This window comes from Nomascus leucogenys, chromosome 7b (assembly GCF_006542625.1).
Source record: "Nomascus leucogenys isolate Asia chromosome 7b, Asia_NLE_v1, whole genome shotgun sequence".
NCBI classification, from domain to species: Eukaryota; Metazoa; Chordata; class Mammalia; order Primates; family Hylobatidae; genus Nomascus; species Nomascus leucogenys.
In genome coordinates this window covers 65,648,178-65,936,535 of record NC_044387.1, presented here as the reverse complement: position 1 = coordinate 65,936,535, position 288,358 = coordinate 65,648,178, and the positions used below count along the sequence as shown (strand labels likewise).

Sequence of the window (288,358 nt, the reverse complement as noted above, 5' to 3'; positions counted from 1 at the left end):
ATTCTCCCCTGCCGTTAAAAAGGTACTTTGTAATATTCTCCCTGCCCTTGAGAATGTACTTTGTACGCCTATCCCAAACCTATAAGAACTAATGATAATCCCACCATCCTTTGCTGACTCTCTTTTCGGACTCAGCCTGCCTGCGCCCAGGTGAAATAAACAGCCTTGTTGCTCACACAAAGCCTGTTTGGTGGATTCACTTCACACAGATGCGCATGACACTGCCTTGCTCTCAGACTGAGCACAGGAAAGTGAGGCAGAGCCAAAACCCCAGATGAAATTATGGAATCCAACAGCAGAAGAGACCTGTGCTCCTGCAACTAAGTAGAATCCTGGGTAAATAGCATAATACCACAGAAGAAATATCTCTGGATCTGTCCAGAGATACTCTCAATGTCTAACTTTGAAGCTATCATGGTGGGGCAGAAACAGAATATTCTCATGCACCCAAAGGACAAAAATATTTGAGAGAGACTAACTAGATTTGCACAGATGAGAACAAAAGATATTGCCATGACAACCTGCATAGCCCAATGAAGGAGTAACAGATTTCCCTTTGGCCCCCTCAGAGAAGACCAGATTTCCTTTAACCCTATGCTAACCACCAATGCTCTGGAACTAAATAAACCATATAATCACATAAATTTATATAAACCATACAAAGTCAGAACTCAGATATAACCCCATGTAAGAGAGAAGGCAGGAATTCAAGTTGGGAGAGATTAACTTTTTGCCATCCTGATGGAATAGTAGCTCAGGATGTAAATTTAGCTGAGTTACATAAGAATAAAACTGATGTATTTCTTGTGCACCTAAATCTGTGGCCTTAGATTCATACCCACTATACATATTATTCACATCAGAGTCCTATGAGTTGGAGACGTTGATCCAGAACTACTTACATATTGTGTGCACCATTGGAGTTTCAATTTCCCCGTAAGTCAAATAAGGATTTTAACACCCATTGCATGAGGTTAATAATAAGACTCAATGAAATGATGTATGCTGTATAAGTTGCCAGGCCTACCCAAAGTAGATACTCTAGAAAAATGCTATTTCCCTCACCTAGTATTATTATTTCAATCAACATACATAAAATGTTACAATTTCCAAGTTTACAGCTGGTTATACATTAGTTATACTTTAGGTTGGCTGCTTTACGATGGCATTTTAGCATCTTAATCTCATCAGTAAAATGTCCTCAAATCACATGGATTACTTCTGGGAAGAATTTCTGTGGCCAGTTAGTCCCACCCACAATGTGTGGTTTCCAGTAAGCTTCAATCAAAGAGAGTGTCCCCTCCCTGACCTGAGCATGCTGTCATTTCCCAGTCCTTTTGCCACAATCATCTCAGAGTCCGTCTTTTGACATGCTATCCCTCTGTCTTTTATACAGAAGTTAAGCCATGGCCTTCTTGTTCCAGGTCCAGGAAGTGTGTGCTGCACCATTGCAGGACATCTTCTCCTGTTACTAGTTAAGGAAAAGGGAATGATACCAGAACAGGTATTCAATCTTTGCAATTTTCATCATTTTCTTAATCAAGAAACCAAGGCTCAGAGAGGCTAAGTGATTTCCTTGGTATCCAAGAACTAGTAAGCGATGGAGCAAAGCTTGAAGCTAAATGCAGTGGGCTCCAAAGCCAATGCTCTTTCTACCATGTAATCACCACATAGGAAAGGATATGAATAGCAAGTATAATTTGTACTAAAATGATGGTTGATTAGAGTATATGGCCAGTATGTAAAGGTATTTGCAATTGTCACCAAAACACATACATGTGTTTAGATAGTAGCATGTAAACTCAGAGAGAGAGAAAATTCAGTCATCTTTCATTGGGCTACAGTCAAAACTTGGGTTGACATTTAGCTCTACAGTAGTAACAATAATGATAATAATACTTCTTGTATGTCTAGTACTCAGCTTTGCTAAGTATTTTCATATCCATTATATGATTTAGTTATCACAAAATTCCTGGCAAGATATATACGGAAAGCATCATTATTCTCATTATTTTGAAGAGGAAAAGAGGCACAGAATTGTTCCACATCCCATAGCCGTCTCAGAAATACAGAATTGAAGCCTCAAACTGTGTTTGAGTATGTGTGGGTACTCTGAATGATGGCTGGAGATATGAAGACATATGGCTGCCTTTTCCTTGGTGAAGTAGAGAATGAGATGTACCGCTCAGTGCCTCAGCAGGAAACAGATGACATGGTCAAAGTTGATACTTTGAAGAGATTTTAATAAAGGAACTATCTACAGAAGAGTGCTCAGAATGTAGGGAAACCACAAGACCTAGTGGAGTTCTCTAGGTGGCATCCGTGAGGAACCATTACCATGCATAGGACTGACTGAGCAAGAGGACGATGTGGTTATTAGAACAGGGAGAGAAAAGTCTGTGTGGAGAGACCATGTGAAAGGAGCTTTAGCATTTGACTAAGGGACACAGCAGCTTGTAGTGACCCTACAAGGTGGGGGTCCAGGGAAAAAAATACCTTGATCTTACTCCTCTCTCTCCATTCCTCTGATCACCTGCTGATAATTCCCTTTGGCCAAACCACCTGGAAGTCAGAGGCAAGCATGCCTATTAATGGAGTCAATACCATTTTGTTTCATGAGGTAAGAACAGGGAGCAAACGAGTGGAACAGATCTGGAGGAGCAAATGGAAGATGTCCTGCACATGAGGTTTTCCACTGAGAGAGGCCACACTAGAACAGTATATCAGTAAAACTTCAGCTTAGTTGAAGTAATTAAACAATAAAAAGGAGTTAATGGACAGGTTTCAAGTGCAGTCAGGTCAGGAGGCTGGCTGTCTGCAATGCTGTGGGACCTGCTTTCCTCAGTGTGCCAACTGTCTGCTTAGGCTACCTTACCGCATAGTAGCAAAATGGATGCAGCAGCTCCTGACATTGCACTGAAACACCACACTGACTGGAGAAAGAGAAGGACAATGTTTCAGAATTCCCAGCAAAAGTTTTGAGACTCACTCTGATTGGGCTATCTTGGTTTAAACACTCAGTTGTGAACAGTATGGCTAGACTATGGAGTGCACCAACTGGCTTTGTCCCTGGTAAGTCTGCTTTGTCCCTGAATATGGGAATGAGTTGGCTTTCCATAAACCATACAGATTTGGGAACAAAAGTAGGAACTTTGTGAACCAGTTAAAGAGACCACCAAAAGGTGCACACTCAAGTAGAATTGCAAACTGCCACTGTAAAGAAAGGGAGCCAACTGGTGCTAAAAAGTGTTTCAATCCAAAGTGTAATCAAATAACGAGAGCCTAACATGGATTAACTGGACAGGGTTTTATTTATTTACCCAATGAAGGGACAATGGAAAGGAAATAAAGGTGGTTTAATGATGCCCTTAGAAGCCCAGGTTTCTTAGGATTGTTACTTCATGTGGAAAGATGGCTGTGGCACTTCCAGGTATTCCATCCAAGTTCAAGGTAGGAAAAAGAAAAAGAAAAAGGACCAAACAATTTAAAGGGGAAAAGTGTTTTCATAGGGAGCTATTACCTTTCTATTTGCCAAAGGAAGCACTTTGCTTCATTGGCCAGAACTATTTTATATCTCTTCACTGCAAAGGAGGCTGGAAGTAGGGAATTTTAGTTTTCTCATCTGAATTGCAGATAAAGATAAGAGAGAAGATGATTATAAATTGTTTCAGATAGCTCAGCCTTGGTCTCTGTCACAGAAATGATTGCCTAACAGCACTGAAGATCCAGCCGACGCTTGAAATTACAAATTTGTGGTGGAACCAATCAGCAGAGAATCACCCACTTGGTTAACTGGAAAAAATGACAGCTTTATACTAAATTTCACTGATTCTGCTAACTTGGGAAATCTATGAGCCAAATTTTTCTAGCAAAAGGGCAGTAAAACCAACCACATAGTTCAGGAAAATTGCTGGAACAATGCTGCTATTTTATTTCCAGAAAAATTAAGAGACTTTCTGAATAAATTTATAAACTAACGCCCATAATTTGTAACCTATCCCAACATTCATATTTGTTATTTTTCCAGAGAAGCTCATCCATTTAGGAAGGAACCTTGCATCTAATTTTAAAGACTACTGACAAAGTTTTAGTACTTGTCTAGATAAATGCAAAAGAAAAAAATTATTTTGCTCTCTTTTAAGGCAGTTTTACAAAAGAAATCCCTTAGTGGGCAGGTTTTCTCGACTTTTTTGTATTATCATCAAAAACACAATTTTTTCTTATATAAGCATCCTGCCATATACAAATGTGTATTTAATTAAATATAGCTGAATTAAATACATTTTGTGTATATGATTGTATCATCCAAATATAACATTGCTGCAATCTTGGGACTCACAGTGACACATTCAAAATATTTACAAACTCTGGTGCTGAGTGTGGTGGCTGATGCCTGTAATTCCAGCACTTTGGGAGGCCGAGGAGGGTGGATCACAAGGTCAGGAGATTGAGACCATCCCGGCTAACAGAGTGAAACCCCGTCTTTACTAAAAATACAAAAAATTAGCCAGGTGTGGTGGCACGCACCTGTAGTCCCAGCTACTCAGGAGGCTGAGGCAGGGGAATCGCTTGAATCCAGGAGGTGAAAGTTGCAGTGAGCCGAGATTGTGCCACTGCACTCCAGCCTGGCAACAGAGCAAGACTCCATCTCAGAAAAAAAAAAAAATTTACAAATTCAACTCCAAAGGCTTGAAGAATAATGTAAATCTTCACAGATCTTCTACACCACAAGGTTCCCCTCAGTCTCACATCACATGGAAACTGCTGTGCCCACAATATTTTTCCTGTTTCTCTTGCCTGTTCCAGAAGAGCCACCTCATGTCCTTACTTATGTGAAACCATCTACCCTCCTTTCTAGGTTCCCATGGGTTGGCAGCCTTGCACATTTCTCCACCAGTACATCAAAGGCCCCAATCTATCTTCCCAAACAGGAAAGGACCTTCCTCTTTAGACAAAAGTGAAGAGAGAAAGACACATAAAGGTCAAATCATAGCAATAGCAAACTCCAGGCAAGTGCTTAATATAGCATCATAGAAAGTGCCAGCAACTTCCCACCTTCAATAAATAACAAAACGATTGGAACAAAAACATACTAATTTATTTTCATATGACACCATATGGCAAAAATAACAAATGCCACAGATTTCACTGATCTTCAGTGTGAAACAGAAAAGGAAAAGGGAAAGAGGAAGGTAACAACAAAAAAGATACGAAGCAAGAGCAATAGTTAGATTTTCTTTTGCAAACCATTTGTAACTGGAAGGGAACTGCTGAAAATATGAATTTTAAGCTATCAAATAAAAGGCGTAAGTGTTCTATTAAAATATGAAATAGCTTGCAGTGTTGAATAAGAAAAATTATGCTTCATACAGCACATGAACTGACAAAGTTTCTTTGTGGTTTGTGGATATGCTTAGGTATATTATTATAAGGCAAGTAAAATACGACAATTTCCATTTCAAAACAAAGACATGATTAGGGCAATTATTAAGCTAACCAACAATTCCACGAATGACTGCTTTCAATCTCCATGATGCTTATTAACAACCATGAGTAATAAAAACGTATATTCTCCTTTGGGTTCTTCAGTTTACCAGCCATGTTCAACTCAACTTTTTCCAAGCCTCTGCTCCTACCTCTATTACACTGAGACAATAGTTGCCCTTCTCCAGGTGCAGTGAGGACCAATTTAGATAATGCTATGCCACCATTTTGAGAATTGCAAAGTATTTATCAAACTTAAAGTAGTTTTGTTTGGCAAAATGGTGCTAGGTGCATTGGAGACATAAAATGCATGCATTATGCCCACTCTAAAATATTTAACTTTGGCATCACTGTCTAGGACAGTATAATATACTCCTTGGAATTTTAATTAGTAGATAATCATAGCAGCTATCTTTTAGTGAACACCTGTGAAGCATTAGCCTAAACTCTTTAAATATCTTATATCATTTAATGTTCACAGTAACATAATGAGAGAGGGTATTGTTATAATCAGCTCTATTTCATAGTAGGATAGAGGCACCCAAAGAGTTTAAGTAGGCCAGGTGCAGTGTCTCCTGCCTATAATCCTAGCACTTTGGGAGGTCGAGGCGGGCAGATCACTTGAGGCCAGGAGTTCAAGACCAGCCTGGCCAACATGGTGAAACCCCATCTCTACTAAAAATAAAAAAAAGAATTAGCTGGGCATGGTGGCAGACACCTGTAATCCCAGCTCCTCAGGAGGCTGAGGCAAGAGAATTGCTTGAACCCAGGAGGTGGAGGTTGTAGTGAGCCGAGATCACGCCACTGCACTCCATCCTGGGTGACAGAGCAAGACTCTGTCTCAAAAAAAAAAAAAAAAAAAAAGAGTTTAACTTCCTCAATCCCAGTTACAATAGTAATAAGTAGCAGAATTTGGGATTGAATCCAGGTGATCAAATTGACATGCCATGACATTCTCTTGTAGATAAACCATGGTGTGTGCAGGTATACAAGCAATCAAATACATGTTGACTGACTGAATGGACATATATAGATGCCTATTTTTCAAGTAGTCAGAGTATTACCAAGTTCTCATGGCATATATTATTATTTTCTAAATGAGGAAAGGAAAAAGATACTTTCCCACCATTAATAACTGTCATCATTGAGAAATGAGCTTCCAAGAGCACAGTTTTTTGTTTTCTTTTCTTTACTTTTTTTTTTTTTCTTTTTTCAAGACAGACTCTTGCTGTGTTGCCCAGGCCGGAGTGCAGAGGTGTGATCTTGGCTCACTGCAACCTCCATCTCCCGGGTTCAAGCAATTCTCCTGACTCAGCCTCTTGAGTAGCTGGGATTACGGGTGCCTGCCACCATGCCCAGCTAATTTTTGTATTTTTAGTAGAGATGGGGGTTTCACCATGTTGACCAGGCTGGTCTTGAACTCCTGACCTCGGGTGATCCGCCCACCTCAGCCTCTCAAATTGCCGAGATTACAGGCATGAGCCACTGTACCCGGCTTCTCTTCTTTTCTTTTCTCTTTTCTCTTCTCTTCTCTTTTCTTCTTTTCTCTTTTTTCTATTCTTTTCTTTGAGACAGAGTCTTGCTCTGTCACCCAGGATGGACTGCAGTGGTGCAATCTCAGCTCACTGCAACCTCTGCCTCTTGGGTTCAAGTGATTTTCATGCCTCAGCCCCCCAAGTAGCTGGTATTACAGGCACACACCACCGTGCCCAGCTAATTTCTGTATTTTTAGTAGACACAGAATTTTGCTATATTGGCCAGGCTGATCTGGAACTCCTGGCCTCAAGCAGTTTACCCGCTTGGCCTCCCAAAGTGCCTGGCCAAGAGCAGAGTTTTCCAGATAGACAATGAACTCTTAGAAGACTAAATTATAAATTATAAACTTTTAATTTGTTTTGATAAAAATTTCCTAAAATATATTACAAAGAAACTTTTGAGGGTCAATAGAGGTGGATAGCTATTTGATGCCCCCTCCAGGAACTAAATTTCTCTGTCTCCTAAACTGTACTCTTTGCTTTTCAAGTATCTATTACTCACTGCACCTGCTTCTAATACATGGTACTGTGATATATCTCTACTGTTTTCTTCTTCTTTTTCTGTCTGTTCTTCTTGCCTCACAGATCATTTATATCCTCTTTTATCTATACTTTCATTTGAAAATCTGGCTTTTTACAGACAGAATCCAACTTTTTATTTAACAAAGTAAGTAATCACAATGAATTGAAAGTGTTCCTGGTATTTATTTTCCTTTCACTTAGTTTTCTTCTTGCTCCTTGCCCAGGACTTGTCTCATTAGAAACAAATACATTTTAGGGGGTCTAAATCCTAGTTAGACTAAAGTGGGCCACCAGCACTTCCTGGTAATCCTTCCACATTTCTGTAATCAATTTGCTATGCCATTCTTTCAAAGGACACCTTATCATTTCTCCTCAAACCTGCAACACCTTTTTACTTCAGCTGATGATTATATCTCCAATTTTGCTGAAAAAAATAGAAGCAATACAAAGGTATCTGCCTAATCTTCCATCACCAAATGCACCAATTTGCCTGTGTCCATACCCATACATACTGTCTTTGCTCTCCTGTGTTCTGGGGTATTTCTTTTTAAGATCTTGCAAATCACTGATTTCTTCTTCAACTATATCAAAATTCAAATCTTCAAATACATTCGCACTCCAGCTTACAAATTTCTAATAATTTCTTTTGTATTTTATTTTCGCTTCTTTTTATTTCATAATTCCTTGTTCCTTTTAATAGAACTTAGGCTTTTATGTCTTTGAACCATTCATTCATATTTATATTAAAAGCTTTTCAAATGGCCAGGTGTGGTGGCTTACACCTGTAATCCCAGCAATTTGGGAGGCTGAGGCAGGTGGATTGCCTGAGGTCAGGAGTTAGAGACAACCCTGGCCAACATGGCAAAACCCTGTCTTTACTAAAAATACAAAAATTAGCCTGGTGTGGTGGCACACACCTGCAATCCCAGCTACTAGGGAGGCTGAGGCAGGAGAATCACTTGAACCCAGGAGGCAGAGGTTGCAGTGATGTCACCACTGCACTCCAGCCTGGGCAACGGAATGAGACTCTGTCTCAAAATAAAGAAGGGGTTCTTCCAAGATGGCCGAATAGGAACAGCTCCAGTCTGCAGCTCCCAGCAAGATCAACGCAGAAGGTGGGTGATTTCTGCATTACCAACTGAGGTACCCAGCTTATCTCATTGGGACTTATTACACAGTGGGCACAGCCCACAGAGGGTCAGCCAAACCAGCGTTGGGCATTGCCTCACCCAGGAAGTGCAAGGGGTCAGGGAACTCCCTCCCCTAGCCAAGGGAAGCTGTGAGGGACTGTGCCATGAGGAATAGTGCGCTCCAGCCGAGATACCACGCTTTTCCCAGGGTCTTCGCAACTCACAGACCAGGAGATTCCCTCTGTTGCCTACGCCACCAGGGCCCTGGGTTTCAAGCACAAACCAGGCAGGTGTTTGGGCAGACACCAAGCTAGCTGCAGGAGTTTTTTGTTTTTTTGTTTTTTCATACCCGAGTGGCGCCTGGAACACCAGCGAGACAGAACTGTTCACTCCCCTGGAAAGGGGGCTGAAGCCAGGAAGCCAAATGGTCTGGCTTAGCGGATCCCAACCCCACGGAGTGCAGCAAGCACTGCTTGAAGATCCACTGGCTTGAAATTCTTGCTGCCAGCACAGTAGTCTGAAGTGGACCTGGTGGGGGGAGGGGCATCTGCCATTACTGAGGCTTGAGTAGGCGGTTTTCCCCTCACAGTGTAAACAAAGCCTAAAACAAAGCCACTGGGAAGTTCAAACTGGGCAGAGCCCACCACAGCTTGGCAAAGCCCCTGTAGTCAGACTGCCTCTCTAGATTCCTCCTCTCCAGGCAGGGCATCTCTGAAAGAAAGGCCGCAGCCCAGTCAGGGGTTTATAGATAAAACTCCCATCTCCCTGGAATGGAGCACCTGGGGGAAGGGGTGGCTGTGGGCACAGCTACAGCAGACTTAAACTTTCCTGCCTGCCAGCTCTGAAGAAAGCAGTGGATCTCCCAGCACAGTGCTCGAGCTCTGCTAAGGGACAGACTGCTTCCTCAAGTGGGTCCCTGACCCCTGTGCCTCCTGACTGGGAGACACCTCCCATCAGTGGTCAACAGATACCACATACAGGAGAACTCCAGCTGGCATCTGGTGGGTGCCCCTCTGGGATGAAGCTTTTAGAGGAAGGAACAGGCAGCAATCTTTGCTGTTCTGCAACCTCCACTGGTGATACCCAGGCAAACAGGATCTGTAGTGGACCTCCAGCAATCTCCAGCAGACCTGCAGCAGAAGGTCCTGACTGTTAGAAGGAAAACTAACAAATAGAAATGAATAGTATCAACATAAATTAAAAGGACATCCACACAGAAACCCCATCCGAAGGTCACCAACATCAAAGACCAAAGGCAGATAAATCCACGAAGATGAGGATAAACCAGCCAAAAAGGCTGAAAATTCCAAAAACCAGAGTGCCTCTTATCCTCCAAAGGATCACAACTCCTTGCTAGCAAGGAAACAAAACTGGACAGAGAATGAGTTTGACAAACTGACACAAGTAGGCTTCAGAAGGTGGGTAATAACAAACTCCTCCAAGCTAAAGGAGCATGTTCTAACCCAATAAAGGAAGCTAAGAACCTTGAAAAAAGTTTAGAGGAATTGCTAGCTAGAATAACCAGTTTAGAGAGGAACATAAATGACCCGATGGAGCTGAAAAACACAGCACGAGAACTTTGTGAAGCATACACAAGTATCAATAGCCGAATAAATCAAGTGGAAGAAACGATATCAGAGATTGAACATCAAATTAATGAAATAAAATGCAAAGACAAGATTAGAGAAAAAATAATGGAAAGGAATGAAGAAAGCCTCCAAGAAATATTGGACTATATGAAAAGACCAAACCTACATTTGATTGGTGTATGTGAAAGTGATGGGGAGAATGGAACCAAGCTGGAAAACACTCTTCAGGATATTATCCAGGTGAATGTCCCCAACCTAGTAAGACAGGCCAACATTCAAATTCAGAAAATACAGAGAACACCACAAAGATACTCCTTGAGAAGAACAATGCCATGACACATAATTGTCAGATACACCAAGCTTGAAATGAAGGAAAAAATGTTAAGGGCAGCCAGAGAGAAAAGTCAGGTTACTCACTAAGGGAAGCCCATCAGACTAACAGTAGATTTACCCACAGAAACCCTACAAGCCAGAAGAGAGTGGGGGCCAATATTCAACATTTTTAAAGGAAAGAATTTTCAACCCAGAATTTCATATCCAGCCAAACTAAGCTACATAAGCAAAGGAGAAATAAAATCCTTTATAGACAAGCAAATGCTGAGAGATTTTGTCACCACCAGGCCTACCTTACAAGAGCTCCTGAAGGAAGCACTAAATATGGAACAGAAAAACCAGTACCAGCCACTGCAAAAACTTACCAAATTCTAAAGACCATCAACACTATGAAGAAACTGCATCAACCATCAGGCAAAATAACCAGCTAGCATCATAATGACAGGATCAAATTCACACATAACAATATTAACCTTAAATGTAAATGGGCTAAATGCCCCAATTAAAAGACACGGACTGCCAAATTGGATCAAAAGTCAAGACCCATCAGTGTGCTGTAATCAGGAGACCCATCTCACACGCAAAGACACACACAGGCTCAAAATAAAGGGATGGAGGAAGATCTACCAAGCAAATAGAAAGCAAAAAAAAATCAGGAGTTGCAATCCTAGTCTCTCATAAAACAGACTGTAAACCAACAAATCAGAAAAGACAAAGAAGGGCATGACATAATGGTAAAGGGATCAATGAAACAAGAAGAGCTAACTATCCTAAATATATATGCACCTAATACAGGAGCACCCAGATTAATAAAGCAAGTCCTTAGAGACCTACAAAGAGACTTAGACTCCCACACAATAATAGTGGGAGACTTTATTTTTTTTTTTTTTTTTTTTTTTTTTTTTATTATACTTTAGGGTTTTAGGGTACATGTGCACAATGTGCAGGTTTGTTACATATGTATCCATGTGCCATGTTGATTTCCTGCACCCATTAACTCGTCATTTAGCATTAGGTGTATCTCCTAATGCTGTCCCTCCCCCCTCCCCCACCCCACAACAGTCCCCGGAGTGTGATGTTCCCCTTCCTGTGTCCATGAGTTCTCATTGTTCAATTCCCACCTATGAGTGAGAACATGCGGTGTTTGGTTTTTTGTCCTTGTGATAGTTTACTGAGAATGATGTTTTCCAGTTTCATCCATGTCCCTACAAAGGACACGAACTCATCATTTTTTATGGCTGCATAGTATTCCATGGTGTATATGTGCCACATTTTCTTAATCCAGTCTATCGTTGTTGGACATTTGGGAACTCTTGCTATTGAATAGTGCCGCAATAACATACGTGTCATGTGTCTTTATAGCAGCATGATTTATATCTTTGGTATATACCCAGTAATGGATGCTGGGTCAATGTATTTCTAGTTCGAATCCTGAGGAATGACTTCCACAATGGTTGACTAGTTTACAATCCACAACAGTGTAAAGTTTCTATTTCTCCACATCTCTCCAGCACCTGTTTTTCTGATTTTTTAATGATGCCATTCTACTGTGTGAGATGGTATCTCACTGTGGTTTTGATTTGCATTTCTCTGATGGCCAGTGATGATGAGCATTTCTTCATGTGTTTAATAGTGGGAGACTTTAACACCCCACTGTCAATATTAGATAAAAGAGACACAAAATTAACAAGGATGTTCAGGACTTGAACTCAGCTCTGGACCAAGAAGACCTAATAGACCATCTACAGAACCCTCCACCCCAAATCAACAGACTATACATTCTTCTCAGCACTGCATCTCACTTATTCTAAAATTGACCATATAATTGGAAGTAAAACACTCCTCAGCAAATGCAAAAGAACAGAATTCATAGCAAACAGTCTCTCAGACCACAGTGCAATCAAATTAGAACTCAGGATTAAGAATCTCACTCAAGTGGCTGGGCACAGTGGCTCATGCCTGTAATCCCAGCACTTTGGGAGGCTGAGGCAGGCGGATCATGAGGTCAGGAGATTGAGACCATCCCGGCCAACATGGTGAAACCCCGTCTCTACTAAAATACAAAAAATTAGCCAGGTGTGGTGGTACACGCCTGTAGTCCCAGCTACTCAGGGGGCTGAGGCAGTGGAATTGCTTGAACCCAGGAGACACAGGTTGCAGTGAGCCAAGATCGCGCCACTGCACTCCAGCTTAGCGACAGAGCAAGATTCTGTCTCAAAAAAAAAAAAAAAAAAAAAAGAATCTCACTCGAAACCTCACAACTACCTGGAAACTGAACAACCTGCTCCTGAATGAGTACTGGGTAAATAATGAAATTAAGGCAGAAATAAATAAGTTATTTGAAACCAATGAGTTATTTGAAACCAATGAGAACAAAAAAACAGTGCACCAGAATCTCTGGGACACATTTAAAGCTATGTTTAAAGGGAAATTTATAGCACTAAATGCCCACAGGAGAAAGCAGGAAAGGTCTAAAATCGACACCCTAACATCACAATTAAAAGAACTACAGAAGCAAGAGCAAACAAATTCAAAAGATAGCTGAAGACAAGAAATAACTAAGATCAGAGCAGAACTGAAGGAGATAGAGACATGAAAAACCCTTCAAAAATATCAATGATTCCAGGAGCTGGTGTTTTAAAAAGATTAACAAAATAGATAGACTGCTAGCAAGACTAATAAAGAAGAAATGAGAGAAGAATCAAATAGACACAATAACAAATGATAAAGGGGAGATCACCACTGATCCCACAGAAATACAAACTACCATCAGAGAATACTATAAACACCTCTATGCAAATAAACTGGAAAATCTAGAAGAAATGGATAAATTCCTGGGCACATACACCCTCCCAAGACTAAACCAGGAAGAAGTTGAATCCCTGAATAGACCAATAAGAAGTTCTGAAATTGAGGCAGTAATTAATAGCCTACCAACTAAAAAAGGCCCATGACCAGATGAATTCACATCCAAATTCTACCAGAGGTACAAAGAGGAGCTGGTACCATTCCTTCTGAAACTATTCCAAACAATAGAAAAACAGGGAATCCTCCCTAACTTATTTTATGAGGCCAGCATCATCCTAATACCAAAACCTGGCAGAGACACAGTTACAATCATCTGATCTTTGACAAACCTGACAGAAACAAGCAATGGGGAAAGGATTGCCTATTTAATAAATGGTGTTGGGAAAACTGGCTAGTCATATGCAGAAAACTGAAACTGGATCCCTTCCTCATACCTTACACAAAAATTAACTGAAGACGGATTAAAGGCTTAAATGTAAGACCTGAAACCACAAAAACCCTAGAAGAAAACCTAGGCAATACCATTCAGGACATAGGCATGGGCAAGGACTTCATGACTAAAACACCAAAAGCAATGGCAAAAAAAAGCCTAAATTGACAAATGGGATCTAATTAAACTAAAGAGCTTCTGCACAACAAAAGAAACTATCATCAGAGTGAACAGGCAACCTACAGAATGGGAGAAAATTTTTGCAATCTATCCATCTGACAAAGGGCTAATATCCAGAATCTACAAAAAACTTAAACAAATGTACAAGAAAAAAACAACCCCATCGAAAAGTGGGTGAAGGATATGAACGCAGACTTCTCAAAAGAAGACATTTATGCGGCCAACAAACATATGAAAAAAAGCTCATCATAGGCTGTGCATGGTGGGTCACGCCTGTAATCCTATCACTTTGGGAAGCCAAGGCAGTCAGATCACCTGAGGTTGGGAGTTCAGGACCAACCTGACCAACATGGAGAAACCCTGTCTCTACTAAAAATACAAAATTAGCTGGGCATGGTGGCACATGCCTGTAATCCCAGCTACTTGGGAGGCTGAGGCAAGAGAATTGCTTGAACCCAGGAGGTGGAGGTTGTGGTGAGCCAAGATCATGCTATTGCACTCCAGCCTGGGCAACAAGAGTGAAACTCCATCTACAGAGAAAAAAAAAAAAAAAGCTCATCATCACTGGTCATTAGAGAAATGCAAATCAAAACCACAATGAGATACCATCTCATGCCAGTTAGAATGGCGATCATTAAAAAGTCAGGAAACAACGGATGCTGGAGAGGATGTGAAGAAACAGGAACATTTTTACACTGTTGGTGGGAGTGTAAATTAGTTCAATCATTGTGGAAGACAGTGCGGCCAGTTTTCAAGGATCTAGAATCAGCAATACCATTTGACCCAGCAATCCCATTACTGGGTATATACCCAAAGGATTATAAATCATTCTACTATAAAGACACATGAACATGTATATTTATTGCAGCACTGTTCACAATAGCGAAGATTTGGAACCAACCCAAATGCCCATCAATGATAGACTGGATAAAGAAAATGTGGCACATATACACCATGGAATACTATGCAGTCATAAAAAGGATGAGTTCACGTCTTTTGCAGGGACATGGATGAAGCTGGAAACCCTCATTCTCAGCAAATTAACACAGGAACAGAAAACCAAACACCACATGTCCTCACTCTTAAGTGGGAGTTGAACAATGAGAACGCATGGACACAGGGAGGGGAACATCACACACTGGGGCCTGTCAGGGAGTAGGGGACTAAGGGTGGGATAGCATTAGGAGAAATACCTGGCCGGTTGCAGTGGCTCATGCCTGTAACCCCAACACTTTGGGTGGTCGAGGCGGGCAGATCACCAGCGGTCAAGAGTTAAAGACCAGCCTGACCAACATGGCAAAACCCCGTCTCTACTAAAAATACAAAAATTAGCCCAGCTAGGTGGCAGAAGCCTGTAATCCCGGCTACGTGGGAGGCTGACGTGGGAGAATCGCTTGAACCCAGGAGGCAGAGGTTGCAGTGAGCCGAGATTGCACCACTGCACTCCAGCCTGGGCAACAAGAGCAAAACTCCATCTCAAAAAAAAAAAGAAAAAAAGAGAGAAATACCTAATGTAGATGACAGGTTGATGGGTGCAGCAAACTACCATGGCATGTGTATACCTATGTAACAAACCTTCACGTTCTGCACATGTATCCCAGAACTTAAAGTATAATAATTTTTTAAAAAAAGATTATCAAGCTGCTCCAGAGATACAATTAATTTTTATCTACAGGCAATCACATTCTAATTATTGATTTTGTTGACTTTCTTGCTAAGCATTAGACCTACCCATGTGTTTTGGAATTTGGATTTTCAGGCTCATGTTGAAACATTTGGAAGTTTTAACATTTTTTTTCTGCCCTTTCCCCATGCCTTAACCATGAACTCATCCTGTCAGCAGACCTTCAGTCAGAAACCAAATCCAACTGTTCCAGCTTGAAATTTTGTCTACAAGGTGATATTGAGGACTCCACAGGTCTAGTCATAGAGCAATTAGGTATTTTGACTCAATTTTTGATTGTGAGATTGTATCTATGCAGCACCTTCTCCTTAGGTCCACAGCTTCCTAAAAGCCACATCTCCAAATACAAGTCATGCAGAGTTTTAATATTTTTTTCAGAGCCAGGCGTGGTGGCACACATCTGTAGTCCCCACTATTCAGGAGGCTGAGGCAGGAGGGTCACTTGAGGCCAAAAGTTCAATGCTGCAGTGAGCCATGATTGAACCTGTGAATAGCCATTACACTCCAGCCTGGGTGACATAGTGAAACCCATCTCTAAAAAATAGATAAATAAATGTAATTTTTTCCCAGCTTCACTCCTGAGAATAGAAGAGTTTTCAAGATGTAAAACTGGATTCCGTTTCTCATGGAGCAAGTTTAGTGTCCTCTGCCCCTCAGGAGCTGAAATTCTAACCAGTACTTGATGCTTTCTGGATTTTCCATAAACTTTGTGATTTCAGTCTAGCCACTTTGACATTTTTGTTCTATTTTCATTTAGGAGATGTTTGTCTTATTTTTTATCCTAGACTTATCTTTTTTTTACATTTGATCTATTTTTGTCATGTATTTGGAGCAAAGTGGGTTATCAAAGCTTAAACTCAGTGAGCCGTCTTGCCTATAAGTTGTGCCCCCATACTCTGCTTTCTCTGTCAGTTATATCAAATGCTGATCTCATTTGTGCTCTGTATTTTGTCTCCCCCTGACTTCTTAAGGACTTTACTCCTACAATTATTCCCCTTTCGCTGAGTCATTCATTTCTTCTCTCCTAAACCACTCCCATTATTATATTAATAGATTGAAATATTATTCTTTTTATAAAATGAAACAACATTCTCCTGAGACTTTACATTCTCCTCCAGCTACTTCCCATTTTTCTGCTCCTCTGCTCTTCTTTCTATCAAAACTCCTGAAAGAGTCCTCTATACCGTATTCACTATCTTCACTTTCTCACTCCTTATTCTTCCCTCAACTCACAGTCATTCATCCTTGAGTCTCCATTACAAAGGCAATGCTTTGCTCATGTTAAGTTTTAGTTGCCAAGTGTGCATCCAAGCACAGTAAGTGGTCTTGAGGCTTGGAGAAGAGTGCAGGGCTGGAAATATGAATATGGGACTCTTTGATATATTGATGTTATGGCAGAAACTACTAGGTACTTACCAAATATTCTTTTTCCTCTTCCCCCTTAGAACTTCACATTTAGGCCGGGTGCAGTGGCTCACACCTGTAATCGCAACACTTTGGGAGGCCGAGGTGGGAGGATCACGAGATCAAGGTATCGAGACCATCCTGGCCAACATGGTGAAACCCCATCTCTACTAAAAATACAAAAATCAGCTGGATGTGGTGATACGTGCCTGTAGTCCCAGACTTGAGAATATAAGCCACATGCTAAGATGATGGAACAGAAAATCAGAAGCAGCCTGAGTTTCTGATGACCTTGTGAATCTGCCACATCAGCTGTGGACGGCCTCCTTCTGACTCCTAATATGGAAGAGAATGAACTATTTTGTGTCAAAGCTGCTGTAATTGGATCTTTGTTATCAGCAATTGAGCACAATTTCTTAGGGAACAGATGATATTTAAAGCCATAGAACTGGATGAGATCACCTGGGAAGTGAATGGAGGTAGAGGAGAGTAGAGGACCATGCCAGAGCCTATGGAATTCTAGCATGCTAATGTTCAGGAAGAGGAAGAGGATACAGAAAGAGATCAGCCATGAAGGATCAACTAAGTAACAGGACAATCAGCCTCTGTGGTGTCTTGGAAGCAAGTGAAGAAAATGTTTGCCAAATGCTGCCCATAGGCCAAATTAGAGGAGAACTGAGAAGGGGCCATTGGATTTTGCAACATGGAGGTCACTGGTGACCCTGACAAGAGCAAGTTCAGGGGGAGGTGGGGAAAAGCCTGATTTGAATGGGTATAAGAGACTGGAAGAAGAAGACAAAGTATAAGCAACTTTTTCAAGTAATTTTTGCTGCAGGGGAGGGCAGAGACCCATGGCAGTAGCTGGAGAAGTAGGCTCAAAAGAAGTTGTATTGGCCAGGCGTGGTGGCTCACACCTGTAATCCAGCAGTTTGAGAGGCCGAGGTGGGCAGATCACTTGAGGTCAAGAGTTCGAGACCAGGTCAACATGGCAAAACCTTGTCTTTACTAAAAATACAAAAATTAGCTGGGCATGATGGCACGCACCTGTAGTCCCAGCTACTTAGGAGGCTAAGGCAGGAGAATTGCTTGAACCCAGGAGGCAAAGATTGCAGGTCACACCACTACACTGCAGTCTCGGCAACAGAGTGACACTCTGTCTCAAAAAAAAAAGAGAGAGTCGTATTTGTTTAAGATGAGAAAAACAATAGTATATTTGATGCTTGTAGGAATGATCTAATTTAATAATGCAGGAATGAGAAGGTAGAATTGTTGGTGTGCTGTCTTTGTTTAAGTCAAGTTGCTCCCTGAGTTTCACTCAGATAATCACTTTATTATGTTTCCATAACTATCACATAGCTAACTTTTCCTAGTTCTTTTTCATTTGTGTAATTTTTTAAAAAATCAATGCAATGAGTTAAAATGGCATAAATATAGAAAAGAATTTTAAAGAGAATGCTCGATTCTAAAAAACAATTAACTATATTCTAATTTAATCTTATTTATATTACATCATTTAGATTCTAAGTGCTTCAAATACTTACTTAGATTCTAAGTGCTTCAAATTTCTAAGTGCTTCAAATATCTCCAATTTATTAGGAGAAAGTATAGATTAAGAAAAAAAGAACAAAAAAAGTACAGTAATTTTATCTTTTATACATTTGTATCTAAGGATAAGAACCTTAATCTACAATGTATGAGGCATGATGTGGGGGTTATCTTTCCTGTCCATCCAGGAATTTATAACAAAAACAAATAAATACGATTTTAAAATAACATTACTTGCTTCAAAAAGTGTTTAAAGCGTTAGTCAATATTAAATCAGGACAGACACGAATACAATGTGAATGTTGAGCCTTAGTGTTTATAATGTTCTATAGAAACTGGAACTGTATACAGACCAGAAGGTGGATTCTTTAACATGATACCTATAGGCTCTCCGAGAAGGAACTATGGTGACCCCTGCTGGGAGGATGAAGCTCTCCATATAGGGCCAGGCTTAGGGTAAATGAGAAGGTCACAAATTAGAAAACTTAAGAACATGAGGATTTAACATGAGGAAGGAAAAAGAATACTAGATAAAGTGATCATGCATGGAGAGGCTGAAGTAGCTGGTCTTCAGTAAAAATCAGAGCAAGGGCAGGAGAAAGGTCACAGCGTGAAAAGAAAGAACTGTAACAGACGATACACAGGATGCGTAAATTAAAATGGAGGTTTGAGCTCCAGACCCCTTTTAAAGGGGATGTTTGAATCCTGTAAGTGTTCCCAAACCCCACATAGGTCAAAACTCCCTGCTAGGAGAAGGCAATATTCTCTCAGATGTGCAAATGATCAATCTTGATACACAAAATCTCTTGAGAGATTCATCATAATTTCAGAGAAACATTGGGGTTTTAAAAAAAGTCTGGAGAGAGAGGAGGAAATGGCAAAGGGAAAGATGAGTTTTTTCCAGGGGCCATTAGTGTCCCTTTGCACCACAGTTTAGAAATTGCTGCTCCAAGTTATTTTAATTATTTTCTGTCTCACTTCAGACAATTATACTTAATAGATAAAGGTGAAAGTAAAGAGATAGATTAGTATGAGAAGATTAAAGCCTTATTGATAGAAGAGGTTGTTAGCCCTTGGTTTATAAGCCAGAGAACTAATGGATGACTTCCAGAGGATCCACAAACCTGGGGAAAAATATACTTTTTTTGTACGTCTTCCCCAATATTTAAAACTATAGTGGGGGAGAAAAACTTTTTGTATAACATATTTTTATGAAAGCATTGTTTCATAATAAGTAAAAAGCAGTATGCAAAATTACAGTTTGGTACATTATTGGTGTCATTGGCCTGTTACAATATCTACCAGGCCATTCTTTGACATGAATTGAAAATGAAACATATTATGATTATGAACATCTGTTTATACCTTAATATGAGTTTAGGCTAGGATATATCACCAAAAAAAAGAATTCCTCTCTTTTTTTTTTTTTTTTTGAGACGGTGTCTCGCTCTGTCGCCCAGGCTGGAGTGCAGTGGCGGCAACCTCTGCCTCCAGGTTCAAGCCATTCTCCTGCCTCAGCCTCCCCAGTAGCTGGGACTACAGGCGCCCACCACCACGCCTGGATAATTTTTTTTATTTTTAGTAGAGATGGGGTTTCACCGTGTTCGTTAGGATGGTCTCAATCTCCTGACCTCATGATCACCCGCCTTGGCCTCTCAAAGTGCTGGGATTACAGGCATGAGCTACCGTGCCCAGCAAGAATCTCTCTCTCTCTTTTTTTTTTGAGATGGAGTCTCACTCTGTCGCCCAGGTTGGAGTGCAGTGGCACGATCTCTGCTCACTGCAAGCTCTGCCTTCAGGGTTCCCGCCATTCTCCTGCCTCAGCCTCCCAAGTAGCTGAGACTACAGGCGCCCGCCACCATGCCCGGCAATTTTTTTGTATTTTTAGTAGAGACGGGGTTTCACCGTGTTAGCCAGGATGGTCTCGATCTCCTTACCTCGTGATCCGCCTGCCTCGGCCTCCCAAAGTGCTGGGATTATAGGCGTGAGTCACCACGCCCGGCCAAGAATCTGTCTTTATCTCTCTCTCCCCCCTTGGATTTTGCTTGCATTGTGGAACATATTACCTATGGAAGCAGGAACTGAACGAAGCTGAAGTGATCCCTTACATCCTGAAAATACACTGCACAGTCTGCCTCTTTTGACTTAGTAAAAGGGTCAATTGGAAAGCATTAAAAACTTGCATTTTCTCCAACACAAAGATGTATTGCCTTGAGTCATCCTGCAAGATCGCTTGCTGCACGACTAAATAAAAGACCTTGCTTGAAGCAAAATGTCCTGGAAATGGTTATGCTGATTTGTAATTTAAAGGAAAATTTTAAAAGTAAAACAATGCTTCTCTCAAATCTTCTCATCCACTCCAGAATCACTAAAATCTATTCCAATATTTTGAAGCAGATCATGAAGGAATCGCTATTTCTCTTCATCATGAAAGTATTGACCCCTGTTGGCAGAGCCAAGTCCAGTTCCCATGGTATCTGCACAAGAACAGCATCAAATGAGGATTTCTATTTGGGGAGCACTTTTAGAAAGTTCAAAGGCCTCCTATGGTGTTGAAACTGTAAAAAGTTTATTTGCCAAACAAAATTTCAACTCAAAGAAACATTGATACTATGCATGCTGGAGAACTAGCAATGAGATTCATTCCATTCTAGATTGTCTTACATTAGTTGTCAAAGGTAAATCCCAAATAAAATTTTGCTTGCAACCACAAAGTCATCAACCTATTTAGCTTCAGAGCCTTGCATTTCTGTCTTTTCAAGAAGTTTTCTTAGAAAAGCAGATTATGAAGTTTTCTTTTGCTATACGGAAATTCATCAGCTGTCTGGAAGTTAAGTCTAATAGAACTTAATTGAACTTGGGGTAAGTAACTCTTTGATAACTTCTACTTAGTCTTAAGATTGCAGATTAAACAGTGGTTTCTTATTGGTTAAGTCTCCATTATTTTTTCTCACAGAACAATGTGCCTTTTCTCCACAGGAACTTTACATGTGTGTTTGTGATTATTTGATTAATATCTGTCTTCCCCATTAGACTGAGGGCTCAATGAGGCCAGGCACTGATTCTATTTTAGCTGATTATTGTATCTCTGGCACACAGCACAATGCCAAGCACATAGTGGGTGTTCAGTAAATACTTAGAAATATATGAATGAATGAACAGAAGAATGAACGGTAAGGAAGAGATTTTTTCATAGTCTTCCATATATATGTGGCCATTTGAACAATTAAAAAATGCAGATGCCCCTATTATAAGGTTTTATCTGAATTAAGCTAATTCTCACAATAATCCTATCAAATAGGTAGTTTTACTCACTGATGAAGAAACAGGCAAGTCACTTGCTTAAATTACCATGGTTAGCAAGGGGGTGGAGCAAAGCTTTTAACCTTGGTAGTCTAAATTTGGAGCCCATACTCCTAACTACAGGTCTCATACTCACCATTATGGAGTCGTTGGAAAACCACACTTTGGAGGAAGTACCTCTCTGGATGTGAATATTCGAGGTAAGCAACTGTAGAAACTTTCCAGATCTGGGGGAAATTCTTCTGGCAGCTAGAGTCTGTAGTGGCCATCTCTCTGTGGGAAGAAACTGCAGCACTTGGAAACACTGCAAAACTCTGCTCAAAATACCATGTAGACAGTGCCAGTAACAAAGATGTTCTCAGTGATCTGAGGGGAAAAAAAAAAGGCACAAATAGAATCCAACTCAGAAACTGTTTGAGAATTCTGGTATTTTTTGATACAATCCTTACTTGAAAAAGCAAGCAAGCAATGGGAATTTTGGTTCCATCTGCAATTACCCACCCTTGGAAGTCAGAGATTTCATAACTTTCTATCATTAGTGTTAGAGCTGACATCTGTGGAATGTCAAAGTTGAAAAAGTTGGCATGTTAACATGCCAGTGACCGCTCCAAAAGTTGTTCTTATTGAAGTTAAAAAAAAAATCCATGTACTTTTGGAATGTCCTTGTTAGCAGAAATTTCCTATTGAATTTCTTTTTTTATTTTTATTTTAAATACACAATTTGGATTTATTTTTTAAGTTGTTACATATTGGCCACTTTTTTTCCGAGAATATAAGTGAAAAAATCAAATTTATTACTTACTAAAATATTATCTGTCTCTGAGGAGGCAAAACATTGTACATAAATTTGTGTGAGTACTTACATGCACATCTTAAAGTCTGTGACCCCAAAGGAATTAAGAACCACCAATCTCTCTCTCTGTCTTTGTTTTTGTTTTTTTATTTTTTTGAGACAGAGTCTTGGTCTGTCACCCAGGATGGAGTGCAGTGGTGCCATCTCAGCTCACTGCAACCTCCACCTCCTGGATTCAAGTGATTCTCCAGTCTCAGCCTCCCAAGTAGCTGGGACTACCATGCCTGGCTAATTTTTTGGCATTTTGAGTAGAGACAGTGTTTCACCATGTTGCCCGGGCTGGTCTCGAACTCCTGGCCTCAAGTGATCTGCCTGCTTTGGCCTCCCAAAGTGCTGGGATTACAGGCATAAGCCATTGCACCAGGCCTTCTTTTTTTTTTTTTTTAATGTATAACAAATAGAATTTATTTCTCACAGCTCTGGATGCTGGGAAGTCCAAGGTCAAGGTGCCAGGAGGTTCTGTGTCTGATGAAGTCAGCTCTCTGCTTCATGGGTGGTGCTCTGTTGTTGCATACTCACATGGTGGGAGGAAGATGGGCAAGAGAGCCTGACTAGTTCTATCCACCCCCAAGGTCACTAATGAGAACTCCACCCTCATGACCTAATCAGCTTCTACAGGCCCTCTATACCTAATTCCATTGCACTGGATATTCAAGTTTCAGCATGAATTTTGAAGGGGACATAAGCTTTCAAACCATAGCACCTCCCTAATGAATAAGTTTCTTGTATGTATTTTATTTTTTCTTCCAATGCAAGTATTTCTGTTTCTATGAGCTCTCTAAATAGTGATTCAGGGACTCAGATTTCATCTATCTGTGACCTTTTCATCTTCAACATGTGATTCCTAACATCAAAATAGTAAAGTTTTCCATCGTTCCAGCCAATTTAAAGAGGAAAAGAGCATGGATGATCAAACATGCAGTTTTTCATGAGCCAAGCTTGAAAGAGGGATAAACCCTTTATACTCACCTCCCATTGGTCAATTCAGTCTCAGTGTATCACCTACATACAAGGGGATGGGAAATGTGGCTCCTGGCTGACTGTTCACTTCCCAGAATAATCTTACATTAGGAAAGTATAGAAAGAAAATTTTGAGAACCACTAGTCTCTAGATTGAAACCATGTATTATGACTTTCTAGATCAGAAGTGAGTAGTTTAAGGCATTAATGTATAAGGAGAACAGGGTTTTGTTGGAAGTCTGTACATGGATATTCTCTATATGCTTCTCCAGACCCACTATCTATTCTTTCTGGCTCTTCTTTGAACCTCTGGTGACTGAGCTGTGCAGAATGCATCATGGATCCCCTGTCTTCTGGCTTCCAGTTGGTTCCAGAAGTCAACAGACAGGAGCAGAGGCCTGGCTAGCTTCTTGCAGTTCTATAGTATGGCAATAGTTGTGTGTCCCCGCTAAGATCTTACTTTTGTCTGGCAGATTCAGCCTTTGCCAGCTTCCAATTGCCAATCCCTCATATTGCCCCCTTAGCCCTTAGATTTATTTGACTCATGGTTCTGCAGACTGAGAAGTCCAAAAGCATGGTGCTCTAGCATCTGCCAAGGGTCACCCCACAGTGGAAGGCAGAATGACAAGGAAGCATACAACGCAGAGAGAAAATCAAGCCAAACTCATCTATTTATCAGGAGCCCACTCCCAAGATAATGGCATTAATCTTTCACCTCTTAGAGGCCCCACTTCTGAATACTGTTACAAAGGCAATTAAGTTTCCAACACATGAAATTTTGGGGGACACATTAAAACCGTAACATAGGCATATGTCAAAATGCATCTAAATGCAGGTTCCATTCCAAGATGGTCGAATAGGAACACCTCTGATCTGCAGCTCCCAGCACGATTGATGCAAAAGACAGGTGATTTCTACATTGCCAACTGTGCTCTGAAGAGAGCAGTGGTTCTCCCAGCACTCCCAGGTTTTGAGGTCTGAGAACAGACAGACTGCCTCCCCAAGTGGGTCCCTGAACCCCGTGTAGCCTAACGGGGAGACAATTCACAGTAGGGGCCAATGGGCACCTCATACAGGCAGGTGCCCCTCTGGGATGAAGCTTCCAGAGGAAAGATCAGGCAGCAACGTTTGCTGTTCTGCAATATTTGCTGTTCTGCAGCCTCTGCTGGTGACATCCAGGCAAACAGGATCTGGAGTGGACCTCCAGCAAACTCCAGCAGACCTGCAGCTGAGGGACCTGACTGGTAGAAAGAAAACTAACAAACAGAAAGGAATAGCATGAACATCAACAAAAAGGACATCCACACCAAAACCCCATCTGTAGGTCACCAACATCAAAGACCAAAGGTAGATAAAACCACAAAGATGGGGAGAAACCAGAGCAGAAAAGCTGAAAATTCTAAAAACCAGAGCCTCTTCTCCTCCAAAGGATCACAGCTCCTCGCCAGCAATTGAACAAAGCTGGATGGAGAATGACTTTGACGAGTTGACAGAAGTAGGCTTCAGAAGGTCAGTAATTACAAACTTCTCCAAGCTAAAGGAGCATGTTCTAACCCATTACAAGGAAGCTAAAAACCTTCAAAAAAGGTTAGACGAATGGCTAACTAAAATAAACAGTGTAGAGAAGACCTTAAATGACTTCATGGAGCTGAAAACCATGACACGAGAACTTCGTGATGCATGCACAAGCTTCAATAGCCGATTCGATCAAATGGAAGAAAGGGTATCAGTGATTGAAGATCAAATTAATGAAATAAAGCAAGAAGACAAGGTTAGAGAAAAAAAAGAGTAAAAATAAACGAACAAAGCCTCTGAGAAATATGGTACTATATGAAAAGACCAAATCTACGTTTGATTGGTGTACCTGAAAGTGCCGGGGAGAATGGAACCAAGTTGGAAAACACTCCTCAGGATATTATCCAGGAGAACTTCCCCAACCTAGCAAGGCAGGCCAACATTCAAATTCAGGAAATACAGAGGAACATCACAAAGATACTCCTTGAGAAGAACAACCCCAAGACACATAATTGTCAGATTCACCAAGGTTGAAATGAAGGAAAAAATGTTAAGGGCAGCCAGAGAGAAAGGCTGGGTAACCCACAAAGGGAAGCCCATCAGACTAACAGCAGATTTATTCACAGAAACCCTACAAGCCAGAAGAGAGTGGGGGCCAATATTCAACATTCCTAAAGAAAAGAATTTTCAACCCAGAATTTCATATCCAGCCAAACTAAGCTTCATAAGTGAAGGAGAAATAAAATCCTTTATAGACAAGCAAATGCTGAGAGATTTTGTCACCACCAGGCCTGCCTTACAAGAGCTCCTGAAGGAAGCACTAAACATGGAAAGGAACAACGGGTACCAGCACTGCAAAAACATGCCAAATTGTAAAGACCATCAATGCTAGGAAGAAACTGCATCAATTAACGGGCAAAATAACCAGCTAACGTCATAATGACAGGATCAAATTCACACATAACAATATTAACCTTAAATGTAAATGGGCTAAATGCCCCAATTAAAAAACACAGATTGGCAAATTGGATCAAGAGTCAAGACTCCTCAGTGTACCATATTCAGGAGACCCATCTCATGTGCAGAGACACACATAGTCTCAAAATAAAGAGATGGAGGAATATTTACCAAGCAAATAGAAAGCACAAAAAGCAAGGGTTGCAATCCTAGTCTCTAATAAAACAGACTTTAAACCAACAAAGATCAAAAGAGACAAAGAAGGCCATTGCATAATGGTAAAGGGATCAATTCAACAGGAAGAGCTAACTATCCTAAATATATATGCACCCAATACAGGAGCACCCAGATTCATAAAGCAAGTCCTTAGAGACCTGCAAAGAGACTTAGACTCCCAAACAATAATAATGGGAGACTTTAACATCCCATTGTCAATATTAGACAGATCAACAAGACAGAAGGTTAACAAGGATATTTAGGACTTCAACTCAGCTCTGCACCAAGCAGACCTAATAGACATCTACAGAACTCTCCATCCCAAATCAACAGAATATACATTCTTCTCAGCACCACATCACGCTTATTCTAAAATTGACCACATAATTGGAAGTAAAGCACTCTTCAGCAAATGCAAAAGAACAGATATCACAACAAACCATCTGTCAGACCACAGAGCAATCAAATTAGAACTCAGGATTAAGAAACTCACTCAAAACCACACAACTACATGGAAACTGAACAACCTGCTCCTGAATGACTACTGGGTAAATAACGAAATGAAGGCAGAAACAAGTTCTTTGAAACTAATGAGAACAAAGACACAACGTACCAGAATCTCTGGGACACATTTAAAGCAGTGTGTAGAGGGAAATTTATAGCACTAAATGCCCACAAGAGAAAGCAGGAAAGATCTAGAATTGACACCCTAACATCACAATTAAAAGAACTAGAGAAGCAAGAGCAAACACATTCAAAAGCTAGCAGAAGAGAAGAAATAACTAAGATCAGAGCAGAACTGAAGGAGATAGAGACACAAAAAAACCTTCAAAAAAATCAGTGAATCCAGGAGCTGGTTTTATGAAAAAATCAACAAAATTGAGAGACTGCTAGCAAGACTCATAAAGAAGAAAAGAGAGAAGAATCAAATAGATGCAATAAGAGATGATAAAGGGGATATCACCACCGATCCCACAGAAACACAAACTACCATCAGAGAATACTATAAACACTTCTACACAAATAAACTAGAAAATCTAGAAGAAATGGATAAATTCCAGGACACATACACCCTCCCAAGACTAAACCAGGAAGAAGTTGAATCTCTGAATAGACCAATAACAGGTTCTGAAATTGAGGCAATAATTAATAGCCTACCAACCAAAAAAAGTCCAGGACCAGACAGATTCACAGCTGAATTCTACCAGAGGTACAAAGAGGAGCGAGTACCATTCCTTCTGAAACTATTCCAACCAATAAAAAAGAGGTAATCCTCCCTAACTCATTTGATGAGGTCAGCATCATCCTGATATCAAAGCCTGGCAGAGACACAAGAAAAGAAAAATTTAGACCAATATCCCTGAAGAACATCGATACAAAAATCCTCAATAAAATACTGACAAACCAAATCCAAGAGCACATCAAAAAGCTTATCCACCATAATCAAGTTGGCTTCATCCCTGGGATGCAAGGCTGGTTCAACATATGCAAATCAATAAACATAATCCATCACATACACAGAACCAATGACAAAACCACATGATTATCTCAATAGATGCAGAAAAGGCCTTCAACAAAATTAAACAGATCTTCATGCTAAAAACTCTCAATAAACTAGGTATTGATGGAACGTATCTCAAAATAATAAGAACTACTTATGACATACTCACAGCCAATGTCATACCAAATGGCCAAAACCTGGAAGCATTCCGTTTGAAAACTGGCACAAGACAAGGATGCCCTCTCTCACCATTCCTATTCAACATAGTGTTGGAAGTTCTGGCCAGGGCAATCAGGCAAGAGAAAGAAATAAAGGGTATTCAATTAGGAAAAGAGGAAGTCAAATTGTCCCTGTTTGCAGATGACATGATTGTATATTTAGAAAACCCCATCGTCTCAGCCCAAAATCTCCTTAAGCTGATAAGGAACTTCAGCAAAGTCTCAGGATACAAAGTCAATGTGCAAAAATCACAAGCATTCCTCTACACCAATAACAAACAGAGAGCCAAATCATGAGTGAACTCCCATTCACAATTGCTACAAAGAGAACAAAATACCTAGGAATCCAACTTACAAGGGACGGGAAGGACCTCTTCAAGGAGAACTACAAACCACTGCTCAATGAAATAAAAGAGGACACAAAAAAATGGAAGAACATTCCATGCTCATGGATAGGAAGAATCAATATTGTGAAAATGGCCATACTGCCCAAGATAATTTATAGATTCAATGCCATCCCCATCAAGCTACCAAGGACTTTCTTCACGGAATTGGAAAAAACTACTTTAAAGTTCCTATGGAACCAAAAAAGAGCCTGCATTGCCAAGACAATCCTAAAAAAAAAAAAAAAAGCTGGTGGCATCACACTATCTGACTTGAAACTATACTACAAGGTGATAATAACAAAAACATCATGGTACTGGTACCAAAACAGAGAGATAGACCAATGGAACAGAACAGAGGCCTCAGAAATAACACCACACATCTACAACCATCTCATCTTTGACAAACCTAACAAAAACAAGAAATGGGGAAAGGATTCCCTATTTAATAAATGGTGCTGGAAAAACTGGCTAGCCATATGTAGAAAGCTGAAACTGGATCCCTTCCTTACACATTATACAAAAATTAATTCAAGATATATTAAAGATTTAAAAGTTAGACCTAAAACCATAAAAACCCTAGAAGAAAACCTAGGCAATACCATTCAGGACATAGGCATGGGCAAGGACTTCATGACTAAAACACCAAAAGCAAAGGCAACAAAAGCCACAATAGACAAATGGGATCTAATTAAACTAAAGAGCTACTGCACAGCAAAAGAAACTACCATCAGAGTAAACAGGCAATCTACAGAATGGGAGAAAGTTTTTGCAACCTACCCATCTGACAAAGGGCTAATATCCAGAATCTACAAAGAACTTAAACAAGTGTACAAGAAAAAAACAACCCCATCAAAAAGTGGGCAAAGGATGTCAACAGACACTTCTCAAAAGAATTCATTTATGCAACCAACAGACGCATTAAAAACATGCTTGTCATCACTGGTCATCAGAGCAATGCAAATCAAAACCACAATGAGATACCATCTCACGCCAGTTGGAACGGGAATCATTAAAAAGTCAGGAAACAACAGATGCTGGAGAGGATGTGGAGAAATAGGAAAGCTTTTACACTGTTGGTGGGAGTGTAAATTAGTTCAACCATTGTGGAAGACAGTGTGGCGATTCCTCAAGGATCTAGAACTAGAAATACCATTTGGCCCAGTGATCTCATTACTGGGTATATACCCAAAGGATTATAAATCATGCTACTATAAAGACACATGCACATGTATGTTTATTGTGGTGCTATTCACAATAGCAAAGACTTGGAACCAACCCAAATGTCCATCAATCCAAGACTGGATTAAGAAAATGTGGCACATATACACCATGGAATACTATGCAGCCATAAAAAGGATGAGTTCATGTCCTTGGCAGGGACATGGATGAAGCTGGAAACCATCGTTTTCAGCAAACTATCACAAGAACAGAAAACCAAATACCACGTGTTCTCACTCATAGGTGGGAATTGAACAACGAGAACACTTGGACACAGGGCGGAGAACATCAAACACCAGGGCCTGTCGGGGGTTGGGGGCTGGGGGGAGGGATAGCATTAGGAGAAATAGTTGATGGGTGCAGCAAACCAACACGACACATGTATACCTATGTAACAAACCCGCAGGTTGTGCACATGTACCCTGGAAATTATTTTAAAAAAAATGTATCTAAGTAGACACTTTAAAAATTTGCAGTTTATTATATTATTTTCTGTTGTATAATTATACATTATTATAACTGCTTTATTGAAGTATTACCTCAGTTTAAAAAATAGAGATAACAAAAGACACACAATGTTGCAATTTGCTTTTAGGCAACATATATGTTTTTTCTAATGTAAAGTAGATGATGGGCACAATTAAGGTCAGTTTTACTAAACAAAATGCTCAGGGATAAAAAGAAACTCCCTGGTTGTTCAACAAATGAATGTGTTACTAGATTATCTTTTTTTGCATATTTCCATAGGGTTATCTACAAAGTTTCTGAAAGATAACCGTTGACTTAATATGATAAAAATTGATATTATAAATTTAAAAATGAGTTATTGTGTAAGTTTTGTTATCCTTTTCAAGTATTTCTTTAAATTTTTTTTTTAGTTTATACATGTAGGGTGTAAAAGTGTAGGTATTTTACACGTGCATAACGTGTAGTGGTAAAGTAGGGGCTTTTAGTGTATACATCAGCCAAATAGTGAACACTGTACTCAACAGGTAAGTTTTCAACCCTCACTCCCCTTTCACCCTCCCACATTTAGAGTCTCCAGTGTCTATTATTTCAGTCTGTATGTCCATGTGTGTCTATTGCTTAGTTCTCACTTGTAAGAGAGGACATGCAGTATTTCTGTTTCTGGGTTATTTCACTTAGGATAATAGCCTCCAGTCCCATCCTTGTTGCTGCAAAAGACATGATTTTATTCTTTTCTATGGTTGAGTAGTGTTCATACACATATATCACATTTTCTTTATCCAATCCTCTGTTGATGGAGACTTAAGTTGATTCCATGTCTTTGTTGTTGTGAATAGTGCTGCAATAAACATATGAGTACCAGTATCTTTTTGGTACAATGATTTCTTTTCCTTTGGGTATATACCCAATAATGAGATTGCTAGATAGAATGGTAGTTCTATATTGAGTTCTTTGAGAAATCTGCATGCTGTTTTGTATAACAGTTGTACTAATTTACATTCACACTAACAGTGTACAAGCATTCCCCTTCCTTCCTTCCTTCCTTCCTTCCTTCCTTCCTTCCTTCCTTCCTTCCTTCCTTCCTTCCTTTCTTTCTTTCTTTCTTCTTTCTTTCTTTCTTCCTTGACAGTCTGTCTCTGTCACCCAGGCTGGAGTGCAGTGGCACGATCTTGGCTCAGTGCAACCTTTGCCTCCCTGGTACAAGCAATTCTTGTGCCTCAGCCTCCCAAGTAGCTGAGATTACAGGCATGTGCCACCATGCCAGCCAGGCTGGTCTCGAACCCCTGCCCCCAAGTGATCCACCCGTGGCCTCCCAGAGTGCTGGGATTACAGGTGTGAGCCACTGTGCCTGGCCACCTTTTCTTCACATCCTCACTAACATCTGTTGTTTTTTGACTTTTTAAAAATAGCCATTCAGACTGGTGTGAGATGGTATTTCACTGTGGTTTTAATTTGCATTTCTCTAATGATTAGTGATGTTAAGCATTTTTTCATATGTTTGTTGGTCACTTATATGTCTTCCTTTGGAAAATATCTGTTCATATTCTTTGCCCACTTTTTAACAGGATTTTTTTTTTCTTGTTGAGTTGTTTGAATTCCTTGTAGATTCTGGATATTAGCCCTTATGGATGCATTGTTTGCAAAAAAATTTTTCCCATTCGTATGTTGTCTGTTTATTCAGTTGACTTGATTTGTTTATTTACCTTTTTAGTTACTGCTGTGCAGAAATTTTTTAGTTTAGTTCGTTCCATTTGTCTTTTGAGGACTTAGTCATAAATTTTTGCCTAGGCCAGCGTCCAAAAGAGTTTTTCTTCTAGGATTTCTATAGTTTCAGGTGTTGGATTTAAGTCTTTAATCGATCTTAAGTTTTATATATGGTGAGAGATAGCAGTCCAGTTTCATTCTTCTGCATATGGCTCTCCAATTTTCCCAGCACCGTTTCTTGAATAGAATGTCCTTTATCCAGTGTAAATTTTGTTGACTTTGTTAAAGATCAGTTGGTTGTAAGTATGTGCCTTTATTTCTGGGATCTCTATTCTATTCCACTGATCTATGTGTCTATTTTTATACCAGTCCCATGCTGTTTCAGTTACTATAATCCTGTATAATTTGAAGTTAGCTAATGTAATGCCTTCAGCTTTGTTCTTTTTGCTTAGGGTAGCTTTGGCTATTTGGCTCTTTTTTGGTTTCATGTGATTTTTACAATTGCTTTTTTCTAATTCTGTTAAAAATGACATTGATAATTTGATAGGGATTGTATTAAATCTGTATATTGCTTTGGGCTTTTTTGATCATCTTAACAATATTGATTCTCCTAATCCATGAGCATGGGATATTTTTCCATTTGTTTGTGTCATCTACGATTTCTTTCATCAGTGTTTTGTAGTTCTCCTTTTGGAGATCTTTCACCTCCTTGGTTAAATATATTCCTAGGTATTTCATTATTATTTTTAGCTATTATAAATGGAATTGCCTTCTTGATTTGGTCCTCAGCCAAATTGGTATTGGTGTATAGAAATGCTAGTGATTCTGTACATTAATTTTGTATCCTGAAACTTGACTAAATTTATTTATCAAATCCAAGAGTCTGTGGTGGTATCTTTAGGGTTTTCTAGATATAAAATCATATCATCAGTGAACAGGAATAATTTGACTATCTCTCTTCCAATTTGGATGCCTTTTATTTCTTTATCTTGCCTGATTGCTCTGGCGAAGACTTCCAGTAGTATGTTGAATAAGAGTAGTGAAAGTGAGCATTCTTGTCTTGTTCCAGTTCTTAGAGGAAATGCTTTTGACTTTTTCTTATTAAGTGTGATGTTGGCTGTGGGTTTGTCATACACAGCCTTTCTTATGTTGAGGTATGTTACTTTTATGCCTAGTTTGTCAAGGATTTTTATCATGAAGGTATGCTGAATCTTATCTTTTAAAAATTCATTTATCCAATGCATTTTCTGTGTCTATTGAAATGATCATATGGTTTTTGTCCTGAATTCTGTGTATATGATGTATCACATTTATTGATTCCTTTTCAAATATTTAAAAATCTCTAATTGGTTTAATGCAATTTCTGTCTTAGTATTATTTAAAGGGGAAATGGTTATTGATATATTTTTTAAATGCTAATAATTTCAATGCCCATATTTCAAAATCAAACAGATCTCAATTTGGATCATCATTTTAATCATAGATAGAGTCTCCTCTACCTATGATCAATAAAAAAGAAAAAAATGATACCTATTTTTTAGGGTTTTCGTGAAGAGTAAATATGGTAATTCATATAATATACTCAACAAATGTTAGTTCCTGCTTGTTCTTCATAAGCATATTTTTCTAGTCCAGTAAATAATCTTCTATATAAATCATAGAATGACAAGTGGGATAGTTTCTGGGAATCTTAGAGGGTCTGATGAGGCCTCCCTGGGAATCTTAGAGGGTCCGATGAGGCCTCAAATTTGAGATAGGTGGTATAAGTGCCCACACATTCAAAGAGAGAAATTAGACACATTCCTTTCAAGGTAGCCACACTGGTCCAGCAACCAGTGCCCACCAAAAGCCTACCAATTCATTTGATAGCAGATTTCTTTCATGGAATCTGAAAGGTAGAGAATCACTGCAGATACACAGACCCAAGGTACAACCAGATCACAGTGCAGTGTACAGTAAGAGTTCTTACAGAAACGTGACACGTGTCCCCTGAAATTTGGGAGTGCAGAAGCTGGTGCCTGGATGAGCCTGAACACAGGAGGATGCCTTGAGCTGCCAGCAACGTCAGGACCAGCATGCAAAACAGCAGAGGGCCCACGGTCTTACATAACTGTAAATATTCTGAATTCCAATTGAACTAGTAACTTTTCATAGCAAAATAGGAATTGCTTTCACAAACCAAAGACAAACATATATATATACCTACAAAATGGAAAAGGAGTTTAAGGTTTTATTATACTTTTCATCAATGTTTATGTAATTCAAACATATATGGATAAAAAGTAATTAAACATGCTACTGCTATCAAACGTGAATCCTTAGTGGCTCTAGCTGGAGGCAGAAATATTTGAATATGTTATTCAATTCTTTGGAATAAAATTGTGCTCATTTTGGCAGCATATATACTAAAAACTGGAATAAAATTATATTTGAAGGTAGGAGTACTTACTTCCCTTTATTATAAATAGTATTTGTTCTGTATACAAGTATAGGTAAATAAAACCACAGAGAGTAATATCATTGAACTAATAAACTATTAGTTTAGTTGAATCACATACTTTCTATGATCTAAAGCTATTCTCTTTTCCCAAAACAATTAAATACTTCTGGTGCCTTGGGATAGACTGTTACATAAATCAGCCAAAGATAGCCTCTGTATATTAGCCCCAAAGTTTGTTGTTTCTCCACTGCAGGATGACACCCATTAGCTCAAAAGCCCACTGACACCAAACTTAAATTTTTACACGTCCAGTTATTTTAAAAATAGCCTGACCAAGAAAAGTTTAGCTGCTTAGAGCCTGTCTGCTTTGCATACCCCGCAAAATCTCACTCAACAGCTGTTACCTATTCATAAGACAGGGCTGTGCAGTTATAAGGCCTCAAGCCAAGCTGGGCTCTCTGACCCCGAGACTCTATGTAAGCTTCCTTTCCAATCTCTCTCTCCCTTGTCCTCCTCCCTCACCAGTAAGGCTATGAGGGACTTCTCCTCTCATGCAACCCTGGCCAAGCACCAACAAACTTGTCACTGCCTCTCTTGTGGACATCCTTTTCCTTGATCAGCCCTATATCTCTTGACCCCCTACATAGACTAATTACAAATTCAGTGAAAAATTATAAGATGCTGCTGATTATGGTTAAGATATAACTATAGAAAAGAAAAAAAATTGTGAACTGCATCTAAAATTCATTAATTGTAATCTGAGACTATTAAGAAAAGAAAACATCTGAAATTTTATAAGGATTCAAAAGATGTCAATTTGGGATAGGCAATGAAATATGTCTCAAACTTAAATAAATTCTTCCTATTTCCACATGTATTCAATAGGAATGGACCATGATCTTGATTCTCTCATTTACTAGTTGTGGGAATTTGAACAAGTTTTTCTTTCTGAAGAAAAATCTCTCTGAACTTCCAGTTCTGTTCCAATAAAATGGAATTAGTCGTGCTTATTTGCAATGTTATTGTGGGTTACTGTGAATATTATTTGAAATAACAAGTATAAGGCATCTGCCACATAATGGGTTTTCAAAGTTTGTTAGCTCTTCACCCTAGATACGATGACAACAAGTTTTCTTGAAAAGAAAAACTAACACTGACATGCATAGGAAGTATTTCATTGATCTTTACAAACAGAGTATTTTCAGGAGTAATTTATTAAAGAAAAAGCTAACATCCAAAAGGTAGAGATGGCTCAAGTCACTCGCCTGTGAAAAAGGCTATTCTTACTGTTCCTTGTCCTTGCCTTAAAAGAAGTTTTTATAAAACAAGTGAGTTGAAGAGTTTCCTTCCTGCTTTCAGCACTACTGTGGTTTCGTTTGGAAGACAATGTGGTCTAGTGGGAAGACAGAACAAGGATCTTGGAGCCAGCTGATTCCAACACAGTGTAGAGGAGGCTAGCCACGAAGTCACCAATCTGAGATCCCAGGCAAATCCGTTGACCCCCAAGCCCCAGTCAAACCCATGACAACCAAGTAAAATGTGCTAAAATCCGACTCTCTTTTCCTGAAAGGAAGGCATCTTTTAAAGGAACCGAAGTGCCTTGAGAATTGTTTTAATAGTGTCTTTCAGAAACATGAATCCTGAATGAAGTAGCAAAAAATGATAATATGAATGATATTATGTATGATTCCAAATACCGGAATCCATACAGATGGCAATTTCTCCACACCCTTTATTGCTAAATATTTGGCTTGAGCTTCCATTATGCCAACCGTGGTAAATGCTGATGTCTGAAGTGTTGATTCAGAAAAATGGGTGTAAGGGATTTCTTACATACATGAAAGAACCCCCTTTCAATCCAAATTTTTACAAAATTTGGGCAAAAGAATAGTCTCCATTTTGCTTAGAACCTCACGGTGAACTTCAAAACATTTTTAAGATTTTTGTTCTAAAAGTATCTAATCCAAGGCAAAGAACTGGAGAATATTTGTTGTAGAAAAAAAAGGAAGACATCATTTAGTCAGCATGTAGTTGCATAAGGAAAGAGGTCTCAGGATGCCTAACTTCTATATTAATTTATATTTCATTCTAGACCTCAAATAACATTTGGATCGCTTTTAAATCCATCAAGCTGTCAAAATATACATACACACATCCAAGAAGCAAAAATCTCTGTAACACATGCCCAAGGATCTAATGCCACCTAAAGGCAACTGTAGCTAATTGCAAAAACAAAACAAAACAAAAAATGGATACATGACAAGATATTAAAACTTTTCTTACTGGATATAAACATAAATGATATGTTCTTAGCTTAATATATTCCTATGTTGCTTACAGACAATACTTACTAAAGTTAATGACAAATTTAGCATAATCAATATTAAAATACAAATAGATACTCAGGGGGAAAATGTGTGTATATGTTCAGTATTACAATAAATCAAATAAATACAATTAAAACTTGGGAAGAGTCTTTTTAAAATTCAGTGCTGAATAGCCAAAAGGTGAAAGCAACCCCAGTCTCCATTGAAAGATGAATGGAAAAACAAAATGTGCTATATACATACAATGAAATATTATTCAACCCTAAAAAGGAAGGAAATTCTGACACACGCCACAACGTGGATAAACCTTGAAGGCAATTAATTAAATAAACCAGTCACAAAAGGAGAGATGTGATTCCACCCATATGAGGTACCTAGAGTAGTTAAATTCATAGACAGAAAGTAGAAGGGGGTTGCCTGTGGCGGTGGGGAGAAGAGAAAGTTAGTGTTTCATGTGGATAGAGTTTCAGTTTAGGAGGAGAAAAAAGTTCTGGAGATGGATGGTGATGATGGTTGCACAACAATGTGAATATACTTAATGTCACAGAACTGTACACTTAAAAATAGCTAAAATGGTAAACATTATGTTACCATGTTTATGGTATATTTTACCACAATAAAAAAATTCAGTGCTGGTATGAGAAGGATGAGATGCACTAATATATTGCTAATAGAAGTAAAAAGTGATGCAACATTTCTGCAAAATGTGACAATTATGGAGCAAGAAAATTTTAAATGCTTATATCATTTGATTAATTAATTCTATACCTAGGACTCTAGCCAAAATATATATATATATAACAGAGATACATTCAAAGAATTATGTCCTAGGATGATCATCAAAGTCTTATTTATAACAGAGAAAAATAGGCCTGGTGCGGTGGCTCATGCCTGTAATTCCCACCACTTTGGGAAGTAGAGTTGGGTGGATCATGAGGTTGGGAGTTTAAGACCAGCCTGGCCAAGATGGTGAAACCCCATCGCTACTTAAAATACAAAAAAAAAAATTAGCCGGGTGTGGTGGCGGGTGCCTGTAATCCCAGCTACTCAGGAGGCTGAGGCAGAGAATTGCTTGACCCAGGAGACGGAGGCTGCAGTGAGCTGAGATCGCACCACTGCACTCCAGCCTGGGTGACAGAGTGAGACTCCGCCTCAAAAAAAAAAAAAAAAAAAAAAAACAGAAAAATAGAAAACAATCTACAAATCTTGTAACATGAGACTATAAAACTAAATTGTAGAAAAGCCATATGGATTTGTTTGTTACAATTACAACCATATTTATAAAGAATACTTAATGACATGCAGCATTAAATGGAAAAAGGAGATTTTTGTGTATTTTATCAATATTCTCTAAGTATTTCTCATGGCTAATTGGAACAAATATGTACATATATTTAAGAATTTGTAACGTGAGGAAAGAGTTGAATTAATTTGCTCTTTGAAATATATCAGGAGGTTATTTTACTAAACTAAAGCCTCAGAACAACCCATGATCACATTATACTAATAGCCAAAACTATATTCTGTTTTAATTTAATGAGAAATCTGTTGAGAATGTTTAAGAATTTTTAAGGCTTATGTTGAGATATAATTATCTTTTATTTTACAAAAAAATTTTGTATTTATTAAAAATTCACAGCATATCTACCACTGTAAGAATCCATTGTGAGTGGAAATGTAATAGGCCCTTAACAGATTAAATACAATTTATTTAAAACCATCAACTCTCTCCAGCTACGCTTAGACTTCATTTGAACTTAAATGACATGATACAACTTTTAGATTAACAGAATGCTTGTTCTGTCACAACAAATAAAATAAGCATTTGTCTCTATGCCAAAGATAATGCTTTAAAACGTTGATTGCAAGCCAGATGCACACCTATAATCCCAGCTACTTGGGAGGCTGAGGCAAGAGGGAGGATCGCTTAAACCCAAGTGTTCGAAGCTGTTGTGTGCCATTATCACACCTGTGAATAGTCACTGCACTGCAGCCTAGGCAACACAGTGAGACTTTGTCTCTAAAAGCAAGTAATTACAATAAAATAAATGTTGATGGTTTTATTCAATCCAGTAACATTTACCAAGTATGAGATGGGTATCAGAGCTATAGAAGTGATGGCAACAGGAAGAAGCCAAATGCCCAGGCAGATAGGGGTGGGTCCCCAGTGAAACCACCTTCAAGCCAAAAACAGCCTGAAGGCTGAAAGACCTGACTGCTGGTTACAAATGAAACCCACAACCCAGAGAACTTCTATTTCTGTTTGCCTGCCCTTTCCCAATTGATTCTTTCTGAATAATGCCTTTTAACCAATCGAATATTGCCTTTTTCAATACTACCTATGGCCTGCCCCTCCCCATTCTGAGCCCATAAAAGCCCTGGACTCAGCCATATACAGGGCACTTTCTTGTCTTAAGGTAGGAGGACCACCCCCACATCCCCTCTCCCCTGAAAGCTATTTCAATGCTCAAGAAAACTCCCCACCTTGCTCACTTTTCAATTGTCAACATATTCTCATTTTTCCTGGATGTGAGACAAGAACTCGGGAACTGATGTGCAAGCAAGACTTGGCCCAGACGGGCCAAGTGAGCAGGCCATCTCCTGCAGCAGGTAGCATGCTCCATGCAAGGCCCAGGCAGGGGCATCACCAGCCAGACGTCCTTGACTGGCAAAGGGACTGAGAAAAATCCTGCATCAGGAGTAAACAAAACAGACAAAAATCCCTGCTTTTATAGGATTTACAATCTAGTGAGGAAGAGAGAAAATAAATGAAATAGATAAGTAAAATAAAAAGTATGTTAGATTATGATAAGTGCTTTGGAAAAAGATAAAACAGAGTAAAAGAATACAGAGTACTAGAGGGGAGTAAGTAATGTGATGAGGAAAAGTGACCTTTGAGGAGGCATGAGGAAATTGAGGGATGTGTGTGTTAGCCCATTCTTGCATTGCCATAAAAAATACCTGATGCTGGGTGATTTATAATGAAAAGAGGTATAATTGGCTCACAGTTCTGCAGGCTTTACTGGAAGCATGGTGCTGGCATCTACTTCTAGTGAGGCCTCAGGAAGCTTACAATTGTGGCAGAAGGTGACCAGGAGTAAGGCATGTCACATGAAGAGAGCAAGAGCAAGAGAGAGATGGGGGGAAGTACCACACTCTTTCAAACAACCAGACCTCACATGAACTCAGAGTGAGAACTCACTCATCACCAAGGAGATGGTGTCAAGCCATTCATGAGGGAATCACCCCAGTAACCCAAACACCTCCCACCAGGCCCCATCTCCAATACTGGGGATTACATTTCAACATGAGATCTGGGGAGACGAATATTCAAACCACTTCACTGGGGATATTTGGGTAAAGGGCGAAGGCATTTCAGGCACATGAAAAGGAGCCTAGTGTGCCTGGAGTAGAATGCACAAGGGAAAGAACAGGGGGTCAGAGAGGTGGGAAGAGCAGGAAATGTAGAGCCTCTTGTAGATCATCATTAGGATTTTGGCTTTTGTTCTACAAGAGTGTCCATGAAGCCTGGAAATGTAAATAATTATGTTATTTTATTTTTTACAGATTGAAGATGTCCTGGATAGTATTATGTATAGCAGCCTATGTTTTCAGACTTCATGAACACCTTGAAATTAGATAGAAAGTCATTTGGAGGGACAACTGAATGACACAATTCTGGTAGGTCCAAATGTTATCCTTCCACAGGTTAGCCTAGGATGTTCCCATCGTGAAGGCAGAGGAACCACACAGTGAGTGGAAATGTGCAAGCACTTTTTCAAGCCCCTGCTTGAAAAACACCCCATTGGTCATAACAAATCACATGGCTGAGACCAGAACAAAATCCCGAGGCAGATCATCTATCCAGAATGGGAGGGTATTGCAAAGTTACAAGGGCATGGGAGGGGTGAAGCACTGGGGCCAGTAATGAACACAACTCCCTGAGGGAGGGAGCTGCTGCAGGAACTTCTTATTTCTCAGCCAGATGAGAGCCTAAGAACCTACACTAGAGAACACCAATGCTAGAATCTGATCCATAGCTCCTGTGGGAACCATGGTTCTCAAAGGTCAGTAGACCACTGGGAGGAAGGACAATATATTAGGTCTAGCAGCCAAGGAGAAGATGAATACTCAGAAGAATCCCTTATTAAAAGAGAGTGACTGGAAGAGAGTTAAAAGTATAATGAGAACTCTTAAAAGAGTTTCATGGCCGGGCACGCTGGCTCATGCTTGTAATCCCAGCACTTTGGGAGGCCGAGGCAGGCGGATCACGAGGTCAGGAGATTGAGACCACGATGAAACCCCGTCTCTACTGAAAATACAAAAAATTAAGGCCGGGCGCAGTGGCTCACGCTTATAATCCCAGCACTTTGGGAGGCCGAGGCGGGCGGATCAGGAGGTCAGGAGATCGAGACCATGGTGAAACTAAAAATACAAAAAAAATTAGCTGGGCGTGGTGGCGGGCGCCTGTAGTCCCAGCTACTCAGAGAGGCTGAGACAGGAGAATGGCTTGAACCCGGGAGGCGGAGCTTGCAGTGAGCCGAGATTGCGCCACTGCACTCCAGCCTGAGCGACAGAGCGAGACTCCGTCTCAAAAAAAAAAAAGAAAAAAAAAAGAGTTTCATGAATGAACTAGGAATTCAGCATCTCAATTCAAAGAGATGTTTAAAGTTGAAATTCAGGTTACTGGCCTGAAGTTCAAGTGAAAGAGATCTTGAAGCAAAGAACAAAATTACAAAGAGATGAAAATCATTAGGGAAATGATAAAGGATTTGAAGGATAGATCCAGAACATCCAACATGTGAGTAATAGGCAATCCACAGGGGAATAAAATGATATAATGGAAAAAAGAAAATAATTAAACATAGAAGAAGAAAATTACCTTGAGCTGAAGAAAGATATGCATCTGCAGACTGTAAGGGCTCACTGAATTCCAGATGGTTTCAACGAGAAAACACACATTGCTGGGCACGCTCTTGTAACTTAAAACTTCAAGAATGATGAAAAACTCATAAAAACTTCAAGGCAGAAAAAAATGTGCTTATAAAGGAAGAAAGACAATCTGTCATTTGACTTCAAATCTACAATGTTAGAAGCTAGAAATTAGTAGAGGCCGGGCGCGGTGGCTCACGCCTGTAATCCCAGCACTTTGGGAGGCTGAGGCAGGTGGAACATGAGGTCAGGAGATCAAGACGATCCTGGCTAACACGGTGAAACCCTGTCTCTACTAAAAATACAAGAAATTAGCCAGGCATAGTGGCGGGCGCCTGTAGTCCCAGCTACTAGGGGAGGCTGAGGCAGGAGAATGGCATGAACCTGGGAGGCGGAGTTTGCAGTAAGCCGAGATCGCGCCACTGCACTCTAGCCTGGGTGACAGAGTGAGACTTCGTCTCAAATAAAAATAAGAATAAAAATAAAAATAAAAAAGAAATTAGTAGAATAACATCTACCCATTACTGTGAGGAAAGAGCTGACATGCTACTTTACATAGACAAAGAACAAAAACAAAACAAAACAATTGGCTAACCAGGAAAGAAAGTTACATGCAGGGACACAGAGAATATATTACCCTTGTATTTGATCTGAGAACAATGCTTGAAAAATAACTCTAACCAAGCAATATACAAATCAGACAAGAAGCCCTATGAGTGTTGAGCAAACAAGGAAAAATGATCACACAGCACATATATAGTTGCATTCATAGGAGAAGATTCATAGAAACAGAAATCTTAGGAGTATAGATTGTCCCATTGTCCATACATTCTGGGGCAGCACAGAGACTTCTGGCTGTGTCAGCCTGTGGGGGAAGAACCCCAACCCTTGGGCTATGAGGCCTTTTTGCTGCTCATTATTAAGGAAGCAATAGCCCCCTACTCCAAACCCCCATCCCCCATGAGGCATCATCAGAGCCTGGAACACAACAACAATATGACAGAGCAAAAACATGGCTCTAGCTCTGTTCTTCCAGTTCAGCAATATCCTCTCATCTTCCGGTATGAAATGAGTAGAGGCTGGAGTCCAAGCCTGGAAGCTATGTGATATGGTGAGTTGGTTGCCTAACTCAATACCTTAACATTCACAGTTAGGGGAGCACCAATCCATTCCCTGTCATAATTAGGGTGGGGGAGCTTAGGTCCAATACTTGCCATTGGCCAATGCCTTATGCACTGAGCAATAATCAATTTCCATAAAACTTTTCAGGAAGCCAACTCATTTTCTAAACGGCATCCTGCAAGGGGATCAATCTTGTACAAGTTGACCCTTATCTCTTAGTGCCTCCTCCTGCAACTCTGATCCCCAGGTTTGCCTTCTACACTTCATACTTCACTCTGTCGGCACTCTGTTTCAACCACAGGACCAGTGAGGCTGGTCACTGACTTTGTAGGTTGCACTGTAGATAATTAGGAATGACCAAGGGTGAACCCTAGAGTACTCTGTACCCCAGAGCACAGATAGTATGTACTCAAAACAGACAGAAGAGACCATTTGTGAGAACAGCCTGAGAGGCACACATTATCCAGTCTGGAATGTAAAACAAGACCAGCATACATTGCTTTAGTCCAGGGATACAGTAAAGGTTAAACAGAACCTGGGACCTTGCTGGCACACCTCCTTCAATGACAGGGTATCCCATGTTTATTAGGGAGAGGAAGAGCCATCCTGCAAGACTTGATCACCAATCTTTCCTATCTTTCATCTGTCATTGCTTACAGACCCATAAATAGAGTCAGATCACAGCATGCTGTGGGGGAGAAATGCAGTCTGATCCAGGTGCAGATAGCCTATATACCAAAAGAATTGTTAAATCTTGCCAACTTTCATTAGAATGAGCCCAGGTAAAATGTTTAAAGATAGTCTCTTTTTTTGGGGGGGCGGGGAGGGGGATGGAGTTCCGTTCTTGTTGCCCAGGCTGGAGTGCAATGGCACAATCTTGGCTCACTGCAACCTCCACCTCCCAGGTTCAAGCAGTTCTCCTGCCTCAGCCTCCCACATAGGTGGGATTACAGGCATGTGCGACCATGCCCAACTAATTTTGTATTTTTAGTAAAGACAGGGTTTCACCATGTTGGCCAGGCTGGTTTCAAATTCCTGACCTCAGGTGATCCACCGGCCTCAGCCTCCCAAAGTGCTGAGATTACAGGAATAAGCCACCATGCCTGGCCTACATATAGTTTTTAGGGTGTTAGACCAAAGAGAATGGAATTTAACACTGAATCAAGCCAAATTTATCTATGAGTGCACTTATTCAGTATATAAGATTTGGAGTACATAAGTGGGAAATGGCTTAGCAGTGTCCTTGGTTGATTGGCTTAAACTTGTATTCAGTAGAGGCCTACCTTCAATGAAGTTAACATACCAGAACTTCCCTTCAAAATGTGAAAGAAATTTTAAAAGCTTAGGGGTATGAGAATGTTGGAGTAGATTAATTCTGTGAAACTCATTCGCCCTTCCCCTATTTTCCTTATTTGCTACTTCACTGAGAAAATGCATTAGCAAAAGGTGCACGGGCATCTTGGAAAAACCTGGTGGTGGCTGTTCTCTGTTGACTGGTTAGGATGCTGGAAGATGCTGCTATTGGGATGAGCTCCACAACTTGAGTGGGAATAATTGGATCCTGGCATGACCTAGGCCAGGTGAAAGCCCTTAACTGTCAGAAACAAACTGGATGCAATTACCAGAATGAGCAGCAACAGGTGCAGAGTGACAATGAGAGTATTTTGACAGCAAGGGATCTGTGGTGGTGGCTAACTGAACACAGTGTTCTTAGGAATAAAATAGATGGCAGCATACTAATATATTTGATCTATACCATCAGAAATATTCTAGGAGTGAGGAGCTGAAACCTTACCTGATCACTGCAAAAGGAATTCATAGCCTCTCACATTTCCCAGATCTAAGCCCATTCGACAGCTTGGGACCCTTTGAAAGGTACAGTGGGGTTTTTTCTTCTTTTCTTTCTTGAAATGGAATTTTGCTCTTGTCACTCAGGCTGGAGTGCAATGGCACGATCTTGGCTCACTGCAACCTCTGCCTCCTGGGTTCAAGCAATTCTCCTGTCTCAGCCTCCCAAGTAGCTAGGATTACAGGCACCAGCCACCATGCCCAGCTAATTTTTGTATTTTTAGTACAGATGGGGTTTCACCATGTTGGCCTGGCTAGTCTCGAACTCCTGACCTCAGGTGATCCACCTGCCTTGGCCTCCCGAAGTGCTGGGATTACAGGTATGAGGCACCGTGCCCGGCCAGGAGTATGGGTTTTATCAGGAAGGATCTGACAACATTGCATGCTTGTACTAGAAATCGTCCTCCAAACCTACCCCAGTGAGACCTGCAGTCCTTTACCAGGATGACTATGCACTGGGAAAAGACAAGTATCCAAATTTAGGGGAACTAATAGATTTGAGTTGATGCTAATCAAATTTGAGTTGATGCTAATCCCTAGGAAAAATCACTGTGATCTATCATTAATTCAGAATGGGGGCTTATAGAGGTCAGGGGGTTAATGGAGTTTTGGGCTGAGACTACGTCACAGTGGGCCCAGTGGGCTCGAAGCCCCATCCTGTGGTTATATCCTCTGTCTCTGGATAGTTTTGGTAGACATACCTAGCAACCGCAGAATCTCACATGTAACTACTCATAACTCAGAGTACAGTGGAGAGGGGAGCAAAAAGAAGATATTCGGCACAGCCTCTTTTCTCACCCATCCTGGTACTTGATTGCATAAAAAGTGACCATAGCGGTAGGGATAGAGTCAATCATAACAGGGACTTCAATAACAGAGGCTTCCCTTAACAAGGCTGATCTGACTGTAGCCACTGCTGGGTGCCCAACCAGCCAACAGCAGAGGCCAACACTGAGTCGCTGATATGGCACATTTCCTAGAGGAGACCAGCCAGCTATTTTGTGGCAGGTAGACAATAGTGAGGTCCTTCCATCACAGAAGGAGCAAATTAAGCACTTAGTGAGGATATGCATTTGTCCTCAATGCCTGCAATAAATCTCCCAACAACATCAGTGGGCTCACAGGAGGCCTTATTCAGTAGCATGTTATTCCTTACAATATGACTTCTGGAAACCATTTAAAAAAAAAAAAAGAACAATTGTTCATTGCTCATGATCATGGAGTTCACTGGTCTTACTACCTAAATTATCAGCCAGAAGCAGCTGGCCTAATAGAATGGAAGAATAGCTTACTAAAAAGCCAGTTATGTCATCTGCCAGAAGACAACATTCTATGATGTAGGGGTGCAGTATATCTCTGATCCAGCTCTCTATGTATGATGTGTTATTTCTCTCATAGCCATAAGACATGGGATAGTCCAAGTAATAGAAACGGGAGTGGCCTCTCTCCCTGTTAAGCCTAACCCCCTCTCAGAGGTTTTGCCTCTCATTCTCACCCTTGGGCTTTGCTAGTTTACAGGACTTAGTTCCCAAAGAGGAATATTCTCACCAGAGAATCCAACACAAGTCTCATCAAATTGGAAGCTGAGACTCACCAACAAGTAGAAAAGGAAGTTGCTGTAGAGACTGGAAAAACTGATCTAATTAACACATGAAAACTGGGTGGCTGGTGCATGGTGCAGGTAGGGAGGATCATGTCTAGAACCCCAGGGATTCTCTAGGATATCTCATTACTTCTATGTCCAGTGTAAAGCCACCCAATAAAGTCTGAACTTCTATGGACTAAGATCCTTCAGTATAAAGGTCTTAGTCACCCAATCAGGTAAAGAATCCCCACAAATCCAGGTGCCATATTAGGACAAAGCAATCATGAAATGGGTGGTGGAAGAAGGAAGTAATAAATATCACTCTTGACCTTGTAATCAGTTAACAGAAATAAGGCTCATAGCAGCTAAGCACATACACACACACAATATTTCACATGTGCCAGTTTTTTTTTCTTTCAGATTTTCTTACCATTATCTTCCCTCTTACGTTGAATGAGAATTGGTAGTGACTGATTTTACAATTTAGTTCACAGGTAACCAGGACCACAAGGAACCACAACAGGGAAGATTACAGGATTGTGTTATCACCCGGAAAATCTTGAGATAGATACAATGGCTGACTTTTCTAGGACTTTGTGTGTCCATTTTCTGGAAAAAAAACAACAGTATCTTTGTTTGCATGATGGATAGTAGACTCATGTGAGGCAGAATCATGGAGTTGCTGTCATATTGGTATAAGGGTGTTATGGTTTGGCTCTGTGTCCCCACCCAAATCTCACCTTGGATTGTAATAAGCCCCATATGTCCTGGGAAGAACCTGGTGAGAGGTAATTGAATCATAGGGGTGGGTTTTCCTCTGCTGTTCTCATGATAGTGAATAAGTTTCACAAGATCTGATGGTTTTATAAAGGGGAGATCCCCTGCACAAGCTCTCTTGCCTGCCACCATGTAAGATGTACCTTTGCTTCCCCTTTGCCTCTGCCATGATTGTGAGGCCTCCCCAGCCACGTGAATGTGTGAGCCATTAAACTTCTTTCCTTTATAAATTACCCAGTCTCAGGTAAATCTTTATTAGCAGCATGACAACAGACTAATACAAAGAATAAGAACAGATTCTGAATGGCAAAATGGTTAGACTCTCAAATAAATTTTCTGCCCTTTCTGTGTCCCACGTTATCTCAGAGGAAAGTACATTTTCCAGGTTCCTTCTTCCTCTGGCTTCCAGACAGATTCAGCCAATGAAAAACACTGGCAGAAAATTGAAGTACGGGAGGAAATGAGAAAGTAAATTACTTGTAACTCTGCTTGGGGTGGTGGTAGCTTATTGTGGGGCCAGTCTCTTGGTTGCCTCAATGTCCTATGCTTAAGTTTTCAGCTTTTGTTTCTGACCATTAATTCTCTTTATCAAAGCTCCCTCTGGTGAAAGATCTTGAGTGGTTTATGCTTTCCTTCCTGGACCTTGAATGAAACTATATGTATATATATATTCCATTATAAACCACTTCAAACTGTTTTGAAAGTAGGTAGGAGTTTTTTTAATTAAAAGATATTAAAATTGTACTTGAAATTTTGTCACAATTATCTCTTTAAAAAGTCACAGTTATTAATTTTATAAAATGTAAAAACAAAGCTTTTTCCTTATATAAGCGAAAAAGTACTTTAATATAAGATGGTGTTATTATTTACATGAATATTGTTGAGTATTTTTCTTGTAATGCAGCAAAGAAATGACCTTTTAAGTTTAATCTCTTTATTTACACAATGTGTATAGATAACTTTTTGATAAATAAAACTCCACAAGCCTACCCAAAGAAGTCCATTTTTCAAATTTCATATATGGCCAAGCCTTAAATATATTCTTCCAGGCATTTTATTTTTTCCCTTAAAATTGCATGTGAAGTTGCAAGTAATCCAGATATTACTGATTTGTTTATATTTAACAAGACTTGTTTGCTACAAAACATTTAAAGGCCAAAATGCTTTTCAAATATCTTTATTCTTAGAAAACTAAAGTTGAGTACTGCTGATGCTGATGCTAAGTGAAACTTGAACTACACAAGGCTCAAGTCCAATGAACCTAAGAATTTTCAAATTTTCACATGGCCCAAAGCTAAGTGATATTTTCACATCTGACTCTAGATACTAAGCCACCAAAGACAGGAATTTTTTTAAATGGTTAATTCTATTCTTGTTGAAGTTCTTATTTTGTCACAAATTATATTTTAATGCCTTGTGATTTTAACCAGATGGTTTCAAAATTATACCACATTGGAATGCAAGAATGCAGCCAATATATTTGGCCTCTTTATTCTGAAACATTTTTTACTGATCAAATGAGATAACTAGTCACCAAATAATACCTATACATTTCCCCTCCCACGTATTCAATTTTATTGTGCTGATGTTCAGCCAAAGTTCATTGAAGAATTCAGGAAAGAAGAAAGAAGAATTCATTGAAAGAAGAAAAGAACAGCAGTATGGCAGTGATTAAACACAAGTTTTTGAGTCAATAATACGTGGGTGTCTCTAGTGTTGTTCCTAGTTGTGTTACATCAATGCCTTCCTTCATAACACGAGATAATTGTACCTGTCTCATGGAATTGTAGAGATTGAGAAACCATTTGTAAAGATCTGAGTATACTACTTGGCATGTAATGTATGTTCAGTTAGCTACTACTATTTTATACATTTTCCAAAACATACTTTTTCCACGTTGGAAAGGCTTTTTATACAAGATGAAAGATGGAGATTATAAAGCATTCCTAAGTATGGCTAGAATTAATGAAAGTTTTGTGGGTTCATTTGTGTATACTTAGTTTTAAATGATTTGTGTTTTGAACAGTTAGTACATTTACATGATTCAAAATTCAAAAAGTACTAAAAGGTATACAGTGAAAGCTACACACTAAAAGGACCCCCTCCCACCTCTGTATGTCAGTCACCCAGTACCACTTCTCATGAGGCAATCAATGCTAGCACTTGCTGATGAACCCATCCAAAGACATGTTATGCATATACCAACAAATAAATATGAATACAAACCCTCTCTTTTACACAAATAGTAGCATACTATACACTTTGATTTTTACTACACTCACTATTTTTGCTTCACAGTATATATCTTATACATCATTCCATATTGATATGGCTCTGTAGTATTCCTTATTTTATTTAATCTGTCTTTTATTAATAGAAATTTAGGTTATTTTCAGGCTTTTGCTATTAAAAAATATGTCACAACAAATAACCTATGTGTGCATGCTTTAGCATATATGTATATGCTATAAATATCTGTAGCAGGTCATTGGGTATATATAATTGTAATTTTGATGATTATTTGCAAATTATTCCCCATAAAAGTTACATCATTATATATACCAACAAACAATGCATCTGGACAGTTAAAATTCCTTTTTTTTTTTTTTTTGAGACGGAGTGTCGCTCTGTCGCCCAGACTGGAGTGCAGTGGCACGATCTCGGCTCACTGCAAGCTCTGCCTCTCGGGTTCACGCCATTCTCCTGCCTCAGCCTCCTGAGTAGCTGGGACTACAGGTGCCCACCACCACGCCCGGCTAATTTTTTATATTTTTAGTAGAGATGGGGTTTCACCGTGTTAGCCAGGATGGTTTCGATCTCCTGACCTCCTGATCCACCCACCTCGGCCTCCTAAAGTGCTGGGATTACAGGCGTGAGCCACCGCGCCTGGCCTAAAATTCTTTTTCAAAACTACTAACAGACCAAAGGTTCAGCTAGCTTAACAGTCCACGAGTCTGTCTAGATATACTTTGAGCTTCACATCCTTTTTTTAGTAATAAGCTCCATGCGGGAGGAGATCTCAGAGAGATTTCTTTTTGTATCCATGGCAACACTTACCTACTTAGAAGCCTCAAATTATTGTTCCTAGGTTACAAAAGTAAAAACTCTGGATTAAAACATTCTGCCCACTCCATGTTTTAAATAGAAAAGAGATAAGAAAAATCTGTGTTGGAAAACAATGGTACACACACTGCTTCAGGTGCTTGAGGACTGCTCAATTTAGGCATTTTCTTAGTGCGTATTTGGAATATATTTTTCTGCTTTCTGAGGCTCTCTTCAGTTTTGCTCCCTGGCTTTTGAGAAAGAGACTAATTTGTTTTCTTTACTGGTTGAACATGGAGCAGGTCCAGGGTAGGAGTGGGATGATTATGGGTTTGTCCTTAATTCTTAGCCCCTCCTTTAAGCAAGTAAATGTGCTATATTCTGATATGATCCTTAATGACTTAAACGCATTTGAATTTATTTTTGCTGCTAAGACTTAAATTGGAGTGAACAGTATTATCCAAGTACAAAAATGTGTCTACTTGTCGAATTTTTTTTTCACTTAAATAGTAATTAGAAAAAAATCAACTGAGCGTTTGGAAAATCTCACAGGGAAGAAGTAAACACATGTATAATCCTTAGTGTTATTAGCTGCAGTTACAAAAAAAAAAAAAAGTCCCTTTAAGATGTCCTGCTTTGAAAACATCAGAGGCATGTATGTATGTGCTCCTGCCACTTGGAGTCCACATGTAAAAATCTGCCTATTTGCAGAAATGATTCAATTGACTGTTAACATATTTGTTTGCAACATTGAACAACCCATTTGTATATGTGTGCCCATCTCCAGATGAACTGTCTTTTGCAAGTAGGCCAAGCCATTGGAAGGTATTTAAAACCAAAAGTTTCTGTGGGGCTAGGCTCTCACTACAGTCCCCTTCTTTCACAGTATTGATTTTAAACTCAAATTCAGCATTAAGTGAGGTCTGATTTAGTTGGTCCAGTTTTATAATGCTTTTCAGAGTGAAGCATCAAAAAGCATTGTTGTTTCCTTACTGGTACAAAATTAGTCTTTGAATTGTGGATAACTGTAATTTCAGTTAAAAGAGAAAAATAAAAGCAAAACTAGCCTATCGTATGATAAAAACTCAACTCAGTTATTTGCCACACATAAGAACAAAAACTTGACTGATGTAACAAATGTTTTTTGCGTTTTATCTATCTTTTTTAACATCATAAATACAGCTACTGAAACATTTTCTGACGGCAAGTAATCAATACAGCACCACTGATCTTTTCAAGGTTCTCTCCAGGAACTGATATAGAGTTGAAACGTGAACTACAGCAAATGAATTGCAATTACTCTATATACATGAATAATAGTCTTAAAAAAAAAAAGCCACAAAAACTCCAGCAAATAAATTTTTAGAACAATTGCTCAAAGTAGCTTAGGAAAAAAAGAAATTAATTGGTTCAACTAGCCAAACATGAAAAGTTTGACTTATGACCTAAAATTTAATAACCCCACCTCCAAAGTCCTGATAATTATTAAAAAAATGCTGCTCTGGCCGGGCGTGGTGGCTCATGCCTGTAATCCCAGCACTTTGGGAGGCTGAGGCAGGCAGATCATGAGGTCAGGAGATCAAAACCATCCTGGCTAACACAGTGAAACCCCGTCTCTACTAAAAATACAAAAAATTAGCCGGGCGTGGTGGCAGGCGCCTGTAGTCCCAGCTACTCGGGAGGCTGAGGCAGGAGAATGGCGTGAACCTGGGAGGCGGAGCTTGCATTGAGCCCAGATCGTGCCACTCATGGGAACATCTGCACACTTAACTAGGAGACCCTCCAACCCCACCCACTGCACTCCAGCCTGGGCGACAGAGCGAGACTCCATCTCAAAAAAAAAAAAAAAAAAAAAAAAGACAAAAAATGCTGCTCTGTTTATCTTTTCTTAATGTACAGTAAGCTTAATTTGATTTAAAAATTGAAATGTATCAAACAAATTTTTAAAAAAGAATAAGAGAAGGCAATTTGGTCAGAGGATATTAAGACAAAGCTACTTGTATACATGTTTTATTTTATATGTTTCTCAGAAAAATAAAACTAGCTTTAAATAGTCACTGGTTTTATTTCAGGACTATGACTGGAGCTTCTCTTCACTGCAATATAGAACAGCATCAAAGGCAAATAAGACCAATAGAATCACATTGCTAATACTGCCCTCATTTCATTGTGTGCACACCATCGAACAGGCAGATGAAGAGGATCCTTGTCTTGGTAGATTCAGTACTTTTTTAAAAAGTCCAACAGTGTTCAATGTTTAGTAATAATATTTTTGTACCCTGGGCTCTACCTAATTATTCTTCCTAAACCAATTTTTATAGGCAAAGGTTGAACTACATACAATACACCTTCAGGGGTTTTCCTTTCAAAATATAATGTATCTACACTACGGGTGAAGCAGCATAGCATAGTAGATGAACTTAGGAGTCAGTGAAGCCTTGGTTTAAGTTTTGTCAAGTTAATGTAATTTTAGTATTTTCATATTTAAAACAGAAATAATAAAACTTCCTAGAGTGACAATTAAACAAGATAATATATGAAAAACATAGTTCCTTAAATAAAATGGAGTGTTAACAAATAGAGGCTATTGCTATTACAGTATGCTATTTGAATATTTCTTAGGCACCATATACAGTTGGCCCCCTGTATATCCGCAGGTTCTGCATCTGCAGATTCAACCAACCGTGGGTTGAAAATATTGCAAAAAAAATTTTAAATAGCAATACACGGATAAAAAAATACAAATAAAAAACAATACAACAAATATTTACATGGTATTTACATTGTATTAGGTATTATAAGTAATCTAGAGATGACCAAGTATACCAGAGGATATGCATAGGTTGTATGCAAATATGACACCATTTTATACAAGGGACTTGAACACCATGGATTTTGGTATCTGCAGGGATCTTGGAACCAATTCCCCCTTTCCCACTCCCCCACCCCACCCCATGGATACTGAGGGAGGGCTGTCCTGTAGTACATATTTAAATAAAACCCCTAAAGGGAAACAACCACATTTGTAACACTATGGAATTTCCATTCATCAACTAGATAGCAAACAACATGCATGGCACTGTAACAGATGTGCCAATTGCCATCTAATTGGCAATAACAAAATGTATACATGCAAAATATGGCCTTAGATACCGTTAGCTAAAAATGTAAAGTTGTGCCATATGGGCAGTTAGGGAAGAAGCACAGTATAAAGTAGCAAATGGTTAGTACATATAAAATATGCTGAAGGAATAAAGAGTGGAAGTGAGAATGAGGTCAAGGGTCCTCAGGAAAGTTAACATTTTAGGATTCTTAATTATAAGTGATAGAACCCTAACACAAACTAGCTTAGGGGGAAAAATAAATTAGTTGGTACAAGTAACTAAACCGTGGTAAGGGCAAGGGCACATTTGTGCCTGTGATAATACTAAAACCAGGCGCTCTAACGCCAATATTTTTTTTTTTCATTTTCCTCCTACTGTTGCTTTTCTCTATATGTCAACTTCATTTTCTTAGACTGACTTTTTCCACGAGGCTAGGAAATTACTAAGCCAAGGGAAAAGTCAAGCTGACAACTAGGTCAGACAAACCTGTCTCCTATTTTATTTCTAAATAAGATACCTACAAAGCTACATACCTCCATCACAATTTGCCCACAAGGAAATTCCTTGTGGGCCTCAAGATCTTTACCCTAAAACAGTTCTGTTGAAGTTCATCCTGATTGCTTATCTTCACAGATGTGAGCAGAAGCTCATCCCTCTGCTCACCTGAGAGAAATGCATATCTGATGGCTTCCTCTGCCCTAATATTCATGTAAAAATGTGGACTCACTGAGCTAGACTAAATTGTGTATTCGGTGAAAGGCTGATCAAGGACTCAAAAAGAATGTAACCCTTTGTCTCTCACCTACCAGTGTCCTAGAAGCCCCTTGCTTTGAGTTGTCCCATCTTTCCAGACTGAACCAATGTACATCTTACAGGTATTGATTGATGCCTCATGCCTCCCTAAAATGTATAAAAGCAAGCCGTACCCTAAATTGATTAAGATCTGTCAGGTACTTTTGGGTTCATATCATGGATAGCAGATTTAGGGAGCAGCCACTAACCCCAGAACCGAGATAAGGAAGCCCATTCAGGGCTGACATCCAGACCTCATAGAAACAGCAAGGACTTAGCTCACTGGATGGCAGAGAAGTTTGCAGGGGTGCCATACTGATGAAACTTGCTGGAAATCCACCTAATGAAGTGCTGGGGGAAGCTGTTCATGGAGGAATAACTTGTCGCCAGCACTCCACTGTCAAGTCACCAAAGAGATGCCATGAAAAGCTGTTCATAGGGAGGTGCCATATGCTAATAATCACTGGGTGCAACTGGGTGTGGCTGAGTACTGCAGGAGCCTGACAAGAAGAGCACACTGCAACCAGGGAGAGAAACTCTTTTCTTCTCCAGCCAGCATCCCCCCAACACCCTCTACTGACAAAGCTTAACATCATGCCAACTGGCAAAGGAGAAAGTCTAGCTTCATTATTATGGTGCAGGCAATGAAGGGTGGATTTGGAGCTAAGAAGCAATAAACTAGTAATTGACACAGATTATTTATGGAATTTTCTTAAATACTCATCTTGAAAAAATACCATCCATCAGCCTTATGCTGCTGTACTTAAATACAACTTAGAGAAGGAGAACGGGATATAGTGTCTCAAAAGGCTCTGCAAATTCTGCAGGTGAAAGGAGACTACTTAAAAATTAAAAGAGGGCAGGTGCAGTGGCTGACACCTGTAATCTCAGCCCTTGGGGAGGCCGTGGTGGGCAGATCACCTGAGGTCGGGAGTTCGAGACCAGCCTGACCGACACGGAGAAGCCCCATCTCTACTAAAAATACAAAATTAGCTAGGCGTGGTGGCTCATGCCTGTAATCCCAGCTACTTAGGAGGCTGAGGCAGGAGAATCGCTTGAACCAGAGAGGCGGAGGTTGCAGTGAGCCAAGATCGAGACATTGCACTCTGGCCTGGGCAACAAGAGTGAAACTCCGTCTCAAAAAAAAAAGACAAAGAAGAAGAAGAAAAGAAAAAAAGAAAGGGTTAAATATCTTGCCACTAGAAGAGCTTTTTGGTTCTGGATAGAAGACTGAAGATGGAAATTTGGTAGTCTCTCTCTTTTACCTGGGGAGTGGTCTGGAAATATATTAATAGAACCTCTGCTCTTACAAATACAATTGGAATTATACTTTTATTTTATAATTTTTATTTTACAAAAATGTGTTACATACTCTAAGAGTCTTCAGTGTTTATTTTATACGGAAATCCATTCATTAAGACAAGAGGCATTATAGGTGGTGGTTAAGCATGTTGAAAAACAAGTGCATAAGTTCAAACTGAGACGAACTTAAAAATTTAACTATAAAGATGATTTGGGTTGAGTTAACCAAGGAGCAAAACTTACCCATTTTTTCTTCTTTTTTGGTTCAGTCTTTATCCTTTATAAAAGAAGAAGGGAATGTTGCTCCATGTTACAGCTAGCAAAGGGTAGTATTGTATCAGCCACAGTCCAGTCAGGAAGGAAAACAAACAAACAAAAAACAGTGCTAGGTATTTGAACAGGGGAGATTATAGAGAGAGAGAATTGATTACTCAAGTGCTGTAAGACTGGAAGAACAAAAATGGAGCCCTGGGGTAACCCAGAGAGAACAGCAGAAACAACTACCTTCAGGTCTCAGGAAATAAAAGGGAAGATATTGAGACGACCACTCATCTCCTTGGAGGAAGGGCCTCCTGAACTGGGGATAAGACCTCTGAGAAGTGCATGCTGCCTGGCACCTCTGAGAGGGTAATGAGGCTTCTTCTGGGGGTGAGAGAAAAAGCTAGGCCAACATAAAAACAGCAAAAAGTCAGAAAGAAGTCACTTCTCCTCCCCTCCAACTTTCCAATCTCCGTCTTGTGCCTCTGATTTGCAGAATTTAACAGACTGCCAACCGGCGAAGGAGCTCGGGAAATGTAATTTGCAAAGTCCCAGTCCTGGCATCAGTGAGCAGCTACAAAAGGATCTATTTGGAATCGAGAGACAATAGGTAAATAGTTGTCTCAGTAAGCTCAGGAGCATAACTTACCATTTTTTTGTTCTTTCTTGTTCTTTTTCTTTCCATGTTACAGTATGGGAAGAAGTCACCACACATCCCAGCTGCAGGAGGGAACATGACTTTGGCTCACTTCAGCACCCTCACCATTGTCCCAGATATCCAAGGCCCTCCTTGGACCTCAACAAGACTTAAGCCGCTGCAGAGACAGTGTAAATGTGGAGTGGCTGGTTGGGGACAGAGTGAAACTCCTGGAATCAGATGGTGATCTGCTGATAAGCTGGGTCTGTGCCAGCCAGCAGAGTCCATGTGTGCAAGAGCCTGGAGTCTCCCCCTGTGAAGGCTTGGGGCTGGTTGGGCAGTAAGCCTCACAGTAATCCTTAGTCCTGTTAGATATGAGTTCTAAATTTCTTTTCAAAGAATTAATATGTCAGTATGTTCAATTCTTTGCTTTCTACTTTTAACTTCCTCATAAAGCAACCTTTTTCCATTACCTACTCCACCCTAACTCATTCTGATTACCTACTCCACCCCTAACTCATTCTGACCACCTGCTCCACCCTAACTCATTAGGATTACCTGCTACCTGCTCTGCCCTGACTCCCGCCAAAGCTCTCACCCTATCATTCTCTTTCAATTAGCCAATTGGAATTAGTTTAACCTGTGTGGCCTAACCCTAGCCAATAGGGTAACAACACAGCAGCTGCGGCCAAGTTTGTCAGGGATAAGAACCCCTTCCCCTCCCTTGTCCACCTGTGCGCTCATCATTGTTCCATATTTAAGGGCGCACCATTCTACATAGAAGTAACTTGCCTTGCTGAGAATTAAAAATAAAATTTTATATTCAAATGCTATTTCTTTTGTGGCACTGAAACTTTATATATAATAGTCCACTTACTCTGAACTTCTTGCGCACCAGGCTCCTACTTTCTATGACATTTTTTCCCAGGTTTATGTCCCAATCACCAGTTCGTATCATCTCACTTCACATGCTTTCTGCTCTTTTTTTTTTTTTTGTACGTAGTCACACACAAATCAAATGCCTATTCTTAATTTCTTTAACAATAGATTTTTTTTTTTTTTTTTTTTGAGACTGACTCTTGCTCTGTCACCCAGGCTGGAGTGCAGTGGTGTGATCTCAGCTCACTGCAACCTCCACCTCCCGGGTTCAAGCAATTTTCTTGCCTCAGCCTCCCAAGCAGCTGGGATTACAGGCGTGCGCCATGAGTCCTGGCTAATTTTTGTGGTTTTAGTAGAGATGGGGTTTCACCATGTTGCCCAGGCTAGTCTTGAACTCCTGGGCTCAAGCAATCCACCCGCCTCGGCCTCCCAAAGTGCTCGGATTACAAGCGTGCGCCACCGTGCCAGGCCCCACAATAGATCTTGATGGCTCATTAAAACTCATGCTTAGAGCAATAGCCTTATAGGCTAGTGGTCAGTCTTTAAACAGGTAAGGGAAATACCTTCATTCCATTCTCAGGAGTGGCAGTAGACGTGCCTTTCCTGGAATGTGTTTATTGCAAAGAAAGAGAAAGAAAACATTAAAACAAGAAGTTCATGTCCTGCTACACTTTCTCATTCTACTGGTGTTTTATTTTTTCTTGGTACTTTATTGTCTACTTCTTCATCTTAGATTATCTATGGATAAGATTTTTATAAAAATGGATAATTAGGAGACTGGATGTGCTATTTATAAAGTTACAAGTATTTATCTTAGAAGATAATACCAGATAAGTTACCAAATAATGAGTTTAAACATGTTGACTGTTCTTGCTAATTGAGGAAAATGAAACAAACACTTACTGAATTGTTTGGAAACACGGTAGATTTTGGCACAAGAAAATGTTACTGACTTTATACAACTGAGCCTTGTAGTAGACCCAACAGCAAATACAGGAGTCTCCCTTTATTTGAGGTTTTACTTTCTGCAGTTTCAGTTCCCCATGGTACAGTACAATAAGATATTTTCAAAGAAAGAAAGGGAAAGACCACATTCACATAACTTTTATTACAGTATTTTGTTATAATTATTCTATTTTATTTGCCGAGTTTATAAGTTGAACTTCATCATAAGTATGCATTAATATGTATAGAAAAAAACAGAACGTACAGGTTTTGGTACTGTCTACAGTTTCAGTCATTTCCCTGGGGGTCTTGGAATGTATCTCCCGCCAGTAAGGGGAGATTACTATAATAAAATGCATTTTTAAAAATTTTTAAGTTTATTTGAAATTTATTTATTTATTTTATTTATTTATTTATATTTTTTGAGACAGAATCTCACTCTATCCTCCGGGCTGGAGTGCAGTGGCGTGATACCAGCTCACTGCAACCTCCGCCTCCCAGGTTCAAGTAATTCTCATGACTCAGCCTCCTCCATGTAGATGGGATTACAGGCACCTGCCACCACACCTGGCTAATTTTTGTATTTTTAGTAGGGACGAGGTTTCGCCATGTCGACCAGGCTGGTCTTGAACTCCTGACCTCAGGTAATCCGCCCGCCTTGGCCTCCCAAAGTGCTGGGATTACAGGTGTGAGCCCCACCACGCCTGGCTCATTTTTATCTATTTTTTATGGCAGGTCTATTGAGGTATAATTCATATCTCACAAAATTCACCTTTTTAAAGTGCACAATTTCATGGTTTTAGCATATTCATAGAGATGCACAACTTTTACCCTGATCTAATTTCAAAATATTTTCACCGGTCCTCAAAAATCTTACCTATTAACAGCCACTCTCCATTCTCTCACTCCTCAACTCCCTCTACTTTCTGTCTCTATGGATTTGCCTTTTATGGACATTTCATATAAAGGGAATCATACATGTGGCCTTTTGTGCCAGGCTTGTTTCATTTAGCATATTTTCAAGGTTCACCATTTTGTTGTTGTGTTTGTACTTTCATTTTAATTGTATTATATGGATATACCATATTTGTTTATTCATCCAACCAGTTGATGGACATTTGGGTTATCTCTACTTTTCAGCTATTATGAATAATGTTGCTAAGAACATTAGTATACAAGTTTTTATCTGGACATGTTTTTAATTATCTTGAATGTATACCTTGAAGTATAATTGTTTGATCATATGATAATTCTGTATTTAAGATTTTAGGAAATTGGCAAACTGGTTTTCCAAAGTGGCTGCAGCATTTTACAATCCCTCTAGCAATGTATGAGAGTTCCAATTTCTTCATATCCTTACCAAAACTTGCTACTGTCTGTCTTTTTTATTATAGCCATCCTAGTATGTGTGAAGTGGTATCTTATCACGGTTTTGATTTGTATTTCCATGATAAGTAATGAAAATCTTTTCATGTGCTTATTGGCTATTTTTATATCTTTTTTGGAGAAATGGCTATTCAAATCTACTGCTTATTTTTAATAGGGTTGTCTTTTTATTCAGTTGTAACAGTTCTTTATTCTCAATAAAATCCCTTACTAGATATATGATTTATAAATATTTTCTCCCAAGAATTGTCTTTGGTTTTTTTTTTTTTTTTTGGAGAGTCTTGCTCTGTCACCCAGGCTGGAATTCAGTGGCACAATCTTGGCTCAGTGGAACCTCCGCCTCCAAGGTTCAAGTGATTCTACTGCCTCAGTCTCCCAAGTAGCTGGGATTAGAGGCGCACGCCGCCACGCTCGGCTAATGTTTTGTATTTTAGTAGAGACAGGGTTTCACCCTGTTGTCCAGCTGGTCTTGAGCTCCTGAGCTCAGGCAATCTGCCCACCTCAGCCTCCCAAACTGCTGGGATTACAGGTGTGAGCCACCACGCCCGGCTACTGTAGCTTTGTAATAATTTTGAGATTGAGAAGCATGATTACTATAATTTTGTTCTTCTTTCTCAAGATTGTTTTGACTATTCTGGGTCTCCTTCATTTCCATATAAATTTGAGGATTAGCTTCTCAATTTCTGCCAAGGTAGCTGGGATTTTGGTAGGGATTATGTTGAATTTGTAGATCGATTTTTGTAGTATTATCATCTTAACAATATTAAGTCTTCTGGCTGGGCACAGTGGCTCACGCCTGTAATTCCAGCACTTCGGGAAGCTGAGGTGGCCAGATCACGAGGTCAGGAGTTCTAGACCAACCTGACCAACACAGTGAAACCCCGCCTCTATAAACAATACAAAAATTACCCGGTGTGGTGGTGTGCGCCTGTAATCCCAGCTGCTCAGGAGGCTAAGGCACGAGAATCGCTTGAACCTGGGAGGTGGAGGTTTCAGCGAGCTGAGATCCTGCCACTGCCCTCCAGCCTGAGTGACAGAGCTAAACTCCATCTCAAAAAAAAAAAAAAAAATTAAGTCTTCTGATCCATGAACATTAATATCTTTCTATGTGTTTATATCTCTTTTAATTTCTTTCAACAATGCTTTATACTTTTCAGCATATAATTTTCAAACTTCTTTTGTGAATTTTTTTCTAAGATTTTATTCTTTTTGATGCTATTGTAAATAGAATTTTTTAATGTCATTTTTGGATTGTTTATTACTAGTGTGTAGAAATACAATTGGTTTTGGATTGATCATGTATCTTGCGACCTTACTAAACTCATGTATTGATCCTTAGAGTGTTTTGTGGATTCTATTTTATTTTTTCCAGTGTGAAAATGCATCTTTGGTATATATGTCAAATACGTACTTCTTTCACTTTTAGAAAACTCTTTCTTGGCCGGGTGTGTTGCCTCCTGCCTGTAATCCCAGCACTTTGGGAGGCCGAGGTGGGGGGATCATGAGGGCAGGAGTTCCAGACCAGCCTGACCAACATGGTGAAACACCATTTCTTGGCCAGGCGAGGTGGCTCACACCTGTAATCCCATCACTTTGGGAGGCTGAGGCGGGTGGATCATGAGGTAAGGAGATTGAGACCATCCTGGCTAACAGGGTGAAACCCTGTCTCTACTAAAAATACAAAAAATTAGCCGGGCGTGGTGGCGGGCGCCTGTAGTCCCAGCTACTTGGGAGGCTGAAGCAGGAGAACAGCGTGAACGCAGGAGAACAGCGTGAACCCAGGAGGTGGAGCTTGCTGTGAGCAGAGATCGTGCCACTGCACTCCAGCCTGGGCGACAGAGACTCCATCTCAAAAAAAAAAAAAAAAAAAAAAGAAACTCCATCTCTACTAAAAATACAAAAAAATTAGCCAGGCATGGTGGAGCACACCTGTAATCCCAGCTACTCGGGAGGCTGCAGAAGGAGAATCACTTGAACCCAGGAGGCAGAGGTTGCAGTGAGCCAAGATAGTGCCACTGCACTCCAGCCTGGGTGACAGAGTGAGACTTCATCTCAAAATAAATAAATAAATAAATAAAAATAAAATAAATAAATAAATAAATAAAAACTCTTTCTCTCCAGCTGAGTTTGGTGGCTCACTCCTGTAACCCCAGCACTTTGGGAGGTCAAGGCAGGTGGATCACTTGAGGTCAGGGGTTCAACACAAGCCTGGTCAACATGGTGAAACTCTGTGTCTAGTAAAAACACAAAAATTAGCCAGGTGTGGCGGCATGTGGCTGTAGTCTCAGCTTCTCGGGAGGCTGAGGCATGAGAATCGCTTGAACCCGGATGGCAGGGGTGGCAGTGAGCCAAGATCACGCCACTGCACTCCAGCCTGGGTGACAGAGTGAGACTTCATCTCAAAATAAATAAATAAATATAAAATAAAATAAATAAATAAAAACTCTTTCTCTCCAGCTGAGTTTGGTGGCTCACTCCTGTAACCCCAGCACTTTGGGAGGTCAAGGCAGGTGGATCACTTGAGGTCAGGAGTTCAACACAAGCCTGGTCAACATGGTGAAACTCTGTGTCTAGTAAAAACACAAAAATGAGCCAGGTGTGGCGGCTGTAGTCTCAGCTTCTCGGGAGGCTGAGGCATGAGAATCGCTTGAACCTGGATGGCAGGGGTGGCAGTGAGCCAAGATCATGCCACTGCACTCCAGCCTGGGTGACACAGTGAGACTTCATCTCAAAAAAAAAAAAAAAAAAAGCAGGGGAAACTAGACTTATTTTGTGGCCCAAACTGAAAAGTCTGTAAACATAAAAACACTCATTGTATTTGTTTTCAAATTTCTGCTTCTGGCCAAGATGGAGTAGTAGAGATCTTATTTACCTTTCCTCCTGAAATGACAAAGAAAAAAGGCAAGAAAATATATAAAAGAATAATTTTCAAGACACTGGATATTAGACAACAGAGGACAGCAATCACAGAGGTGGGAAACAGATGAAGTAAGCCTATAATTACCTCAGCTTATTGCCTTGAGAGAGTTTTCAGGTCATGGCACAGGCAGGGGAAATTCAAGTGAAGTGCAGGGACTCCCTGAGTTGAATAGATGTATCTAAGAGTCTGAGAGAGCAAGGCAATTCCAATTCACTGGACACAGTACAATAGAGAAGAGGGCTGCATAGAGAAATAACTTCTCTTTGTGGAGAAGTCTTGTAACCAATGCATGCATGGGAGGAAACCACCCAAGGCCAGGGAAACAACTTCCTGAGAAAATTAGAGAAAACAATGCACAGTATAGAGACAGTGCAAGGAGAGTGCTGCTTCCTCCTAGCCACACTGGAAAATCTCATAATTCATGAGACATTGGTTAGAATACTCAGAAAGGTCTTGCCTCAGTAGTGGATATAAATTAACCCTAAGCTAAATGCTGCTCTGGTCCCACCTAACAAATCCTAAAAGCAAGACCCCCCCACCAAATTGAATACTCAACCAAAGAAGAAATACAAATGACATACAAGCACATGAAAGGAGGCTCCACATCATTAGTCATTAAGGAAATACAAAGTAAAACTGCAATGAAATGCCACTGCATACTCATTAGAGTGGTTAATATTTAAAAAGTCTGTCACGCCTGTAATCCCAGCACTTTGGGAGGCCGAGGCAGGCAAATCACGAGGTCAGGAGATCGACACCATCCTGGCTAACATGGTGAAACCCCGTCTCTACTAAAAATACAAAAAAAAAAAAAAAAAAAACATTAGCCAGGCATGGTGGCGGGTACCTATATTCCCAGCTACTCAGGAGGCTGAGGCAGGAGAATGGCATGAACCCAGGAGGCAGAGCTTGCAATGAGCCGAGATCATGCCACTGTACTCCAGCCTGGGCGACAGAATAAGACTCCATCTCAGAAAAAAAAAAAAAAAAAAAAAAGGCTGAACATACCAAGTGCTGGAGAGGATGTGAAGGGACTAGAACTCTCATGTACTGTTGGTGTAACCAATGAATATAAAATGGTACAACCCACTTGGAACAGTTTGGTAGTTTTTTTTTTTTTGTTAGAAAGTTAAACGTTTACTTACCATGTGACATATGACCCAGTCATTACACTCCTAGGTAATTTGCCTGAGAAAAGTGAAGAGTGTATTGTAGCTTTATTTTTAATAGCCCAAACCTGGAAACAACCCAAATATACAACAGCTGAATGGATAAACAATGTGTGGTATGTTCATACAGTGGAATGCTACTGTATGAGTAGCATTTGGAATACCACCAAAGAAAAAAAAAAGAAAAAGAAAAAAACTACTGATACATGAAATGAACAGATCAGTCCCAGAATAATTGTGCTGAGTGAAATAAGTCAGACAAAAAAAGAGCACATACAGTATAATTCAATTTATATAAAAACTCTAGAAAATACAAACTAATCAACTGGGCACGGTGGCTCACGCCTGTAATCCCAGCACTTTGCGAGGCCGAGGTGGGTGGATCACAAGGTCAGGAGATCGAAACAATCCTGGCTAATACGGTGAAACTCTGTCTTTACTAAAAAATACAAAAAATTAACCGGGCGTGGCGTCGGGCGCCTGTAGTCCTAGCAACTCGGGAGGCTGAGGCAGGAGAATGACGTGAACTCGGGAGATGGAGCTGCAGTGAGCTGAGATCGCGCCACTGCACTCCAGCCTGGGTGACAGAGTGAGACTCCGTCTCAAAAAATAAATAAATAAATAAATAAAAGAAAATACAAACTAATCTACAGTAACAAAGAACAGATCGATGGTTATCTGGAGACTTGGGGGAGGGTGTGTGTGTGTTTGTGTGTGTGTGTGTGTGTGTGTGTGTGTGTGATATACAGGGATTACAAAAAAGGAAAAGGAAACTTTGAGGCGTGATGGATATGTTCATTAGTTTGATTATGGTGATAGTTTCATGGGCATATCATTATATCAAGATATCAAAATTGTTCACTTTAAATATATACAGTTTATTGGGTCAATTTTATCTCAAAGCTGTTAAAAATTATTTCACTCAGGTTTTACAGTGCTTTTAAGAGTAATATATTCCGGGCCAGGAGCAGTGGCTCACACCTGTAATCCCACCAATCTGGCAGGCAAAGGCGGGTGGATTACTTGAGGTCAGGAGTTTGAGATCAGCCTGGCCAATGTGGCAAAACCCTGTCTCTACTAAAAATACAAAAATTGAGGCCAGGTGCAGTAGCTCACGCCTGTAATCCCAGCACTTTGGGAGGCTGAGGTGGGTGGATCACAAGGTCAGGAGCTTGAGACCAGCCTGGCCAACATAGTGAAACCCTGTCTCTACTAAAAATACAAAAATTAGCTGAGCATGGTGGCACGTGCCTATAGTTCCAGCTACTCAGGAGGCCGAGGCAGGAGAATTGCTTGAACCAGGGAGGCAGAGGTTGTGGTGAGCCGAGATCACGCCGCTGCACTCCAGTCTGGGCAACAGAGCAAGACTCCATCTCAAAAAAAAAAAAAATTAGTCAGGCATGGTGGTGCACACCTATAATCCCAGCTACTTGGGAGGCTAAGACAGGAGAATTGCTTGAATCTGGGAGGTGGAGGTTGCAGTGAGCTGAGATCGCGCCATTGCACTCCAGCCTGGGCAACAGAGCAAGACTCCATCTCAAAAAAAAAAAAAAATTAGCCAGGCGTGGTGGTGCACACCTATAATCCCAGCTACTTGGGAGGCTAAGACAGGAGAATTGCTTGAACCTGGGAGGTGGAGGTTGCAGTGAGCTGAGATCGCGCCATTGCACTCCAGCCTGGGCAACAGAGCAAGACTCCATCTCAAAAAAAAAAAAAAATTAGCCGGGCGTGGTGGTGCACACCTATAATCCCAGCTACTTGGGAGGCTGAGACAGGAAAATTGCTTGAATCTGGGAGGTGGAGGTTGCAGTGAGCCGAGATTGTGCCACTGCACTCCAGCCTGGGCAACAGAGTGAGACTCTCTAAAAAAAATAAATAAATAAATAAATAAAAACAAGAGTACATATTCCACATATATGTTGTTTTGGATTTTTATGCTACATATTTGCATATTTTGTTAACAATGCCTTATTGTATGTTTTTACTTTAATGTAAAAATTATTGATACTACATTTTACAATCATCTCAAAATACAATTTTATCTTTAGATGTCTTTGCAGATGGTATTATAAATAAAACTGTACAATATTAAGATTAGAATCGGCCGGGCGCGGTGGCTCAAGCTTGTAATCCCAGCACTTTGGGAGGCCAAGGCGGGCGAATCACGAGGTCAGGAGATCGAGATCACGGTGAAACCCCGTCTCTACTAAAAATACAAAAAATTAGCCAGGCATGGTGGCGGGCGCCTGTAGTCCCAGCTACTCAGAGAGGCTGAGGCAGGAGAATGGCGTGAACCCGGGAGGCGGAGCTTGAAGTGAGCCGAGATTGCGCCACTGCACTCCAGCCTGGGCTACAGAGCGAGACTCCGTCTCAACAACAACAACAACAAAAAGATTAGAATCTTCAGAAATTTTTCCTGGTGATCTAGAACAGGAATTATAAACTTAGGATGCAGGTCAGAGTCTATTTGCTTATATTAATTTAAAAATTTATAATTTCCTTTTCTTGGGTGGGTGCCTCCCCTATTCCAATTTTCAGATGCTCCCAAATGATGGCTGATCTTCAGAATCACCTGGGGAGAATGATAAAAACACAGATTCCTGTGTACCATTCTGGTCATTCTGAGACAGGAAAATTGAAGTGTGATTTTATTTATTTATTTATTTATTTTTTGAGACAGAGTCTTACTCTGTTGCCCAGGCTGGAGTGCAGTGGTATGATCTCGGCTCACCACAACCTCTGCCTCCCAGGTTCAAGTGATTCTCTTGCCTTGGCCTCCCGAGTAGCTGGGATTACAGGCACATGCCACCACACCTGGCTAGTTTTTGTAATTTTAGTAGAGGTGGTGTTGCACCATGTTGGCCAGGCTGGTTTCGGACCCCTGACCTCAGGCGATCCACCCACCTTGGCCTCCCAAACTGCTGGGATTACAGGTGTGAACTACCACATCCAGCCTGAAGTAGGATATTAAAAACCCTGTTTTTAAACTTTTTTATTATAGAAAATTCCAAACACGTACAAAGTAAAAGGAACAGTATAATGAACTCATGTGTGCTCATCACCTAAGTTGTACAATCATTAATTCGTGACTGATATTTGACTAATTCATCACCATCTTCTACCTTCAATTTCAATAATCTGTGGTTTTATAGTTTTCTGGATGATTGTGATATGACACACACACAGAAACAGACACATTGTATTTAAAGGCTGAACAGTACTGTATTCTAATTGTATTGACATATTAGAATGTGTTTGACCAATTCTCTATTTAGATTATCTTCAATTTGTTTGGTTAGGAAGACAGTATGAAGTATTACTTGACATACAATCTTGGTCCACTGTTCTGTATCAAATATTTAGGCCTCAACCTACAGGTTGAGGTTCCATAACCTGTGGTTATTTACGTATTTTCATTTGAAATACTTTCTTCTTTGAGCATTTCATTGGGAATACATGAAATCATTTAGTGAATATTTATTGAGTTTTTAATCTGAATATGCAAAAGCAAATATACTATTAGACACTTGAAAAAGAAAAAAAGAATCTTAAATTCTACAAGCCTACAAAGAGTTTACAATCCTATTTGGGGAGCCAAAGTAAATATCTTGTAATGGGACTTTGTGAGTTTGCTTCTGTCAGGGTGGAATCAAGAGATAATGGTGGAAGGAGAGGTAAATGGTTGGAAGTATGTGGAGGTTTTATTTGTAGAGATGATGGACTATGATTAGCTACTAGCTACTTGTGTAAGAGCCTCAGTCTACTGTGAGGTTTATTAGCTCATCCAGCTTGGGCATAGCAATATACGGAAGTCATAGCTCTAATAAGAAACTAAATCATAGTTTCACTTCTCTAGTCATACAGGTTATTGGGTCTCAGGACTGCAGTCCTAGCTCTGGGGTTTGAAACTTTTTCAGTTCATCTGTCTAAAGTACAGATGGGGGCTCTTTTTTCTCTATTAGGATTGAGTAAGGATCTCATGGCATACACCAACTTTGGTATTACAGAGCAGTCAAGCTACGAAGTGCTGGTACAGTTAAGTAACATGGCCAACAAGAGCTGCTCCCTCATGAGGAGGCTGGATGGTGAGCTAGAAAAGACTCAGATACTTAAGCATTTTCAGCCAAGCCTCTTGCAAGGTCCTTCTCTAGGTTAGCTCACTTGGCTAATAGATGGCACCAGGGTCCTGGCCCCTTCACCCTTCCTTGTACTTTCTTCCTTCTTCCCTTTTTTTTTTCTTTTGTAATTTTTTGAATTGATCTTGATGACCATTAAGCCAGAGTGAAATTTTAAAAATTACTTTAAAAACTAAGAAAAGTGGTTGTCTTTTCTTTCAAGCCTTGATCTTCAAACACTCTCCTGCAGTAAGAAGTATTTGCTTCCCATTTTGGGAGATGATGTCTCCCCTCTGACATTCTTTTGATCCTTTTGCTGTAGCAAGGAAAAGGTAAACTAACTCATGCAATGTTAAAGTATTTTCTGCTATGCAGGAATGCATAGTATTGAAGACTTAGAAGGCTTGTGAAGGACTTTGCTAAGGTTGATATTCCAACTTATCAGAGAAGGTGGGGAATGGGTATAGAATCATAAGCTTACCAGATAAAATCTTTTACTACCACCAGCCAGCTCCTCCTTGTGAATAGCTTGCAAATGAAACACAAAAGCTACAGCATACGTTCTCTTCTATCATTTCATTCTGTTGTTAAATTACAGATAAGATTATTTTTCTGAATGATCATTCCTCCAAAATATAAGTTGGAAATGTAGTCCCATCACACCAGTTTTTTCCTGATTTTCCTGAGCATTTAACTAAATTATTTCATTTGCAAAAAGTTGGTTTTTATCACCTCGACTATAACTCCTTATTGTTTCTCATCTATTCCACAGAGAATGGATAACGATTAAGCAAAAACAAGAGCTATCTACCATAATAAATGATACATCATTAAACCATTCAGCAAATGTTGTGTTTTTTGAGTATCTACTATTTAAACCCAATGCTTGATGTTAGAGTGCTTGAGGGGGATGGTTTTAAGAGAAAAATGAGTTTACTTTTAGAAATGTGTTTTAGATGGAAATGTCCTGCATGGACTAGAGATAAGATATTAAAGCTTGGAAAAGAGAACAGGGCTAAATAAAGTTAAAACTTGAGACCTGGGGCACCCCCACATTTAGGAGATAGGGAGTGGGGGAGAAAAGGAATCAGCAAAGGAGATATAATCAAGACAAGATATTTAAATATCTTGACTACACAAGATATCTCACCTTCACAAAAGGTGAAGGAGAGTAACAAAATGAAAAGGTGGTCAACACCATCAAATGTAGCAGCTGAAGGGGAATGTGGATTGGTGAGGGAGAAAGTCATTAGTTGAAATAACACCACTATTTCGATGTTAAAAACTTCATATTTTGAAGCCCTTTAACATTTGGAATCTTGCAATTAAATCTTTGGCAATTCCTTAACTTCTCAGAAAAAATAATTATGGGCCAGGTGTGGTGTCTCACGCCTGTAATCTTAGCACTTTTGGAGGCTGGGGCAGGAGGACTGTTTGTACTCAGGAGTTTGAGACCAGCTGGGGCAACATGGCAAAAACCCATCTCTACCAAAAACACACAAAAAATTAGCTGGGAGTGGGGGTGCACGCCTGTAGTCCCAGCTACTTGGGAGGCTAAGGTAGGAAGATCACCTGAGCCTGGGGAGGTTGAGGCTACGGTGAGCCATGCTGGTGCCACTGCACTCCAGCCTGGGCGACAGACTCTCTCAAAAGAAAAAAAAAAAGAATTATGTTCTGCTCAACTCAGAAACTCTTATAAATAAATTTAATTTGTCCCAAATATTATCACTTATTTAATATTGGAGGAGGAAATAAGCTAGAATACATAGACTAAGTAGCTATAATAACAACAGTAGCAATGGTTGGTAAAATAAGTTTATTTCTCACAGTCTGGAGAGGACTTGTTCAAGGATCACAGGCTATGAAGTATTCAGGAGCTCAGTCCTCCGTCTCATTGCTCTGTTATCTTAGGGTGTTGTCTTTGCATGATCAAAGCTGGCTAACTAGTTTCATTTTTTTTTGTTTTTCTGAGATGGAATCTCGCTCTGTCGCCCGCCCAGGCTGGAGTGCAATGGCTGGATCTTGGCTCGCTGCAACCTCCGCCTCACGGTTTCCAGCGATTTTTCTGCCTCAGCCTCCCGAGTAGCTGGGATTACAGGCGGGTGCCACCTCGCCTAGCTAATTTTTGAATTTTTAGTAGAGCCAGGGTTTCACCATGTTGGTCAGGCTGATCTCAAACTCCAGACCTCGTGATCCACCCGCCTCGGCCTCCCAAAGTGCTGGGATTACAGGCGTGAGCCACTGTGCCCGGCAAAGCTGGCTAACTAGTTCCAACCATGTTTTTTTTTTTTTTTTTTTTTTTTTTTTTTTTCTGAGATGGAGTCTCACTCTGTTGCCCAGGCTGGAGTGCAGTTGCGCGATCTCGGCTCCCAGGTCCAAGTGATTCTCCTGCCTCAGCCTCCAGAGTAGCTGGGATTACAGGTGCCCACCACCAAGCCTGGCTAATTTTGTATTTTTCGTAGAGACGGGGTTTCACCACGTTAGCCAGGCTGGTCTTGAACTCCTGACCTCAGCTGATCCGCCTGCCTCGGCCTCCCAAAGTGCTGGGATTACAGACGTAAGCCACCGCACTCGGCCTTCAACCATGTTTTCAGAGCAGCTCATGGGAAGTAGGACAGAGAGTAGAAGGCAGGAGGCTTCATCTTTAAGGAGATGAGCTGGAAGTTAAATAATTCTGCTTACATCCCATTGACCTAAACATAATCACAGGGTCACATTTAGTTCCAAGGTAGCTGGGAGATATAGCCCAAAGTTGGGTGCCCATGGGCCCAGCAAAAACTCAGCGGAAATCAAATGGGAAGTGGAGAATGACAATTAGCAGCCTCTAGCAGATAAGATCCAGAAGAAACAGGTCTTTCTTCATAAAATACATTTTTTGAGTAGGATTCCATTACTTGAATTTTTGTAGAAGATGAAACAATGCTATGTGGCAATAAAGACATTCTTAGGTTACTCTATTTTTGTAAGAGATTTCATAGATTCAAAAAAAATCCTATTACTTACTATTTTGACTCTTTGGTAAAATAACCCACCTTCTCATCTTTAGAATTCAGAGACCTGGTAAAACCACTGATACTAAATTAGTGATTATTTTCACAAATTGTCAAAATGCATTCATTCTCTATCTAGTAAAGACAAATAATGAAGAATTATATCCGTATTATTTATCTATTGCTATGTAACAAATTATGACAAAATTTAGGAGCTTAAAACAAACACTATCTCACCCAGTTTCTGAGGTCAAGAATTTCAGCCGGGCGCAGTGGCTCACGCTTGTAATCCCAGCACTTTGGGAGGCCGAGGTGGGCGGATCACGAGGTCAGGAGATCGAGACCACGGTGAAACCCCGTCTCTACTAAAAAAAAAAAAAATACAAAAATATTAGCCGGGCGTGGTGGCGGGTGCCTGTAGTCCCAGCTACTCGGAGAGGCTGAGGCAGGAGAATGGCGTGAACCCGGGAGGCGGAGCTTGCAGTGAGCCGAGATTGCGCCACTGCACTCCAGCCTGGGCGACAGAGCGAGACTCCGTCTCAAAAAAAAAAAGAATTTCAGAGCTTATCTGGGTAGTTCTGGCCAGGGTTTCTCTTGAGGTTGTAGTCAAGATTTTGGCCAAGGCCGGAGTTGTCTGAAAGCCTGACTGGGCTGGAGAATTCGCTTCAAAGCTGACTCACATGACTGCTGGAGGAAGGAAGGCTCCAGTTTCTTACAAAGGGAACCTCTCTGTAAATCTGACATATAGCAGCCAGGTTCCACCAGCATGAGTGACCCATGAGACAGGGAGTATGAGAGGGCAATCAAAATGCCAAAAATGTCTCTTATAACCTAATCTCAGAAGTGACATACCATTACTTTTGCTCTATTCTATTGGTCACTCAGACCAATCCTGTTACAAGGTGGAGGTGTATGAATGTGAATACCAGGAAGTGGGAATCACAGGGTGGGGGTCAGGGTTGGGGCATTTTAGAGGCTGCCTACTACAATACCTAACCTTAGGTATTGTTGGAAAAAAACAAAACTCCATAAAATCTATCAATCTATGAAGTTTAAAAACAATTTAAAAAATTCGATCTAGTACAATTATTAGCCCTAAAGTTTGTCAGAGTAAACAAACTTAAGGCGTTGACTTTGCACAAGAAAAAAAAAGTTGGTTGACTCCTTTGCATAAGTTTAATTTTATAATTTCATTAGGTCTCAAAAGCATTGAATCTTTCAGGTATTATTTGATTAAAATGATGTCTGTTTAGAGTTCTTCACACAGTCAGAAATGGCTTTCTTAGAATAAACATTCTATCAACTCTGGTTTGGTTTCTTGAAAAGGTTCAGAAGTTAATGTCAACAAGTAAAGATCCTTTGAAAGTAAGTGAGTTTCTCTAAGATTTGGTCCAGTTTAAAGACATAGGATCCTCTAATGCTGCCTTGACACTGAGCTATATTTGGGAAGTTGGCATACAGAGGGTCTGTCTTGGATTAGGTCTCAAAATACCTAAAGGATTTCCTTAAACAGGCCCAGCGTCAGATATAACAGGTGCATCACTTCTAATTTTGGAACCAGAAGCAGCCAGCTTAGAGTGAGGTTGTTCTACATTCATTTAGCAGGAGTTTAGATATTACTCTGAGTTTCTCTTTGAGTTTAAAAGGTAAGCTTTTAAACTCAAAAACAAGGGCGATCCAAGTTTTAAGTAGTGGCAATACTCAGGAATTTTTTTTTTTTTTTTTGAGCAGAATGAGAAGTATATGCAATGTAAATGCATTTTAAAAAGAAAAGCAACAGGTTTGACTTGAAACTGTATTTTTCTTTTCCTTTTTTTTTTTTTGAGACGGAGTTTCGCTCTTGTTGCCCAGGCTGGAATGCAATGTTGGGATCCCGGCTCACCGCAACCTCCGCCTCCCGGGTTCAAGCGATTCTCCTGCCTCAGCCTCCCGAGTAGCTGGGATTACAGGCATGTGCCACCACGCCCGGCTAATTTTGTATTTTTAGTAGAGATGGGGTTTCTCCACGTTGGTCAGGCTGGTCTCGAACTCCTGACCTCAGGTGATCCGTCTGCCTCGGCCTCCCAAAGTGCTGGGATTACAGGCGTGAGCCACCACGCCCGGCTGAAACTATACTTTTCTGAACCTGATTTCAAAGTGTTTCTTCGCTACAACAAGTTAATTTGAGGCAGTGACATTTTTTCATTTAGGTAACGATAACGTTTGTATTCTCTAAAAGCAGCATAATTTGAGATAGAATATTTACACATTAAGAAATCAAAGACGCTCCAAGGAAAGTGAATACATGACTGATTGCTTGCACTGAAAATACCGAAAAGTGTCTAACGTAGTTTTTAAAAAAATTATGTCGTTGGACTCTCACCACCTGGCCTGCCTTGCCCCCATTCCAAGGTATTTGACTACATGTCTAAACCTATAGTAACGCTCCCTTTTCTTCTCCCTCTCCTCCACCATGGCCTAAAGACTGAATTAGTTCCTATGATTAACCATGTATTTAAAAAAGGACACCAGATGTTGTTGTATTTTAGCAAAATAAAATTCTGGTGCAACAGAAGCATGCTGGATAAATTCTGGGTTCTAAAGCATAATTTGACTTTGTCAATTCCCTGCCATTCAACGTCGGAGGGTGGGAAGTTGAGCTGAAGCCTCGAGCACTGGTGGAAGCCATGGCCAGTCCAGTCAGCATGTTATCAAGCAATTACAAGATGAATTTTTTAAGAAGGGAAAAAAAAAACTCTTACGTCTTCCGACAGTGACATGTCTCTGTGATGGGGTGCTCAGCTACAGTGACAGGGTGAACAAAAATGTCTTTGGCAAAGCCTTCATCTTGCCGTAGTACGTGAGCTGTACTTCTAATAGGAATCAGCAGTCCACGGTTGATTTATGGACAGTGTGTCGTCCCGCACCGTGCCAGTTCCCGTAGCCTCCGCCAATTAGCTCTATTTTCTGCTTAAGCCGTTAAAGCCACCTCCATGGAAACGCCAGGAGAGCAGGCCGGGGGGAAGGGCGCAGACAGGTGCGCCCTCTGCAAAGAAATACACAAAGGGCCTACACTGCGCCGCACGGCGTCCCTGGCAACTCCACGCCAGCCCGGCGCGCGCGTCTCCCGCGGCGCAGCGGCAGGGTTGGCGGGTGGCGCGCGCAAGTCGCCCCACGTCGGCCGGCGGAGCCCCTCGGCCTGCTCGCGGACGCGGCGCCAGTACAGCGCGAAGCCGGCTTGGGGCGGCGGCGGCGGCGGCGCCCGCGCTGTAGGGACTTGTAGTCCGCGCGCCTCCCGGGCACCTCCCCCGGGTAGGCCGGCCAGCGCGTCCCCGCCCGCCGCAAGCCGACTTCCTGCGGCTGTCAAGACTACACCTCCCGCCGTCCTCTCTGCTGTCGGCCCGAAAGCGAAAACAAATTCTGGGCTGCGAGGTGCTGTTCTCTCCCGGGCGCCCCCACCCGCTCCCCGCCCCTCCGGCGCCCTCCAGCGAGGTGGGAAACGAAAGGCCGCGTCTTTCTTTTTTGGTTTCCTCGGCTCCCGGCGTGGGGAGTGCGCGGGGGACGCAGGCCCCGCTTCACCTGAGCCGGCCCAGCGTGCGCGCCAGGGCGGGGGTTTTCTCGCTTCACACCGGTACGGACGAGGAAACTTGTGGGGGCGGCGACCCCCGGCCTGGGTCCTGAGTCAGGCAGCGGGGCCGTCGGGAAGTGACTACTCACTCTCGGGGTTTTCCTTAATTCCGCTCACCCCGTTTGTCGTGGGCGCGTGTTCGCTCCGAGGCGGCGGCCGCGTGCGGACAGCCATGCATTAGGCAGGGCTCCCCTATGCGCCCGGAGAGCGCGGACCGCTGCCTCGGGCCGCCGCCGCCTGCCGCCGCTCGCGGAGCCCGAGCCCCAGCCCGAGCCGCCGCCTGCCCCAGGCCGGGGCGTCGAGCAGCCGGCGGCCTGGCCATGTGGGGCTAGCCCTCGCCGCGCCTGGCCTGCAGCAGGACCAGCAACATGGAGGCGGCCGTCGGCGTCCCCGACGGCGGGGACCAGGGCGGCGCGGGGCCCCGCGAGGACGCGACGCCCATGGACGCCTATCTGCGGAAACTGGGCTTGTATCGGAAACTGGTCGCCAAGGACGGGTCGTGCCTGTTCCGGGCCGTGGCGGAGCAGGTAATTGCGGGGGGGCTGGGGGGGCTTCGAGGGGAGGCGGGGACGGCCCGGCAGGTCTAGGTGGGGAGGCAGATGCGGGCTGTCCGGGCCGCCCACGGCCGGGGCTGCGCGTGCCCTGGCTGTCGTCACAGCGCCCCGTTGTAACGCCGGAGTGGGACGCTGCTTTGCGTCTGAAAGGTGCAAATTGAAACTCCAAAGCCCGCAGATTAACGGGGTGTCTCTCCTGATAAAGAGGTAATGAGTTGAGAACAACTTGTGAGGCCTGCTCGGAGCTTCTATAGTTGATTTATTGCTGGGGACCTGGCGACATGATATTTTTCACTTCTGTTCCGCATTTACCTTCCTTCCCTTCGTTTGAGAAGCACCACGCTCACCCCACTCCAGTAAACCAAGTGTTGACTAGAAGTGGTGGATCAAACTTTACTTGTGGAACATATTTTGGTTTGCTGCTGGACTTTGGAATGTGGGGTAGGCAAGCTCGCCCATGTCACTTGAATCAAATGGGCAAACTGCCGTTTGAGAAAACCAACCTTTTACAAATATAGAATATTTTGAAGGATTTGTCTTGAGTAGGTTCCACCCTTTATTATGCTCCGCTGGGCTGTGTAGGTATACTAAACAGAACTGACTTTTTAAAAAAAGCCTGTTTTGATGTTGGTAGTAGAAAGGGTACGTGTAACTGGAGCTTTTCGAAACCACTTTCTAACACAGTTGCTCAGGAAGATTTTTCTGATTTTTTTTTTTTTTTTTTTTTGAGCGAGCTTATTCCGTGTTATATAACACTGTGTGTTGTAGGTGTGCAGTCACCCAAACCCATCCTATATTGAAAAATAGCTGCCGAAGTAGCTGGATAAAAGTTTCTGCTCTGGTGTGTCTTTCAGACCTTTCACATGTGCTTTCCTTTGACCTAGGACCTGCTCCCCACACCCCATCGCACACCCCTGCCTACCCGCCTGTGGGGTTTTTATGATGTTTCTGTTTTCTTTTCCCTCACCTTTTTTGAATGCTAAATAACTTTTAAAATTTCTATTTGTGAGTAAATGTTTTACTTAACATCTGGAGGCCAGTCTGTTCTCATTTTTAACATTAAAAGGCAAGCCATTTATTTACCATAGGTAGCGTAAAATCTTTCTTTAAAACAAGAAATTGATTTAACTGACACAAACCGTGGCTTTATGTTGCGGACATTGTCACTGAAATATTCTTCCAAAAGCTCCCCAAACGAGGCTCTCTGTCCGTTTCTCATTTTCAGTGTTGCTGTGGGGTATGTTCACACCCAGCCACTCCCTCCAGTCCTTATTGTTAGTAGGTAAATAGTCTGCCCCATTTGTGAATTTTCTGAATCTCTATCTGTCCTGCTTCCTTGGACTCCTCAGCACCTCCAGAAGTCTAGGGAAGAGGTGGAAGTGAATTCAGCCCATATTTATAACGTACTGTTAGACCTACTAAGAGTTTGGTAAGCAAGGAGATAGAAATAAATGGCGGTAAGGGAAGCTTGGAACTTACTTGGATTTGAGTTATCTGAGTCCTAGTTTATATTGAAGCAGAAAGGTGTGCCTGATTTCCGTAGTGCATACTATAGATACTTGGTGGCCTTGATTATACAGAAGCCTCTCATTGTAGTGAGATCTCTGTTTTTAAGTAGAAAAGGGGCAAAAGCCGGTTTACACTAAGAACTCTTTGTTACATCAGGTAACACATTTTATTGTATTTTGTAATGGGGTTTAGGTTAGGCATAAGGGACTACCCTTCCCAGTTATGTGACTCAGTTTTAGTCTGATGAGCTTAGCTGAAGACCTTGAACTTTGGGAGAAGTTCAGTTATTCAGTAGACTACTGGTATAGCCATCATCGCCAAAGGCAAAATGTGTGTGTGGGAAAAAGAAAGTAATACCAACGTCAGGCTTCCCTTTTAAAATGTGTACCAATGATTTATATTTTTTGCCGACAATTTCTCCTATAAAATCACAGATATTCATCATTTCTAAGAAAGAATCAGAGTAAATAATCTAAGTGGCAGTTTTTAAAGAGGGGGAGGAGACTCGAGTTAGGATTTTGGTCTTTCCAAATTATCTGATTTAGATAGGCCATTTCCTTTTTACACTTGTGGATTTGGGCCTGCCGGAGGCCTGACCTGAATCAGCTCCACAGCCATGGAGCTAAAAATAGGGCACTCTTAGAGGACTTGCTAAAACAGTGTCTCAGCCTTTCCCAGTATTTATCGCTATCTTGTCCCAAGTAAAAATGGGAAAGCCTTCTAGTTTGCTTTCATGTATATATTAATTTGCAGAGATATTTGTCATACTACTTTAATTCTTCCGGAGTGTTCTCAACCTTGCACAATAATTTACATTTTAAAAAGTTGTCATTTAACCTTGCTTTTCTTGCAGTGCTTGACTTAGTAAATTACCAGCACTCTCACACTTTATAGAAGTTGCTAAGAGTTTTGCTTCTGAGCAACAGGTTCAGATAGATTGTATGTGCCAAAATCTTTGTTAAAAGAGAAGAACCAGTAGATATGCCTACCATTGTTTTTGATTGAAAATAAGCTTTACTAACTTATGTTTGCCACCTGTTGCTAGGTAAATGGCTTTAAGACTAGCTCCACTTTGCTAATGGCAGAGGAAAGCCCTATCAGATGACACTGTGGTTTATTCATACGAATAATACCTTGATTTATAATAGTGTCTAACATAGCTTCTGTAAAAGAAGTGTTGCTAAATGTCATTTGTTGAATTGGCAAAAAAATTCGATGGCGGTTATTTTTATATATAGATAGTCCTTTTTGGTCACATACTCTTAGAATATATAAGAATATGGTTTAATAGTGTCCAAGAACAGCAGTGAAGGTAGAATCAGTTAAACTGAAAACCAGTTATTACACTGGAAACAAATTGCTAACCTCAACAGGTGCATTTTCAGTGTATCTCAGCGTAATAGGACATACTAGGCGTCTAGGCAGTTGTGCCGGTTCTGTGGGTATAAATGAGCCTTGGTTGTTAGGCAAGAGAGCTGTAGAATGCACAGCTGGAGCCTCCCTTTTCCCCAAATTCTCTACTCATGCTAAACGTAAAGGGAGAACCACTCAATTGGATCTGTAACTTTTTTTTTTTTTTTGAGACAGAGTCTCACTCTGTCACTCAGGCTGGAGTGCCCTGGCACGATCTTGGCTGACTGCAACCTCTGCCTCCTGGTTTCAAGTGATTCTCCTGCCTCAGCCTCCCAAGTAGCTGGGACTACAGGCGCGCACCACCACACCTGGCTAATTTTTTTTTTTTTTTTTTTTTTTTTGTATTTTTAGTAGAGATGGGGTTTCACCATGTTGACCAGGCTAGTCTCAAACTCCTGACCTCAGGGGACCCACCCTCCTTGGCCTCCCAAAATGCTGGGATTACAGGCATGAGCCACCATGCCCGGCCAGGATCTGTAACTTTTAAAGCTACTTTCTATTAATATAAATTCTCAAGAGGCCTTGATGGTAGTTTGAAATGTGTTATTTTAAGTGTGTCTGAGTTTTTTTTTTTTTTAAACCATAACCCTTTAGGGTACAGGAATATCTTTATTTGAGATACCCAGTAATAGAAAAGAATTTTAATCTCCTTTAAGCATGTTAAATAATTGGGAGCTAGGGCTGGGCACGGTGGCTCATGCCTGTAATCCCAGCACTTTGAGAGGCCAAGGCAGGCAGATCACCTGAGGTCAGGAGTTTGAGACCACCCTGGCCAACATGGTGAAAGCCTGTCTCTACTAAAAATACAAAAATTAGTCAGACATGGCAGCACCTGTAATCCAGCTACTCTGGAGGCTGAGGCAGGAGAATTGCTTGAACTTGTGAGGCGGAGGTTGCGGTGAGCCGAGATTGCACCACTGCACTCCAGCCTGGGTGGACAGAGTAAGACTCTGTCCTGGGGGGGAAAAGAAAGAATTGGGAGCTAGTTAGAAGTAAGCATTGGATAAGAAATAGTTGTTTCAGGCTGGGCACGGTGGCTCAAGCCTGTAATCCCAGCACATTGGGAGGTCGAGGTGGGTGGATCACGAGGTCAGGAGTTTGAGACCAGCCTGGCCAAGATGGTGAAACCCTGTCTCTACTAAAAATACAAAAATTAGCCAACTGCGGTAGTAGGTGCCTGTAATCCCAGCTACTCAGGAGGCTGAGGCAGGAAAATCGCTTGAACCCGGGAGATGAAGGTTGCCGTGAGCCAAGATTGTGCCATTGTACTCTAGCCTGGGTGACAGAGCAGGACTCCGTCTCAAAAAAAAAAAGTAGTAGTTGTTTCAATTCACAGCTTTAGAATTTTGGTAAAAGACCACATGCCAGTAAGTTATCTTTTTGTTGAACTGGTTAATAGAAAAAAATGAAAACTACAGAGTGAGAGGATCTGGATCATACTTTGTAGGTTGGTACTTTACAATTTAGGGCATAAAAACAAACCCCAAACCTCTTGGGATGACATCATGCAACATTTTTGCACCCCCTGTGGTGCCTACTTGGATGTTCTTTCTCATCTTGTAAGCTTGATCACCAAGGAAAGAATGAGTGCCTTAATTTTTCTGAAACCGTAGTGGACTTAAATTTTTACATAGAGCCTCTAAGTGGATTCAGAATTAATGGGAAAAATAAATCGGCCTCTTACAGGCTGAAAGCCTCAAAATACATTCCTACTGAAGTTGCCAGTTTGTCTTTACAATATGTATAGGATGAGGTTGAGCATGGCGTAGCATGGATTTTGTTAGCTCTTCTTTGTGAAAAGTTATTGTGGGGGGATGGCCAAGGGAAGAGAGTGTCCTAAGTTTACAAAAATGTCCTAAAGGAGAAAGGCTAATAAATTCTTTACAAAATTTGGCTTAAGAAGTAGTATTGTTTGTATATGTCATGTTTTCACTGTGCTTATTTAGAAGAGGTAGGAATGAGTAAAGATATCGAAATTATAGAAAGGGAAATGGAGAAAGACTGATAATCTATTGGTTGTCAGATTATTTTGGGTGTAAAGGAAGACTTTAGGTTGTAACTTTTAACTAAATGCTTAATAGTGTGTTTGTTGCCTTTTCTTTTTAGGTATTGCACTCTCAGTCTCGTCATGTTGAAGTCAGAATGGCCTGTATTCACTATCTTCGAGAGAACAGAGAGAAATTTGAAGCGGTAACTTGTAATTTCAAACATGTAATGGTGTCTTGACTTGGTTTTACATTTTGGCTTTTAGAAGTGTCCTAGTAGAATTTCACAGGCTGGATCTTAATGCAAGTTATGAAAATAACACTTATTAAAAAAACTTCCCTATTGAACTTAATTTAGTTATATTCAGTTACATTGTTTTCTAGGCTATTTTATGTCTTGCATTTATTTGGACATTGAGAAAGCTACTATGATGGATAAGACGCTGAGCTGTGGGGGATGGAAAGACGACCTGGACAAGGCCCTTGCATACTAAGAGTGGGCTTTGTCTGACATGGTCAGGGAATTGGGGGCGTTGTGATTAATAGTGGTTTCTGTGATTGGTAACTCCTTATAAATTAAAAAAGAAAAAATTCAGGCTGGGCATGGTGGCTCACGCCTGTAATCCCAGTACTTTGGGAGGTGAAGAGTTTAAGACCAGCTTGGCCAACATGGCGAAACCCTGTGTCTACTAAAAACAGTGGCATGGTGGCACATGCCTGAGTCCCAGCTACTCTTGAGGCTGAGGCATGAGGATTGCTTGAACCCAGGAGGCAGAGGTTGCAGTGAGCCGAGTTGTGCCGCTGCACCAGTGCCTGGGTGACAGAGTGAGACCCTGTCTCAAAAAAAAAAAAAAATTCAGACTTCCAGTGTAAAAAATATGCTGAGTGTAAGTAATGCTGAACCCTTAATTTTATCAGAAGGCATTTATAGGTTTTTAATTTTCAGGGTTCAGTGTGAACTCACATATCAGAACACTGTAATTATGTAAGTAGTGATTAATAGTTAATAAAATGTTGTATAACAGCTTAATATACTTTTCTCAGTAGTATGTGAAATAAGATGCCACAGTGACCTGTTTTCATTTTACATTCAAAGTCATAGGATTTATTACTTAATGGTTTTAAGACCTAGAATTATATAATCTGACAACTTTGGATGTTATTTCCCCCAGTTGACTGGTAGAGAATGTTGATATAATACTTTGCAAATGATAGGCTTGAAACCTTGTTTTATTTAAAAAAACCTGGTAACGCAGAGGCTAGATAAGAGAGTACAAAGGTGTGGTAGAGAAGGGAAGTGGGGAGGTGGAATGGTCTTTAATTCTTATTAATCATTGGCCCCAGAGGGTAAAACTGTGTTGATAATAATGGACATTGCTAACATTGGTTGAGGTGCTTACTATGTGCCAGGCATTAAGTGCTTTGCATATATTTTTTTTAGTCCATATAATCTTTTTTTGAGACGGAGTCTCGCTCTGTCGGCCAGGCTGGAGTGCAGTGGCGCCATCTCGGCTCACTGCAAGCTCCGCCTCCCGGGTTCATGCCATTCTCCTGCCTCAGCCTCCAGTGTAGCTGGGTCTACAGGTGCCCGCCGCCATCATGCCAGGCTAATTTTTTGTATTTTTAGTAGAGATGGGGTTTCACCATGTTAGCCAGGATGGTCTCGATCTCCTGACCTCGTGATCTGCCCGCCCGGCTTCCCAAAGTACTGGGATTACAAGCGTGAGCCACCATGCCTGGCCTTAGTCCATATAATCTTACGAGGTATGATCAGAGGTTGAAAGTTCCATGGGGAAGAGTTTCACCGTCCTTATATGAACCTTCAAGCAGTTTCAGTTGTCCAGAATTGGAAAGAGATGTTGTAGAAAGGATTATGCCTTGTTACTGACATTGTTCAGCCATGGCATAGATGGACGCTTTCTGCTCAGAAAGGAGACTCTCAGAGAGGATGCAGGCTTGTGTCAGAATTCTGCAGTCTCTTGTAACTTTAAATGGTTCTGTGTGTTTTTTTTTTTTTTCTTAGACCTATAATCATCTAATACAGAACAGTAGCCCTTTATTGGTGGGCTGTTTAATATATATGGTTCTTTTATTATAAATGTCTTTTGAAATTTAAGATATTTTTGGCAATTTGACATTATATAATCTGAAAGAATCTCAATCTTAAAATCCAAGGGTGCTTAAAAGATTTTTATAGACTAGGGAGTGTACTTTAATGTCTTTAAGTCTATCACTTCGCTAAATCAACTGGGACTGTAATTTAAATGCAATTGAATTTGGTGGTTCAACGAATGACTTTTAGAGATTTCTCAAATGAGTGCGATTGCTATGAAAGAAACATAAAAAAGGTTGCGTTATTACACAGCTTGAATAAACTGTTTTTATGTCAAAGTAACAATGAAGCAATGAAGCAAGCTGTATTAGAAAAATCTTGTTGATGCTTCAAAGTATTTTTAGCCTTACTAGTTCTCATCGCTCTTTCTAGTATCACCTGAGAGACAGTGAGTACTCTATCTGTATTATTAAGCTATACTATTTCTTAGCTAGTAAGTCAGTCTTTGTTTTATTCCCTTCTACACACTGGTCACTACCAAGTTAAAGCACTGCTTTCATCATATAATTTCTGAGTTCAGAATGTCACCTGAAGTGGCCTTGAATGGCCTTTCTCATCTAGCCTTTAAGTCCTGCCTGGGCTCAAGGCCCTCTGTAAACAGGCCCCCATTTGGGTTCTTCTCCCACTCAGTTCCACAACAGGTTGTCCTGCTCTAGCTGGCCAGATTGCTTGTCTTCCCAACACGGTGTTCCTCTTCCTCCTCATGCCACATTGGCCCTCTCTGTAGAGTATCAGCTGCCTTTTGCCATCCAGATCCTGTCCAGCATTCATCTTGAGTCACTCTTCTTTCAGGAAACCTTTCCTGACAAAATTTCCTTCTTTAAATTCTTTTGTATGTTTATAGTCTTTAATGATTGCTATATGTTTTCATAATTAGATTATGTACATATTTTTAAATAATACTGAGGTATTTTAGGTTTATGTGCAAACTCAGTAATTGACAGTGAATGTTGTTTACACAGTGAAGCGGTTAACTGTTTTGGCATATATCTTAGATGACATTTCTAATAGATTTATTTTTTGCAGTTTATAGAAGGATCATTTGAAGAATATTTAAAGCGTTTGGAAAATCCACAGGTATGTCACAGTCTTCTAGTATATTTCTATTTTTATATATCCAAATAATGTATTTAAAATTCATTAAAATAGAAGATTACTATTACAGTGTATAGAGGAGTTGCAGTGATGTTGTACCCTATTTCCTTATAAACGTTTCCTACACATTTTATGCAGCACTTAAGTTGGAGCTGTGTATTAGAGGTTGCCTCACTAAGGCAGAGTTGTGCTATTTTATCTTTGCTATAATGGCATGTAAATGTAGTATAAAAATCTGAAATAATGCTGGGGCGATGATTTTCAGAATGCTATGCTGGTGTGTGTATGAAACTTGGACAGGATGAAGTTTGATTTCTTTTTTTTTTTTTGTTGAGATGGAATCTCACTCTATTGCCAGGCTGGAGTGCATGGCATGATCTTGGCTCACTGCAGCTTCTGCCTTCCGGGTTCAAGCGATTCTCCTCCCGAGTATCTGGGACTATGGGCGTGCACCACCATGCCCAGCTAATTTTTTTATTTTTAGTAGAGATGGGGTTTCACCATATTGGCCAAGATGGTCTCGATCTCTTAACCTTATGATCCGCCTGCCTCGGCCTCCCAAAGTGCTGGGATTACAGGTGTGAGCCACCATACCCGGCCTGCAAAGTTTTTCTTCCTAGGCAACTGAGAAGGCAGAGTTCTTTCACGCAGGTTCCTATTTCCATGATCATCTCATAAAGAGGGAAGAGACTGTTGAGACAGGAAAGGATAGCACTTACTCACCAACTCCTGCTGCTATACTTTTTCAGTCATGTTGATGTTAAAAGGATTTTTCTTAATTTTTTTCTGTTTACAAAACTAACGTTCTCACTGTAAAAATCCAAATATCTTGGAACGCCACTTAGAATGTTAAGGTAAAAATAACATTGGCAAAGAAAAAAGCTAAGAAGAGTTAAGGAGTAAAGGGAATGCAGTATAGGAACCAAGGGTGTTTGATCAATGACTCATGTATCCATTTGGTTACCTAACACTAATTTGAGTGCTTGTTATGGGCCAAGAATTCCTAGTCACCCTGGGGATGCAGAGATAATGTAGATAACAAAAAAGTTTCCCTGTCATAGGAAAGAAGGTCAATACAAGCTAGAAAAGGAGATTTGTCACAAGAGGTATATAGCTGTGATGCTGTAGGCATTCAGAGTGTTATTTCTAGCTGGGTAGACAAAGCAACACTTGGAGAGTGAGTTTGTTTTGAAGTCTGAATAGATTCTAAATAGGAAATGCCTGGGCTGAAGGGCATTCCAGGCAGTGAAAATTGTGAGCAAGGCAGATTCAGAAAACAGTTCCGATTGTGTGGAGCATTGAGTATGTGAAGATAAGAAGTAGTGAGAAAGGAGTTGGAAGGCAGGTTGGGGCCAGACTGTGGGAGAGCCTTCAGTGTTAGGGTCAGTGGTTTGGAGCTTATGCTTTAGACCCGTGTTTCTCAAAGTGTGATCTGTAGGTTATCTGTATCAAAATCACTTGATGTGCAATGCAGATTGCCTGGCCCCTATTCCATACCTGAATCAGGGCCTCTGGGCCTGGGGCCTAGGCATCAGGCATTGGGAAGCCATATAAGGATTTTGGGGCAGGAAGTAAGAGTAGTGGTTATCCCATCTAAAATTGTAATTCTCAGCTTCCAACACGTTCCCTGTACCCCTCTCTGCTTTATTTTTCTCTGTAGTGCTTGTACCATTTAATGTACTGTGTATTTTCTTTGTCGTCTTCCTACTTGAATTAAGCTCCATGAACACAGAGTTCTGTATGTTTTGTTCACTGCTGTGTTCCAGAGCTGAGGGATTTTGTTGACTGAAGGGTTGGATGGCATCTTCTGACAGTTGTTTCTTTTTTGTTACTAGCAACAAATATTTGTAAATCTTAATTCTTGTTTTTTTGCTTTCGTGGGCTGGGCACAATGGCTCGTGCCTGTAATCCCAACACTATAGGAGGCAGAGGCGGGAAGATCACTTGAGGTCAGGAGTTCAAGATGGTGAAACCCCGTCTCTACCAAAAATACAAACAAATTAGCCAGGCGTGGTGGCATGCACGTGTAGTCCCAGCTATTTGGGAGGCCAAGGCAGGAGAATTGCTTGTACCTGGGACGCAGAGGTTGCAGTGAGCCTGAGATCATGCCACTGCGCTCTGGCCTGGGCAACAGGGTGAGACTCCATCTCAAAAAATAAATAAATATATTTTTTTGCCTTCCTGATATATGGCTGTATAAAATGAAAACAGCAACCATTTGGCAGATAGTTGTTGGATAAACTCAGTTGCTTCATCCAGTTCTCAGAGAAAGCATCTTTATCCTCTTAAAATAAGTAATAGCGGAGCATTTTGAAAGGTACTTCAGACTTGTGTGAGAATATGTTTTTGTCAGCTTTGAGGTAAAATTGACATACAATGAAATTCATCACTTATAAATACACTATTTGATGAGATTTGACAAGTGTATATGCTTATGTAACCACCACAGCAAACATCATAAAGGACATTTCCATCACTCCAAAAAGTTTCCTTTTGCATTTTTGCAGTTAATCCCCTTCCCCCATCCCCTGGGACCTGGCAAGCACTGATTTGCTTTCTAAGTTTTGCCGTTTCTAGATGCATATAAGTGGAATGATAGAGTTTGTAGTCTTATGTATTTGGCTTCTTTCATTAAGCCTATTGGAAACACTAAAATTTATTCATGCGTTTAGCAGTGGTTCCTTTTTATTGAAGAATAATAATCTGTGTATGTATCTATCACACCCTGTGTATACATTTACCAGCTGATTGATATTTAAGTTCTTTACAGTTCTGGGTTGTTAAAATTGAAGCTGCTGTGAACAATTGCTTATAAATCTTTGTGTAGACATGTGTTTTGTTTTGTCTTGGATTAATACCTTAGAGCAAAATTGCTGGGTCATCTGGTAAATATGTTTTTGAGAGAAACTGCCAAACTTTTCGAAGTGACTGTACCATTTTGCTTTCTCATCAGCAATATTATGAGAATTTCAGTTTCTCCACATATTTGCCAGCACTCTTTGTGATTTAACTTGAATTTCTCTAATGATGTTGAGCATCTTTTCATGTGCTTATTTGTCATGTATCTAATTCTGTTGGTGAAATGTCTGTTCATAGGTTTTTCCCCATTTTTTAATTGCTGTTGTTCCTACTGAATTTTACTAGTTCTTTATACTGGATATAAGTCCTGTAATGGATATATGTTCTACAAATACATTCTTCTAGTTTGTATTTTGACTTTCCTTTTTTTTTTAATTTTTTATTTTATTTATTTATTATTTTTTTTTGAGGCAGAGTTTTGCTCTGTTGCCCAGGCTGAAGTGCAGTGGCACGATCTCAGCTCACTGAAACCTCTGCCTCCCGAGTTCAAGTGATTCCCCTGCCTCAGCCTCCCGAATAGTTGGAATTACAAGCTTGGCTTTTCATTTTCTTAACAATGTCTTTTGAGGAACAAGAGCTTAATACTGACGACTAAGAACATTTAAGTTGTGTAATTTTGATATAGTATGGTTAATTAATTAAAACATATTTTGAAGGAATTCTTTTTACAAGAAAGATGTATGTCACACATCATAAAAAATGCTGATTAAGTAAAATTACAGTGTTAAGGTGGAAGATGGTGGTAGTAGAATATCGATTTTTTTTTTAAATAATTTAATACTGACACTGCTTGGGGAAGATTTTAGGATATCCATTGTTTATCTAACCAGACTACAAAAGAATTTCTTCTGAAGATTACGTATCAAAAAGTACATTATTCTCATGTAGCATTTTGTTGAGACGGATAGAATTTTTCATTTTTTATTTTTTTTAGAGATGGAGTTTCACTCTTAATACCCAGGCTGGAGTGCAATGGTGTGATCTCAGCTCACTGCAACCTCTGCCTCCTGGATTCAAGCAATTCTCCTGTCTCAGCCTCCTGAGTAGCTGGGATTAGAGGCACCTGCCACCACGCCTGGCTAATTTTTATATTTTTTAGTGGACATGGAGTTTCACCATGTTGGCCAGGGTGGTCCTGAACTCCTGACCTCAGGTAATCCACCCTCCTCGGCCTCCCAAAGTGCTGGGATTACAGGCATGAGCCACCGTGCCTGGCAGAATTTTTCATTTTTTAAAGTGATGTAATACTTCTTGTATAAAAATTAGAAATGTAGCTCGTGTGTTTGATCTAAACAGACTCATATCAGTGAACGGTTTCCTCTACACCAGAGGGTATCACTTCTAGCAGTTTGTGAGAAGCCATGATTGTTAGGCTGAGGCTTATTTTAAGAGATCTATTTTAATATATGGCACCTATTTAATTTTGAAAATTAGAGCTAACTTTTAAGAACTATTGAAAAGTCTCTGAGGGAAAAGATTGTGCTGGTCTAAGATCAAAACATTGTTTAAAATATTTTCCTTATTTCAGTTTTTCTTTTCTTTCAAGGAATAAGTGGCAGCATTCATTTATCAAAGCTCATTGTTTTTGGTGACTTAATGTATTAAGTCTTTACTGACTTTACAGTACTATAGGAAAATATTCTTTGGTAAAAGTTTTAAAATATAGATGTATTATAGAATGAAGTGTGAAAATTCTTCATTTTTCCTCATGTTAACTTCCCTGTCTCTGTTGTCAATTTAGGATGTATCCTCCCCATCCCCTTTCTATGCGTTCACATGTACCAATATATATGCCTTTTTGTTTTTCACAAATAGGATTATTTTCCCATGATTTACTTTTAAAACTTAATCTTGAGTGATTTTTCTAGGTCATTTCATGTGGTTATACCTCATTCTTTTCAATGAATGCATGATATTCTATAGTGTGGATGAAACATGAGTTATTTTTTATTTTTATTTTTTTTGAGACATAGTTTCACTCTTGTCGCCCAGGCTGGAGTGCAGAGGCGCAATCTCGGCTCACTCAACCCCTGCCTCCCAGGTTCAAGTGGTTCTCCTCTCTCAGCCCCCAAGTAGCTGGGATTACAGGCATGTGCCACCAGGCCCGACTAATGTTTTGTATTTTTAGTAGAGACGAGGTTTCACCATGTTGGTCAGGCTGGTCTTGAACTCCCGACCTCGTGATCCGCCTGCCTCGGCTTCCCAAAGTGTTGGGATTACAGGCGTGAGCCACCACATCCTGCCTGAAACATGAATTATTTTACTATTCTGTAGGAATCTTAGGGACTTTTTTTTCCTGCCTTTTTTTTTTTTTTTTTTTTAACACCGTTACAAATAATTCCCAGTGACATCATTATTTTACATACACTTTTGTAGACATGAAATATTTCTTTATGATAGATTTACAGAAGTTGAATTGCTGGGTCAAAGGGTATATGGGACATTTTAAATTTTGAAATATACTGGCTATTTGCCTTTCAGAAAGGCTTTAAGTGACTTTTCTAAGGAGTGTAGAATTTCCCTTGTTTTCAAAACAATTGCTAGGACACTGCTCTTTTGTACCTTCATTTACCCTGAAGATAAGAGACCTTCTGCCCTTTTTTATACTTCCCGATTTTCTGCTTCTATTCAATATTTCTTTTTTTTTTTTTTTTTTGAGACGGAGTTTTGCTCTTGTTGCCCAGGCTGGAGTGCAATGGTGCAATCTTGGCTCACTGCAACTTCCACTTCCTGGGTTCAAGCGATTCTCCTGCCTCAGCCTCTTGAGTAGCTGGGACTATAGGCATGGGCCACCACACCCGGCTAATTTTGTACTTTTAGTAGATATGGGGTTTCTCCATGTTGGTCAGGTTGGTCTCGAACTCCTGACCTCAGGTGATCCACCCTTCTTGGCCTGCCAAAGTGCTGGGATTACAGGTATGAGCCACTGCGCCCGGCCGCCTCTATTTAGTGTTTCATTTCCCGAGCTTATACCACGTGCCAGGCTCTCTCCTGAGGGCTAGGCTGGAGGATAGCCCTTGCCTTCGTTACGTTCTCAACTTGGGCCAGGCGCCCAAGTTTTTTGGGAGGCTGAGGCGGACAGATCACCTGAGGTCGGTAGTCGAGACCAGCCTGACCAACATGGAGAAACCCCGTCTCTACTAAAAATACAAAATTAGCCGGGCGTGGTGGCACATGCCTGTAATCCCAGCTACTTCGGAGGCTGAGGCAGGAGAATTGCTTGAACCTCGGAGGCGGTGGTTGCGGTGAGCCAAGATCACGCCACTGCACTCCAGCCTGAGCAACAAGAGCGAAACTCCATCTCAAAAAAAAAAAAAAAGTCTCAACTTACAGATGCCATGCTGTGGTCTTGCCACACCAATAGGAACTGCCATTTTTCACCCTGTTAGTATTTTTTTGTGTGTGTGTGGGAGAGACTTGGACTGCATTTTACCACATATTGTGGTCTGTTTTATATAAATGTTTTTATAATATTCACAATACTACTAATAATGAGCTTTAAGAACTCATTACGTGTGCTGTATAAAAGTATGTATAGAAATATAAAGTGGAATCTAAAAAGTGTGAGACACTTACCTGCCACCTTTTTTTCTTCAATACAGGAATGGGTAGGACAAGTGGAAATAAGTGCCCTTTCTCTTATGTACAGGTAAACACTATAATAACGTAAGTAAAATAAAATGAAACCAGTGGGAAATTATATTACATTATATTAATAATGTTAATATAGCAAAACTCTTTTATACTTTAGTTATGAAGCATCTCTTCTAAGTTTTTTTTAATCGCATCAATTAGATTTTGACATTTAGATATGTCAGTGTTTAGAAATTTTAATTCTCAAAATACTTTGGAAAAGGGTACAGAAATTTTTCCAGTCTATGTTCTGTAAGATATCACTTATCAACCTTACAGAGAAATGATTTTCTACTTTCTCAGGGTCAGTGGCATTGAATGGCCACTAGAACCGTACTAAAATACCATGTTACAAATTGAGTATTCCTTATCTGAAATGGTTGAGTCCAGAAGCTTTTAGATTTCGATTTTTTTTTAAATTTTGGAATATTTACATTATACTTACCCAGTTGAGCATCCCTAATTTGAAAATCTGAAATCCAAAATGCTCCAATGAGCATTTCCTTTGAGTGTCATGTTGGTGCTCAAAAAGTTTTAGATTTTGGAACATTTGGGATTTTGGCTTTTTAGATTTGGGATGCTCAACCTGTATTCAGTTTTGCTACTTTTGCCTAGTAGAGGAACAGGTAAATACTTTGTTTTTTCTTTTCAGAATGTTGTTTAAATTTAATCTTCAAAATTTCTTTGATTTTTGAAGTGTCCCTTTAGAATTATATCTGAAATTTAATATATATACAAATTATATTTGAAATTTTACATGTTTAAAGTGTTACTTTTATATAGATATTTTACAACTTAGTTATCTCATTATTGTCTTTTGTATCTCCAGTGGTTGGGACAGTGCCTGGCACGTATTAGGCCCTTGATGAATGAATGACTGATTAAATTCAAATTCATGAAGTATAGTCCATTATAAATAATTTCTAATTGTTATTTTCAGGAAAGATTTTATAATTTATCGGGAACCAAATGTTTCTCCTTCACAAGTAACCGAAAATAATTTTCCTGAAAAGGTAAGAATTATTCAAAGTGTTCTAAAGTATTTAAGTAAAAGAATCACTTAGTTGCTACCATGACCTCATAAGCTATAATTTTAAATGATTTTTTGAAATATTTCTATATTAAGGTTATGGTATTCTGATTTCTTAAAAGTTCCTGTAGCCAGGCGCGGTGGCTCATGCCTGTAATCCCAGCACTTTGGGAGGCCGAGGCAGGCAGATCACTTGAGGTCGGGAGTTTGAGACCAGCCTGACCAACATGGAGAAACCCCGTCTCTACTGAAAAAACACAAAATTAGCCGGGCGTGGTGGCACATGCCTGTAATCCAAGCTACTAGGGAGGCTGAGGCAGGAGAATCGCTTGAACCTGGGAGGTGGAGGTTGCGGGTGAGCTGAGATCACACCATTGCACTTCAGCCTGGGGAACAAGAGCGAAACTCCGTCTAAAAAAAAAAGGGGGGGGCTCCTATTAATTGTCACTTAGTCATATTATTTTGTATTTTTTTTGCTCCTACAAATTACTGTATTTAACCCTTTTATAACATTTTAGTAGAAACACTGAAAAGAATTATGAGACATTAATGCATATGATGAACTAGACTATTACAATTTTTTGTCAATATAAACATTAGTAAAAAAAAAAAAAACTTGTGAAAATAGGTTCTGCCATTACATCCAGGAATACTTTAGTAATCATATGTATTTCCCTAGTGTACATTTTACTCACAAGGGTGTTGTTGCATTATCTGTCATAAAGCAGAAGCAACTGAAAAATTTTGTGAAGCCTGGAAAGAAAGATCAACTGACTTATTATAAGAGAATTTTTGTCTTAAGTAGCTATTTTGGAGTCATGATGGCCGAATTGAAGTGACTTGTGTTCCACCATGCTGGTGGTGATAAGTTAGAGGGGAATTGAGTGAAATACTACTGTTATAAGGGTTTTGGGGTTTCTGGGACTTTCTAAGGGATCTGGCTTCTTCAAAACAAGTTTTGAAATGTATTGTTATATTCTAAACAAAATCAATGTGCATTTTTCTTTGTATAAGTGATGATTTTCTAAATCATCACTTATACAAAGAAATTTATCTTTGATTTTGCTTGTTAGAAAATTTTGCTTGTTAGAGGTTAGCATTAATAAGGTTTTGAAATATTTTCTTACAGTGTCTTGTTCTTTAGTTGAAGGCATGTTTTCATATATTATTTTTATTTTTTTGTCATCCTATAAACATTTCCAGAAATCATTTTGAATTTTTTGATTTAATGTTTATATAACATTTCAGCATATGGATGTACTGTAGCTTGACAACATTGAAGCTTTAGGTTACTCCTAAAATACTCACTGTCTGTTTGGAAATGATCTAGTAATTCAGAGGCATTAGAGACATACGTTGCAATGTAAATGTTATGTACATGAGGGGCTGAAATGTTTGTTTTTCCCTTTCAGGTGTTACTGTGTTTTTCAAATGGAAATCATTATGATATTGTGTATCCCATAAAGTATAAAGAAAGCTCTGCTATGTGTCAGTGTAAGTATCACCTTGTGTTTATATGGGAAATTATATTCCTAAACTTATACAGTCTTTTTTTTTTTTTTTTTTTTTGAGACGGAGTCTCGCTTTGTCGCCCAGGCTGGAGTGCAGTGGCGTGATCTCCGCTCACTGCAAGCTCCGCCTCCTGGGTTCCCGCCACTCTCCTGCCTCAGCCTCCCAAGTAGCTGGGACTACCACGCCCGGCTAATTTTTTTGTATTTTTAGTAGAGACGGGGTTTCACTGTGTTAGCCAGGGTGGTCTCGATCTCCTGACCTCGTGATCCGCCCGCCTCGGCCTCCCAAAGTGCTGGGATTACAGGTGTGAGCTACCGCGCCTGGCCTTTTACAGTCTTAATGTAAACAAATCAGAACAAATAATTCTATTCTGTTATAATATAAAAGATATGTCCAAGAACCTTAAATTACCAAGAGTATTAATATTATAATAAAAACTTGTTGCAATAGGAGGAAGGGTAGCTGGGCATGGTGGCGCATGCCTGTGGTCCCAACTACTTGGGAGACTGAGGTGGGAGGATGACTTGAGCCCAGGAAGTCAAGGCTGCAGTGAGCTATGATTGTGCCACTACACTCCAGCTTGGGCAACAGAGTGAGACCTTGTTTCAAACTCAAGCAAAACAAAACAAAACAGAGAGAAATTGGAGGAAAGGGAGCTTGTGGCTAGTTTGACTTGTAAATACCAACTTTTTTTTTCCTGCAATAATTTTGGTAATAAAGATTTATATGCTTTTTAAAAACTGTTAGTGTATAGCTTGAAAATCCAAATGACTGAGCAAATCAAACATTTGATTGTATTTGGCTCCAGGGCACCATTTTGAACCTTGGCACTGTTGATATTTTGGGCCAGATAATCCTCTGTTGTAGGCTCTCTTGTGAACTTTAGAATGTTAAGTAGCATCCTTGGCTTCTACCTAGTGGATGGCAGTAACACACTCTCTCTCCCTTTGTGACAACCAGATTTTGCCAAATGTTTCCTGGGCATATGAATTCCCCTTGCCCTTCTTCTGTGTGAGAATTCCTGCTGTAGAAGAGCAGTGACCCTTCCTACCAGTTTCTTTTATATCATCCGTTCTGGAAAAGTACAGATCCAGTCATAAAGCACTGGTGCTGGGCTTGTGACAGCTTTTTCCTCTGTTCTTAAGCTAGTGGTAACCAGTAAAGATACGTGCAATACACTGTTTTAAATAATCCACTGTAAGATACCAAAAGTGTAGCCTCTCTACCCTGGGCTGTGTCTTCTCCCTCCTAGCTAGTCACAATCTGGACATCTCAGCTTTGGGAAAGATAGCTCCTGGAGCTTGTCTTTCCTGTGCTTCTAAGTGCCTGTGGTTTGGGTGATACGAGGGCCGCAACTCATGTTACTGGAACTTGGAAGAAAGATGGTCTATAACAAGGAAGTCTCTGTGGGAACTCATTTAGAGGTGGACACCCAGTATTTGTTGTTGTTGTTGTTGTTGTTGTTTTTTGAGGTGGAGTCTCGCTCTCTTGCCTAGGCTGGAGTGCAGTGGTGCAATCTCGGCCCACTGCAACTTCCGCCTCCTGGGTTTAAGCTATTCTCCTGCCTCAGCCTCCCGAGTAGCTTGGATTACAGATGCCTGCCACCAAGTCTGGCTAATTTTTGTATTTTTAGTAGAGATGGGGTTTCACCATCTTGACTAGGCTGGTGTTGAACTCCTGACCTCAACTGGTCCACCTGCCTTAGCCTCCCAAAGTGCTGGGATTACAGGCGTGAACCCTACCATGCCCTGCCTTTTGCTGTTTTTTAAGACAGGGTCTCGCTCTGTCACCCAGGCTGGAGTGCAGTGGCATGATCTCAGTTCACTGCAACCACTGGCTTCTGGGTTCAAGCGATTCTGCTGCCTCAGCCTCCTGCGTGGCTGGAATTACAGATGTGCACCACCACACCTGGCTAATTTGTGTATTTTTAGTAGAGACAGGATTTCACCATGTTGGCCAGGCTGGTCTTGAACTCCTGACCTCCAGTGATCTGCCCGCCTTGGTCTCCCAAAGTGTTGGGATTACAGGCGTGAGCCTCCATACCTGGCCCCATTGTTGATGAATTCTTAGTACATTGCTTTCTTAAAGCTCATTGTAATAAAACCAAATGAGAGTCCTAAAATCCATGTATTTTTGAATTTTTGTTATAATATATTTCCCTATATTCAAGACTGGAGTTTTAAAATTTTACTTTATTTAAATCAACAAAGTTGTCTAAATATGCTTCTTTCTTTCAGTGGCTGCTGAAAATATATTTTGTAAGAGCTGCTTTTTTAGTTCCTTATGTAAAATTAAAATCTGGAGCTAGGTTATGTAGTCAAACATCCTCTTTTTCTATAGCAACCTGAGAAGTGCTTGTCCAAGGTTACAATTAGTGGGAAAGCTTACACTAGCATCCAAGTCTTCTGACTTGTCAGCTAGTATGTACTATACTATATTCCTCTTTCTAGCAATCTTAAAGCTTCTTAATGTTTTTCATCTAAGTCTCTTAAGATTGGGCATGTTGTATGACATCCCTAAGTCTCAGTTTACTTATCTGTACAGTCGGAATAATGCTTCACTGTGCTGGGATTAAACGTAAGGATATATAAAGGTGCACAGTGTGTGGAATGTAATAGTAATAATTGCTCAGTGTGTGTGTTTTGGCTTTTCCTGTTGTCCTACTTGTTTCACAGTTGTGATACCTTTTTGTGATGGTGTTTCAAAAATGGCACTGTCTTTTGCGATTATTTTAAACTACTTAACTGCGCTTACAGAAATTTTAGTTGTACCCCAGGTAACTTTCTGATAAAATTATGTTATTGACCATAAGGTTTAGCAGATATCTAGTCAGGATTTTAAAAGCCTGAACAATAGAAAGTGACGGAACATGTGATGGTCTGTTCCTGTTTTTAAAAAACTGCCTGTAGTTAATGTTGGAAAATCTATCTGTCATTAATTGCAGCTCTCCTTTATGAATTGCTGTATGAGAAGGTATTTAAAACTGATGTTAGTAAAATTGTGATGGAACTAGACACGTTGGAAGTAGCTGATGAAGACAACAGTGAAATATCAGATTCAGAGGATGACAGTTGCAAGTAAGAATGAAATCCTAAAATATCTTTCTAGTGCCATACAAGGAAACATTTAAGTAAATGTCTTTGCATAACATATATTGAGGTATTAATGGTATTCATAAAATACAGCAGTCTGCTGAAGTTTCTTTATCCCTGCCACTAATTTTACCTAATTTCTATTATGGGACTGTTTGTTTTGAAAGTTGGTGTTTTTGGTTGATGAAAATTTACGTCTGCAATCTAGATGCATATTTGTAGAATAGATTTGGTCCTACCTATATGTGTATTATAAAATTTTAAAGTTAACTTGTCAATTGTTCACATACCCAGTAATGAAATAAAATGGCCGTTTTGATTTCCTTCACTTTCTTTTATTGTTTTCTTTCTTAGGTAGTGCCTCTTTTTAGATAATGAAAGTTCCAAGTTGGGGTTATAAGTATGTGAACACCTCTGGATAATGCCTCTGTGTAGGTTGTGAGTAAATATGTCTGAACGTAGAGTCTCTGAGGCTTAGCTTTCTTTTTCACACAAGACATACAAGGTAGTGTTAAGAGGTTGGGCTCTGGTTTCAATCATGGCTTCCTGCTAACTTGACTTGGGGCAGGTTACTTAAATTCTCTAAGAAGCCTTAATTCCAATACTCTAAAATTAGGATATAATTAGTATTTCCTCAAAAGGGACAATTCATGAGATTAAATGTGAGATAGCATATAAAGTACATAGCCTAGGTCCTAGATACGGTATCCAGTATATTAGTTATCAGTTATATTAGGATGTTTACTCTGTCTTTTGTAAGAACCAACCCTGTTGTATTCTTATTGAAGCTAAAAGTATGTATTGTTGTATGAGAATATGAAAGGATCGTACTTGGTATGTTACACTCTGTGACACTAGAGATAGAAAGGAACTTAAGCCTTAGGATATCTAATTCTTTATTATAAAAATAACAAAAAATATATGTATATCTCTTGATTTGTTTTTTTTTTGTTTTTTTTGAGACGGAGTCTTGCACTGTTGCCCAAGCTGGAGTGCAGTGGTGGGATCTCGGCTCACTGCAAGCTCCGCCTTCTGGGTTCACACCATTCCCCTGCCTCAGCCTCCCAAGTAGCTGGGACTACAGGTGTCCGCCACCAAGCCTGGCTAATTTTTTGTACTTTTAGTAGAGACGGGGTTTCACCATGTTAGCCAGGCTGGTCTCGATCTCCTGACCTTGTGATCTGCCCGCCTCGGCCTCCCAAAGTGCTGGGATTACAGGCGTGAGCCACTGTGCCCGGCCTGTATATCTCTTGGTTTGTAATTCCGGGTATTTATTGAATTAAAATTTTCTGATCCTGATTGAAAATTTGGCCACCATTTCTTTCTAACTGCCATTGTAAATTTAATTCTAGAATAGACTGACTTTGTGTAGGTAGAAATTTCATTTTACGATTCTCTCTGAGCACCATGTCATTGAGCATGGGGGACATTGGAAGAGAGAATGACTAGCTTGTTACAACTTATTACCTGTGATTGGGGTTGGGGGACTTCTAGCACATGCCCCTTAGTTGCTGCTGCTGTTAATGGTGTTAGCAACAACTGGGTCTTGTATGGCAGTTGGCAGGTGAAATATAGAGTAGGGGCTAGTAAGCTGGAGAAGTTTACCAGAGACGGTAGAGCGGGTGTGTAAGAAGATGTGTTCACTATTGTGTTTTTCTTTTTATACTGCACTGTTGTTGTCCTTGGAATGTGGATTACCTTTATACTGCATTATTAAAATTTCTTTTTTTTTGAGACGGAGTTTTGCTCTTGTTGCCCAGGCTGGACTGCAGTGGTGTGATCTCGGCTCACTGCAACCTCTGCCTCCTGGGTTCAAGTGATTCTCCTGCCTCAGCCTCCGGAGTAGCTAGGATTACAGGCATGCACCACCATGCCTGGCTAATTTTGTATTTTTAGTAGAGATGGGGTTTATATTGGTCAGGCTGGTCTCGAACTCCCGAACTCAGGCGATCCGCCCGCCTCGGCCTCCCAAGGTGCTGGGATTACAGTCGTGAGCCTCTGTGGCCTCTTTTTTATAAAACCATCAGATCTTGTGAGAACTCAGTATCAGGAGAACAGCATGGGGAAACCACCCACATGATTCAGTTATGTCCACCTGGTCTTGCCCTTGATACTTGGGGAGTATTACAATTCAAGATGAGATCTTGGGTGGGGACACAAAGCTAAACTATACCAGCCTACATCTCAACACTCATTTTTTGCCTACTTATTTTTTTTTCCTTTATAGCAGTTATCGGCATTTAACATACTCATTACTTACTTAGTTTTTATCTGTTATCACCAGATTGTACATTTTGTGTAGGCGGAGTTTTTGTTCTCTTAAATGCTAGACCCCAGCGCCTAATAATACAGTCATCCCTTGTTGTATACCAGGAGATTTGGGACTCTTGAGTATACCACAGTCTGCACATATTCAAGTCCTACACAGGCCCTGTGAATCTGTTTATATGAAAAGCTGGCCTTCTGTATACTTGGGTGTCACATCCCGAGAATACTGTATTTTTGATCTGCTTTTGGTTGAAAAAAAAAAAAAAAAAACCTGTGTCTAAGTGGACCTGCACGGTTAAACCTGTGTTGTTTGAACTACTATGTGCATGGCACATAGTAGACAATCAAGTTATTTGAGTATATGAATGTGTAGGTATGTATGTGACAGTGAATTTAAAGGGCTAATGATGGTGCTTTCATTGTGCTGAACATTATTTGACGTAGTTTTTTTTTTTTTTTTTGAGACGGAGTTTCGCTCTTGTTGCCCAGGCTGAAGTGCAGTGGTGTGATCACGGTTCACTGCAACCTCCGCCTCCTGGGTTCAAGCGATTCTCCTGCCTCAGCCTCCCGAGTAGCTAGGATTACAGGCATGTGCCACCACGCCCAGCTAATTTTGTATTTTTAGTAGAGACAGGGTTTCTTCATGTTCGTCAGGCTGGTCTTGAACTCTTGAACTCAGGTGATCTGCTCACCTCTGCCTCCCAAAGTGCTGGGATTACAGGCATGAGCCACCATGCCCGGCTGATGTAGAGTATTTTTAATAAAAGGGTGGTCGAATCTGCCTATAGATACTTTTGTTGTAAATGGATTGTTTTTTAAATGGGGCGTCATGTGTATATGGAAAGGAAGTTTTTACACTGTTTTGTAAATTTAATTATTCTACCCACCCAAATTTCACAGTTTATTTACGTTTTCTTATTAATTACTGAGCCAGTTAGAATTACTGTTGTCTTTGACTTCTGTCTTATATACACACATTTACATACATATACCCTTTTATATATAGATACATTTATACCAAAACTTGTATGAGCTCACTGGAATATAGCTCTTTTTGGAGCATAGTTCTGACTTTGAAGACTTTTAGATGAGGTTAGAAGGTAATTACATGCAAATACCTTTTTCTGCCCCAATTATGGTTATCTTTCTTTGTAGGAGTAAAACTGCTGCTGCTGCCGCTGATGTGAATGGATTTAAACCTTTGTCAGGCAATGAGGTATTTTTTTTTTAAAGTGGTTTTAAATGTAGTTCTTTAATATAAGAAAGCATATACATTAAAATCTTAATTTTTTTCTTTTTTCTGGTACATTTCAGTCAAGTCAGGATCATCTACTAAGAAATTGATTTGGGGGCTTCCTAATTTTTTGAAGTTTCTTTTCTTCATTTGACTTTAGTTTTACATGTATCTCAAACAAAAATGTTTTAAAAGCATTTATGTGTTGATTGGACTTCCTGACTTTGTTTAGCAGCTGAAGAACAATGGGAACCCTGCTAGCCTGCCTTTGTCTAGAAAGGTTCTTAAGTCACTCAATCCTGCAGTCTATAGAAATGTGGAATATGAAATTTGGCTGAAGTCTAAACAAGGTGAGTTAAAAATCTGCATTTTCCATAAATTTGCTTTGTATCACTTGAAAATAAGTCAACTTTATATTATACCGACCTTTTTTTTTTTAACAGCTCAGCAAAAACATGATTATTCCATTGCTGCTGGCTTACAATATGAAGTTGGAGACAAATGTCAAGTAAGTGACTTATGTAAAAGAAGAAGAGATTTTACTTGAAACTTTGCTTTTTCTAGAAAAACTTTGCTTTTTCTAATACGAACCGAGAAAACAGCTGAGGTGTGAATGTGTTGTTAATTTGAGATTTCAGAATATATTTATCATGTATATACATTTTAATAGTTTCAAGTATTTAGCTTTTTGACTCATTTGAATACATTGCTAAAATTGTATGTATCTAAAACCGTGGCATCCCATCACATGATCTTTAAAAACAATTCAGCCTTTGGTATTACTTGGTTCAAAGAAGTAACGATAACATTTCAGATATTGAGGTATTTTTGTTAAAATTGACTGAAATTGATTCAAAATTGACTTTATAGGTCATTTAGTTTTGTTTATGAAAATCATCTTGGGAGATGTTGATACGTACACAATGTTTACTGTTGGACTGAGGAAGGAAAGTGAACCACAGAGGAGTTTTTGCCAATTAATATGAATAAGCAGCTGCCCTGGGTTTGAGTAGCTGATTGTTAAAGGAAAAAGTTGGATTAAAATCAGTGTTTCTTAAACTAGTGGTTAACTCTCACTCCCCGCCTCCCCCGTACCATCGAACATTCAGCAGCCTCTAGAGACATTTTTTATTGTCACAACTGGGAGGGTGCTACTGACATCTAGTGGGTAGAGGCCAAAGCTGTGGCCAAACATGCTGCAATGAACAGGACAGCCTCCCTCATCTCCCTCTAACAAAGAATGCCTAGTCCAAAGTGTCAGTAATGCTTAGGCAGAAGAAACCCTAGGTAAGATAATTTACAAGGTCTCTTTTCTTGTTTTTTGTTCTTCGTTTGTGGAAAAATATTGCTATTTCAAAAACAAAAACAAAACCCCCACATACACAAAAAATGTTATGTGGAAGTTAATTCTCATCAGAAATTATTTCCATCAAAAAGTGTTGCCTTTTAAAAAACTACTTTAAAACAGCCACTGGCAAACATTTCTTTTTGACTTATGGAGGAAACACTCATTTACTTTATGATAAATTGGTTTATGTGAAGTCATCTGATTAGCCAGGATTTTATCTTAAGAACCTTTAATAGTTCTGGTTCTGGGGTATTTAAAGGTGAGGGAGAAGAGAACATGATTCATTCAGGTACTGCCTTATGGGATTGTCATAAATCTGCTCTAATTGTAGAAGGGAATTGTGGAAGTTTTTACTACATTGATTGGGAAAACTTGAAAGAGAACAAACGAGATTAAATCCAGGGTTTAAAGGTCTCTCTCCTCACCTTTCTCAAAAGAGAAGATGGCTTATGCTGTATCACTAAAGTCGTGTTACTTATTTTAAGTCAAGCATATTTGCTTTGAGGTTGAAATTGCTTTTGGTAAAGTAGATGCTTTTGATAAAGTAGATAGTAAAGCACATGCTTTCATTTTTTTCCTTTTTAGAGTATTTTATTTCTGTCTGTACTACTTGACCATTTTATTTGGATAACATCTCATTAAAATTTTAAGAAACTGAGATGACTCTAAGGTGACTTGTTTACTCAAGTGTGTAAGATGTAGTTTAAACTTTTGATAACTAAGTTCAGAAAATAATTTTTTTATTGTGAAACTTCTGAAGGAAAAATATCTTGTTGTCATTGATGAAGAATGAAATACCAGCTTGAGGACTTTGATTTACTACTGAAAGTGGGAGGTTGCTTAAAGCATTGTCCTGTATGTTATACTTGGCAGGTGCACAATTCAGTGTGGGCAGTTTAACTATAGGAAGAAAACTTAGGCTTATTTACTCTTTTATCATGGATTTACAACTGTGAAATATTAATTGTATGCTAGAGAACAGTTAATGGATCTATTTTTAGGGATAAAAATAACAGTTGCACATTTTTAATATAGGAAAAATGGGAAGATAATAATTGTAATAATAGTTGCTCTCACTTGTAGAGTGGTTGCTGTGTGCAAGTTGGTATCCTTTATGTGTATCCTGTGCACCCTCATTCCATCTCCATGAGTTCTGTGACGTAGGTACTATTATTAGCTCCATTTTGCATTATGAGGAAACTGAAGAGAGAGAAAAATAACTTGCCCAAGGTCATATTGCTGGCAAGTGGAAAAGCCAGACCTGGAAGCCTGGGGTATGTGGGGCCAGAGCCCTGCCTTCAGAACCAGGACATGTTGCCTCTTTTGTTTAGAGCCTTAACATATTGTGCTCCTACTTTTTGAACAATTTAGAAAATAAGTTTAGAAAAAAATTTAGAAGGACAAAGAAGAAAAGGTTTTCTTTCTTTTAGGTAGGAGATATGGAGGTTTGGGAGGTTAAGGAGATGGATTTTATTGTAGACCTATTTGAACTTGTTTTTACTGATAAACTTTATTTTCTGTTTAATTAAAGACTAAATTTTAAAAGCCGGGTGTGGTGGCTCACGCTGTAATCCCAGCACTTTGGGAGGCTGAGGCGGGTGGATCACTTGAGGTCAGGAGTTTGAGACCAGGCTGGCCAACACAGTGAAACCCTGTCTCTACTAAAAATACAAAAAAAAAAAAAAAAAAAAAAGTAGCCGAGTGTGGTGTCACGCACCTGTGATTGCAGCTACTTGGGAGGCTGAGGTAGGAGAATCCCAGGCTTGAACCAGGGAGGTGGAGGTTGCAGTGAGCCAAGATTGCGCCTCTGCACTTCAGCCTGGGTGACAGAGCGAGACTCTGTCTCAAGAAAAAAAAAAAAACCGATGATTAATGCAAAGGAAGCAGGTGACTGATTTTTGTTTTCCTTTTCATTTTTGGAATTTTTAACAGGTTAGGTTGGATCACAATGGAAAATTTTTGAATGCAGATGTTCAAGGAGTTCATTCTGAGAATGGACCAGTTTTGGTTGAAGAACTGGGAAAGAAGTATGTACTACTCTTCGGCTAAGGCATTTACTGCCTCCTCCATTTAGCCTAATCATGAGCATTTTAAAATGGCTTTCAGTATTTGAAAATTCAGTGAAAGATAATTGCCCATGTATAGAAAGTATATTTGGGCCAGGGACGGTGGCTCATGCCTGTAATCCCAGCACTTTGGAAGGCTGAGATGGGCGGATCATGAGGTCAGGAGATCGAGATCATCCTGGCCAACACGGTGAAACCCTGTCTCTACTGAAAATATAAAAATTAGCTGGACATGGCAGCGCGTGCCTGTAAATCCCAGCTACTCGAGAGGCTGAGGGAGGAGAATCGCTTGAACCAGGGAGGCAGAGGTTGCAGTGAGCCACTGCACTCCAGCCTGGCGACAGAGCTAGACTTTGCCTTAAAAAAACAAAAAGAAAGCATATTTGTTCCGACCTCTAGAAAAGCACTAAATGTGCAAATTTAGTATTTTGCACATTGTCAAACTTTAAATGAAGATTGTTTTGTTGCTTACTGTTTAAAATGTACCATTGTGCACAAAGGCAGTTCAAGAAATTGACTAGATCGTAATATGGGAGCTTTGAAGGGATTCATTTTAAATTCATTCAGTACTGCCTTGCATGTAGTTAGTATTCAGTCAGTGTTTGTCAGATGGAGTAGCAAAATATTGTTGGCTTACCTTATACAGTGTTATTTTAGAGCATTTTTGTTTCAGTTGCTGCTGGGCGTTATTAGAGAAAAAGGTAGTAAGTCACACCTTAAACTTTACTGTGGAAAAATTTAAACATATACAAATTAAGAATAGATCCCCATTATAACTAACAGCACCATTTTTGAATCCCAATATAACTCAACACCCATTTTTAGCAACTCACAGCATTTGGCAATTTTTTTTTTCATTTTTTTTGAGACAGAGTCTTGCCCTGTGACCCAGGCTATAGTGCAATGGCGCAATTTTGGCTCACTGCAACCTCCACCTCCTGGGTTCAAGTGATTCTCCTGCCTCAGCCTCCCAAGTAGCTGAGATTACAGGCATGCGTCACTACGCCCGGATAATTTTTTCTGTCTTTAGTAGAGATGGGGTTTGACCATGTTGGCCAGGCTGGTCTTGAACCCCTTGACCTTGTGATCCGTCCACCTCAGCCTCCCCAAGTGCTGGGATTACAGGCATGAGCCACTGCACCTGGCCTTGGCAATATTTTCTATTCTATTTTCCCTAATATATTTTTAAAAAATGAAATTGGCAAATTTCGAAGGAATCCAAACATCACACCATTTCTCCAGTAGATGTTTATATGTTTCTCTAACAGAATAAAGACTTCCTTCCCCACCTTAACTACAGTACCATTATCCTGTCTAACAGAATAAATCATTCTGTATTTATTTCACTTTTGCTTAGATTGTGATTCAACCGTCTTTTTTTAAGATTAGAAAATATGCTTTTGATTTATATCATTTTATTTGATTAGAATTACATCTGGATTGGTAAATGCAATTTGTACGTTAATTGTAATTTGTTTTTAATGTAAGAAATAAAACTAGAAATTCTTATATAAGCTGAAAATAAATATGCAGAATATTTAAGTATTCTTACTAGGGTATTTTAAGCTATCACAAGTCTTTTCCCCTTTGAAGGCACACATCAAAGAACCTCAAGGCACCTCCCCCAGAAAGCTGGAACACGGTGTCAGGGAAGAAGATGAAAAAACCTTCCACTTCTGGACAAAATTTCCATTCTGGTAGGAGCACATCAAGCTATCATTCCTTTGGGATTGGGATGATGGTACTTGGGATTTTTATAATATGAATATTATGATGTACTTTTGGGTTCTTACAACAGATATGGATTACAGAGGGCCAAAGAATCCAAGCAAGCCAATAAAAGCCCCATCAGCACTACCTCCTCGTCTGCAGCATCCTTCAGGAGTAAGACAGCATGCATTCTCTAGTCATTCTTCAGGGTCACAGTCTCAGAAATTCTCCAGTGAGCACAAAAATCTTAGCCGGACACCTTCACAGATCATAAGGTAACCTTCTTGAATGCAAGAGAAGTATAGAAATCAAGTAAGAGGCATTTGTTATATTTGCCACATTATGTGCATTTAAATAATGATAACTTTTTATTCATATCATTGTCCCTATATTAGTATTAAGAGCATTTTGGATAAAACTTCATGTGAGGATCTCAATTCTTTATAATTCTCTTCAAGCAAAGCAAGAAAGTATATATAGAGAGACCTTTATCTTTTAGTAATTTTTTCAAATGGTTTGGGAGATCTTATTCTAGCCCAATCCTATTCTGGCACTTAATTATTTCCTGGTGGCTTGTAATAAGGTAAATACTGGATTCCAGATTGCATTCCTGTTTCCTTGGGAGGTGAGGATACTCCCATTTGTACAGGAACTTAAAGCACCCCAAAATCGTTGTTTTACTTTGATCTGATAAGTTTTGATTGTGGTAATGTCTCTTAATACTGAATGGGGCTACAATTTTAGGTCTGTGAAATATCAGCATTCGGACTAAGTATCCAGAGACAGATGAACTTTTAGGATCATTATTGTCCTGTGCTATGTGGATTTTAATTTTTCCCTAGTCTTCCCTTTCTGTTGAGTAATTTTATAGCCCTTTGGAAGAGCTTTATTTGAGAGGCTGTGTCTTAATGTTGAAACTGTCTTCATCATGCAAATATGACCGTGTTTCCTGTGGAGTCTTCATAGGTGACTATGACAAGTACCTTTCCCATCGAAGCACCTTCTCAATTGCCCGAAGAGCTGTAGCATCAGCTTATGTGTTTGCTAACCCTCTGGTCTTTAGTTCCATTATTTCTGGCATTTGGGTGTTCCCTTTTTTGTGAATGCACTTAACATTTTGTCACTGAACATGTATAGGCTGGTGTGAAGGTCGTGAGGTTATCTCAGTTGATTGTTCACAGTCAGTTACAGATCAAACTCCTTGTTCTACTCTTTCACCCCTTCTCACTACTGTAGTTGGCCACTCTTAAACAGAAAGGAAAGAAAAAAATATGTTTCAGCATCTTCAAGACAGAATTATAGGTTCTTAAGCTGACATTTATCAATACTGTTTTAGTTTCTTGGGGCAGTTGTAACAAAATACCATAAACTGGTCAGCTTAAAACAACAGAAGTTTATTTTTTCACACTTCATGTTGCTAGAAGTCTGAAATCAAGTTGTTGCCAGGGCCATGCTCTCTCCGAAGGCTCTAGGGGAGAATCTGTTCCATGCTTGCCTCCTACTTCGGGAGTTGACTGCAGTCCTTGAGGTTCCTTGGCTTGTAGGTGCATCACTCCATTCTTTGCTTCCATCATCACATGGTGGTCTCCCCATGTGTCTGTGTCTGTCTCTTCTCATAAGGATATTAGTCATACTGGGTTTAGGTCCTACCCTACTCAGTATGACCTCACCTTAACTTGATTACATCTGAGAAGACCCTATTTCTAAATAAGGTCATGTGCACCAGGTACTAGAGATTAGGAATAGGAACATATCTTTTTGAGAAATACAGTTCAATCCATAACAAATACTAATGATTCTAATCCGTTACATTACCTCTCCCACACAGAAAGAATTTATGCCACTAATTAACTAGTTATGGCTGAAGTTTGTTGTTTGGACATTGACCAAACTCCAGTAGCCCCTAGTGGTAGCTTACTCAATGCATGGAAAGTATCTAAGATATTAACTTATTTTGAATGTTAACTTTGGAAACCTAAAAATATAAAGTAACTATAGGAAGGTTATAGGCAGAACTTGTTTAATAACATTCTCATTTTTTGATAGAAAAAGCAATATTCTTTTTCCTTGAACACAAGTGTACTCTTTAGTGATTTAAAGATTAAAAAAGAAAATACACACAGACTACAAAATGGCTAATTTAAATAAACTTGTTTATTAGGAACTGAATTTACAATCCAGTGTGTTTCTGGTGTTGACTCTGATCGCCTATGAATTGGTATAGTGCTCAGATAGATGTTTTGTACCAATGATACTTTTAATCAACAGTTTTTTTTTTTGTTTTTTTTTGAGACAGAGTTTCACTCTTGTTGCCCAGGCTGGAGTGCAGTGGTGCGATCTTGGCTCACTGCATCCTCCATCTCCCGGGTTCAAGCAATTCCCATGCCTCAGCCTCCTGAGTAGCTGAGATTATATGCATGCATCACCATGCCTGGCTAATTTTGTATTTTTATTAAAGACGGGGTTTCACCATGTTGGTCAGGCTGGTGTCGAACTCCTGACCTTAGGTGATCAGCCCACCTCTGCCCTGCAAATTGCTGGGATTACAGGCGTGAGCCACCGTGCCCAGCCTCTAATCAACAGTATTTTTAATACTATGGCATAGAGAAGCATATCTTATTAGGATCCTTTTTTATGTGTTAGCTATATGTGTTACTTGGTATATAAAAATACTTGATGGTGTGTGACAAGGCAGTGGTAATTAATACCATAGACATGAAACTTTAGAGATTTTTTGACATCGTGACTAATTACATTAGAACCTAGTGGTATTTGCAGTTTGTCATTAGGTTAGTATGCCTTCTCCATTGTGTGTGTGTGTGAATTTTACTAATGTATTAAAACATTTAAAAACTTTATTGAATATTTAAAGTAAGATTGTTACAAAATCTAGTCACATTTTAGAATTTTATAGCTAACAGTCTAATTGATTTAAGCCCAGTACAGTTCATCTTCACTGTATTTCTAATCTGTAACACATCACTTTTGAATTTCTTCTAGTTATAGAGCAAAAGAGAACTGTAGTGCTGGATATGAGACCTTCTTGGCCTCTCACTTTTTCCAGTTTTTCTTCATTGATAATTGTCTCTTCCTGTGGAGAAAACACAGAATATAACCAAAAACCAAGCAAGATTGCCATATATGCTTTTGTTAATGTGGCTATCCAGGAAATATTGTGGCTGAATATCTGTCTTCAAGCTAGATGAAAATAGATAGTAGTAGCTTCTCTATGTGTGGTAGGTGAGGATGAGATGAAGGCCTTATAGTAGTGGCTATTTTTTTTGGGTGATAGGAGATGGTGATAAGGTAGTGCTAATTTTCCAGAGATTCCTGACAGTTGCTGAGTCCTCTTCAAAATTTTTTACCACTGGGATTTGGGAAGGATTGGTCTAAAATTTTGAGAGTCCAGATTTTCTATCCCTCCCTTTTTTCATCGATACCATTGGGGTTGACATCTGTCCTATTGTAATCAGGTTGTGACTATAAATGGGACTGTGTAAGGACATGAAATGGTTATTTATTTCAGAGGTAAAAAAAAAATCAGGTAACATCATAGTGCTCTGCTCTGTTGAGGAGGATAATATTTCTTTGTACTGTGACAAAGTATTTTTCTTACAGGTTTTTAGATTTTCGTATTCCATTTTGAACAACTGTTAGACATGATAGAAATAGTATTCATACTGCCTTTAATAGTTATAAGCCATATAATACATTAGGGTTGGATTATAGGGTACTAAACTCTATTCATGAATTTCTTGTCATCCTTTTTTGACCAAAATTATGTTGAAATGACAGCAGTCTTATCTATGCAACTGGTATCCAACCTGACATGTTTTAGTTTTTCTTTTTCAGCTCTCTGTCTCCCTTGGTGGTGTCATAAACAAGTGGGAAGATGGTCCTAGTGTCTCGTTGGACCCTTGGACCATTCCCCTTTACTTAGAACAGAAAGTGAGAATGCTTTTGAGACCTAAACTAATAACTTTCCCTTTGAGAATTAATTCGTAATGAAAATATTGGAATATGGTATAACAAGTATATACAGTGCTCACTCATTTTTGTATCATTTGGAAATAAGTTTTTTTTTCTTTTCCCTTCTACCTCCCATTGCTGTTTGTCTTCTTGACTCTCTGTAAGGTAGGCTAATGCTACAGGAGCTTCCATTTGCTAAACATTTATTAACCAGGCTGCCAAATGTTCTAAAATGTCAGTGTAGCTAAATTAGTAAAATGTTTGTATTGCAAAATAGATCATTTTATTTTAGGTACTCGGTACAGTTTTTTGGTTTTTTTTTGACAAGAATGTTTTATTTATTTATTTATTTTCTGACAAGAATGTTTTATTTGACAGAAAACCTGATCGTGAAAGAGTTGAGGATTTTGATCACACAAGTCGAGAATCTAACTATTTCGGCCTTTCCCCAGAAGAGCGCAGAGAGAAGCAAGCTATAGAAGAATCCCGATTACTCTATGAGATTCAGAACAGAGATGAACAGGCTTTCCCAGCCCTTTCCGTATGTATGAAAAGACAGTTTAAAAGTCATTATATAGAAGTTTCTCTTAATACAGTTTTTAGATTAAGCCATAGTTCCCAAGGGTTAACTAATAATTTTTAAACTCTAAATACTTTAGAGATCACATTTTTCACATTTTTCCTATTTTTCCTTTTCATATATTTAGTAATATCTCTAGGTCAAGGTTGATGATAGAGTTGAGGCAAGTAAACTGGTTTGTTCACTTGTAGTGTTTGGTGTTTTCTTTTGAACTAAAACGTGTTTAATTTGTTAGCAAAAGTACTATGTAGTAGAGGTTCATGATTTAGTTAATCCGTTACAAGATATATGTGTAAAATCAGGAATCCCTTTTGAGAGCTGTCTTTCAGGGTGTTTGCTGTTGGAGGTGGTAGCACATGTCATCCTGTGGCTTTGTCCTTTCTCCATGTGTCAGGCACTGGGCTGTGATGGATGCTTCTCTGATAAAAGAAGTGTTCTCTACCTTCAGGTTTCTTAATTCTTTTTGGGAAGTCAGAAGGGAAAACTGTTCTCATGTAGAATGAAGTATGTGCTCTGTGAGGTGGGTTTGTTGGCAGCACAGAGGAGGGGTACCTAATTCATTCTCATGTCTGGGAGCCTGTGCCTGTGGTCTTTTACATCTTGGTAAGTAGTACCCAAATGACCTATGATACAGAATGGTGGTTGGACACTTTCTCTCTTTAGATTAAATAAATAATGGACTGTTACAGGAGGTTACCCAGTATACCAGTATAAAACATTAAAGCCCCACACACTCAGGTCTGTCTTCTGGTCTCTGTGGACTCCCTTAGAGGCTTGAGGAGGAGCTCAGTTGAAAACAGGTGATCTGGAATAGAAGTTTAATCTGGCACAGGCATTGGAGTTTAGGAATTATTGGAAGAAGTGCCGAATCCATTTAGGAATAATTGAAGTGCCCAAATCCATACATAAATAAGCATTGTTTATGTTCTAAGTACATTTATCTCTCATGTCATATGTGTTATTATATAAATAACAACTACAAATTGTTTAAGCTTGTATTCATACCATTATGCATTTTTCAGTTAGTGAATTGTAAATGTACAACTACTGTAATATGGGTACAGATTGTGAAATTTCTTGTTAAGAATGGGGTCCTTCATACTCATCATTTTTAGACTAAGGAGTTTGATACTGATTGCTTTTGATAGTGGCTCAGATTTGTTTTCTAGAAAACTCCTGTTAGAGAGGGCTGAGATCCTCCTCTTAGCTGTGTGGAACATTTATTTAGAATGCCAAAACAGGAACCTAGAACCTTCAATGATAATTTAGCTTAAAAACCTGACTTATTTCAGTCCCTGATCTCATGCAGAGTTTAAGTGATTTGCTGACAGTAGACATTTCAGTAGTAAGAATCCTAGTGCACTATATTTGCTAATTTGCACTTAGGTTCTCCCTAACTCCCCACCAAAAAATACGGCGCTACAATGACTTTTTTGGAAGGTTGGCACAGAAGATGTTGTTGTTTTTGAAGGAAAAGTTGTAGAGTAAAGGTTTGGTCAGGGTGGCTTCCTGAGATAGGGATATGAAGATTAAGCCTACTAATCCAAGTTGAAATCTGATTGCTTAATCCTTTCGACTTAGCGATAAGACTATTAATCTAGGGTGTATAATTATGGACCCTAGATTCTATCTTCTTTAGTTTCAGTTAAAAATACAGGGCTGTGAATTTTAAGATTTTAGAAGTATGAAGAGTAATAAGATTAATTACAGAATTTGTTCATGTATTTGTGGGTAAATCTTTAACACAAAATGTTGGGTTTTGTTCATTTTAAAGAGCTCATCAGTCAGTCAGTCAGCTTCTCAGAGTAGCAATCCATGTGTCCAGAGAAAATCATCACATGTAAGTGATAGAAAAGGAAGCAGGCGGAGAATGGATACAGAAGAACGAAAAGACAAAGGTAAGTTATCTCATCATTAGAAAGCAGATGCTAGAGATCTCTTTAGATGACTGACTTAATGTCATATATTTGGGAAAGAACACTTTTTAAGTTGTTAAGTAGTTTATCTAATGTCACATATTTTGAATGTTGCAAAGAAGTATTGACTCAAGCTCTAAAGCATGTTAAATGCTATTCTAAAAACTACATTTTCGCTGACTAAGCATGGTTCAAATAATACTTTTGGCTTCTTCTATCTTCGTATTTTGTTCTTCTGTGTTCAGACATGACTGGTGGCTTATGCTGTCTTTTTTAATCTTGATCTGCTACAGACTCTATTCATGGACATAGTCAGTTGGATAAAAGACCCGAACCAAGCACATTGGAGGTAAAAGTTTTAAACACTGCTTGCATCTTTTCTTTTTCTTTAATACTGTGATAGTACAGTAGGAAGAAGTGGAAGCAGGTGAAAATAATTTCAAAATTTTATAGCTGTATATTAGGAAAGTAGAAAAGCAGGGAAAAGGTGATGGGGATTGAGAAGTCACTCACAAATTAGGACAGTTTCTTCAAGGTACATTAGGGTGCCCTGCCTGAATTGTTAGAAAGTAGCTTTTATTCTCTGTCCCTCTAGAGTGATATTTTTAAAGGAGAAGAGTATACTGTTTGAAGCCTTGCCTCCAATGAAAACTGCCCAGTAGCTTGATGTAATAAAGATGTTCAGGCAAAGTTAGCCTACCTGTTGAAGATAACATATAACTGGAAAAAATACTCAGTGGTGAGAGGGTTCTGTCAGATACAGGTAGGGTGAATTATAAAAGGAAACCATCAATTATTCCAGAATGTGGGTCTCTGAAATACAAAACTTTGCTTCTTTTTGCTTCCAAAGAATATTACTGATGATAAATATGCAACAGTTTCATCACCATCAAAGTCAAAGAAGTTAGAGTGCTCTTCTCCTGCAGAACAAGTAAGTATATTGTTGCATTTAACATTGAATGCTCCACTCTCTGGGTTTCTTTGCTCTGTATATAGGATCATTTAAAAACAGAAAACATCAGTATGGGAAATGGGAGAATTTTTTCTAGCATCACAGTTTGGCTGTGGTTATGATTTTTAAATGTATTCTGATGTTAGTCTAGAATGTTCTTGATATTTATGGAATGTTACAGAAATAATCAGCATTTTCTGGTGACTGAGACCATTCTTTTGAATTGATTTTGAATATATTTATATTTGCTACTGTTATATTTGATACTTTGTATTACTTTGGTAGATTTACTTGAAAATTAGATTTTTGAAGGGAAACTGAATTTCTGCTTTATTTCAAAATTTTAAAGAGTTGTCTGCATCAGTTATCTCACAGATGGGAGGGGATGTACTGATTGAAAAGGTTTGAAAAATATGCATTAAAAAAATACCAATTTATAAATTTCGTGATGAACCTGTGTTCTAGCAGACATTTTAGTTCTTGATCCTAATACAAGAGTAGAGAAGGTTAAATGTTAAATGCCTTTCAACCAACATTCTTCATATTGGTAAGAAAGCATATAGTTGTATGAGGAGTTTTTCTAAATAATCACGAATTTCAAGATTTCAATGATTTTGCTCACTTGCCTTAAAAGTATTGTGTTGTATTTAACTCTGCTAGTGGATAGGTGCGGTGGCTCACGCCTGTAATTCCAGCACTTTGGGATGCCAAGGCGGGCAGATCGCTTGAGCCCAAGCGTTTTGAGACTAGCCTGGGCAACAGGGTGAAACACTGTCTGTATTAAAAGATACAATCCTTGTTGGTAGGCAACCCTTGGTTAGGATCAAATTTGTTTGCATGTTATCTTTAGCTACTGTGTGTTTTTTTTACATTTCTAAGACTATAAGGGCTATTCGTACTTCATTTGTATAAAAGGCAGGCAACTCAATATGTATCTGGTGGTTAGAATTAGTTTTAAAGCAAAATGACCTCTTGTCTTTTTCTGTCTTCCCCCACTCACCCCACCCCCTTCTTGAAGAAGCCAGCAGAACAGTTGTCTTTGTCAAATCCAGCTCCCCTTCTAGTTTCTCCAGAGGTACATCTAACTCCTGCGGTGCCTTCTTTACCAGCCACTGTGCCAGCCTGGCCAAGTGAACCTACAACTTTTGGACCAACAGGTTAGAGAAGGGTTTAGAAAATCTAGCCAGCCAAAATGCCTTTCTAGTTAGAGACTTCAAATTCTTGAGTGAAAGTTTGACCTCCGAGCAGGATTAGGTGTGTGGAGCCTCACGGAGCTTTCTGTGATACTCTGCTTTGCTCTGCTTCCAATGTGGAAAGACCATGTTCATTTGGTGTTGTATTCATCTGACATATGCCCTCGTAGTCTCAGGAGCATGATGTTTGAGCTGGTTGCTTTGGTTGCTCAGCACTAATTAGCACCACAGTTTGATGCTTCCTTCATGGGCCAGCTCTTTACGGCCCCGTAATGAACCCCTTGACAGCCCCATGTCCTACACGTGCCTGCAAGAGCTACTATTAGAAGACATTGACTCAAAGCTTGTGTCCTGGGCATATTTCCTTCTTTGTGTCCAGGAGGGCTCTTGGTTGATATTAAAAGGTACTACTTTAGATTGGCTGTATCAGTTATACAGCATTCTTTATAGGTTAATGTAAGCATATTTGTAGAGATTTTCATCTTTTGTCATTTTGATTCCTTTTCTTCTCTTTTGTAGGTGTCCCTGCTCCAATTCCCGTTTTGTCAGTGACACAGACTTTGACCACTGGACCTGATTCTGCTGTATCCCAAGCTCATTTAACACCCTCTCCAGTTCCTGTGTCAATACAGGCAGTTAACCAGCCCTTGATGCCTTTGCCTCAGACATTGAGCCTTTATCAAGACCCACTCTATCCTGGGTTTCCTTGTAATGAAAAGGGAGATCGAGCCATTGTACCACCTTATTCACTGTGTCAGACTGGGGAGGACCTACCTAAAGGTGAGCACCTTCTCCAAGTTCAAATCGACTTTATCAAGTCCAAACAAGCTTAGTAAGAAATGAAGAGATGTAAGTAGAGGTCAGAGGTCTGGTTTCTTAGTAAGCTCAAGGATGGGAAGGACAGCAAAGGTTTAGCTATTAGTCAGTCATTCTTGTTTCAGCTTGATTTATTAGAAAATGTATTAGAATTTTTTTTTTTGAGACAGAGTCTCGCTCTGTCACCCAGGCTGGAGTGCAGTGGTGTGATCTTGGCTCACTGCAACCTCCGCCTCCCGGATTCAAGCAGTTCTCCCACTTCAGCATCCTGAGTAGCTGGAACTACAGGCACATGCCGCTAGGCCTGGCTAATTTTTTGTATTTTTTAGTAGAGACGGGGTTTCACCGTGTTAGCCAGGATGGTCTTGGTCTCCCAATCCGCCTGCCTCGGCCTCCCGAAGTGCTGAGTTTACAGGCGTGAGCCATGCGCCTGGCCCAGAAAATTTTATTTTAATGTTTCTAGCATACTTGTTAATGCTAGTATGCTTAGTAATGATACCTCCTTCTGTGTTTTTACATAAATGGACTTGAAACCATTCTGAATTAAGATAATTTCACTAATTAGATACCTAAACACTATGGAGCTTTATCAACAGTGGTCTGCATTTCAGAACTAAGACACACATACATGAAAAAGTTACAGAGAAAAGCAAATATAGTATGTAGTGGCTGTTAAAGTAGTATATTTAACATGTCTTATTTTTGTTTAAAAAATTCTTTTAAAATTTGCTTTCCCTCTTTATTTTTAAGGAATTTACCCTCCCTCATTTTTAGTTTCCAAAATTTTATATCTGTAAATTCGAGTAATGCACTGACTACTATATGCTGTTTACCTGGATTTATGTGGATGTTTTTGTTTATTAGTAGTTTGATGTTTGTGTCTATGAGTAACTGGCTCATGGCAAATGAATACTTGGAAGAATATTATCCTGCGAATGATGCTAGTAATAAGTTAGGTTTTATGTTGATGTTAGTATTCTCCTCAACATTTTTATTTCCTAATTTTTAAACCCCCAGAAAAGTTGAGAAAGAAAGCCACCTGAATGTCCGTTACGCAGATTCAGTTTTAATAAGATAAAAATTTCAATCTAAGCCATTTTGGGATTTATATGCTAACAGACAAAGCATATTGAATCTGGAATTAACCTTTGGGAACAACCTGTTTTTGGGTTGTGTTATATTACAGTTTTTATCTATGTTTTGTATCACAGGCTAGAGAAAACAATTATAGTAGGTAAAATTGTCTTTAGAACTATATATTTAATGAGGATGATTTAAAAAAATCTCTGCAGATAATGTAATTTTAACAAGTGATTACTTTATTTTTAGATAAGAATATCCTTCGATTCTTCTTCAATCTTGGTGTGAAGGTATTTATATTTTATCATCTTAAAAGTTATTTTATTCATTAATACTGTTTTAAATTATTACTAGTGTTAACTCGTACCCTGTCAGTCAGTAACTTAAAGTTTACTAAATCTCATCATGTTAAAAACCAGCATTTTCAGTACTATATTGTTTTTGGTGCTAGTAGAGGCTCTAGTTTTACTTACTTTTTCTCTTAACTGGTGATGGCTTAACCTGTGAGTATATTTAAGACATAGCTGCATCTTTGGGCAGCCTAGTGGAAATGCCCTCACTGGGGAATGAACTAGATGTAAATCTGGGCTTGAAGTTCTGCTTCATCACTCTTCAGCTGAATTTCCCTGGGCAAGCCATGTAGTGTATCTGGGCCTAGATTTTTTCATTTATGGAATGGGGGTAATATTCTTTACCTGCCTCCATTATTAAAAAGATCAAAGCAAATAACGTGTACATCCTCCTATGTAAGATAGTGTGGTTGTTGACTAGAAGAGCAGAGGTATCCTTTGGGAAGTGGTCAGCCTAGAAATAGCTTTTCTTAGGTTGGAGAACTCTGTCCTTGTTAAATGTTAGGTTTTCTCCTGTCCTAGATTAGTTTTTGTGGGTTCTAGACAGTTAAACTATGAAATGAAGTGCCCTACCTTAGCCTGCTGACCACTTTCATAAAAAGAAACTTGATTATTTTACCATCTGCTGCATTGCTTAACTTTAATTTATTTAATGTTGATTTTAATTGGTTAGCCAATTAGCTGGTTATACTTTCTTCATATTTTGGTTTTTAGCTGAACTCTTGCAGAGGAAGGATTTGGAGTATTTAATTTTCAACATTATCCCTCCCTGATTAGAGGTCTAACTTAATCCTTATATTTGGAGTACTCTTGGGGGCTCCTAGAATTGTGGAGTCCTGACATTGGAGATCATCTACTCTTATACTGGCATTTTCCCAGTAAAACAAATTCAGATGTTAACTGGCCTGCATGGGGTCACACAATGAGTTAGTGGTAGAGCCCGAATGTGAATGCAGGTCTGGCTAAACAGTCAGTGATGGAGATGCTATCTCCTATCAACCTATGAGGACTTCAGATTGGTTTTAGGACAGGAGCAAGCAATGGAGTCTTAAAGCAGTGAATTTTGTAATTCATTTTCATGTTGGTTATTACAGTGATTTAGTATTTGGACTGTAGACTATATGATCTTTGTAGGCATGAGAAACTTACCTTGACCCTAGTACTTGTAGATTGATACCCACCCAGACCTCTCTTTTTTCTCCTCTTTTGTTTATTTAACTGTTTTTTGTCTCTTTAGGCATACAGTTGTCCTATGTGGGCCCCACATTCTTACCTGTACCCTCTGCACCAGGCCTACCTGGCAGCTTGCAGGATGTACCCAAAGGTCCCTGTCCCTGTTTATCCTCATAATCCCTGGTTCCAAGAGGCTCCTGCTGCTCAGAATGAAAGTGATTGTACCTGTACTGATGCCCACTTTCCTATGCAGACTGAGGCCAGTGTTAATGGTCAAATGCCACAGCCAGAGATTGGACCGCAGACATTTTCTTCACCTCTGGTTATCCCTCCATCTCAGGTGTCTGAAAGTCATGGACAATTGTCTTACCAGGCTGATCTTGAATCTGAGACCCCTGGGCAGCTTCTGCATGCTGATTATGAAGAGTCACTAAGTGGCAAGAATATGTTCCCCCAACCATCTTTTGGACCCAATCCATTCTTAGGCCCAGTTCCTATTGCACCTCCTTTCTTTCCTCATGTTTGGTATGGGTACCCTTTTCAGGGATTCATAGAAAATCCAGTAATGAGGCAGAATATTGTCCTGCCCTCTGATGAGAAAGGAGAATTGGATCTGTCTCTGGAAAATCTGGATCTGTCTAAAGATTGTGGTTCAGTTTCAACAGTAGATGAGTTTCCAGAAGCCAGGGGTGAACATGTACATTCTCTCCCTGAAGCAAGTGTGAGCAGTAAGCCGGACGAAGGCCGAACAGAGCAATCTTCCCAGACACGAAAGGCAGATATGGCATTGGCTTCCATCCCTCCTGTAGCAGAGGGAAAGGCTCATCCTCCCACTCAGATTCTAAACAGAGAGAGAGAAACTGTGCCTGTTGAACTTGAACCTAAAAGGACCATTCAGAGTCTGAAAGAAAAAACAGAAAAAGTAAAAGATCCTAAGACTGTTGCTGATGTGGTCAGCCCTGGGGCCAACTCTGTGGATAGCAGGGTGCAAAGACCAAAAGAAGAGAGTTCAGAAGATGAAAATGAAGTGTCTAATATTTTGAGAAGTGGTAGATCTAAGCAGTTCTATAATCAAACTTACGGAAGCAGGAAGTACAAAAGTGATTGGGGCTATTCTGGTAGGGGCGGATATCAACATGTGAGAAGTGAGGAGTCCTGGAAAGGACAGCCAAGCAGAAGTCGGGATGAAGGTTATCAGTACCATCGAAATGTCAGAGGACGACCATTTAGGGGAGATAGGAGGAGATCAGGGATGGGAGATGGCCATAGGGGACAGCACACTTGATGGTTGTTGCCGAAGTATTTTCTAACAAACTCTTAGGTGGAATGTTTCTGAAGGCTTTAAAAAAAATACAATAAAGTAAAAACCCCAGTTAGAACTCTTTCCTCTCCCCAGCCCCCTTACCTTCACTCCCATACTGGACAAGACATTTTGGACATGAGTTCAAGGGGGCAGGTTAATTCCTGGCATTGCCAGTTTTCTTCAGAATCTGTTTATTTATCAAGTGACTGTCCCCGTAAAAAGTAGAAGAAAAGTTTGTTAAAGTATTTTTTATAAACAGCTTAATATAAAACATTATAGATTTAGTGTTTGGCTTTTTTTCCTTATAAGTTTGATTTCAAATGTTGGAAATGTGTGCTTTATAGTGTTTACTAAAGTGACAAGAAAATATACCATTTGACACACTATAGATTCCAAACATAACGTTGCACCAAATAGAAATGTATATTTTATTATGCAATGCCTTAGTCATAAACTGGGCTCAAACAATTCTCAGCCTAAAACACTGTTGTCTTTTAAAATGCTTCCAACCCAAAGGCCTTTCATCTCAATATCTGTCAAACTTGAATAATGTCTTCTCTTTAATATTCACATAAGGCAGCCTATTAACTGTGTCTTAGCAATGTTGTATATAGTTCTTTTAATATTCATAAGGTATATTTTTGAATTTTGGTATTTGTTGAGATTGCATAGAAGAATAGTAGGAAATCCAATGAAATGGCTGTTTCCACCAAGAATTCTTAGCACTGGTGTAAATATCATGGTGCCTACTCGAAAGAAATGTAGATGCTATGCATTTTGAAAATAATCTGCATCAGTTAGAACTGCAGAAGTTTTTTTAATGCCACTTTAACACTAATGCACTGACAGATTCTAAATATTTTGTGAGAAGAAATGTTAAAAATTTTTAGCTTGACAGGTTTCTAGAGTTGTGTGTTTTTCCCCCCTTGCACCATTGGTTGTGTATCACTTTCACTTTACACTTGCATGTTCTACTTGTCAGGGCTGGAACTATTGTATAGAAGATAATAAGATTGTGACTTCTAGTTCTTTTCTAGAGGATGCTGCTAGAAAATGGTTTTGCTTTGTATTTTATAGCTTGTTACCCTTAGGTAGGTAACATCTTCCATTCTGCTTTCTTCCAGTCTTTGCAGTATTCACTAGAGGTTCCCTTTGCATGTTGCACTCTGTTCTCATTTGGAGATTGAACTCTGAATTAACACAGTATTCATTCATCTGTGTTATTTTGTAAAAATAACTGTAGCTTATATTCTTTATTTGTACATACCAATGTGAAAATCCACTCTTTTATTATGTTGAGATTATCTTCTGATCAGGAAGTTTGAGTGCTATGCAAATAACATAGTAGTAATTTCTCTTTGCATGCCATGTGTAATATACCTAGCCAAAACCAGATGCGGTGACTTTCTTTTTTTGTAAAGCAAATTACTTAAGAAAATACAATTCACTTGAATTTGACAGACCGAAACAGATGAGTTTTCTGGGTTCTCTGATAACCTTTGGGAATGTTTGGATGCCAGCTGGGCTCAGTGAATCGCCACTGTACTGTAATAATGGTTATTTACCTCTGTGCTGTTTTAATTACCTAACGTCTGTGTAACTGCTGATTTGAGTAGTGATTAGCATTTAGACAATGTAACAGGATTTTAGAGAGCACTTTGAAAGATAACATTTTATTATGATGGTGCTAGGTAAAAAATTGTAAAGACTGGGATGGTTGTGTTGAAAACATTTTTTGAGAGAACCTATTGAAAGGAATTTGTTGTCACCCTCTAAACTAGAATAGTTGTTGAAGGTTCCGCTTAAGCCATTTTTTTCTTAACATTGGTGGCTCACTAAGGAATGAGAAGATAGAGGGTCTTCCACTTTCAGCTCATGCTTTTTTATGTAGGACTAGCTTACCTGATTTTAATGAAAATCACATTTTGATATAAACACCAGATTTGAAAGTTCAATGTGTTTGATCTCAGGAGTCCAAAATAAGTTGTTGCTTCTAGTGTCCTGCATTTTATTGACTGGGGTTTGATCTCAGCTTCTGAAAATGTTTAAAAATTGGAAGGAAATACTATTCATATCTTCATTGTCACCTTGTCTTACCTCAACTGAGTAATAGAATATAGCTCCTGAAGGAAACACTGATTTGCTTTCTGTTTCCCATATCTCACCTCTAGGATATGATGGAAGAAGTGCTTGAAAGAGAATTTTAGCAGATGGTACTTTTCTCAGTGACCTCTGGAATAAAAGAACTGACTTTTGATAGTTTTAAAATTAATCTTTGCATGAAGGTTGGTTTCATTTTTTTCCTTTAAGTTTGTTTTTAAATGTATTAATTAGTCCAGGGGATTTTGCCTTATGCTGAGGTCAAACTAAGGCTAAGCAAGCTTTTGTCCTTCATTTTAACTGTTTATGTCATAGTGTATGTTGACGTATTTCTTTATAAGAGAATAGAGGCAAAAGTATAGAACTGAGGATCATTTGTATTTTTGAGTTGGAAATTATGAAACTTCACCATATTATGATCATATATATTTTGAAGAACAGACTGACCAAAGCTCACCTGTTTTTTGTGTTAGGTGCTTTGGCTGAACTTGATTCCAGCCCCCTTTTCCCTTTGGTGTTGTGTATGTCTTTTCATTTCCTCTCAAATAAATCTTCAACTCTTGCCCCATGTCTACTTGGCAGCAGGATGCTGGCATCTGTGTAGTCCTCATACTGTTTACTGATAACCCACAAATTCATTTTCATGGCAGACCTAAGCTCAGACCCTGCCTTGTCCTGGCAAGCATAGGTTTTCCTAGACCACAATGCCGATATATCTTATTTAATGCAGACTGTATTCTTGCAGTGTGTTGTTTCCTTTGTGACTCAAGGTTGAATTAAAATGCCTGTGAACTGCAAACTTGCTTATGATTGACTTGGTGCAATAAAGTTCCTTTCTAACCATTTCTGGTTTAGAAAACATTCAGCCATCCTAGAAACTAGCAATATTTATTTTTGCCTCTTTTGTTTTACCGTCATTTTTAGATGAGGTAAATGTTTTGTCTTTTACTTAAGGGTACTAAGCAAGGTCCACTCGTGTAGCTGAAGAGAATGCGTATTTGGCTACACTATTTCTGTTTACTGTATTTTGCTTCCTACTTTGTCTAAATGCTATTGTTTGTTTAAAATCCTAATAATGTCTCATTTCCAATGTTATTTTCAAATAACTAAGGTTTTGCTACTAGTGTCAGCCATTTACTCTCCCACTAATTGGGATTATTTTTTAAAAGAGGTCTTTCTCCCCGAAATACAAGTTTTAGAAAATCTTAGAAGAGGGGTGGGTGCATGTCTTAATGCTGGGAAGCGGCAACTTTGGGGTTGAACTTACTTGAATGGATTAAAATTTGCATTGTGTTACAGAGCTAGAAAATTTTATGTATGAAAAACGATAATAGCCTTACACTGAGTACAAATAATACTTTAAGAGCATGTGAAGATGTGATCATTTGTGATGTTACTTGTAAAAAAAGTATATATACATATCTTTTGAAGTGTTAAAAGGAAACTAGTACTTTATATTCTTTATCATATCACTTTTTGTAAGTGTTGAATATATTCCTGTTTATTTTTCTATGTTCTGTTTTGTAGCCTTAAGAAGTGTTTCAAACATATCTGAATGTATAAAATAAGAGTAAATGCCCTACATGGTGTGATGCTGCATTATATATAAAACTGTGTGCATACATTAAATTTTGTCTCTTGATTCTGCTTGTGATTCTTTGGTTCCAGGGTTAACCAGGTAATATAGCATGTAAATCTTAAGAATTTTTGTAAACTCCTTAAAATAAATGATTTCCATGACATTTTTCCAGCTAGAAGACAATTCTCGTACATGCAACTAAAAGCCATGTAGAATTTATAATCTATGGGTACTCTAATTTTCCCTACTTTATATAATGAAATTGAGGCCAAATTAACCTGCTTAGGGTTATGCAACTAGTAAGTGGTAGGACTCGTATTTGAGTCTAGTTTTAAGTGATTTTATAGCTAGTACTACCATTTTTTTCTGCAATGGCTAAATGGGAATGTGCAGAATATCTAAGAATATGGATTAAATTGTTTTTTAATGGTTTTTACATTTAGCATTCAGTGATATTTATGTTGGCTAAAGGTGAAGCAAATTGTTTTGAAAACAAAGTATACTTACTTTATACTCTGAAAACTCAATTTCTTAAAGCCTGTTTTTCTTTATAAAAGTTAGCAAAGAACATTATCAAGTCAATAGTTGTTTACATACAATATGAACTTTGTTAGTCTGGCTTCTTGAACCTGAAACAAGAGCCTCTTTCAGTTCAAGTATTTGACAGAAAAGTGAGTGATCTAGGAACAGGGTCAGCAAGCTGGGAAGGAGGATGAGCTGTTATAAAGGTAATGAGAGTTGGCATGTGGAACTTTTGAGACTGCTTTAGGAGCTGAGTAAAATATCATAGAACCTTGTGGGAAAGGGAGAAAGGAAGGAGAAAAAGGGGAAACAGTTTCTTGGCAGTATGCCCGTGGGTTTATCCATGGAGTCAACAGAGAAGCCAGTGTGGGGGCTGGTTAGTAAGAGATGTGTTTGTGGCTGGATGGGGGGCTCTTGCAGAATTGGTCACTCCAGAAGTGCATGGGAGTGACCCAAATTAAGTCAGCGGTCTCCAAAAAGTGTCTGATACAAAGGGCCTGCTTTTCACTTTGAATAATTAAACTTTCACTTACCTTTCAAAGACTTAGGTCTGGGTCTAGGGCATAGTATGAGAATGTAAATAACTATGAAAGAGAAAGTTAAACACAGCTTCCCTTCATAAACTTTTGCACCCCAACTTAATCTGTGAGTTCTTCATGAAAGGTGGACCCCTCAGAATAGTTTAATAGGGTTTTCTAAGAAAAGCTAGACAGACAGACATTGGTATAAACATTAGTTTTTGAAACTGGTTTTTCTATAATGCATTAGAGAAACTGGGGCTTTAGAGGCAATCCTTTTAAAATACATAACATTCCTGTAATTATATTTTTTCACACATTACAGGCCGGGCGCAGTGGCTCATGCCTGTAATCCCAGCACTTTGGGAGGCCGAGGCGGGTGGATCACGAGGTCAGGAGATCGAGACCATCCTGGCTAACACGGTGAAACCCCGTCTCTACTAAAAATACAAAAAATTAGCCGGGTGCGGTGGTGGGCGCCTGTAGTCCCGGCTACTCGGGAGGCTGAGGCAGGAGAATGGTGTGAACCCGGGAGGCGGAGTTTGCAGTGAGCTGAGATTGCGCCACTGCATTCCAGCCTGGGTGACAGAGCGAGACTCTGTCTCAAAAAAAAAAAAAAAATTAACAAAGATTAAAGATGATAATGGTAGGCCAGGCGTGGTGGCTCACACCTGTAATCCCAGCACTTTGGGAGGCTGAGGCGGGTGGATCACGAGTTGAGGAGCTCGAGACCAGCCTGACCAACATGGTGAAACTCCGTCTCTACTAAAAATAGAAAAATTAGCCGGGCGTGGTGGCACGCACCTGTAATCCCGGCTGAGGCAGGAGAATCACTTGAACCTGGGAGGCAGAGGTTGCAGTGAGCCAAAATCGTGCCACTGCACTCCAGCCTAGGCGACAGGCTCCGTCTCAAAAAAAAAAAAAAAGATGTAAATGTAGATGAGTGTGGTTCTTAAGGCCTCCTATCCCTATGAATATTCTTAACTGAACTGGCAGGTTAACTGATCGATAACAAAATTCTGTGTAGTAAGCCAATTTCTTTTTTAAAAAAATGAGAACCTTGACTTTGGACTAACGACCTTCAGATGAAATAGAAAACAAACTACTGCAATTTACCTATCTAGGGATATACTTGTTACTTGTTGCATCCTTCCAAACTAGTAGTAAAAGCATTTAAGTCCTGTATAGTTTTATAAGATACTTTTATAAATGGAGACAAGAAACCAGAAGCACAGATATAAAGTGACCATTGACATGGGAGACCTACACTTAGGCACATGCAAGGTTGGGAGCCGGAACTAACATTTTCATTAAAGCCAGAGTCACCCCAGTGAAAAGGAGTGAAATTAAAAATTCCCAGACAACTATCTTGGCCTGGGATCCAGGTTCTTAAAGGCAAAAAACAAAACAACCACTGAAAATGTTACCACATTCATTTAGGTTTGAGGTCCAGAAACTCAAACTAAGAAAACTGAAAAGTGGTTCCAGGGTGGTAACACACTTGACTCCCCTGGCAGAAGGCAAATGGAGAGCCTCTGAAGGAAAAGACCTTTCTTGATGGCCAACAGGAAACCAGTTTGACTTAACCAGGTTTAAACAAATAGGGATTTATTTCTCAAGAAATGCGGAGAGAAGTGGCTGCTGGCAATTGTGCAGCGTTTTGATGTCAGGAGTAACATTCTTGTAGCTTGTTTTGCATTTCCCTTACATGTATCACCTTAAGGGCATAAAATGCTTGCTTCATATATTACACCCTCAAGAAGCAGTACCAGATAATCATCTCCCTTTATTAGGAAAACAAGGTTTTCTTGAGGTATCTTCTAGAAAAACCTCAAGAGGTTTCAATTTACTGGCTAGAACTCTCTTGCAGTTGGGACATATGGCTTAACTGCAAGAGACAGTAGCAAAGTATGAAGAGGATTTTCTATGTCTTAGACCAATTACGACCAACCACGTGGGACTGGACATACTGTCTACCCTAACAAATTGGCAGAGGAGGTGGTAGTGGTCGTGAGTACAGGGCTGAGGATAAATGGTATTTGCCACACAAAATCTCAGAATTTTCAGATACAGCCTCACTGAACATCTGCTCACAAACTGAAACACTACAAAGGAAACCAATCTTCCAAGAGCAACAGTCAGCACAGTATACAGCCAAGTTTAGACCTGCATGTATTAAGTGGACAGAGTAGAAATGCTTAAAACAATTAAGACAAAGGGGTGAAAAATTAAGAAGCTCCAGAACAACTACTGTATGGATATTTCTGCTTCTCTAACTGGCCTTGCTTTGTCTCTTCAATTCCTACTTTCAGCATGTAAAAAACTAACTTCATTCTGGAAGGCACAGAAAGCTCATCACAATCTGCCCGTATCCATCATTTCCTTCCATTAATCTCTTAAATGCCCATGTTCCTTTCTGCCTCTGACCAGACATGTATTTTGCTTTACGTGGATTATCTCACTTACCCTTTTAACAACTCAGTAAGATGGGTGCTGTTACTCTTTCCTGGGACCTAATTCCTTTACGTAGTCCTTTCTGACATTCCAACTCAGAATGATTACTTTCTCTTCTCAACTACTCACTGAGTGCTCACGGCAGACTAGGCACTGGGGTTAAGGAGTTGACATACCTGTATCCAAGTATATTGGTGAACATGAAGGAAATTATACAACACAGCAGTTTTGTAGTCTTCCTACTTTCTCTGTGGCATGTAGGTTCGTTCCTTCAATACAGTAGGCCACTACATGCCAGACACCATGCTATATATACTGAGTGTTAAGACAGATACAAGACTGGACTTCAAAATGCTTGTAGTCTAAAATTAGGTTAACCTAAACTGCAAAAAATAGTTGTAGCATCAATACACTGCCTTTAAGACTATTACTAAGTGAACACAGAAAATATGGATTATCCAGTATTATCTCAAATGTGGAGAGAGGTGGCTGCAGATGCCACTATTATTATCCAATGACGATTTAAAAACTTCAATGGCTGGGCGTGGTGGCTCACGCCTGTAATCCCAGCACTTTGGGAGGCCAAGGTGGGTGGATTACCTGAGGTCCAGTTGAGACCAGCCTGGCCTACATGGTGAAACTCCGTCTCTACAAAAAATACAAAAATAGCTGGGCGTGGTGGTGGGTGCCTGTAATCCCAGCTACTCGGGAGGCTGAGGCAGGAGAATTGCTTGAACCCAGGTAGCAGGAGAATTGCTTGAACCCAGGTAGCGGGTTGCAATGAGTGAATATCGCATCATTGCACTCCAGCCTGGGTGACAGAGCGAGACTCCATCTCAAAAAAAACCCCCCAAATTTCAATGATTTATAATCACATGCAAAATGTAAAATTCAAAGGGTATTATATACGTGTATATATAAATGTCTCCTTTTTCTGTCTATTCTTTGATCAAATTGTCCTTGTCAAAAGCAATCTGTTTCTTGAGTATTCCTTTATTTCAATATTTTGTATATTTTCACAAAAATGGTAGTATATAAACTGTTCCAGTTTTTTGTTTAAGTATTTGAGACTTTTTTCAATTAGGACATATTACGTAGTCTCATTCTTTTGCTAACATCTGCACTGATGCTCTATGTAACACTGATTTTATAAGTATTTTTCTTGTGTTAGCAATTGTAGGCCTTTCTGTTGCTACATAAAATTTTAAGATCCATATTTTAAAGATTTCATTTACATGAAAATACTTTTAATACATATTCTGTCATTAGCAGTAAGTAGAACTGTGCTCTTATGTCACAAGTACTTTAAGACAATCCAGGATCAGTAAATAACAATAGCTTTTGCTTATTTTATTCAATATATTTGAAATAATCATTCACAAATTTAACCTATCCTTAAAAATAGGCATTACTTATTTTAGTATAATCCCATTTGTGTACAAAACAAACCCTTTACATATTCACACTTAGGTAAGTGCAAAGAATATACATTATTAAATTCAAACGCTGGTAACCTTTGGGAAGGTAATAAAGGGAGATCTTTTTTTATTCCTTTCTGTATATTTGAATTTTTTACATTTATTTATGGGTTACTGAAATTATTTTTTAAAAGGCATAATGGGGTCCAGTTAAACCATACTTTCTAGCCATTATTTGCATATTAATCAAGACTTCTATTATTTCAAGTAGCTCTTAAAAGTTTGTCAAATACTTTCTAATTTCCTCAATTTTGCTTGCCTCAGTCATTTATTTAGGAAACCCTCTTCCTCACTCATAATTCCAGTTTAGATAGAAATACAACTTAAAGTGGCTCCAGGCTCCAGGTAATCCTGTTCAAAATTCAGGAACTGGAAATTTAGATGGGTTTTTGGAACTAACAAATGGTTTAGATAATGTGCTGTATATCCAAACTCACAAATGAATATATATGGTACCAGGGGATACTTTGTATTGCCATCTGGGGACTTTTGCATTAATGTTGCCTTTAGGGAAGTGGTTTATAATCCTTGGCTGCCCAACAGAAAAATCTGTGGAACTTAAAAAAAATATACAGATGCTTAGGCACCATCTTTAAAGATTTCGAATCTGTAGTTGTAAGGGAAGCAAATATTCTTTAGAAATGCTTTTTCCTAAATCTCAATCAGTGATTATATAAATATATGTGTACAAAAATGACATTACCTAGAGAATGACTGAATACAGAACCTCATGGAATGCAAAAACAAAGTTCAGAGTAAAGTTAGGGGTTTTTTGCGGGGAATGGAACTGAATTGGCTTTTTTGCTAAACATGTTCAAAAGCACCAAAAAAGATTAAAAACAATTAAAAAATACATATTTTTCCAACAGTGGTGTTTTGTAGTAGATAATCTTCCTCGGAAACCATATACTGGTAATATAGTGCAAAGACTGAAAACAAATAATAAACATAACCTGATGTTTATTTATCAAATGTCAGTCAGTGGAATCTTTGACCAGCTTTTAAAATAAGGGCAGTTTCATCACACTGGCATACTTGGCAAACCAGTTAAGTACAGAAACCCTTTTCAAGATTTAAAAAATGGAGCAACACTGGTCAGCATCTGGTACCGTGAATATAATACACCTACTGAAAATCTTCCCATACATCATGAAAACTTGGAGGTAATTTGTATAGCTTGAAATGTCTTCATTTTAGAATATTATGCACAAAAGGGCTGCTTCAGGAACAGAAAAGTGGCATTTTCTGTGTTTCAACTACAATTTAGAACCCAACTGGCTTTTTATGTTATATTAAGTAAATTATACTTCAAGTTCCAGAGTATGTGGGGCATAAAATCCTGATTCAAGTTTTATATGACAAAAATTCTAGTAAATACTCCTTTTAATAAATGGCTTATCAATATTCTCAGAGTCAGTCTAATCATCCAAGAAAAAGTAGTTTCCACTCTTCTTTTGTTCTACATCCTAAAAAAGAAAACAAGCAACAAAAATCAGCAACACGATTCTACTATAGGTAAAAGCAGACTTTCACTCATGGTATTACTTAGCAGTGTTTACAACAGTGCCTGTACAACCTGTTCTGCACATACCATCTGTTTCTGGATATTCCTGGGTCCACTGCTCAAAGGAAAGATAACTACCTCTGCCCCATCCCTAATGCTAGAATGACTCACTTGCACCAACTCAAGTAAAGTCCCTTTATAAAAGATGCCTCACATATATAAAATTTTGCTATGTATTATTATTTCTAGGAAAACTATTAAATTCCATTCTCATCAATGCCAACTTTAATCTCCAGATTCAAAACGCAGCATACTGTCAGTTTGAGATCTGCCTATTACACAAAATATATATATGAAATTTTTTCCAATACTGGCCAGTAACAATCTCACCTACCTACTTGTTGAGCTGTTCTCTTATTAGGATTAAGGTATGACTATCTTAAGATGAGTAGGCATACAGAAATGATAACTCATGGTGACTGAACCATGAATCCATCTAAGAAAATGACAATATAAAGTGTCCTTAATACTTGAGAAGAAATTTTTCTTTTCTACCCAATATGCTTTGCAAAATTGAGAAAACTCTTCAATTTTATGTGAGAACTTAACCATTTCTCTATCCTGGCCAAGAAGTAATAGCAATCATTTAAAAACAAAATATATAATAAAGGGAAAAGGCATCCAGACATACTGTTAGGTGCTTAAGAATACAATGACGTGCAAGATAACTTTGCCTCTGGCATTCCAAGAGCTCATGGTTTAGCAGCAAAGCTAGGACTACAAATATGAAAATAAATGCTACAGTAGAAGTATGTATAACATACTTCTAAAGCTTTTAAGCATTAAGGATGATGGATATAGAGTGATAAAATGTAAACACTTTGAGGCACTGCAGATATTAAAAACAGAAATGATGGCCAGCATGGTGGCTCACGCCTGTAATCCCAGCACTTTGGGAGGCCAAGGCAGGCGGATCACGAGGTCAGGAGTTCAAGACCAGCACGGGCAAGATGGTGAAACCCCATCTCTATAAAAAAAATACAGAAAATTAGTCGGGTGTGGTGGTGGGCACCTGTAATCCCAGCTACTTGGGAGGCTGAGGCAGAGAATTGCTTGAACTCGGGAGGCAGAGGTTGTAGTGAGCCGAGATCACGCCACTGCACTCCAGCCTGGGTGACAGAGTGAGATTCTGCCTCAAAAAAACAACCAACCAACCAACCAACCAACCAACCAAAACCAAAAAAACAACCCAGAAATGCTTTTAGAGTTCATTTACTTTGTTTCTGAGTGACTAGGATTTTTGCCTTTTAAGAAACAAATACTGTATTTCACAGAGGAAATCAACTGCAGGGTGCACAACTGTGTACTACAAAGACAACATTGTCAATTAAGTAGACACAATGTTTTCTTCGTCACAGGAGCTTGTTTAGACTTTTAAAATATACTTTTATGGGGGGGCGGGGACAGGGACAGAGACTCGCTCTGTTGCCCAGGCTGGAGTACAGTGGCACAATCTCAGCTTACTGCAACCTCCACCTCCTGGGTTGAAGTGATTCTCCTGCCTCAGCCTCCTGAGTAGCTGGGATTACAGGTGTGTGCCACCACGCCTGGCTAATTTTTTGTATTTTTAGTAGAGATGGGTTTTCACCGTTAGTTAGACAGGATGGTCTCGATCTCCTGACCTCGTGATCCACCCACCTTGGCCTACCAAAGTTCTGGGATTATAGGCATAAGCCACTGCGCTCGGCCTAAAATACACCTTTTAATCATGTATTGAAAAATATAACAGAAATTGGTTAAGGTATTCTTAAAAAATTCTTTGTTACAATGGTGAATTAGTGTAATCTTTCCCCAGATATTTTAAGTGGTAATCAATATAGGTAGTACAACTGTGATACAACTTTAAGAGAAAACAGGAACAGCTCTTTAGTTCACACAGCAATGACAGCTACATTACAATTGCTGCCTACTGCACACTAAAGTATGCCATCAGGTCTTAAAATGTAAAAAACATAGGAATTTTAAAATAAAATATGGTGGTTTTTAAATTTTTTTAGGCAGTCTCACTCTTTTGCCCAGGCCGGAGTACAGTGGGATGATCTCAGCTCACTACAACCTCCACCTCCCAGGTTCAAGCGATTCTCCTGCCTCAGCCTCCTGAGTAGCTGGGATTACAGATACCTGCCACCAGACTCGGCTAATTTTTGCATTTTTAGTAGAGATGGGGTTGCACCATGTTGGCCAGGCTGGTCTCAAACTCCTGACCTCAAGTGATCTGCCTGCCTTGGCCTCCCAAAAGTGCTTCAATCACAGGCGTGAGCCACTGCGCCCAGCCATATGTTATTGATTTTTAAATAGCCTTTCAAGTGTTTATACTGAGATCAGTGATCCATGATTTAAGACAATTTTTCTACATACCTTAATTGAATTAAGTTTGTTTATTCGTGGCCTATAGTTGTTTGGATCTCTTCTGAATGTAATTTCAAGCTGAGACAAAAATTTATTCATGCCAGCCAAAAGGGTTTGAGGACTATGAGAAAAAAAAAATCAATTTTGATTAAATTTTACTTCAGAAATGTAACTACCTTTTGGGAGGAAGGGTATTAAGAATTACTATTCCCTCAAATTCCCCAATCATAAATCATCTGGATAACAGTATAATAACAGCATATTACAAACCCTGTGTTCAGAAATAGCTTTGCTTGGACTATATAGTTTTCTTGGCTATAATATTTTTGTGCAAAACAAAAAAAAATTTAACCTGGATTTCTAATCTGGTGAAAGAAACATTTAAGATAGAAGTGCTACTTTAGAAAAATAGAAGATCATTAATAAGCAGATTACAGAATCTCAAATTGCACATTTTTAGGGGGGATGAGAATCTTAAAAAGTTATATTTATATGAAAAATTTGTTACCGGAGGGAATATGTCCTCCTAATAGTGGTTTTCAGTGATAACTCCTTTCTAAATTTCTATGCTTCGTTTTTACCCAAGAGAGTTCTTAAATCATGCCAAATCACAACATACATGTGAAACATTTTAAAATTTTGTAAATAGGTGGGATATCATTAGATGAACAAATAAACATCACATATGCTAAGAAATCTCCCTAGCTCTTCAAGAAATATGTAATTCTCAATTTATTAAAAAAAAAAAAAAAAGGAATTCAGGGAAGAAGCCCAGCAAAATACTTTTATTTATTAGATGAATTATTAAAATGGCAACTCCATTCCTTGCTCTCCAATATCAGAAAACATGCTGAAACCACATGAAACTGCTGGTTTTACAGGTGAAAATTGAACACGAGTAATTTCATTTAGTTCAATCTAATAATATAGGCTTTAGCACTAAAGGTAAAATGAATTTCTCATAACTTGATCTGAATGTTAGGCTTCTCTATATTGCAAGTGCTCTTAATCAGGCTAACAACGAAAAATGAGAAGAAAAAAAGGAAAAAGGTAAAACCATTTATTTTAACTCTGCTATAGATCAATACCAGATATTTGGGATCCACTGTGAGCTCAATCACTGTCAGTATAAGTTGGACAAATCATGTAACCTCTTTAATCTTGTTTTCTTTCTCTATCATGTATGAAAGCAATAGTTTTCAATCTTTTTTGGGAAATTCAAATAATAAAGCAAACAAAAGTTAAGCTGAAAGAAAAGATGAGGGGCCCACAGCTTTTTATGCTGTGGCCTAAGCTCTTTATCTTGCTGGTGAGGGATTCCACACTGAAGCCTAAAAACTGCTCTTTCACATGGTCCCATCCAGTCCCCAATACCAATGATCTCAGGAGTCACAGAATCAGGTCTAGAATTTCTAGCTTTCATTTTTTAAAAATTAAAGTGAGTGACTTTACGTAATTTACTGAAAATTTAAAATGAATTACTTTGAACATATTAAAACGTAATTTTACCTGTTTGCAACTGTGTTCTTAGATGGTACACCATCAAAAACGATGACGCGATCTGCTAGATAGGTGGCCATGATGAAGTCATGTTCCACAACAAAGGCTGTCTTTTTTGCATGGAGTATGAAACTAAAACACAATGATTTTGAAATCTTACAGTTTTATATCATAAAACATTCGACTGTTATATTCAGCACACTTGTAGGACAGTACACATAATCAGAATACTGCTATGAGCAAGATATTTACCGTTTGACAACTCGAGCTGCCATCAGTCTTTGCTCAGAATCCAAATATGCAGATGGTTCATCAATTAAATAGACATCAGCAGGTTTGCCCAAACAAAGAGCTAAAGCTACTCGCTGTAGTTCACCACCAGATAATGTCTGCACCTAATTGGAGTTTAGCAAACCATGTAAAGGCATCCAAAATTCAAAATAATAATAAAATTTAAAAAATTATGTTAAAGTACCTCCTGATCAATGATGTTTTCAATTTGCAGAGGCTTCATTACATCGGTCACAAATTGTGGATGAGTATAAGCATCTCTTATTTTTTCATGTAGTAACTGGCGAACACTTCCCTGTTTTTAATATAAAAGCTATTTAAATGATAAAATTTCACTACAAAACTCTTCTATTTATGAATCTTGACAAAGTTAAGCTTCAGAATAAAAGTATATCAATTTGCCACCAACAGATATCAATGTGTATCCACCATCTATGACGTTTTGAGATTTTCTATTCAAAACCCATCATGTCCAACAAGTAAAAAGGAATTTTTTTTTTTTCTTTTGAGACAGGGTCTTGCTCCATTGCCCAGGTGTGCAATGGCATAATCAGGGCTCACTGCGGCATCAACCTCCCAGGCTCAAGCGATCCTCCCACTTCAGCCTCTAGAAGAGTTAGAACTACAGGCATGCACCACCATGCTGAACCAATTTTAAGTTTTTGTGGAGGCGGCATTTATGTTGGTCAGGCTGGTCTTAAACTCTTGGGCTCAACTGACCCTCCTGCCTCGGCCTCCCAAAGTGCTGGGACTACATGCGTGAGCTACCGTGCCCAGCCTGCAACAGCCTTTTTTTTTTTTTTCCACTCCACAGCCCCTGCAATAATAATTTTAAAATTAGAAAGTAATAAGCAAATAATGAATGTTTCAGGGGAAAAATCATTTGAGAGTAGAAATTCCAAAGGTCAAAGTGGGTATCAAGCAACCTTAGGCAATCAGTAAGAGAACACAAAATGCATGATAATGTGATAGGGATGAATCCTAAGATGGCTTTTCCTTGCTGTTTCAGGATAAGGCTGAATTTTAGAATTTAAAGCTAAGCTTACAGACAGCATCAATGACAAACTTTTATGGTAAGCTAAGCCAAGCAGACAAAACATAAATTGAATGTTGAGGTACTGAGTTCATTACAACACCTGCAGAAATCGAAGGAGGTTAACTTTAACATAATGGTTTCAAGGACTGTGGCATTTGTTAATATTTCATTTCTTTTTATGGCTGAATAACTAAAAGACATTTGCTCATTTTTAATTATAAGAGTTCTTTATATATGCTGGATACAAGTCCTTTATCGGATATATGATGTGTAAATGTTTCTCCCATCTTGTGGGTATAGCCTTTTCACCTTCTTGCTGTCATCAATTTGCAGCACAAAATACATTAGGGTTTTAATTATTTATTTAGCAAAAAGATGACAAACATCTTTTTTTTTTTTTTTTTTTTTTTTGAGACAGAGTCTCGCTCTGTCGCCCAAGCTGGAGTGTAGTGGCGCAATCTCCACTCACTGCAAGCTCTGCCTCCCAGGTTCACGCCATTCTCCTGCCTCAGCCTCCTGAGTAGCTGGGACTACAGGCGCCCGCCACCACGCTCGGCTAGTTTTTTGTATTTTTAGTAGAGACGGGGTTTCACCATGTTAGCCAGGATGGTCTCAACCTCCTGACCTTGTGAGCCGCTGGCCTAGGCCTCCTGAAGTGTTGGGATTACAGGCGTGAGCTACTGCACCAGGCCAAAGAAGACAAGCATCTTTAAAGCACTTTCTTAGCAGTGGATATGAATCAAGGATTGGACTCTTAATACCTTTGTTTGCAATTATCAATAAAACTATACAGAATCTAATTTGGAGAAAAATTTTAATATAGTAAAAGATGAAAGCTATAGGCATATATACAAAATTTTCTTTAGTAACCATATAAAAAATAATAACTCACAGTTGATTTGGGACTAATTTTCTGTGGCTTATAACTGACATTTAGAACTGGTACTTCTCCTGCAAAATAATGAAATACATAAGACACTAAAAACTGCCCAGATCTTTAAAGTTTACTGTGTAGAACAGAGTAAAAAGACTCAACAGTTACAACTGTACCTCCTTCATCAGGTTTAAGTCTTCCAGCAAGCATTCTGATAAATGTCGTTTTACCCGTTCCTGGCAACACAACATATGACAATTTGATCTCAAAGATGCTTGACATTTAAAGTAAATCACTATGTCCTATTTGGTTTTAACTGAGAAATTTGTTTTAAAGATATACACTGACATTATTGAATTCTGAAGTTTATATAGAAAAATACTTAAGTCGTTCATGGCTCACCTCTGAAGTGTCATTCTAAGGTAATTAAGAGGAATAAAGACTAGTCAAAGCTTATGACAATTTTAATAAATGGTATATCTATAAAGTTTAAATCCTGCAATAGTTTGAAAAGATTTACTTAGCTAAATTATCAGGGCACACAATTTATTAAGACAGTATAGACTGTTTATGAAAGATAACTGTAATTTTAAAGTTTACTTATATAAAATATTTAAATTAATTGCAACCCAATTCAAAATTCCTATTATCTAAAGACTGATACATTGTAACAATCTTTATATAAAATTTATCTTCTATAGTTTTGTAAGTTGTAAGATTACAATTCAAATAGTTCTTAAATCATGAAGGCAATATCACATATTTAGTAGTCAAATTCATCTTATACCTATACTTATGACAATTTATTATGAAATATATGCTGGTAATACAATTATTTACAAAGGTAGATTGCTCTGAATTTAAAATAAGAAAAGTTCCACATTGAAGTGTATGAGGAAAAAATTTTTAAAGCTGGATTATTTCTGAATCACCATTTATCCTTTCCATCTTAGTCAATTTATAAGATTAATAACTGCCTTATCAATTTACATGTAAAAAACCAGCTGACAAAGAACACCTTATTTTCACTAGAGGTTATAAAACAAAATAAGAAATATTAACCTAATTGAATTACAATGAAATTGAATTACACAATGCCAAAAAAATGTGAAAGTACACTAAGAAATTTATGGGTTTAAATAAAACTCAGCTTCTAGCCCTATAACATATGATTCAAATTTTTCCACAAAATAGTTAAAACTAATTTACTAGATCAACAGGAAGATTTTTACTTAACACAAAACAGAAAACTTACCATTTTCTCCCAGCATCACCATAATTTCAGAATCTGTAAACTCTCCAGCTACAATTGCTAGCTCAAACTCTCCCATTTTTTTCTTCATTCCTGGATATTTATACATACACATCTTTTTAACTTCTTCTTCATTTGCTGTCTCAGCCACTTTAAAAACAAGTGATGCATCTCTGAATCTCAAGTTTTCTGTTGGAACATAGCCATCCAAAAAAATGTTTATGCCTGTTGGGAAGAAAATTGTCAACAGGGAGAAATCATTAGAGCCAAATCCTAAGCTCTCTTGGGAGCAATCTATAGACTATATACTTTAAATTTCTGTGGATTTTTGCTAACATGTTGGTCTGCATATAAAGAAGTACCTTTAAAAAAATATATATATTTAATGTAAGTTTAAATAATACATGAATATATATGAATGTCCCCCCCCAACCACATGAAGTACATCTTCTCATTATCCTGTAATTATTTTTTCCATCAGGTTTTATGCAAAAGAGAGCACATGATGTCCTTTTTGCTTTATCTTTAAAGCGAAAATGACAAATATGTAAGAGTATTTTCAGATTGATATAACATTGATATAAAAGTTTGGGGGATAAATTTTTGAATATACAATGTTATCAATATTCAATTTCATATGAGAGATAAGCACATATTTTGAGGTTATAATTTACTGCTTTAAAAAAAATTAATCCTGCAGGTTCATTGAAATTGAATATGAGCTAACTTCAGTTAACATTTTTTTAATGGCTTCACTGTACAAAGATAACCACCATTATCTGAACAGATTTTAATAACTTAAATCCACATGGTATATAAGAGCCCTCTGTAATAAAATTTTAAGATCTATAATGGCAGACACACTGAAATGAAAAGCGTATTTGAGAAACAATGAATAATCCATATTTCAGTGTTTCCTATATTTAAGTGAAGAGCAAGCTGAAGTTTTTTGGAAGGTCTTGATGTTACTCATTTTATTTGGAACTGAGAGACACATCATGCAGCCTATATCCTCATCCTAGAACACAGGTGTTCAATACATCTTTGCTGACAGAACAAACGAACAGATTACATTTATTTTGCCAAAATTAGCATGTTTTTTGATCTTAATCTAAAACATATAAATGTGAAGTTAAAAAATTAAATAAAAACAATTACATAAATACATAAACTCAAAGGAACCTTAGCAGCCACTTATTCAAATACCTAACTTATTTTGGAAAATAAAGGCTCAAAGAACTAAGTGACTTCGTTTAAAAAACACACAGCAAGTCAGTCTTTACAGTCCTACTTCAGTGTTTGTCTTGTCAAGTTAAAAATGAGTTCAAACTATAATCACCTTTACAATTTATAGAAAGCTTTTAAGTATGCTGCACTGATTTCAATATATTAAAGGAATACAGAAAAACTAAAGTTTCTTAAGTTGTTTTAATAGATCAAGCACATTAAAAACCTTACTGGGTACCATTTATTGAATGGCACAGCCTTTAGACATGACATTTATAATTGGAGTTGTGAAGAATGACTGCCAAGTACCCATATCATTATCAACTTGATTCAAAGACTACCATATGGTATACAGTAAGGTACTCAATACATATTTGTTAATTGACAAGAATAAAATATTAATAAATTGGTTCTGATGTCATCCCTTAAGACTACTGGCAAAAAAACTAGGTAACTGCAAATTTTTCTTTAAAGTATGCATCTACCTTAAATGTATAAGTAGGTAAGTTACAACAATTTCTTCCCCACATCTTAATATTTATGTACTTTTTATAAATTATAAAAACTCCCATCATCTTTTTAGGAAAAGGATTATAATGCAATATAAATTATTTTTCCAAAAGAGCTCTTAGGTATAAGAAAGATTCTTCCAAAATTAAAAAAAAAAAAAAAAAAAAAGAAACCAAAAAACCTGCCACCACTTAGGGAACTACAGGCTACATGAATTTTTCTACTTCTAGGAGATGGTAGTTTTTTCCTGAGTAAACAGCCCTTTTAGTGTTCTGAATTGTCAGTTTAAGACAGGTGGAAACAAAAATAAAAATAAAACACAAGGAAGCAGTAAAAGGAAAATGGGGAAGAAAAAAAGGAAAAAGGTATGGAAGGCAGACAGTACATTGGTACTTGTTTCAGGATCCACTTAGTGGTAGGCTAGTTTCTATTTTTGCTTAAATTACACAGGTAAGGAGGAGACATGGAAGGGAGAGGCCAGGGAATCTCATTTTCTTGGAAGTACGAAGACTAAATGAAAATTTTAATATACTTACTAAACTATCTTATTAGGCTTTTAGATAGCCTTAGTTCCAAAAACATAGTATACATATTACAGATAAATTTAAAACATGAAAACAAGATGAACACTGAAAGCATTTTAAGAGTTTCATTACTGGTATTGGCCTGTCAAAGTTAATTTGAAAATGACAAATACTACAGTAATACTGCAGAAACCAAAATGCAGAGGACTTTTACTGTAGCCTCCCAACCCCCAACAAAAGTAACACTGCATTTCTATGCATCCCCAGAAAATTCTCCAAAATGAAAAAAATATATTTTGTATAACAACTAATACATATAACCTTATACTGTCAGTGATTAAATTCCAAGGAACTAGAGTTTTGGATGATATCAGAGCAATGTAAAGCTACTTAACATCAATAATGTAGTTTATAAGCATTAGAGTAGAAGAGAATACAGCATATGTGAAAAAAGTTTTTCAAGTTACCTTCTCTTACACTAAAAGGCATAGTGACAACTCCATAGGCGCTTGGTACACCATATAAACAGCAGATGAAGTCAGAGAGATAGTCTAATACACTTAGATCATGTTCCACCACAATGATATATCTGAAAATCAAACCAGATTTTAGTTAAAACTCTTATGTAACTATTTTTAATAGTTGGAAATTTCAGAAAAATAGATACATCTAATAAAATTTAAGCATAAAGACATAAGAAGCAAAAGCCATAAAACATTTTCTTTAGTAAGGCTCATTATCAATGCTCATAGTTAAAAAGCTTTCCTGAACTAAAAGGAAAAAGCCAGCCAATTTAAAAGTTTATTGATTTATGAATTAAATGCATTCTGCTAATAACATATTTCGAAATAAGTGTTACAAAGTATTATAATAGATTTAATTCAGATGTAGCCTAAACTGTTTATTATGCTACTGAATTTATGTATTAAGCCCTGTACCTGTCCTGTCCCATGCTAGCTGTAGTAGGGGATGGATGCATACACAAAGATAGGACAGAATTCTTAACCTGAGACGTTTTGATTTGGCTGGGGAAGACAAGGAATAGGTATGAAATGGTAACAAAAAAGATTACATGGCAAAATATGCTCCACAGATAATAAAATCAGTGAACATCAGAAAGAAAATAGGTTAGTGGGTACTGGAGCACTTTATGAATGAGAATGGGATATGATGTGAAGCTTAAGTGGCTATATTTGAATGAAGTGATACAATATCGGCTGGAATAGAAGCTATTAGACGCAAGTAATAGTCATGAAGGTTTTATGTAGCACTTCATTCCCATTTCCATATCAAACATAGTTCAACATGTTAAAAAAATGTCCTGCAGACATCTCAAATGTCAAATTAATGTATCAGCTTCCTACACAAATAAAAATTCTCCATATTTGTATTAATGAAATTATCATTCCCTCAAAAATGACATTTTATTCCCACTGATATTTTGTTTAAACTGTTAAAGTCTGTGAATTCCTTCTCAACAATGTCTTGTGTTTCAATTTCACCCTTTTTCTTCTTTGCCTAAATTCTAGTTCAGGCCCTCCTATTTCTTTCATATCTCATTTTCTTTAGGTCCCCTGATGTGGGTCTCAATTCCAAATGAAATTAATCGCTTAAATTAATTAGACTTAGACTTTCAACACTTTCTAAAACTTTAGCTACTATCTTTCTATTACTTAGCTTATACACAGGAAACACTGAAGAATGCATCTTTTTTCTCAAATAAACCACTTCTCTACTTCTCTGGTGTCTAAGAAGCTATTCTTTTCCTAAGCAGTCTCCTGCCTAGATTTTTACCTGCTGAATCCCGCTTAACCCTTTAAGGTCCATCTCAAATCCAACTTGCTATGGGAATACTTTTCCTAATATGCAAATAAGCTTTCCCCCTCACTCTTGAATACTGGTGTTAACAAGTATTTGGACTGATACTTGGACTTTTATTATTTGTGATTACCCCTATAACTTGCTCATAAACATCTTAAAGGAGACTCTTAATACATTTTAGCACCTCTGTAATCTTTAGTCTTACACTATGTACTAACAGACACCTAAAAAAGTTGTTGAATGCAAAATGAAGAATATGAACTAATTGGAAATGAGGAAGATAGTAGTAGGTTCTGAAATAGCACTGTCCAGAACTTTCTACAATTATGAAAATGTTCTATCTCTATGTTGTCCCATATAGTGACTACTAGCCATAAGTTGAATGTTGCTAGTTTGATGAAATAAAATTTTAATTTCAATTAAAATTTAAATAAGGATGTTTGTCTAGAGGCTACAGCACAATTCTAGAGTAAGGGAATGAAATGAGAAAACATTTCAGGAGTAATCTGGCAAGAAAAAAAAAGTAACAATGGAAAAGAAGAGCAGGTCTAAGATGAAAAGGGAAAATTAAGAGGAAATGTTTTCTACCACAATGGTGGTAGTTATCAGTAAAAATGGGAAATCACCCTGGTGAGCTGGTGATACTCATCTTGCATCGGTGTCTTTGTTGGCACTAATCCATTACATGGAATACTTCTCTACTCTTAAAATCCTATTTTCCTTAAAGAGCCAGTGTGAGGGAGCATTGTATTACATAGTGGCTTTTACTTTGCTTTGAAAAGAAGAAAAAAATAGGTCAAACTTCCTGCCCCCAGCCCCAACCTTCAAATGGAGGTTATGGAGACAGAAGTCCAAAATATAAAAATGATTTAGGTCAGCCATTCTGTTTTCTGAGAAGTTGGGAAGAAATACAAATCTGTAGCATAGTAAGGAATCTAGGTTGTAAAAAATGTATACTCTACAGTTAATTTGGGGCTATCTCTTAGTTTTCAATGTTACTGATAATGTTCTGAGGTCAAACTCTATAAAACTTCTTAAATCTCTATTCTTTTGTCCAATGCATCCTCTATTTTTCATTATCCAAGGATATGATCTCCAAAATCTTTTTATGGCATTAAAGATTGAATGTATGCCTTGACACATCGAATTTCAGAATGGAGATATACTTCCTATGACTCTTTATCATCAATCTATCACTACATAGAGATCTTAACCTTATACCTGTAAGACCAGCCCATTTGTGAAATGTCTTAAAAATTTTCTCTACGTTGTCATGCCAATCTGTCTTACCATGTTATCCCTATTACAATTAAAGTTACTGTCCTCTCTCTTATAATATAGGAAAGTCTTGGGTAGTATTACTTTTTCTTACTAGTTTTTTTCTCCCTCGAGGTCCATCTACACTTATTTATTTCACTTTCCTATTGCAACTATACAAAATAGTTACTGATCTTTTGATTTTAAATTTATTCATTATAAGTCGATATAAGTACCTGATGCCTTGTTTTCTAGTGATGTGTCTAAACAGTTACACATTGAAATACTGGCTGTAAACTAGTATTTTCTTTTAGTTTTCCTCTTATTGTTAGGACATTATTTGGTATCTTTAAAGTTTTATGTGAACACAGATATTATCTATGACTTTCATTTTAGTATAAAAAGGGGCTATAAAAATACTTTTTATAAAAAGTGACTTGAGAACTAGTGACCTTTGTGTATTCCTTTCAAGACTATGGTACATGTGTATGCTTTTCTTTACCACAATGTGTATTTTTCTTTACCACATTGTGAAGTCCTTGAATACTGGGACTGTATTTTTACACTTGCCTTCCCCAAAGAGCCTATCATAATGCCCAGGCTCTTAATGCCTGTGTATGAAGTAAAAATTATGGCTTCTATTTGGCTCACAAGAGATTGTCTCTTTATCACTGATATTCTAAGTTTCACTTGAAAGTATCTACATGAATTATTCAGTATCTGTAGAACTTGTGCTCCTTGAATCTAAGGAGCTGAATTTTTCATCAATTCTGAACAGTTCTCAGCCATAATCCTTTCATGACTATTGTTCAGACTCTTAAGAGATATGTAAATAGTTTCCTCATTACATTCTCCAGGTTTTTGAACCTTCCTTCCACATTTTAATTTTATTCTCTCTCTGCTGTATTCTAGTAACTTCCTAAGATCCGGTTTCTAATGCACTTTTCTGCTGTCCCTAACCCATCTAATATGTCCAGTGAATCTGTAATGTCACCATGCTTTTAATTTCTAGATTTGTCTGGGTTTCTGAACATTTACCTATTGCTTTTTTAGTAGCATTATATCCTTAGGGTTTTGAATCCTTTTATTTAAAGATTTTATTTTGAACATTATTTAATAGCCTCCCTTAGAATGTCACCTGAAGTTCTTGAATCCTGCTGCCATATAATATCTGCTGGCTAATTTGCGGACTGTTTCCTCCTCTAATTTATAAATTTTATAATTTACAATTTGAGCTCGTCCTCGTGAGCCATTACCTATAGGAATCCTGTGCAACCAGGGTTGAAAGCATATTGGTTCATTGCTTCTGCTATGTACCATAAAAGTTCCAGACCCCTTAAAAATATTACTTTCTCACTTTGAAGGGTTCACAGATTCCGCTGGTTATATAAATTTCAATTCCACAGCCAGGCGAGCTGCTGGCCTAAGAATAGAGATTTGAAAGAGAGCGATTCCTTCACTTCCAGGGAGCTCAGTGAATGATAGATATTTGCTTTCTTGACATTTCCATGCAATGATAGACGAGTTGTTTCTAATTTGCCCTTTTAGTGAGAAAGCAGTCCTTTGAGAGTCCTGGCACTTTATGTGTGAAAATCCAATACTAGACCTTGCTTCTTGCCCATGAGTGGATGTTAAAAGCCAAGACCTATTACAGAAACCATCAACATCTGGTCCTATTACTCCTCTATAGTTCTAATGCTTTAGTTTTTGACCATTTGGGATTTCTCTTGCTTTCTTGCAAGATGAGCCATGTATTTAAAAGGATGTTTATTAAATTGTTAAGTCAGAAGAGGCAGTATAATATAGAAAATGCTATACAGAAAAAAACCCTGGGGTCTGATCACAGCTTTGTCATACAGTAAATTTGTAACCTAAAACAACTAGATTTTTGACGTTATGCTTCATCTGCAAAATAGGAATACCATCTAAAGATTCCTACGAGATAACTATGAGGATCAAATGATGTAACGAATCTGAAAACTCTATAAACTACAAAAGCACCCTATAAACACAGGGTATTTTGAATACTAACAGAAATTATGATGAATTTTCTTTCCTTTTGTCCAGCAAGATTCTGAAAAACCAGAATTACTCTAGTGATCCTTATAAATTCTAAGCATGTGCGTGCGTGTGTGTGTGTGTGAAAATGAGAGAGAGAGAGAAAGATAGCTGGTAAAAGCTAAGGGTCTGCTTCCTATAAAGCTTCAGAATTTGCATATAATTTCAGAATATTCCTAAGCTCCCTGGAAGCGGGGGTGTTAATAAATGAATCTTGCACTGAGAACCTCTGTTCTAGGTAAAGAAAGGTAAATTTACGTGGTAGCTATAAACAACCAAGATAAAAAATATGTACATCACATTGACAGTCCCAGTGTCTTTACATATTTCTTTAAAAATCTGTAAAAATCTCCAAACAAAACAATACAGTAATATGCCAGATCTCTACTTACCTATCTGGATTTATTAGAGATCGTATAGTAATAGCAGCCTTTAAACGCTGCTTGACATCTAGGTAACTAGAAGGCTCATCAAACATGAAACTATGAAACAAAAAAAGCAAATATAATCAGTTTGAAAGACAAGACATTCTACCTTACATATTATTTTAAAGCACTGTAGTATCAAGAGCTTTTGATTTAACCACAACACAAATCTCCAACAGTAATGAAGAGTCTATCTGTAATGGTAAAAATTTCTGTATTCTGTTCAGAAGTAGAAGGAAAAAATTACAGAAAGCAAGATTACACACCAAGTCTGGCGAGGGTCTACCAGGTTAGGCTAATTTACAAATTGGTAACTCCTCACAAAAAGCATTCTGATATAGTCTCAAGTAGTTTGGAGAGCTTTTCTCTTAAGTCAGCTGCATTTAAGCATAGTTTTTTGGAGGGTATTTCAAGAATTTATAGAATACTTTGTGGAGAAGAGTTAGTCTTCACCAGACAACAGGGCAGAAATGTGGAAAAAGAAGCAATAAATATCTGGGAGGAGAGACACTAAACGTAGGAAGGAAACTTTCCTCTCCTCTCTTTCACATGGCATGCCACAGTGATCTACGGTGATTTAAAAGACCTCGCATCTTGCTTCAGATACTAAAAAGCTTGCTAGCCTGGCTGGAGAGCTTAAGTGTTTTCACATAAAAAGAGGGCTTAGGCCAGGCGTGGTGGCTCACGCCTGTAATCCCAGCACTTTGGGAGGCCGAGGTGGGCGGATCATGAGGTCAGGAGATCGAGACCAACCTGGCCAACATGGTGAAACCCCGTCTCTACTAAAAATACAAAAAAAAATTAGCCAGGTGTGGTGGTGGGCGCCTGTAGTCCCAGCTACTCAGGAGGCTGAGGCAGGAGAATGGCATGAACCTGGGAGGTGGAGCTTGCAGTGAGCCACGATCGCGCCACTGCACTCCAGCCTGGGCAACACAGCGAGACTTCGTCTCAAAAGAGAGCTTAGATAATGAATAACTGACTTAATATAAAAAGTTCTGGCACCTATCAGTTATAAACTATCTAAATAAATAAATATTTTCCCCTGTGAATGTAACAGGGAAAATGGGTAGTGGATAGACAACTGCTTCAACATCTTAACTCAAAATTAGGAACTTGGATACTATTTCTACTAATTTCTCTCAAAACCATTCCTCTATTAGCAGCATCACAACTGAAAACTCTACAATAAGGATGAAGATAAACAAAAATTGTAAAGTAACCTACATATCAGCTTTCTGTATGCAAACGACAGCACAAGCAAATCTCTGCAACTCTCCTCCTGAAAGATCTTCAACATTTCGTTCTTTTAGGTGGGTTAAATCTACAAAGAACATAGAGGCATTGTACTCAATGTATTTCACCTCTTCCAGGTAAAACGTATACTGCATGTCATCATTTGAAGTTTGAATGCTATTTCAGTTGAAAATTGTTTAAATATAACAATTGCTGGAGATTTTCAGTAATCCACATAAAGATGTGTACTTCCATCACTTAAGTTCGGGGCCTATTGAAATATATACACAAAATGGCCGGGTGCAGTGGCTCACGCCTGTAATCCTAGCACTTTGGGAGGCTGAGGCGGGTGGGAGTTCGAGACCAGCCTGACCGACATGGAGAAACCCGGTCTCTACTAAAAATACAAAAAATTAGCTGGGCGTGGTGGCACATGCCTGTAATCCCAGCTACTTGGGAGGCTGAGGCAGGAGTATCGCTTGAACCCAGGAGGCAGAGGTTCTGGTAAGCAGAGGTTGCACCATTGCACCCCAGCCTGGGCAACAAGAGCGAAACTCCATCTCAATAAATAAATAAATATATATTCACACACACACAAAATAAACACTTACCAAGCTGCTGACATACAACTGCCTGTGTCTTTGTTTCATCTTTTCGGTCCAAAATAGATCCCACTGTCCCCTGCCACAATATATCAAAAATAGTTACTATTTTCTTTCAATATTAAAAAGAATCTCAAAGTAAAACAAGTTTATTTTGATATATCTTTTATACTTCTACCAATATCCGTTAAGTTCCCTCTATCAAAAACCAACCTTTGCAGCCTTAGGAATCTGGTCTACATATTGAGGTTTAATGATGGCTTTTAGGTCATCTTCTAGAATCTTGGTAAAGTAATTTTGTAATTCAGATCCACGGAAATAAGTCAAAATCTCTTGCCAGTCAGGAGGATCCTAAAAAAAAAAAAACACAGAATCATGTGAATTTAATAATACAATGACAAAGAAGATGAATGCTACAGGAAATAGAACATATATGCAAATAGAACACTTGTGGCTTTTAACTTAAGATTGGAGGCGAACATAATTAATAAAAGTCTCATTTCTCTATAGCAGTAAAGAAAGAAAACAGAACAGGTATTATGTTATTCAAAAGCAGATTCATAGCACCTAGGACACAGAAGGGCATCTAATAAGAGGTTAAGCTGGAAGGAATGTTTCCTGCTCATATTTTCAAAACAAGTGAAAATGTTTTCAGGTATCCAAGAAATCTTTCTGGATATTTAACCAAGGATTCAGAAATGAAAAGTAAAATACACTTATGATTCATTTGAACAATTAATAGGGTGGCATCCACACTCTGGTGAAGCTCCATTTTATAATATCTACAAGTAAAAATATCTAACTTAAGAACATTACACAGTGGCTCCTAAATTTCTTTCTGTACTAAAGTTGGAAATTTACCATTCATGAGTCAAAAGCCTAATCAAACTATTGACTGCAACAAAAACTAATTGAGCTATTTTTACATTATTGGGACAAATTAAATAGAAACGTGTGTAATACAGCAGAATCAAGCAGAATTCTGTTTCAGATCAAGGCTTAACAACTCACAATTTTCAGTTAAGTAACATTAACCGATTTTTAGTTAAAAAGTACAAAAGAGCTTTGTTTATAAATTTCTCAGCATTAATTCCATAAATAATCTTGAAAATAAGAATATTTTAAAAATATACATATCACCCCCCCAAAAATCTCATAAAACTGATATTAATTTTTACAAGGTGATAATACATACGTCGTACTTTCCAAGGTTTGGCTTTTGTTTTCCTGCTAAAATTTTTAAAGCAGTTGACTTTCCAATACCATTAGTTCCAACTAATCCCAAAACTTCACCTGGACGAGGGATCGGCAACCTGTTACAAGTATACAAAAATAATAAAACAACTCGGATTTACATAGAAAAAGCCACATAACATCAGAATGATATATTTTAATGCACTTGCACTTCACACACATCCATTAATAAGCTAAGAAACATATGCCAGATATTATTGGCTATTAGAAAAAAAAACAGCCAAGATTAACTTACACTGTTAATTGTTAGAAATGCATCCTTAAACAACATTACTACAAGTTTTATTTATTCAGTTTTCAAAGTCCATCCTAAAGTAAATTTCCTCTTTACATATAAGGCCCAGTTTTAATGTATAATAAAATGCTCTGGTACAAAATTACATAGCAGGTGCATCCTCACAATGTCCTTCTTTTCTGGCCTGCCATTTACTTACAAGGAGAGAAGTGCCACATCAACCAGAAATATTCCACTTCATTCTCCCTGCTGCAGTAGGCCCCTTAAAGCTGGCAGGTTGAGAAATACTTTTTAATTAGTAAAATCTAGACTCCTAGATTCAAAGTGTTAGTGTTCGGCAGATAAAAATCCCAAACTAAGGATTTGTGACTTAATAATACATGTCCAAATTCAAAGTGATATTCTCTGTAGATCATAAGATTAATGGATAAACAAAATCAAAGGCAAGTTCCCTTAAAAGTTATTTTGGGGGACAAGGGTACTAGGAACAACAGTGACTTTCAGTCCCAGTTGTATATTAGAGTCACCTGGGACTTTTTCAATATACTAAGGTCCAGACCCTATGATGTAATTAAACTGGGCTGAAACCTGGGCATTAGTAGCTTTAAAAAGTCCCATAGGTAATTGTAATGTTAGCCAGAATGAACCACAGACATATACAGCATGATTCTGCATGATGTTATAATATTGTATTTTCCTTTAGTGACTGGTTAATAGCATTTCCCCCCAATTTCTGCATTTCTCTTAAAATCCCAAATGTATTTTACTCTTAACTTGACAGAAGAGGAATCTTGATGTGAAAATATACCTGTGAAGTTTGAAGGCATTGGCACAATATCGATGTGTGGTTTCTTTTTCCAAGTTGCTTGGTAGATTGACAATTGATAAGGCGCCAAAGGGGCATTTCTGTTATGTAAAGAATTAATTTTTGTATTAATTTGTAGACATGTACACATAACTAAAATGGATTAAAAATATTTTTATAAGCAATCTTCTAAACATGATTTCATAAACATGTGAAATGTTGTTTCATTTCCTTTTACTCTTTACTTAAAATAAAAGGTTCCTTGAACATTAGAATTATATCAATTGTCTCTCAGTATATGTGGGGAAAATTGTTCCAGGACTGCCGAGTACACCAAAAAATTGGCACATATTCAAGTCCTGCAGTCAGCCCTGGAGAACCTGAATAAAGAAAAAGCCCTTTCTAAAATGGTTTTGCATCCTGCAAATACTCTATTTCCAATTGGCATTTGGTTGGGGGAAAATACACGTGTATGTAGATCTGCACAGTTTGAACCTGTGATTTCATGGGTCAGCTGTAACTTGATATTCCCTTTAGTGTTGGGCATAATCCTATACATTTAAAGAGTGCTTAATACTTATTGAAAATCCTTGTAGAACTTGAGGTTCTTCGTTTGGTTTTGTTAAAACATATTAGATAAGGGGAGGCTAAGAGGCAAGTCAACAAAAAAGTCACTGAATATATGACTTCATATTCTTTCCAAAACAGATGTTCTCCCTCTGTTTCCTTCAATTATTCCTGCCCTTGTATACTTCCTGTTCTACCTTGTAAAGTCATTTGAGGTCATGGATCTTATCCTTTTTTGGGCTATTTCCACCCCACCAAGAGCTTGCATATTTGCACAGACCAGGGATTAATGTCTTTCCATTATGACTTTTATCTATCTTATGTGAATAACATACTTGAATTCTCGGAGCCAATTCACATTAAAAAACAAAACAAAACACATAGGCTTATTCAAATAACATTTGACTATAAGATGACTGTCCAAGGAACAAGAATAGCAAAAACAGGAAGGTTATTTAAGAATGGTAACATGGCTAGAAAAATTTTTCTAAGTACAGACAACTACAGAGGTATATGCAAAAATTATAACCTCATATTATTAGAGACCTGTTCAGCAGACGTGTTCAATGAGCTCAGGGGACCGATTCAAAGTTTCCGTGTTTAGAGATTCCAGGGAATTTCCATTTTATACATTATAAAAACAGATAATTACTCGTTTTCTAATAAAGTAATTTCCACCCTCTAACCAAAACTATTAAATTTTTACAACTTATATTTCTCTATAATATAGGGGAGGACAGTGGAGATACCTCCATTATCCTCTTCTCTTAAATGTACATACAATGCTTATATGCTGCAAATGATTTAAGCTTCTTAATTCTACAAGGAAAAAAATATCCACTGTTCATATATGAGGTGCATTATAATATCTTAGTGTTCAGGAATTATACATTACTTCTCCACCCTCAAAGAGGACCATCTCATTAGTATGTTTTTAGCCACTCAAGTGTATATCCAAAATGTAAAATTTAAATTAATCTAATTTTCTTACAGCAGCAAAGAGACAGAATAGATACTATATTGCTCAAAACCAGATTCCCAGCACCCAGGATAAAGGCAGGTATCTAATAAGAGATTAGTAAATATTTGCTGGAAGGAATGCTTCCTGTTTATATTTTCAAAGCAAGTGAAAATGTTTCAGGTATCCATAAAATCTTTCTGGATACTTAAACAAGGATTCAGAAACCAATGTGAAATATACACGATTTATCTGAACAATAGCGTGGTATCTGAACTCTGGTGAAGCTCCTTTTTATAGTATCTACAAACAGAAAGATCTAAATTAAGTATGTTACACATTAGCTCCTAAATTTCTTTTATGAACTAAAGTTGGAAATTTACCATTCATGAGTCAAAAGCCTAATCAAACTATTCAAGGCAACAAAAACTATTAATAATTGAGCTATTTTAAGTATACTATTGGGAAAAATGCAATAGAAGCATGTGTAATACAGCAGAAGAAACACTTAAGAATTAGGTTTAATTTTAAAATTTTTGGCTGTGTGCATTTCTATTTAAAAGGTGTGAATTTAAAATTCAATAAGACTTGAAAGAAACATGTAATGTGATGTAATGTCCTTATAAAAAGGTGAAAAAAGAGAAATTTTAGTTGGAAATGGCTTTATAAAGTTGAGTACAGCAAGAATAACTTTTAAAAAGGGTGGTTTAATTAATTTAAAAAAGCAACGTCACTGATATTAGAATACCACTTTCCTAAATTTACATTCTCTATTCATTTGTTTTATACTTTGCCTCACTTAAGGTAGTTATAGCATAGTATCCAGAATTTTCAGATTACAGTTTTAGGTTATACGTTTGATCCAGTAAATAAAATATTACTTACCTTAATACAGATACCACAACCAATACAAAGAGTTTCGGAAATCCATGCTATTTTGCTCTGGGGTGTAACCTCTATGCATAATTTTCCTGGTAAAGGAAAAGATATAATTAAGCTATTTCCTTTATCTTCTAATTTTCCGAACACTGTTATTTAGGCAATGCTGGTTCTAAATTTCCATACAGAAGCAGATATTCAAAAACAAAGGCCACACAAAGAAATACATTTGAGATAATGCCTTAAATCAGTGCTTTGTGGGGACAGATTTCTAATCACTTATATGAATATCCTTGTTTGGCAGCAGGGAAATGACTTTAACACATATTTATTTTACTTAATTTACTACTGGGGAAGAAAATATGCTAGTAAAAGTATGACATATCCTGAAATAATTTTTTAAGCTGATTAACCTAAATTTTAAATTCATAAAACAAAATACGTCTTGAAAATGATAAGGTAGACCATTAAAAGAATGAACTATTGTAGCTAGATCAGTAAAACTCCAAAAAGGTATGCAGTCATCTAACATACAGCTAAAATTAAACATGGTATTAGGGATAATGGAATTTCTGAATAGCAAAGGAGACAATAACAGATGACAACTAAAGTTTCTAAGTTTTAGTAATTCTAAGACTCAGTAATTCTATGCCTCATTCGTATATTCACAATTACTTAACATAGCCCTTAACGACTACCAATAATTTTTCAACTGAATTGTTGGAAATTTATCTGATCTTCAAAATATAGTTAAACCTTATGAATAGTCTTCAGCCCTTTGTTCATTTTTTAAATATGAAAATACTGTCAAAGTTTACTGTAACCCTTCCCCATTAATTATAGTAATTAATTACTATATATAATATTAAAGTAATTATAAGATTTTGTAGATTTCAAGATCAGTAAGCTGAACTCTGCTTTGAGTGCACATCCCATACACTTTTAAATATTGACGTATTATTCTACAATTTGGTCTTTCTTTAAAAAATAGGATCCTTTAGTCACAAAGCAATAAAAGAAATTTAGAACAAACTACTTTTCTTGTCTTCACAGTTTTATGAAACTAATGGTGAACACAAAGTTTATGCTAATGTCCGTAAAGAATTATGAAACCAGTTGATTTCTTTCATGGTTTTCTTTTATACTTAAATGATCCACAGAACAGCTTACCCATTCGAACTACAGGACAACTCTTTTTGCATTCCTGTCGACATTTCTTAGGTTTACATTTGTCATGGTTGACAATAGCAATTCTCGTTAATTTGTCTGCCATAACTGTGTGAAAGAATATCCAGCTCTTCTATGAAAGAAAAATCAACAAATTCAATGCAATTAGTTAAGGGAACTAATTTGCATACATGAAAGACAGGAAAACATAAATGATCATTATATGGAGATGAAATGATTATCTGCAAAAAAAAAATAAATTTTGACAATTGTAAAAATTGTAAAATAATCTATAATCTAGTAAGGTTGGGAAAATCAAATTTTACATATATACTTTCATCAGAAGATTTATATAAGGAAAGAAAAAAATGCCATTTACAATAGCGACAAAAAGAAAATATCTAGGAATATATATATATATATACTCAACAAGACATATACACAAGAAAACTTTAAAACAACACCGAATGACACAAATGACCTGAACAAATGACATGCGCTCTCTGTTTTTATAATAAAGAATAGTTAATATCACAGATTTAAACCCTTCCTGAATTTATATATTTAATTCAATCTCATGAGAAAAAACAAACAAAGGAACCCCAGACATGTGGTGGTGTGCGCCTGCGGTCCCAGCTATTCCGGAGGCTGAGGTGAGAGGATTACCTGAGCCTATGAGTTGGAGGTTACAGTGAGCCGAGATCACACCACTGCACTCCAGCCTGGATAAGAGTGAGACCCATTCTCAAAAAAAAAACCAAAAAAACCCCAACCCATCCAGACAAAGCAAATCTAAAGCTCTAATGGAAAAAGAATTATTAATAGCCAGGAAAACTGAATAAAGGGAAGCAGGATGGGGGAAATCCCACAAGCTCTTCCCCCAAACTAAGCATTACTTCACGTCGTGTACATCTGACTATAATGACACTGCCAGAAATGGCAAATAATCATAATAGCAATGAAATTAAAAGGAGACCAAGTAACTATATGTATATACTATGCTCACTTTTAAAGCTTTTGTAAGTCTTGATATTCCAGTTTAATCAACTACACAACATTAAGATCAAAGTGAACTTAAAAATCTTTTACAATATTGGGCTTAGTGGTTCAGAAATTAATTTCCTTAGAATGGTGACTAAAGTAAAAAATTCCAAAAGCTGCCTTAATACTCAAGTTTATTCCAATATGTAACGAATGAATCTGAAACCAAGACTCTCCATTTAGAAAGACATCATGTTGTTTTTTTCTTACTGTGATAATCAATCTTGATTTTTTTTTTTTTTGATAGACTGCTTCTCTTTGTAGACATCTCAAGTCTTTTTCACACCCATCAATATCATTAGGCTTGGATAGGGATAAGAGATCTTGCTCCTCAATGCTGTCCTAGACTATTATCTCTCCCTCCTCCCTAAAAAGTTTTGCATCTCAACTATCTAACTGCTTTAGTTAGTAGTGACCACCAGATCACTCCCTTTCATTCTTTAAAGATTTCAGCCCCTCTGTTAACTTTCACATACTTTTACAACTCCTGACATAGTTCTTGATTTCAATATGCTCACAGATGACCCTCCTGTCCTCTCATTTAACCCCATCTCCTCAAACAGCTTGTCTTCTACCTTACCATAGCCATTCATTTTTTCTGGTTACATCCTAGACCTTATCATTACCAGTAATTGCAATTCTTCTATAACCTCAACTTCAAATACTCCATTCTCCAACCGCCACTCTTATCTTTTCAGTTCACCACTTACTACACAACAATCTAACAACCCTGATTCCTCCATTCTTCAAACCTTTCATTATCTCTTGATTCTATCATATTTCCACTGTCCCTCAGCTCTTGGTGTTTTTATTTTCCTTCTTACCCAGCTAAAATACCCTAAATCACAATCTTGGTTAAATTCGACTCTTCACCTGCACACACAGAGCTGAAAATGGGTAGGGAAAAAAAAAACACAAAACCTGCTGACTAGTCTCCCTTTAAATTCATCATCTCAAATGGACCTTTATGCCAATCAGCAATCACACTGTATGTATTTCCCTAGCTAAGACCATTTGTACACTAGAAGACATTCCGTAAGAATGTCTGAACAATTCTCCCTTCTGTCTTTAACTTCATCAATTATTTTCTCCACTGGCTCATTCTTATCAGCATTCAGGAATTCTATTATCTGACCCCATCGTCTCCCACTGCTTTATTTCTCCTTCTTCAAGACTACTTCAAAGAGTTGCTTATACTCAATGTCTCAAATTTCTCGCTACATGCTCTCTGGAATCCATTCTAGGCTCTAGAGCCCATCATTTAATCAAAACTTGTTGAGCCATCGTTGTTCTTCACATGGCTAAAACAAATGGTTATCAGACCTTAATTCACCTGACCAATCAATTGCATCTGACACAAACAAACACTTTTCCTACTAGATAAAAACCCTTTCTTAACTTGGTTTTAGGATACAACACTAACCCGGTTTTTCTACTACTTTCCTGGTCACTCATCTTCATCTCCCAGGCTTCTAAATGCAGAGAGTGCTCTAAGACTTGGTCATTTTTTTCCACATATACTCATTCCCCAAGTTGTTCTATTCTGGCCTCATAGGTTTAAATTCCATTTATAAACTACAAATTTCCAAATTTCTATCTTTAGTCAGGATACCTCTCTTGAACCCTTCCTGCCCACCTATCATCTCTGGAAGGCTAAAGAGGAATCTCCCAACTAAGCTCCTGAAATCCTCACCAAAATTTCAGCAGTCTTGCCCATTTTGTTAGATGGCAACTCCAGTCTTCCATTTGCTCAGGCCCAAATCCTTGAAGTCATTTTCTTTTCCACCTAATAATAGCAAATCCCATTGAAGCTATAAAATATCCAGAATCTGATCTCTTCTCATGAGTTTGGTGTAAGCTATCATCATCTCTTACCAGCATTACTCAAATAGCTTCCTAACAGATCTCTTTGCTTTTACTCTCATCTCTTTCCACTCTAACCCTCAACAGTTCATTCTCAACACAGGAACCATAGTAAGCCTTTTAAGGAGTAAGCTAGATCATGTCACTCCTCTATTTAAAATCCTGCAATGGCTTCACTCTCAATCTGAGTAAATGCCAAAGTCCTGAAAATAATCAATGAGGCATTGATCAGCCTCTGTTAACTTTCTGATCTTGTCTCCAACTACTCCAGCTCTTGTAGTATGGCTCCAGCTACATTGGCTCTTTGTTGTTCCTAGCACATGCCAGGCATGTTCTTGCTTTAGGATCTTGGTACTTTCTGCCTGTAATGCTATTCCCCCTAGAGTTACATGGCTTACTCCTTCCAATCTTTACTATTTCTCAGTGAGCCTTCTGTAACTACACTACCACAATATACACTACCGAAAAATACACCCAACTGCCTCTTCATCCTTCTTGCTTTATTTTTCTCCCTAGCTCAACTATACGACATACTATATATTCCATATATATATATATATATATCTGGTGTATATGCACACATCTATCATGGGTGTGTGTATGTATATTCTGTCTGTCTACAAACACACACACATTTATCCCCTCCCCAAGTAGAATGTACTCCATCCATCATGAGGGTAGGAATTTTTGTTCATTCCAGTGGCTGAACCTGTGCCTAGCACACAGGAGATCAAACATTTCTGCTAAATGAATGAGAATATGAATTCAAATATAGTAAATAATTTTCCTGTAGGTTATAACAACTTTAGAAATCTTTCAAGTTACCAATATTTTATAGTGACAGTTGTCCACTAAACTACATACTGAAAAAAAAAAATCATTCAAAAGGAGACTAAATGTTCATGTAATAAATACAGGGTTATTCCAATAAACAGGTTGACTCTATTCCTCTAAAAACTGGTCCAGGTCTTGTAAAGATTAGAAAAGGAAGAAATTAGATGACTTGAATTGTCCCAAAAAGCTATTATTCGGGAAATGACAACTTCCTAGGAGACGAAGATTCTTTAGCAAGCTATTAAAACTGGACACCATGCATTCTAATTTAAATACTGAATGCCTTTCTACAAATTACTCAGTGAAAGAGCATAATGAATTCCCCTCCAGGGGATAAATCTTTCATCACGACATTGCTTAAACTTTATTTCTGTTAAACTACTAAAATATTTAATTTTTCAAACTATTTTAAAAACCAAAAGACTGTAAAAGACAATTTTTTAAAAAGACCTGGGGATCTTGCTATGGTGTCCTGGCTGAATGGAGTGATCACAGGACACTACAGACTGGGACTCCTGGGCTCAAGGGATCCTCTTGCTTTAGCCTCCCGAATAGCTGGGACTATAGGTGCATGTCACTACCCTGGCTTGATTTTTACAGAAGAATAAAAACATATCAGAAATGGTTAATAAACTGATTTATATAAAAATAGTGATAAATTGTAATGCATTTAAGAAAAATGAACATGGATTCTTTGTAGAACTGTTAATTAACTGTGTGAACACTTTTAATTCAATTTCTGTATCAGTTTCAATAATTGGGGCAAGGGGATTCCCTACTTGTTTTTCAATAGAAAAGTTAGGCACAGTAAAGCTTGGAGAGGAAGATTATAGTTAACAGCCTCCTGCAAACAAAGAAGGATTTGAGGATATTTCAGATTCTAAGACAAAAGTGTTCAAAATTGACACTAGAACAATGACCCTCAGTGTCATTCTTACAGCTGAGAGGAAAAAAGTGAGGAATACTTGGAAGCATTTAGTCTAAAGCCAAAATAATTGTAATGCTGTGTAAAAGCATTTCAAAGACTGCTGTTAACTAATGATGTTTAGTATCACATGAAATAGTCTAACCCATGCTTATTGTAGTTTATTAGTCTTATAAAACACGTATAAGTTAGGAGTGGTACACGGCTCTGATTTCAAAGAGTTTTAAGTTTAAGACATCTAGAAGAACTCTTAAAAAAATAAAACATGTTATTTGGACAGTTCTTCCTCTTATAGATTTTTACTATCAAAAAAGAGAAAATAAGCGCTTATGTAGTTAATGGGAAGTGGGAATTCGGCTTTGGCTGTCATTCATTCACAATATGTATTAAATGCCTACAATGTACGAAGCCCTGAAGAGATAATAAAGGTATTCTGAGTAAAGACATCAACCTTGATCTCAATGAGTATTAGATACAATAAAGGGAAAAATGGGTAAGGGGAGAAAGTGCCGAGTGCTATAAAAACGTACCAAAAAAACTATAGGATTTCTACTGGGAAACTATTTGGGACAACACCAGTCATAGCTGCGTACACGCTGTTCTGAGAAAAGCATGTACATGTGGGCATCATTTCTATAAAGCCTGGGAGTGGACAGCGAGTATTCGACTTCATGGCGGCAAGATGCCATGACTCATTCCACTCACCAAAACGTGGAAGCCACGACTTCCCACAACCAAATATGCACACGTGACAATATATCCATTTTAGGGTGCTGGAGGAGTGTGGGGGTACTAGAGAGTGCTGTAAGTTCTAAAGGTGCCTTCCTCTCCAGCAGGTTTAGCTTCAGGGCGGGAGTAGGGTAAAGGGGGAGTGGAGACTACGGCATCTGGGTCCATTCTCGAAGTCCCTCGCGGGTGTGGCAGGCAACAGCGGCGACAGCCGGGTCCGCTGGAGGGGAAGACCGGGGCGCCCCCAAGCTCTCGGCGTCGCCCGCGCCCCATCAGTTCCAGCTGTCCCGCAGGAGCCGCTGCCACGCGCTGCTGCTGTCTCCGCCACCTAAGGCCTAACCAAAGGCTCTCGGAGAATGTCCCTACAGTCTTTCCAACCTGGCAGATGGCAGCTAACAGCCAAACCTCTCCGGGCTATTCACGTACCTGGAGAAAACGATCCCCTTGCGGAGGGGGGCACAGAAGCCAAATCAGCTCTTGCCTTCACTTTTCAGCCACACAGCGTGTTCTCACGGCCACCGGCCAAAATGGCGGTGCCCAGCCGCCGCTCGCGCAAGCCACAGGACGTAGTGCGCGGGCGCGACATAGAGCGTGAGGCGGAACCGTGGAGGTAGGTAGCGAGATCTGACGTCATTGTGCTGCGACCCTTGTTCAAAGCCGTTGGCGAAGCCAGGCTGTCCTAGGAAGCCGAGTGGGAGTGGCACGGAGCTGCTGGAGGTCCTGAGAACCTGAGTTTCGGCAAGCAGCCAGGTCTGGAAACTGTGAGTGTGTGGGCTTTTCTCCGACTTCGAGCGTGGTCTTAGCGTAAACAGAGGCATTCGCCTCTCTGTTTTCAATCTTTTTTTACGTTCGCGCTTTCCTCAAGGCCAGTGGGTCAGGAGTGGAGCCTTAGTCATTCTAACGCTAGAGGTGTCCGTAGGACCAACAGAGTCTGGTCCAGACCGGCTTGCTGTTGCGCGCTCTCCTAGGCCTCAGCTTCCTCTCAACTGTGTGGTCAGTTTAAGGCCGGGAATCCAATCTTTACCGAGCTCCATATTTTATCCACTTGGTGGCGTCCAGTCCCAAGTCCGGCAGTTGAATTCTGCCCTAAAGATGGACTTTATTTCTATCATTTTTTAGTTAACAGGACATTCAGTTAGTAATGATGGTTGCAGGTTGAATAGTCTCCCCCTAGATCTCACCTAACTTGCAGGAAAGTGACAAATAACTAGTTCATGACTGAACCTATTCATCTGTTTATTCATTCAGTAAATTGCTTATTGAGCATTTAAGCCTCAGGCCTTGCCAAAGTTTACAGTCTGTTGTCTCTGCCATTATTTAGTGAGTATCAAGTGCTTGTGTGCCGATTAGAGAACAACTTCGGATACAATGAGAGGTGTCAAGGAAACCGTATGCAGAACTATTGCACCTATTTTGAATAGCATATATAACAATGTTCAGTAGCAGTAACTGCGCTACCAAAGCAGTTTTACGTATTGTTCACGATCCAATATTGAAGTGTTTTTTCACATATAGTGAATAGACTTAGTAAAATTAACAAAAGATGTGAAAGATGAGGTCAGTCTTTTTAGAATGGGCCAGTCATTCACTTCAAAATCTTGAAGCCATTTTCCTGACCTTATCTTCTATGGTAGGAGCATATGTAAATGAACTTTTAACATTTTTTTTCTTATTTTTGTGTTTTTTGGGACAGAGTCTTGCTCTGTTACCCAGGCTGGAGTGCAGTGGCACGATCTCGGCCCACTGCAACCTCCGCCTCCCAGTTCAGGTGTTCCTCCTGTCTCAGCCTCCCTGGTACTACAGGTGTGTGCCGCCACACCAGGCTGATTTTTTGGAATTTTTTTAGAGACAGGGTTTCACCATATTCCAGGCTGGTCTTGAACTCCTGGGCTCAAGCAATCCACCTGCCTCAGCCTCCCAATCTGCTGGGATTACAGGTGTGAGCCACCGGTCTGGGTCTTAAATAAAACTTTTGACAGCTAGAGGGCAGGTATGACTGTTCTCTCCATCACTCAATAAATATTTAAAATGAGGATCTTAGTGGGGCGATGGGATCACATCTGTAATCCCAGCTACTTGGGAGGCTGAGGTGGGAGGATCGCTTGAAGCAAGGTATTCAAGACCAGCCTGGATAACATAGCTAGATCCTGTCTCTAAAAAAAAAAAGAAATTAAGTAAATAAAATGAGGATCAATATTTATATATTCCTAGAATAAGAGTATTTCAGTCTGACTTTTCTAGGGCTAAAAGTCATTTGAATTTTCAGCCACAGAAGTATAGAACTGCATAGCATTGTAGAATTAAAAATCATCAAGTGAACCTCTTTGCCAGGAGAGGAAATAAAGCCCAGACCTACTCAAAGTCTAGGCTAATTAAAGGAGATACTGAAGCCAAAACTTTGATTCTGTGCTCTTTTGACTACTATAGCTCACTGCTTTGCATATCTGGTCATACGAAACAAAACCTGAATTCGTAAGATTTTTATTTATTTAAAAATAGAGATGGGGTCTTGCCATGTTGTCTAGGCTGGTCTTGAACTCCTGGGCTCACATGATCCTCCTGTCTCAGCCTCCCAAAGTGTTGGGATTACAGGTGTGAGCCACCATGTCCAGCCCCTAAGATTTAAATTACAGTGATTTAATTATATTAACTGCATTCTTCAGAATAAATGATTAATATCAAGGTATATGAGTTCCATTAAATTTTTCTTGGTAAAAACCTTTTGTAGAAAGATGCCCAGTTCCTGATACAATGTGTGCATTCTTGTTTTCTACATAGAATATTTTAAAAATGACTACACCAAACAAGACACCTCCTGGTGCTGACCCCAAGCAGTTGGAAAGGACTGGAACAGTACGGGAAATTGGATCACAAGCTGTTTGGTCACTCTCATCTTGCAAACCAGGTAAAAACAAACAAAAAAGCTGTTGGAAATAGTCACTTGCAGTTTCCTTGTACAGTCATCTCCCCTTATCCCAGGGGATACATTCCAGGACTCCCAGTGGATGCCTAAAACCATGGATAGTACTGAATCCTTTCTATATTAATACTATGTTTTTTCTTATACATAAATACCTGTGATAAAGTGTAATTTATAAATTAGGCACAGTAAGAGATTAAGAATAATAATAAAATAGAACAATTATAACAATAGAAGTAATAAAGTAATAAAAGTTTTGTGAAAATGGTCTCTCTCGCTCACAAAATATTGTATTGTACCCTTCCTCCTGCGATGATGTGAGAGATAAAATGTCTATGTGATGAGAGCGAGTGAGGTGAAGAATACAGGTGTTGTGATGTAGTGTTAGGCTACTATTAATCTTCTGACAATACTTCAGAAGGAGGAGCATCTGCTTCTGGTGATTCTGGATCATCAAGCCATGATGATGTTGATGATTGGATGTCAGGAGCAGATGATGTTGTTGGCTAACAGTCAGGTAGTATATATACACAGTGTGGATATGCTGGACAAAGTGGTGGATGTGCTGGACAAAGGGGTGGATATGCTGGACAAAGTGATGATTTATTTCTTGGGTGGGATGGAGCAGGATGGTGAGAAATTTCTTCACACTACTCAGACAGTACACAATTTAAAACTTACCAGTTGTTTATTTCTGGAATTTTCCTTTTAATATTTTGAACCATGATTGACTAAGGGTAACTGAAACTGCGGAGAGTGAAACTGCAGATAAAGATACTACTGTACGCTGGTCTGATTTTAATATTTCTTTTGTTTAGATGCTTTATTTTAATTCTAATGCACTGGATTTTTTTTTTATCTTGTATCTCTGTCCAATTTCTTTACTATTCCCTAGTTAGATTTAACTACATATGTCATAAGGTCTTCTCTTTTCCTCCTCCATCTCGGCTATGATTCAGTTGTTATTTAGTTTTTTTTTTTGGCTGTTTCTCTCAATTGGATAAATGAGTGATAACATACACCAAAATACTTTCCTTTTACTCTTTGTTGGGATAGAATTCTTGGGTGGCAGTCCTTTTCTCTCAAAAAGTTATGAATGCTCTTTCACTATCTTCTTTTGCCATGTTGTGGGTATAAAGGCCTATGCCTACGTCTCTTTTTTTTTTTCCTAAGTAACTTGTTTTTTTCTGGAAGCATCTAAGGTTTTTTTCTTTATTCTTGAGTTCATGGCATTTGTCAGGATATCTTTTCTCACCCTTGTAACCCATAATTTGATAGGCAGTTTTCACCCACAGACTCAAGCTTGGAGAAATTTCTTTAGGTTGAGGAACTTTATAATGTTATTAGTTTGGTAGTCATCTTTCTTTCAGAAACTTTTATTATTTGCACATTATGACTCCTGTATCCATCCTGTCAACCAAGCTTCTTCTGTTTCCCCTCAAGATTCCCTTCTCTGTCTTTTTATGAGCACTTTATTGAGGTATAATTTACATACTATAAAACTTATCCTTTTTAGATGTACAGTTCTATGAATTTTACAGGCATGTACAGTCATATAAGCAGTATTACAATCAAATATATAACATTGCCATCATCCCACAAAGTTCCCTCATGTCTCTTTATGGTCAGTCTTCTGGGCCTTTCGAAGCCCCTGACAGCTCAGTTTTGGGTCCTTTTGGTTTCACCTTTCCCAAAATGCCAATATAAGTACTGTATGTAGCTTATTGGGTCTAGTGTCTTTCATTTAGCATAATTCACTTGTGGGTTTTTCTGTGGCACATATCTGTAGTTTGTTCCTTTTTATTGTTGATTACTATTCCACAATATGGCTGTACCAGTTTGTTTATCCATTCACCAGATTTGTAGTAGCTAGCTTTCAAAATGGTCTCCAGTTATCCTTGCCTTCTGGTATTCATGCCCTTCTGTGGACCCTTTCCAGATTGTGTCAGGATTGGTCTCTGGGACCAGTAGAATAAGGCAAAACTGATGATATATGACTTTTGAGACTAGATTGTAAAAGACATTGTGTCCATTATTTCTTCAATTATTTCTTTTGCCCTATTCCTTCTCTATTATCTTTCTAAGAATCTGGGAATCTAATTATACATATGCTAGACCATTTGGTATTATCCCACAGCTTTTGGGTACTCTATTTTTTTTCACTTTTTTTCGAGTTGTGTTTCAATTTGGGTATTTTTCATTGGCCTATCTTCAAATCTGCTGCATTCATCTTTGGCTTTATTGAGCATACTGATAATTCTGCCTAAGAAATTTTTCATCTGTGATATTATATTTTTTATTTGTAGCTCTTCCATTTGACTCTTAGAGTTTTCATCTCTATTGAAATTCCTGTCCATTAACACATTTCATCTACCTTTCTAGGTTTTTTTTTTTTTTTTTTATAACATCTTAGTCATAGTTATAGTTATTTAAGATTCCTGTCTGGTAGTTCCAACAACTAGGTCATCTCTGGGTCTGTTTCTGTTTATGATAATTCTGTTTTTCTTTTTGTTTGTCTTTTTTTTTTAATTGAGTGCCAAATATGTGCAGATTAGTAGACACTGAGATAAATAGTTTTTACATCTTGAAATGGATGCCTTTTTTCTATCATTTGTCCTTCATTGTGAGATTTGCATTAGTTAGGAATTGAGCTGAGTTTGAGTTTTGTTATGGCTATGGTTACCTTCAGTGTCTCTAAAGATGCCCTGTGCTTATCGTGAGACCATTGTGCCAGAGACATTTTCTTATTTTTCTATATAATAGTTCCACTCCAGTTTTCTTGTGCTTTGGCGCACACTTGTGCTACAGAGGGTGCCTCTCGCCATGCTCTTGCCCTACCTCCAGCTGTAGAATACTGTGTTTCGTTACTCAGTTCAGGATATGAGAGGCAGGTTAGTTCTCTGTTTTCCTAGTGCAGCTGCAGTCTTAGGTAGGCTGTATGTGCCTGGCCTCAGCATTTTGGCCCCTCCTATTCATGACAGCCTTGTATCTGTGACTGGTCTTTTGTAGAAGAGAGTTTTCTGCCTCACTCTGAGAAAAGACTGTTGTTTGCCCCTCTCTCAGGTATAGAGAGTTTTTTCTTTTACTCCTCTTTCAGCAAGGATGGGTTGTATTTGTGTCCTGGGGTCAACAGGGTTGATTCTCCTCCTATAGCAGCTTAAGTCATTTCCTCTATGGGAGAGAAGGGTTTGGAAGGAGGGTAGAACTTTTTGCTTTCCTTCACTGGTGGTCAGTCCCCTCCTCTGTATCTGTAGCACTGACTTAGGCTCTTTAGTCTCTTGCCCTCTCCCAATCTTTATGTGTAAAGTGAGGGCCCTTGCAAAAGAGTCTGAGAGTCAGTGTGAATTCACCTTGTGTTTGGGGCTCTCAGTGTTGCTGTACTATTATGCTAGCCTGCATTTGGTCTTTGTCAAATTATTAAAGTTATACTTGGTTTCTTCTTATGTGTTTATTTGGTCTCTGTTCCTTCCTCCTATGCTCTACCACAGTTGGGACAATCTGTAATCTTTATTCTCCTGGGAATGGGGGCTGTCCCATTCCTGGATTTCAGGCTGTCTGGTAGGAGTTTGTGGTTTATCCAGCTTTTTCTTGTTTGGATGGAGGTGATTTTTTTAAATTTAAATTTTAAGTTCTAGGGTACATGTGTAGGATGTGCAGGTTTGTGACATAGGTAAATGTGTCCCATGGTGATTTGCTGCACCTATCAACTTATCACCTAGGTATTAAGCCCAGCATGCATTAGCTATTTTTCCTAATGCTCTCCCTCCCCCTACCCCATCCCAACAGGCCCTAGTGTGTGATGTTCCCCTCCCTGTGTCCATTTGTTCTCATTGTTTAGCTCCCACTTATAAGGGAGAACATGTGGTGTTTGGTTTTCTGTTCCTGTGTTAGTTTGCTGAGGATAATGGCTTCCAGCTCCTGGAAGGGATAGGCAGGGTAGTTCTCTGTTTTCCTAGTGCAGCAGCAGTCTTAGGTAGGCCGTAAGTGCCTGGCCTCAGCATTTTGGCTCCTCCTATTCAAGACAGCCTTGTATCTGTGGCTGGTCTTTTGTCCAAGTCCCTGCAAAGGACATTATCTCATTCCTTTTTATGGCTGGATAGTACTCCACGTGTTTACACTGTTGGTGGGAATGTAAATTAGTTCAACCATTGTGGAAGACAGTGTGGTGAGTCCTCAAAAATGTAGAACCAGAAATACCATTTGACCCAGCAGTCCCATCACTGGGTATATACCCAAAAGAATATAAATTATTCTATTACAAAGATACACACACGTGTATGTTCATCGCAGCACTATTCATAATAGCAAAGATGTGGAATCAACCCAAACGCCCATCAGTGATAGACTACATAAAGAAAATGTGGTATATATACACTATGGAATACTGTAGGGGTGATTTCCCCCTCCCCCCGTTTTTTAAAAGCTTTTCCAGCTTTCTTTTACGTTCTTTGGAATTCCTTAATATCCATTATCGTATCAAATATTCCTGTAAATATGATTAAATTGAACATCTTTCACTGTTTGATCTATTAGTATAACGAGACTGGTGCCATATTGTGTCAGTAATGACATACAAATCAGTGCTGGTTGAACTCCTTTGGTAAAGTTTACCTTCTTTGGTAAACTAGCACTGATTCATACCTCATTACTAACGCAATATTGCACCAGTCACTGGTTTGAAGAGAGCAACACATGTCACCAGTTTCCTGAAGTTGCCCCACTGCTCTGACATCTTGGAGGTGCAGAAGAGATCAATAGTTACTGCTACTAGAGGAGTGGCAGGATCACTTAAAAATGTGTTGAGTATGAAATTCATGAAGTTCATTAGTGCAATGTCATATGTCTTACTTCATGTGATTTTGAGCTTTGAGTCTATCAGTGAAATATCATTAAATGATTAGCACTTTACATATTAAGAATGACTACTCTTTATAAACTGGAAACTGCATGAGAAAGTGATTGCTTGATCTTTGCTTCTCCAGGGTCAGATATTTTTCAGTTTAAGTCAGCAGATAGTTGCTGAGATTTGTAACTCAAATTTGTTAGAGATTGAAAGACAAGACACAATCCTTACTGTCAAGGACTTCACAATTTAGTGGAGGAAGTATAGCTTTAAACTATTATTACATAATGTAATAATTAATAACTCTTATGTAGTGCTTACTAAGTGATAGGTTCTGTTCTAAGAACTTTACATGCATAAAATAACCAATTATCTCAGTAAGGTTTTCAAAAGTTATATGAAGTTGTACTATTTCTTTTACATTTTCCAAATGAGGAAACTCTAGTACAGAAAGATTAAGTAATTTGACAAAGATCACATGATAAGCAGGAAATTCTGGAATTCAAGACAGACTCCACTACACAATACTGCTTTCCACGAAGTATGGGCTCAGTGTAGAACTAGCCCAAAGAAGAAAGTGATTTACTTTGCTTGAAACGATCATGGACGTCTTCATGGAGATGATGCTTATTCTGTATGATGAAGCAAGAATAGGATTTCACTAAGGACATAAAAGCAAGGGAAATTGGACAGTTAGCTCTCCATATCTGTAGGTTCTAATTTCATGGATTCAACTAACTGAAGGTCGAAAATAGTTGGAAAAAAACCACAAAAAAATACCAGTACAACAACAAAAATAACACAAATAGAAAAACAACACTGTACAACTTTTTACATATTTACATTATATTAGATATTATAAGTAATCTAGAGATGATTTAAAGTATACAAGAGGAGCCATTTTAAATAAGGGACTTGTGCATCAGTGGATTTCGTTAACCACAGAGCTCCTAGTACCAATCCTTGTTGGATGCCAAGAAATGATAATATGTGCAGAGGTATATAGCTTAAACAAAACATGGCTTAGTCAATTAATTTCATGTAGTAAATGAGACTAGAACATAGGGAAATGGCATATGTGAAGCTATATAGTTAGGTAGAAGCCTGATTATAGAGGACTTTATTAAACAGTTCATACTTTACTGTATGGATAATATGAGCAGTTGAAAAGGTAAGTAACAGAGTAAAACAATCAGTGTTTGTTCATATTTGAGAAGTGTGGAGGATGGATTGAAGTGAGGCAAAATTAGAGGTAAAAAGGAAATCAGGAGACACACAATAAATCAGATAGGAAGTGATATAAAGGAGAATTTTAAGAAATTTTCAAAATGTTAATATCAGTCTTTGGGAGACGCAGATTTACTTGCCTGCTACAGGATGATAGGTGGCACATGGCTTTGCAAAAATCTTTTTGTATCTTTGGAAATAATGGTTCAATATTTCATTCAGATTAAAGTTGGAATGTGTTTAGTAGATTCAGCTTAGTTGAACACACACCGCAAAACAATCTTACAATTCAGCACAATTGTTAGTCTCTACCTAAGAGACTGGAAAAACAAAAGAACAAATTTGTGTTATGACTGCTACCATATAATAGGGTCTTCTAAAATAATTTAATCATTTCATAAGCACCAAATTAATCCAATGTTGAAAAACAAATTTGTGTTATGACTGCTACCATATAATAGGGTCTTCTAAAATAATTTAATCATTTCATAAGCACCAAATTAATCCAATGTTGAAAAACAAATTTAGGGGAAAAATAGGTACATCTGCTATGCTTAACTCTATATTTGATACAAAGAAGGGATTCAGTATGGCGGGATTTTGTGAACATCTTACAGGGCTTATATGCTATTTGTTCCCTGGTTTTTTTTTTGAAGACATTGAGTTAATTTTGAGAAGGTTAATGGGATGTAGTAAATTCTGTTTTTCTTAAAATAAAAACTCACTAAATTTTTATTGAAGTTCATGCTATACCTGACAATTATGGCCTTTGAGTTAAAGGATTTCTAAGTTGAATAGTGATATTTGCTTTGCGGAAAATAAGACAGCAATATAATAGAAAGTAACTTTAAGTGGGAGGCTGCATTAGTTTGTGGGATTATGGAAGGCCTCTTTTATAAGTGAAATTTGCACAGAGACATGAATGTTAAGAAGAGGAAATTGCCGGGCGTGGTGGCTCGCGCTTGTAATCCCAGCACTTTGGGAGGCCGAGGCGGGCGGATCACGAGGTCAGGAGATCGAGACCATGGTGAAACCCCGTCTCTACTAAAGATACAAAAAATTAGCCGGGCGTGGTGGTGGGCACCTGTAGTCCCAGCTACTCGGAGGCTGAGGCAGGAGAATGGCGTGAACCTGGGAGGCAGAGCTTGCAGTGAGCTGAGATTGTGCCACTGCACTCCAGCCCGGGCGACAGAGCGAGACTCCGTCTCAAAAAAAAAAAAAAAGAAGAAAAATTGTGCAAAGATTTCAGAGAATAACTTTCTTGACACCAGGAAGTTAGTTCAAAGGCTCTACGTTAGTTGATTTGGCATTTTAGAGGTTCAGAAAGAAGGCTATAGGAGCTGGAGAGCAGTGAGTAAGGAGGAGAAATGGTAGAGGCTTTGTATGTGCAAGTGATATTTCTCTAAGGGTTGAGCTCTGAATAAAAGGGTAGAAGAATTCTGGTTAATTTAAGTTTCGCAGCTGGGTGCTATGGCTTATGCCTGTAATCTCTGCACTTTGGGAGGCCAAGGCAGGAGGATCACTTGAGGCTGGGAGTTCAAGGCCAGCCTGGGCAACACAGCAAGACCCTGTCTACAAAAAAATAAATAAAATAAATTTAATATTTCTGACCTTTCTGTTTATCAAAATTTCTGGACAAATACCTATGGTAATTTTATGTTTTGCATGTATAGTTCTTTCTTTTTCACAGGCATGTATTGACACTTTTGGTGTTTTTAGGATTTGGAGTGGATCAGTTACGAGATGACAATCTAGAAACTTATTGGCAATCAGATGGTTCCCAGCCTCATTTAGTGAACATCCAATTCAGGTAATTAATACATTTTCAAATTTTTCATCTAGTGTAGGTTATAGACAAATAAATCTATTTTATTAACATAAAAATTAAAGATAGAAATTACAATGAAATACAAAACTTTTTAAACTCTGAAGTCTTATAGATTATTTTTCTGTTCAGTTAGATTATTAGCATTTTAAAGTTACTCTGTCTTATTTTTTATGAATTTTCTTATGGTATGTTGCATAGTTCCTTTTATGTAGATGTTTCTCAAATATACTTTTCAATATAATTTATTTTCTGCAGGTACTTTCAGAAAGATATATTTTGCTTATGGCCCAATACAATACCTTAATGTATCATATTAAGTAAACCTGGAGTGATGATTGTAAGCTTTTTAGCTATGGAATATTCATATAACTTCTCAAATTTTTACTTTTATTTGGAAAAATTTTTTTTTTTTACTTAGAACCTTTAAGGACATTTTCCTTTTTGATAATGCTTTTTGAGGGGAAAGGAAAACAGCCACATGTTTGTCAATGCTTTGAATGTATTTATTGTCAGATTTTTAACATTTTAAATAGAGACAGTCGGCCGCTATGTTGGCCAGGCTGGTCTCGAACTCCTGGCCTCAAGCATTCCTCCCACCTCAGCCTCCCAAAATGCTGGGGTTCCAGGCATGAACCACTGGGCCTGGCTGAATTTATTGACATAGTTGGAAACCAGTTAACTCAGCTATCTTGTTGCATTTATACCATCTTTTTTTTTTTTTTTTTTTTTTTGAGATGGAGTTTAGCTCTTGTTGCCTGGGCTGGAGTGCAATGGCGTGATCTCGGGTTACTGCAACCTCCGCCTCCCAGGTTCAAGCGATTCTTCTGCCTCAGCCTTCCGAGTAACTGGCATTACAGGCATGCACCACCATGCCCGGCTAATTTTGTATTTTTAGTAGAGGTGGGGTTTCTCCATATTGGTCAGGCTGGTCTTGAACTCCTGACCTTGTGACTCCACCCACCTCGGCCTCCCAAAGTGCTGGGATTACAGGCGTGAGCCACTGCACCTGGCTTATACCATTGTCCTAGAGTACAAATCAGCAAATTTCCAACAAGCCAGATAGTAAATATTTTAGACTTTGTGGGCCATCTCATCTGTTTTGCAGCTACAGTGCTCAGTTCCACTGTTATAGCACAAAGGTGGCCCTACACAGTGCATAAATGACAGAATTTAGGTGTTCTAATTAAATTTTATCTTACAAAAGCAGATGTTAGGCAGGATTTATTTATTTTCCTTCTGACTTTTATTTTAGTTTAAGGGAGTACATGTGCAGGTTTGTTATATGGGTAAATTGCCTTTCGCTGGGGTTTGGTGTACAAATTATTTCGTCATCCAGGTAGTAAGCATAGTACCTAATAGGTAGTTTTTTGGTCCTCACCTTCTTCCTTTCCTTCACCTCAAGTAGGCACCCGTGTCTGTTGTTCCCTATTTTGTATCTATATGTATTCAGTGTTGTTTTTTTTTTTTTTTTTTTTTTTTTTTTTTTTTTTTGAGATGGAGGCTCTCTCTGTTGCCCAGGCTGGAGCGCAGTAGCGTGATCTCTGCTCACTGCAACCTCTCCCTCCCAGGTTCAAGCGATTCTCCTGCCTCAGGATCCCGAGTAGCTGGGATTACAGGTGCCTGCCACCACGCCCAGCTAATTTTTATATTTTTAGTAGAGATAAGGTTTCACCATGTTGGCCAGGCTGGTCTCAAACTCCTGACATCAGGTGATCTACCTGCCTCGGCCTCCCAAAGTGCTGGGATTATACGTGTGAGCCACCACACCCAGCCATGTATTCAGTGTTTAGTTCCCACTTATAAGTGAGAACATGCAATATTTGGTTTTGTTTCTGTGTTCTCTTAGGATGCCAGCCTCCAGCTGCATCCATGCTGCTTCAAAGGACATGATTTCATTCTTTTTTATGATTGTGTGGTGTTCCATGGTGTATGTTTACCATATTTTCTTTATCCAATCCACTGCTGATGGGCATCTAGGTTGATTCCATGTCTTTGCTATTGCGCATAGTGCTGCAATCAACATATGTGTGCATTTGTCTCATGGTGAAATGATTTAAATCCCTTTGGATATATACCCAGTAATGGGATTGCTTGGTCGAATAGTAGTTATGTTTTAAATTCTTTGAGAAATCTCCAAACTGCTTTCCACAGTGGCTGAACTAATTTACATTACCACCAGCAGTGTATAAGCATTCCCTTTTTTTCACAACTTCACCAGCATCTGTTATTTTTTTTCCACTTTTTAGTAATAAACATTCCAACTTGTGTGTGAAATGGTATCTCATTGTGGTTTTGATTTGTATTTCTCTAGTGATTAGTGAGGTTGACCACCTTTTCATATGCTTGTTGGCTGTATGTCTACTTTTGAGGAATGTCTGTTCATGTCCTTTGCCCATTTTTTAATAGAGTTGCTTTTTTCTTGTAAATTTAAGTTCCTTATAGATTCTGGATATTAGACCTTTGTCAGATGCATAGTTTGCAAATATTTTTTCCCATCTTATAGGTTGTCTGTTTACTCTGTTAATAGTTTCTTTCGCTGTGCTGAAGCTCTTTGGTTTAATTAGGTCCCACTTGTCAATTTACATTTTTGTTTTAAGTGCTTTTGGAGTTCTTGTCATGAAGTCTTTATTAGGTCCTATGTTCTAGGTATTTCTAGGTATTTCCTAGGTTTTCTACCTGGGTTTTTATAGTTGTAGGTTTTACATTTAGCTCTTTTATAAATCTTGAGTTGATTTTTGTATATGGTGAAAGGGAGGGGTCCAATTTCAATCTTCTGCATATGGCTAGCCAGTTATCCCTGTACAATTTATTGAATGGGGAGTTCCTTCCCCATTGCTTGTTATTGCCAACTTTGTTGAAGAACAGATGGTTATAGATGTGCAGCTGTATTTCTGGATTCTCTAACCTGTTCCATTGGTCTCTGTGTCTGTTTTTGTACCAGTACCATGCTCTTTTGGCTACTGTTGTTTTGAAGTGTAGTTTGAAGTTGGGTAGTGTGATGCCTCTAGCTTTGTTCTTTTTGCTTAGTATTGCTTTGGCTATTGAGGCTCTTTTTTGGTTCCATATGAATATTAGAATAGTTCTCTAATTCTGTGAAAACTGTCAGTAGTTTGATTGGAATAGCATTGAATCTATAAATTGCTTTGGGCAGTTATGACCATTTTTTTTTAAACAATATTGATTCTTCCTATCCATGAGCATGGGATGTTTTTCCATTTGTTTGTGTCATCTCTGATTTCCTTCAGCAGTGTTTTGTAATTCTTGTAGAGATCTTTTGCCTCCTTGGTTAGCTGTATTCCCAGGTATTTTATTTTTTTTTTTGTGGCTGTTTTGAGTGGAATTGTGTTCTTGATTTGGCACTCAACTTGTATGTTATTGGTATATAGAAATGCTATTGATTTTTGTATATGATTTTGTATCCTGAAACTTTGCTGAAGTTGTTCATCAGATCTAGGAGTCTTTGGGCAGAGAGTATGGGGTTTTCTAGGTGTAGAATTATATTGTCTGCAAACAGAGATAGTTTGACTTCCTCTCTTCCTATTTGAATGCCTTTTATTTTTTCTCTTGCCTGATTGCTGTGGCTAGGACCTCTAGAACTATGTTGAATAGAAGTGGTGAGAGTGGGCATCCTTGTCTTGTTCTGATTCTTAAGGGGAATGCTTCCTTCCAGTTTTTGCTCAGTATGATGTTGTCTGTGGGTTTGTCATAGATGGCCCTTATTATTTTGAATTATGATCCATCAGTGCCTAGTTTGTTGAGGATTTTTAACATGAAGAGATGTTGAATTTTATTGAAAGCCTTTTCTGCATCTCTTGAGATGATGATATGGTTTTTGTTTTTAGTTCTATTTATGTGATGAATGACATTTATTGATTTGCATATGTGGAGCCTATCTTACATCCCAGGAATAAAGCCTACTTGATTGTGGTGGATTAGCCTTTTTTTGATGTGCTGCTGGTTTCAGTTTGCTAGTATGTTATTGAGGATTTTTGTGTCAATGTTCATCAAGAATATTGGCCTGAGGTTTTTTCTTTTACTGGGTCTCTGCCAGGTTTTGGTATCAGAGTGATGCTGGCCTTATAGAATGAGTTAGGGAGGAGTCCTTCCTTCTCAGTTTTTTGCAATCGTTTCAGTAGGGTTGATACCAACTCTTTCATATACTCTGGGGTTCTCTGAATTTCCTGAATTTGAATGTTGACCTCTTTAGCGAGGTTGGGGAAATTTTCGTGGACAATATCCTCAAATATATTTTCCGATTTGCTTGTTGTTCTCCCTCTCTTTCGGGGACCCCAATGAGTTGTAGGTTTGGTCTCTTTACATAATGTATTTCTCAGAGGTTTTGCTCATTTTTTAAAAAATTCTTTTTTATTTTATTTTATTCATTTATTTTTTTGAGACAGAGTCTCGCTCTGTCGCCCAGGCTGGAGTGCAGTGGCCCGATCTCAGCTCACTGCAAGCTCCGCCTCCCGGGTTGACGCCATTCTCCTGCCTCAGCCTCCTGAGTAGCTGGGACTACAGGCGCCTGCCACCATGCCCACCTAATTTTTTGTATTTTTAGTAGAGACAGGGTTTCACCGTTTTAGCCAGGATGGTCTCGATCTCCTGACCTCGTGATCTGCCCGCCTCGGCCTCCCAAAGTGCTGGGATTACAGGCGTGAGCCACTGTGCCTGGCGAATTCTTTTTTATTTTTGTCTAGTGGAATTGATTTGAAGAACCAGTCTTTGCGCTCTGAGATTCTTTCCTCAGCTTGGTGTGTACTGCTGTTAACACTTCTGAATGTATTATGAAATCCTTGTAGTGAGTTTTTCAGCTCTATCAGATCAGTTTGGTTCTTTCTTAAAATAGCTATTTCGTCTTTCAGCTCTTGATTCATTTTACTGGATTCCTTAGATTCCTTGGATTGGGTTTCAACTTCCATCTGCATCTTAATATTCTTCACTGCCATCCAGATTCTGAATTCTGAATTCCAAATGTCTGTCATTTCAATCCGGTTAAGAACCATTGCTGGGCAGCTAGTGTGCTCATTTGGAGGTAAGAAGACACTCTGTCCTTTAGACTTGCCAGAATTCTTGCTGTGGTTCTTTCTCATCTGTGTGGGAAAATGTTCCTTTAATCTTTGAAGTTGCTGTCCTTTAGATGGGACTTTTTTGCTTTTATCTTCTTTGATGTCATCGAGGGTTTGACTGTGGTACAAGTTGGGTTTAGTTGACTGGCTTCATTTCTGGATGATTTCAGGGTACCAAGGCTCAGCTCAGCACTCGTGGGTTGCATGCTTTAATCCAGAGGGCCTTTAACAGACTCAAAACCTTGTTCTCTGGCCCTTCAAGATAAGCAACTGCTGTACTGGAGGGGCCACGGTGTTTCCAGTTTGCTGGCAACAACACTCCAATGAGGGGTGCAGTCAAAGCAGTCAGGGGAAGTCTGTGGGCTAATGTATGCTGGCAGCAGCCCATCTGCGAAAGCTTTCTGATGGTTTAGTGGGGTCTGCTGGTGAAAAAGCTATGGCAGTGGCTGCTGGGAAGCACCCCAGTAGGTAATCTGAGGCTGTGCTGCAATCAGACATGGCCAAGCAGGGACCCTGGGAGAGACTGGCAGAAAAAGTGTTGCTCAGATCAGACTGGCTCGTCCCATGGATAAGATAGCCCTATCTTGTGCAAGTCCAACAATCAACAAAGGCCAAAGCCACCTAGAGGTACATGACAAGCCTTAAGGGACAGGCATCCCTGGCTGTGCTCCACTGTAGCCATTTCCATGCCAAACCTTCTGGGCTCCACACAGGCTGGGGTCCTGTGCCTGCTAACTCTCTAAGCAGCTCACTGCTGGTTCAGATGCCCGTGGGGGTTGTGGGGCCTCCTGCTGCTAGAATCCTGGAGAGTGGACTACTCCACACCTATTTAATTAATTTCTTCCCCAGGAGCTGCTCAGGCCAGAAATGAGTCCTGGTGCTCAGCAACCCCATTCAGGATTCCTAGCTTACTCCCCTTTCAGCCCAGGGTCTGTTTGGTCGTCCCTCTGTCCATTCTCAATGCCTTCCTTCTGACAGTCTGCTTAGAGTATGCCTGTCTTCTTGATGGTCTGGTCTCTTGGTGAATGAAGCTCTTCCTGGCCGCATCTAGTTGGCCATCTTGGCTCTGATCAACCCTGAGATTCTTTTTAAATAAAAGTTTTATTTAAGATGGTTGCTAAAATTAAAATAAAAGTTAGGTACTAGTCTCTTTATTAGTAAATAATAAATGTAATATAAAGTTATAGTTCTACATTTAATCCACTTCTCTTCCTTCCTTTTGAAGAGTGTAAACTCAAGATGGGAAAGGAGGACAGAGCCAGAAGTGTGAAAGATAAATATCTTTCAACTAAAAATAAATATCTTTCAACTAAAAATAAAATAATAATAATATTATATCTTTAATTAATAATTATTAGTAATAATAAATAGTTATTTAATTATAATCAATAATAAATAATAATAAATATATTTCAACTAAAAATAAATATATTTCAAATAAAATGCAGTTTTAGTTGACAATGAGTTTAGTTTCAGTTAACAGTGTGATGTGGTTGCTAAAAAAGCTAGTATGATTTTGGGATGCAATAAGGTAAGCATAGAATCTATGAAGAGCTCCTGGTGTGTTGTATTCCATGTCGGCTTCCCCTGCTAACACTGATAAAGAAGGTCTAGGATATGTTCAGAAGAGAGTAGTCAGAATAGGGGATTGAAGCCAAACAGTAATAAAAAAAAAAAAATTTGGAACATATGGTCTGCCAAAAACTTTGGGGGACATGGTAGCTTTCTTTCCGTAATTTGAAGGATTTATACTTTGTGGAGGAATTAGATGTTTTGTGTGTGTCACCTCATAAGAAAAAACTTTGTCCAAAAGGTAAGAGCTACACAAAGACCAGTTATGGCTTAGTATAAAGAAAACTTTTAAAAATTGGAACTGATCAAAGATAATTTATCTGCTTGATAATAATAGTTGCTACCTGTCAGAAAAATTTTGAACCTAGTTATTTATTGGAATAGATGGTGGTTAGATGCATGATCCTCTAAGCTCATGTTTAGTCCTAATGGTTCTGATTAGGTGTAATTAAAATACATTATGCTTCACTTGCTGAATGTTTAGCATGCTTTTTTTGTGAAATAGCTTTAACTGTTAGAATATGAACATAATTTAAAGTATGAAATATTTCCAAATGCAAGAATAGACACACTAGCAATTAAGTATCACATAGGGCTCATACATTGAAAATCTAATTTGGAAAATTTTCATATTTCTTGGTTTTTCTTTGGAGGAAGGTGCTGTTCTGTCAGCCATGCAGAAAACTTACAAAGAAATGATCTTCATAAAAATTTGAATAGAATATATTAAAAACTGTTACCTAATACATAAATAAATGAAGGGAAAAAGCCCTCTGCCCTCCTCAAAAAGAGAGGTAATTTTTCCTGTTAGTTAGGAGAAATAAGTCCTAAGGTAGAGAGGGGGAAGGAAGAAATATAATAAGAAAATGAAATGTTCTTTGAATGTGTAATTTTGTACTTAAATGGAAAATAGAGAAGCTTTTTGCTTCTCTATTTTATATAATATATATTTTATATATTTTATAAAGTGAATTATTTTCTATTTGTAAAGGGCTAATTCTCTTGGGAAGAATTTCAAAATTTGTTAATAATTTTTAAAGGAAAATTGGGAATAATTTTTTAAGGAAAATTGGGGAGTAATTTAGTTTAATATGGATTATGTGGACTAATGTACTTGTTTGCTGATTTAAAAGGATAAATACTGAAATATTAAACTGAGTAGGAACAAAGCAAAATTTGTGCTTTTGTTTGATCTGCCTTCATCAAAATTTCTACAAATTTTATTAAATGTAATCTTGCTATTTTTATCATGGTAATAACAATTATACAACATTTTTAATTATATTAAAATGATTTCTGTGTCACAAAGAAATTTATTGAAATAGAAAAGGACACAAGAATGCTGAGAAAAATATTGAAAAGTTGTGCTGGTTTGCTTCATTTTAAAGAGAAATTTTGATAGTTTAATAATGAAAGATAAATTATAAATTTTAAAAAACTTGTATTTCCTAAAGCCTGGGTTGAATGAAAACATTGATAGCAATAAACTCCATTATCATTTAAAGCACTTTGAACAGAAAGTACTTTATAAATTTAATAAAATCCTATGTATATTTAAATACCAATATATGTATGGATATAAATTGCTTAAGCCAAATCATACAAATTAGTTTATTTACCCTCCTCCCCAAATTACACTGTTCATAAATTTTAAACTTTATAATTTTGTGACATTTATACTTTTGCTTAATCACCTCTTTGGATTAATTTTAGGTTTTTAAAAAATATCAGGTAACAGGTGAACAACAGGACCTATTGCCTGGTAGCACTATAGTTTCAGCAGCTTAGGTATCTTTGTAAAAAAGCATTTGTGCAATTATAGAATACTTTATTGTATTTTCCCATTATTTTTAAAAGTAGAACAAATGGAAAAATTAAAGTGCTGATGTCATTTAAAAAAGTCCTTTTTACATTGGGTTGTCTTTTTGTTGTTCAGCTGTAAGACTTCTTTATATGTCCTGCTGCAGTTGCTCAACTTTGCCATTGTAGTGTTAAAGCTCCCATAGACACTGTGTATATGACGGAGTGTCACTTGGTTTCAATAAAATTTTATTTACAAAAATAGGTGAGGGTCCACATTTAGCCTGCCAGCTGTAGCTTACCAAGCCCTGCTTTAGAGCAGAAGTTCTCAAACTTTTTAGTCTCAGTACTGCTTCAAACTCTTATTGAGGACTCCAGAAATCTTTATATATATATCTCATTATTTACTATTTTAGAAATTATAGATTAGGGACTTTTAAATTATTTAGTTATTCACTAAAAATAACAATAATTAACCTATTATTTGTTAACAACATAAATAACAATTTTATGAAAAATAACTGTCTCTTCCCAAATAAACAACCACAAAAAATAGTGAGGAGTGTCATTGTTTACATTTTTTGTGAACCTTTTTGGTTCACAAAAAACAGCTGGAATCTCATTTCTGCTTGTTCATTAAATCTTTTACAATATCCCATGTCAGCCTGTGGAAAACTCTACTACATACTCAGAATGATTCTGAAAAAGACAAATTACATCTTAGTAATATTAAGAAAATAGTTCTGACCTTGCTGATCCTCTGAAAGAGTCTTGAGGTCCTCCGTAGGTCCCCAGACCACTCTTTAAGATCATTTCTCTTGGGCAGATTAGCCTCATTACTAAGGCTTGACTCGTCTGGGATGTCAAACGAATGTCTTAGGTATTTGAAGAGGACTTTCCACTTCGGTTATTGGGAGCTTTAATGATTCCTAGTCCTCTGTGACCGCTGGAAATTGTTTGGCTTACTGCTTTCCAGTAATTGTTCTTTCCCCAGTGCTTGTTCTTTGCCTATCCTTGTGAAGTTTTGCTGTATGCATGTTCATATTGTGTTCAGGCATAGAATGAAGGGGACCCCACACATATTTCTGGAGTTTTTTCTTTGTGTAGCTTATTCCTTGTCAATTCAGTAGACTGCTAGATTCTCTTTGGCGTCTCCCTCTTCACATTGCAGTCCCGAAATTGCCTGCAGCCAGAAAACCCAGTTGTTTGTAGGGCTCACCTCATTTATTTCCTTTCTCTCAGGACCTAGAGGCCTGTGCTCCCTGTTGCTCAGCATCTGTGGATGCTTCAGATATGTTCTCCATTATTCTAGTTGTCTGTAGTGGGAAGGCAAGTCATGTAGCAGTTAACCTTCATGAGCAGACGTCTCGGACTTTCTTGTTTTATTTTATTTTATTTATTTTATTTTATTTTATACCATATCTGCTGAAAGTTATGCGTTAATTTCTCATATATCCTTTCAAAACATGGTCTTTGTTGTTGTAGTCTTCCGCGAAAACTTTCATTTTAGCATCCTGTTAACATTGATACAGAGGACATTTTTCACTTCTTATTTTGAGATGGAGTTTCACTCTGTCACCAGGCTGGAGTACAGTAGCGCAATCTTGGCACAGCACCCTCCATCTCCTGGGTTCAAGCGATTCTCCTGCCTCAGCCTCCCAAGTAGCTGGTACTACAGGCACATGCCACCATACCCAGCTAAGTTTTGTATTTTTAGTGGAGACGGGATTTCACCATGTTGGCCAGGATGGTCTCGATCTCTTGGCCTCGTGATCTGCCTGCCTCAGCCTCCCGAATTTGGTCCTGGGATTACAGGCATGCGCCACCGCACCCAGCCCCCATTTTTCACTTTTATACTAGGAACATATATGGAAGAATATAGTTATTTATAAATATTTGCTTCTGATTTAAACAACTATGTGGACTCTATTTTGTCTCAACCTCTTGATAATTTATCTAGCATGTTAAGAAGAACGATTTTAAAAACATGTTTTATAACTATTTTGTTTTTTACATTTAGCTTTAAATGTAAAGGTATTGTCTATCACATACATTTAGTTTTAACTTTTGTTCCTTAGGATTTGTTAGTTACTCTTATATAATGTAGTCACGTAGACCTGGATTAAATTCTGGCTCTGTGCTTTACTAGATGTGTAAACAAGGACCGCTTGCTTAACCTGATGTGAACCTCAGTTGCTTCATCTGTAATACAGACACAGTAATGCTGTGTTAATTAGAAATCAGAACATCTAGTAGCAGAGCTTTTGATAATGGTGTTTTCTACAAGGTGGAAGTTTATTTCTTCTACCTCTTCGTGTAAGAGGAGCCTGGCAGTCCAGGAGTGGTATGGCAGCCTCACAGTGTGTTTGTGGACCCAGTTGCCTTCTCTTTTTACATTCCTTCATTCTTAGCTTGTAGATCTTATCCTCAAGGTTATCTTATGGTCCAAGATGCCTACTGGAATTCCACCTATCATGTCCATATCCCAGGCAGCAGGAAGGAATAGATGAGAAAGGTAAAAGGGGCATGTTTTTCTTTTAAAGAAACCTTCTTTAGTACACACCATCATTTTGTTTAAATCTTACTGGCCATAACTTAGTCATATGGCTATACCTAACTTTAAGGGAAGTTGGATCTTTTAGCCAGATGTTATGAAGAAAGGGGATAAAGGGATTTTAGGTTAGGCAACTAGGAATATCTGTCACTAATGTCTTCAATCAGAATTTCATGGGTTCCAAACCCAATGAGAAATTATTCAGTAGATGCTCGTATCTGTGGTAGCAGGAGGAGGCCAAAATACCAACTTTATAAAACAGACAGAACTGATGTTTGAGAAATATAACTGCATTATATCTTAGTCAAGTGTGTTTCCTAATATTGAACCCTAGAATTAAACAGTCTTACCCATCCAGTTATACCACTAGACCAGGTAGCATGTGCCTCTATTAAATTGGTGGCCTGAAGGAACAAAGCAAATGTTTGGTTCCTGCCAGAAGCTCGTTCTCAGGAGAAAGCGTATAGTGAGTGAGGGGATAGGGAGTGTCCAGGAGTGTTACTTATGTCATCAGAAATAGGGAAGTATTACCCTCTTCCTTCCCCGCTCTTGTAATATCTTATGCTACGAATATAGCATGATGGCTGGCATATAGTGAGCATTCACTATGGAGTGATGATTATTATTATAATGATGGTTTTGAACAGTTTGAGCTACTGCCTTTATGTGTAATAGTCTGTATGTTTAATCTTATCACATACATTGCTATTTGAAAAATAGCATGCTTTTCCATGAAATATTATTTTTAAAATTCATCATGAGATAAAATTGATAAATGGTTTTAAAATTTTTTATTCTACCCTTTAATTGTTTTAAACTTTTGGTGAGGTCACAGTTTCCTATGCAAATTCAATGAAACTATGTATATAGCAAATTATACATACGATTTCTGTGGGTACGTGAACCTTACGATAATAACTCATGGCTTAGAAAAAATCTAAAGAACTACAGACACCTACCTATTACTGTAAACGCGTTATCAATGACTATTGAATGAGCTAAGCACAATTAATTAAAAGGAAGTTTTGGTTAAAATCATGTGAGGTTGACAGACACATTTTTTAATTTCAACTGTGCCCTCCTACTAGCTTTTTGACCTTAAGCCAGTTATTAACCTGAGTGTTATGGTTTTTTTTTTTTTTTTAAATCAGAAAAACGGAGATAATAATCCTATTTGACAACATTGAGAAATAAATGAGACAATATAGAGCATTACTTCTGGGCCAGACACAAAATATTCACTTGCTCTTTGCTGTTACTGTTTTTATTATCATTAGTGTTTTTAGTATTCTTTGCTTTTCTAACCTTGCCCTGATCATCTTGAAGGCAGTGAATAAGGGTAGCTGAATTTCACAATTTAGAAATGTAATTATTCTGAGCAAAAAACTTGATCCTTTAGATCTGCCTTTCTTTTCTTCCTTTTAAAAAAAAAAGTTCTTAAGAGCCATCTTCGTGATCTTTGATCTCTCCATAAGAAGAAAGATCATTTACTTCCTGCTTATGGCTCTTCAAGGAAAAAGGTCTTCAAAAATTTCCTGTCTTTCTTTGCTTCCTCTCCTGTCTCCTTTCTGGCTCAGCAGAGAGAAAGATGTCAGTTTGATACCTTTGGCCTCTTTTAAAAACCTAATAATGGTCTTTATCCTGTCAGCAGTTCCTGGGTATTTAGTGTTTTACCTCTTGATCCGAGGAAAAGTCCTTAGCTTTCCCTATTCCTTTCTAATGAACAGCTTGGGCTACAGAAGTTTGGTCTCCTTACTAAGAGCTACAGAGCCCCTGCTGTTTTTATAGGCTGACTTTTGACACAGAGTACTTCTGTTCAAGGAGCTCATTGTTACAAAGTTAGTGCCAGTTTATACTAGAACTTAACTTTTAAAGCACATGTAAATAGATTTCTTAATAGGTTTTTGGGTAAGTTTTTTAAATCACCTAGATTTTTTTTCCTGGTGGCCAATTAGCACATGCTCATTCCAAAAAATTGTTCAGAAACTATAAAAATCATACAGAAGAAAATAAAGATCTCCTATGGTCCCATCCCACGAAAACAGTCAGTTTTACTATTTTTGGGTAATTCCACCTAGGTCTTTTTCTATATACAAATATAGATTTACATGCCTTTAAAAAATTGTTGTTTTCCCCCAAATGTGATTCTTCTGTACATATTGTTTTATAATCTTTCTTCTACTGTAACTATATATGTACATGATTATTTTAAATAGTTCTATAGCAGTTCGTTGAATGGATATATTGTAATTTATTTAACCAATTCCCTATTGCCATGGATATTTAGGCTGTTTTTAATTTTTTAGTGATTTAATCATAGGACAAGATTTTTCTGCATCCATTTTTTTCTCCAAGGCCAGCCTTCATTAGACATCAATTTTTGAGTGATTGTGTTACTGTATTTTAATGCATTCCCAGAAGTTTGAATTAGTAGGTCAAAGGTTGTGTTTCTAACTGGTGATGAAAACACCTTTTTCTAATCAAATTTGAATACTGTCAGTCGTTTAAATATTTTCCAATATGATGATAAAACTAATATCTCTGGGTGTTTTAATTTCTCTTTCTTTGATTATTAGACGTTGAACACATTTTCATGTTTTATTGGCCACTTGTATTTTTTCTGAGGTTCGTTTTCTATTATATATTTCTTCTTTCCCTAGGATATGTATATTTTAAAATCAATAGCAAAAGAAAGAAAGAAAGAAAGAAAGAAAGAAAAAATCAACAGCAGAATTCTATTTCTTGCATTAAAACTAGGTTGTATTTTTTAAGAAAGGTAGTTTTCTCTTTGCTGGACTCAGTTCCTCACTTAGCTAGTTATTTTCAAGTATTAGTATAGGAAATGAAGTAAGTACTTAGTAAAGGAAACCAAACTTATGAGAATAATTTCTTTGTCTAAAATACAAACGAAGAGAATGGAAATCCTTAATGCTTGTTTGCATGATAAAGTACCTAATTTGGCTTAACTGATCCTTCTCTGCTTGCATCTGGCTCTTGACCATGTTCTACATAGGAGATGTCTGTATAATTAAAATATTATCTGGACCTATATTTAACATATTATCTGGACCTATATTTTTACATTTCTCATTTTTGTTGAAATTAAAAGATATGAAAATGTTGATTCAAATACTCCTTTTAGCAAACTATGATTTTTAAAATCAGAAGATAAGATGCATTGGAAATCTTTTCATATGATGAAGTGCATGTTATTTTTACTTTATTGCTTTTAGAAGAAAAACAACAGTGAAGACATTATGTATTTATGCAGACTACAAATCTGATGAAAGCTATACTCCAAGCAAGATCTCAGTCAGAGTAGGAAATAATTTTCACAACCTTCAAGAAATTCGGGTATGTCTTTCAAATTTTTAAAAATATGTCATCCTTTAACTTTTACTTATTAGAAGATAATCACAGTTGACATTACATTAGACAGGTTGAAATGTTAATATATAAAAGAAAAATATTGGAGAAAACATGTTTGAGTGTAAAATTTTTTTCTTCTGAATTCTAATTGTTCTCTTTATTTTTTCCACAATATTTTATTATTGAAATTTTCAGACATACAGAAAAACTCAAAGAATTGTACAGTGAACGCCAGTATACTCACCTCTTAGCTTCTTTAGTTGTTAATATTTTGCTATATTTGCTTTATTGCAACCTGTCCATCTAACTTTTTTGTGCATTTAAAAATAATTTGCGCATACTTGTCCATTTCACCCCAAATACCAGTGTGATATATTGGTAGAGTTATCAACATTTGCTTAATTTTCATTTGTTAAGATAAAATTTATGCACAATTTTGCATAATCTTAAGTATATTACTTGGTGAGTTTTGACAAACACATACATTTATATGTAATCCCAACTCCTGTTAAAATATAGAACATTTCCACCACTCCAGAGAATTCCATCATATCTGTTCCCAGTTCAGGCTTCATCTCTATCCTACCCTCAGAAATAACTATTATACTGATTTTATTGATTAATTTTTTATCATAGATCCATATTGCCTGTTTTACAATGTCATATGAACAGAGTCATACAGGATATAACTTTTATGTATGGCTTCTTTCACTCAGCCTAGGGTTTTTGAGATTTGTCCATGTAGTTGAATGTGTCACTGCTTCATTCTTTTTTACTTCTGAGTTGTATTTCACTGTTTGAATATACCACAATATATTTATCCTGTGTGAAGTTATTAGGACAGTGCTTTAGTCCTGAAGTATTTCAGAGGTATTTTCAATGACTTTGACCTACATAATTGTGAAGCTGTGGCTGTTGACATTTTTTGGTCAGAAAATCATTAAGCCCAAATAATCATTAAAATCTGGTGGTTCTGAGAGATTTGGGAAGCACTTGTGATCTTTGAAAGGCCTCCAGTTAATTTGTGGTCTTGGCTCTTATTTGACTTAGTGTTTATATTAAGATGTGTCTCTAAATTTATATGTTTTATCTGAGTTAGTAATAAAATACTTAATATAAATCACATGTACTTTCATTGTTTTCTCATTAAATAAGTGTTGTTCTCATAAAATTTGCATATGTATTGACAAATAAGAACAGGTGAGGATACTGTCCAAGGTATTTTTGTTGTTTTGTCTTTTGAGATATTCATTGTTTTTTAAAAAATTATTAAATGTATGTATCGTGTGCAGTATGATGTTTTGAAATATACATACTTTGTAGAATGACTAAAGCTAGTTAACATATGCATTACTTCACATACCACTTTTTTGTGGTGAGAACTCTCAAAATCCACTCTCCTAGCAATCTTCAAGAATATAACACATTGTTTATTAATGTAGTCACTGTTATATACTGGATCTCTTGATTTTATTCTTCCTATCGAACTGAAATTTTGTACCCTTTGACCAACATCTCCCCAATCCCTCCTTCCATTATAGCCCCTAGAAACTATCATTCTCCTTCTGCTTCTGAGTTCAACTTTTTAATATTCCATATATAAATAAGATCATGTGGTATTTGTCTTTCTGTGCCTGGCTTGTTTCATTTATCAATAGTGTTCTCCAGTTCCATCCACGCTGCTGCAAATGACAGGATTTCCTTCTCTTTAGGGCTGTATAATATTCCATTGGGTGTATATACCCCACAGTTTATTTACCCATTCGTTCATTCATTGATGAATACTTAGGTTGATTCTATGTCTTAGCTATTGTGAATAATGCTGCAGTGAACATGGGAGTGCCATCTTGCTGACATCTGAACTCAAGTTGTTTGTTACTTTGAGATAGCTTCTTGGTCTTGTTATAGACAATTATCTTAATTTACTTTTTTTTTTTTTCTGTTTTTTTGGAGACGGAGTCTTACTCTGTTGCCCACGCTGGAGTGCAGTGGTATGATCTTGGCTCACTGCAACCTCTGCCTCCCAGGTTCAAACAATTCTTATACCTCAGCCTCTTGAGTAGCTGGGATTACAGGAATGCGCCACCATGCCCAGCTAATTTTTTCTATTTTTAGTAGAGACGGAGTTTCGCTGTGTTGGCCAGGCTGGTCTCGAACTCCGGCCTCAAGTGATCTGCCTCTCTCGGCCTCCTAAAGTGCTAGGATTACAGGCGTGAGCCACCATGCCTGACCCTTACTTTAAAGAAACCCTTCTTGAAAACTAATTTCAGCTTCTGAAAAATTGAAAAATTGTTGTAAATTAAATAGTTTTCTTTTAATTTAAAAACATTTCTTCTTTTGTCTGACAGGCCATGCTGGTTGATGTGTACTTCCTGTGCTTGAATAGATTAATAAATAAATCAGCTCTTAGTCTTCTTAAGTTTTTCTGTTCACCCAGTACTTTTTAAATTCAGAATATTTAAAATTTTTTTTAAATCATAATCTTTTTTTTTTTCTTTTTTTGACAGAGTCTTGCTCTGTCACCCAGGCTAGAGTGCAATGGCCTGATCTCAGCTCACTGCAGCCTCTGCCTCCCGGGTTCAAGTGATTCTCCTGCCTCAGCCTCCTTTGTATTTTTAGTAGAGACGGGGTTTTGCCATGTTGGCCAGGCTGGTCTCGAACTCCTGACCTCAAGTGATCCACCCACCTCGGCCTCCCAGAGTGCTGAGATTACAGGTTTGAGCCACCGCGCCTGGCCCCTTATTTTTGGACCAATTGACAGCCCTTCTTTTAGTCACATATCTGATACATTTAATCAGTGTTTAGTTCTCTGATGACTTGATGTATTAGATTGTATTTTATTAAAAATTTCACATTACCAAATGATTGGATCACTCATATTGATAAGCCTTTTGTAAGTAGAGTTGGCTTGTTTTGATATATAACTAAAGATTTATCATATAGCTCCTCAGGCAGTTGTGTAAGTGAAACACTAGCAATGAAATGTTTTGATTTGATATACGTGGTATATATTTGAAACTTCCACTAGATGTCACTGTTGTCCTTTATTTTCTAGTTTCGTAGCCTATTTGTAATAAGTTCAAGACCTCAAGTAATCTTAGTTGTACTTGTTTTTCCTAGAGAATATATATTCAAGAACTCTTTGATGCATTTTTGGGAAGTGTACATATTCATATGAAATTTCTAGGTATCTGTATTAAAGATGTTTTGTATTCTATTGTAAATTTTACTCACATTAAATAAGGATTTTGAGAAGTTAACAGGAGAAACTTTAAGCGATATTTGGACCTTGTAAAGTACTTTTAATCTAGTCTTTGCTTCTGTCATCTAAGTGCTGAAACTTTAGCCATATAGAAAAAGAGCTCTTATAGGTAGTCTCTTAATTTTTTCTAAGTGTGTTTATATTTCTGTTTAGTGACCACATAGCCTCATGAGACCAGTAATACAAAATATTACCAGGTGATAATGTGAGTTGTTTTCCTGGAAAACTTAATGAACATACTACTTTTCTGCCATAGTTCTTACTAAGGAACCATAATTTTTGGATGTTGCTTTAAATTATTAGTGCCTAGCTTTTGCAGCTCGTGATATGAATACTTTTATCTTTTAATTATACATCTTTTTATGAGATTTATACTGTTTACCTTTTTTTCGTTGTAAGTTAAATAAGAGTCTGATAGCACTTCGCTTTTTAAGGAAAGATGAAGCAGATCATGATTTTATTTTTTCTGTTATTCTACCACAATATCTAAATATATAAAAAAAAACTTTGCTGCTTCTGACTCAGATACTAAAACAAGTAATTAAAATAGTGTGAACTTTTATGAGGTTTTTAGAGTCATCATTTCATTAGTTATAGTACTGATTTAACTGAGTGGAAAATCCACCTAAATCTTTTTTATTTTTCCATGGATGTTTGCCCACTGGAGGGTGTAGTGTAGTGTGTATTGAAATGTTTTAATAGATTTTCCTTTTTTTCACTAGAAATTATGAATTTGTTTACTTGAAATGCTTATTTTTTGTAATTGTTGATTTGAAGTAGTAATTTAAAAAACAGTCTAAGATGAGAAAAGCATATAGCTACCTTATTTAGCAATAAATTATTCTTTTTCTATCCTATTTATTTTCCTTCATTTTAGTTATGAAGCATGTATTGTATCTAGATCTTTGTTACTTCTATTGATAACTCTCTACAAAGGCATCAGACCCTTCCTTTAATACCCTAGAATGTGTATTTTAACCACTATACCTGAGGACTTAAATTGAACTTCCTTTTGAATAGTCACAAGATACTAAAACTGGATTTGGCCAAACAGAATATTTTTAATGACAAAATTGAAATTATTTATGCTTCTCGTTCTACTTTCTTGTATTCAAACTATCCCATTCCACATAAATTGAAAACCAGCAATTTAAGAACATTTTATAAGATGTTTGCAATTTATTGCTTCTACACAAGAGACTATTTCTATATAGAAGTGATAATTTAGCATTTCTGAGTCTACACTGTCTTTCTTTGCAGAATGCTTCATCTCAGTTGGGTTACTTTTGTGCATGAGTTCATGTTATTCAAGAGAAATTTTCAAATCACGATGGTAGTTTTTAAGTTCTTAAATCCCTTGCATTTTAGCATTATGTTTTGATTTAATGTTGTTCTTTTCTTTTGCTCTCAGAAGGGAAAATAATGTGTGAGATTTTTTTTTTTTATCATTTAGAGCAATGGACTAAAGAACATTGTATTTTAGATGTGATCATTATAGCATTTTAGGAAATATCTCTAGCTGAAATTCAAGGATAGTCCTTTTCAGTTTGCTAACTAGTTATTGTTGTTTTTAAAAATTATTGTAGAATATTTTGTACTTAAATATGAAACTAAGGTGTTTTTTTAGACACACTGTGACAGTTCTCAAATTATTTCTATATTGTTATATGAGAAACAACTTGTTAAGGTTAAGTAGATACTTTCAGCATATGTGAAAGTCGTCCTTTGGTTTATTGCTTCTAAAATTTGTGACCACGAAAGGATAAAATATTGATAGAGCACAAGAGCACAAGATTGAGTACTTAAGTGAATTTTAAGCCCTGTTTTTGTCTTCAGATAATAAAGCTGTTACCAAGTGATTTTTTTTTAAAGGAGGCTTGAAATAAGTCTTCAGTGTTAAAGAGAGCTGTAATATTTTCCCATGGTTTCATGTGGCCTTTCGCTGTCTACTTGTGTCTTATTTCAGTAGCACAACCATGTGAGTCCATATATGGTACTTTGACAGAAGTGGTTAATATGTCAGTTCTTCTGATAAAATAATATTTCCTATTAAAATTTGGGTTCCGCTAATGTATGTGATAGAGTAAGAAGATGCAGACAAAAGCTCTGGCTCTATTTGTTGATCCCAAAATCTACTTATATTTGCTTTCTTATGAGGGGCCTATTTTAAACAATTTGATATAAAGTGGAATGACTTAGGCGGTATCTATAAACATAAATTGGTTTGATAAGACAAAGTGTAATTTATCAAGTCTTTGAAAAAATAGTTTTTTGTTGAATTTAGCTAGTTTAAAAGATTTTTTTTTTTAAATTAGTTTCATAACTAACTTTAGTTCATCTTTGAAGTCATTGTAGAATGTTTTGGTGTGATACACATAATTTTTAGGCCAAAAAATGTTATCTTCTAACCTTCTCTAAAAGCAATATATAGAATTTTTGAAAACTTTTATTTATTATTATATGCATCACCTATTTCCAAAATGGAGTTGAGGTAACTATGCATTTGGGGTATATTTCCTTTTGGAACTAAAATATGTTATACAGAAAAGTATCATCTGTATTTTTAAGAAGAAGTATCATCTATATTTTTAAGAAACTTTATTGTATCTTGTTTTTGTTTGACCACAAACTTGTACTATAGATTATTTAAGAGATGTAGTCTGGCATTTCATACAAAACAGATTCATGCTTTATTCTGTGAATAATGCTGTAGGGCCTGCTAAGTGCCAGGTACTGTATTAGATACTGGGGATACAATTAAGTCACAGTTTCTGCTTTTGAGCACTTCATAGTCTCATGGAAGAGTATGCAAAAAATTCTCAGTTGCCATATGGTATAGTAAGTACCTGGAGGTGGCTATGGGAACACAATGGAATATTGTGTTTAAAAACACAATATTGTTTTGTGGTTTTTAAAGCCCAGTGGTTTAAAAAACTGAAGAGGTTGATGGTTCAACTGACTGTTTAGGATAAATACAAAGCCTATTCAGGTGCAAAATCAAGTGGAGGCATTCTAGCAGGGTCGTAATGTACATAAAGGTATGGAAGCACAGTAGCATGGTATAGTGACAGAAGTGCAAGTAATTCAGTCTGCCATGGAAGCTGGATAGGTCTGAGGGAGTGGTAAGAAAGACTGGAGAAGTATTTATTCATTCAGCACATTTATTGTGATGTAACATGGTTCCCATACATAAGTTTATATTCTTGTAGGGAAATAAATACAGTATATAATTGTTTCAGTGAAAATGTATAGTCAGATTGTACGTAATGTCAGACATTAAATGAGGAAACATTGACACAGCTTAATCATGGGAATGGGGGAGCTGGAGCACCTAGAGACCAGGTAGGTATAATATTAGCCAGGTAAAAATTATGAGGATTTAATTAAGGCTACGGCAGTTGGGTTCCCTATATTTGAAATAAATTAAAAGGACTTGTGAATGATTGCTACCTGGGATATATTCAGAATATTGGGTAGGACTTGAGTACGTAGAAAAGGGCATCTAGAATTCTCAGCTTAGGCAAGTGGTTGAAAGTTGGCGTTTACTAGTAATGGCATACAGAGAAGGAACATTCTGAGGAGGAGGGGCAGAGAGAAAGGGGCTTAGGTAATGAGATTAATTTTAGTCACTGATTTCTGGTGTCTCTTCAAATGGAGGGATTTTCAGTAGGTAGTCCATGGATAGTAGGGTATGGTATATGGATCTGAACTTAAGGAAGGAAGTTTGGGTTAGAGATACAGATTTGGGAATCATCAGTGTGTAAATAGAAGTTTAGATATAAAAGAAGGGTGCTAGGGCTGGAACCATGAAGATGCCAATATTCAAGAGTTGGATAGGAAAAGGCTATCCAGTGAAGAAAGCTGAGAGGAACTCTCAGAAAGATGAGAAGAAAATTAAGAGAATATGTTGTCATATTCTCATATGAAGTCAGGATTATTTAGGCAGATAGGGACTGAAACATTTCCTCTATTTTATGTTTTAATAGGCAGTTTATTTAATGTAATTTACTTAATGCAATTCTGAACTAAGGTAGTTCTTAAAACTTGTTTAAGCACTCTTTGGAGTAATTGTTTCTAAATTTATAGATTGGGGACTAATGAAATGATTTAATAGTAGGAATTCCATCTTTTCTTATTATAATATTTGTGCCAAATAAGATGATTCTGAGGAAGATTCTTGTTTTGTTTCATAATGTGTTGATTTGGAAGGTTTTGTACTGCTAATGCATGCTTAAAGTAAAGTTAGAAGTTGATGAATTTTCTTTCAAGAGCATTGTCCTGTAAGGTCACTTTTTTCAAGTAATCTTTTGCAGCAGTTATAGAAGACCTACACTGTTTCTTTTAGGCAAAGTGGCAATGGTAACAGCCTAGGGCAAAGAAGACAAAAAACCCACAAAATCTAAAAACCCTTTATTTAACCATATGACAGGATATGATTCAAGAGAAATATGCATTTTACTTATGAAAATGAAAATGACATGGTTTTGGAAATGCAGATTATCAATCCCTCTTATAAGGAAAACATACTGGGAATATAGCCTGCTGGTCAGAGCAGGGGTGGGCACTTGGCTGAGAACCTAGCCTAGTGTCTGAAACAGTAGGCATTTAATTAAAAAATTGTTAAATAACCGTACTGTTACAGGACCCCGCCACTTACCCAAACTTGTTAACCTTTGGGTCGGGGATTTCCACACTATAGTCCCTTCAGTGGTCGCCAGAAAGATGTTACAAGGAAAGAGGTCCCAATCCAGACCCCAAGAGGGGGTTCTTGTATCTTGTGCAAGAAGGAATTCAGGGCAAATCCATAAAGTGAAAGCGAGTTTTTTAAGAAAGTAGAGGAATGAAAGAATGGCTACTACATAGAGCAGCCCTGAGGGCTGCTGGTTGCCCATCTTTATGGTTATTTCTTGATGATATGCTAAACAAGGGATTGATTATTTGTGCCTCCCCTTTTTAGACCATATAGGGTAACTTCCTGACTTTGCCATGGCATTTGTAAACTGTCATGGTGCTGGTGGGAGTGTAGCAGTGAGGACGACCAGAGGTCACTCTCGTGGCCATCTTGGTTTTGGTGGGTTTGGGCCAGCTTCTTTACTGCAGCCTGTTTTATTAGCAAGGTCTTTATGACCTGTATCTTATGCTGACCTTGTATCTCATCTGGTGACTTAGCATGCCTTAACCGTCTGGGAATGCTAAATCTCAGCTTCATTTTACCCAGTTCCTATTCAAGATGGAGTTGCTCTGGTTTCACACGCCTCTGACAATACCAGCAGTTCATAGGCTTGCCATTGACCCATGCTAGTGTAGTTTGCTTCAAAGAGATTATCTGGGCAAATCAGATTCCCTGTCTCAGACATTTTAAAAACTTTTTTAATTGCAAAAAACATATACCACAAAATTTATCACCTGAACCATTTTTTATGTACAGTTAGTTCAGTAGTGTTACATATATGGTATTCACGTGGTTGTGAATACACATTTCCAGAACTTTTTTGTCTTTCAAAACCAAAAATCGTAGTCATTAAATAACAACTGCCAGTTTTCCCCTTCTCCAGGCCCTGGTGAGCACTGTTCTAGTTTTTGTTTCTGTGAATTTGACTGCTGAAGATACCTCATATAAGTGAAATCATACAATATTTGTCCTTTTTTGACTAGCTTACTTCACTTAGCATAATGTACTCAAGGTTCATGTTGTATCATGTGACAGGATTTCCTTTATTTTTTTATTTAATTTATTTTTTATTTTTTTGAGACAGAGTCTGGCTCTGTCACCCAGGCTGGAGTGCAGTGACGCGATCTCGGCTCACTACAACCTCTGCCTCCTGGGTTCAAGTGATTCTCATGCCTTAGCCTCCTGAGTAGCTGAGACTACAGGCACACACCTCCATGCCCGGCTAACTTTTGTATTTTTGGTGTAGACAGGGTTTCACCATTTTGTTCAGGCTAGTCTCGAACTCCTGACCTCAGGTGATCCGCCCACCTTGGCCTCTCAAAGTGCTGGGATTACAGGCCTGAGCCACCTCACCGGCCTCCTTTTTTTTAAAGACCAAAGAATATTCAGCAGGTACAAAATGTATGTACTTCATTTTGCTTATCTGTTCATCTCTCAGCGGTCACTTGGGTTGTTCCCACCTCTTGCCTAATGTGAATAGCAGTGCTGTGAACAGTGGGTGTACACGTATCTTAAGATCCTTTATTCAGCTCTTTTGGGTATGTATGCAGATGTTGGGTTTCTGGATTACAAGTTAGTTCTATTTTTAATTTTTTTGCCTTAGAAATTTAACTCAGAAGAAACAGTGGCAAAGTTAGCATCGGCAAGATCTGATACTGAGAGAGAGTGATATGGAAAAGGGTGGGTAAGGTGAAGGGCCATGTGCAAACTGAAGTTATAAAGTAGAAGAGTACAACTTTAAGATACGGGAAGACACAGAATGGTGTAGAATGAATAAAATAGATGCAAGGGTAGATACATAACAAGGAGAAAGAACAATGAACTTGAGCAAGTGGCTGGGGTCTCTAATAGTCTTCATTTACTGACCTCTTTCATACTTGACCACTTTTTCCTGAGTTCCATGGACACACACATGCACACACACACATGCGCTGCACACACACACACACACACACACACACACACACACACACTATTCAGTATGTCCCCTCATCCTGTGGTAAGTTTTTTTTTTTTTTTGAGACAGAATCTCGCTCCATTGCTCAGGCTGTAGTGCAGTGGCGCGATCTTGCTCACTGCAAGCTCCGCCTCCCGGGTTCACGCCATTCTCCTGCCTCAGTCTCCCTAGTAGCTGGGACTACAGGTGCCCGCCACCATGCCTGGCTAATTTTTTGTGTATTTTTTTTAGTAGAGACGGGGTTTCACCGTGTTGGCCAGGATGGTCTCGATCTCCTGACCTCGTGATCTGCCCGCCTCAGCCTCCCAAAGTGCTGGAATTACAGGCGTGAGCCACCGTGCCTGGTATGGTAAATTTTGCCTAAATATTTTTGGCAACTAACATGTTGCTGATTAAAACAGTAGTAATTGGGCCGGGCACGGTGGCTCAGGCTTGTAATACCAGCACTTTGGGAGGCCGTGGCGGGCAGATCATGAAGTCGAGAGATTGAGACCATCCTGGCCAACACGGTGAAACCCCATCTCTACTAAAATTAGAAAAATTATCTGGGAGTGGTGGCGAGTGCCTGTAATCTCAGCTACTCAGGAGGCTGAGGCAGGAGAATCACTTGAACCTGGGAGGCAGAGGTTGCAGTGAGCCAAGATTGTGCCACTGCAGTCCAGCCTGGTGACAGAGCGAGACTTCGTCTCAAGACAAAACAAAACAAAACAAAAAAACACACAGTAGTAATCAGCTGAAAGTGCTGCAGTAAATCTTGCTGAAACTACCTGCTGAAGCATTTTATCATAATTTAAAAGTATATCTTAATAGAGGTGAGCCTACTTAGGAACCTCATTTTTTTTTCCAGCCTCATGTTTTACATGTGGTAAATGAAGAATCAATGAATCTTCAAGTCTCAAGATAAAGGAATGAGAATATTGAAGGAGAAACTGTAAATTAAATACAATGCATACTTTCCTGTGTCCATTTCTCTTTCATAAAGGAATTAAGAGAATTCTTCATACAAGGATTTGTAGATATTTGGGAACCTTTCCTCTTGTATTTGAAATTATAGTTGATGGTACAAAACAGAAACCGTAGCTTAGCCATCTCACCACTTTTTTAGAATCAGTTACCTACTTTGTAATTAGATAGCTAATTAAGAATGATAATTAGCTAATTGGATGGCCTACAACTAGTCTTGATTTCTTATACTTAAGTAGGACAGAGGCAGTACGTAGAGGAAGCTTCCTAAGAACTTACAGTGAGAAAAGATCTAGATTTAGACTAAATGGTACCTTAAGTATGAGGCAATAGTAGGGAAATTGTTCAGATAATATGTTAGCTATCTATTTTAATCTTTATTGAGCCTAAAGTCTTTAGGTCTTTAGATTTAATCTTGTTCCAAATTAACATGTTTCCTGAGTAGCTATGTGAATTTTCTGTTACTTGTTTTTGATAATGAAAAGATTAAATTCTTGTTCTGGTTCTTATATATCTTCTAAGTTCCCATTCTTTGCCACCAGATAAACAAAACATAATGGCAAGTCCCTCATATTGAAAATATATAATCTCTAAATCTTCTTCCTCATCAGTCAGGATAAGGTTTCTTAGGGTTTGCCTGGCACATTCAGTTAAAATAATAATAGTATTTATAGTACACTGGCAACTGCTGTTTTTCCTACTTCTTCCCTGAGACTGTATATATGCTGCTAAAGAAATGAGATTTTTATAATAAATGAGTATCCTCTTTTTTTTTTTTTTTTTGAGACAGAGCCTTGCTCTGTTGCCCAGGCTGGAGTGCAGTGGCACGATCTCGGCTCACTGCAGCCTTCACCTCCCAGGTTCAAGCGATTCTCCTGTCTCAGCCTCCTGAGTAGCTGGGATTACAGGTGTGCACCACCACGCCTGGCTAAATTTTTGTATTTTTAGTAAAGATGGGTTTTCACTGTGTTACCCAAGATGGTCTCAATCTCCTGACCATGTGATCTGCCCGCCTGGCCTCGCACAGTGCTGGGATTATAGGCATGAGCCACTGTGCCCAGCCCCCAATATTTTTTTTTAATAGGAAAACCTTTCTAATTTTATAATAGAAATCAATATAGTTATTTATAATTGAAACTTATAACCAGTAACAGCTAAAATACTATTTTATTGTATTAGTATATCTATTTCATCTGTGAGAACAACTAAAATTAGAAAATATGCAGATTCCACCTCTGTGAACTGGTTAGGCTAGTGTTATTTTACTAATTTTTAAACTTAGTTTTTTAAATTGACAGAAAATTGTGTATATTTATGGTGCTTATAATGATGTTTTGATATTTGTATACATTGTGGACTGACTAAATCAAGCTAATTAACATAGCTAATACCTCACTTATATGTCATTTTTTGTGGTGTGAATGCTTAAATCTGTCTTAGCAATTTTCAAGTATACAATATATTATTATTAATTGTACTCTCAGTGATGCACAGTAGATGACTTCAACTTATTTCTTATGCCTCACCGAAATTTTATGTCCTTTGACCAACATCTCCCAACTGTGCCCCTTACTCCCAGCCCCAGGTAACCATCATCCTACTCCCTGCTTCTGTGAGTTCAACTTTAGATTCCGTGTATAAATGAGAACATGCAGTTCTTTTTTCACTCCAATTTTTAAAAATATTACTTAAAATCATATTTTCTTTAACATACAGTTTTTCAATTTTGTAGGAATTAACCTAAGTAATCAGACTATGTGAAATCCTCTGAGGTTGACTAAAAGGTACTCTGTGATTATTTAATAGATAGTGTCCTTAGACTAAATTAAAATTTTCAGGGAAATTATAATATCCTTCAAAGTCCTGTTGGCTCCTTCTCTCATTTCACTTAATTATGGTGAATCTGGCCAATCCATATATATAGTTTACATAGAATGTCTCTTTACAATAACCGTATGCAATAATAACTATGTGGCTGTTGGTTTATTCCTCTAACTGCATGAATTTTTCATGAATTCTTTGAGATTCGTGAAAAAAAAGAATAGTTCTTTAAAAATTACCGCATCCATTTTCTTTGTCTACTAAGTACTACACAGGCCTACCTCATTTTATGCTTTTCACCTTATTGCACTTTACAGATAACTGCATTTTATTACAAATTGAAGCTTTGTGGCAACTCTGTGTCAAGGAAGTCTGTTGGCACCATTTTTTTAACAGCGTGTGCTCAATTCCTGTTTCTATCACATTTTGGTAATTCTCACAATATTTCCAACCTTTTCATTATTATTATATCTTTTATGGTGATCTGTGATCAGTGATTCTTAATGATACTATTATAATTGTTTTGGGACCCCATGAACCATGCTCATATAATATAGCAAACTTAATTGATAAATATTGTGTTCTGACTACTCCACCAGCTGGCTGCTTTCTTATCTCTTTCTCTCTAATTGTGCTTCCCTATTCCCTGAGACACAACAATATTGAAATTAGGCCTCTAACTAATGATGATGGTCTCTAAGTGAAAGAAAGAATTTCACATCTCTCAGTTTAACTCAACAGCCAGAAAGAATTAAGCTTAATGAAGAAGGCATGTTGAAAGCCAAGATATGCTGAAAACTAGGCCTCTTGCTCCAAACAACTAAGTTGTGAATACAAGGGAAAAGTTCCTGAAGGAAATTAAACGTGGTACTCTAGCGAACACATGAATAATAAGAAAGCAATACAGCCTTGTTACTGATATGGAGAAAGTTTGAATAGCCTAGATAGAAGATTAAACCAGCCACAACATTCCCTTAAGCCAAAGCCTAATCCACAGTACGGCCCTAATTCTCTTCAATATTAGGAAGGCTGAGAGAGTTGAGGAAGCTACAGAAGAAAAGCTTGAAACTAGCCGAGGTTGGTTCATGAGGTTTCAGTAAAGAAGCCATCTCCATAACATAAGAGAGCCAGGTGAAGCAGCAAGTGCTGATGGAGGAGCTGTAGCAAGTTACCCAGAAGATCTGGCTAAAATAGTTGGTGAGGGTAGATACACCAAGCAACACATTTTCAATGTAGACAAAAAGCCTTCTACTGGAAGATGCCAACTAAGATTAGAGAGGAGAAGTCAATGCCTGGCTTGAAGGCTTCACAGGACAGGCTGGCTCTTTTGTTAGGGGCTGATGTAGCTAGTGACTTTAAGTTGAAGGCAGCTCTCACTATTCTAATAATCTTAGGGTCCTTAAGAATTATGCTAAATTTATTCTGCCCATGTGCTATAAATGAAAGAACAAAGCCTGGATGACAGCACATCTGTTTAGAGCATGGTTTCCTGAATATTTTAATCCCACTGTAAAGACCTACTGCTCAGAGAAAAAGATTTATTTCAAAATACTATGCTTGTTGACAATGGACATAGTCACCCAAGAGCTTTGATGGAGATGTACAAGGGGGTAACACAACATGTATTCTGCAGCCCGTGGGTCAAGGAATAATTTTGACTTCCAAGTCTTACACATTTCTGAAGGCATTAGCTGCCATAAATAGTGGCAAATGATCTGATGGATCTAGGCAAAGCAAATTGAAAATCTTCTGGAAATAACTTACCATTCTAGATGTTACTGAGAATATTTGTGGTTCACATGAAAAGGTCAAAGTATGAACATTAACAAGAGTTTGGAAGAAATTGATTCCAAGCCTCATGAATAACTTTGAGGGTCTAAAGGCTTCATTGGAGGGAGTAACTGCAGATGTAGTGGAAACAGCAAGAGAACTACCATTAGAAATGGAGCCTGAAGGTCAGGTGCATTTTGGGAGGCTGAGGTGGAAGAATCTCTTGATCCCAGGAGCTCAAGACCAGCCTGGGCAACATAACAAGACCCCCATCCCTACAAAAGAAATTCAAAAAAGTTAACTGAGTGTGGTGATGCACATCTGTAGTCCCAGCTACTTGGGAGACTGAGGTGGGAAGATTGCTTAAGCCCGGGTGGCGGCGGTTCCAGTGAGCCATGATTATGCCATTGCACTTCAGCATGGGCTACAGAGAGAGACCCTATCTCAAAAAAACAAAAAGAAATGGAGCCTGAAGATGTGACCAAATTGCAGCAATCTCATTATAAAACTTGAACAGGTGAAGAGTTGCTTCTGATGAATGAGCTAAGAAAGTAGTTTTCAGCACCAAAAGCAATGGCAACAAAAGCCAAAATTGACAAATAGGATCTAATTAAACTAAAGAGCTTCTGCGCAGCAAAAGAAACTACCATCAGAGTGAATAGGCAACCTACAGAATGGGAGAAAATTTTTGCAACCTACTCATCTGACAAAGGGCTAATATCCAGAATCTACAATGAACTCAAACAAATTTACAAGAAAAAAACAACCCCATCAAAAAGTGGGCGAAGGACATGAACAGACACTTCTCAAAAGGAGACATTTATGCAGCCAAAAAACACATGAAAAAATGCTCATCATCACTGGCCATCAGAGAAATGCAAATCAAAACCACAGTGAGATACCATCTCACACCAGTTAGAATGGCCATCATTAAAAAGTCAGGAAACAACAGGTGCTGGAGAGGATATGGAGAAATAGGAACACTTTTACACTGTTGGTGGGACTGTAAACTAGTTCAACCATTGTGGAAGTCAGTGTGGCGATTCCTCAGGGATCTAGAACTAGAAATCCCATTTGACCCAGCCATCCCATTACTGGGTATATACCCAAAGGACTATAAATCATGCTGCTATAAAGACACATGCACACTTATGTTTATTGTGGCGCTGTTCACAATAGCAAAAAGTTGGAACCAACCCAAATGTCCAACAATGATAGACTGGATTAAGAAAATATGGCACATATACACCATGGAATACTATGCAGCCATAAAAAATGATGAGTTAATGTCCTTTGTAGGGACATGGATGAACCTGGAAAACATCATTCTCAGTAAACTATCGCAAGGACAAAAAACCAAACACCGCATGTTCTCACTCATAGGTGGGAATTGAACAATGAGAACTCATGGACACAGGAAGGGGAACATCACACTCCGGGGACTGTTGTGGGGTTGGTGGAGGGGGGAGGGACAGCATTAGGAGATATACCTAATGCTAAATGACGAGTTAATGGGTGCAGCAAAACAACATGGCACATGGATACATATGTAACAAACCTGCACATTGTGCACATGTACCCTAAAACCTAAAGTATGATAATAAAAAAAAAACGAAAGTAGTTTTCAGTGTGTGAAGGTGCTGTGAACATTCTTGAAATGACAACAAAGAATTTAGAATATTGCATCATCTTAGTTGATAAAGCAGTGGTAGCACAGTTTGAGAAGACTGACTCCAATTTTTAAAGAATTTCTGCTGTCAGCAAAATGCTATTAAGTGGCATTGCATGCTACAGAGAATATTTTTCATGAAAGGAATATTGAATAAATGAGGTAAACGTCAGTGTTATTTTAAGAAATTGCTTCAGCCACCTCAGCCTTTAGTAGCTACCACCTTAATCTGTCAGTAGCCGTCATCATTAAGGTGAAATACTCTATCTCCAAAAAAAATTACAACTTGTTAGCAATTTTTAGCAGTAAAATATTTTTTTGTGAGGATATGTACATTGTTCTTTAGACATAATGCTAATATTACACACTTAATAGACTACAGTAGAGTATAAGCATAATATATGCACTGAGAAACCAAAACATTGTATGACTGACTCACTTTATTGTGTACTCACTTTATTGCTGTGGTCTGGAACCAAACCCACAATGTATTTGGGATATGCCTGTACTTATTTTAGATATAATTGCTAAAACTTTAAAACTTTATCTCAAAGTTGTATTTTCCTATTTATAAATTAGAACAAAGAGGTATTACACACAAAACTTGCATAAGAAATAACTGAGATACTGATAGTTTCAATTATTCCTATATCTTTGGACTATTCCTCCAATGGTTGAATTTCCCTTTTTTTTTTTTAATTGGGGCTGCTTGAAAAACACATGTTCTTTAGCAATTTTGAATATTATTCTTTGGCAGCATTGTTTTATAAAATTGTTTTCATAGAATTTCTTCTTAGTATCCATGGACCTATATTGAGGGAGGTGGTTGGGGAGAAATATGTCTACTCTGTCAACTACCAATAGATGGTATTAGTAGTTGCTTCTATAGTTAAAAATTGACACGTGATTAAGCAGACTTAATAATGACCCTTTGGAAATGAATCTGTAAGTAGAAGAATCTCTATACTGTGTCAGAACCAGTAATGATACCCACTTCGTGTTGACTTTCAGGAAGCTTGGAACCAAATTTGTGACCCATGTGGTAACAATTGTATATATTTATTTCTATACACTAATCTTGGCCCTCAGTTATTTATTTTGTCATTTTATGGCATATTTCTTTTCAGGGCCCACAAATGTTTGATGGCTTTCGTTAGCACAAGGACATTACCTGTCTTGATCACTCATGTAGCTGAGTACCTACCACGTAGGTGCTCAGTTAATATTTCTGCAATTTATTTCTGCAGTGGCCTTTGATATTTATTTTAAAGATAGTGGAGGGGCGTCTGTTTTAGCTTTACTGAGGAAAAGAATCCAAGGCAGATTAGTTCTAAAACTGATTCTACTCCAGCAGCCTACTTTCTGATATAAGCATATGATCTTAGAGAAGATAATAATGACCAAAGGGAATGTAATATAGCTTTGGGGAATATAGGGCAATCCTAATTTGCCTCTTATCATGGCCCAGAGGTTATGAGCTCTGGTTAAATATGATAAGGAAGGTACTTTAGGGAATAAAGAGAGACTGAGGAATGAGAAGAAATCTCTTTCTGCCTTCACTGTTCTACGTTAGTATTTAGGTAGCCACTTCACATTTAAGATAATAAAAGGGTAAAAGTTGAGTCAAAGTTACTGTCAGCCAGTTTGTAAAATCTAGTTGAACAATAGCTTCATCAATTTAAAAATTTTATCATTTCTCTGAGGAAATTTAATGAAAGGCATTGAGAAGTGTTCCTGACTTTAAGAAACTTATTTTGAATGAAGAGTTGCCTTGTGTTGAGAGAGAATTGTCTCTGAGGAGATTTAATGAAAGGCATTGAGAAGTGTTCCTGACTTTGAGAAACTTATTTTGAATGAAGATTTGCCTTGTGTTGAGAGGGAATTGTCTAAGGCAGATATGGAATTCAAATTTGAAACTTTTCTGTTGACCAGGTTCAGGATTATCAGTAGCATGGAATTATCATGACTCACTGAACTCCATTTAACCTGAAGTTATAGTCATTTGAAACTTGCTGATATTCCCCCAGAGTCATATTGTACTCGCCATTGAACGCGGAGTTCTCTAACCTTGGCTTACAGATGGAAAGACCCAGTCTGTTTCATAACCTGCAATCTGGGTTTTAAATATTGTTTTCAGAGTAGGACAGAAGGGTGAGACCTAAGCCAAATAAAGGAACATGTTTCTAGATTGTCTTTGCCACATGCTGCTTTAATCATGGGGTTTGGAGCCTGTCAGATGAGAGTTGGAATCTTGGTATTATCACTTCTTTGAGAGAGAGTACAATTCCTCTGTTTTTTCTGAGCCTCTGTTTATTTACTTTAAAAAATGAAAATTACAATGCCTGTCTTGTTTGGATGGTTGTGAAAATTAGATAAGCTGTGTAAAAACATCTACCATGAACCTAATATGTATAGATTCGTAGTCAATATAAGTTTACGCCCTTCCATACTACTTTGTTAGCTTTGTAATGGCTGTTTGCTTTATCCTTACTCGTACATGACTGTACGAGGTTGGAAAGTGCTAGATAAATGTGTCTTATGTATATTAAGACATGCTCAAGTTATGGAGAATGGATAGGTTGTCTGGGGATTCAATTCCTAACTATCAGATCTAAGCGTGAAGTGTTTTTTTAATGTTGATATTTGGCATTTCGATGTCAGTGTTTTCTCTGTTGCAACTGGACAGAGAGAACAACCTATGTAGGTTATTTAGATTTTTTAAAAAATTATTTTAATGAAATTTCCCTTGGCATTCGAGTAGATATACAGATTTAATTCTTTGAAACTACAGCATCAGTGGCATTATTTTTGTGGCATATGTAAAGCAAGAATTTAGCAATTTTAAGCTTCCTAGTATTTAGCTAATAACTTCACATACTGGAGCACATCTTTATCCATTGTGTCAAAATATTAGATATTTTCTAAGGTAATAGTTTTACTAACGTGGATACTTCCTTTGATTTTCTTCTCTGTTCTTGAAATTTTTTGTGCTTATGGAATTTATTTTGATATATTTTAAAAAGTAAAGCTGACTATAATATGGATGACTTTGAATTTTACTTCTTAGCCCTTATACTTTCTATGCAGGATGTATTTTTAAAAAGAAATAAAATATTTACAGGAACAAATTTATAGAGTAGGGGGTATAAATGGGCATTTTAGAAGTTATTTATATACATCTTAACTGCCATGACTTTTAGCCAAGCCAATATTTTCAAGAAAGCGCTGTCTATCCTAATTGCACAAATATTTTTTGCAAACTTTTCCATTAATCAGTGAATGAAGCCCTGAAAGTAGCTGTAGCCAATGTGAAGGCAGAGGATTTGAGAGTAGTAATGGATTTTTAGAAATGCTTAGGGTGCACTCCTGTAACAGGGCATTTGCTTTTAGGGCAGTTTGGCCCAACAATTGAACAAATTAGTTATGTTTGAAAATTTATAAAGCAAAAGCATAAATAATCATAATATAATTTTTGCTAGAACATATGTTAAGTTGGCTCATTAGGTCAGATCGTTTTTTAAAATTACAGTATGAAAAAGTTATTCAACTTATTTTAAAAATTCTTCTTTGCAAGTAAATTGATACCTTGATACCCATGGCATTAAGACAGCTTTTTACTTCTTTGTGGGCTGGCATAATGGACAGACAGTACTTTAGCCTTGGAAATCAGGAGTATTGATGTGTGACAGTTTAGATGAGTATGTGTGTATGTGAACAGGTACATGTGGGTGCAAGCATGTGTGTAGAAGATCACGTATACATTTATATATGTGAGAGTGCATTTGGGTTAGAAGTGATATGAAAAAAACAGGAGTATTGTATCTTAGTAAACTTTTACTCCTTCACTAATCTCCTTCAAGTTGTTGATCATTAATAATTGGATATTCTTTTGTAGAATGGCTTTGGAACTTGGCAGTATTCTGTAATCCAGTTTTACAAGATGACATGGGGAGATGACCAAGGAATTTACTCATATTTTTTTTAGGCCGAGTGATGTTGATAGACCACAGTTTGGCAAAGTAGACAGATCTGGTTTCAGATCTTAGTTTTGCCACTTACTAGCTATGTGAATCTTGGAGATATATTTGGCTCTTTTGAAACCTCAGTTTCCTCATACATAGAATAGGTGAACAATGTCTGTCTTATTGGTTTCCAGAAAGAATTAAGTGGGATAAAGTTTGCAAAGTACTTATTCACATTACCTGGTCACATAGTAAACACTCAGTTAATGCAAATTCTCTTTTTGGGTGTGTTTTTTACAAAATAATATTTTACAACTTAAGCCTTTTTTGAATATTTGAAGTAAAATGCAAATTTATTTTGCAAATTATCATAATATAATTTTTGCTAGAACATATGTTATGCAAATTTATTTTACTTCAAATATTTGAAGTAAATAAATTGAATATTTGAAGTAAAATGCAAAAATTTAGCTTTTGGAGAGTATTAGTGCTTTCTGCATCTTGGGAGAAATCTTATACTTTTATTTAGTTGTATAAACATATAAGCAAAAGTAGGCATAATAGCTGATTATTGTTTTAAAAGAAAACTCCAGAATGTTTATGGTGAACTTCTATAAAATGAAGATTACTCTGTGTAACTTATGTGGCATAATTTACAAATCAGTTCAATTTGGGGAAAATATAATTTATATCAAATAATATACCACCAATTTGAGGGAAATTATATTACTATAGTGTAATATAATTATAGTGTGTTATTAACTGTTGTGTGTTATTAAGATAAACTAAAAAGCCCATTAGTTAGCCAGTATTGTCATGTTTCTGAGGTTAATTGGCTGCATTCAGTTATAGGTTATGAACAGTACCACTTGAATGATCCACCAAGCTATCAGGCAGAAAGACCAATAGTTCACAAGACTAATTGACCCTGTCAGTATAATAGAAACACTTACAAGTAAAATTCTTTTTGCAAACAACATTGCGAATGAAAACCCCAGAAGAAACTGTTATGTCCTGTAACTGTCCTGGAATGCTGTGATTCAGTTAGCAGACTGTGGGTGGAGGTGGGTCGTGGTGGGTGGGAGTTGGGGGAAGGAAATGCAAAGGATAGAAAGGAGCATTTTGGAGGGAAATTAATCAGACAAAACGTTAGAGAGAAACACATTTTTTGAAATGATTTTAACCTTCTTGAATCTCTAAAAAGTACTGTCTTTAAATTTTTCATTTTTTTACCCTTCTTGTTCTGTATCTCAAGCCCTTTTGTTAGATTTGATAGTCATTGTTGCATTGAGCCCTTTTCTGAAAGGTAAGAACGTATTTTTGTCAAACACATTGCTATAATGAGTATGATGTGTGCCTGCCATTCTGCACTCTTTCTTCATTTACATGTATCATCAATATAATGCAAATACTGTCGGGCAGCATTATATCTCCTTGAATCTATGTTTTGTTTTGTTTTTTAGTATAGGTTTGTATTTGTGCTGGTGCAGGAGGAAGGGGGAAATTGTTGAGAAGAAACATAGAAAGAGAGAAAGATTTTGATAATTTCCCTCAAATTGGTGGTATATTATTTGATATAAATTATATTTTCCCCATTTGAACAGATTTTCCCCAAAATTAACAGATTTTGACAATTTGTTTTTCTCTTTTTTTGGTAATGATCAAAATTATGTATTAAAGAACTTCCCAAAGCAATATATCAGCTTTTATTAAAGAAAGCAAATATTTTCAAATGCTTTAAGAAACTTGGTGAACTCTAGTATAAGGGTTTGGTTTTCAAAGAGAAAAAAAAGAATTTTATCTGGAAACATTTTAAGTAATATGGATCCTCCAGTTAATCTATGGGAAATTGTGCAGCAGATATCAGCCTTTATTTGTAATACTGTAGGAGGGCGATAACTTTCCTGTTGCATTTTCTTTTTGTAAAAGGCATCTTTTACTTTGTCAGAAAACAACAGTCAAGTTGTAAATGGTCTTCAAAGATAGTAATAAAAAAAGATTTATAATGGAAAGAATTGATGGTATATTTCACCTAAAGTAAGAAAGACAATGTGTAATAAGGGATTTTGCGGTTTTACAGCTCAGTGCATGTGTTTGAAAGCTGTTCTCTCAGCAACGTGGGTGGCAGGTTATGCTACCATATAATGTATTGTAGTTGGCTCTCCACACTTGTCAGGGTTAGTGTTCAACCATTCGGAAAATTTTCCCATTGTTCTATCATGTGAACCAAGACTAGTGTTGAATTCCCAATAACTTACAAAAAAAGGATTAATTAGAAAGTTTGAAATTTGATTACTTATTGTTTTAATACAGTACTATGTATTTTAGTATTTTATCTATAATTAGAATTGTTTTTTAGTCAAAATAATGTATCAAAATCAAAACTTCATCTTATTTTTTAATAGATTTTACAGAAATTTGTATACTGAATCTTGCCTCTTTTTTTTGTATTAACACCGTTTCCATCTTAAGCATTTTGCTTTAGATGGACCATAGCTCTTGGCAGCTAGTGCATTTTTAGCAAATAATACTGTTTCTAGTAAGAGTTGCAGAGAAAAAAAAAACTTTGTGTGAGGTCCTTGTAAACTGAACCTTTGGAACGTTACTTTATTTCTTTTTTCCCCTCTTTTGTGCTTCTTTGCTATTTGTGTAATGGTTATAAATTACATCGTTTGAAAATAAGAATTAAAAACACTTTATTTTGTTTTTTTTTTAGATAATTTTTTCTTTACCTGTTATTTTAAAGATATACAGAGAAATAAGCAGTTATGGTATTGAAATTCCATTGTGCCAGCACCTCCAGAGCATAATCCAAAAAAAACAGAAAACCGCCTGCTGGGTTGTCTGCAGTATGCTTGTGTGAACATCAGTGTCTGCTGTTCACACATCATTTTTTTACTGAAAGTTCCTCTTGGAATAAAGACTCTGTGTTTTCTGAGTGTAGTGAAACATTTGTTGGTTCTTATATTTTTCAATTTGTGAAGGATTCTGTTTATAGGATAAGTTGTCATGGCTATATGTTGCACTAATGTTATTGGCACATCAAAAAGTAGAGAAAAGGCTTGTGTATTTATATACTATAAAATAATGAAAAAATGAAATTAGAAAGTATTGAAGGTGAGAAATTTTGTTGAAGATATATGTGAAGAAGGATTGATTTAAATATTGACTTTTGCCCTTTAAAATCTATTTTATTTATAAAGTAAAGTATATCTTGGCTAGATTATACATCTGAAAATATCATAAATGTCCTGTATTTCACTGGAATTCAGATTCTTAAATATGTTGGCTTTTTGATAGTATTGTTTTGAGTTAGTCAAATTTTTCAACTGACCCTACATAATCAAGGAATATTCAGGAAGTATATTTATGGGTGCTCGGAATAATTTTTAATTTTTGATCATGTTTCACTTCATTTATTTTTACTCTTATGCTACTGAGTATCACGTTAGGTACAGGCAGCAAATTTGTGAAATGTAGTCTAGTGTGTTGGCAGTCTCAACCTTCATTCAGATTCATACAACATCAAAACAAAAAATTATTTACCAGATAATAGGGAACTTAAGGTTAAAATTTGGTAAAATGAATGTTGTGATCCACAGTCTCCCCTAAGGTTTATTGGAATTATTCAACATTTTTTGTTTTTAACTTTCTATGTAGAGGTTAATAAAGAATAAATATACATATCTGAAACTGGGTTTTTACCATTTTGACTATTTTTTATAAAGATATAACTTCAGGTTTGTCTCTGAATTTCACTCTGAGTTTCTTGATCAAAATTCAGATGCATGTTTACATTTCATAATTGTTGCATGAATCTTTTAATTATTGTTTCTTCTGGTTATTTAGATATTATTGCTGTATATCTGGAACCAGTTATTAAATTTTAGTCAGTAGATCCAATAAACAATGAATGACGCTTGCTCCTTAATTTGCTTCTTATTAGTTGTCTTATTCTCTCGTTGAATCCAGAATATGGAAAAGATTGTCATCTAAGCAAGACATATATCTTGCATATGCCTTCTAGAAGGGGAAGTGAAAGCACCAAGTCCTTAACATGTTAGTTTTCTAAGGGCCTAAGATGTCTGAGTTTCTTGATTGCCATGAAGCCTAATTCTTCACAGGGCAACCTGGCATACTGCCATTTCCACACTGGGCTGTTTGTGTGTACTTGCGAATAGAACAAAAACGGCCTTTGCTTTTTCTCCTCAGTTATCAATGATTATAGTTTTTGGAAACAAGTTAAAACATTTTTCTCAAAATGATGATTATTCATGTCAAGATGAAGTCAAACTTCATGATATCTAAGCCGTAAGTAATAGAGTTAGTTCAGTATTTTAAAAATTCATGTAAAATAAAATTTCTTACTTCTCACTCCAAAATATTCATTTTGTAAAATTTCACCTTAACTGTTGTTAGACAGATGTTCTAGATTTAGCTAAACACTTTTGAAAGTAAATTATGAGGTGAGTTTTTGGCTAATTTTGATACTTCTATAAGTAAAATCTGTTATATATGAATTACGGAACCACTAAAAGTCATAGATCTTACAAGCAAAGTGTTTGTGGGTCATTGGGTTGGGGAGCTACTTCAGTTGTTTTTTTAATATAACTGGAGGTGTATATTGGATTTTTACCTCTACCTAGATCTGTAGTAAGAACTTTGTTCCCATTGTCATGCATTATTTCTATGCATATTAACTAATAATATAAAACAGTAAGTATTATGAGACTTTCACCCAGTTGAATTAGTTTCTTCCTTCTCAATCCCCTTCAAAGTTCCACATCTCTTTATAGCATATGTAGAATTACGGCTTTTTGAGTTGTCGATATTTATTCACTTCTACTCATCTTAGAATATGTTCTTTCATTTTTATTCAAGGCATACATACTTTAAGGTTATTACTTTGGTGATGTTCAGGATTTTGGTTGGGTAATTACTTTCAAATCCTGGCTAGCTAGGTCACTAGCTAGGTGACCCTTGGGCAGATTGTATAACCTCTCTATGAACTTCAGTTACCTATAAATTAACTATAAATTAGAGATATGATGTTGGGGTGATTGCAACAAATGTTTTAAGTGCCTGGAACATAGTAGCAGCTCAGTGAATGGTAGCTGAAAGGAGCAAAGCCATTAAAATTTGTTATGTTTTAAAAGCATACAGTAGGCTGGGCATGGTGGCCCATGCCTGTAATCCCAGCACTTTGGGAGGCCAAGATGGTTGGATCACCTGAGGTCAGGAGTTCAAGAACAGCCTGACCAACATGGAGAAACCCATCTCTATTAACAATACAAAATTAGCCGGGTGTGGGCACACGCCTGTAATCCTAGCTACTCAGGAGGCTGAGGCAGGAGAATCGCTTGAACCTGGGAGGCAGAGGTGCGGTGAGCCCAGATCGTGCCATTGTACTCCAGCCTGGGCATCAAGAGCAAAACTCCGTCTCAAAACACACACACACACACACACACACACCCCAAAACAAAAGCATACAATAATTTGCTTTTCTATATAATCTCATGAAATTAAGAGTTTTCATTACATCTAACTATTTATTTCTTTGGGTTGTTAAAGATCCAAGAGCATGGGCTTTGGAGTCATCTGCTGGGGTTTGAATTCTTGCTCTGCCATTTAACCATGAACCTTGGAATGTTAGCCTCAGATTTCTAGTATCTAAAATGAGGATTAAAAGAATGTACCTTGGCCGGGTGCAGTGGCGCACGCCTGTAATTCCAGCACTTTGGGAGGTCTTGGCAGGCAGATCACGAGGTCAAGAGATCGAGACCATCCTGGCCAACACGGTGAAACCCTGTCTCTACTAAAAAATACAAAAATTAGGTGGGTGTGGTGGTGCGTCCCTGTAGTCCCAGCTACTCGGGAGGCTAAGACAGGAGAATTGCTTGAATCCAGGAGGTGGAGGTTGCAGTGAGCCAAGATCGAGCCACTGCACTCCAGCCTGGCGACAGAGCGAGACTCTGTTTCAAACAACAACAAAAAGAGTATACCTCATAGGGCTATTGCAAGGCTGGAAAAAAATCAATACATATATAGTTCTTACAACTGTGCTTGCCAAAGGATAAGTGCTTCCAAAATGTTGATTGTTATATATTATTATCTCATAGAAAAGGAAAAATCATAAAGCAGGAAAACTTGAATGGAGTCAGCCTTAATCATGTCTCTTTCATCCACTGCTATATAATTCACGCTACTTTTATTCCCAATCTCTTTCAGATTTCCACATTTCCACAAAGCATATTTAGATTATATTGAAGTCAGAATTCTGCATCTTATTCATTACCTACATAGGATTGTGATAACCTTGCAGTAAGAATCACTTAGCTGTGGAATTCTAGTTTGAAAATAATTTTCCTTAGAATTTTAAACACATTTTCCATTTCCTCATTGTTTTCATTGTAAATGTTGAGAAATACAATGCCACTTTTGATTTCTGATGCTTTGCATGTGACCTATTTTTCTCTGTGGAAAGTGACATCTCTTCATCAGAAGTATCTGTTGAGTTTGTTGCCTGCTTCTTATAGGTTTTGCCTTAGTTAGCTTTTTTGTTTTGTTTTGTTTTGTTTTGAGACAGAGTCTCACTCTGTCTCCCAGGCTGGAGTGCAGTGGTGCGATCTTGGCTCACTGCAACCTTGGCCTCCCAGGTTAGAGTGATTCTCCTGCCTCAGCCTCTTGAGTAGCTGAGATTACAGGCATTCACCACCACACCCAGCTAATTTTTACTATTTTTAGTAGAGAGAGATTTTCATCATGTTAGGCTGGTCTCGAACTCCTGACCTCAAATGATCCTCCTGCCTCGGCCTCCCAAAGTGCTGGGATTACAGGCATGAGCCATCGTGCCTGGCTGCCTTAGCTTTTTTTTTCTTTTTTTTCTTTGAGACGGAGTCTCACTCTGTCATCCAGGGTGGAGTGCAGTGGCACCATCTTGGCACTCTGCAACTTCCGCCTCCTGGGTTCAAGCAGTTCTCCTGCCTCAGTCTCCCCAGTAGCTGGGATTACAGGCATGCACCACCATGCCTGGCTAATTTTTGTATTTTTAAATAGAGACAGAGTTTCGCCATGTTGGCCAGGCTGGTCTTGAACTCCTGACTAGAGGCGATCCACCCACCTTGGCCTCCCAAAGTGCGAGGATTATAGGCATGAACCACCGTACCCGGCCCTAGTTAGCTTTTTAACAGTCCTTTTGAAAGCAGCTTGATTCTGAAATGACCTTTTATCTATTTACTTATTAATTTTTATTTTGTAGAGATAGGGTCTCACTATGTTGCCCAGGCTTGTCTGGAACTTCTGGCCTCAAGCTATCCTCCCGTTTCCGCCTCCCAAAATGTTGAGATTACAGGCGTGAACCACCAGGCCCAGTCATAAAATGACCTTTTAAAGGCTTCATTGTTACCAGTTGTTTAAAAGGTAAGTTGGTCTCCATGTATCTTTCTGCTTCAACTGGATTTTTTTTTTTTTTTTGAGACAGGGTCTTACTCTGTCACCCATGCTTGAGTGCAGTAGCGCAATCATGGTTCACTGGGGCCTAGACCTTCTAGTTTCAATCGATCCTCCTGCCTTAGCCTCCTGAGTAGCTGAGACTACTGGCATATGCTACCATGGCCTGCTAATTTTTGTGTTTTTTGTAGAGACAGGGTTTTGCCATATTGGCCAGGCTGTTCTGAAACTCCTAGGCTCCAAGCAGCCGCCTGCCTTGGCCTCCCAAAGACATGGGATTATAGGTGTGAGCCATTGTGCCTCGCCTTCATCTGGATTTTTAAATAAGCAATTGTTTACTTAATAATTAAATGATTTATATAAAAAGTATTTTATAGTGACTTTTTGGCATTTTAAATTTATGATTCCGCCACCGTTTTTCAGTGGGTTATAATCCAGTGGCATGATATCAAATAGCCGGTTTTCTTAGATATATTTCTGACACGTTTACTTAAAGGCTAGTTTTAACCTTTCTTTGTTTTCAATATTTATTTACTGTTAAAATTTATGGTGATAGGGCTGGGTGCAGTGACTCATGCCTGTAATCCCAGCATAATAAAACATTTAAAAAATTATGGTAATAGAATGATAGTGTACTTTTTAATTTGCTCTACCTTAAAAATTACTCATACATGTGAACAGTCTAAATTTCCATATATTTGCATAAGATTTTCTCATACCTGCCATACATACAATTCTGTTTCATTTTTATTCTAAGATAAAAGATACATTTCAATATGTTTATTTATTTTAGAGCTCATATAGCAGCAAATTGTGATGTTACCTGGAGTATGAAGGACTTGGAAAAAACTAAACCTCATGGATAGCATGAGGAGCTCCGCAACTGTGTTCTGGAGTTTCTGTTGCATCCTTAGTGTTTCCCTGCTCTCCAAAGTCCATAAAACACACATTCATGCATGCACACACGTCCACACACACACACACACACACAGAGACACGTGTCTATTTGGTATAAGAAATAGAACATTATGAATATCTCAGTTCCTGTCACAAACCTTCCCCCACCCTTTAGGGAAAACTATGATCCTACTTTTTTATGTTAACTTTCTTAATTGTCTTTATAGTTTTACCACCTGTGAATATGTACATCGGCATTAATTGAGTGCTTGTTTTTGAACTCGAAGTAGTTTAGACTTGGTATTGTTAAGTTTCTGCCTTTCTTTTTTTGTTTTGCTAACTCACTAATTCATAGTTTTTTATTTTCAGTTATACTGACTTTGAATTTTCGTAATTTAATGTTTCTTTTTACTACAGTAAAACATGTATGTAGGTTAAAAGTGTGAAAGAGCTGGGTATGATGGCATGTGCTTATAGTACCAGCTACTTGGGAGGTGAGGCAGAAGGATTGCTTGAGCCCAGGAGTTCAAGGCCAGCTTGGACAACATAGCAAGACCCCAATCTCTTAAAAAAAAAATAGTGTGAAATACTTGCAGTAGCACTTGCAACAATCATACTTCTTACCCTGCCCCACACTCTTGCCTCACTCCTTGGGAGCAATCCTGTTAGCTATGTTAGCCAGTTTTTGTTAAAAAATTGTAGAAATATTTACTTTCATATTTCTAAATGCATGTACATAGATACCTCTATTAGATGTGTACAATTCTAAATAACGTGTACATATCTATATTTAAAGCTGTGATCTAATCATATCTGCTATAACACATCAGGATTTAGCTCTATAATCCCATTCCTTCTCTCATCTACTTCCCTTATCTTCAGTCTTACTAGTGTAGGTTTTTGTGGTATTTGCTGAAATCATTATGCATGTTTTCATTATTATGATCGCATAAGTATTTTTATGCCTGAATCATGTCATGTCCTAATGCTTAAATTTTTTTTAGGCATTATTTTGTTTTCCTGGAATTAATACTTACCTTCTTTATTTCTTAACCTTTAAAATGTTGGTTACCAACATATCTCTAAATTCTCTGACAGATCTATAAACTCTTTCTTGAAACAGCAATACATAACTCTCAGTTCCACATTTTTTCTGGGTAACATCCCTCCTGGACTTCCAGCTCATCTGCTGTCAGTGGAAGGTCCATCAGAAAAGCAGAGAGCGCTGAGGGATACCAGGGGTGTATAGTAAGGGATTTACTACCGGGATTTTACCTTTCCCAAGTAGAAGTTGGTTAAATAAATTCTGTAAGACTGTTGTTTTCCCATCTGATGTAAGCAGATGAGCGTGAAGTCCATAGGGCAGGAAGTTGAAAGTGAAGATTTATGTAAAGTGGTGGGAAACAAAAACAATCTGGAACCTATGAGCACAGGCTGGAACCCATGAAGATGAACTGGAATCATCCATGTTCACTGCCTCCAATCTTGTGACGAGCGTCCTGCAGAAGAAGTTGATGCCTTTTTTCTTAGAGCTAAACACTCACCTGACCTAGGAGTTAGAGAGCCTGCAGGAAGATCTAAGGGAATGAAGGTCAGTTGTAGGCCTGGCTCCTGCCCCATGACAATGGTGTGAAGCAGTAGATAGTGACAATGTATATGATCTATAAAAGCGCCTGCTTGTCTTGAGTGTAAAAATAAAATGGCTGCTGCCTCTCTTTTGCTCTCCAAAATCTTGAGAACTTGTTTGGGGATTCCGTGAGGGAAGCACAGCTACTCGTATATTCTTGACCAAAGAGTGGTCCTCCTCTATCAGGGAGGGTCGTCCTCTTTGACCAAGCACACAGCTTTGGGAGAGATGCACACAGAGCAGTGAGGGAGGAAGTTAATACCAATCTAGCCAGCTAGATCAGCTGAATCAACTCTGGCAATTAGTGGGGTGACAGATGTTGCAGCCAGATTGTCTTCACATCCTGCTTTCCAAATCTTGCATGAAAATAACTCTTTTGTCTCACCTAACCAGAATTGTGGGTAAGGGAGTCTTGAGAAATATACTTTAGACTAGCTTGAGTTGACACATTACAAAGTCACCACAGGTGGCCATGAGAATGTTCCTCTCAGATCTCTGCCCACAAACAGTAACTGACTGATGGCTCCAGCTGCTGCTCTCTGAAATCCATCACCATGTTTGTTCCAAGGCCATGCTTCCCACATTCTGACCTAGTCAGTGACTGAGCACAACAGGGACGCTAAAGCAGGCTCATTCCTGGGAGACGTTGAGTCATCTGACAGACAGTTTCATCAGATTTTCCTTAGACTGGCGCTGCAGCCTAACACACATCCACCCAGCCTGCATTCCTTCCCTGTCTCCTTCCCCTGGGTCGAACCTGCATCACCATCTGTATTAGTCAGGGTTCTCTTAGAGGGACAGAACTAATAGGATTTTATATATAGATATGTATATAAAATTTTTATCCTATATATAGGATATTATATATAGTATATATCCTTGTTATAATATATATAGGATATGTATGTGGGATATATATAGATATATACATACATATATATATATATATGTATGTATGTATATATAAAGGAGAGTTTATTAAGTGTTAACTTACACAATCACAGGGTCCCACAATAGGCTGTCTGCAAGCTGAGGAGCAAGGAGAGCCAGTCAGAGTCCCAAAACTAAAGAACTTGGAGTCCGATGTTCTAGGGCAGGAGGCATCCAGCTCGGGAGAAAGATGCAGGCTGGGAGCCTAGGCCCATCTCTCCTTTTCATATTTTTTCTGCCTGCTTTATATTCACTGGAAGCTGATTAGATTGTGCCCACCAGATTAAGGGTGGATCTGCCTTTCTCACCCCAGTGACTCAAATGTTAATCTCTTTTGGCAACACCGACGCAGGCATACCCAGGATTAATACTTTGTATCCCTCAATCCAATCAAGTTGACTTTCAGTATTAACCATCGCAAGTCTACCCCTTGTCAACTTGAACCTATACATATCTCCTGAGATCCTACATAATCTTCATATAAAGACAATAATGGGTCATAATTATGCCTAACATAACTATCCTTCGTACAACCAGAAATGCATCAGTCCCCTACCCAAATACTAGTACATACATAAAGTTAACAATACTTAAATGCTGATGTAAAGTCTGTAAATCTTATGTCACATGATAAAGGAAAAGGAAATAAAATGAAGATATTTTCTTAGTACAAGTCTATACATGCATAAACATGTTTTTAACAAAAGCAGGAGGAAATACTCATGACAGTTACAGTCCTCATTTCTGCAGCTGGTCACAAGATTGTAGCTGGTATTGATGACTACCTTCTTCTACTACCCGTTCTGTATTCCCTTTGCCTTCAGCAAGCACGTCATCAGATCATGGATTTTTTTTCCTGGTGGAGTGACCCAAAGCTTTGTTCCTGAAGGGTCTGGGTCATTTGTAGTCCTGCCTGGATTGGGCTGTTGTAGTTTCCCATTCACCTTAATCACAGGGCATGGTAATACTAAGAGATGTCCTAATGGGTCTCCTGTATTCCATGCATATTCTTCCTTACCTCTATTGTGGAGTAGTAGACTGATTTCATCTTGATAGTCCAGGTCAGTCATCCCAGCCAACACTGTAACTCCCTTCTTAGCTTATTGACTTAGGGGTAAGAGGAGCCCAAAGTGTACAGGTGGCAATCTTAACTTCCAGTTTAATGGAATTGTCGTTGTGTCTCCAGGCGGCAGCATTCCTCCCTCTGAAACTAAGACCCCTAGGCCAGCAGAACGTAATGTCGTGGGAACAGGAAGCAAAAATATTGCCAGTGGATCACCAGGGGTGATGGTGGTACCATTTTCACTTCCACTCCTTGATTCCTGGAACTGTGAATCCTGGCTATGGGAGAAACAGTACCATATATTGGACCCTGATTCAGAGCATACACAGCCTTCTGGAGAACTTTGCCCCAGTCCTGCAAAGTATTGTCATCTAGTTGGCATTGTGATTGTGACCTCAAAAGGCTATTCCACCATTCTGTATATTCAGCTGCTTCAGGATGGTGGGGAACATGGTAACATCAGTGAATTCCGTGAGCATGTGCCCACTGCCATACTTCTTTAGCCATAAAGTCAGAGGCAGTGCTGTGTGGAATACCATGACAATGGATAAGGCATTCTGTGAGTCCACGGTTGGTAGTCTTGGCAGAAGCATTGCATGCAGGATAGGCAAACCCATATCTGGTAAGTGTCTATTCCAGTGAAGACAAACCTCTGCCTTTATCATGATGGAAGAAGTCCAATATAATCTACCTGCCACCAGGTAGCTGGCTGATCACCCTAAGGAATGGTACCACATCAAGGGCTCAGTGTTGGTCTCTGCTGCCGGCAAATTGGGCATTCAGCAGTGGCCGTAGCCATGTCAGCCTTGGTGAGTGGAAGTCCATGTCGCTGAGCACATGTGTAACCTCCATTCCTGCTACCATGGCTGCTTTTTGTTCTGTGCCCATTGGGCGATGACAGTGGTGGCTGGGGAAAGAGGCTGTGTGGTGTCCACAGAATGGGTCATCCTATCCACGTGATTATTAAACTCCTTCTTTGCTGAGGTCACTTGTTGGTGAGCACTCATATGGGATACAAATGTATTCAGCTTTTGACCACTCAAGAGAGGCCCATCCACATACCTCTTCCCTAAATTTCTTGGTCACCAATTTTCCAATCATGGTTCTTCCAAGTCCCTGACCATCCAGCCAGTCCATTGGCTACAGCCCATGAATCAGTGTATAATTGCACATCTGGCTATTTATACTTCCATGCAAAGTGCATGATCAGGTGCACTGCTCAAAGTTCTGCCCACTGGGAAGATTTCCTTTCACCGCTGTCCTTCAGGGATGTCCTAGAAAGGGGCTGTAGTGCTGCAGCTGTCCACTTTCGGGTGGTGCCTGCATATCATGCAGAACCATCTGTGAACCAGGCCCTGGTCTTCTCTTCCTCTGCCAGTTGATCATAGGGAACTCCCATGAGGCCATCGGTGCAGGCTGGGGGAGAGATATCAGGGTAGCAGGAGTGGAGACCATGGGCATTTGAGCCACTTCCTCATGTAACTTGTGCCTTCTGGACCTGCTCGAGCCTGATCACGTATATACCACTTCCATTTGATAATGGAATGCTGCTGTTCACAACCCACTTTATAGTTAGATGGGTCAGAAAGCACCCAGTTCATGATAGTCAGTTCAGGTTGCATGGTGACTTGAAGACCCATAGTCAAACGTTCAGTTTCCACCAAAGCCCAGTCAAGAGATGTCTCTCAAAAGGAGAGTAGTTATTTGCAGAAGATGGCAGTCCCTTGCTCCAAAATCCAAGAGGCCTCCACTGTGATTCACTATGGGGGCCTGCCAAAGGCTCCAAACAGCATCCCTATCTGCCACCGATACCTCAAGCACCACTGGATCTGCTGGGTCATATGGCCCAAGTGGCAGAGCAGCTTGCACAGCAGCCTGGACGTGTTGCAGAGCCTTCTCCTGTTCTGGACCCCACTCAAAACTGGCAGCCTTTCAGGTCACTCGATAAGTGGGCTGGAGTAACACATTCAGGTGAGGAATGTGTTGCCTCCAGAATCCAATTAGGCCCACTAGGTGTCGTGCCTCTTTCTTGGTTGTAGGAGGGGCCAAATGCAGCAGCTTATCCTTCACCTTAGAAGGAATGTCTCAACAAGACCCACACGACTGGACCCCTAGAAATTTTACTGAGGTAGACGGTCCCGGAATTTTAGTTGGATTTATTTCCCATCCTCTGGCATGCAAATGTCTCACCAATAAGTCCAGTGTATTTGCTACTTCTTGCTCACTGGATCCAATCAGCACAATGTCATCAATGTAATGGACCAGTGTGATATCTTGTGGAAGGGAAAAGTGATCAAGGTCTCTTCAAATAAGATTATGACACAAAGCCATAGAGTTGATATACCCCTGAGGTAGGACAGTAAAGGTATATTGCTGGCCTTGCTAGCTGAAGGCAAATTGCTTCTGGTGGGCCTTATGGACAGGAATGGAGAAAAATGCATTTGCCAAGTCAATAGTTGCATACCAGATACCAGGATATATATTAATATGCTCAAGCAATGAAACTACATCTGGTACAGCAGCTGCAATTGGAGTCACCACTTGGTTAAGCTTACGATAATCCACTCTCTTTCTCCAGGATCCATCTGTCTTCTGCACAGGCCAGATGGGAGAGTTGAACGGGGATGTGGTGGGAATTACCACCCCCACATCCTTCAAGTCCTTGATGGTGGCACTAATCTCCACAACCCCTGCAGGGATGTGACACTGTTTTTGATTTACTATTTTTCTAGGTAAAGGTAGCTCTATTGGCTTCCATTTGGCCTTTCCCACCATGATAGTTCTCACCCTACCAGTCAGGGAGCCAGTATGGGGGTTCTGCCATCTGCTAAGTATGTCTCTCTGCTAATTATGCATTCTGGCACTGGAGAAATGACCACAGGATGAGTCTGGGGACACACTGGACCCAGTGTAAGTCAGACCTAAGCTAAAACTCCATTAATTACCTGACCTCTGTGAGCCCCTACTTTAATTGCTTTAACTGGAGGACCGAAATGACGATTTGGGTCCCCTGGAATCAGCGTCAGCTCAGAGCCAGTGTCCAGTAGTCCCCAAAATGTCTGATCATTTCCCTTTCCCCAGTGCAGTTACCTTGGTAAAAGGCCAGAGGTCTTCTTGGGGAAGGATGGGAGAAAGATTCACTGTATAAATTGTTGGTAATGTAGTAGGGTCCTTCCTCAAGGGGACCTGGCCTCTCCTTCATTCCAGGGGTTCTGGTCTATAAACTGGCTCAAGTCTGGAAATTGAGAGGCTGTGATTCTGTTTTTATAATTCAGATTAGTAAGTTTGCTGTTTGTATAAGTTAAGTAGGAATACAGTAGGCTTCCTATCAATTTCACTTCTAGGAACACCATGATTAGTTAGCCAATACCAAAGCTCTACACAAGTCAGACTATTCTGATTGCTGCTTTGCCTCTGCTGTCCGTTACGGTAGCTATGCCCACCTTGCCTTTGATGAGTGAGTGCCGCTACTTGGCCCCTGCCACCTTGGGGTTCAATTATTCCCATTTTATTTATTTAAATTTTGTAGTTGAATGACTGTGGTTCTCATCATTAGATCTGACATACAAAGAAGAGCAATTACAGGGCTCTTCAAAAATGGAGGTGCTGCCCTCACAAATCTGTTTTGCAAGGCATTGGTCAAGGGTATATCTTCTGGACCCTCCCAGCTTGGATGAGTAGGTCTAAAGTGACTAATCCACTACCCCATCCCAATCTCCCTAAGCCTTTGGATCCCTTCCTTTACATTAAACCAAGGGAGATCAGGTATTTCCACCTCTCTCACAGTGGGCCATTTTTTAATCCATATTTCAGCTAACCAAGCAAATAACCTATTAGAACCTCTTGTAACTCCTTGAGCTGCAACATTAAAAGCAGAGTCCCTACTTACTGGGCCCGAATCAATAAATTCAGCCTGATACAACTCTTATGTTCCTTCCACCATTATCCATACCTTTAATATCCATTCCCATGCTTGTTCTCTAGATTTCTGTTTATATAAATTAGAGAACTCAAACAGTTCTTTTCAATTATAGCACACCTCCTCATGGGTCACACTCTCAACTTCACCTCCAGGGGCCTGCCAGGACTTTAGTCTAGTTATAGGTCTAGAAGCAAACAAGGGTGTTGGGGTTGGCTCCTGAGGAGAATCAACATTTTCTTGCCTGGCAGCTACCTCAGGTCATCACTGTTGCTTCAGGCAGCACAGGGTTTATCTTAGACAAAGGTGGAAAGTCTGATGGCAGTGTGGGTCGGGGAGGGGATGTTGCCACTACCGGGGATGGGGAAGCTGTTTCTTCTGGCAAAAAAGCCTCATCAGAGTTTACAAACTCAGTGTCCCCAGCTTCATCAGGGTCCTCCCACTCTTCCTTATTCCAAGTTTCAGGGTCCCATTCTTTTCCAGTCAATGCCCTCACTTTAACAGTAGACACCTGGCGAGGCCGTACATGCATCTTTCCTTGCAGGTCAGCCACTCATGATAAGAGATTGTGTCTGTTTTTCCACAATTTCAGCTTTTTCTCTATGGGAGTTAAGACTCCCACTCAGGGCAGTCTTAGCAGATTTGAGAATCGATACTTGCTTCTGAAGCCAGGAGTTAGAATCCCTGAGTTCATCATTTTCTTTCATCACTTTGTCCACTGAACTTAGGAGCAACCAATCAGCTTCCTTATGTTGCTTGGTTCTCCACATATGGTCAAAGGTATTATGTGTAGTGTCACTAAACTCCTTGCCGCTCAAGAGTGGTGAATCAAGTGTCAAGCACATTTATTTTGCATAACTCTCTAAACAGTTTACACCAAGGACTATCAGTATTTTCCATACTATTAGAAGTAGAGTCCTTAGCATTTTTGGGTCTAATCATATTAACCATCCAACTCCAGAAACCTCAAAACCAGCGAAACAACCCCATCCTTAATATTCTGTTCCTCTAGAACCACTCCTGGTACCAAAAGCTGTATTAGTCATGGTTCTCTTAGAGGGAAAGAACTAGTGGGAGATATATATATATATATATATATAAAAAATATGAGTTTCTTAAGCATTAAGTTACACACAAGGTCCCATAATAGGCTATCTGCAAGCTGAAGAGCAAGAAGAGCCAGCGCAAATCTCAAAACTGAAGAACTTGGGAGTCCTATGTTCGAGGGCAGGAAGCATCCATCACGGGAGAAAGATGTAGGCTGAGAGGCTAGGCTCGTCTCTCCTTTTCACATTTTTCTGCCTGTTTTATATTCGCTGGAAGCTGATTAGATTATGCCCACCAGATTAAGGCTGGATCTGCCTTCCTCAGACCACTAACTCAAATGTTAATCTCTTTTGGCAACACGCACATAGGCACACCCAGGATTAATACTTTGTATCCCCCAGTCCAATCAAGTTGACACTCGGTATTAACCATCACACCATCTAACAGCTCTTTCAGCTTCCCCTGGCTCCCTCCCTATTTTCTCTTACAGATATTTTTCTCCTACTAAATTTCTTGTATTTCTAACCCTGTCTTGGTGTCTGCTTCTCAGACACAGCTGTATTCTTAAGACATCCCTGTAAGATCATCCTGGGAATTTCCTTCACTTTTTCTTTTGAGAGACCTCTTATTTCTGGATCCCAGGTCTTCATCATTCTTGGTTTACTTCCTTTATTGGTGGAATACATCCTCCACATGGGAGGTAAATTGTTGAAACCTTGCATGACTGAAAACTTTATTTTAATCTCACCCTCGAGGGTTGATTTGGCTAGGTATGGAATTCTAGTTTGGAAATAATTTTCTCTCAGAATTTTAAACACATTCTCCATTGCCTCATAGTTTCAGCGTAAATGTTGAGAAATACAATGCCACTTTTAATTTCTGATGCTTTGCATGTGATCTATTTTTCTCTCAAGTAGGTTTTATAATCTCCTTATCCTTGATATTCTGAAAATTCATGATGCTGTGCCTTATTGTATATGTGTTTCCTTTATTGTGCAGGGTGCTCAGTGGTTTCTGTCAGTTTGAAGATACTTGTCCCTGAGTCCTGGAGACACTCTTGTGTTCTTTGATAGTTTTTAATTGTTTTCTCTGTGTTCTCTATCTGAATTCACATTTATTAGCTATGATAATCTCCTGCATTAGACCCCTAATTTTCTCATTTTCTACTTCTTTTGTTTTCTTGTCTTTCAATTCATTTAACTTCTATTAAATTAAGAAGTGTTTGGCCAGGTGTGGTGGCTTACGCCTGTAATCTCAGCACTCTGAGAGGCTGAGGCGGGCAGATCACCTGAGGTGAAGAGTTCAAGACTTAGCCTGGCCAACATGGCAAAATCCCATCTCTGCTAAAAATACAAAAATTAGCCGAGTGTGGTGGCACTCGCCTGTAGTCTCAGCTACTTGGGAGGCTGAGGCATGAGAATTGCTTGAAGCCAGGTGGCAGAGGTTGCAGTGAGCCAAGAACACGCCACTGCACTCCAGCCTGGGAGACAGAGTAAGACTCTGTCTCAAAAAAAAAAAAAAAAATATATATATATATATATATAGGCAAAAACTTCATATATATATATAAATTTCTAAGACCTCTTTTTGTTCTTTGACCATTTTAAAAATGAACATTCTGTTCTTGTTTCATGGATGCAATATGTTATATCACTGAGGTTATTAATGATGCTTTGTTTTGTTTTTTAAATTCTTGTACTTCCTTCACTGCCTCTCTTTGGAGTTCCTTTTTTTTGTCTTTGTTTGCTTGCTGCTTTCAATTTCTGTCTTATTTTGTCTTGTTTTCTTACATACCAGGAGATCCTTGACTATTTTCTCTTATTTAAGAGTGAGGCACAAATAATAAGTTTGGAACAGTTTGTGTTCATAGAATTTGTTCTTGGTGGGCCTCCTATAGTGTAGCCAGTCGAAGCCTCACCTCCTTCAAGTCTTTGCACACATCACTTTCTCATTGAGGCCTGTTCTGACCACCTTATTTAAAGCTGTTCACACCTGCCCCTAATACTTCAGCTCTGTCTTTTCCTGCTCTGTGTTTTTCCCATGCACTTTTTGTACCTGTATGCTATGTAATCACTTATTGATTACATTTATTAGTAGAACATCACTTACAAGAGAACAGGGATTTTGTTGTTGTTCTTGGTTTCATTGATATATTCCAACCAATGAGAATAGTGCCCTGCACAAAGTCGTCATTCAGTCAATCAATAAATGTTTGTTAAATTGAGGACACTCACACATCATTATGTGTAGGTCTTTTCTTACGGATTTTCATTTTGCCCATAAAATAATAATGCATTCTCTGGCCTGGGGCACGTGGCAAGGGATGGGAGGTGAGATATGTAAGAAATTACAAAGTGATCTGCCTAGGAGTCAGTGTTCTTGTAGCTGAGCAAGAGGAAGGGAGGTGAGATTTTACTGTTAAATGTCCAGGTGTACAGTTCGCTTTATATTCAGGTGCTGCCATCTTGTCTTGTTTTACCTGAATCTAGACCCTCTTTAATCTGTCTAACTGGTAAGACCTTAGTTTTCTATAAGAGTGGGAAAGGAAACCATCAACTGCCTGCTCACACTGGGGGCAGGTAAGATTCTAGGGCTTTAACTATTCCTTATACTACAGACATACCTCATTTTATTACACTTCACTTTGATAAATACTGTGTTTTTACAAATTGAAGATTTGTGGCAACTCTGCATTGAGCAAGTCTATCAGTGCCATTTTTCCAGCAGCATGTGCTCATTTTGTGTCACTGTCATATTTTAGTAATTCTTGTAGTATTTCAAACATTTTCATCAATATTATACCTGTTATGGTCATCTGTGATCAGTAATCTTTGATGCTACTATTGTCATTGTTATGGGTCCCCACGAACTAAGCCCATGTAAGATGGCAAACCCAATCAATAACTGTGTGTGTTCTGACTACTCCAGCACCTAACCAGCCGTTTCCCATCTCCCTCCCTCTCCTCGGGCCTCCTTATTGGTTGAGGCAACAATATTGAAATTAGGCCATTTAGTAACTTGACAATGGTCTCTAAGTGTCCAAGTGAAAGGAAGTGTCTCACATCTCTCACTTTAACTCAAAAGCTAGAAAGGACTAAGCTTAAAAAGGGGGGCATGTTGAAAGCCAAAATAGGCCAAAAGCTAACCTCTTCTTCTAATGGAAAAGTTCCTGAAGGACATTACAAGTGCTACGCTGGTGAACACATGAATAATAAGAAAGCAAAACAGCCTTATTGCTAATATGGAGAAAGAATGTTCTGGATAGAAAATCAAACCAGCCACAACATTCCCTTAAGTCAAAGCCTAATCTACAGTAAGACCCTAACTCTTGAATTCTATAAAGGCTAAGAGGTGCGGAAGTTGCAGAAGAAAGTTTGAAGCTAGCAGAGGTTGGTTCATGAGATTTAAGGAAAGAATCCATCTTCATAACATAAAAGAGCCCAGTGAAGCAGCAAGTGCTGATAGAGGAGCTGTAGCAAGTTACCCAGATCTGGCTAAAATAGTTGATGAGGGTAGATACACGAAGCAATACATTTTCAATGTAGACAGAACAGCCTTCTGCTGGAAGAAGATGCCAACTAAGACTTTCATAACTAGAGAGGAGAAGTCAATGCCTGGTTTGAAAACTTCACAAGACAAGCTGACTCTTTTGTTAGGGGATGATGCAGCTGGTGACTTTAAATTGAAGGCAGCACTCACTATTCTAAAAGTCCTAGGGCCCTTAAGAATTATGCTAAATCTGTTCTAACCATGTGCTATAAATGAAAGAACAAAGCCTGGATGAGAGCACGTCTGTTGAAAGCATGGTTTCCTGAATATTTTAATCCCACTGTTGAGACCTACTGCTCAGAGAAAAAGATTTATTTCAAAGTATTACTGCTCATTGACAATGTACGTAGTCACCCAAGAGCTTTGATGGAGATGTACAAGGAAATTAATGTTGTTTTCATGTTTGCGAATACAACATCTGTTCTGCAGCTCATAGATAAAGGAGTTATTTTAACTTTCAATTCTTATTATTTAAGATATACATTTCATAAGGCATTAGCTGCCATATTGATTCCTCTGATGGATGTGGGCAAAGTAAATTGAAAATCTTCTGGAAAAGATTCATCCCAGATGTCATTAAGAACATTTATGATTCATGTGAGAAGGTCAAAATATGAACATTAACAAGAGTTTGGAAGAAGTTGATTCCAGTCTGCATTGATGACTTTGAGAGGTTCAAGACTTCAGTTGAGAAAGTAACTGCAGATGCATTGGAAATAGCAGGAGAACTAGAATTAGAATTGGAGCCTAAAAGATGTAACTGAATTGCTGCGATCTCATGATAAAACTTGAACTGATGAGGAGTTGCATCTTATTGATGAGCAAAGAAAGTAGTTTCTTGAGGTTGAATCTACTCCTGGTGAAGATGCTGTGAACACATTGTCAAAATGACAACAAAGGATTTAGAATATTACATCAACTTAGTTGAAAAAGTAATGGCAGGGTCTGAGAGGACCGACTCCAATTTTGAAAGTTTTACCTTAAGTAAAATACTACTAAACAGCATTGCATGCCGTAGATGAATTTTCCATGAAAGGAAGAGTCAATCATTGTGGCAACCATCATTGTTGTCTTATTTTAAGAAATTTCTACAGCCACCCAAACCTTCAGTGACACCACCCTGATCAGTCAGTAGCCATCAACATTGAGGCAAGACCTTACACCAGCAAAAAGGTTATGACTCACTAAAGGCCCAGATGATTGTTAGCACTTTTTAGCAGTAAAACATTATTAAATTAAGGTATGTGCATTGTTTTCTTAGATATAATGCTATTGCATACTTAATAGACTCTACTATAGTGTAACACAGCTTTTATTTGCACTGGGAAACCAAAAAATTTGTGTGACTTGCTTTATTGCAATATTTCGTTTGTTGTGATAGTTTCAAACTGAACCCTCAAAATCTCTCGGGTATGCCCCGTAGACTTTCAACCAGTTTTCTTGTTTGCTTGTTTTTTTGTATTTTTAGCCTAACTTGGCACCCCTGCCTTCAGAACTACCTGATACTTCAAATTTCAGAGGTATTAGGGTGCCATGTACCTTGCTTCTTGTTGACCTCCTCCTTGCTGCCCTCTTCCCCACCTTCCCTTTCTACACATCTCAGGGACTAAACAAAGTGGAGAAAGAGAATATGTAAGTTATCACTAATCTCTTTTTTTTACCACCTCATCAGTTTTTATCTTCTCTCCTATTCCCATTGCTTTTGTGGATTTGTATATTTTTCAAATGCCTCAGCTGTCATATTAGTTGAGTTTTGAAAGTAAGAAGAAAAGGATACTTATTCAGTTCAGTTTCCTAAAGTACTTTTCCAAAACACTTGCAAATTAATCAGTGGTGTTTCAATTATAGCTTGTTGCACGCTCAAAGTTCTGGGCTCAAGTGATTCTTCTGCCTCAACCTCCTGAGTAGCTGGGACTGCAGGCACACATCTCGATGCCTGGCTAATTTTTTTATTTTTTGTAGAGATGGGGTCTTGCTATATTGCCTAGATTTATCTCAAATTCTTGGCCTCAAGTAGTCCTCTGGCCTCAGCCTCCCAAAGTGTTGGGATTATAGGTGTGAGGCCCTGCACCTGACTGAACTTGAGACTTTAAAGGAAAAGTTAGGGGACTGAGGTCTCATGTGACAGACCAAAAGTCCCTATAATTATTCTTATATTTACATGTATAAAAATAATTTACTAGAGAGTATCCAAGACATAACCCATTTTAAATGATGTACAATTAATACTTTTTGGCTATTTGTTGGTCTTTGGAATACTTTCAGAATCTGCCTTCTTCATGGTGTAAATTTATTTCTGCATTATTACAGACTATGTAGGTAAAATATAGTTAGTGAGGCAAAGGACTGTTCAAGATAAAGCTGAGGAGGTAAGTGGAGACCAAAATCATGCAGGATCTTGTCAACCATTTTAAGGATGTGTTATTTTATAACAAAAATCCTTATACTTCCTGAAGGCTAACCGTTATTCTGACTCTAGGATAGATTACTTTCACCAAGGTTTTGTTTGTCTGTTTTTATTTGTTGGGTTTTTTTTACTTTACATAGATGGAATCATATTGTGCATACTCTTTTGTGTCTGGCTGCTTTTATTCAGCCTTATGTTTGTGACAGTCATTGGTACAATTGGGTAGTTAACAAATGGTTCATCCTTACTGCTATATAGTATTCCATGTTGTAAATGTACTCCAATTTATCCACTTGACTGTTGGTGTGTATTTTGATAATCTGGCTGTTATAACTAGTGCTCCTATAAACACTTTAGTACACACTGCATTTCTGTTGGATTTGTAACTTTTTTGATTTATAGTAGTTCTTTATGTATTCAAAATAGGTGTCCTATGGTGGATATATGCATAATACTTCCCAGTCTGATGCTTGTTTTTTCACTTCCTTAATGGTATCTTTTTTGATTAACAAAAATTCTTAACTGTAGGATAGTTAATTAATGTTAATTGATTGGTGCTTTTGTGATCTATTTAAGAAAGTGTTACTGGCTCCAAGGTCACAAAGATGTTTTGTTTTCTTCTCGAAACTTTGTTGCTTTGTCTTTCACATTTAGATCTAAATTCATCTGGAGCTGATTTTTGTTTATGGTGAGAAGTGTAGGGGTCAAAAATCTTTCCCCCAACCAAATGGAAGTTAAAATCATCTAGCATCATTACTTGAAGACAACATCCATTTCCTATTGTAATGAAATGTCATCTTTGACAACAATCAAATGACTGTAAATGTGTGGATCTGTTTTTGAACTCTAATTAGTTTCATTAGTTTATTACTCTATTTTTGCACTAATTTCACACTGTTTTAGCTTTATAGCTTTATGTTGACTTTGTATCCAGTGACCTTGTGATATTATTTTATTAATAGTTTGGAGATTTTTTTGGATGGTCTAGATGTGCAATCATACAATTTTCAAATAGTAATTTTTTTCCCTTCCCTTTCAATCCTTGTCCATCCCCTCCTCTCCCACTTAGTTCTTTTCCCATTGTTGCCCTCCTTTTTCCTTGCCTTGTTGTATTGCTTAAGACTTCAGTACAATGTTAAATAGAAGTGGTGATAGTGGATAATCTTGTCTTGTTCATGATCTCATTGGGAAAGTTTTCAACATTTCACTACCGTATATGTTGTATGCTGTAGGTTGTTCAAAAGATGCTGTTTTTCATGCACACGTATGTTTATTGCGGCACTATTCACAATAGCAAAGACTTGGAACCAACCCAAATGTCCATCAATGATAGACTGGATTAAGAAAATGTGGCACATATACACTATGGAATACTATGCAGCCATAAAAAAGGATGAGTTCATCTCCTTTGTAGGGACATGGATGAAGCAGGAAACCATCATTCTCAGCAAACTATCACAAGGACAAAAAACCAAACACCACATGTTCTCACTCATAGGTGGGAATAGAACAATGAGAACACCTGGACACAGGAAGGGGAACATCACACACTGGGGCCTGTCATGGGGTCGGGCGAGGGGGGAGGGATAGCATTAGGAGATATACCTAATGTACATGACGAGTTAATGGGTGCAGCACACCAACATGGCGCATGTATACATATGTAACAAACCTGCACGTTGTGCACATGTACCCTAGAACTTAAAGTATAATAATAAAAAAATAAAAGAATAACTCATATATTAATCATCCTAAAATATAAAAAAAGATGCTGTTTTTAATTTTTAATTTTTTTTTGGTTTGGCAGTTTTTTATAGAGTTAAACTTGCTTGTGACCCAGCAATTCCAGTATTAGGTATTTATCCAAGAGAAATGAAAATACGTGTTCACAGAAAGTTTTATACATGAATGCCTATATATGCTTTTTAATTAAAAAATTTTTTTTCCATAGGTTATTGGAGTACAGCTGGTGTTTAGTTACATGTGTAAGTTCTTTAGTGGTGATTTGGGTGCACCCATCACCCAAGCAGTATACGCTGCACCCTGTTTGTAGTCTTTTATTCCTCACCCCCCATTTTCCCCCAAGTCCCCAAAGTCCATTATGTCATTCTTATGCCTTTGCATCCTCACAGCTTAGCTCCCACATATCAGTGAGAATATACGATGTTTGGTTTTCCATTCCTGAGTTACTTCACTTAGAATAATAGTCTCCGATCTCATCCAGGTCGCTGCGAATGCCGTTAATTCATTCCTTTTTATGGCTGAGTAGTATCCCACCATGTATACTGTGGTACACATACCACAGTTTCTTTATCCACTTGTTGACTGATGGGCATTTGAGTTGGTTCCATGATTTTGCAGTTGTGAATTGTGCTGCTATAAACATGCGTGTGCAAGTATCTTTTTCATATAATGACTTCATTTACTCTGGGTAGATACCCAGTATTGAGATTGCTGGATCAAATGGTAGTTCTCCTTTTAGCTCTTTAAGGAATCTCCATACTGTTTTCCATAGTGGCTGTACTAGTTTACATTCCCACCAGCAATGTAGAAGTGTTCCCTGATCACTGCATCCGCAGCAACATCTACTGATTTTTTGATTATGGCCATTCCTGCGGAAGTAAGGTGGTGTCACCTTGTGATTTTGATTCGCATTTCCCTGATCATTAGTGATGTTGAGCATTTTTGGATGTTTGTTGGCCATTTGTATATCTTCTTTTGATAATTGTCTATTCATGTCCTTAGCCTACTTTTTGATGGGATTAATTTCTATTTTTGGCTGATTTGTTGAGTTCAGTGTAGATTCTGGATATTAGTCCATTTTCAGAACTATAGATTGTGAAGATTTTCTCCCACTCTGGGCTGTTTACTCTGCTGACTGTTCCTTTTGCTATGCAAAAGTTCTTTAGTTTAATTAAGTCCTAGCAATTTATCTTTGTTTTTATTGCATTTGCTTTGGGGTTCTTGGTCATGAAATCCTTGCCTAAACCAATGTCTAGAAGGGTTTTTCCAGCGTTAATCTTCTAGAATTTTTATAGTTTCAGGTGTTAGATTTAAGTCCTTAAGCCATCTTGAGTTGATTTTTATATAAGGTGAGAGATGAGGATCCAGTTTCATTGTCCTATATGTGTCTAGCCAGTTATCCCATCACCATTTGTTGAATAGGGTGTCCTTTCCCCACTTTATTTTTTTGTGTAGTTGTTGAAGATCACTTGGCTGTAGGTATTTGGGTTTATTTATGGGTTCTCTATTCTGTTCCATTGTCCTATGTGCCTATTTTTATACCAGTACCATGCTGTTTTGGTGACTGTGTCCTTATAATATAGTTTGAAATCAGGTAGTGTGATGCCTCCAGATTTGTTCTTTTTGCTTAGTCTTGCATTTGCTATGTGGGATCTTTTTTTGGTTCTATTTGAATTTTAGTACTTTTTTTCTAATGCCACGAAGAATGATGATGGTATTTTGATGGAGATTGCAAGGAACTTGTAGGTTGCTTTTGGCAGTGTGGTCATTTTCACAATTTTGATTCTACCATTCCATGAACATGGAATGTGTTTCCATTTGTGTTGTCTATGATTTCTTTCAGTGGTGTTTTGTAGTTTTCCTTGTAGAGGTCTTTTGCCTCCTTGGTTAGGTGTATTCCTAAGTTTTTTTCTTTTTTTTTCTTTTTTTTGCAGCTATTGTAAAAGGGATTGAGTTCTTGATTCGATTCTCTACTGGTTGCTGTTGGCGTATGGGAGAGCTACTGATTTGTGTACATTATTCTTGTATCTGGAAACTTTACTGAATTCTTTTTTTTTTTTTTGAGACGGAGTCTCGCTCTGTCACCCAGGCTGGAGTGCAGTGGCACAGTCTTGGCTCACTGCAAGCTCCGCCTCCCGGGTTCACGCCATTCTCCTGCCTCAGCCTCTCTGAGTAGCTGGGACTACAGGCGCCCGCCACCACACCCGGCTAATTTTTTTGTATTTTTAGTAGAGACAGGGTTTCACCATGGTCTCGATCTCCTGACCTCGTGATCCGCCCGCCTTGGCCTCCCAAAGTGCTGGGATTACAAGCGTGAGCCACCTTGCCCGGCCTACTGAATTCTTTTGTCAGTTCTAGGAGGTTTCTGGAGGAGTCTTTAGGATTTTTGAGGTAAACGATTATATCGTCAGTAAACAGTGACAGTTTGACTTCCTCTTTACTGATTTGGATGTCCTTTATTTCTTTTGCTTGTTTGATTGCTCTGGATAGGACTTCCAGTACTATGTTGAAGACGAGTGGTGAGGGTGGGCATCCTTGTTTTGTTCCAGTTCTCAGAGGGAATGCTTTCAACTTTTTGCCATTCAGTATTATATTTGCTGTGGGTTTGTCATAGATGGCTTTTATTACATTGAGGTATGTTCCTTTATGCCAATTTTGCTGAGTTTTAATCATAAAGGGGTGCTGGATTTTGTCAAATGCTTTTTCTGCATCTGTTGAGATCATGTGATTTTTGTTTTCATTCTGTTTATGTGGTGTATCACATTTATTGACTTGTGGATGTTAAACCATCCCTGCATCCCTGGTATGAAACCCACTTGATCGTGGTAGATTATCTTTTTGATATGTTGTTGGATTCGGTTAGTTAGTATTTTGTTAAGGATTTTAGCATTTATGTTCATCAGGGATATGGGTCTGTGGTTTTCTTTTTGGTTATGTCCTTTCCTGGTTTTGTTATTAGGGTGATGCTGGCTTCATAGAATGAATTAGGGAAGGTTCCCTCTTTCTCTGTCTTGTGCAATAGTGTCAGTAGGATCGGTACCAATTCTTCTTTGAAAGTCTGGTAGAATTCTGCTGTGAATCTGTCTGGTCCTGGCCTTTTTTTTGTGGTAATTTTTAAATTACCATTTCAATCATGTTGCTTGTTATTGGCCTGTTGAGGGTATCTAATTCTTCCTGATTTAAGCTGGGAGGGTTGTATGCCTCTAGGAATTTATCTGTCTTTTCTAGGTTTTCAAGTTTATGTCCATAAAGGTATTCATAGTAGCCTTGAATGATCTTCGTATTTCTGTGGTGTGAGTTGTAATGTCTCCTGTTTCATTTCTTATTGAGGTTATTTGGATTTTCTGTCTTCTTTTCTAGGTTAATCTTGCTAATGGTCTATCAGTTTATCTTTTCAAACAACCAGCTTTTTGTTTCATTTATCTTTTGTAATTTCGTTTTAGTTTCATTTAGTTATGCTCTGATCTTGGTCATTTCCTTTCTTCTGCTGGGTTTGGGTTTGGTTTGTTCTTGTTTCTCTAGTTCCTTGAGGTGTGACCTTAGAGTGTCAGTTTGTGCTCTTTCAGTCTTTTTGATGTAGGCATTTAGCGCCATGAACTTTCCTCTTGGCACCACCTTTGCTGTATCCCAGAGGTTTTTATAGGTTGTCACTATTGTCATTCAGTCTGAACATTTTATAATTTCTATCATGATTTTGTTTTTGGTCCAGTGATCATTCAGGAGCAGGTTATTTAATTTCCATGTATTTGCATGTTTTGAAGGTTCCTTTTGGAATTGATTTCCAGTTTTATTCCACTGTGGTCTGAGAGAGTCCTTGATATAATTTAAGTTTTCTTAAATTTATTGAGGCTCATTTTGTGGCCTATCATGTGGTCCATCTTGGAGAAAGTCCCATGCGCTATTGAACAGATTGTGTATTCTGCAGTTCTTGGATGGAATGTTCTGTATATAGCTGTTAAGTCCATTTGTTCCAAGGTCTAGTTTAAATCCATTGTTTGTTTGTTGACTTTCTGTCTTGATGACCTGTCTAGTACTGTCAGTGGAGTATTCAAGTCCCCCACTGTTATTGTGTTGCTGTCTATCTCATCTTTTAGGTCTATTAGTAATTGTTTTATAAATTTGGGAACTCCAGTGTTATGTGCATATATGTTTAGGATTGTGGTATTTTCCTGTTGGACAAGGCCTTTTACCATTACGTAATGTCCCTCTTTGTCTTTTTTAAGTGCCATTGCTTTAAAGTTTGTTTTGTCTGACATAAGAATAACTACCCCTGCTCACTTTTGGTGTCCATTTACGTGAAATGCCTTTTTCCACTCCTTTACTTTAAGTTTATGTGATTCCTTATGTGTTATGTGAATCGCTTGAAGGTGGCAGACGGTTGGTGAAATTTTTTTTTGTTTGTTTTGATTTTGAGATTTTGAGATGGAGTCTTGCTCTGTCACCCAGGCTGAGTGCAATGGCACAATCTCGGCTCACTGCAAACTCTGCCTCTCAGGTTAAAGCAATTCTCCTGCCTCAGCCTCCCAAGTAGTTGGGATTACAGGTGCCTGCCACCATGCCTGGCTTATTTTTTTTGTATTTTTAGTAGAGATGGGGTTTCACCATGTTGGTTAGGCTGGTTTGAAATTCCTGACCTCAAGTGATCTGCCTGCCTGAGTCTACCAAAGCCTTGGGATTACAGGTGTGAGCTGCGGTGCCCGGCCAGTTGGTGAATTCTTATCCATTCTGTAGTACTGCATCTTTTAAATGGAGCATTTAGGCCATTTACATTCAATGTTAGTATTGAGATGTGAGGTACCATTCCATTCATCATGCTGTTTGTTGCTTGTATACCTTGATTTTTTGGTTTTTGTTTTTGCTTTTTAAATTGTATTTTTGTTTTATAGGTCCTGTGAGATTTGTGCTTTATTATTTTTATACATATATATATTTTTTATTATACTCTAAGTTCTAGGGTACATGTGCACAACATGCAGGTTTGTTACATACATATACATGTGCCATGTTGGTGTGCTGCACCCATTAACTCGTCATTTACATTAGGTATATCACCTAATGCTATCCCTCCCTGCTCCCCCCAACTCCACAACAGTCCCCGGTGTGTGATGTTTCCCTTCCTGTGTCCAAGTGTTCTCATTTTTCAGTTCCTTCCCACCTATCAGTGAGAACATGCGGTGTTTGGTTTTTTATCCTTGCATTAGTTTGCTGAGAATAATGGTTTCCAGCTTCTTCCATGTCCCTACAAAGGACATGAACTCATCCTTTTTTATGGCTGCATAATATTCCATGGTGTATATGTGCCACATTTTCTTAATCCAGTCTATCATTGGACAATTTGGTTGGTTCCAAGTCTTTGCTATTGTGAGTAGTGCCGCAATAAACATACATGTGCATGTGTCTTTATAGCAGCATGGTTTATATTCCTTTGGGTATATACCCAGTAATGGGATGGCTGGGTCAAATGGTATTTCTAGTTCTAGATCCCTGAGGAATTGCCACACTGTCTTCCACAATGCTTGAACTAGTTTACAGTCCCACCAACAGTGTAAAAGTGTTCCTATTTCTCCACATCCTCTCCAGCACCTGTTGTTTCCTGACTTTTTAATGATCGCCATTCTGACTGGTGTGAGATGATATCTCATTGTGGTTTTGATTTGCATTTCTCTGATGACCAGTGATGATGAGCATTTTTTCATGTGTCTGTTGACGGCATAAATGTCTTCTTTTGAGAAGTATCTGTTCATATCCTTCACCCACTTTTTGATGGGGTTGTTTGATTTTTTCTTATAAATTTTTTTGAGTTCTTTGTAGATTCTGGATATTAGCCCTTTGTCAGATGAGTAGGTTGCAAAAATTTTCTCCCATTCTGTAGGTTGCCTGTTCACTCTGATGGTAGTTTCTTTTGCTGTGCAGAGGCCGTTTAGTTTAATTAGATCCTATTTGTCAATTTTGGCTTCTGTTGCCATTGCTTTTGGTGTTTTAGACATGAAGTCCTTGCCCATGCCTGTGTCCTGAATGGTATTGCCTAGGTTTTCTTCTAGGGTTTTTATGGTTTTCAGTCTAACATTTAAGTCTTTAATCCATCTTGAATTAATTTTTGTATAAGGTGTAAGGAAGGGATCCAGTTTCAGCTTTCTACATATGGCTAGCCAGTTTTCCCAGCACCATTTGTTAAATAGGGAATCCTTTCCCCATTTCTTGTTTTTGTCAAGTTTGTCAAAAATCAGATGGTTATAGATGTGTGGTATTATTTCTGAGGGCTCTGTTCTGTTCCATTGGTCTATATCTCTGTTTTGGTACCAATACCATGCTGTTTTGGTTACTGTAGCCTTGTAGTATAGTTTGAAGTGAGGTAGCATGATGCCTCCAGCTTTGCTCTTTTTGCTTAGGATTGTTTTGGCAATGCGGGCTCTTTTTTGGTTCCATATGAACTTTAAAGTAGTTTTTTCCAATTCTGTGAAGAAAGTCATTGGTAGCTTGATGGGGATGGCATTGAATCTATAAATTACCTTGGGCAATATGGCCATTTTCATGATATTGATTCTTCCTATCCATGAGCATGGAATGTTCTTCCATTTGTTTGTGTCCTCTTTTATTTCGTTGAGGAGTGGTTTGTAGTTCTCCTTGAAGAGGTCCTTCACATCCCTTGTAAGTTGGATTCCTAGGTATTTTACTGTCTTTGAAGCAATTGTGAATGGGAGTTCACTCATGATTTGGCTCTCTGTTTGTTATTGGTGTATAAGAATGCTTGTGATTTTTGCACATTGATTTTGTATCTTGAGACTTTGCTGAAGTTGCTTATAAGCTTAAGGAGATTTTGGGCTGAGACAATGGAATTTTCTAAATATACATTCATGTCATCTGCAAACAGGGACAATTTGACTTTCTCTTTTCCTAATTGAATACCCTTTATTTCCTTCTCCTGCCTGATTGCCCTGGCCAGAACTTCCAACACTATGTTTAATAGGAGTGGTGAGACAAGGCATCCCTGTCTCGTGCCAGTTTTCAAAGGGAATGCTTCTAGTTTTTGCCCATTCAGTATGATATTGGCTGTGGGTTTGTCATAAATAACTCTTATTATTTTGAGATACGTCCCATCAATTCGTAGTTTATTGAGAGTTTTTAGCGTGATGGGCTGTGTTGAATTTTGTTAAAGGCCTTTTCTGCATCTATTGAGATAATCATGTGGTTTTTGTCTTTGGTTCTGTTTATATGATGGATTACGTTTATTGATTTGCATATGTTGAATCAGCCTTGCATCCCAGGGTTGAAGCCGACTTGATCGTGGAGGGTAAGCTTTTTGATGTGCTGCTGGATTTGGTTTGCCAGTATTTTATCGAGGATTTTTGCACCAATGTTCATTAGGGATATTGGTCTAAAATTCTCTTTTCTTGTTGTGTCTCTGCCAGGCTTTGGTATCAGGATGATGCTGACCTCATCAAATGAGTTAGGGAGGATTCCCTCTTTTTCTGTTGATTGGAATAGTTTCAGAAGGAATGGTACCAGCTCCTCTTTGTACCTCTGGTAGAATTCGTCTGTGAATCCATCTGGTCCTGGAGTTGTTTTGGTTGGTAGGCTATTAATTATTGCCTCAATTTCAGAGCCTGTTATTTGTCTATTCAGGGATTCAACTTCTTCCTGGTTTTGTCTTGGGAGGGTGTATATGTCCAGGAATTTATCCATTTCTTCTAGATTGTCTAGTTTATTTGTGTAGAGGTGTTTATAGTATTCTCTGATGGTAGTTTGTATTTCTGTGGGATCGATGGTGATATCCCCTTTATTATTTTTTATTGCATCTATTTGATTCTTTTCTCTTTTCTTCTTTATTAATCTTGCTAGCGGTCTATGAATTTTGTTGATCTTTTCAAAAAACCAGCTCCTGGATTCATTAATTTTTTTTTTGAAGGGTTTTTTTGTGTCTCTGTGTCTTTCAGTTCTGCTCTGATCTTGGTTATTTCTTGCTTTTTCCTAGCTTCTGAATTTGTTTGCTCTTGTGTCTCTAGTTCTTTTAATTGTGATGTTAGAGTATCAATTTTGATCTTTCCTGCTTTCTCTTGTGGGCATTTAGTGCTATCAGTTTCCCTCTACACATTGCTTTAAGTGTGTCACAGAGATTCTGGTATGTTGTGTCTTTGTTCTCACTGGTTTCAAAGAATATCTTTATTTCTGACTTCATTTCATTATGTACCTAGTAGTCATTCAGGAGCAGGTTGTTCAGTTTCCATGTAGTTGATCGGTTTTGAATGTGTTTCTCAATCCTGAGTTCTAATTTGATTGCGTTGTGGTCTGAGAGAGAGTTTGTTGTGATTTCTGTTCTTTTACATTTGCTGAGGGGTGTGTTACTTCCAACTGTTTGGTCAATTTTGGAATAAGTGTGTGTGGTGCTGAGAAGAATGTATATTCTTTTGTTTTGGGGTGGAGAGTTCTGTGGATGTGTATTAGGTCTGCTTGGTGCATAGCTGAGTTCAAATCCTGGATATCCTTGTTAACCTTCTGTCTCGTAGATCTTTCTAATATTGACAGTGGGGTGTTAAAGTCTCCCATTATTATTGTGTGGGAGTCTAAGTCTCTTTGTAGGTCTCTAAGGGCTTGCTTTATGAATCTGGGTGCTCCTGTATTGGATGCATATATATTTAGGATAGTTAGCTCTTCTTGTTGCATTGATCCCTTTACCATTATGTAATGGCCTTTTTTGTCTCTTTTGATCTTTGTTGGTTTAAAGTTTGTTTTAACAGAGACTAGGATTGCAACCCCTGGTTTTTTTTTGTTTTCCATCTGCTTGATAGATCTTCCTCCATCCCTTTATTTTGAGCCTATGTGTGTCTTTGCACATGAGATGGGTCTCCTGAATACAAGCACACTGATGGGTCTTGACTCTTTATCCAATTTGCCAGTCTGTGTCTTTTAATTGGGGCATTTAGCTCATTTACATTGAAGATTAATATTGTTATGTGTGAACTGATCCTGTCATTATGATGTTAGCTGGTTGTTTTTCCCATTAGTTGATGCAGTTTCTTTCTAGCATTGATGGTTTTTACAATTTGGCATGTTTTTGCAGTGGCTGGTACTGGTTGTTCCTTTCCATGTTTAGTGTGCTTCCTTCAGGAGCTCTTGTAAGGCAGGCCTGGTGGTGACAAAATCTCTCAGCATTTGCTTGTCAGTGAAGTATTTTATTTCTCCTTCACTTATGAAGCTTAGTTTGACTGGATATACAATTCTGGTTGAAAATTCTTTTCTTTAAGAACGTTGAATATTGGCCCCCACTCTCTTCTGGCTTGTAGAGTTTCTACCGAGAGATCAGCTGTTAGTCTGATGGGCTTCCTTTTGTGGGTAACCCGACCTTTCTGTCTGGCTGCCCTTAACATTTTTTCCTTCATTTCAACCTTGGTGAATCTGACAATTGTGTGTCTTGGAGTTGCTCATCTTGAGGAGTATCTTTGTGATGTTCTCTGCATTTCGAGAACTTGAACGTTGGCTTGCCTTGCTAGGTTGGGGAGTTTTCCTGGGCAATAACCTGAAGAGTGTTTTTCACCTTGGTTCCATTCTCCCCGTCTCTTTCCGGTACACCAATCAGACGTAGGTTTGGTCTTTTCACATAGTCCCATATTTCTTGGAGGCTTTGTTCATTTCTTTTTACTCTTTTTTCTCTAAAGTTGACTTCTTGCTTCATTTCATTCATTTGATCTTCAATCACTGATACCCTTTCTTCCACTTGATCGAACTGGCTATTGAAGCTTGTGCATGCGTCACATGAACCACGTTCTTGTGTCGTGGTTTTCAGCTCCATGAGGTCATTTATGGTCTTTTCTATGCTGTTTATTCTTGTTAGCCATTCGTCTAATCTTTTTTCAGTGTTTTTAGCTTCTTTGTGATGGGTTCGAACATCCTCGTTCAGCTTGGAGAGTTTTTTTTATTACTGGTTATCTGAAGCCTTCTTCTCTCAACTCGTCAAAGTCATTCTCCCTGCAGCTTTGTTCCTTTGCTGGCAAGGAGCTGCATTCTGTTGGAGGAGAAGAGGCACTCTGATTTGTAGAATTTTCAGCTTTTCTGCTCTGGTTTCTCCCCATCTTTGTGGTTTTATCTACCTTTGGTCTTTGATGATGGTGGCATACAGATGGGGTTTGGGTGTGGATGTCCTTTCTGTTTGTTACTTTTGTTTCTAACAGTCAGGACCCTGAGCTGCAGGTCTGTTGGAGTTTGCTGGAGGTCCACTCCACACCCTGTTTGCCTGGGTATCACCAGTGGAGGCTGCAGAACAACAAATATTGCAGAACGGCAAATGTTGCTGCCTGATCCTTCCTTTGGAAGCTTCGTCTCAGAGGGTCACCCGGCTGTATGATTTGTCAGTCGACTCCTACTGGGATGGTCTCCCAGTTAGGCTACTCGGGGATCAGGGACCCACTTGAGGAGGTATTCTGTCTGTTCTCAGGTCTCAAACTCCATTCTGGGAGAACCACTACTCTCTTCAAAGCTGTCAGACAGGGACGTTTAAGTCTGCAGAAGTTTCTGCTGCCTTTTGTTCAGCTATGCCCTGCCCCCAGAGGTGGAGTCTACAGAGGCAGGCAGGCCTCCGTGAGCTGCGATGAGCTCCACCCAGTTCGAGCTTCCCAGCCGCTTTGTTTACCTATTCAAGCCTCAGCAATGGTGGACACCCGTCCCTCAGCCTCGCTGCCACCTTGCAGTTCGATCTCAGACTGCTGTGCTAGCAATGAGCGAGTCTCTGTGGGCATGGGACCCTCTGAGCCAGGCGCAGGATATAATCTCCTGGTGTGCCGTTTGCTAAGTCCGTTGGAAAAGCGCAATATTAGGGTGGGAGTGTCCCGATTTTCCAGGTACTGTCTGTCATGCCCTCCCTTGGCTCAGAAAGGGAATTCCCCGACCCCTTGCACTTCCCAGGTGAGGCGATGCCCTGCCCTGCTTTGGCTCACACTCTGTGGGTTGCACCCACTGTCCATCAAGCCCCATTGTGGTGAACCCGGTACCTCTGTTAGAAATGCAGAAATCACCCATTTTCTGCATTGCTCATGCTGTGACCTGTGGACTGGAGCTGTTCTTATTCGTCCATCTTGGGACCAGCGCCTCCCAGGAGATGTATATTTTTATATCATCAGCATATAGCCACTTGAGGTACCAGAAGTGATGGACCTGGACATTTATATACATTAAACCCCATATGGTGGTACTAATTTTAGGACAGAACTATGAGGAATGCAACATTTAAGGAACATACAGAGGAGTCTCTGCAGAGACAAGGGAGAAGTGAGAGAGGTGGGAGAAATACCTGAAGAAGGTGGAATCACAGAGGCAACAAGACAGGACATTTCTGTAGAGATTTCGCACCAAATGCTGACAGAAAAAAGGCTAAGAAGGTTCAAACTGAAAAGGATGCCATGGATTTAGCAATAATGAAATTTATGTTATCTTACTATCTTTTATGAGGAAAGTATAACAATTATACAGAAATAAAACTATCCTAATTTTATTTTTGACCCACAAAAATGGCAATTTGATACGATTCATCCTAATAGGTGGAGAAATAAAGGTTAGCTAGCAGAAGTAATTTGCTTCAATTCCTGATTAGAAGTGAAATTCAAATCTAGGTCTTCTTGTATCATCTGGTCTGATGTTCTTTCTACTGCACTACGTTCTTTTATTCATTGCTGTCGTTCCTTTCTTATTCATTATTTGAAGACATGTATTCAGGAGACCCATATCTCCTGCAGTGACACCCATAGTCTGAAAGTACAGGGATCTCCCCAGCAAATCCCTTTATGTTTGCCAAACAAATTCCCTTTATCTTTTCCACTTGATTGGCAGATTTTTCAGATAAAAAGGCTGGGTTTTTGTAATTTCAGACAAAACAACCTTTAAAACAACAAAGATCACAAAAGACGAAAAATGGCATTACACAGTGGTAAAGAGCTCAATTCACGAAGAGGACCTAACTGCCCTAAATATATATGCACTCAACACAGAAGCACCCAAATTCATAAAGCAAGTTCTTAGAGACCTACGAAGAGACTTAGAAAACCCCACAATAATAGTGGGGAGACTTTAACACCACACTGTTAGTATTAGATCATTGAGGCAGAAAACTAACACAGATATTCAGGATCTGACCTCAACACTTAACTAAATGGGCCTAATAGATATCTATAGAACTCTTCACCCCAAAACAGCAGAATATACGTTTTTCTCATCTACATATGGCACATACTATATAATTAACCACACAATCAGGTATAAAACAATCCTAAGACATTCAAAACTGAAATTATACCAACCATGCTCTTAGACTACAACACAATAAAGATAGAAATCAATACTAAGAAAATCACTGAAACCCATGCAATTACATGGGAATGAAACAACCTGCTTCTGAGTGACTTCTGGGTACACATGAAATTAAGGCAGAAATCAAGAAATTATTTGAAACTAATGAAAACAAAGATAAAATATACCAGAATCTCTGGGACACAGCCAAAGCAGTATCAAGATGGAATTTTATAGCACTAAATGCCCACATCAAAAAGTTAGATCTCAATTTAACAACCTACCATCATAACTAAAAGAACTAGGGAACCGAGAGCAAACCAACCCCAAGGCTAGCAGAAGACAAGAAGTAACCAAAATCAGAGCTAAACTGAAGGAAATTGAGACATGAAAAACCATACAAAGGATCATTGAATCTAGGAGCTGGTTATTTGAAAGAATAAGATAGACCGCTAGCTAGACTAATAAAGAAAAAAAGAGAAAAGATCCAAAATACAGTCAGAAATGACAAGAGGGATGTAACCACTGACCCCACAGAAATCCAAAATCGCTGAGAGACTATTATGAACCCCTCTTTGCACATAAGCTAGAAAACCTAGAAGCAGATACATTCTTTTTAGCCAGGTATGGTGGTTCACGCCTGTAATCCTAGCTGCATGGGAGACTGAGGTAGGAGGATGGCTAGAGTCTGAGAGGCAGAGTTTGCAGTGAGCCAAAAATGGTGCCACCACACTCAAGCCTGGGCATTACAGCCAGACCTTGTTTCCAAAAAAGAAAAGGAAAAAGAAATGGATACATTCTTGGAAATATAATCTCTGAAGATTGAACAAGGAAGAGATTGAATCCCTAAACAGATCAGTAATGATTTTCCCAACCAGGAAAAGCCCAGAACCACACATATCCATAGCCAAATTCTACTGGTTGTGTAAGGAAGAGCTGGTTACTAATCCTATTGAAACTTTGAGGAAGAGGAACTCTTCCCTAATTCGTTCTGTGAGGCCAACAGCATCCTGTCACCAAAACCTGGCAGAGACACAACAACAACAAAAAAGAAAACTTCAGGCCAATATCCTTCATGAGCATAGATGCAAAAATCTTCAACAAAATACTAGCAAACTGAATCCAGCAACACATCAAAAAGCTAATTCACCATCATCAAGTAGGCTTCATCCCTGGAATACAAAGTTGGTTCAACACATGCAAATCAATAAATGTAATTCACCATATAAACAGAACTGAAAACAAAAAGCATGTGGTCACTTCAATAGATGCAGAAAAGGCTTTTAATAAAATTCAACATCCTTTCATGATAAAAACCTTCAACAAATCAAGCATTGAAGGAACATACTTCAAAATAATAGGAGACATCTTTGACAAACCCACAGCCAACATCATACTGCATGGGCAAAAGCTGGAAGCATTCCTCTTGAAAACTGGAATGAAACAAGGATGCCCTCACTCACTACTGCTATTCAGCATAGTCCTGGAAGTTCTAGCCAGAGCAATCAGGCAAGAGAAATAAAGGCATCCAAATAGGAAGATCAGAACTCAAACTAATACTGTTTGCAGATGATATGATGCTAGACCTACAAAAACACCGTAGTTACTCTGTATCAAAGCTCCTTGATCTGATAAATGATTTCAACAAAGTTTCAGGATACAAAACCAGTGTACAAAACTCAGTAGCATACCTATAGTCCAACAACATCCAAGCTGAGAGTCACATCAAGAATGCAGTTCTATTCACAGTAGCCACAGAGAGAAAAACCTGCCTAGGAATACATGTAACCAAGAAGCGGAAATGAGAATTTCAAGACACTACTCAAAAAAAAAAAAAAATCAGAGATGATACAAACACATGAGAAAAACCTTCCAGGCTCATAGATAGGAAGACTGAATATTGTTAAAAGGCCATACTGCCCAAAGCTATTTACAGATTCAGTGCTATAACTATCAAATTACCAATGACATTGTTCACAGAATTGGAAAAACCTGTCTTGAAATTCATATGGAACCAAAAAAGAGCTTAAATAGCCAAGGTGATCTTACGCAAAAAGAACAAAGCTAGAAGCATCATATTACCTGACTTGAAACTGTAGTATAAGGCTACATTAACAAAACAGCATGATAGTGATACAAAAACAGACACATAGACCAATGGAACAGAATAGAGAGCACAGAAATGATGCACACCTGCAACCATTTGATCTTCGACAAAGTCGACAAAAACAAGCAATGGGGGAAGGACTCCCTTTTCAATAAATGGTGCTGGGATACCTGGCTAACCAAAGGCAGAAGATTGAAACTGGATCCCTTCCTTACACTGTATACAAAAATCAGTAACACTGCTGTTGGGAATGTAAATTAGTTCAGCCATTGTGGAAAGCAGTTTGTTTAGCAGTTTCTCAAAGAGATTAAAAATGGAATTACCATTTCACCCACAAATTCCATTATTCGGTATTTACCCAAGGGAATTTAAATCTTTCTACCATAAAGACATATGCACATGTATGTTCATTGCAGCTAATAGCAAAGACATGGAATCAACCTAAAAGCCCATCAGTAGTAGAGTAGATTTTTAAAATGTACATATATCACATTTTGGAATTCTAAATTTCACATAATGGAATACTGTGCAGCCATAAAAGAGAATGAGATCATGCCCTTTACAGCAACATGGATGGAGCTGGATGCCAGTATCCTAAGCAAACTAACACAGGAACAGAAAACCATATACTGCATGATCTTACTTTTAAGTGGGAGCTAAACATTGAATACACATGGACACAAAGAAGGGAACAATAGTGGCTGGGACTTTCTTGAGGGTGGAAGATGGGAGGAGGGTGGGGATGGAAAACTACCTATCGGGTATTATGCCTATTACCTGGGTGACTAAATAATCTTTATATCAAATCCTCATGATATGCAATTTACCTTTATAATAAACCTGCACATGTGCCTCTGAACCTAAAATAAAAGTTAGAAAAAGATATTTAACCTTTTACAACAAAAATAAAGAATATTATGTATATAATTTTGTAAGTTTTAAAAATTTTTATTATGTACGTATGTATGTAACTTTTTAATGATAGTTAAATATGATTAATCTGGAAATAGTTTTGCTTTTTTCAGTCCAAAGATTTTCTGTAATTTCTTCTTAAAATGTGTTTACTATCTTGGGCTTTTGATAAAATTATTCTTTTTAATTGACATTGACTTCAAATTTATTCAGAATTGTCATGCACATTAGTAGAACACTATCTAGTTGTTCTTCTTTTGTTATGCGTCTTTTTAAAAAAATAAGTTAGTTGAAGACTAGTTAAGCTATATAATCTTAACTCTCCAGGAACAACTTCTGGAGCAGTTTCTCTGTATAGAAACTTTTCCGATTTTCTAGTCCAAAATGAATGATTTGACCATGTGTAGCAGGGGGACCGATTTTGACTTTCAAAGTCATCTTCTTAGCTGGTCGCCTTCTTCACTAGGGCAGAAGAGCTTGCTTTCCATAGTGAGCCTTTTGAGTTGGCATCTGTCTTTCTTCTTAAGCTGCTTTTGTGGTAGCTGCTTCCTTTTAACACATTTGGAACTTCTGAAGTTTCTTTTGGATCATATTAGACCTTTTTTCTCCAGAACTAGGTCATCATTAATGTTAACTTGTTCAGTTTCTTTCTAAGTGAAAGGATGGTTAAAATTCTAGAATCTGCTGCTTCATGTGTTGACAGTTCTCCTAGTAAGATTCTATAGAATTTCATTAAGTCACAGATATGGTTAGTAAAGGAGAAGTAGTGAGAGTAGGGAGAAAAGAGCAACTACTGAAGCAACTATCAAGTAGTTTTTCCTTCCTTCATTTATTTTCCATGGCAGTAGGAAGACATGTAAACAGTTTTGTACTTAATATTTGACATATTTTTTACTGATGAATTACTTCCTTTTTTTTAAATGTAAGCTTTGTTTATGCTGCAGTTAACACTGTAAATCAGTGCATGCCTAGCGGGTTACATCTGCTCTTAAGTTAAGTCATAACCAGAGTAGATAGTGACTTAAAGGTTGCTAATAGGAAGCAGAAGATCCAGAAGCCAGACTGAGAGATGTTGATGTCTTCATAGAGAAACTCTAATGGATCCTGTTTACACCATTGTAGGTTTCATACCATAGCAGCTGATATCAAGGAAAGAGTATTGAGTGATGGGAAAGGTGGTGGGCGGTTCCTATTCACAAGTGACCTGGTAGTCTTTGGGTTGGCAGTAGTGCTGATTTTGTGACCCATTACATAATTTCTCTTATGTTAGTACAATAGTATTTAATCTTACAGTATTTAAGAACTATACATCTTCAAAACTCTTTTCATTTTGTAAAACTTTAACTCTCTACCATGTAAACAATAATTTTCAATTTCTCTTTCCCCTTGGCAACCACTATTCTACTTTCTGTGTCTATGATTTTTGACTACTCTTAAGTACCTCATCTAAGCAAAATCATGCAGTATTTGTCATTTGTGGCTGGTGTATTTCACTTAGAATAATGTCCTCAAGGTTCATCCATGTTGTAGCACATGTCAGAATTAATTTCCTTTCTTTTCTTTTCTTTTTTCTTTCCCTCCCTCCCCCCCCCCTTCCTTCTTTCTTTCTATCATTCATTTATTATACTTTAAGTTCTAGGGTACATGTATACAATATGCAGGTTTATTACATAGGTATACATGTACCATGTTGGTTTGCTGCACCCATTAACTCATCATTTTTATTAGGTATTTCTCCTAATGCTATCCCTCCCCCTGCCCCCCACCCTACGACAGGCGCCAGGGTGGGCCCTGTGTCCAAGTGTTCTCATTGTTCAATTCCCATTTATGAGTGAGAACATGTGGTGTTTGGTTTTCTGTCCTTGCGACAGTTGGCTTAGAATGATGGTTTCCAGCTTCATCCATGTCCCTGCAAAGGACATGAACTTATCCTTTTTTATGGCTGCATAGTATTCCATGGTGTATATGTGCCACATTTTCGTAATCCAGTCTATCGTTGTTGGACATTTGGGTTGGTATGTGCCACATTTTCTTAATCTAGTCTATCACTGATGGACAGTTGGGTTGGTTCCAAGTCTTCGCTATTGTGAATAGTGCCACAATAAACGTGTGCATGTGTCTTTATAGTAGCATGATTTATAATCCTTTGGGTATATACCCAGTAATGGGAATGCTGGGTCAAATAGTATTTCTAGTTCTAGATCTCTGAGTAGTCGCCATTGTCTTCCACAATGGTTGAACTAATTTACACTCCCAACAGTGTAAAAGTGTTCCTGTTTCTCCACATCCTCTCCAGCACCTGTTGTTTCCTGACTTTTTAATGATCGCCATTCTAACTGATGTGAGACGGTATCTCATTGTGGTTTTGATTTGCATTTCTCTGATGACCAGTGATGATGAGCATGTTTTAATGTGTCTGTTGGCTGTATAAATGTCTTCTTTTGCCTGCCTGCCTGCCTGCCTGCCTGCCTGCCTGCCTGCCTGCCTTCCTTCCTTCCTTCCTTCCTTCCTTCCTTCCTTCCTTCCTTCTTTCCTTCTTCCTTCTTCTTTCTTTCCTCTTCCTTCCTTCCTTCCTTCCTTCCTCCCTCCTTCCTTCCTTCCTTCCTTCCTTCCTTCCTTTTCTCCCTTCCTTCCTTCCCTCTGTGGCCCAGGCTGCAGTAAACTCGGCTCGCTGCAGACTCCCTGCATCTGGCTCCCATGATTCTCCTACCCTGGCCTGCGGGCTGCCTGGGATTGCCACCGCGAGCCACCACTCCTCCCTGGTTTTTCTCCTTTGGCTGGAGGCGCCGTTTCGCCATTTCGGCCAGGCTGGTCTTCAGCTCCTGACCTCCAGTGCTCTGCCTGCCTCGGCCTCCCGAGGTGCTGGGACTGCAGACGGAGGCTCGCTCATTCGGTGCTCGGTGTTGCCCGGGCTGGAGTGCGGTGGCGTGGTCTTGGCTCGCTGCAGCCTCCGCCTCCCAGCCGCCTGCCTTGGCCTCCCAGGGTGCTGGGATTGCAGCCTCTGCCCAGCCGCTGCCCCGTCTGGGAGGTGGGGAGCGTCTCTGCCTTGCCGCCCATCGTCTGGGTTATGAGGAGCTCCACTGCCCGGCCGCCCCGTCTGGGAGGTGAGGAGTGCCTCTGCCCAGCTGCCACCCCGTCTAGGAAGTGAGGAACGTATCTGCCCGGCCGCCCATCATCTGGGATGTGAGGAGCGCCTCTGCCCGGCCGCCCATCGTCTGGGATGTGAGGAGCAACTCTGCCCGGCCGCCCTGTCTGGGAAGTGAGGGGCCCCTCTGCGCGGCCACCCCATCTGGGAAGTGAGGAGCGTCTCTGCCCGGCCGCCCCGTCTGGGAAGTGAGGAGCGCCTCTGCGCGGCCGCCCCGTCTGGGATGTGAGGAGCGCCTCTGCCCGACCGCCCCGTCTGGGATGTGAGGAGCGCCTCTGCCCGGCCGCCGCTTCCGGGATGTGAGGAGCGCCTCTGCGCGGCCGCCCCTTCCGGGATGTGAGGAGCGCCTCTGCGCGGCCGCCCCGTCCGGGAAGTGAGGGGCGCCTCGGCCCGGCCGCCCCGTCCGGGAAGTGAGGGGCGCCTCGGCCCGGCCGCCCCGTCCGGGAAGTGAGGGGCGCCTCGGCCCGGCCGCCCCGTCCGGGAAGTGAGGGGCGCCTCGGCCCGGCCGCCCCGTCCGGGAAGTGAGGGGCGCCTCGGCCCGGCCGCCCCGTCCGGGAAGTGAGGGGCGCCTCGGCCCGGCCGCCCCGTCCGGGAAGTGAGGGGCGCCTCGGCCCGGCCGCCCCGTCCGGGAAGTGAGGGGCGCCTCGGCCCGGCCGCCCCGTCCGGGAAGTGAGGGGCGCCTCGGCCCGGCCGCCCCGTCCGGGAAGTGAGGGGCGCCTCTGCCCGGCCGCCCCGTCCGGGAGGTGAGGGGCGCCTCGGCCCGGCCGCCCCGTCCGGGAGGTGAGGGGCGCCTCTGCCCGGCCGCCCCGTCCGGGAGGTGAGGGGCGCCTCTGCCCGGCCACCCATCGTCTGGGATGTGAGGAGCGCCTCTGCCCGGCCGCCCCGTCTGGGAAGTGAGGAGCCCCTCTGCCCGGCCGCCCCGTCTAGTAAGTGAGGAGCACCTCTGCCCGGCCACCCATCGTCTGGGAAGTGAGGAGCACCTCTGCCTGGCCGCCCCGTCTGGGATGTGGCGAGCGCCTCTGCCTGGCCGCCCCATCTGGGAGGTCTACCACAGAGGCCAGAAGCAATGTGGGGGCTGGATGTGGTGGCTCATGCCTGTAGTCCCAGTACTCTGGGAGGCTGAGGCGGGTCGATCACTTGAGGCTAGGAGCTCGAGACCAGCCTGGCCAACATGGCGAAACATATGAAAAATACAACTGACAAACCAACCAACCAACCAAGCAACAACAAAACAGGTCTACCCTGGAGTCATACTCTGATTTTTTCTATTTTCCTCCCTTTCTGATTTTTTATCCCACTTTCTTTTTCTTCCTCTTCCTTCTCCTTCTTCTTTGTCAAATAGAGGATTGAATTATTATCATTGATCCATACAAAGTCCCTCTCTCATTTATTTTCTTTAATTCCCACCCCCCATTTCTATTCCCCGTCTTTCCATGTGCAACCTTCCTAATATGTTTGATGTGCATCTTTTTGTTCATATGTACTTTTAGAAAATGTTTATTGTTTTGTGTGCAAAAAAAAAAAAAGTCTTCTTTTGAGAAGTGTCTGTTCATATCCTTCGCCCACTTTTTGATGTTTTTTTTCTTGTAAATTTGTTTAAGTTCTTTTTAGATTCTCGATATTAGCTCTCTTCAGATGGGTAGATTGCTTTTCTGTCATTCTTTAGGTTGCCTGTTTTGCCTTTTCACTCCAATGGTAGTTTCTTTTGCTGTGCAGAAGCTCTTTAGTTTAATTAGATCCCATTTGTCAATTTTGGCTTTTGTTGCCATTGCTTTTGGTGTTTTAGTCATGAAGTCCTTGGCCATGCCTATGTCCTGAATGGTATTGCCTAGGTTTTCTTCTAGGGTTTTTATGGTTTTAGGTCAAACATTTAAGTATTTAATCCATCTTGAATTAATTTTTGTATAAGATGTAAGGAAGGGATCCAGTTTCAGCTTTCTACATATGTCTAGCCAGTTTTCCCAGCACCATTTATTAAATAGGGAATCCTTTCCCCATTTCTTGTTTTTGTCAGGTTTGTCAAACATCAGATGGTTGTAGATGTGTGGTATTTCTGAGGGCTCTGTTCTGTTCCATTGGTCTATATCTCTGTTTTGGTATCAGTACCATGCTGTTTTGGTTACCGTGGCCTTGTAGTATAGTTTGAAGTGAGGTAGCATGATGCCTCCAGCTTTGTTCTTTTTGCTTAGGATTGACATGGCAATGTGGGCTCTTTTTTGGTTCCATATTTTAAAGTAGTTTTTTCCAATTCTGTGAAGAGAGTCATTGGTAGCTTGATGGGGATGACATTGAATCTGTAAATTACCTTGGGCAGTATGGCCATTTTCACAATACTGATTCTTCCTATCCATGAGCATGGAATGTTCTTCCATTTGTTTGTGTCCTCTTTTATTTCATTGAGGAGTGGTTTGTAGTTCTCCTTGAAGAGGTCCTTCACATCCCTTGTAAGTTGGATTCCTAGGTATTTTATTTTCTTTGAAGCAATTGTGAGTGGGGGTTCACTCTAGATTTGGCTCTCTGTTTGTCTGTTATTGGTGTAGAGGAATGCTTGTGATTTTTGCACATTGATTTTGTAGCCTGAAACTCTGCTGAAGTTGCTTATCAGCTTTAGGAGATTTTGGGCTGAGACAATGGGGTTTTCTAAATATACAATCATGTCATCTGCAAGCAGGGACAATTTGACTTCCTCTTTTCCTAATTGAATACCCTTTATTTCTTTCTCCTGCCTGATTGCCCTGGCCAGAACTTCCAACACTATGTTGAATAGGAGTGGTGAGAGAGGGGCATCCCTGTCTTGTGCCAGTTTTCAAAGGGAATGCTTCCAGGTTTTGCCCATTCAGTATGATATTGGCTATGGGTTTGTCATAAATAGCTCTTACTATTGTGAGATATATCTCATCAATACTCAGTTTATTGAGAGTTTTTAGCATGAAGAGTTGTTGAATTTTGTCAAAGGCCTTTTCTGCATCTATTGAGATAATCATGTGGCTTTTGTCTTTGGTTCTGTTTATATGATGGATTAAATTTATTGATTTTCGTATGTTGAACCAGCCTTGCATCCCAGGGATGAAGCTGACTTGTTCATGGTGGATACGCTTTTTGATGTGCTGCTGGATTCGGTTTGCCAGTATTTTATTGAGGATTTTTGCACCAATGTTCATCAGGATTATTGGTCTAAAATTCTCTTTTTTGGTTGTGTCTCTGCCAGGCTTTGGTATCAGGATGATGCTGGCCTCATAAAATGAGTTAGGGAGGATTCCCTCTTTTTCTGTTGATTGAAATAGTTTCAGAAGGAATGGTACCAGCTCCTCTTTGTACCTCTGGTAGAATTCGTCTGTGAATCCATCTGGTCCTGGACTTTTTTTGGTTGGTAGGCTGTTAATTATTGCCTCAATTTCAGAGCCTGTTATTTGTCTATTCAGGGATTCAACTTCTTCCTGGCTTAGTCTTGGGAGGGTGTATATGTCCAGGAATTTATCCATTTCTTGTGGATTTTCTAGTTTATTTGTGTAGAGGTGTTTATAGTATTCTCTGGTGGTAGTTTGTATTTCTTTGGGATCAGTGGTGATATTATTGCCTTATCATTTTTTATTGCATCTATTTGATTCTTTTCTCTTTTCTTCTTTATTTGTCTTGCTAGCGGTCTATGAATTTTGTTGATCTTTTCAAAAAACCAGCTCCTGTATTCATTGATTTTTGAAGGTTTTTTGTGTCTCTATCTCCTTCAGTCCTGCTCTGATCTTAGTTATTTTTTGCCTTCTGCTGGCTTTTGAATGTGTTTGCTCTTGCTTCTCTAGTTCTTTTAATGGTGGTGTTAGTGTGTCAATTTTAGATCTTTCCTGCTTTCTCTTGTGGGCATTTAGTGCTATAAATTTCCCTTGACACACTGCTTTGAATGTGTCCGAGATTCTGGTGTGTTGTGTCTTTGTTCTCATTAGTTTCAAAGAACATCTTTATTTCTGCCTTCATTTTGTTATGTATCCAGTAGTCATTCAGGAACAGGTTGTTCAGTTTCCATGTAGTTGATCGGTTTTGAGTGAGTTTCTTAATACTGAGTTTTTTTTTTTTTGTTTTTTTTTTTCTTGAGACGGAGTCTCACTCTGTTGCCCAGGCTGGAGTGCAGTGGCGCAATCTCGGCTCACTGCAAGCTCCGCCTCCCTGGTTCACGACATTCTCCTGCCTCAGCCTCTCCGAGTAGCTGGGACTACAGGCGCCCGCCACCACGCCCGGCTAATTTTTTGTATTTTTTAGTAGAGACGGGGTTTCACCACGGTCTCGATCTCCTGACCTCGTGATCCGCCCACCTCGGCCTCTCAAAGTGCTGGGATTACAAGCGTGAGCCACCACGCCCGGCCTTCTTAATACTGAGTTTTAATTTGATTGCACTGTTGTCTGAGAGACTGTTTGTGAATTTGATTGCACTGTGGTCTGAGAGACAGTTTGTGATAATTTCTGTTCTTTTGTATTTGCTGAGGAGTGCTTTACTTCCCACTATGTGGTCAATTTTGGAATAAGTGGGATATGGTGCTGATAAGTATGTATATTCTGTTGATTTGGGGTGGAGAGTTCTGTTGATGTCTATTACGTCCGCTTGGTGCAGAGCTGAGTTCAATTCCTGGATATCCTTGTTAACTTTGTCTCATTGATCTGTCTAATGTTGACAGTGGGGTGTTAAAGTCTCCCATTATTATTGTGTGGTAGTCTAAGTGTCTTTGTAGGTCTCTAAGGACTTGCTTTATGAATCTGGGTGCCCCTGTAGTGGGTGCATATATATTTAGGATAGTTAACTCTTCTTGTTGAATTGATCCCTTTACTATTATGTAATGGCCTTCTTTGTCTCTTTTGATCTTTGTTGGTTTAGAGTCTGTTTTATTAGAGACTAGGATTGTAACCCCTGCTTTTTTTTGTTTTCCGTTTGCTTTGTAGATCTTCCTCCATCCCTTTATTTTGAGGCTGTGTGCCTCTGCACGTGAGATGGATCTCCTGAATGCAGCACACTGATGGGTCTTGACTCTTTATCTAATTTGCCAGTCTGTGTCTTTCAATTGGAGCATTTAGTCCATTTATATTTAAGATTAAAATTGTTATGTGTGAATTTGATCCTGTCATTATGATGTTAACTGGTTATTTTGCTCGTTAGTTGATGCAGTTTCTTCCTAGCATCGATGGTCTTTACAATTTGGCCTGTTTTTGCAGTGGCTGGTACTGGTTGTTCCTTTCCATATTTAGTGCTTCCTTCAGGGGCTCTTGTAAGGCAGGCCTGGTGACAAAATCTCTCAGCATTTGCTTTTCAGTAAAGGATTTTATTTCTCCTTCACTTACGAAGCTTAGTTTGGCTGGATATGAAATTCTGGGTTGAAAATTCTTTTCTTTAAGAATGTTGAATATTGGCCCCCCTCTCTTCTGGCTTGTAGAGTTTCTGCTGAGAGATCTGCTGTTAGTCTGATGGGCTTCCCTTTGTGGGTAACCCGACCTTTCTCTCTGGCTGCCCTTAATATTTTTCCTTCATTTCAACCTTGGTGAATCTGGCAGTTATGTGTCTTGGAGTTGCTCTTCTCGAGGAGTATCTTTGTGTCATTCTCTGTGTTTCCTGAATTTATATGTTGGCCTGCCTTGTAGATTGGGTAAGTTCTTCTGGGTAATATCCTGAAGAGTGTTTTCCACCTTGGTTCCATTGTGCCCATCAGTTTCAGGTATACCAATCAGATGTAGATTTGGTCTTTTCACATAGTCTCATATTTCTTGGAGGGTTTGTTCATTTCTTTTTACTCTTTTTTCTCTAAATTTCTCTTCTCACTTCATTTCATTCATTTGATCTTCCATCACTGTTACCCTTTCTTCCACTTGATCGAATCAGCTATTGAAGCTTGTGCATGTGTCACATAGTTCTCATGCCATGGTTTGCAGCTTCACGAGGTCATTTAAGGTCTTCTCTATGCTATTTATTCTCGTTAACCATTCGTCTAATCTTTTTTCAAGGTTTTTAGCTTCTTTGAGATGGGTTCGAATATCCTCCTTTAGCTTGGGGAAGTTTGTTATTTCTGGTCATCTGAAGCCTTCTTCTCTCAGCTCGTCAAAGTCATTCTCCGTCCAGCTTTGTTCCGTTGCTTGCGAGGAGCTGCATTTCTTTGCAGGAGAAGAGGTGCTCTGATTTTTAGAATTTACAGCTTTTCTGCTCTGGTTTCTCCCCATCTTTATGGTTTTATCTACTTTTCGTCTTTGATGATGGAACTAGAGAGGGTGGGTTCCTCCCAGGCAAGTAGCATGGGCAAGAAGCTGTGGGGAGTGTGGTCTTCTCATGTCTGTCTCAACAACAGCCTGCAGCAGGTTAGTCGGGACCTTCCCAGGAGTGCATGGGAGCGCCAAGTCTCCCTTCTCCCTCCTTAGACCAGCACAGCAGCAGCAGCCATGTCTCTAGATCTCCAGTATCTAGATTCCCCAAGTGGCACCCAGCCGAGGTTGCTCATGGATATGTGGGATGCCCGTGGGATTCTGAGTTTCCTTTATGGAGTAACGTCTTTTTACAGTCTGTAGACAACTCATTATGTCAGGCCCAAGGCCCTAGTTGGTAGAGGGTTTCTCTCATCACTAAGATCCTATAAGCCTGTTTCAGAGTGTAGAGCCCTGGGAGTATCTCCATATCTCTCATATTGTTTCCCCACATCCAGGAGCCTCTCCTGGCTGTGAGTAAGTTCCCTGCCTGGGCAAGCTACCTCGAACCCTGTCCTTAATTACTTCTGGTACTTCCCATCTCTTCCCTGATGAATCCTAGCCTTCTTTCCTAGATTATCTGTTCAAAATACGAGTATCTACTTACTATTCTGGTTCCTCTTCGTGGAGAAGGCACATACTACTTGTGTCTAGTCAGCCATCTGTGTTTCACATATTTTTAAAAGTTGTGAGACATGTGCTTTCTAGTATGTTTGTTTTATTCTAGCAGAGAGTACAAGTTGTATAAATTTTACGAGTTCTGTAAACACGAAGCACATCTATTTTTATTTTGTCTACTAAGATGGTACATGTAAAGTGCTTAGCAACTGTAAGAAGACCATGGTAAAAGTGACCAATAACTGGTAATGATTATCATCATATTGTCATTCTTTTGTTGAGCAAAATGTTAATTATAAGTTAATTTTATTATCAAATGCATTCATTATTATAAATTATATTCGTTGAATAAAAGCATAATCTGATTTTTTTTCCCTTGGCAGCAACTTGAATTGGTGGAACCAAGTGGCTGGATTCATGTTCCCTTAACTGACAATCATAAGAAGCCAACTCGTACATTCATGATACAGATTGCTGTTCTAGCCAATCACCAAAATGGAAGAGACACCCATATGAGACAAATTAAAATATACACACCGGTAGAAGAGAGCTCTATTGGTAAATTTCCTAGATGTACAACTATAGATTTCATGATGTATCGTTCAATAAGGTGACTTTAAAATGAGATGAAAATCATTAAACGTATCTTTGTTTTATCCTATATTTAAATAATATATCAGGTACCTTTATTGAACAAAGCATCAGTTATTTGTAATTTTGTATATGTTTAAAAATATTTTATTGTGGCTTTGACAAATAAATTTGGGGTCATATTATCTTTATTTTCTTTAACTTGTAATAAAGCTCACATATTTTACATTACTAAAAATGGATTTGAAGCCAATCATTTTATTTTCCCTTGTATCAAAATAAAAGAGTTGAACTGAAAATTTCAGTATATACACAATTATAATAGCTAGGTGATTATTTCATTAGTGTGCATACATTAATGATTTATTGCATATTTGGGAACAAGACTGTGTTTTATCAATATATATCATCTTTAATAGGTCAAAATTACTATTTTTTCTACCCAGAGGAAGGTTATTCTTTTAATACTGGATCTTTTTAAAAACAGTGTCAAATAAGCTTAGTGTTAGGTGTCTGATGAGAACCAATCTAATATGGGGAGTATAATTAATTGTCTCATATTTACCTTCACGGAATACTTACAGCCCTAGGGTTGTCTGTATCCTAATGATACTATGTGAAGATTGCCTGTATAATCTCCTGTACATCTCAGTTCTAGCAGTACTTATGGAAGAGTTATTTTCAAATTCATGTCTGACATTGTAGCATTCCCTGGGCAGTCATATATCCCATAAAATCATAAAAGTATGTGAAATTTTTTATATATATTAAAAGATTTTAAAGAAATACGTGGAAATGTGTTTTTTTCCATGGTTTAAAATGAGTAGATTTGATTTTGTATTCTGTTTTCTCCAGATGTATTACTTTTTTGGGGGGGATGGTTATTTAGCCCCAGAATTTACCTAGATTCACTCTTGTTTGGAAAAGATTGCTCTCTGTGGTTCATGCATTGCTGGGTACACTAAAGTATTAAATAGTGAATATTATTTAAAAAATAGTGTGTTTGCTTTATTCTGGCAGAGAATACTAATTTATTTGGATACCATAGAAAATGGTTTCACTTTTTCACTCATTAAAAACTCTGCTCTTCTTCCTGTAAGTTCTGGGAAGAATTGTATCATTACTTTCATTTTGTTGTCTTTGAAGTAAAAAGGTGATAGGTGATAGGTGATCTGTAGGATCACCAAAAAGTCTGTAGCCAAAACTTATTTGGAATCACCAAATTAAGCACATTATACTTCTCAGATGCTGGGTAGGGTAGAAGAGAGGATTGAAGGAGAAGACCAAGAATAAGGACTAAAGGAAATGGAAAGAATGAAGGAAATAAGAATAGAAATATACACTAGGCACTGATGTTTTCCTTTAGTCTGGTAAGGAAAACAGTCATGTAAACAACAGGGTCTTAGTCTTAGAGATAAAAGAAATCTAATTTTTTTTAAAAGTTCAGGAAGTTTTTGCCCATTCAGTATGATATTGGCTGTGGGTTTGTCATAGATAGCTCTTATTATTTTGAGATACGTCCCATCAATACCTAATTTATTGAGAGTTTTTAGCATGAAGAGTTGTTGAATTTTGTCAAAGGCCTTTTCTGCGTCTGTTGAGATAATCATGTGGTTTTTGTCTTTGGTTCTGTTTATATGCTGGATTACATTTATTGATTTGCGTATGTTGAACCAGCCTTGCATCCCAGGGATGAAGCCCACTTGATCATGGTGTATAAGCTTTTTGATGTGCTGCTGGATTCGGTTTGCCAGTATTTTATTGAGGATTTTTGCATCAATGTTCATCAAGGATATTGGTCTGAAATTCTCTTTTTTGGTTATGTCTCTGCCAGGCTTTGGTATCAGGGCGATGCTGGCTTCATAAAATGTGTTAGGGAGGATTCCCTCTTTTTCTATTGATTGGAATAGTTTCAGAAGGAATGGTACCAGTTCCTCCTTGTACCTCTGGTAGAATTCGCTGTGAATCCATCAGGTCCTGGACTCTTTTGGGTTGGTAAGCAATTGATTATTGCCACAGTTTCAGAGCCTGTTATTGTTCTATTCAGAGATTCAACTTCTTCCTGGTTTAGTCTTGGGAGGGTGTATTTGTCGAGGAATTTATCCATTTCTTCTAGATTTTCTAGTTTATTTGCATAGAGGTGTTTGTAGTATTCTCTGATGGTAGATTGTATTTCTGTGGGATCAGTGGTGATATCCCCCTTTTCATTTTTTATTGCATCTATTTGATTCTTCTCTCTTTTCCTCTTTACTAGTCTTGCTAGTGGTCTATCAATTTTGTTGATCTTTTCAAAAAACCAGCTCCTGGATTCATTGATTTTTTGAAGGGTTTTTTGTGTCTCTATTTCCTTCAGTTCTGCTCTGATTTTAGTTATTTCTAGCCTTCTGCTAGCTTTTGAATGTGTTTGCTCTTGCTTTTCTAGTTCTTCTAATTGTGATGTTAGGGTGTCAATTTTGGATCTTTCCTACTTTCTCTTGTGGGCATTTAGTGCTATAAATTTCCCTCTACACACTACTTTGAATGTGTCCCAGAGATTCTGGTATGTTGTGTCTTTGTTCGCGTTGGTTTCAAAGAACATCTTTATTTCTGCCTTCATTTCATTATGTAAGCAATAGTCATTCAGGAGCAGGTTGTTCAGTTTCCATGTAGTTGAGCGGTTTTGAGTGAGTTTCTTAATAATGTTACTTCTTACTGACTGCTTATTTATTAAGTTTGCTTTAAAGAAAAAAGGAGGAAGACTAATGATCACATATACTATCTAGTCTCTTATCTTCTACTATTAATAGTTTGCTAAGAGACTCCTAAAATCAGGAGGTATTGGAAGGATGTTGAGAAAATTAGTATGTTTTCTACTTTTATTCTCCTTATGTATTTTTCATATGCCAGCTGGCTGTCTTATTAGGTATGGGAAAACTTGGTAGCTGAGGATTATGAAGATAATGCTCCAGCCTGGGCGATAGAGTGAGACTCATCTCAAAAAAAAAAAAAAAAAATGCAAAAAATCTCTTTTCATGTTTTAAGAAAGTTTACAAATTTTTATGGAGCCGCATCAAAGCCATCCTGGGCCATATGCAGCCTGTGGCCTGCGAATTAGACAAGCTTGTTCTAGATCTTCTGGATAACTTGCTGCAACTTCTCCACCAGCACTCCCTGCTTCACCTTGCTCTTAGCAAATCTTTACCATTAGGTTGATGCCTCCTTTTTGTCTCTATGTGGTTCCTTAAGCCCAGGTTCTCCTTTGCTCTACTAAATTATTAGAGTGCTGCCTGTCTTGAATGGGGGAATTCCCAAAAGGATTATTCTGGCAGTATGGGAAGGCTGGTAGTGGTTTGTGCCCAAGGGACCTGTGGAACATAACAGCATGGTGCTGCTGAACAACCACTCTGATGTGGCATCTCCTTTGGCTGAGTTACAGAGCAGAGTTTCCAGGGCTGGGGATGGTAGTCCTACCTCCCTAGTTTGTCTCTGCTTGTCCTCACGGATATTTATACCTTCAGGCAGTCACGATGCTTCCTGTGTGTTAAGGCAGGTAAAGGTCTCTTGCGAGGGAATCCAAGATGATGGGAAAGCTGATTGACTACTGATATGGTTTGGATGTTTTTTCCCTCCAAATTTCATGTTGAAACATAATCCCCAGTGTTGGAGGTGGAGCCTGGTGGGAGGTGTTTGGATCACGGGGGTGGATTCCTCAGGAATGGCTTGGTGCCATCCCGTTGGTGATAAGTGAGTTCTCACTCTGAGTTCACAGGAGATCTGATTGTTTTAAAAGAGTGTGGCACCAACTCCCTCTCTTGCTCTTGCTCTCACCATGTGATGCTGGCTTTCCTTGGCCTTCCACCACGATTGTAAGTTTTCTGAAGCCCTCACCAGAAGCAGATGCTGGCACCAGCTTCCTGTACAGTCTGCAGAACCATGAGCCAATTAAATCTCTTTTCTTTATAAATTACCCAGTCTCAAGTATTTATTTATAGAGAGGCAAAAACAGACTAACACTTCTACCTCAATCTGATTTTTTTCCAGTGTAGAAATTGTGAGCTGGGGGGAGGCTTTTTGCAAGCTTGTTGTAGGGCAGAATTTTCAGAAGGGGCATTGTGGATGTGGAAGTCTGATTCTCCTATCATCTGCTTGAAGTTTTTTCGCTTCTCTGTGGTCCTGAGATCTGTCTCATCCTCTTGTGAGTTCTGGATTGTTACTGGTAAAAATCTTGGCACTGTGTATTTGTATTTGGTTTTCTGTTGAGGGAGTGAGGCCAGCTTGCTCCTATGCTACTATTTTTTTTAATTTTTCAATTGTTTTCTTCAAAGGTAGGCATGACAGAAATATTCTGCCATTTTAAAACCCCTTCACCTCACACTTTTATAGAGATGACTGCTGTCCTTAAACCTTCTGAAGCAAGCTCTGCTAGCTTCAAACTTTTCTTCTGTAGTTTCCTTACCTCTCTCAGCCTTCCTAACATTAAAGAGAGTTAGGGCCTTACTTTGGATTAGGCTTGGCTTAAAGGAATGTTATGGCTGCTTTGATCTTCTATTCGGACCACTCAAACTTTCTCCCTATCAGTAATAAAGCTGTTTTGCTTTCTTATCATTCATGGGTTCACTAGTATAGTACTTTTAATTTCCTTCAAGAACTTTTCCCTTGTATTCACAACTTTGCTAACTGTTTGGAGAAAGAGGCCTAGCTTTCGGCCTATCTCAGTTTTCAACATGCCTTCCTCATTAAACTTAATCCTTTCTAGCTTTTGTGTAAAAGTGAGAAACTGGTGACTCTTCTTTTCACTTGAACACTTAGAGGCCGTTGTAAGGTTATTAATTGGCCTAACTTCAATATTGTTGGGTCTCAGGGAATAGGGAGGCCTGAGAAGAGGGAGACAGATAGGAACAGCTGGTCGATGGAGCAGTCAGAGACATACGACATTTATGGAGTAACTTTGCAACTGTATGTATGTGGGTGCAGTTTGTGGAGCCCCAAAACAATTATAATGGTATGGAACATCAGAAATCACTGATCACAGATCACCATAAGAGATATAAGAATAATGAAAAAGTTTGAAATAGAGAATTACCAAAATGACATAGACACAAAGTGAGCACATTATGTTGGAAAAATAGCATTGATAGACTTGCTTAATGCAGGATTGCCACAAGCCTTCAATTTGTAAAGAATGAAGTTATCTGTGAAGTGCAATAAAATTAGGTATGCCTGCAATTAATATATAACTACTTTGGAAAACAGTTTGGTAATTTTTTAAAAAGTTAAACATCCACCTACTATGTGTATCAGTCATTCCACTTCTACGTATTTACCCCCCAAAATATAAAACATATATCCATACAAAGACTTGTATGTGAATCTTCATAGCAGCTCTATTTGTAATACATCAAAACTGTACAGCCTAAATGTTGATCAACAGGAGAAGGTCTAAACAAATTATGGTATATGCCTATAATGAAATGCCACTCAGCAATAAAAATGAACGATTGATATGTGCAACAGCACAGTTAAATGTCCAAAATAATTATTTTAAGAGGAGCTGTACAAAAAAGAGTACATATATGTGGTTTCATTTTTTATAAAATTCTAGCAAATATAAACTAAGTGACAGAAAGCAGATCAGTTATATAGGATGGGGAGTGGGAAGAAGTAAGAAGGGATGAACTATTTGGGGGGATGACAGAAATATTCATTATCCTGATCATAGCCATGGTTTTATGGGTCTGTACATATGCCAAATCTCATCAAATTATACACTTTAAATAGGCACAGTTTATTGTATATGAATTATACCTCAACAGAACTGATTTTAAAAATAATTTACTGTAGTTGTTTTACATAAGAATCACCTAAAAGATGCTAGATTTGAAGTAACTATATTTCTCACTGTATAGGACCTGTGAATAAAAAACCAAGATTGGAAAAGCCATTTTAACAGTTCAGAAAACAATGACAGCAAATTCACTGATTTATTTGCAGTCAGTCAGTGCTTTTGAGTATTGGACAAACCGTGCAGTTATATGAAAAATTTTAATTTCACATATAATCTGGGTATAAAACACTTTCAAAATCAGTTTATGAGCTGATTACTAGAAACTTTATGTAAAAATTGTGGGGTCCGGGTACAATGGCTCACACCTGTAATAGCACTTTGGGAGACCAAGGTGGGAGGATTGCTTGAGCCCAGGAGTTTGAGACCAGCCTGGGCAACATAGCAAGATCTTGTCATTACAAAAATTTAAAAAAGTAATTAGCCAGGCATGGTGGCGTGCACCTGTAGTCCCAGCTACTCAGCAGGCTGAGAGCAGGAAGATCGTTTGAGCTCAGGAGGTTGAGGCTGTAGTGAGCTATGATTGCACCACTGCACTCTAGGCTGGGTGACAGAGACCCTGTCTCAAAAACAACAACAAAAAACAAACAAAAATTGATGAATTTAAAAATACAGTCACAGAACACTGATAAATACACAACTCTAAAAGGACTTATTCATTCAATTGTGTTTTGGTGTGTGTGCGTATCTATTGGGTTTAGTTAAGATAAATATAGTAAGGAAACAAAGATGAAAATGTAAACCTTGCCTTCTAGTTACTTACAGTCTACTGAGGAAACAATAGGTCTCTAACCAACCAAGCCAGAAATTAGAAAGTCGTGAGCTCTCTAATCAGTGAATGAGATTGTAAAGGAGATGAGAGTTTACTTCATGCTGAAGAAGACAGAGGTGAAGCTAAAGAAGGCATTTTTTTTTATTATACTTTAAGTTTTAGGGTACATGTGCACAATGTGCAGGTTTGTTACATATGTATACATTGCCATGTTGGTGTACTGCACCCAGCAACTCATCATTTAACATTAGGTATATCTCCTAATGCTATCCTTCCCCCCTCCCCCCACCCCACAACAGGCCCTGGTATGCGATGTTCCCCTTCCTGTGTCCATGTGTTCTCATTGTTCAATTCCCACCTATGAGTGAGAACATGTGGTGTTTGGTTTTTTGTCATTGTGATAGTTTGCTGAGAATGATGGTTTCCAGCTTCATCCATGTCCCTACAAAGGCCGTGAACTCATCCTTTTTATGGCTGCATAGTATTCCATGGTGTATATGTGCCACATTTTCTTAATCCAGTCTATCATTGGACATTTGGGTTGGTTCCAAGTCTTTGCTATTGTGAATAGTGCCGCAATAAACATACGTGTGCATGTGTCTTTACAGCAGCATGATTTATAATCGTTTGGGTATATGCCCAGTAATGGGATGGCTGGATCAAATGGTATTTCTAGTTCTAGATCCCTGAGGAATCGCCACACTGACTTCCACAATGGTTGAACTAGTTTACAGTCCCACCAACAGTGTAAAAGTGTTCCTATTTCTCCACATCTTCTCCAGCACCTGTTTCCTGACTTTTTAATGATCGCCATTCTAACTGGTGTGAGATGATATCTCATTGTGGTTTTGATTTGCATTTCTCTGATGGCCAGTGATGATGAGCATTTTTGCATGTGTCTTTTGGCTGCATAAACGTCTTCTTTTGAGAAGTGTCTGTTCATATCCTTGGCCCACTTTTTGATGGGGTTGTTTTTTTCTTGTAAATTTGTTTGAGTTCATTGTAGATTCTGGATATTAGCCCTTTGTCAGATGAGTAGATTGCAAAAATTTTCTCCCATTCTGTAGATTGTCTGTTCACTCTGATGGTAGTTTCTTTTGCTGTGCAGAGGCTCTTTAGTTTAATTAGATCCCATTTGTCAATTTTGGCTTTTGTTGCCATTGCTTTTGGTGTTTTAGACATGAAGTCCTTGCCCATGCCTATGTCCTGAATGGTATTGCCTAGATTTTCTTCTAGGGTTTTTAAAACACCTCTATGCAAATAAACTAGAAAATCTAGAAGAAATGGATAAATTCCTCGACACATACACCCTCCCAAGACTAAATCAGGAAGAAGTTGAATCTCTGAATAGACCAATAACAGGCTGTGAAATTGAGGCAATAATTAATAGCTTACCAACCAAAAAAAGTCCAGGACCAGATGGATTCACAGCCGAATTCTGCCAGAGGTACAAGGAGGAGCTGGTACCTTTCCTTCTGAAACTATTCCAATCAATAGAAAAAGAGGGAATCCTCCCTAACTCATTTTATGAGGCCAGCATCATCCTGATACCAAAGCCTGGCAGAGACATAACAAAAAAAGAGAATTTTAGACCAATATCCCTGATGAACATCGATGCAAAAATCCTCAATAAAATACTGGCAAACCGAATCCAGCAGCACATCAAAAAGCTTATCCACCATGATGAAGTGGGCTTCATCCCTAGGATGCAAGGCTGGTTCAACATATGCAAATCAATAAACAGGATCCAGCGTATAAACAGAACCAATGACAAAAGCCGTATGATTATTTCAATAGATGCAGAAAAGGCCTTTGACAAAATTCAACAACCTTCTTGCTAAAAACTCTCAATAAATTAGGTATTGATGGGACGTATCTCAAAATAATAAGAGCTATCTATGACAAACCCACAGCCAATATCATACTGAATGGGCAAAAAGAAGACATTGTTGAGAAGCCAGAATGTTGGAAAGACTATTTGTAATATCAGCTAGTTATTTGCTTCTCAAGCCTGGTCTTGAATCCAGACTATCATTGTTTTTATATGAGTAACAACAATTAATTTGAAACAGATGATTTTTGTATGCACAACCAAGTGATGTTTTGTACATTTATTCTCATTTGAAAGTGTGCAATGATTAATACACTGACAAATCTTGAAAAGTAATTTTAGCAACCATGCCTTCTGATCCTTTAGCCATTATGACTAGTTATTTAGTACAGATTAATATATTACAATATAAATTTTTATCAGTGAAATACATGAAATACTTGATAACTTATCTAGCGTTTTAGAAAACTGTTACTGCTATGAAATTCTTACTTAGTAAAATATTTGTTATATTTTTAGGTGAATTCGAGGTTATTTTAATACATCAATTAGCTTTTTAAAGTGATAAAATTTGCAAAATATGTTACATAAAACATTAGGGAATGTAATTAATTTAGTTATGGTTATATGCGAATATTTTTGCTCTGCAGATCTTTTAAAACCAGGATTATCTTCTTTTGCCCATATTATTTTGGCCTTCCAGTGTTCTACTATGACTCCAGTCTTCTACTATGACTCCCTGGAGTATGGTATTTGGAAGTTTTTGCAATACAAGTCTGTTTACCAGTCTTCTACAAGGAAGCTGCCTGTGTTTCATGGTCTGCCATTTAGTTGGGATTGTTTTTGTGCAGTTTTATCCAGAAAGCCTTGGAGAGAGGGAGATGATGAGAAAGCCTCACAGATCAGTTTATTAATTATTCATGATCATGATTTATCCTATCAACAGGAAAAATCTTAAAATAATTAGAAAACTCCCCACTATAAAATCTAAGAGAAAGTCTATAATCCATGGCAATTTTATGTGAAAAGTTAAGGTTATTTTTTACTACTATTAACCAATCTATTTTTTAATATCATGTATTCCATTATTACCTCCACGACCATTAAGTGCCCCTCTTGTCTTTTCTGCTGAATAGAACCAGCTTGCTATTTTGCAAACAGAAGCAAAATTATAATCAGACCAATTTAAAATTGTTCTGTATTCTTATGAAACATTTTGAGTGAATTTTTATTTCAGGAAATGGTATTTCACATTATTATGTTTGAAGCACTAGCATTTGCCATCTCAATTATTTTGATTACTGAGTTTGTAGCCATGAGCTTTCCACTGATGCAGTTCAGTGATCACTATAAGATGTTCTTGCACTGTGTATTCACTTTGTCAATGTTGAGGGCAAATTACGGTTCTCTCCCTGTGGTCCTAGAAATAATGGCCCAAACTGTTTTTCATAGATTTTATTCTTAGACTAGCTCTCCTCTTTACACTGGCATTCATCTGTGGCTAGAGATCCAGATTTTAACAGATCATTTCCTTTTATTACTACAACAATATCAAAATACTGATCACTTACCAAGAAGCAAAGTATCCAAAAGACTGAAGCAGAGAGTTCAGCCAGCTATTTGTTTTTCAACTGTTGAAATTTATAAGAATCACATGTTAAATGGATATGGAGACAAAATCAAATAGAGAGTAGCCTTGTCAAAAGGAGGATAACGAACCATCAGCTACTAAGTTATAACACATTCAGTTGTTTACCAAAGACAAGGGAAAGGGATTTTACTGTTTATTAAAAAATAGTGCCTATTTTTTTTAGAGTAGCATTCAGCAACTAATAGAATGTGCAAATAACCTATTCTTCAGAAATTTTTTTCAAAGTTCTCTGGGCAGTTTAGAACAAAATTTATTTCTGTCTTGAAATTTTTAGTTGCTAGATTGGTAACTGGATGTAATTTTGACTCCCCTCCTTCTGTTGATACTCAGTAACTCTGAGTCCTGCAGATATTTTCTCCACCTTATCACTTTTAGTTTCACCCCTTTCACATCATTCTAGGTCAATTGCAGGAAGCTCCTAGCTGGATTACTAGCCTTTAGTTTATGCTAAAATAAAGTTATCCAAACGATATTCCATCCTATGGCATTCTGTAATTATTGGTATCAGTACTAATTCCATATTACCTATATAAATTAACCTGTGTAAGTAAATACAAAGTCCTCTGGCATCCCTTCAATCCCATATACCTTTCCTGACTTTTCAAAAACTGTTTTTCATTATTCTCAGCCTTTTTGCTGCAGCCAAGCAAATACAGTTGTCTCTTTTAACCACATAACTCCCTCATTCTTTTACTTTTCAATGTGTAGTATCTGATGGCCTGTAATTTTGTCACTTTTCTACCAGTTTATGTCACTCAAAAGTCACTCCCTGGGAGCCTTTACTTGCCTGACTTTAATCCTGTATATTTTTATTTTTTTTATTCTAAATCTCTTCAGCATTTGTGTAATCCGCCAATACTATGCAGGTTGAGTATCCCTTATCCAAAAATCAAAAATCTGAAATGCTCCAATGAACAGTACCTTTGAGCATCATGTTGGTGCTCAAAAAGTTTCAGATTTTGAAGCATTTTGGATTTCAGATTTTCTGCTTTGGGATGCTCAACCTGTGTTAATTTATGAATATTTTACTGTGTATATTGCTAACTCTTGAAGGCAAGGTATTAGTCTTATTTATCTTCTATATTTGTTTTATTACAATTCTCAGCATCTAGTAGGCATGCAGTAAATAATTATTTTTATTTGTTTTTATTTTATTTTGTTTTGAGATGGATTCTCACTCTGTTGCCCAGGCTGGAGTGTAGTGGCACAATCTTGGCTCACTGCAGCCTCTGCCTCCCAGGTTTAAGCAATTCTCCTGCCTCAGCCTCCCGAGTAGCTGGGACTACAGGTGCGTGCCACCACGCCTGGCTAAGTTTTTGTATTTTTAGTAGAGACGTGGTTTCACCGTGTTAGCCAGGATGGTCTCGAGCTCCTGACCTTGTGGTCTACCCACCTCGGCCTCCCAAAGTGCTGGGATTACAGGCATGAGCCACTACGTCTGACCCAATACTTATTTTTAAATAAAATCATTCACTAACAAATCCTTTCTCATATCTCATTTTCAAAAAATCACTGTTGGGATTGCATTTAGCTATGAATAACAGAAACCCCTACTACAATGACTTAAGTAAGTTTCTATATTTCTCATATATTAAAAAATCTGGAGGTCTGTGGTTACTTCATTGGTCCAGCCATCTACTAGAGGCTTTCTGATAATTTTTAGATCATTATCTCATTGTCCAAAGATCGTTGATGTAACTATCACATTGGCACTTGAGAGAGAAAGAAAGGAGAAGAGTGACACTGGCCACATGTCCTCTTCACAGGAAGGAAAATGTTTCCAGAACCTGGAAATATTCAGCATACCAGCATACTTCTTATGTCTCATTGGTAAGAACTCGGTCACACAACCACCTCCATCTAGAAGGAAGCAAATGTGTCTCGAAAATCAGGGAACAGGATTGTTATGTTGACTTAGGCAAATCACTGTTTTCTAGGGCTAAACACATAGCCTACCTGAAAACAAACAAACAAACAGTATTTTTTTATGCAGGGAAGAAGGCAGCATGAGTATTTGGCAGACAGTGAATAATATCTGCCACGCATAGCCTCTCTAAGCCTTGGCATCCTCATTTGCAAACTGGAAATAGTAGCAATATACCTCAGAGGACTGAGTGAGATAACAACTGTAAGCATTTAGCACAGTGCCTGCCAAATAGTAAGTATTCAGTATAAAGTAGCTGCTGGCCGGGCACGGTGGCTCATGCCTGTAATCCCAGCACTTTGGGAGGCCGAGGCGGGTGGATCACCAGGTCAGAAATTCGAGACCAGCCTGGCAACATGGTGAAACCCAGTCTCTACTAAAAAAAAAAAAAAAAAAAAAAAAAAAAAAGCTGCGTGTGGTGGCACACACCTGTAAGCCCAGCTATTTGGGAGGCTGAGGCAGGTGGTGGCACACACCTGTAAGCCCAGCTATTTGGGAGGCTGAGGCAGGAGAATTGCTTGAACCTGGAAGACGGAAGTTGCAGTGAGCTGAGACTGCGCCACTGCACTCCAGCATGGGTGACGGAGCAAGACTCCATCTCAAAAAAATAAAAAAATGAAAAATAAAATAAAGTAACTGCTATTCCATTTATGACAAACCCACAGCCAATATCATACTGAATGAGTAAAAGTTGAAAACATTCCCTTGAAAACCAACACAAACAAGGATGCCCTCTCACCACTTCTATTCACCATAGTATTGGAAGTTTTGGCCAGGGCAATCAGGCAAGAGAAAGAAATAAAGGTATTCAAATAGGAAGGGAGGAAGTCAAATTGTCTTTGTTTGCAGATAACATGATTCTATATCTAGAAAACCTCATCGTCTCAGCCCAAAAGATTCTTAAGCTGATAAGCAACGTCAGCAAAGTCTCAGGATACAAAATAAATGTGCAAAAGTCAGAAGCATTCCTGTATACCAACAACAGGCAAGCAGACAGCCAAATCATTAATTAACTTCCCATTCACAATTGCTACAAGAGAATAAAATACCTAGGAGTACAACTAACAAGGGAAGTGAAGGACCTCTTCAAGGAGAACTACAAATCACTGCTCAAGGAAATCAGAGAGGACACAAATGGAAAAACATTCTATACTCATGAATAAGAATAAGTAATATTGTGAAAATGGCCATACTGCCCAAAGTAATTTATAGATTCAATGCTGTTCTCATTAAACTACCATTGACATTCTTCATAGAATTAGAAGAAACTATTTAAAAATTCATATGGAACCAATAAAGAGCTCATATAGCCAAGACAATCCTAAGCAAAAAGAACAAAGCTGGAGCCATCATGCTACTAGACTTCGAACTATACTACAAGGCTACAGTAACCAAAACAGCATAGTAGTGCTACAAAAACAGACACATAGACCAATGGAACAGAATATAGAACCCAGAAATAAGACTGCACACCTACAGCCATCTGATCTTTGATAAACCTGACCAAAACAAGCAATGGGGAAAGGATTCCCTATTTAATAATTGGTGCTAGGAAAACTGACTTGCCATATGCCAAAAATTGAAACTGGACTTTTTCCTTACATCTTATACACAAATTAACTCAAGATGGATTAAAGACTTAAATGTAAAGCCCAAAACTATTAAAACCCTGAATGGTAGATAATACCATTCAGGATATAGGTATGGGCAAAGATTTCATGACAAAAATGCCAAAAGCAATCACGACAAAAGCAAAAATTGACAAATGGGATCTAATTAAAGAGCTTCTGCACAGCAAAAGAAATGATCATCAGAGTGAACAGACAACCTACAGAATGGTAGAAAATTTTTGCTATCTATCTATCTATCTATCTATCTATCTATCTATCAATCAGTCAAAGGTCTAATATCCAGAATCAACAAGGAACTTAAATTTACAAGAAAAAACAAACAACCCCATTAAAAAGTGGGCAAAAAGTATGAACAGACAGTTTTCAAAAGAAGACATACATGCAGCCAACAAACATGAAAAAAATCTCAACATCACTGATTAGAGAAATGCAAATCAAAACCGCAATGAGATACCATCGCATGCCAATCAGAATGGCTATTATTAAAAAGTCAAAAAGCAACAGATGCTGCTGAGGTTGTGGAGAAAAAGGAACATTTTTACACTGTTGATTGGAGTGTAAATTAGTTCTACTACTAGTCTGGTGGAAGACAATGTTAGGAATAACGCTCAAAATCCTAAAGAAATTGAACACTCCAACAAAGGATTCTTAGCAAAGCAATTTTACTTCTGCCCAGAGGGGTGCCACCTTGGCCAGTTGCCATGAGAGCACATCTGAACAAAGGGCACGAGAGCCTTTATTCCTGAAGCAAGTCATGCCCCTGTACCCTTTCCCCATTGGCCAGGGTCGGATCATACAATCTAAACTAATCTCGGTTAGCTAAACATTTGAATTTTTTTTAGATAAGGTGGGAACATAAAAGAAAGTGAAGAGGAAGGGGAAGGGGTGTCTGTAATGAGCTAGAAAGTTAGTCCTCTTTCCAAATAAGGAAAGGAATGTGAGCTGGTACTGATAACGCCTGGTACTATGGCATGCCTGGGCATCTAACAAAGGCAAAAAGTATAAAAGGAGAAAAAGGAAAAAGGGTGGGTGTAACTATGAATCAAAGAATAAAAGATTGATCAGATTATTTGAAGAGAAACTTTATCATATCCCGTAACAATGTGGCAATTCCTCAAAGACCTAGAGGCATAAATACCATTTGACTCAGCAATCTCAATCCTGGGTATATATCCAAAGGAATATAAATAATTCTATTATAAAGATACATGCACGCATATGTTAATTGTAGCATATTTACAATAGCAAAGACATTGAATCAACTTAAATGCCCATCAATAATAGACTGGATAAAGAAAATATGGTACATATGCACCATGGAATACCATGCAGTTATAAAAAGGAACAAGAGCATGTCCTTTGCAGGGACATGGATGGAGTTGGAAGCCATTATTCTCAGCAAACTAATGCAGGAACAGTAAACCAAACACCACATGTTCTCACAAGTGGGAGTTGATCAATGAGAACACAGACACATGGTGGGGGAAACAACATACACTGGGCACCTGTAGGGAGTCAGGTGGAGAGCATCAGGAAGAATAGCTAATGGATGCTTGGCTTAATACCTGTGTGATGGGATTATCTGTGCAGTAAACCACTCTGGCACACATTTACCTGTGTAACAAACCTCCACATCCTGCACAGGTACCCTGGAACTGAAAATAATAGTTGAAGGAAAAAACAGTTTATATTTTAATATTCAAAGAAAACCCCAAAACCCTTTATTTCTTGAGTTTTCAATCTTACTTTTTAGTAAGATCAAAGAATACCTGATAAAACTTTCTAATGTTGTAATCTGGAATAGATCATGAGCAACCCTGTAAATTATTTAAGACACATGCTCATTCCCAGAAATAGGCACTGAGCAGCATGCTAAAAGGACTTACTGTATCTAACTTTAGTTCTAAGCCACTCTGCTAGAACCGTTTTTTATTCTTTTTTTCTTCTCTATTTTTTTTAGAGATAGAGCCTCACTTTGTCACCTGGGCTGGAATGCAGTGGGATGACCCTAGCTCACCACAGGCTCAAACTACTGGGCTAAAGGGATCCTCCCAAGTGGCTGGGACTACAGGTGCAAACCACCATAATCACATAATTTTTAAATTTTTTTTTAGAGATGGAGTCTATGTTGCCCAGGCTGGTCTTGAACTCCTGGGCTCAAGCGATTCTCCCACCTCGGCCTCCTAAGTAGTTGAGATTACAGGCATGAGCCACCATGCCCAGTGGCAATACAGTTTATAAATATTTACTTAAAAGGGGAATGATCAAAAGTGTCCATTTTTAATTATTAAAAATAATTTTAAATTATTGCTCATCCCTATCAAATAAACAAAATGTTTACAACCCTGTGATCAATTGTATTACATATAGTTCCAGGAGGAAAACATTGCAGCTTTTTTCAAACAAGCAATGTATTATTGAATTTCTTAAGTCCTGTGTAGGACTTTCTACATAAGTAGAAAACATATTCTCTATTCAGAAAGAACTTAGAGTCTAGCTTATGAGATGACTAGGAACACACAGAGACATTTACACATACTCAATGTAAGGTGATAGTGAGTGAAACAGATAATAAGTATTATTTTATTTTAATAAGGACAGATATTACCAGTGCCCAATGTAGTCAGTAAGGTTCTTATGGGAAAGATAGAAATTCATGTATGTAGAGGTATATGAAGAGACCCCCTTCCTAGGTTCTGTACAAGTTGAGAAATGAAACAAATAGTGAAGATGAAGGCCAAAATATTACCTTCCTAATAGACAACACATTGTTGGACATATTTTTAAGTCTTAGCCAAGGTGGGCTTCTAATAATGAATTCCTGAGAATCACGTTATAGCTGGTTGCATTGACTAGGGCAGGAAGCTTCCTAGAAGGAGGGTAGTGCTGAGCCATGTATTCTCTGTAATTCTTTCCATACTTTCATATCAGATAATTTTACTCCCCAGGGATGGGGTGAAGGGGTGAGAGGGGCTCAGGGCAAAGAAATTGAGCTTCTTCCAGTTGGGAATCATCAGGAGTGGGGAAGAAGTGTTCTTAAATTTACACTCTGGTTCCAGAACAACGTGCAGATTTAAGTATAGATAAATAACACGAGAGGATATTTTAGGCATGAAAAACAGAAGTGTGGAGTGTGAAGGTTATATACAGGCTGCACTACAGCACAGTGTTAACACAAGTAATAGAATTAATGATATGGGAAGAAGAGAAGGGTTATCTTACCCTGTTATATATAGACGAGCTGTCATTTTATAACCAGACCCTTATAAAATTTGTATATATTATGTATGCTGTACTAAAGCTTTGGAGGAGAAAAGGGGCAGTAAGGGTGGCCTATCACACACCACTCATTATTATATGTTGTGAAAGAGACTCTGGAATAACAACTACATTTTTTGAGGCGATAATGTTGTGTAAATCAAACTATTCAGTTAATATTTGTCATATATAAATTATCTGTGGTTGAAGCATGGAGAAGGTGATCAGAAGTTTGCCTGGGATAAAAAGGTGGGTGGAAATTGATGCTCTTCTAAAGGACATTCTCTAGAGGATGATACTTGTGGAATCATAGAAATGTCCACCCAGTTTTGATCCATTATTCCAGGTTTCCTTTCCCCATTCCAGAGATTTAGATAATAAATGAAATTCTTAGAAAAATTCACTTGTAAGCGAGACCATCAGAAATTGTACACAGCTCCAAATAAGTCTCTCAAGTGGTCATCACAAAAACATCTGAGTTTTTGAAATATGGCATGTTGTGTGTTGAAACAAAATCCTCATTAGTAGGAACATAATTTGATTCCTTTGGGTCCATTTCATACTCTGTCAAGTCAAATTACTTTTTTTTTTGGATTCAAAATAAGAAAGTTTTCTTTTAAAACTGAAGAAGTGTTTGAAACAATATTATTTATGCTATAATCCTTTTTCATGGTGTGTCTATTGAAGCATGAAATATACTAGTGATATGGAAGAATCAAGAATATAGTGTGAGCACAGTTTCCCGTTTTAAATAATACTAATCATTTTCCATATGCTCTTTGTAGAGTTAGCAATTATAATAAGAGGAAATATTATTTTAGTGAAAAGATTCTGTATATGAATAATTTTCTCTTTATTAGTTGCAAACTAAAATGAAGTAACTTGATAGTAGAGGAATTATGTGAGTCCTATCTACTGTAATCCTTGGCTGATTTTGCCAGTCTATTTTCCTTTTAAGTGTGCGTGTGTGTGTATGTATGTAGCATAATATATATACAGAGCACCAAACACCAACTCAATGAATTTAGTCATTGCACCTGCCAAAGACTAGAGCACATCAGTACCCTGGAAGCCCTCTTTGTGTCCCCTCTCAACCACTATTTCCTTTATCCTCTCCAAGATTAACCTGTATCCTGAATTAAATGTTGTTGTTTAGTTTCACCAGTGTTTAACATAATAAACATTAGGTACATATGTACAAAATATTTTTTTGTGTGTTGGATTTCTTTTACTCAGCATGATTTTTGTAATATATATTCAAGTTACTTCCTGTAAATATAGTTTGTTCATTTACTACTGCATATATTTACCCTTCTACTTGTTTGTAATTGGAGTTGTTATTACAAATAATGGTGATATAAAATTCTAGTACCTGTCTTTTGACTCATATTGCATGTGCATTTCTGTTAGACACACACATAGTTAGATCGATCTATAGGCAGATAGATAGATATGCTCATGTTTTGTGGATGTTGCTAACTCATTTTCCAAAGTGGATGTACCCATTCACATTTCAACAGCCGAGTGTAAAAGTTGCTGTTTCTCCACATTCTCACCAATCTTATAGTATTGTTGTTCTTTTTAATTTTATCCATTTTTGTGAGTATAATATTAACTTTTTGTAGTTTTAATTTTCTTTTCCCTGATAACTAACGAAGTCAAGCCACTTTTCATATGTTTGTTGGCAATTTAGATAGCCTCTTTTGTGAAATATCATTGTCTTTCACTCATATTTTAAAAGTCTTTATTGATTTATAAAAGTGCCTCATATATTCTGAATATAAACTCTTCGGCAGTTTTAAATGTAGTCAGTATCCTTTTCCACTCTTGTGGGTTGAATTTTCATTGTTTTAAAGATGAGATCTTTTACTATTCTCACCACACACACACAGTATATGAGGTGATGGATGTATTAAGTAGTTTGATTGTGGTAATCATTTCACAACATATATGTATATCAAAACATCACATTGTTTACCTTGAATATATACAATTTTTATTTTGTCATTATATCTCAATAAAGTGAAAAAGAAAGATCTTTAGATCAACAGAAATTCTTACTTTTAATGTAAACCAATTTATTGGTCTTTTTGTAATGTTTTGTGTTTTTTGTGTGCTAAAAAATTGTTTTCAACCTGAACATCATGAAGATATTCTCCTATATTATATTCTAGAAGGTTTGTTGAACAGGTTATATCTGCAATTCACCTTAGATGATATGGGTTAAATTTCATGTTTTTCCCCATCTATGGATAGTCAATTGACCCAGTACCATTTGCTGAAGACCCATCTCCCATTGTTCTGTAATGCCTTATTTATTTGAAATCAAGTATCCATGTATGTGTGATATGTATTTGAGCTTCCTACTTGGTTCAATTTGTTTGAACATCTTTATCGATTTGTTTGAACCAAGTAGGAAGCTCCAATCATCAAGACTACACTATCTTAATTAGTGTTGAATTGTAATACATTCTAACGACTAGTAAATCAAGTTCTCTCAGCTTGTTCTTTCTTAATAGTGTCTCAACTATTCTTGGCCTTTAAATCAGCATATCATGTTGCACGCACATGTACACACACAACCTGACAGAATTTTTATTGGGATTATTTGGCTCTATACTATAGATCAATCTGAGGAAAACTAATAATTTTACAATATTGAGTCTTTTAATTCATAGAATATTCCATGTATTTGAATCTTTAATCTTTCAATAATGTTTTATTGTTTTCTAGAGAGATATTTTATATAACTTTTGCAGATTTATTCCTAGGAATTTGATAATTTTCATGCTATTAGAAATAGGGCTTTTACAAATTTTTTTTGGTAAGTGGAAATAAAATTTATTTTTGTGTCTTGACTTTGTATTGGCAATCTTTAACTTATTGTTTAATTAGAATAATTTAATTTTTTTACATCTGTAAATAAAGGCTATGTTGTTCCTTCTTTTTCTTTTCTCGTGTCTTTTATTTATTTTATTTTCTTATTGTACTAGCTAGGCCCTGCAGTAAGGTATTAAATAGAAATCTGAGATGTCATATTAAGCAGCCATTCTTGTTTCTGATCACGATGTGAAAATTTTCAAGATTTCATGATTTTATATGATGTTTGCTTAGGTATTTTGGAGAAATCCTTAATCAAATTAATGCTATTTCCTAGTTTACCAAATATCTGTCTGTTTGTTAATAATGAATGAATATCGAGTATACAAAACTTTCCTTGCATCTACTGAAATTACCATATGTTTCCCTTTATTGTTATGTTGAATTATATTGGTTAATATTTGAATGTTAAATCAACTATCCTGGAATAAATCCGGCTTTGTTATGGGCAGTATCCTTTTGTAGGAATCACTTAATTTTGTTTGCTAATAATTTGCTGAGGAATTTCTTATCTGTGTGTATCATGGGATTTTTGCATTATGAGTGAGATTGACCTGTGAAATTCCTTTTTTTGTATTTTTCTTGTCACATTTCTGTATTGGGATCAGTTTGGCCTCAAAAAATAAAGTTTTAAATTTTTTTCTATTTTCTGGAAAAATTTGTGTGAGATTAGAATAATTTCTTAAATTATTTGTAAAATTCACTGATGAAGACATAGATTGAACTGATATATCTATATAGAAAACTATTTAGATTTTTGTACATCTTCTTGCGTAAGTTTTGGAATTTATATTTTTCTGAGAGTTTATCCATTTCCTATACAATTTCAAAATTATTGGCATAAAGTTATTTATATTATCATTTTATGATCTTTTTAATGTCTATGGGATATGTAGTGTTAGACTCCTCATCGTTCCTGATATTGGTTATTTGTGACTTCTCTTTTTTCCTCTTTATCAATCTCATCAAAACCTTATCCATTCTTTTGGTCTTTTCTAAGAAAAAACTTGTGGGTTTATTGATCCCTTCTGTTGCATACATTTATTTTATTGTATTAATTTCTGCTTATTATAATTATTAGTTTATATTCAGGAGGTACATGTGTAGGTTTGTTACATAGATATATTGCATGATGCTGAGGTTGGGGCTCCTAGTGATTCCGTCACCCAGGACGTAAACATAATACTCAATAGGTGGTTCTTCAACCCTTGCATTCCTCCCTCCTTCCCCATGTTTGGAATCCAGTGTTTATTGTTACTATCTTCGTGTCCATGTGAATCCAGTGTTTAGCTCCCACTTCTAAGTGAGAACATGCAGTATTTGGTTTTCTATCTCTGCCTTAATTTGCTTAGGATAATGGCTTCCAGCTGCATCCATGTTGCTGAAAAGTACATGATTTGGTTATTTTTTATGGCTGTATGCTCTTCTTTATTTTCTTTGGGCTTAACTTGCCTTATTTTTCTAACATTTTGAAATGGATACTTAGATTAATGATTTTTAGCATTCTTTTCTAAAATATATACTTGAAGGCTGTAAAGTTTCCTCCAAGTGCAGCTCTAGTTTATCTTATATGTTTTGACACTTAATTATTCATAATTATTCAGTTACAATATTTTTAAATTTCTATTAGAATGGCTTTTTTTGACCCACAGGTTATTTAGAAGCATGTTTCTTAATTTTCTCCTTAAATATATAGAGATTTTCAAGGTATCATTTTATCATTGATTTACAGAATAATTGCTCTGTGGTCAGGGAACATTTTTTGAAATTTGTTGAAACTTGCTTTAATATCCTAGCATATGCTCAATTTTTGTTAATGTTTCATGAAAATAGTATTTACCCTTGAGTTTTGGGGTGCAGTGTTCTATGTATGTCAAGTAATTAGGTTTTTAAGTGTATCATCCAATATTTTAATACTACTGATTTTTGTGTCTGCTTGGTCTATCGGTTAATAAGAAAGTTGTATGAAACTCTTCCATATGATTGTGGATTTGTCTGCTTTTCCTTATAATTCTGTCAATTGTCTCTTTATATGTTTTGAGGCCATATTTGTAAGTACATACATATTTAGAATTAGTTGTATCTTTCTGGCAGATCAAACCAGAAATTATGAAGTATTTATTTATGAATTATACTTATGAAGTATACTTATTTTCAAGTGTACTTTTTTTATCTCTAGTCGTGTTTTCTGCTGTAAAATCTACTTTGATTTAATAAAGCTATACTAGTTTCTTTTGATTAATGTTTGAATGCTATGTTTTTTTCCATTCTTTTATTTGCTACCCTTTTGCATTCCTGTATTTGTTATATGTTTTCTGTAAACAAAATATAATTAGGTTTTGTTTTTTACTCACTCTGACTCTGATGAGACAAAAATTGATATGGCTTATTTGGAAGACACTGCCTCCCAAACCTATACAAGTCAACATCTAGATGAGAGAAAACTTTAGAAAGATAGTTTGAGGCCAGATTTTGGAGAGTCTTTTAGTATCAAAGTAAAAATTTCTGTTTGTATCTTCTAAGTTCCAGGCAACCATTGAAGGATTTTTATTTTTTTATTATTATTATTTTCATTAAAGGGTTTTTAAACAGGTGAACGATACGTCTTTTAAGAAGGTTAAGTCAGCAAGATTCAACTGGAGCAGCAAGCACTAGAGACAATAAAGACAGGGACTGAAATTCTTTTAATAAGGTAGCACTTAGGACAATAGTACCTGATGCATAGTAAGCTTGCAATAAAATATTTGATAACAAAAGGAAAAATCCACGTGTGATGTGATGACCAGCCAAGCCAAACAGGGGTGTGGCAGTGGAAGTGGCAAAGAATGACTGGATATATACAATACAATAGACAGAACTCATTGACTGCTTATGTGTAAGTGAGCAGAAATTTCAAGTTTATGTTAAAGTTAATCAACAAACAGATATGAATATCATGCTAAGATGTTTATATAGGTGACTATTACATGGGAGCCTCAGAAGAATAAGTAATGGAACAATGGTGAATATATTGATCATTAATCTATAAGGCATTACAAATATATATAAGAAAACATGTAAAGATGAATATATCCTATTTCTTTACCACTGCCACCCGTAGCTTTAAAACTACCATGTGAGCTTTGGTGTGTAGAGCAACATCCTCTAGATGCTATATAGGGTGGTAACTTGCTCTACGTCTGTGTTTTTATAGTCCCTTTTGATGAAAGAGCATCAGTTTACACATTTCTGAGAGGAGGCGTTTTCCTGTAGTAGCTATAATGTGCATTTACAACTTTGTATTTATTATTACACAGTGCCAGTGCAAGCCAGTGGCAAATAATTCAATGTTTTCTATTTCTGATTTTGCCTTGATCGTCCCCAAAAGTGCGGTTATTAATCCTTCTCTTAACAGCTGCTCACCATTTTTTATTTTATGTATATTAAGGAATTCAGAATTTGTAGTAGTTATCAAATTTTTAGGTTTTAGACTCATTAGTGAAAATACGTGATGATTCTTTTTGTCATAATTATTTAGTAATCTCTGTCAGACACTTTCATTATGTGAATTTCTTGGGTATTTCTATGGGTTTCTCCACCCAGTGTGGATTGTTTTCTCTTTTGTTTTAAACCTTCCATTGTGAGCTTATCTTCAGCAGGGCTTTGTCTGTAAAACTCCTGTGCAGCCTGGGTTAAGAATTGTCTTTCAGAATAGTTTTGGGTTTACTTCTGCATGTACTCTATAGAGATCCCTGGCTTGGGACCTATTTCTTTGTAATTTCTTGACTTGTGGCTTTCTAGACCACACTTGAGATAAATTCAATCCTATATGAGTTCAGGCTCATATTATGGATTCTCAAGAGATTTGTTTTCTCCACCGAGAGCCCAAGCATAGACGAACCAGTTTCACTATTGTCTATTGTCTTCTTTTGCTGGTGGCCAGAGAGTTTAGCTCTTCGAGTTTTATGCAGAGATCTTAGTTTCAGTATGCCACATTGCAAGAGTGAAGTTCTCATCCCCTATTTTTTTTTTTTTTTTTGCATTCCCTGAAAAATCAGACTCCTAGATGACAACTCCTTCTCACCAGCCACCATCGAGGCAAACACAGGATAGACTACTCATGTGCCAGTCCAGTTTTCAGTTGCTTCATTATTCCTGGCATCTGGATATTTTTCTTTTATATGAGCTCAGCTAAGCATTATAAGTTCATATATTTTTTCCCAGCATTTCCAGTTTATCTAGCAGGAGAGTTTTTATGTATAGTTTTCCATATTACTGAAACTCAAATCTAGAATTCTTTACACGTCTATAAAGTCTTTTTTCACATGTTTCTAAATATCCTTGACTTGATTTTTTTTAAAGAACATTACATTTCACAGTTGTTGTGGCCTTAAAATGGTATTTCCCAGCTTTTGGATTTAATTTAAGAAGTAGGACCTAATTCTAATATCATTAAACCTTGCCACTTCATAAATTCTACTCAGAGGCACAAAGGGAATGATTAACTCTGAAGATTGATAGAAGACTGGCTGTTTTAACTTGGCCTGAGGAAGTAACCCTGAAGAATGCACTCCATGTGAATAAATAACAACAAATTCAGTGTGGTGATTACCTTGAGGTCTAGGAAACAGGGGAATTGAGAAATGAGAACACAGGGGGTTTTCAATTACATTTGTAATGTTTCATTTCTTAAGTAGGTAGTATATACCCAGGGGTTCATTATATGCTCTACCATTTTTAAAAATTTGAAATATTTGATAATAAAAATCATTGTTAAAGAAATTATCACCATAATGCAAACAGTACCACATCTTTAATTTCATATAACATAAGATATATAGGGCATTTGGCATTTGTCATGTGTGCTTGTCAAGTGAATAGATAATTTTTCATCCTAAAGAGGTCAGAGAGTAAGTTGTTCTTTCAGCAACTGTTAAGATTTAGTTATCCCCATACTAGACTCTGTTTTCTCCCATGCCTGTTGAAAATATCATACGACTGACAACAAGATCCAGTCTATCCAGTGAGTATGCTATTTCCAACTTGGGAAGTAATTCCAGCATTATCTGGAATGGTAATAGGTCGAATGTGAATCATATTCTTTGCTAAAAAGGTCCTTTTAAGTGTTTTTGCAATAAAGTTATCTGCTGATTTTATTTTTTTGTTCATGTGAATTACAAGTGTTGTTATTTGGTGATCTTGTTCACTTACATCTTTTAATACTAAAATATGAAAAAGGAAGAAAAGATTGCCATTTAGAGGGACCCAGGTCCCTTTGAATGTCTACTTAGGCCTGACACCCTGCTTGATTCCTTGTATAAACTGTTTCTCATCCTCACAACATTAAAAATAGTTAACATTTATTGAACACTTTCTTTGTGTCAGTCACATGATACTCTTTATGTAATATTTAATTCCTACAACATTCCTACGAAATAGGTCTTATTATCTCTCTTTCAGATTGGAGAAAACAGCTTAGATGAATTTGACTAAGTAATAGAACTACTAAATAGAATATTTACCTTTGAGTAACTCTGAAATAACTCCCCCTATATACATATGCATGTATGTATGTGTGTGTGTTAGACTATCTTTCGATCATCTCTTCTACATAATATTGTCCAATATCGAATACCTCATAGCAATAATTTGGCATCACTTGGGCATCAGAAAGATTCATGTCACTGTTACAATACGTAGGTAGGATGTAGCTGCTTCTTATTTACAAACAGTAAGTAAGACAAAAATACAAGGAATGGATGAGCAGTTGAAAGAAAGCTGGGTGATTAGGACAGAGGAGTTGTTGGAGGGCAGAATGCTGTAAGAATCAGCTGCCTGAGGCTAGGTGGTAGAATACTTATTGATGTTGATGGTATGTGTGGATAAGGTAGGTATGTAGCCTCTGGTTTTATGTTTTCTGCCATACCAAAGACAAAAGGACAATGTTGTCCTGGGATCCTCACCTTTGACCTAATCAAATAAAATCTTCTCTCCTCACTTCACTTGTTAGGGAAGAGGGGTGATGCAGGAAGGAGACAAAAAATGAAAAGAAGGCCACGCTATATTGTTTCCTATTTATTTACAGATAAGCTCATTGCTTTTCAGAAAAAAGAGGAAGGAAGGATGGAGGGAGAGATAAAAGGATGGAGAGGTGGAGAGGAGGAGATTGATTTAATACAGAGAAAAGTATTAAATCGTATTTCTATCTGTGACTTCTTAATGAATATTAAGACTATTTTGTGACTTTACAACTTTGTTTAGAAAATATTAATGTGATTTAATCTAAACTGAGCCATGTAAAGCACGATGTGTCTCTTTTTCCCCAGTCCTTCTTAGAGAAATTAATGTATCTCCAAACTTCATCTTGAACTATTGCATTTACTTCATACTGAGGCTTGTGTTTAATTATTTTGGCCTTGTGTAAGTAATTTTGGCCCTGAGGCACTTAGACAATTAGGGGTCCTTCATTGGATTAGCAAAAATTATAAATGAATTAGTATAATCTCAATTAAAATAATATTTCATCTATCCAATTTACCATTGCTGTTTACATGTGGTCTAATCTAAGTCCTACTCTGATAACACCCTTAATAATAAAATTGGCTCATAGGACTCAGAGGCATGAGTGGGAGCAGATGTTTTATTTTGCCTTCAGAATTTCACAGGTGTCCAAAAACATTGTAAAGATGCAAAAAGGGGCCAATCTAAGGACAAATGCCCTGGGGTGGCCAATAAATAACTCTGCTTGCATGAATATTTTGCTGATTTGTAGTGTAAAAATCAGCTATTAAATTTAAATTGGTTCTAGTGGATAATTGTGAATCCCTCTTCTACAGACTTTCTTAGAAAGATTTAAGTATTTTTAGAGTTCTCCCTGATGCCAGATTTTGAGTTTTCTGTTGTCTTATTCCTTGGGTAGCTGCTGTCTTGCTACCCCTACCTCTTATGTTTATGATAAGAACTAGAAAATTTTATTAGGAATCTTTTAGAAGACCTTTTGAAAGATTTTAATAAAAATTTCTTTTAAAAATATATTTCATTTTTATACACATAACAGGAAAGTAAATTATTCAAATATTTTAAAAATATTTTATTGTTTATGAAGAATGTCCATGCCCATTTCTTCACAAATTCTTAAAGCAACCCTGTCATGTAAGTAAAGCAGGTGTCACCCCCACAGGACAGACGAAACTGAAACCACAAGTAGTAAATGACTCAGGTCTTCTGACTTCTGAACTAGAGTTATTTTCATGTTTCATCTTGTTCCTTGACCAAATGGCAATGAAAGGATCCAATTTTTATATGCATGCTTGGGTTTTTGTATCTGATACTGCCTTTTTGAAACTTTATGGAATCATTAGGCCTATAACTGTTAATGGTTGATAAATTCTGTCTTTGTTAACTAACTTTGATTCTTCTCGCCATGCGTTCTGTATCTCAGAAGTGAAGAATCAAGTGAGAACGGAGGAGGTGAAGCTCTTATCACTAAAAAAATGTTTAAGTTACTGCTGCAGATGGTAAGCATGTAATAAATGGCAGCTTTAAGGACTATTTCAACATGGTATGGGAATAGATTCTTATTTCAGGGTTATAAGATTTAATTAAACACCCTTTTCATTAATGGGAGCTTTGTGGGGCTACACACACAAGTCACTTCTTCCTAGGACTTTAGTGCACTATATATGCTGTGTCATTCATTCCTCAAGAGCAGTGTTAGCTCCAAGTAGGCAACTGTGATGCCTAAATGTTGAAAACTCTAACACCACTGTATTTATTTTTATGAGAATTAGGTCAAAATTAGGTTAAGCAGAGACACCAAATAACTTAGGATCACGAGCAAGATGGGATATAAAAGGTGTTTTATACTGAATCTTTACAGATGGATTTGGCAAAGAACAATTAATTAACCATGAGCCCAATTGGGGATACATTTTTAATGGTTTGCAGGTAGTCTAGAGTAAAAGCTAAATAAAAAATTCCAGCTGAAACTGCTCTTCTAAAATGGGATAAGAACTATAGCAGTGAATTAAAATAACCTGTGAATGTTTCTAACCAATATAAAAATACCAGTTATGAAATATTTCTTTTACTCTTTGCCAATTCTTTAATAGTCCATTAGGTATTTCTAAAGGATGGAGTATTTGAAATGAGAATTTGGGCTCAGAAGGCTGAAGGGCCAGAATCTTGAATAAACTGACTGAGGCTAGATAGAACAGGATGTGAAAGGGGACATTTTTAGTGGTGGTTTTGCCTTCAAACTGGGCATGTGTTGCATTTGGGTAAGTGCTTGAAAATTCCAGGAATCACTGAAAAAGGAACTTAAAGAAATTAGAAAATTACTGGTTTAATTCTCTGCTACTGCATTAGAGCTGTCTGCTTTTTAAATTTTTTTTTTTTTTTTTTACTTTAAGTTCAGGGATACACGTGCAGATATGCAGGTTGGTTACATAGGTATACATGTGCCGTGGTGGTTTGCTGCACCTATCAACCTGTCATCTAGGTTTTAAGCCCCACATGCATTCGATATTTGTCCTAATGCTCTCCCTCCCCTTGCTGCCTACCTCCTAACAGGCCCCAGAGTGTGATGTTCCCCTCCCTGTATCCATGTATTCTCATTGTTCCACTCCCACTTATGAGTGAGAACATGTGGTGCTTGGTTTTCTGTTCTTGTGTTAGTTTGCTGAGAATGATAGTTTCCAGCTTCATCCATGTCCCTGCAAAGGACATGAACTCATCCTTTTATATGGCTGCATAGTATTCCATGGTGTATATGTGCCACATTTTCTTTATCCAATCTATCATTGGTGGGCATTTGGGTTGGTTCCAAGTCTTTGCTATTATAAGTAGTGCTGCAATAAACATACGTGTGCACATGTCATTATGCTAGAATGATTTATAATCCTTTGGGTATATCCCAGTAATGGGATTGCTGGGTCAAATGGTATTTCTGGTTCTAGATCCTTGAGAAATCACCACACTGCCTTCCACAATGGTTGAACTAATTTGTACTCCCACCAACAGTGTAAAAGCGTTCCTATTTCTCCACACCATTGCCAGCATCTGTTGTTTCCTGACTTTTTAATGATCACCATTCTAACTGGCATGAGATAATATCTCATTGTGGTTTTGATTTGCATTTCTCTGATGGCCAGTGCTGATGAGCTTTATTTCATATGTTTGTTGGCTGCATAAATGTCTTCTTTTGAGAAGTGTCTGTTCATACCCTTCACCCACTTTTTGATGTTTTTCTTACAAATTTGTTTAAGTTCCTTGTAGATTCTGGGTATTAGACCTTTGTCAGATGGATAGATTGCAAACATTTTCTCCCATTCTGTAGGTTGCCTGTTCACTCTGATGATAGTTTCTTTTGCTGTGCAGAAGCTCTTTAGTTTAATTAGACCCCATTTGTCAATTTTGGCTTTTGTTGCAATTGCTTTTGGTGTTTTAGTCATGAAGTCTTTGCCCATGCCTATGTCCTGAATGAAAATTGCCTAGATTTTCTTCTAGGGATTTTATGGTTTTAGGTTTTACATAAGTCTTAATCCATCTTGAGTTAATTTTTGTATAAGGTGTAAGAAAGGGATCCAGTTTCAGCTTTCTGCATATGGCTAGCCAGTTTTTCCATCATCGTTTATTAAATAGGGAATCCTTTCCCCATTGCTTGTTTATGTCAGGTTTGTTAAAGATCAGATGGTTGTAGATATGTGGTATTATTTCTGAGGTCTCTATTCTGTTCCATTGGTCTATATATCTGTTTTGGTATTAGTATTGTGCTGTTTTTGTTACTGTAGCCTTGTAGTATAGTTTGAAGTGAGGTAGTGTGAAGCCTCCAGCTTTGTTCTTTTTGCTTAGGACTTTCTTGGATTTACAAGTAGAGCTGTCTACTTTATGAATAAGGTATTCAATTGCTTCTGTATGACTTAGCTAAGCTCTTCTGTCTTTTTATCCTCATTACACCCTTATTATAAAACCGATTTTATTTTATACTACCTCTCCTTTGCCTGACCCAGAAATTATTGGTTGAATGTGTTGTTCTTTATACCACTGATCATAGGAAAAGCCAGAAAGAAAATCCAACCTTTACATTGTCTTTCATTTTAGCCTAATATGCCATTGTTTAATGAATTTAATCTTTCTGTTTGTTGCACTAAAAATGCTGGTAATTACATGTTCAGTACTTAAATGATATGTCCAACAATGAAGTTGAATATAGTTTTATTCTTTTAGTAGCTTTATTAAGGTTTAACAAAATTATATATATTTACGATGTATAATGTGATGTTTTGATGTGTATACATCGTGAAAGAATTAAATCAAGCAAATTAGTATATTTATCAGCCCACATACATTTTATTTTTTGTGATGATAACATTTAAGATCTAGTCTCCTTGCGGTTCTCAAGTATACAATATTATTATTAACTATACTCACCATGCTGTATAATGAATGTCCAGAACACATTCCTCCTGTCTTACTAAAACTTTGTACCTTTGACCAGCATCTTCTCATTCCCCAACCCACCCTCAGCTTCTGGTAACCACCAGTCTGCTCTGCTTCTGAGTTCAACTTATAAAAATTCTGTTTATATGTGAGTTCAGTAGTATTTGTCTTTCTGTGCCTGGCTTATTTCACTTTACATAGTGTCTTCCAAGTTCATCCTTGTTATCACAAATGACAAGATTTCTTGCTTTTTAACAGCTGAGTAGTATTCCATTGTGTATGTGTAAATATATATGTGCTTATGTGTGTGTGTATGCACACATTTTAAAAATTCATTCATCCATCAGCGGACACTTAGGTTGATTCTATAGTGTTACTATTATGAGTGCTTCAGTGAATGTGGGAGTGCAGATCTCTCTTCAATGTACTGATTTTTTTGTCCTTTGGATATATACCCAGATGCAAGATTGCTGAATGATATGATAGTTCTATTTTTTAATTTTTGAGGAACCTCTACACCATTTTTCATAATGGCTATACTAGTTTATATTCCCACCAACAGTGTGCAAGGTTTCTATTTTCTCATCCTCACCAATACTTATCTTTTGTCTTTTTGATGAAAGCCATCCTAATGGGTGTGAAGTGATATCTCATTGTGGTTTTAATTTGCGTTTCCTTAATGATTAGTGATGTTGAGCATTTTTTTTCCCACATACCTGTTGACCATTTGTATCTCTGCTTTTGAGGAGTGTCTATTCAGGTCCCTTGCCCATTTATAAAATTGGATTATTTGTTTTCTTGCTATTCATTCTCTACACTTTTACTCCTCCTTCATTTTATGTGTTTGATATTATAATTGACTTGTTTCTTTTAAGACAGTGTTTTGCTCTGTCACCCAAGCTGGAGTACAGTGATGCAATCTTGGCTCACTGCAGCCTTGACCAACTTCCCAGGCTCAAGGGCTCCTCCCTCCTCTGCCTCCCAAGAAGCTGGGACTACAGGCATGCACCACCATGCCTGGCTGATTTATTTTTATTTTAATTTTTATGTTTTAATTTTTTTTTTTAGAGAAGTTCTCACTATATTGCCCAGGCTTATAACTTACATTTTTTACGTTGTGTGTCCTTTAAGAAATTAATATAACTATGGTCATTTTTTAGTAGTTTTGTCTTTTACCCTTTACACTAGAAATATTTGATTTACACATCATTACAGTATTAATGTAGAACTTTGTTCCTTAGTTCAGCTAAAACCAGATTCTTGTCATATGAACAGGAAAGATTAGGAACAGGGAGACCTTGGAGGGTGAGGGGAATGAAATTTATTGGGTAAAAAGGAAAATGAAAAAAGAAAAAAACTCTCAGCAAAGCAAGAGAGTCCTTCTGACAGGCTCTCCACCTCACAGATTGATTCCAGGCCACACACACAGGAACTGAAGAGGCCAGGCTCTTGCCTCCTGGACACAGTGTGAACTTCTCATGGCAACGCACCTGCACACTTCATTCTCCCAGTGCATAGGTGGGTTGGAGATTCTCCAGGAACCCTCACCCTTATCTGCCTTCCACATCTATCATTCCTCCCTCTAAAGAAGTACATTTAACTGCCATTAAAATAAGGATAAGGATAAGGATGAAGACTGATCTTAACTGCTTCCTGCTGACAGGGGGCACTGTTTTGGGGAAAATGGAAGTCAGATCTCTCTCAGAGGCCTATCTGAGGGTCCCTGGCAAAAGGGGCCATTGTCCGAGTCTCTGGTTGCATGACGTTTGGAGTTTGATGGCCTGAAGGTGAAAAGAGACAAACTGGGTTATTAGAAAACATGTATCAAAACGAAACAAGGTGGAGGTGACAGCTCAAAAATCCCAAGACCTTTTACCAGTTTGCACAGGGAAAGGGAGGACAAAAGCCCAACTGATTAAAAAAAACTTTTACCCTTTTGCTGGCCTGTTGGGCTTCCGGGTTCCCTTCCCCTAAGCCCAATCCTAAGGCAACCAGTTTAAGGTTCGTGAAATTAACTTTTCCCAGTTTGGAGGATGTATCCGAGGGGAGTGTCCCATAGTACAGAGGCACAATTACCTATCTGCGAAGGGAGGACAGAGGAGGAAAAAGGAAAAAAGAAGGTATTTTTTTCAAAGGCATGCCAAGGGTTCAGGATGCATTCAAAAGGGGCACAGACTGAAGATGAATGGCTACTTATTTAGAAAGAGGAGAGCGAGGCATCCCAGGTTCCCTTCTCTTCCTAGAAAATACCTGGGGTACATGACGGAGAGAAAGTGAGGTATCCTTCTTTCTTTCTTCCATTTTTATAACCCCCAGGCCCAGAGACTGCAAAAGAGTGCAACCCATGGGTGGCTTTCACCCATGTTAATGGGGGCAGGGTGGGCGGGGGGTGTGGATAGGGGATGGAAATATTCACTCTTACCCATGTATGTGCTATTTCCCCTGCTATCAGTAGCCTTTGAATTCCTTAGATCTAAAGGCTGGGCCAGGTGGCTCACGCCTGTAATCCCAGCACTTTGGGAGGTTGAGATGGGTGGATCACAAGGTCAGGATTTCAAGACCAGCCTGGACAAGATGCTGAAACCCCGTCTCTACCAAAAATCCAAAAGTTAGCTGGGCATGGTGGCACAAGCCTGTAATCTCAGCTACTTGGGAGGCTGAGGCAAGAGAATTGCTTGAACCCGGGCAGCAGAGGTTGCAGTGAGCTGATATTGCACCACTGCACTCCAGCCCAGGCAACAGAGCAAGACTCTGTCTCAAAATAAGTAAATAAGTAAATAAATAAGTAACAAAAAATGAATTCCTTAGACCTCATTTATGCCATGGATACTAGCATGACCTTTATTCATGAAATGGGAAGCTGAAAAGAAATGAACAAAGCCTCCAAGAAATATGGGACTATGTGAAAAGACCAAATCTACGTCTGATTGGTGTACCAGAAAGTGATGAGGAGACTGGAACCAAGTTGGAAAACACTCTTTAGGATATTATCCAGCAGACCTTCCCCAACCTAGCAAGGCAGGCCAACATTTAAATTCAGGAAATACAGAGAAGACCACAAAGATACTCCTGGAGAAGAGCAACCCCAAGACACATAATTGTCAGATTCACCAAGGTTGAAATGAAGGAAAAAATGTTAAGGGCAGCCAGAGAGAAAGGTCGGGTTACCCACAAAGGGAAGCCCATCAGACTAACAGCAGATCTCTCAACAGAAACCCTACAAGCCAGAAGAGAGTGGGGGCCAATATTCAACATTCTTGAAGAAAAGAATTTTCAACCCAGAATTTCATATCCAGCCAAACTAAGCTTCATAAGTGAAGGACAAATAAAATCCTTTACAGACAAGCAAATGCTGAGAGATTTTGTTACCACCAGGCCTGCCTTACAAGAGCTCCTGAAGGAAGTACTCAACATGGAATGGAATGAATAGTACCAGCCACTGCAAAAACATGCCAAATTGTAAAGATCATCGACACTGTGAAGAAACTGCAACTAATGGGCAAAATAACCAGCTAGCATCATAATGACAGGATCAAATTCACACATAACAATATTAACCTTAAATGTAAATGGGCCAAATGCCCCAATTAAAAGACACAGACTGCCAAATTGAATGAAGAGTCAAGACTCATCGGTGTGCTGTATTCAGGAGACCCATCTCACGTGCAGAGACACACATAGGCCCAAAATAAAGGGACGGAGGAATATTTTCCAAGCAAATAGAAAGAAAAAAAAAGCAATGGTTCCAATCTTAGTCCCTGATAAAACAGACTTTAAACCAACAAAGATCAAGTGAGACAGAGAAGGCCATGACATAATGGTAAAGGGATCAATTCAACAAGAAGAGCTAACTATCCCAAATACATATGCACCCAATACAGGAGCACCCAGATTTATAAAGCAAGTTCTTAGAGACCTACAAAGAGACTTAGTCACCCACACAATAATAGTGGGAGACTTTAACACCCCACTGTCAATACTAGATCAATGAGACAGAAAGTTAACAAGGATATCCAGGACTTGAACTCAGCTCTGGATCAAGAAGACTTAATAGACATCTACAGAACTCTCCACCCCAAATCAACAGAATATATATTCTTCTCAACACCACATCTCACTTATTCTAAAATTGACCACATAATTGGAAATAAAACACTCCTCAGCAAATGCAAAACAAAAAACAAAACTTCCAACACTATGTTGAATAGAAGTGGTGAGAGAGGGCATCCCTGTCTTGTGCCAGTTTTCAAAGGGAATGCTTCCAGTTTTTGACCATTTAGTATGATATTGGCTGTGGGTTTGTCATAGCTCTTATTATTTTGAGATATGTCCCATCAATACCTAATTTATTGAGAGTTTTTAGCATGAAGTGTTGTTGAATTTTGTCAAAGGCCTTTTCTGCATCTATTGAGATAATCGTGTGGTTTTTGTCTTTGGTTCTGTTTATGTGCTGGATTACATTTATTGATTTTTGTATGTTGAACCAGCCTTGCATCCCAGGGATGAAGCCCACTTGATCATGGAAGTTCTGGCCAGGGCAATCAAGCAGGAGAAGGAAATAAAGGGCATTCAATTAGGAAAAGGGGAAGTCAAATTGTCTCTGATTGCAGATGACATGATTGTATATCTAGAAAACCCCATTGTCTCAGCCCAAAATCTCCTTAAGCAGATTGGCAACTTCAGCAAAGTCTCAGGATACAAAATCAATGTGCAAAAATCACAAGCATTCTTATACACCAATAACAGATAAACAGAGCCAAATCATGAGTGAATTCCCATTCAAAATTGCTTCAAAGAGAATAAAATACTTAGGAATCCGACTTACAAGGGATGTGAAGGACCTCTTCGAAGAGAACTACAAACCACTGCTCAATGAAATAAAAGAGGATACAAACAAATGGAAGAACATTCCATGTTCATGAGTAGGAAGAATCAATATCATGAAAATGGCCATAGTGCCCAAGATAATTTATAGATTCAATGCCATTCCCATGAAGCTACCAATGATTTTCTTCACAGAATTGGAAAAAACTACTTTAAAGTTCATATGGAATGAAAAATGAGCCCACATTGCCAAGTCAATCCTAAGCCAAAAGAACAAAGTTGGAGGCATCATGCTACTGACTTCAAACTATACTACAGGCTACAGTAGCCAAAACAGCATGGTACTGGTACCAAACCAGAGATATAGATCAATGGAACAGAACAGGGCCCTTAGAAACAATGCTGCATATCTACAACTATCTGATCTTTGACAAACCTGACAAAAACAAGAAATGGGGAAAGGACTCCCTATTTAATAAATGGTGGTGGGAAAACTGGCTAGCCATATGTAGAAAGCTGAAACTGGATCCCTTCCTTACACCTTATACAAAAATTAATTCAAGATGGATTAAAGACTTACATATTAGACCTAAAACCATAAAAACCCCAGAAGAAAACCTAGGCAATACCATTCAGGACATAGGCATGGGCAAGGACTTCAAGTCTAAAACACCAAAAGGAATGGCAAGAAAAAACAAAATTGACAAATGGGATCTAATTAAACTAAAGAGCTTCTGCACAGCAAAAGAAACTACCATCAGAGTGAACAGGCAACCTACAGAATGGGAGAAAATTTTTGCAATCTACTCATCTGACAAAGGGCTAATATCCAGAATCTACAATGAACTCAAACAAATTTACAAGAAAAAAACAAACAACCCCATCAAATTGGGTGAAGGATATGAACAGACACTTCTCAAAAGAAGACATTTATGCAGCCAAAAGACACATGAAAAAATGCTCATCATCACTGGCCATCAGAGAAATGCAAATCAAAACCACAATGAGATACCATCTCACACCAGTTAGAATGGTGATCATTAAAAAGTCAGGAAACAACAGGTGCTGGAGAAGATGTGGAGAAATGGGAATACTTTTACACTGTTGGTGGGACTATAAACTAGTTCAACCATTGTAGAAGTCAGTGTGGCAATTCCTCAGGGATCTAGAACTAGAAATACCATTTGACCCAGCCATCCCATTACTGGGTATATACTCAAAGGATTATAAATCATGCTGCTATAAAGACATATGCACATGTATGTTTATTGTGGCACTATTCACAATAGCAAAGACTTGGAACCAACACAAATGTCCAACAATGATAGACTGGATTAAGAAAATGTGGCACATATATACCATGGAATACTATGCAGCCATAAAAAAGGATGAATTCATGTCCTTTGCCGGGACATGGATGAAGCTGGAAACCATCATTCTCAGTAAACTATCACAAGGACAAAAAACCAAACACCACATGTTCTCACTCATAGGTGGGAATTGAACAATGCGAACACCTGGAAACAGGAAGGGGAACATCACACACCAGGGACTCTTGTGGGGTGGGGGAAGTGGGGAGGGATAGCATTAGGAGATATACCTAATGCTAAATGATGAGTTAATGGGTGCAGCACACCAACATGGCACAACATGGCACATGTATACATATGTAACAAACCTGCACATTGTGCACATGTAGCCTAAAACTTAAAATATAATAATAATAAAATTAAAAAACCCAAAACCAAAAAACAAACAAACAAAAAAAACAGAAATCATAACAGTCTCTCACACCACAGTGCAATCAAATTAGAACTTGGGATTAAGAATCTCACTCAAAACTGCACAACTACATGGAAACTGAACAACCTGCTCCTGAATGACTACTGGGTACATAATGAAATGAAGGCAGAAATGAAGATGTTCTTTGAAACCAATGCAAACAAACACACAATGTACCAGAATCTCTGGGACACATTTAAGGCTGTGTGTAGAGGGAAATTTATAGCACTAAATGTCCACAAGAGAACACAGGAAGAATCTAAAATCGACACCCTAAAATTACAATTAAAAGATCTAGAGAAGCAAAAGCAAACAAATTGAAAAGCTAGCAGAAGACATGAAATAACTAAGATCAGAGCAGAACTGAAGGAGATAGAGACATGAACAACCCTTCAAAAAATCAATGAATCCTGGAACTGTTTTTTTTTTTTTTAAACATCAGCAAAATAGACCACTAGCCAGACTAATAAAGAAGAAAAGAGAGAAGAATCAAATAGATGCAATAAAAAATGACAAAGG

The 288,358-nt window shown here is 38.3% G+C and overlaps 3 protein-coding genes across 8 annotated transcripts; 2 read left to right on the top strand and 1 right to left on the bottom strand.

Moving 5' to 3' along the window:
* The first annotated feature begins 73,872 nt into the window (after positions 1-73,872).
* OTUD4 (OTU deubiquitinase 4) lies at positions 73,873-120,615 on the top strand. Of its 3 annotated transcripts, none has more exons than XM_030816189.1 (21): positions 73,873-74,647; positions 79,703-79,786; positions 82,721-82,771; positions 89,251-89,297; positions 90,222-90,294; positions 91,724-91,805; positions 94,768-94,900; positions 98,339-98,399; positions 98,650-98,767; positions 98,861-98,925; positions 101,698-101,792; positions 103,425-103,528; positions 103,630-103,816; positions 107,889-108,051; positions 109,865-109,988; positions 110,300-110,355; positions 110,857-110,937; positions 111,977-112,115; positions 112,671-112,931; positions 114,297-114,337; positions 115,635-120,615. In XM_030816189.1, the coding sequence occupies exons 1-21, from the start codon at positions 74,489-74,491 to the stop codon at positions 116,853-116,855; spliced, it is 3,345 nt and encodes a 1,114-aa protein (XP_030672049.1). In that variant the 5' UTR covers positions 73,873-74,488; the 3' UTR covers positions 116,856-120,615. The 3 variants fall into 3 exon arrangements, with proteins under 3 accessions (XP_030672049.1, XP_030672050.1, XP_030672051.1); XM_030816190.1 differs by having other exon boundaries at positions 73,900-74,647; positions 98,653-98,767; XM_030816191.1 differs by lacking the exon at positions 73,873-74,647 and having other exon boundaries at positions 79,745-79,786; positions 82,728-82,771.
* A 4,752-nt stretch (positions 120,616-125,367) lies between these two features.
* On the bottom strand, positions 125,368-155,958 carry ABCE1 (ATP binding cassette subfamily E member 1). 2 transcript variants are annotated; one of them, XM_030816193.1, is made up of 18 exons: positions 155,731-155,862; positions 149,916-150,042; positions 148,752-148,837; positions 146,345-146,442; positions 145,243-145,360; positions 144,261-144,398; positions 144,057-144,126; positions 143,437-143,533; positions 142,180-142,269; positions 137,119-137,240; positions 134,394-134,615; positions 133,315-133,374; positions 133,157-133,215; positions 131,413-131,523; positions 131,190-131,332; positions 130,947-131,069; positions 129,447-129,558; positions 125,368-126,990 (listed from the first exon to the last, which is right to left on the bottom strand). In XM_030816193.1, exons 2-18 carry the CDS (start codon positions 150,016-150,018, stop codon positions 126,943-126,945), a joined length of 1,800 nt encoding a protein of 599 aa, XP_030672053.1. In that variant the 5' UTR covers positions 150,019-150,042; positions 155,731-155,862; the 3' UTR covers positions 125,368-126,942. The 2 variants fall into 2 exon arrangements, with proteins under 2 accessions (XP_030672053.1, XP_030672052.1); XM_030816192.1 differs by having other exon boundaries at positions 125,371-126,990; positions 149,916-150,045; positions 155,731-155,958.
* Positions 155,959-155,972: 14 nt separating this feature from the next.
* On the top strand, positions 155,973-251,284 carry ANAPC10 (anaphase promoting complex subunit 10). Of its 3 annotated transcripts, none has more exons than XM_030816195.1 (5): positions 155,973-156,054; positions 158,083-158,209; positions 166,014-166,104; positions 180,348-180,468; positions 250,839-251,284. In XM_030816195.1, the coding sequence occupies exons 2-5, from the start codon at positions 158,095-158,097 to the stop codon at positions 251,067-251,069; spliced, it is 558 nt and encodes a 185-aa protein (XP_030672055.1). In that variant the 5' UTR covers positions 155,973-156,054; positions 158,083-158,094; the 3' UTR covers positions 251,070-251,284. The 3 variants fall into 3 exon arrangements, with proteins under 3 accessions (XP_030672055.1, XP_030672054.1, XP_030672056.1); XM_030816194.1 differs by having other exon boundaries at positions 155,976-156,065; XM_030816196.1 differs by lacking the exon at positions 250,839-251,284 and adding an exon at positions 180,679-181,233 and having other exon boundaries at positions 155,976-156,065.
* The last annotated feature ends 37,074 nt before the right edge of the window (positions 251,285-288,358 follow it).

Coding starts and splice junctions, on each gene's coding strand:
- ABCE1 (XM_030816192.1), bottom strand. CDS start 150,018: ATGGCAGACAAATTAACGAGAATTGCTATTGTCAACCATGACAAATGT. Junction 148,838..149,915: donor TTGTCCTGTAGTTCGAATGG/GTAAGCTGTTCT, acceptor TTCCTTTACCAG/GAAAATTATGCATAGAGGTT. Junction 142,270..143,436: donor TGCATACAGAAAGCTGATAT/GTAGGTTACTTT, acceptor TTTGTTTCATAG/TTTCATGTTTGATGAGCCTT.
- OTUD4 (XM_030816189.1), top strand. CDS start 74,489: ATGGAGGCGGCCGTCGGCGTCCCCGACGGCGGGGACCAGGGCGGCGCG. Junction 79,787..82,720: donor ACAGAGAGAAATTTGAAGCG/GTAACTTGTAAT, acceptor TATTTTTTGCAG/TTTATAGAAGGATCATTTGA. Junction 82,772..89,250: donor AGCGTTTGGAAAATCCACAG/GTATGTCACAGT, acceptor TCTTCAATACAG/GAATGGGTAGGACAAGTGGA.
- ANAPC10 (XM_030816195.1), top strand. CDS start 158,095: ATGACTACACCAAACAAGACACCTCCTGGTGCTGACCCCAAGCAGTTG. Junction 166,105..180,347: donor TTAGTGAACATCCAATTCAG/GTAATTAATACA, acceptor TATTGCTTTTAG/AAGAAAAACAACAGTGAAGA. Junction 180,469..250,838: donor ACAACCTTCAAGAAATTCGG/GTATGTCTTTCA, acceptor TTCCCTTGGCAG/CAACTTGAATTGGTGGAACC.